Below are 203,989 nucleotides of genomic sequence, written 5' to 3'. Positions count from 1 at the left end.
TTAAGTTCCCGAAAGTGGCAAATTATTCAGGGGGAACCAAGTATGGGGGAGGGGCAGCAATGGTTCGAGGGGGCGGGAAGGAAACACCAGGAAGAAGGAGATTTACTCCTTACGCCTACCTGGCTCTGAGGGTCACCGGTCGAGCTCCCCTCCTGGCACAAATTTGCCCCCACAGCACCCTCTGGTGGACGTGATGTCCATTCTTTCGAGGGTTCCCCATCCAAGCACCCCTCACGTCCGGAATCTCAACATTTGGCGGGGTTTAGTTATTTGGGGGTAAACAGCGCCATGGGGACACTTGTGAATCCGGCGTTTTGCTGACACTAGATCATAACTTCCTATTTTGGGCTTAAGCAAATGAGTAGATTCCTTAGCTAAAATGTAATTTTCAGAATCAATAGATGTACCATAAAAAGTGAATAGATATGGGTATGGAAATAGAACAACGCAGCTAGAAGTGATTATAGAAACCTTCTGTCCAAGGCTGGAGCCCTGTTTTGTTTACCATACGCTGTGTTTCGGCCCTCACCACGGGCCGAGGACACGGTGGGTACTCAATAGGTGTATTGTTGACCAAGCCTGAATCATTTGCAAGGGAGTGTTCCTTTGCTACCTCAAGCCGTCTTTCTCCTATATTCACATTCATTTATTGAACAACTGTTTTTTTGTTTTGTTTTGTTTTTGTTTTTGAGACGTAATCTCGCTCTGTCACCCAGGCTGGAGTGGTGTGGCGTAACCTCGGCTCACCGCAACCTCCGCCTCCCGGATTCAAGCGATTCTCCTGCCTCAGCCTCCCGAGTAGCTGGGATTACAGGCACATGCCACACTGCACCTGGCTAATTTTTTGTATTTTTAGTAGAGGCGGGGTTTCACCGTATTGGCCAGGCTGGTCTTGAACTTCTGACCTCAGGTAATCCACCTGCCTTGGCCTCCCAAAGTGTTAGGATTACAGGCATGAGCCACCACGCCCGCCCTGTTTTTCTTTTTCTTTTTTTTCTTTTCTTTTTTTTTTTTTTTTTTGAGACGGAGCCTTGCTCTGTTTCCCAGGCTGGACAACCTCCGCCTTCCAGGTTCAAGTGATTCTTCTGCCTCAGCCTCCCGAGTAAAAGTCTCTTAAAAATTTGAAACTCAGGCCGGGCACGGTGGCTCATGCTTGTAATTCCAGCACTGTGGGAGGCTGGGGGTGGGGGGCTGGGGGGAGATGGGGCAGGGGATCACCTGAGGTTAGGAGTTTGCGACCAGCCTGACCAACATGGTGAAACCTCATTTCTACTAAAAAAAAATGAAAATAAAAAATAAATAAATTAGCCAGGTGTGGTAGCTCATGCCTGTGATCCCAGCTACTTGGGTAGCTGAGGCAGGAGAATGGCTTGAACCTGCGAGACAGAGGTTGCAATGGGCTGAGATGGCGTCACTGCACTCCAGACTGGGCAACAGAACGAGACTGTCTCAAAATATACATATGATATATATATATATATGTGTGTGTGTACATACATACATATATAGTAGAGATGGGAGTTTCCCCATGTTGCCCAGGCCGGTACTCCTGGCCTCAAGCAGTCCTCCCACTTCGGCCTCACCAAGTGCTGGGATTACATCATGAGCCACTGTGACTGCTGAACAACTATTTATCAATGCGAGGTGCTGGCTGTGAGTATCACACAGTCCCTGGCTTAGCTGACTTCCACCTATTAAATGACCCCAGATACTTCTAAACTGGGGGACCAAAACAGGATGTAGAGAAATATTAAAAGAAAACCAAAAAGAGCAAGGCTAGCCCGTCACAGATATTGATTGTTCCAGTGTGGCCAGCCTGGAAACAGGAGGAAAGCTATTTGCAAGCATGAAATACCTGGAGGTGAGCAAACAGCCCTATAGAAGTAAGAATTTTTGCAAGAGAAATAAAAATAGGAAGAAACAAACTGTGCCAACACCTAATAAATTATCTGTAGGTGCCTATATGAGTATGTGTATACCTAAAGAGGAAAAACAAGAAAGCTTAAATTTAATCCCATTTCCTCCTAGAAGAAAGACTATGGTATCAGAAGAGTGGTTCAGTACTATACTAAAAAAAAAAAAGGTATTAGACCCCGTGGAAGATCCCTATTAGAGAGATAAATACATGATACCCATTGTAACTATCCAAACAGCTTTTGATTTATCCATTCACTGAACAGTTTTTTAGTGTATTTAACACAATATTTAGTATGTAATAAATTCCAGGCACTGTAGTAGGTTCTGGGATACAGTACTGAACCAGAACCAGACAGATGGAGTCCCTGTTCTCATAGAACATCAGAAGAAACACTTCCCACCGACTTGAATGGCTATGATCAAAGAGAAGGGCAATAGTAAGTATTGATGAGAGGTGGAGAAATTGGAACCCTTGGACCTTGCTGGTGGAAATGTAAAATGGTGCAGCTTCTTTGGAAAACAGCCTGACAGTTCCTCAAAAAGATTAAATGTGGAGTTACATGACCCAGCAATTCCACTCCTACCTAGGTATAGTTCCAAGAGAAAGCAAAACATATGTCTGCAGAAAAATGTGTACGTAAATGTTCATAGCAGCATTATTCAAAAGAGCTAAAAAGTGGAAACAACCCAAATGCTCATCAACTGATGAAGAGGTAAACCAAATGTGGTGTATCTATACAATGAAATATTATTCAGCCATGAAAAGGAATAAAGTACTGATTCATATTACAACATGGATGAATCTTGTAAAAGCATATTAACTAAAAGAAGCCAGCCATAAAAGACTATGTATTGTATGATTTCACTTACATGAAATGTCCAGAATAGGCAAATCCATTGAGACAGAAAGATTAGTGGTTGCCATGGCCTGGGGGGAGGGGAGAATGGAAAATGACTAATAATAGGTCTCTTTCTATTTTTTCTTTTTTTCCTTTTTTTTTTTTTTGAGACGGAGTCTTGCTCTGTTACCCAAGCTGGGGCACAGTGGCATGATCTTGGCTCACTGCAACCTCTACCTCCACCTCCCAGGTTCAAGTGATTCTTCTGCCTCAGCCTCCCAGGTAGCTGGGATTACAGGCATGCGCCACCATGCCACGCTAAATTTTTTTTTTTTTTTTTGAGACGGTGTCTTGATCTGTTCTCGCCCAGGCTGGAGTGCAGTGGTGCAATCTCAGTTCACTGCAACCTCCGCCTCCCGGGTTCAAGCGATTCTCCAGCCTCAGCCTCCTGAGTAGTTGGGATTACAGGCGCGCGCCACCACACCTGGCTAATTTTTGTATTTTTAGTAGAGATGGGGTTTCACCATGTTTGGTCAGGCTGGTATCAAATTCCTGACCTCATGATCCATCCGCCTTGGCCTCCCAAAGTGCTGGGATTACAGGCATGAGCCACTGTGCCTGGCCGCTAATTATTTTTTGAGACAAGTCTTGCTCTGTCAACCCAGGCTGGAGTGCATTGGCATGAACTTGGCTCACTGCAACCTCTACCTCATGGGTTCAAGTGATTCTCCTGCCTCAGCCTCCCTAGTAGCTCGGATAACAGGCACGTGGCATCATGTCCAGCTAATTTTTGTATTTTTAGTAGAGATGAGGTTTCACCATGTTGGCCAGGGTGGTCTTGAATTCCTGACCTCAGATGATCCACCTGCCTCGGCCTCCCAGAGTGGCTGGGATTACAGGCTTGAGCCACTGCACCTAGCCTCTTTCTGTTATGTATTTATTTGTTATTTATTATTTTTTAATTGTGTGGTTACAAAGTGGTGTCTTTCTGTTTTATGCATTTATTTATTGACAGAGTCTCACTCTGTCACCCAGGCTGGAGTGCAGTGGTATGATCTCAGCTCACTGCAACCTCTGCCTCCGGGTTCAAACAATTCTCACGCCTCAGCCTCCTGAGTAGCTGGGATTACAGGTATGTGCCACCATGCCTAGCTAATTTTTTTTTTCTTTTTTGTAGAGATGAGGTTTCACCATGTTGGCCAGGCTGGTCTTGAACTCCTGGCCTCAAGCGATCCACCCGCCTTGGCCTCTCAAAGTGCTGGGATTACAGCCATGAGCCACCACACCTGGCCTTGTTTTTTTAAATCACATTTTTTGGTAATTGAATGGATTTATTTTTGAAGTGATGAAAATGTTTGGGAATTGGGTAATGGTGATGGTTGCACAGACTTGTGGATATACTAAGAACTGCTGAATTATACACTTAGAAGGGTGAATTTTATGGCATCTGAATTACACTACCATACCATATAGATCAATAAGTATTGGTGGGGCATGGTGGCTTAAGCCTGTAATCCCAGCACTTAGGTAGGCTGGGCGGGTGGATCACTTGAGGTCAGGAGTTCGAGACCAGCCTGGCCAACAAGGTGAAACCCCCTCTCTACTAAAAATACAAAAATTAGCCAGGTTTGGTTGTGCAGGCATGTAATCTCAGCTACTCAGGAGGCGGAGGCAGGAGAATCGCTTGAACCAGAGAGGCAGAGGTTGCAGTGAGCCAAGAGCACACCACTGCACTCCTGCCTGGGCAACAGAGTGAAACTCTGTCTTTAAAAAAAAAAAAAAAAAGTACTGAAGCAGGCAGTGACAATGCAGTATGACAGGTAAGCCTAGAATGGTGCCTGACATGTACTAGGCACTCAATAAATATTGTTGAATGAATGAATGAATGAATGAATGACTAAGTGGTATGAGGGAGAAAGAGTATGGTGCTGAAAGAAAGGCAAGAGACAGGAATAGACCATTCCAAGCTGATGCCTGAAAGCTGAGTTGGAGATCAGCCAGGCAAGGAGGCAGGGCAGGGAAAAAAACTGTGTTTCAGGAAGAGAATACTGTTCCAGGCAAAGGGAACAGCCCAGATGTGAGAGAACATGGCATATTCAAGGAACTGAAAGAGGCTATAGTGCTGCAACGCAAGGGGGTGAGAGCCAAAGATGAATCTGTTCCTCAGGGGCAGGCAAGAGGGTCCTGTGAGCCATGGCAAGGAGCGTGGTCCCCATCCCAAGGGCATGGGGAGCTGGAAAGCCTTTATCAGCATCATTAGATGCTGTCTATCTAGCACCAGCATCATTGGTGCTATCATTAGCACCAATAGGAATGGCCTCCCAGCACTTTGGGAGGTCGAGGCAGACAGATTACTTGAGCCCAATACTTGAGCCCAAGAGTTCAAGACCAGCTTGGGCAACAGCAAGACCCTGTTCTATAAACAATACAAAAATTAGCCAGGCGTGTTGGCACGTGCCTGTGGTCCCAGCTACTTGGGAGGCTGAGGTGGGAGGATCGCCCAAACCTAGGGAGATTGAGGCTGCAGAAAGTCGTTATCTCAAAAATAAAAAAAAGGAAAAAATAAATTTTGATAGATGATAGACAAAACATACTACATGCACATTAATGGTCATGTAGCTAGTAAGAGCAGAGCTGGGCTTTTTATTTTTATTTTTTGAGATGGAGTTTCGCTCTGTCGCCCAGGCTGGAGTGCAGGGGCACCATCTCGGCTCACTGCAAACTCCCCCTGCCGGGTTCACACCATTCTCCTGCCTCAGCCTCCAGAGTAGCTAGGACTACAGGCACCCGCCACCACGCCCAGCTAATTTTTTGTATTTTTAGTAGAGATGGGGTTTCACCGTGTTAGCCAGGATGGTCTCGATCTCCTGACCTCGTGATCCGCCCGCCTCGGCCTCCCAAAGTGCTGGGATTACAGGCGTGAGCCACCACGCTGGGCCAGAGCTGGGCTCTTAAGTTTTACGGTGAACATGGTCATCAAAGAATTTTTTTTTTTTTCTTGAGAACAGGGTCTTAACTCTGTCACCCAGCTCGAAGTGCAGTGGTGCAATCTGGGCTTACTGCAACCTCTGCCTCCCAGGCTAAAGGGATCCTACCACCTCACCCTCCTGAGTAGCTGGGACCACACGTGCGTGCCACCGTGCCTGGCTAAGTTTTGTATTTTTTTAGAGACAGGGTTTCACCATGTTGCCCAGACTGGTCTTGAACTCCTGGGCTCAAGCAATCCTTCCGTCTCAGACTCTCAAAGTGTTGGGATTACAGGTGTGAGCCACTGCACCCAGCCGAGGAATTCTTCCAATGACAATTTTGTTTTCTCTGTATACTTTCCAAAGGGGTGAAAAAGACTAGATCTACTTAACAGCTGTATTTCTTTTTGTGAATTAATTATTTGGCCTTAAGGTTTACATTCCAGTGTGCTGATTATTATAAGTCACCTCTCTCATAGCTGGCACCACTGAACAGCTGAGATCTTGTACTGCAAAGGTGAAGCCCCTGCTCTGTGGAATGTGATTGCACTCAGCTTAGGTGCCCTGTGGGACCCCGAATGGTGGCCTGTCTCAGAAAATGTCCTGTTATGGCTGGGCACAGCGGCTCATGCCTGACCAATATGGTGAAACCCTGTCTCTAGTAAAAATACAAAAATTAGCCAGGCATGGTGTCAGTTGCCTGTAATCCCAGCTACTCGGGAGGCTGAGGCGGGAGAATCGCTTGAACTGGGGAGGCAGAGGTTGCCGTGAGCGGAGATCGCGCTACTGCACCCCAGCCTGGGCAACAAAGGGCGACTCTGTCTCAAAAAAAAAAAAGAAAAGAAAAAAGAAAAGAAAATGTCCTGTTATCTTGTTTTGTACTAACAATAAACCACTGATCCACTTACCACAACAGTCAGGAGGAAGAGCTGATAAAATTTTTGCTGCCAAAGCCCTTTGGAAATGCGAGTGCCTATCTATTCTATTATAGAAAGCCTGGGACTTGCACTATTCAGAAAATAGGGGAAATGGCTTGTGAGGGCCTACTCCTGAGAAGCAGTGGGGAACTCCCGTCCACCTCCCTGTTTCTGTGAGCCAGAGGAAGGCGAGGGTTTCCCATGGCTTTGGAGGGCATCCCCAGCACCCCTATCACCCCACTGGGGGTGGACAAATGCCTTTCAGTGAGAAACTTCCTCCCAGGCCCTCTCGGAGCTCTTTAAATTTTATTGTGTTGCTTGAAAGGAGACAGCTTAGAAAAATCAGGATAATGAGTAACCAAATACACATGGCGGGGAGGCCGAGCACAGGACCATGTTCATAAATATTTGTTGATTGATGAAGAGAGGGAAATTATTACTGGGACTCAGGGCCAGGGTCCAAGGTTCCCAGATGTAAACAAACTGAGTAGTCAGCTAGCTCCAAATTCTGCAGAAGATCAAACAGAAGACTAGAAAGATAAAGGATCATGTTCAAATTGCATGGCTAGTTGCTGATAAGAGCCCAGCCCAGGCCCTGGATTTCTGGGTTTGCTGTGTACCCTGCTTTCCTGCCGCTTGGCTAGCAAGTGTCCTGAAAAAACACAGTTTCATGATAAATCCTCTGTGGCAAAGTGGGATCTACTTGACAAAGGACCCTCAGTGGTCCCCAGCCTCTGATTCAGATGCAAAATCCTAAGTCCCCCAAGTTACAGAATGGACCACCCTCCCCCAGGCCAAGGGGACCCCAGAGAAACCTGAAAAACTGAATTTCTGGCCATTGTGGGAAAGAAGGTCATTATACCCCCCACCTTTTCGAGTTTAGGCACAACTGACCAGCGTTAAGGTTGAAATAGAGATCATAAGACTGACAGAACAGACGCTTTGTGGCAATAAGATACCGAATTCCAACCTGACTCTGGTATAGCATCATATAACAGACAGCAGACCCTGAAGGAACTAAAAGTATTTTACCCCAAAATATATTTCTTTGGCGTATTTTGAAATGGCTCTTCAAAGCACTCTGTTGTGGGGGAAATTTTGCATCGTAGAGAACGCAGCTGAGACTTTCCTGCATTTAAGAGAGATTAAGAGGCCGAGCGTGGTGGCTCACACCTGCAATCCCAGTACTTTGGGAGGCCAGGGGGGCGGGAGGATCGCTTGAGTCCAACAGTTAGAGATCAGCCTAGGCAACATAGTGAAACCCCATCCTAATTTTTTTTTTTGAGACAAGGTCTTGCTCTGTCACCCAAGCTGGAATGCAGCAGCGCCATCTTGGCTCACTGCAACCTCTGCCTCCCGGGTTCAAGCAATTCTCCTGCCTCAGCCTCTGGAGTAGCTGGGACTGCAGGCATGTGCCACCATGCCCGGCTAAATTTTTTTTGTATTTTTATTAGAGATGTGGCTTCACCACGTGGTCTGGAACTCCTGACCTCAAATGATCCACCTGCCTTGGCCTCCCAAAGTGCTGAGATTACAGGTGTGAGCCACCTTGCCTGGCCTTAATTTTTTTTTTTTTAAAAGAGATAAACTGAGTTTGACACCTTTTAAGGCCCTGAGAAATTTTCTGCCTATTCTCTCTGAAGGCTGATGCCTGTGAAACTTTGTCTTCATAACAAGAACCTTGGTCTCTATAGCGTCCCTCATCTTAACTGAAACATTTCTTTCTATTGACTTCAAGTCTTTAGACACAGCTGAACTCTTTTAACCAATTGCCAATCAGAAAATCTTAGACTCCACCCTGTAACCACCCCCTCCAAGGTATCTTGCTTCTTTAGGCTGAATCAATGTATACCTTCCATGTATTGACTTATGATTTTACCTAAAATTCCTGTCTCCCTAAAATGTACAAAACCAATGTATACCCTGACCGCCTTGGGCACACTTTCTCAGGACCTCTTGAGACTGTCCCCCAGGCCATGGTCACTCATATGGCACGCATATGGGCTCAGAATAAACCTCTTTAAATATTTTACAGAGCAGTAATTTGGGAGGCCAAGGTGAGTGGATCACTTGAGCTCAGTAATTTGAGACCAGCCTGGGCAACATGGCCAAACCCAATCTCTATAAAAAATACAAAAATTAGCCAGGTGTGGTGGTATGCACCTGTGGTCCCAGCTACTTGAGAGGCTGAGGTGGGAGGATTGCTTAAGCCTGGGAAGTTGAGGCTGCAGTAAACCGAGATGGCACCATTGCCACTGCACTCCAGCCTGAGTCTGGAAATATAGTCTCCAAATACATACAAAAAGTCTCCAAAATACATACAAAAAGTTTGATTTTGATTTTGTTTGATTTTTTTGGTCAACATGGAAAGAACACTTACATGGGGATCTCAGGGGTGAATAGCAATGAAGAAGCAGCCAGAGAGCTCTGAATGTTGCTCCAGAGTCCCCACTCTTTCTCTCTCTCCTTCCTTCCTTCCTTTCTTTCTTCCTTCCTTCCTTTCTTTCCTTTTTTTTTTTTTTTTTTTTTCTGAGATGGAGTCTTGCTCCGTCACCTGGGCTGGAGTGCAGTGGCTCGATCTTGGCTCACTGCAACGTCTGCCTCCCGGGTTCAAGCGATTCTCCTGCCTCAGCCTCCTGAGTAGTTGGGATTACAGGGCACCTGCCCCCACACCTGGCTATTTTTGTATTTTTAGTAGAGATGGGGTTTCTCCATGTTGGCCAGGCTAGTCTCAAACTCCTGACCTCAGGTAATCTGCCCGCCTTGGCCTCCTAAAGTGTTGGGATTGCAGGCGTGAGCCACTGCACCTGGCAGAGTCCCCACTACTTCATGACAGCGTCATGACATATGGGTGGGAGACTCCAAAGCAGGATCCGAGGAGGCAATTGGAAAGGTTCTCCTGCTCCCTCTCCCCAAAGTTCTGCTGAACCTTTTTTCTACTTAAGAAAAAAAAAACATTGGGAGAACAGAGTGCACCAAGGACTTGAAAGCCAAAGTACTATCTTTGCCTATGAACCGTGACAGGCAGATTTTGAGAACTAGATAAATATGAACTAAAGAGGTGGGAGTGGGGGAGGGTTGCAGAAATGCTCAGGCACGATGATCTTAGATCCCACTCATTTTGGTGGGAAGCAAATTACCAAGCTATGTATACAAAGACAGAGAGCTTTAGAAGAGCTATGTCTCTATTTGTATGTATGTCCAAAGTAAAACTCAAACGCCTAAGCAGGGCTTTCTTTTTTTTTTTTTTTTGAGACAGATTCTCATCCTGTTGCCCAGGCTGGAGAGCAGTGACCCTATCTCCGCTCACTGCAAACTCCGTCTCCCGGGTTCAAGCGATTCTCCCGGCCTCAGCTTCCTGAGTAGCTGGGATTACAGGTGCCTGCCACCATGCCTGGCAAATTTTTTAATTTTTTTATTTTATGTGTGTATGTATTTATTTTTTTTGAGACGGAGTTTCTCTGTGTCGCCCAGGCTGGAGTGCAGTGGTGCCATCTCGGCTCACTGCAAGCTCCGCCTCCTGGGTTCACGCCATTCTCCTGCCTCAGCCTCCCTAGTAGCTGGGACTACAGGCGCCCGCCACCACACCCGGCTAATTTTTTGTATTTTTAGTAGAGACGGGGTTTCACCATGTTAGCCAGGATGGTCTTGATCTCCTGACCTCGTGATCCGCCCTCCTTGGCCTCCCAAAGTGCTGGATTACGGGCGTGAGCCACCGCACCTGGCCTACGGTGGGTTTCTAAAGAAAAAGAAGGGGCAGTTCCTAAGGTCTTTACTAAGAATTTACATCAAAATAACATAAGCTACTGATTGGCTATACGTTGTTCTTTGTATCACAAATTCGAGAAACATGAAGATAATGGATGAGGTAGCCAGTCAGGAATGAAATGACTTTATTTTAATTTTAATTTTTTTTTTAGAGACAGGGTTTTGTTCTCTCACCCAGGCTGGAGCACAGTGGCGCGATCATAGCTTTTTGCAGCCTCAACCTCCCAGACTCAAGCAGTCCTCTCACCTCACCTTCCCATGTAGTTGGGACTACAGATGCATGCCACCACACCTGGCTAATTTTAATTTTTTTTTTTTTAGAGATGGGGTCTTGCCATGTTGTCCAGGCTGGTCTCGAACTCCTGGACTTAAATGATTCTGTCAAATAACAGGTGTGAGCAAAAATGTCCAGCCTTTGCTCACACTCTTAATGGTGAAGTGTTTTTTTTTTCATAGTGTACTGTATCAATATCTTAACATTATACTGAAAAGCTCAGATGTCGGGCCGGATGCAGTGGCTCATGCCTGTAATCCCAGCACTTTGGGAGGCCGAGGTGGGCAGATCACGAGGTCAGGAGATCAAGACCATCCTGGCTAACACGGTAAAACCCCATCTCTACTAAAAATACAAAAAATTAGCCGGATGTGGCGGCGTGCGCCTGTAGTCCCAGCTACTTGGGAGCCGAGGCAGGAGAATGGCGTGAACCCGGGAGGCGGATCTTGCAGTGATCCACCCACCACTGCACTCCAGCCTGGGTGACAGAAGGAGACTCCGTCTCAAAACAAAACAAAACAAAACAAAAAAAAGCTCAGATGTCATATTCTTCAAGATTTCAAGATGCCATTTCGGGTCGCCTATTTAGGCTTTTCTCTCCTGCCATATTGCCTGCAAATCTATTATAATATACAAGTCATTCTGCCAAGCACATTCCTGTTGTAGAGTAACCAGTTGTCCCAGTTTGCCTGGAACTTATGGGTTTCTTGGGATGCAAGACTTTTTGGTGATGCAGTGCTAGAATATGAAAAGGGATCAGGCATGGTGGCTCACACCTATAGTCCCAGCTAATCCAGAGGCTGAGGCCGGAGGATCACTTGCTTGAAGCCACTACTTTGAAACCACCCTGGGCAACACAATGAGACCATCTCTACAAAAAGTAAAAAAAAAAAAAAAAATAGCTGGGCATAGTAGCACATGCCTGTAGTCCCAGTTACTTGGGAGGCTGAGGCAGGAGGATTGCTTGGGCCCAGGAGTTGGAGGCTGTGGTGAGCTATGCTCACACCACTGCACTCCAGCCTCAGTGACAGAACGAGACCCTTTCTCCAAAAAAATAAAAATAAAACATGAAAAGGTCCAGGCAACAAGTTAGTCACCGTAATCTGTCAACAAGTCTGTCTTCCCCCTTATAGCCAATACTCCAGGAGGGAAGAGACCACACTTTCTTACCTCTATTCATAAAATGACTTGCACATACAAATAGTGATAATATTAACAACAACAATAACAGTTTATTTTATTTTATTTTTATTGATTTCCTGGCTTCTAGAACTGAATTAATAGTTTATAGTTGAGCATTTTCTACATCCCAGGCCCTGTGCTTAGTTCTTTACAACAATCCAATGAGGTAAGCCATTTTTCCCTTCTATAAGGAAACTGAAGCTAAACCAGTTAAATCAACATTTAAGAGCGTGGGACTGAAGAGGAAACTTAATCACTACCCGCCATGTTAGTACAGTGGCTCTCAAACTTTTTGATCTTGGAATCCCTTTACACTGCTGTTAAAAATTACTGAAAATCCCAAAAACACTTTTTTTTTTTTTTTGACAAGGTCTTGCTCTGTCGCCCAGGCTGGAGTACAGTAATGTGATCCTAGCTTACTGCAGCCTCCGTCTGGGCTCAAGCCATCCGTCCACGTCAGCCTCCCAAAGTGCTGGGATTACAGGCATGAGCCACTACGTCCGGCCCCCAAAAACTTTTATATGTAGTATACAGAATTTAAAAAATATATTTATTCATTATTTCATTTAAACATTAAATCACATGAATACATTTAAAAATGAAAAAGAACCATATTTTCCAAAAAAAAAAAAACCAAAAAATTCTGGCAAATCTGTTTTAATGTTTGGTTTATCAGAAAACAGCGGCCGGGCGCGGTGGCTCACGCCTGTAATCCAGCACTTTGGGAGGCCGAGACGGGCAGATCACGAGGTCAGAAGATCAAGACCATCCTGGATAAAACGGTGAAACCCCGTCTCTACTAAAAATACAAAAAAATTAGCCGGGCGTAGTGGCGGGCGCCTGTAGTCCCAGCTACTCGGGAGGCTGAGTCAAGAGAATGGCGTGAAGCCGGGAGGCGGATCTTGCAGTGAGCCGAGATCGCGCCACTGCACTCCAGCCTGGGCGACTGAGCAAGACTCTGTCTCAAAAAAAAAAAAAAAAAAAAAAAAGAAAAAAAAAAAAGAAAAGAAAAGGAAAGAAAGCAGCTGGATTGCAGGAGGGGGTATAGCTCACAGGTAGAGCATTGGACTACAGATCAAGAAAACAGCTGGATTCTCACATTTAAGTCTACCTTCATTGTTACGGGAGGCGCTGCTGTATTGTATGAAACAATAAATTGCACATTCAGACTTTTAAATATCTCGATGGGCTAGGCATCAGGAGAAGAGGTATCTTCGGTTTGCACAAACGTTGATTTTTCTTTTTTCTTTTTTTTTCCGAGACGGAGTCTCGCTCTTGTCACCCAGGCTGGAGTATAATGGCGTGATCTCGGCTCACTGCAATCTCCGCCTCCCGGGTTCAAGCGATTCTCCTGCCCCAGCCTCCCAAGTAGCTGGGATTACAGGCGCCCGCCACCACACCCGGCTAATTTTTGTATTTTTAGTAGAGACGGGGTTTCACTATGTTGTTTAGGCTGGTCTCGAACTCCTGACTTCGGCCTCCCAAAGTGCTAGGATTACAGGCGTGAGTCACTGCACCCGCCCCGAACGTTGATTTTGATTTGAGACTGGGTCTGGACGAATGCTGGGGACTCCAGCGAGGAGCTAGTGAGGACAACAGGCACCTCACCTCACCCAAACCAAACCTGCGAGCCCTTCCCGGGTCACCCACGCTTGCTCGAGCTTGGACTACAACTCCCGGCAGAGCTCGCGGCAGGGGGTGTGCCCGCAATCGCGAGGAGCGTGGGTGACTCAAACCAAGTGACGGAAGTGAGCGAGGGCGTGCCTGTTTGTGGTAGGCGCGGTGTAGCAATTGGAGGACCCAGGAAGAAGGGGCGGAGCCTATGCTTGGGTCAACCAATGGCTTGAGCTCAGGAGCAACCAGGGCACGGGGCGTGTCGGGGCTGATTTTCTGGCTGTGTGGGGCGCACGGTCCCGGGATACTGGGGACGGCGGGGTGGGAGGGCGCCGTCCTGGGGCCGCGGCGGCCGGGCGGGGGAGATGGCGGCGCGATGGAGCAGCGAAAACGTGGTTGTAGAGTTTCGTGACTCCCAGGTGAGCTAGAGGCCGAGTGGAGCCCTCTGGGCATGCGTCCTCCCCGCTTCCCCTCCCCCACGCGGCTGCTTCCGTCCCGGGGGGCTACGGGGAGACCCTAGGCCCCGTAATGAGGAGGTGGGCGGGGCTTAGCCGACCTCTTAGACCCCGTCGGGGGAGGGAAGACGACCATCGGGGGCAATCGGGGCGAGCATGGACGGAGTTTCGGGGCTCCCTACGCGGGTAGGGGAGTGGGGTCCGCCTTGTGACACTGAGGCAGAGACTGCGCACCGTGAGTGCTGAGGGGAGGCTTCCCACAATCAGGGTACGGAGCGAGGGGGTGACGGCTTCCCGAGGCCCTAGCCGCGTGTGGCGACTTAAGGCAAGTCGCGGGACTTTTCTAAGTCTCAGCTGCGTGGACTTAACCCTGTTGGGGTGAATTCGATGAAACACTGTTTGCAAAGTGCCTGTTGCAGCGTCTACGCGGTTAAGTGGTTCTTAATGCCATCATACTGGAAAATACCGTGTAGTGGATAGGAGTGACACTGCACGTGTTGCCCGAGTTCGAATCCCGCAGCCCCTACCCTGTCATCACTCCGTACACGTCAGTTTTCTCACCTGTAGAAGGGAGATCGTCGTACTTACAAGATTGGCTTAAAGATTTTATTTTTTAATTTTCTATTTAATTTAATTTAATTTAATTTAATTTTTTTGAGATGGAGAATCACTCTGTTGCCCAGGCTGGAGTGCAGTGGTGCCATCTTGGCTCACTGCAACCTCCGCCCCCCGGGTTCAAGCTATTCTCCTGCCTCAGCCTCCCAAGTAGCTGGGATTACAGATGCGCACCACCACGCCCGGCTAATTTTTGTATTTTTAGTAGAGACGGGGTTTCACCTTGTTGGTCAGGCTGGTCTTGAACTCCTGACCTCAGGTGATCCACCCACCTCAGCCTCCCAAAGTGCTGGGATTACAGGCATGGGCCACCGTGCCTGTCCTATTTTACTTCATTTGAGACAGGGTCTGGCTCTGTCACCCAGGCTTGAATGCAGAGGTATGAATCACCGCTCAGTTCAGCCTCGACCTCCCGGGCTCAAGCTATCCTCCCACCTCAGCCTCCCCAGTAGCTGGGACTACAGGCGCATGCCAACACGCCCGACTAAATTTTTCGTTTTTTTTTGTAGAGACGGGGTCTCCCTATGTTGTCCAGGCTGGTATGGAACTCCTGGGCTCAAGCGACCCCCCTGCCTCAGCGTCCCAAAGTGTTGGGATTACAGGTGTGATTCACTGAGCACAGCCTCGAGTGAAGATTTTATGTGGTCGTATGTTGAGGATGTGTGGCACAGTAACCCTCAAGTCACCAAGTGTGCATGGTAACCCTCAAGAAATGTTAGCGCTTACTAGAGAGTTTTATCATTTTTCTTTGCCATGTCTTCCATATGCCAGGCCTCCTTCAAGGCGCTTTATCTACGTCTTTTTCTAATTCATAAAATAACCATGCAAGATAAGTAGGTGTTATTCTTTTTTTCCAAAAGTGGAAACCGATCCCCTTTTGACTGATCCCAGTGACTTGGCTAATGCTTCCCATAATGTGGTCAATGGCATTGGGATTTGGATGCTGGATCCTACCCCAGAGCCCTTGTTTAGCTCATTGGACTACTTTACTCATAGTGGGTAGCTCTGAACCAGTCATATACATCCCCTCTTCCCCAGCACCTAGGACAGTGTCTTGGTGATTCTCTTCCATTTTAAATTTATTTACCTTTTTTTTTTGAGACAGTCTCGCTCTATGACCCAGACTGTAGTGTAGTGGCATGATCTCGGTTCACTGCAACCTCTGCCTCCCAGGTTCAAATGATTCTTGTGCCTCAGCCTCCCGAGTAGCTGGGATTACAGGCACGTGCCACCATGCCCGGCTAAGTTTTGTATTTTTTGTAGAGACGGGGTTTAGCTCTGTTGGCCAGGCTGGTCTTGAACTCCTAGCCTCAAGTGATCCATCTGCCTTGGCCTCCCAAAGTGCTGGGATTACAGGTGTGAGCCACTACACCTGGCCTATTATTTTTTGTAGAGACAGAGTCTCTTTGTGTTGCCCAGGCTGGTCTTGAACTGGCCTCAGGCGATTCTCCCACTTTGGCCTCCCAAAATATTGGGATTACAGGTGTGAGCGACTGTGCCCGGCCATTCTCTTCATTTATTCCACGAATATTTATCAAATACCTTCTGTGTGCCACACTTTTATTCACTCATTTATTCAACAAGGATTTACTGAGCTCCCTTCAGGTATACACTGTGCCATGCACAGGTGATTCATACTGAGGGAGATCTGGATAAGTATAAATGGGTGATGTGGTTTCTTCTTTCCAAAACCCCATCCTATCTTTTGCCGGAGAATGAGTGAGTGGAAGAGCTACCCACCATTTTGCTCTGTGGTGCCCTCTGATCAGTAGCCTCTACTGAGAATTTGAGCAGTAGCATTTGGATTAAGGATCCCCAAGTACTGTCAGCACAGAGTCTCCGTGAGACCTGTTCTCCCTAGGGAGGCGCCAGACTCCTTGGAAAAGGAACCATATTCCTGTTTTCTTTCTTGTTAATTGCTTTTACTGGGAACTAGGACAGAATAGAACTGTGTATCATGCCTCTAAGCCTGCTAATTTGGAAGCTACTAATCTGCAAACCCTTTAATTTTCACAGAAACCCAGGTAGTCTAACCCCTGCCTGTTTATAGAGATGTAATTGAAGAGACCTGCAGAGAGGGTGCTGACACATATATTAGGATGCTATGAAGTCGTAGCAAATAATTAAACCTCAACAGCAGTTGTCATAGTAAGAGAACAAAGTAAATTGGGTAATTTTACTGCCTTGTGGGAGTTTCTGTTTTTTTGTTCTGATCTTTCTATTTACAAGGCTTCCTCTTTATGTGAATTAGCATGGTTTTGTGGGTGATTCTGGTGATGATTGGAAGGGGCAGGAACCCATTTTATTAACTATTTTGTTAATGTAGAAAGAAAAAGTTAAAACTCTTCATAATGCCTTTATGAATAGGAGCAATAAACTTTTCAAAACACTCCACATCTTTTAAATAATAATTTTATTAAAAAATTTTTTATTAAAATATTCAAATTTCTTTCATTTTGCATTTTTTTAAAAAATAGGGATAGGAGTCTCTGTATCTTGCCCAGGTGGTCTTGAACTCCGAGGTTCAAGTGATTTTCCTGCTGCAGCTTCCCAAAGTGCTGGGATTACAGGCGTAAGCCACCATGCCTGGCCTAAAAAATATACATATATGGCCAGGCGTGGTGGCTCAAGCCTGTAATCCCACCACTTTGGGAGGCCGAGGTAGGCGGATCACCTGAGGTCAGGAGTTTGAGACCAGCCTGGCCAACATGGTGAAACCCCATCTCTACTAAAGATACAAAAATTAGCCGGCCATAGTGGCACACACCTGTAATTCCAGCTACTTTGGAGGCTAAGGCAGGAGAATCGCTTGAACCTGGGAGGCAGAGGTTGCAGTGAGCCAAGATCTCACCACTGTACTCCAGCCTGGGCGACAGAGTGAGACTCCATCTAAAAAAAAAAAATACATATATGTTTATGTAAATGTATATGTATTTTCTAAAAAAATACAAAAAATATATATGTATATATGTGTAAGACAGGTCTTGCTCTGTCACCCAGGCTGGAATGCAGTGGTGCAATCTTGGCTCACCTCAGCCTCAACCTTATGGTATCAAGTGATCTTCCCACCTCAGTCTCCTGAGTAGCTGTGAATACAGGTGCACACCACCAAGCCCCACAATTTTTTGTGTGTGTGTTTTTTTTGTTTTTTTTTTTTTGAGACAGAGTCTCTCTCTGTCGCCCAGGCTGGAGTGCAGTGGCATGATCTCGGCTCACTGCAAGCTCTGCCTACCGGGTTCACGGCATTCTCCTGCCTCAACCTCCCGAGTAGCTGGGACTACAGGCGCCCGCCACCACACCTGGCTAATTTTTTGTATTTTTTCTTTTTTAGTAGAGACAGGGTTTCACCGTGTTAGCCAGGATGGTCTCGATCTCCTGACCTTGTGATCCACCCACCTCAGCCTCCCAAAGTGCTGGGATTACAGGCGTGAGCCACCGCACCCGGCCTTTTTGTGTGTTTTTTTTTTTTGCAGAGATGGGGCTTTACCGTCTTGTTCAGGCTGGTCTCAAACTCCTGAGCTCAAGTGATCCTCCCACCTTGGCCTAAAAATATATATATTTTTATTTTTGAGATGGAGTCTCACTCTGTTGCCCAGGCTGGAGTGCAGTGGCGCAATCTCAGCTTGCTGCCACCTCCACCTCCTGGGTTCAAGTGCTTCTCCTGCCTCCTGAGTAGCTGGGATTACAGGCGTGCCCCACCACACCTGGCTAATTTTTGTATTTTCGTAGAGATGGGGTTTCGTCATGTTGGCCAGGCTGGTCTTGAACTCCTTACCTGAAGTGATATGCCTGCCTCAGCCTCCCAAAGTGCTGGATTACAGATGTGAGCCATTGCACCTGGTCTGAAAATAATTTTTTAAAATTAAAACTTTTAGATTTTTTGGCTGGGCGTAGGCTAACGCCTGTAATCCTAGCACTTAAGGAGGCCAAGGCAGGTGGATCACCTGAGGTCAGGAGTTTGAGACCAGCCTGGCCAACATGGTGAAACCCCATCTCTACTAAAAATACAAAAATTAGCCAGGCATGGTGGCGTGTGCCTGTAATTCCACCTACTCGGGAGGCTGAGGCAGGAGAGTCGCTTGAACCTGGGAGGCGGAGGTTGCAGCGAGCCGAGATCACACGGTTGCACTACAGCCTGGGCAAGAGCGAAACTCTGTCTCAAAAAAAAAAAAAAAAAAAAGACTTAGATTTTTCAGAGGAAAACCCCAGTCTGAAGTGTGAAAGTCTTTTTTATAGTTTATAAAAGTGCCATTTATTTTATGAAACATGCTTTGGGATATTACTGTCACTAATTAATAATCAAGAGCCTGTGCTGCTTGGCAACTACTGTGAAGTGCTTCCTGGCATCAATGAGTGTTAACACTATAAGAAAACTTAGGCCAGGCATGGTGGCTCACGCGTATAACTCCAGCACTTTGGGAGGCTGAGGCAGGTGGATCACCTGAGTCAGGAGTCGAGACCAGCCTGGCTAACATGGTGAAAGCCCGTTTCTACTAAAAATACTAAAAATACCAAAAAAATTAGCTGGGCGTGGTGGTGCATGCCTGTCATCCCAGCTACTCGGGAGGCTGAGGAGGAGAATTGCTTGAGCCCGGGAGTTCGAGATTGTAGTGAGCTGAGATCACGCCATTGCACTCCAGCTTGGGTGACAAGGTGAAGCTCTGTCTCAAAGAAAAAAAAAAAGAAAAGAAAGACAAGCCGGGTGTGGTGGCTCACACCTGTAATCCCAGCACTTTGGGAGGCTGAGGCAGGCGGATCTCGAGGTTGGGAGTTCGAGACCAGCCTGGCCAATATGGTGAAACCCCATCTGTACTAAAAATACAAAAATTAGCCGGGTGTGGTGGTGGGTGCCTGTAATCCCAGCTACTCGGGTGGCTGAGGGAGAAGAATCGCTTGAACCCAGGAGGTGGAGGTTGTAGTGAGCCTAGATCGTGCCACTGCACTCCAGCCTGGGTGACAAGAGCGAGACTCCATCTGAAAAAAAAAAAAAAAAAAAACCACACAACTTGCAGGTAATCTTCCAGAGCAACACTGTTTTTTTGTTTGTTTGTTTTGTTTTGTTTTGAGACAGAGTCTCACTCTGTCACCCAGGCTGGAGTGAAGTGGCTCGATCTTGGCTCACTGCAAGCTCCGCCTCCCGGGTTCATGCCATTCTCCTGCCTCAGCCTCCCGAGTAGCTGGGACTACAGGCGCCCGCCACCATGCCTGGCTAATTTTTTTGTATTTTTTAGTAGAGATGGGGTTTCACTGTGTTAGCCAGGATTGTCTCGATCTCCTGATCTCGTGATCTGCCTGCCTTGGCCTCCCAAAGTGCTGGTATTACAGGCATGAGCCACCGCGCCCGGTCCAGAGCATCACTGTTTTGTAGAACTTCCAGTGATGATGGAAATGGGGCTAGTGCGACAGATGTATTTTCAATTTTATGACATTTTAATTGCCATTTAAATAGCCACTGTGGCTAATGGCTATGATATTGGAAAGTACAGTTCAGAGTACTGAGAAGTGTGGAGATTAGTTTTCACTCTCAAGAAAAGGTAAGATGCTGGAATGTGCAGTTACAAGGCTAACCTAAGATATTTGCAAAAGTGCTGCAGTGGCTGACTCCTGTGTTGAAGAGAAGAACTGCAGACCCACGGCGGCTGCCTACTTCGTGTCTCCACTTCAGGATCTGCGAGAAAATCAAGCTCTGTATGTGCAAAGCAGCTGAACATACTTGGAGACAACTCTTCCCGCACACTAGCATTTCCCTCTTCCATTTTATCTTCCATATAGCCAGAGTGATTAAAAAAAAAAATCCAGGTTTATGCAGGTATAATTGTAGAGTTTGTTGGGTTTTGACAAATGGATGTAGTCATGTAACCACTGCTGTAATCATGATGTAGAACGTTTCCATCACTCCAAACAGTTCCTTGGTCCCCCTGTGTACTCAATCTCCATCCCTTATCTCTGGCAGCTGCTGATGGGATTTCTATAACAAATGGAATCATGTGATATGATGTGTAGCCTTTTGAGTCTGGCTTTCATTTTTGTTTTGTTTTGTTTTGTTTTTTGAAGGGACAGAATCTTTCTCAGTTGCCCAGGCTGGAGTGCGATTGCACAGTCCTTGCTGAGTGCAGCCTCCAGCTCCTGGGCTCAAGTGTCCTCCCATCTCAGCCTCCTGAATAACTGAGTCGACAGGCATATGCCACCAGGCCTGGCTCTTTTTTTTTTTTTTTTTTTTTTTTTTGAGACAGAGTCTCACTCTGTCGCCAGGCTGGAGTGCAGTCGCACGATCTCGGCTCGCCGTAACCTCTGCCTCCTGGGTTCAAGCGATTCTCTGCCTCAGCCTCCTGAGTAGCTGGGATTACAGAAGCCCATCACCATGCCTGGCTAACCATCTTTGCCAGGCTGGTCTTGAACTCCTGACCTCATGATCCACCCACCTTGGCCTCCCAAAGTGCTGGGATTACAGGCGTGAGCCACTGCGCCTGGCCAGTCCTGGCTAATTTTTAAAAATTTTTTCTGGGGGTGGAATCTGGCTATTGATGCCCAGGCTGGTCTTGAACTCCTGACCTCACACAGCCCTCCCACCTTGGCCTCCCAAAGTTTTGGGATTACAGGCATGAGCCACCACCCTACCTGGCGTCTTTTGCTTAGCCTAGTGCTTTTGAGATTCATTCTTGTTGTTGAGCCTATCTGTTAGTCCATTCCTCCTTCTTGCTGAGTAGTGTTCCAGTATATAGACTGCAATTTGTGTATTCATTCACCTGTTTATGGACATTTAGTTTTTTTCCAGTTTTTAGTGACTGAAGAAAGCTGCTGTAAGTAGATAAGTATCAAGGCCAATTTTTATTTATTTATTTATTTATTTTTCTTTTTTGAGACAGAGTCTCGCTCTGTTATCTATGCTGGAGTGCAGTGGCACGATCTCGGCTCACTGCAAGCTCCGCCTCCCGGGTTCACGCCATTCTCCTGTCTTAGCTTCCCGAGTAGCTGGGACTACATGCGCCCGCCACCACACCCCACTATTTTTTTGTAGTTTTGGTAGAGATGGGGTTTCATCGTGTTAGTCAGGATGGTCTCGATCTCCTGACATCGTGATCTGCCCGCCTCAGCCTCCCAAAGTGCTGGGATTACAGACGTGAGCCACTGCGCCCGGCTGCATTGTCTCTTTCTTATAGATTAAGAAGAGTGTAAAAATTTTTCTGGATTCCAGTTCTGTATGGTTATATATATTGTAAATCCATTCTCCCAAGTCGTAGCTTGCCTTTTCATTCTTTTTATGGTATTAAAAATTTTTTTTAAATTTAAATTAAAATTTTTTTTGAGATGCTGTCTCGCTGTTACTGTGGCTGGAGTGCCTATTCACAGTCACGATCATGGTGCACTGCCTCCTTGAACTCCTGGTCTCAAATGATCCTCCTGGTTCTGCCTCCCAAGTAACTGGGTCTGTATTTGTGAGTTACCACTCCCAGCTATGTGCTGTCTTTTGATGAACAGAACTTTAATTTTAATGCAGTTAAATTTATGGATTATGCTTTTTCAGTCTTGTTTTTGTTTTGAGACAGGGTCTTGCAATGTCGCCCAGGCTGGAGTGCCGTGATCTTGAATCAGTGCAACCTCTGCCTCCTGGGCTCAAATGATCCTCCTGCCTTAGCCTCTTAAGTAGTTGGAACTGCAGGCACACACCACCAGGCCGGGCTAATGTTTGTATTTTTTGTAGAGCCATGTTGGCCAGGCTGGTCTCGAACTCCTGGGCTCAAATGATCCACCCACCATGGCCTCCCAAATTCTTTTTAAGTCTTCTTAAGAAAAATGTTTAGGCCGGGCTTGGTCGCTCACAACTGTAATCCCAGCACTTTGGGAGGCCAAGGTGGGCAGATCACGAGGTCAGAAGATCGAGACCATCCTGGCTAACACAGTGAAACCCTGTCTCTACTAAAAATACAAAAAATTAGCCAGGTGTGGTGGTGGGCACCTGTAGTCCCAGCTACTCAGGAGGCTGAGGCAGGAGAATCGCTCGAACCCAAAAGGCGGAGGTTCAGTGAGCCAAGGTTGCGCCCTTGCACTCCAGCCTGGGCGACAGGGTAAGGCTGCGTCTCAAAAGAAAAAAAATAAAAGAAGAAAAGAAAAAGAAAAACGTTCGTATCCTAGATTCATAAAGAAATTCCTCAATATTTTCTTGTATCTTGAAATTGAAAATGAATCATCTCAGCAGAAAGTATACTCTCTTCTGACCTAATAATGGTTGGTGATTTATTAGTCTCAGCATTGCAACAGCTTTGCCACAAAGATAAAGATTGAGGACTGTGTTTTACTCTAATAAAAATTAAAATAAAAAAACACAACTCAAATTATTTGGCTAGGAGCAAAATTATAAATAATTAATAATCTGTGTGTTTTTCTGGAGCAATCCAGCTTCGGTTCCTACTTTTTTAGTTTCATACAATGTTCATTTCGAAAAACTATAGAGATGGAGGGGCAGAACAGGACTTTTTGGTGTAAGTGACTATTAATATGTATACTGTGAAATATTTTTTCTTTTTTAAATAAATTTATGTGTATTTTAACATCGAGATGGGGGTCTCACTGTGTTGCCCAGGCTGGTGTCAAACTCCTCAGTTTAAGTGATCCTCCCACTTTAGCCTCCCAAAGTGCTGTGATCACAGGCATGAGCCACTGCACCTGGCCTATTTTTTTTTTCTAGAAAATTTAATATAAAGATGTGGTAATGAATGGGAGAAGAGCAAAGACGTTAAGGATTTCGTGCCAGACTGTGTTAAGATTAAGGTTATACCACCTGTCTTCCATGTGATCTTGGGCAAGTTACTTCCTTTCTAAGCTTCAGTTTTCTTTTTTAAATTTTTTTTTCTTTTTTTTACTTTTTTTTTTTTTTTTGAGACGGAGTTTCACTCTTGTTGCCCAGACTGGAGTGCAGTGGCATGATCTCAGCTCAGTGCATCCTCCACCTCCCAGGTTCAAGCAATTCTCCTGCCTCAGCCTCCCAAGTAGCTGGGATTACAGGCGCCTGCCATCACGTCCGGCTAATTTTTTGTATTTTTAGTAGAGACGGGGTTTTACCATGTTGGCCAGGCTAGTCTCGAACTCCTGACCTTAGGTGATCCACCTGTCTTGGCCTCCCAAAGTGCTGGAATTACAGGCATGAGCCACCGCGCCCAGCCTTTTTTTGTTGTTGTTTTTTGAGACAGAGTATTGCTGTCTCCCAGGCTGGAGTGCAGTGGCGCGATATAGGCTCACTGCATTCTCCACCTCCTGGGTTCAAGTGATTCTCCTGTCTCAGCCTCCTGAGTAGCTGGAATTTCAGGTGTGTGCTGCCACGCCTGGCTAATTTTTGTATTTTTAGTAGAGACGAGGTATCGCCATGTTGGCCAGGCTGGTCTTGAACTCCTGACCTCAGGTGATCCACCGACCTTGGCATCCCAAAGTGCTGGGATTACAGGTGTGAGCCTCTGCGCCCGACTGACTTCCTTCATTCATAAAACAAGGATAGTAGTGCCTACTTGTGTTGGGGGTTCCCCAGGCCACGCCAGGCTCAGTGACTTACAAGGAGGCTTCACAGTCGTATTTGCAGTTATTACATATTACAGCAAAAGGACACAATGCAGAATCAAAGGGAAAAGGCAAATGGCATGAGGTCAGAAGGAAACCAGGCCGAAGCTTCCCAGAGTCCCCTCACTGTAGATGCACACAGGATATGCTTAATTCCTCCCGTGTGTAACTGGAACAATGTGTGAGAAACATTGTGTACCAAGGAAGTTCCTTAGGGACTCAGTACCCACAATTTCTATTTGGGGCTGGTCATGTAGGCACCCTCTGCCTTAACAGGTACCAAAATTCCAGACCTTCAGAAGGAAAGTAGGCACTCAGTGTAAACCACATCGTTTGTACGTACAGTTGAGGCACGGGGAGGCTCTCTTACTAGTTAAGGAGCAGTGGAACGCTCCTAAAATCCACGTTCTAGATAGCAGCCAAGAGCCACCCTTGCAAGCAGGCCTCGCAAGGATAGTAGTAGCCTCATGCCTGCCGTGCCAACTCTTTTCTGCACACTACCTTGTAGACTGGCTGTGAGGATTAAATGACAATATCAGTGCGGAACACCTAGCGTAGTGGTCAGTATATGTTAAGCAGTTGATAAATGTTGATTACCATTATTATTAAATTAGAAAACTGGCCTAAGGAAGCAACACACTTGGCCTGACAAAATAGCCCTCTCCTCTGCCCTGTCGTTTTGCAGGTGAGGAGTGTGAGAGCCCCAGAAAGATTAGGTGACGTACCTAGTAGTACCTAGTGCGGGCCATTTTAGTGTGTGGGAAAGTGAGACTGTTTCCATTTAATTAAATTTAATCAGTTAATTTTTTTCTTTGTTTTTGAGATGGAGTCTTGCTTTTCGCCCATGTTGGAGTGCAGTGGCATAATCTCAGCTCACTGCAAACTCTGCCTCCTGGGTTGAAGCAATTCTCCTGCCTCAGCCTCCTGAGTAGCTGGGATTACAGGTGCCTGCCACCATGCCCAGCTAATTTTTGTATTTTTAGTAGAGACAAGGTTTCACCATGTTGGCCAGGCTGGTCTCGAACTTGTGACCTCAGGTGATCCACCTGCTTCAGCCTCCCAAAGTGCTAGGATTACAGGCGTGGGCCACTGTGCCTGGCCAATTTTTGTGTTTTAGTAGAGACAGGGTATCACCATGTTGGCCAGGCTGGTCTTGAACTCTTGACCTCAGGCGATCTGCCTGCCTTGGCCTCCCAAAGTACTGGGATTACAGGTATGAGCCACTGCGCCTGGCCGAATTAATTAATTTTTAATTTTACAATCCACCATGACATTCAAAGAATGTTCTCATTTAAAAGAGAAGGCTTCCTGAGCAACACTCCTATTGCTGAGCGTGTGAACAAGAGTCTCCGATAGGTAACGTGTAGTGAGTATTAGACAAGGATGGCTCAGAAACTGTTGGGCCAAGCATGGTGGCTCACGCCTGGAATCTCAGCACTTTGAGAGGCCCGGGCTGGTGCATCACTTGAGCCCAGGGGTTCGAGACCAGCCGGCGCAACAGAGTGAGACCTCATCCCTACAGAAAATGAAAAACTTAGCTGAGCATGGTGGCTTGTGCCTGTGGTACCATTTACTCAGGAGGCTGAGGCAGGAGGATTGCTTGAGCCCAGGAGTTTGAGGCTGCAACGCCACTGTGCTCCAGCTGGGGTGATGGAGAGAGACCCGCCCCACCCCCCCCAACCCCAATCTAAAAAGCAAAACAAAACAAACCAGCTTTGGCAGCAGTGTTCATATATAATTTTATGTTTTTTGAGACAGTTTTGCTCTTGTTGCTCAGGCTGGAGTGCAATGGCACAATCTTGGCTCACTGCAACCTCTACCTCCCGGGTTCAAGCGATTCTCCTGCCTTAGTCTTCTGAGTAGCTGGGATTACAGGCATGCGCCACAACACCTGGCTAATTTTTTGTGTTTTTAGTAGAGATGGGGTTTCTCCTTGTTGGTCAGGCTGGTCTCAAACTCCCGACCTCAGACCTCAGGTGATCTGCCTGCCTCAGCCTCCCAAAGTGCTGAGATTACAGGCGTGAGCCACCGTGCCTGGCCAATATCTAATTTAAATAGAAATTGGATCTTGTCCTTTGAAATGGTCAGACCCTTTTAATAATCAGTGGTTTTCAGTTTGTGGCTTTAGTCTGTAAAACCTCTTTTTTTTTTTAAGACAGAGTCTTGCTCTGTCACCCAGGCTGGAATGCAGTGGCTCCATCTCGGCTCACTGCAATCTCCATCTCCCAGGTTCAAGTGAATCTTGTGCCTCAGCCTCCTGAGTAGCTGGGATTACAGGTGTGCGCCACCACGCCTGGCTAATTTTTGTATTTTTAGTAGCCATGTTGGCCAGGCTGGTCTCAAACTCCTGACCTCAAGTGATCCACCCACCTCGGCCTCCCAGCGTGCTGAGATTACAGGTGTGAGCCACCGTGCCTGGCCTAGACATGAGTTTTAATCGAATTCTGACTGCAAAGCCGATGCATACCATTTCTGCTGCACCAGGCTACCTCCATTTTATGCCTGGAGAAAGGGCAGAGTTTTTCCTCCCTTTGATAAATTGTGGTCTGTTGCTTTGGATTGCTGAAACCAAGTGCTTCAGAACACTGTTGCCTTTGGAAGTTGACTCACCAAGAAATTTTTTAAACGAGGACAGCAGCAATTTGTAGTCTAATAGAGTCTCATGGAATTGATTTCCTTCATTAGCCATTAGTTAGCTTGACGTTTCCAAATTATTAATTATATTTACTCCAAGAGAATCAGAATCAAATATCACCATCAATTCTCATTTCATAAAGGGCATGTAAATCCTAAAGTGTTAAGTGTGCCAAAAGTCACCATCCTTCTTTGCAGTTGAAGGAACAAAGACTTCTAAGAACTTCATTGTCTTCTGTTTAAAGATACCTGTTTTGATAGAGAGCAGTCCTGGACAATAAGTTTGTTTTCCTACAATTGAGGAGGAATTTTCAGTATGGAAAAGCAAGAGTTTGGCTGGGCATGGTGGCACATGCCCATAACCCTAGCCCCTTGGGAGGCTGAGGCAGGAAGATTGCTTGAGCCCAGGAGTTCAACACCAGCCTGGGGAACAGGCTGGTTGTCTCTACACAAAATTTTAAAAGTAGCCGGGTGTGATGGTGTGCACCTGTAGTCCCAGTTACTTGGGAGCCTGAGGCAGGATAATCACTTGAGCCCAGAAGTTTGGGGTTACAGTGAGTACCACTGCACTCCAGCCTTGGCAACAGAGTGAGACACTTCCTTAGAGGCTGGGTGCGGTGGCTCACACCTGTAATCCCTGCACTTTGGGAGGCCCAGGCAGGTGGATCACTTAAGGTCAGTAGTTCGAGACCAGCCTGGCCGACATGGTGAAACCCCATCTCTATTAAAAATACAAAAAACAGCCAGGCACGGTGACAGGCACTTGTAATCCCAGCTACTCAGGAGGCTGAGGCGGGAGAATTGCTTGAACTCAGGAGGCAGAGGTTGCAGTGAGCCGAGATTGCGCCACTGCACTCTAGCCTGGGTGACAGAGCAAGACTCCATCTCAAAAAAAAAAAAAAAAAAAGAAAAGAAGGAAGGAAAGAAGGATGGAAAACGGATGAAAATTTTACAGTATAAAGTGTATGGGTAAGGTACACAAATCTTTTTTTTCTCTTTTTTTTGGGACCACTGTCAGAAACAAAATTTTGTTCATCACATTGTTCTAATAGAACGTCTCACACCGCAGGCGGTGAGCTATTGAAGTTTATTGTCCTAGGAGGTATTAACGAAACGAATGAACTTTAAAAGTTTAGATAAACTCGTGGGTGATAAATTATTAAGGAGAATTATCAAGAGAAACTACCAAAAATATTCTCAGAGATGTCGAGGAACACCTTGGCTCATTGTGAGCTGGAAGGACCCTGATTTTGACTTGGTTCTGACCTACCATCTTTTTTTTGGCCTTTTTTTAGACAGGGTCTTGCTTTGTCATTTAGCCAGGAGTGTAGTGGTGTGAACATTGCTCATTGCAGCCTCAACCGCTCGGGCTCAAGTTATCCTCCCCTCAGCCCCCCAAGTAGCTGGGAGTACAAGTGCATACACCATTCCTGGCTAATTTTTTTTTTTTTTTTTTTTAAGAGGTGTGGTTTCATCATGTTGTCCAGGCTGGTCTCGAACTCCTGGGCTCCAAGCGATCCTCCTGCCTTGGCTTCCCAAAGTCCTGGGATTATAGATGTGCACCACCATGCCCAGCTGCAACCATCTTTCATGCTACAGAGTTTTACAGAGCACCTCTGTGTACAAAGCAACTTGCTGGGTGCTCTGGGAGAAATGAAATAGACCATGCTCAGCAGGGGCTCATCAGCTAGTGGGAGAAGAAAGACGTGTATAGCAATAATTAAACACAGCAAGTTGTGGCAAGTTCTGTGAGGGAGGGGCAGAGAAAGTGCTTTCGGAAAAGGTGGAACCTGCTTAGAGAGGTCCTTGGGAGAGCTGCTTTTTTTTTTTTTTTTTTTGAGACAGAGTCTCTCTCTGTCGCCCAGGCTGGAGTGCAGTGGCGCATCTTGGCTCTCTGCAAGCTCCGCCTCCTGGGTTTATGCCATTCTGGGAGAGCTTCTTAGGGGAGGTATGTCTTGGGACTTAGAAGATAAGTAGAATTAAGTGAAATGACAAATGACAAGGTATCACATTGCCTGCCTTTAAATTATACTGCAAGGCTGTGGTAACTCAAACAGCATGGTACTGCTAGAAAACTAGACATATAGACCAATGGAACAGAATAGAGAACACAAAAATAAAGCTACATACCTACAACCAACTGATCTTTGACAAAGTTGACAAAAATTAACAATAGGGAAAGGAGTTCTAGACCAGCCTAGGCAGCATGGTGAAACACTATCTCTACCAAAAATACAAAAAATTAGCTGGGTGTGGTGGCATGCGCCTGTGGTCCCAGGTATTTGGGAGGCTGAGGTGACAGGATCACTTGAACCCAGGAGACGGAGGTTGCATTGAGCTGAGATTGAGCCACTGCACTCCAGTCTGGGCAAAAAATTGAGACCCTGTCTCAAGAAAACCCCCCAAAACCCCACAAAAATTAGCAGGCTGAGGTGGGAGGATCATTTGAATCTAGGAGTTTGAGGCTGCAGTGAGCTGAGATCATGCCACTGTACTCCAACCTGTGTGACAATTTGGGAGGCTGAGGTGGCGATCACCTTAGGTCAGGAGTTCAAGACCAGCCTGGGAAACATGGTGAAACCCTAAAAATACAAAAATGAGCCGGGCGTGGTGGCACATGCCTGTAATCTCAGTACTTGGGAGGCTGAGGCAGGAGAATCGCTTGAACGGGGGAGGCAGAGGTTGCAGTGAGCTAACGCCATTGCACTCCAGCCTGGGCAACAAGAGTGAAACTCCATCTCAAAAACACAAACAAAAAACAGGCTGGGTGCAGTGGCTCACACCTGTAGTCCCAGTACTTTGGGAGGCTGAGGTGGGTGGATCACAGGGTCAGGAGATTGAGACCATCCTGGCTAACACGGTGAAACCCCGTCTCTACTAAAAATACAAAAAATTAGCCGGGCGTAGTGGCATGCACCTGTAATCCCACCTACTCAGGAGGCTGAGGCCTGAGAATCACTTGAACCTGGGAGGTGGAGATTGCAGTGAGCCAAGATCGTGCCATTGCACTCCAGCCTGGGTGACAGAGCGAGACTCCGTCTCAAAGGACAAAACAAATATGTATTATATATATATATATATTTATAAGTAGCCAATTTAAATTTTAGTCTGTAAGTGGATATAAAATGCCACTTTACACCTCTAACCTGTCTTTAATCCCCAGCAGGCACCTTTCTTCAGACTGCTGGGAAATCCTATCTCAGTCATTGCAGGGCTTTCCCTCCTCACTTGCAGTGTGGTCATACAAAAATCCCACAGTCCCGTGGTTCTTAACCCACATCTAGAATTCCCCACCTGCTGTGCTGAGGGTGGAGAGGGCTTGGATTGCAGACTCCTTTCCCCCACAAAGCACTCACTTTCTCTGGTTAGGTCATTTTCACTTCCTCTGCTCAGTGTTCCCTTTCTCCATTCCTTCTTTGGGACAGCTTAGTGTAAGCTTCCTCAATGTGCTCCTGCAAACATGGTGGTAACCTGTTTTTTCTAGGGTAGTGGTGGGAAAAATCACGTAGATGGTGTTGTGGTGGTAGTTTTTCTTTTTTTAAATAACTTCCTCTGATATGGGTGAGTTATGATAGTCTATTTGCCGTTTTTGTTTTGTTTTGTTTTGTTTTGAGACAGAGTCTTGCTCTGTCGCCCAGGCTGGAGTGCAGTGGCAAGATCTCAGCTTACTGCATGCAGCCTCCACCTCCTGGGTTCAAGCGATCCTCCTACCTCAGCCTCCCGAGCAGCTGGGACTGCAGATGCATGCCACCACGCCTGGCTGATTTTTGTATATTTAGTAGAAATGGGGTTTCGCCATGTTGGCCAGGCTGGTCTTGAACTCCTTACCTCAGGTGATCTGCCTGCCTCGGCCTCCCAAAGTGCTGGGATTACAGGTGTGAGCTACTGCACCCGGTCCATATTTAGCATCTTACAACAACATCCATTTATTAGCTCACAGTTCTGTAGGTCAGAAGTCCAGGCACTCTCAGCTCCTACATGCTGTCTCAGGTCCTTGCCATGTCCTTCTGTCTTTGCAGCCAGCAATGCGAATCTTCATGTTGAATCTCTCACCTTTTTAATCTCTGACTTCCTGTCTCTGACATCTAGACATAGATTTAAAGGACTGATGAGACTAAGTCTCTCAGTCTCCCCGTCCTCTAAATTTTCGTCATCCCAAATAGGAGCTCTGTACCCATTAAACAGTAACTCCGCATTCTCTACTTCCCCTAGACCCTGGCAACTTCCATTCTACTTTTTGTTTCTATGAGTTCATCTGCTTTAGGTGGAGTCATATAATATTTGTCCTTTTGCATCTGGGATACTCTACTTAGCATGTTTCCAAGCTTCATCCATGTTGTAGCATGTATCAGAATTTCCTTCCCTTTTAAGGCTGGATAATATTCCATTATATGTCTGTACCACATTTTGTTTATCTGTTCCTCCATTGGTGGACATTTGGGTTGTTTAAGGTCTTCTATCTTTTTTTTTTTTTTTTTGAGACCGAGTCTCGCTTTATTGCCCAAGCTGGAGTGCAGTGGCATGTCTCGGCTCACTGCAACCTCTGCTTCCCGGGGTCAAGTGATTCTCCTGCCTCAGCCTCCTGAGTAGCTGGGATTACAGGTGCCTGCCACCATGCCCGGCTAATTTTTGTATTTTTAGTAGAGATGAGGTTTCACCATGTTGGCCAGGCTGGTCTCGAACTTCTGACCTCAGGTGATCCATCCGCCTTGGCCTCCCAAATTGCCAGGATTACAGGCATGAGCCACCGTGCCCAGCCGAGTTCTATCTTAAGGTCCACTGATTGGGACCTTAATTACGTCCATAAAATCCGTTCCCAATAGTAGCTAGATTTGTGTTCAGTGAATGTTGAATAGCAGGGAAGAGGTGTGTATATACCAAGGGCCTGGAATCTTGGGGGCTATCTGTTAGGATTCTGCCTACCACAGACTCCCCAGAAAGATTACACAGATCTTGTTAGAGGAAACGTCTTGCCCTCCTCCTTATCATCTCCTTACTGTCTGTAAATTGCACAGAGGAATCCTGGAAATGGCATCTCATTTCACTGCCTGTCTTCTGGGCTTCTCTCTGCTCCTGACTCTGGTGCACTGAAGGATGCATGTTAATCACTCTGCAGCCTCCGGTGAGAGTACTCTGGCTTCTTGTCCCCAATGTTACTTGTGATGTTTCTTGAGGGTAGATGACTTGAGAAATCCACTAAATAAGGCCAGCGAGGGTGAGGGAAAGAAGGTGCTTACCATTTGTGATTTGTGATTGTCGCAGAATGTATAAAATGGATTCTTCATTGATACTCTCTTGGAGAGAACTTAGAGCATTTAATAACCAAACAGTGGCCCAAACTGTTTCATGATACTAGCATGAGAGTGCAGCAGGATTTGAACTTGTCCAAAGAAACTCAAGGCAATAACTGCCCGGATTAAAATAAGCCTTGTGCTCAGCCTGAATGCACATTCGTTGGACTCATTGCAGTCTCTTGGGAGTTAGACGTTGGCTCCTGAAACGATGTGATAGTGCTCCCTGGGAATTGGGAGACCCGGGAAATAGAAACCAGTTAAATGCACTAGAAATTTCAGAGCGAACGTGACCTGGGGATGTCAGTATCCAGAATATGACCTTAGATTCAGCAGGGGTGGTGTCTGAATATTGCCAACTGCCATATGGCTTGAGGAGAAGTCCATGCCCTTTGGAAAGTCACGGGTGTCTTGGGTGTGTGTGGGGTGGGGGTGTCCAGATTAGGTTTCACTTGGAAGAAGGCTCTTTGTTCATAGTAGCTGCTGTTTTCTCTGAGCTAGTCAGCCTCCCTGTGGGCTCCAGGACTTCTGTCTCTTCAATTTATTTATTTTTATTTATTTTTTGAGATGGAGTGTCATTCTGTTGCCCAGGCTGGAGTGCAGTGGCTCAATCTCAAGTCACTGCACCCTCCACCTCCCACGTTCAAGCGATTCTCCTGCCTCATCCTCCCGAATAGCTGGGATTACAGGTGTCCACCACAACACCGGGCTAATTTTTGTATTTTTAGTAGAGTTGGGGTTTCACCATGTTGGCCAAGCTGGTCTTGAACTCCTGACCTCAGGTGATCTGCCTGCCTTGGCCTCCCAAAGTGCTGGGATTGCAGGTGTGAGCCACCCCGCCCAGCCTGTCTTTTCAATTTAGAATGTACCAGCTTGGTTGCGTGTAGTCTTGGTGTGGGGGTAACAGGTAGCAACTGCCCTATTGTCAAAAATCAATGTGTACTTGGGAGGCTGAAATGGGAGGATCACTTGAGACCAGGAGTTGGAGTCCGGCCTGGGCAACATAGCAAGACCCTGTCTCTACAAAAAATAAAAAAAGTGAATGTGGAATTGGGTTGCAAATTAGAAGTGGGTGGGTAGAAGCATCCACTGTAGAGAACTAATGATACTTGCGAGCTGGGGACTTCTTGGGAGACAGGAAGAGGAAGAGCCACAGAGACCTCTGCCTTCTATCCCCGGCTGGGTTTGCTGGCAGCACTGACTCTGTGTTCTCTCTCTCAGGCAACTGCGATGTCTGTGGACTGTCTTGGGCAGCATGCAGTGCTTTCTGGGTAAGTAAGCTTGCCGAGTTTGTCTGCCATGATTTCTGGAAACGAATTGCAAATCGGGGTTTCTGGGAACTTGGAAGCTGTTCTTATATTTACGGATTATGATCATAGGGTTTAGTTCTGATATCCTGTTTGCCTCAGGGCTACTCGGAGGGATTATTTGCAGTTTATTTTAATCTCTGCCCTAATAGGTAAGCAATAAAACACCTTTGAAGTTTTAGTGACTGGTAGCTTGAACTTGAAATTGCAATTTTCTGTTTACTGCAAGACTCAAGGATGTTTGCTACTACATACCTGGAGGATGAAATCTATTTTGGTGAAGCAGGTGGTTACTAGGATTGAAGGAATCTGAGTTCCAGTTTGACAGTGCCACTAACTGTGAGCCCCTGGACATTTATTCAGTTTGGCTTAACTGGACTTTGGTTTTCTCATGAAGGAATTTGATTTCATCATGAAGGAACTGAATGACATAGTTTCTGTAGCATCTTCTGGCTCAAAATTTTTAAGACTCTGGCAATTAAGGGCCATCTCTGCTTTTCTAATAACCCTAACATCGTACTATTGGGATAAAATGTAATAATCAAGCCAGGCATGGCCTGTAGTCCCAGCTACTTGCGAAGCTGAGGCAGGAGGACCACGTGAGCCAAGGAGTTCAAGACCAGCCTGGGCAACATAGCAAGACCCCATCTCAAAAAAAAAATTTTTTTTTTTTGAGACGGAGTTTTGCTCTTGTCGCCCAGGCTGGAGTGCAATGGCGCGATCTCGGCTCACTGCAACCTCTGCCTCCTGTGTTCAAGTGATTCTGCTGCCTCAGCCTCCCAGGTAGCTGGGATTATAGGCATGTGCCACCACGCCCGGCTCATTTTTTGTATTTTTAGCAGTGACAGGGTTTCACCATGTTGGCCAGGCTGACCTCGAACTCCTGACCTCAGGTGATCTACCTGCCTTGGCCTCCCAAAGTGCCTCCTGAAGTGCTGGGATTACAGGTGTGAGCCGCCGTACCCAGCCAAAAATTTTTTTTGATGGTCATGGTCCCCTTTTCCTTTCATGTTGCTCTCGAGTACAGTCCTTACCTCTAGGATCCACTGTGTTTTAATTAATGTAGTTGTTTATGAACCCATTTACAAATCAGTGAAAATATTTTCTTTTCTATCAGCTTCATTACTTTATTTTGAAATTGTGTTTTAATTTACCTTTTTTAAAAAAGTATACAACACGGTAAACATGTAAAAATTTCAGAAGGATATACAATGAAAAGTAGATTTCCTTCCTACCTCTGACCACCTCCCTGGAGAAAATTATTGATGTCATTTTTTTGTGTGTCATACTGGGTGCCTAGATAAGGGAAAGTTGGTATCTCTTTTCTGCCTCCAGCTCCCTACTCTTTTTTTTTTTTTTTTTTTTTGAGATGATGTTTCGCTCTTGTTGCCGAGGCTGTAGTGCAGTGGCACGATCTCGGCTCACTGCAACCTCCGCCTTCCGGTTTCAAGTGATTCTCCTGCCTCAGCCTCCCAAGTACCTGGGATTATAGGCGCCCGCCACCATGCCCAGCTAATTTTTGTATTTTTAGTAGAGATGGGGTTTCACCATATTGGCCAGGCTGATCTTGAACTCCTGACCTAGTGATCTGCCCAGCTCATTCTCCCAAAGTCCTGGGATTACAGGTGTGAGCCACCGTGCCTGGCACACATTTTTACTATTTTTCAACATGATCTCGAATCTTTATATTTCATTTTCTTTCTTTTTTTCTTTTTTTTAGAGATGAGAGTCTTGCTTTGTTGCCCAGGCTGGTCTTGAACAGCTAGGCTCAAGTAATCCTCTCACCTTGGCCTCATTTCATATTCTCTCTCTCTCTTTCTCCCTTTTTCTCTTTCTTTCTTTTGAGACAGGGTCTCACTCTATCACCCAGGCTGGAGTGTAGTTGCTGATGTGATCTCGGCTCACTGCAGCCTTGACATCCCAGACTCAAGCAATCCATCTGCCTCTGCCTTGGCCTCTTGAAGTATTTTCTCTTCTTTTTAAAAAAATTTTAATTTAATTTTAAGTTCCAGGATACATGTGCAGGATGTGCCGGTTTGTTACGTAGGTAAACGTGTGCTATGGTGGTTTGCTGCATCTATCAACCCATCACCTAGGTATTAAGCCCCATATGCATTAGCTATTTATCCCGATGCTCTCCCTCCCCCTGGCCCCCCAACAAGTCCCAGTGTGCATTGTTCCTCTCCCTGTGTCCATGTGTTCTCACTGTTCAGCTCACACTTATAAGCGAGAACATGTGGTATTTGGTTTTCTGTTCTTGTGTTAGTTTGCTGAGGATAATGGCTTCCAGCTCCATCCATGTCCCTGCAAAGGACATGATTTCATTCCTTTTTATGGCTCCATGTTACTCCATGATGTATATGTACCACATTTTCTTTATTCAGTCTATCATTGGTGGGCGTTTGGGTTGATTCCATGTCTTTGCTATTGTGAATAGTGCTTCACTGAACATATGCGTGCATGTATCTTTATTTTTATTTGTATTTTTTTTGAAGACGGAGTCTCTCTGTCACCCAGGCTGGAGTGCAGTGGCATGATCTCTGCTCACTACAACCTCTGCCTCCCGGGTTCAAGCAATTCTGCCTCAACCTCCCGAGTAGCTGGGACTACAGGTGCACGCTGCCATGCTTGGCTAATTTTTTGTATTTTAGTAGAAACGGAGTTTCACCATGTTGCCCAGGCTGGTCTCGAACTCTTGAACTCAGACAATCCACCCACCTTGGCCTCCCAAAGTGCCAGGATTACAGGCGTGAGCCACCATGCCTGGCCATATCTTTATAATAGAGTAATTTAGATTCCTCTGGGTACATACCCTATAATGGGATTGCTGGGTCAAATGGTATTTCTGCCTCTAGGTCTTTCAGGAATCTCTCACCTCTCCTATTCAACATAGTATTGAAAGTTCTGGGCAGGGCAATCAGGCAAGAGAAATAATGAATATTCAAATAGGAAGAGAGAAAAAAAGAAAAAAGAAAAAATAAATAGAGAGGAAGTCAAACTGTCCCTGTTTGCAGACGACATGATCCTATAACTAGGAAACCCCATTGTCTCAGCCCAAAAGCTTCTTAAGCTGATAAGCAACTTTAGCAAAATTTCAGGATACAAAATCAATGTGCAAAAATCACAAGCATTCCTATACACCAACAATAGGCAAGCAGAGAGCCAAATCATGAATGAACTCCCATTCACAATTGTTACAAAGAGAATAAAATACCTAGGAATACAGCTAACAAGGGAAGTGAAGGACCTCTTCAAGGAGAACTACAAACCACTGTACAAGGAAATCAGAGAGGACAGAAACAAATAGCAAAACATTCCATGCTCATGGATAGGAAGAATCAATATCATGAAAATGGCCATACCTCCCAAAGTGATTTATAGATTCAATGCTGTTCACATTAAACTACCATTGACATTCTTCACAGAATTAGAAAAACTATAAAATTCATACGGAACCCAAAAACAGCCTGTATAGCCAAGACAATCCTAAACAAAAATAACAAAGCTGGAGGTATTTCGCTACCCGACTTCAAACTATCCTACAAGGCTACAGTAACCAAAACAGCATGGTATTGGTACAAAACAGACATATAGACCAATGGAATAGAATAGAGATATCAGAAATAAGACTGCACATCTACAACCATCTGATCTTTGACAAACTTGACAAAAACGATGGGGAAAGGATTCCCTGTTTAACAAGTGGTGCTGGAAGAACTGGCTAGCCATATGCAGAAAATGGAAACTGGACCCCTTCCTTAAACCTTATAAAAAAAAAAAACTCAAGATGGATTAAAGACTTAAATGTAAAATCCAAAACTATATATAAACCCTAGAAGAAAATCTAGGCAGTACCATTCAGGACATAGGCATGGGCAAAGATTTTATGACAAAAACACCAAAAGCAATTGCAACAGGAGCAAAAATTGACAAATGGGATCTAATTAAACTAAAGAGCTTCTGCACAGCAAAAGAAACTATCATCAGAGTGAACAGACAGCCTACAGAATGGGAGAAAATTCTTGCAACCTATTCATCTGACAAAGGTCTAATATCCAGAATCTACAAGGAATTTAAACAAATTTACAAGAAAAAAACAACCCCATTAAAAAGTGGGCAAAGGACGTGAACAGACACCTTTCAAAAGAAGACATTTATGCAGCCAACATATGAAAAAAAGCTCATCATTACTGATCATTAGAGAAATGCAAATCAAAACCACAATGAGAGACCATCTCTCACCAGTCAGAGTGGCAATTATTAAAAAGTCAAGAAACAACAGATGCTGGCGAGGCTGTGGAGAAATAGGAATGTTTTTACACTGTTGATGGGAATGTAAATTAGTTCAACCATTGTGGAAAACAGTGTGGTAATTCTTGAAAGACCTAGAACTTTCATTTTCTTATATTGGGTTTTTTTTGGTTGTTGTTGTTTTGAGACAAGGTTTCACTCTGTTGCCTAGGCTGGAATGCAGATCATGGCTCACTGCAGTCTCCGACTTCCAGGGCTCAAGTGATCCTTCCACCTCAACCTCCAAACTGCTGGGACTGCCGGCATGTACCACCACACCTGTCTGGCTAAGTTTTTTTTTTTTTTGTAGAGACAGGGTCTCCCTATGTTGCCCAGGCTGATCTTGAACTCCTGGGCTCAAGTTGATCCTCCTGCCTTGGCCCCCCAAAATGCTGGGATTATAGACATGAGCCACTGCACCTGGCATTTTCTTATACTGAATTTTACAATATGTGTAGTAAATTGTATAAAGTGTGGTAAACTTAAGTAAATAGCTAAAATTTACAAATATATATACTCATGTAATCACCATTCTGATTAAGGTACAGAAATTTTTTTTAGGACCTTGGAAGGTCCTTCAAATCTGGAAATCTGTATCTTTTAGTTTAGAGAAATTTTTCTGTATTATGTCTTTGATCATTTTCTCCCTTTTATTTTCCCATTTTCTTTCTCTTTTTTTTTTTTTTTTTTTAAATTTTTGAGACAGAGTCTTGCTCTGTCACCAAGGCTGGAGTGCAGTGATGAAAACTTGGCTCACTGCAACCACCTCTGCTTTCTGGGTTCAAGCGATTCTCATGCCTCAGCCTCCCAGGTAGCTGGGATTACAGGTGAGCGCCACCACGCCCAGCTAATTTTTGTAGTTTTATTAGAGATGGGGTTTTGCTGTGTTGGTCGGGCTGATCTCAAACTCCTGACCTTGGGTGATCCACCCGCCTCAGCCTCCCAAAGTGCTGGGATTACAGATGTGAACCACGTACCTGACCTCATTTTCTCTTCTCATTCTTTCTTGTTGGAATTCCTACTAGTAGTCAGTGTTGGATATCTTGTATGACTTTGCTTCTGGCCTTGTCAGTTTTGGCTTCTGGGAGTTTTAAACTTTAGCTTCTTTCTTTTCTTTAGATGGAGTTTCGCTCCGTTGCCCAAGCTGGAGTGCAGTGGCGCGATGTCGGCTCACTGCAACCTCCGCCTCCTGGGTTCAAGCAATTCTGCTGCCTCAGCCTCCCAAGTAACTGGGATTACAGGCTCATGCTGCCATGCCCAGCTAACTTTTTCGTATTTTAGTAGAGATGGGGTTTCACTGTTTTGCCCAGGCTGGTCTCAAGCCCCTGAGCTCAGGCAGTCTACCCGCCTCGGCCTCCCAAAGTGCTAGGATTACAGGTGTGAGCCACTGCGCCCAGCCTAAACTTTAGCTTCTAACACTACTTTCAGATTAAAAAAAAAAATTTCAACTATTTTAATTTTCAAAAAATTTCAACTATTGTTTTAATGTTTATTATTATTTATATTGTCTCTTAACTCTTGGAAAATATTGGTTCCAAGATTTTTTCTCTTCTGCATTTATCACCGTTTCCTTTGAATTCCTTCTTTTCTTCTTCCTCTGTTTTTTTTTTTTTTCTTATTGTTATTATTTTGGAGGGCAGTGGGGAGGCAAGGGAGGAGTTTTTTCTTTCCTTTTCTTTTTCTGTTTTGTCACCTAGGCTGGAGTGCAGTGGTGCAATCATGGCTCGCTGCAGCCTTGAATTGCTGGGCAAGCAATCCTCCCATCTCAGCCTTCTCAGTAGCTGGGAGTACAGGCACATGTCACCACACCTGGCTAATTTTATTTTATTTTATTATAATTTTTTTTTCTTTATGCAGATAGAGTCTTGCCAGGTTGCCCAGGCTGGTCTTAACTCCGGGCCTCAAGCGATGCTTCTGCCTTGGCCTGCAGCACTAACAGTTCCAGTGTGAGCTGCTGCTTCCAACCATGAAGGCTTTTTTCCTTTCTGTTGCATTAGTCCCTATCCTTCAGGTTTCCTCCAGTGACTGAGATCGTTGGCTGCTAATGCTAAAGAGCGACTGGCATCTCTCTTTAAGTGGGTAGATGGTGGGGAGATCAGGTGGGAACCAGGCCCTGTTAGTGGATGTCCAAATGTCATTATCTCCAGGGCTTTGTTGTTGTTTGCTTGCTTTTGTTTTTTCCTGGGCTGGTTATTTTCTCCTGAGAAGTCTATCTGAAGAGTAAAAGGCAGAGTCGTGAGTGCTGCATAGAGAGAGGAATGACTTAGTGCAGCACTTCCCACTTCCCAGGTCTGGGGCTGCTCTAGGGGAGAATAGCACCCACTCTCCACTGAGGCAGCCACCTGGGTGGATGGGTTGCACATAACCCTCTCCTTAGTGTTTTTTTTTGAGATGGAGTTTTGCTTTTGTTGCCCAGGCTGGAGTGCAATGGTGTGATCTCGGCTCACTGCATCCTCTGCCTCCCAGGTTCAAGTGATCCTCCTGCCTTGGTCTCCCGAGTAGCTGGGATTACAGGCATGCACCACCATGCCTGGCTAATTTTTTTTAATTAGTCAGGGATTTCTCCATGTTGGTCGGGCTAGTCTCGAACTCCCAACCTCAGGTGATCCATCCGCCTCGGCCTCCCACAGTGCTGGGATTATAGGCATGGGCCACTGTGCTCGGCCTCCTTAGTGTTCTTTCAAACAGTTCTCCTAGTTTTGTTCTGCTTGTTGTCTTCTAGCCCTACCCCTTGCCCTTGTCTTGAGACTAAAGCCTCCAGTTGGGGGGAAGCAACTTGCTTCACACTCATTTCTCTCTCCATGTACTTTGGCTTTATTTAGCTTGTTTTTTTTTTTTTTTTTTTGAGATGGAGTCTCAGCCTGTCGCCCAGGCTGGAGTGCAGTGGTGTGATCTCAGCTCACTGCAACCTCTGCCTCCCAGGTTCAAGCAATTCTCCTGCCTCAGCCTCCTGAGTAGCTGGGATTACAGGTGCCTGCCACCATGTTTAGCTACTTTTTTAGTATTTTTAGTAGAGACAGGGTTTCACCATGTTGGCCAGGCTGGTCTCCCACTTCTGACCTGAGGCTATCCACCCACCTTGGCCTCACAAAGTGCTGGGAATAGAGTTGTGAGCCACCATGCCTGGCCTATTTAGCTTTCTTTAGATCAATTACCATTTGTCCACCTGTTTTTCATTTCCTGTCTCATTTTCTTTGTCTTTGGAGGTTTTTTGTCTTCTTTACTCTTATTGCAGTGGAGCATTGGGGAAAATGAAGATAAACACCTATGTTCCATCAGGAGTGTTCACCCTGAAGTGCCCACTTTCTGCCTTTGTACATTTGCCCTGTAAAGTCTCTGCACCCCCCTATTGATACTCACCTCACATGTATAGCTACTAGCCTTGTCCTGTTGTTCTTCTGATGGGACGATGCCAGCTGGCCATCGCAGGATCAGGTGATTCCTTTGGAGCAGGCCAGAGATTCTATGTGATATTTGTTCTGCACTTTCTTAGAAGTCCTGGAAATTCTGTGAAATTGTGTATTCCCCTGGCTTTTCTTCTTCTCCCTCCATCATCTCTCCTCAGAGTTCTGCTACCACCTAGAGTTTTGTATGCCATTTCCTGGCTCTTCTGAGCAGGGATGATTAATCTTTTTCTTCATTTTTGAGCCTGCCTATTCTCATTGATCTCCAGGGGCTTGGAGTGGTCTCTAGCAAAGAATCAATAGCTGATGGCTGCAGAGATGTTGATTCACGCAGCAAGGGTATTTTACTTAAAAAGAAAATAGGTGAATGCAGAACCTCCCTGTTTTCAGATCCTTCATGTTGATTGGAACCTTAAACATTACTGGCACTTCATATGTTATTTTAACTATTATTCCTTTTTGTTGTTATTGTTAACCCTCCTGATAGATTTAGTTGAGTTTTCTTGACCAGGAAGTAGTTAGGGGAATTTTGAGATTTTCTGCTTCTACAGGATTTTGGCTTAGTAATAAGTGATATGTTTAATTTAACTCACATTTGTTGAGTGCAGAGCACTGTGCCTGGCGATGTGAAGCATACAGAGATATTCAAGACGGCTGGGCATGGTTCCTTGTGCTTGTAATCCCAGTACTTTGGGAGGCTGAGGCAGGTGGATCACCTGAGGTCAGGAGTTCGAGATCAGGCTGGCCAACATGGTGAAACTCCGTCTCTACAGAAAATGCAAAAATTAGTTAGGCGTGATGGCGGGTGCCTGTATTCCCAGCTACCCGGAAGGCTGAGGTAGGAGAATCGTTTGAACTTGGGAAGCTGAGGTTGCAGTGAGCTGAGATCGTACCACTGTACTCCAGCCTGGGTGACAGAGCGAGACCCTGTCTCAAAAAAAAAAAAAGAAAAAAGAAAAAAAAAGATATTCAAGACATGGTTCATTCTCTGAACACTTAGTTGACTCAGGACAAGAGCCTTAAATTATTAGTCCTGCTACAAGATAAATGCTGCGGTCAAAATGCAAACCATGCAATGGGAGTAATGTGGAATTAATTAATTTAGCAATTAACCCTAGCTGGGGGATTGGGAAAGGCTGGGAGAAGGGCAGGTTGGAGGTGAATCCAGACTCTCATGGATGGATGTGGTAGGGAAGGCCATTTCTGGAGGTGGGACTCTCACAGGGACACTTCTTCCCTTTGTGTGACAGCCACCTTGAATTATACTTGTCACTTCTTTGCCTTTCAGAGTAAATAAATGCCATGTGTGTTTGGGTTTTTTGGAGCACTGCTTGCAAATTGTATGCAATTCCAATTGTGCTTTTCTATCTTAATGCTAATGATGTTGTGTTTTTATACTATTATAATGTTGATGTTGGTCTCTAGCCGCAGATTCTTATACATCGTCAATCTAGATGCCCCTTTCGAAGGTCACCGAAAGATCTCTCGCCAGAGCAAATGGGACATTGGAGCTGTGCAGTGGAATCCTCATGACAGCTTTGCACACTATTTTGCGGCTTCGGTGAGCTTATTTAAGGAATACAGGAGAATGCTGTTAAATGTGTCATCTGGGGCTGGCAGATCTATGCCCTGTGTAGAGAAGAGAATGCAGTCCTCATTGCTCATTTGGAAAAGAGGTTTGGATGGTTCTGAGAAAAAGACAGAGGCAAGTTACGGATTAAATATATGTGGGAATGCTCGCTGGTCCCATCGGTGTCAGGCCTTGTATTTCTAGGGACTGAATTCAGATTTTGTAAGGGAAACAGGCAGATGCATCCATTTCTGTGAGTGGTGAGAACCTGTTTCATCAGCAGCAATGTAACTAGCCAGCGGCCAAATGGCAGATGACTTTGAAAGACATTCTAAGGAGGGTAACTGGTGAGCTGGTGTGGAGTTGACTTTCGTTGCTTTCAGAGGGATCAGAAGACTCCCCCTACCCTTCCATTCAAAGGAAAGGATTCTTCCTTGATTGGGAATCATTAGATTTCGTTAACCCCGTCAAATTCTATGTGCCTGTTTATGTGTGATTTTTTTTTCCCTAGGGAAAACATGTATAAGTTTTGTTAGGTTTTCTAATACAAAAATCTTTATACAAAAAGATTCTGGACTACAACCTCTCTGGCATCTTTCTCCAGATTCTGTGTCACATTGTATTCTAGAATAATGAGAGATCTAAACTTTTTGCTCTTTTTGCATTGGGCTGGCAGGAGAGTATTTAAAGGAATTCTTCCGATTCACCAGGGGCAGGACCACTGTGCAGTCTGTCTCAGTCTGTTCTTGTCAGGAAAGGCAGTCTGCAGAAGGAAAGCAACTGAGCAAAGAAAGAAGAGCAACTTTGTCAGCTTGAGAAGGAACAGAAAGCCGCCCTTCCCAGCTATTTCCAAAATAGGGTCTGCCTTTAACTGTGTATGTCTGAGGTTGCGCTGATTTTCAGGGCTATTCTGAAAGAGAAAGGGAGAGTCAGTCTTCCTGCCTTTCTACTCTCAGGCCTCTTTCCTGAGTGATAGAAGGAGCTCTTTTAGTTGGTTTATACCTCGGGACCCTTATTCCCCTCTCACCCTCGGCCCCTGATCGTCTAGTCCAGGGTTTTTTAACCTTGGCACTACTGGCTCGTTAGGTCATTCTCTGTGGTGGGGCTGTCCTGTGCGTTGTAGGAAGTTCAGCAGCATCCCTGGCCCTACCTGCTAGATCTCAGTAGTATGCTCCCCTCCCCTTGTTATGACAATCAAAAATGTCTCCAGACACTGTCATATGTCCTCTGGGAAGCAAAATCACCTCTGATTGGGTTTAGGCTGACGCCTCAGTTGTTGTACTCAGTGGATTAACACTGCATTTGTTTGGGAGTGCTAACAAAGACAGCCTTTTTAAAATTTGTTCCTTCACAATTAATCATTTTAAAGTGAACAATTCAGTATCCTTCACTGCATTCACATGTTGTATAACCACCACCTCTATCCAATTCCCAAACATTTCTATCCCTCCCGGGTAAAACCCTTTATTCATTAAGCAGTTTCTCCCCATTCCTCCCTCCGTTGCAACCCCTGGCAACCACCAGTCTGCACTCTGTCTCAATGGATTGATCTATTCTGGATCTTCCATAGACATGAAATCATAAAATAAGTGGCCTTTTGTGTCTGACTTCTTTTACTTAGCATAATGTTTTGAAGTTCATCCATGTTATAGCAGGTATCAGAACTTCATTCCTTTTTATCAGTGGATAATATTCCATTGTGTAATTGTTTATCTATCCGTCCATCCATCAGAGGACATTTGGCTGGCTATTGAATAGAGCTGGTATGAACGTATGTGTGGAGGTACTTGTTTTCGCTTCTTTTGGGTAAACATTTAAGAGTGGAATTGCAGGGTCATATGGTAATTCATTGTTTAACTTTTGGAGGGAACCACCAAACTATTTCCACAGTGGCTAAACCTTTTATACTCCCATCAGTAATGCACAGAGTTCCAGTTTTTCCACATCCTCTCCAAAATTTATTTATTTATTTATTTTAAATTATAGCCATCCTAGTGGGTGTGAAGGTGTGAGGTGGTACTTTATTATGTTTTTTTGTTTGTTTGTTTTGAGACAGAGTTTCACTCTTGTTGCCCAGGCTGGAGTGCAGTGGCATGATCTCGGCTCACCACAACCTCCACCTCCTGGGTTCAAGCGATTCTCCTGCCTCAGCCTCCCAAGTAGCTGGGATTACAAGCACACATCATCACGCCTGGCTAATTTTGTATTTTTAGTAGAGACAGGGTTTCTCCGTGTTGGTCCGGCTGGTCTCAAACTCTCAACCTCAGGTGATCCACCCACCTCAGCCTCCCAAAGTGCTTGGATTACAGGCATGAGCCACCGCACCCAGCCTTATTGTGGTTTTAGTTTATATTCGCCCAGTGACTAAGGATGTTGAGCATCTTATTGGCCATGTATATGTCATTTTTTTGGAGAAATGTCTATCCAAGGCCTCTGCCCTTTTTCTTTTTTTTTTGAGACGGAGTCTTGCTCTGTCACCCAGGCTGGAGTGCAGTGCGGCTATCTCAGCTCACTGCAAGCTCCACCTCCTGGGTTCACGCCATTCTCCTGCCTCAGCCTCCCAAGTAGCTGGGACTACAGGCGTCCACCACCATGCCCGGCTAATTTTTTTGTATTTTTAGTAGAGACAGGCTTTCACCCTGTTAGCCAGGATGGTCTCGATCTCCTCACCCCATGATCCGCCTGCCTTGGCCTCCCAAAGTGCTGGGATTATAGGCATGAGCCACCGTGCCCGGCCTTGCCTCTGCCCTTTTTCGAATTGGGTTGTTTGCATTTTACTGTTGAGTTGTAGGAGTTCTTTATATATTCTGGATATTAGACCTTTATCAGATGTATGATTTGCAAATGTTTTCTTCCCTTTTGTTGATTGTCTTTTTACATTCTTGACAATGTTCTTTGATGCACAAAAGCTTTAATTTTAATGAAGTTTATCTGTTTTTTTCTTTTGTTCTTGGTTGGAAGGCAACTTTTTTTTTTTTTTGAGACGGAGTCTCTTTCTGTTGCCCAGGCTGGAGTGCAGTGGTGCCATCTCAGTTCATTGCAGCCTCTGCTTCCCAGGTTCAAGGAATTCTCGTGCCTCAGCTTCTCAAGTAGCTGGGACTACAGGCACGTGCCACCACGCCCAGCTAATTTTTGTATTTTTAAGTAGAGATGGGCTTTCACCATGTTGGCCAGGCTGGTCTCTAACTCCTGACCTCAAGTGATCCGCCTGCCTCAGCTTCCCAAAGTGCTGGGATTACAGGCGTGAGCCACTGCCCCTGGCTGGAAGGCAACCTTTTGAGAAAGCTTTAATTAGGGAAATCTGAGGTCAAGTCCTAGTTTTAACATTCTGTCTTTTATCTTGAGAGGCCCCACAATTTTCTGAGCCTTGCTTTCCTCATCTATAATGTGGGTGATGATACCCGCTGTGTCGTGTGCTGGGAGAGGTCAGAGGCCAGATTCGTTAAGGTGGACTGGCACTAGCAGACCCTCCAGAAATGGCAGGGAATATTATTAGAAGAGGGAACTTTTCTTTTCATTCCTATTCTCTTTGGAAGCTATTTTGAATCCTAACCTTTTCACAAGAATCTTACCTTTTTCAATTTGGAAACTGGTATTTCAGGACAAAAATCTCAGAATTTTATACGTCTGTCTGTCTCTGAGCTAAAATGACAATCAGTCTAATGTGTATGTGTGTGTGTATATATATATATATATATATATATATATATAAAATTTCAAAAATTATTAAGTAGCCTGCCATTGTTTTCAGCCTACTAGTAATCTTTATCACTTTCAGTGTGTTTCATAAACTCATGATATGTCAGGAGCCTTTGCTGTTTTGTTGTGTATTTAAGTGAAATGTACTTTGATGGAAGTTATTTTTCTATTGTAGCTGTGGTTTCTTCTGGTCCATTTTCCTTGTCACTTTCTGCTTAACCCTTTAAGAAATTAAATACAGGCATTATTTCAAGGAGTGTTAAATAATTTTGCCTTCTAGGACACCCTTTTGAGGATCTTTCTTCTTTTCTTTTCTTTTTTTTTTTTGTTTGAGATGGGGTCTTGCTGTGTCACCCAGGCTGGAGTACAGTGGCACAATCACAGCTTACTATAGCCTCGACCTCCCAGGCTCAAGCGATCCTTCCACCTCAGCCTCTCAAGTAGCTGAGACCACAGGCATGCACCACCATGACTGGCTAATATTTAATTTTTTTTGTAGAGATGCGATCTGGCTATGTTGCCCAGACTGGTCTTGAACTCCTGGGCTCAAGCAGCCTCTTAAAGTGCTGGGATTACAGGCATGAGCCACCAAGCCCAGCCTCTTTTTTCTCTCTTAGGCACCTATGTTTTTAAAGTGACACGGGACCCAGTTGTGATGGCGCAGTCCTCACACCTCACACCTTATCCCAGCTATCCTGGACTCTGAGGCAAGGGGATTGTTTGAGCCTAGGAGTTCTAGAAAAGCGTGGGCAATATAGATCCCATCTCAAAAAAAAACAAAAAAAACAAAAACCTGTGGTAGGTGGACTCTGGGCATTTGGTCATGGAAGGGTGAGCTGGAGACATCCAATGTACCAGCAGCTGGGGAGGCGAGTGTGTGACCTTCAGAGGGAGGAGGTTCCTCTAGTGGCCGGGACATTTTCCTGGCCCATGAAGCTCGTCTGCAGAAGTGATTCTGCACCTTCAGTTCAGCTGTGACTGTTCAAGATGCATCTCTTAAGATAGTCCTGCCTTTCCATTTTGAGATTCACAGACCTACATACTGAGCTGAAGTTAGCTCAAGCTAATGTTAATTGTACTTATTCCTGATGGCTTTTTAAAGAAAAGTTCAGCCTGAAGGATCTTTGCCATGCATGAGATCCCTGGCTTCCTCTTCTCTGCCTTAAGCTGATTGGGGCAAGACCATATATCCCAACATACTTGCCTGTGGCCTTCTTTCCCTTCTTTTCAGAGTAACCAACGAGTAGACCTTTACAAGTGGAAAGACGGCAGTGGGGAAGTTGGCACAACCTTACAAGGCCACACTCGTGTCATCAGGTAGGCACCAGCCCTCCACAGCTCCTTGGCTGTCTTGCTTTGTCACAGTCCCCTGGGAACGAAATGATGATGCCATCCTCCTTGCATGGCTTGACCGTCTGTGTCGCACAGGTCCCGGGTGGTCAGCGGGTTATTAGCATTCACTGAGATGGTGGTGAAGAGCACAGTGAGGAACAGCCGGCATTTAGGAAGCACCATCGCGTAGCTGTTGACCCCCATCCCAGACCATATCCCGGATGGATATAGTCCAGTCCAGGGTAAAGGATTAGAGCTGACTTTTTTTTTTTTTTTTTTTTTGAGACGAAGTCTCACTCTGTCGCCCAGGCTGGAGTGCAATGGTGCAATCTTGGCTCACTGCCACCACCGCTTCCTGGGTTCAGGTGATTCCCCTGCCTCAGCCTCCCGAATAGCTGGGATTATAGGTGTGCACCACCACGCCCGGCTAATTTTTTTTTTTTTTTTTGTGGAGACAGGGTTTTATCACGTTGGCCAGGCTGGTCTTGAACTCCTAACCTGAAGTGACCCGCCTGCCTTGGCCTCCCAAAGTGTTGGGATTACAGGCGTGAGCCACTGTGCCTGGCCTAGAGCTGATTTTCGACATAGGAGAGGAGTGGTTATGCAGCAGAATCCCCCAGTTCATGATCAATGGTGCCTGGGAGGACATGCGGATGTCAGGGAGTGGCCCTTGGCTTTCTCTCCGGCAGCAGCGGTTACAGAGCTCCTGCGTCACAGTTCATTACCCAAGGGCACAGCCGCCTCCCAGTCGAGGCTTCCAGTTGGTTTCGAGTTTTCCTTGATCCACTCTTTCCCTGGGTCACTGTTTCTGGGCTAAGCTGACCTGGAAGTGCTGGGAAAGGTGAGACACCTGGGTCGGGTGGAATGTTCTGTGCAGTTGCTGCCTGTCTAGGAAGGAGAACATGGGTAGGGGACACCACAGGCCTCTGGCCCTCTCTGGGTGCTGCATGGCAGTGTGGCAGTTTGCCGCTGCTTAAGGATGTTGGGTTTACCCAAGGTGCCTCTGGTGGAATTTGATTTAGAAAATGATAAAGATTACTTTATGTGTTTTTCCTTTGTTTGTTTATTTAGAGAGAGAAATTTTGTTTGTTTGTTTGTTTGTTTTGAGATGGAGTTTCACTCTTGTTGCCCAGGCTGGAGTGCAGTGGCACGATCTCAGCTCACTGCAACATCTGCCTCCCAGGTTCAAATGATTCTCAAGTAGCTGGGATTATAGGTGTGTGCCACCACGCCTGGCTAATTTTTGTGTTATTAGTAGAGACGGGGTTTCACCATACTGGCCAGGCTGGTCTCGAACTCGTGACCTCAAGTGATCTGCCCGCCTCAGCCTCCCAAAGTGCTGGGATTACAGTCGTGAGCCACTGCGCTCACCCCAGAGAGAGAATGTTTTAAGTTGAAGCACTCCATTTCTTTTCTGGGAGCAGATGATGGTATAGCTGGCGAAGGACCTGACAGTTTCCTTCCAAACTCATGTTCGTTCCCAAGGAACTTTGGACATTCTCAGCCTAAACCACATTAAGAAGCCCGTTAACGATGACATTCTGAAGCCACTGGAGACTCGATGTGCTAGTGCTTTGGACCTGGACTCTGAATTTTTTTCCTTTTCTTTGTTCTGTTTATTCTTTGTGTCCCAGCGACTTGGACTGGGCGGTGTTTGAGCCTGACCTCCTGGTTACCAGCTCTGTGGACACCTACATCTACATTTGGGATATCAAGTAAGAACAATTAGGAGGCATAACCACTTGGTTGGGGGTGATTTGGGACCTTTGTTTTAGAGATCAAGTGTCTTAGTTTGGTTTCCCCTCGATACAGACCTTGAGACAAGTTTGAGTGAGAGATTTGAGTGCAAATATATTATTTGAGAGTGAAAGACACAGTTGTAGGGGGATAGAGAAGAGAGCCAGGACCTCTCCAGGCAAGACCTTAAGGAGAACTCTTCCCTAGTTAGAGTCTGTCCTCCCTCCCTCCCTCTCTCCTTCCCTCCCTCCCTCTCTCCTTCCCTCCCTCCTTCTTTCCCTCCCTCCCTCCTTTCCTCCCTCATTTTCACCCTTCCCCCTTCCCTCCTGTCTTTCCTTCCTTCCTCTCTTTCTTTCCTTTCTTCTTTTTTTTTTTTTGAGACAGGGTATTACTCTGTCACCCATTCTGGAGTGAAGTGATGTCATCTCAGGTCAGTACAGCCTTGAACCCCTGGGCTCAAGTGATCCTCTCACTTCAGCCTCTTGAGTAGCTGGGACCACAGGCACTTGCCACCATGCCCAGCTAATTTTTATTTTTTTATTTTTTATTTTTGTGGGGACAGAGTCTTGCTGTGTTGTCAGGCTGATCTCAAACTTCTGGCCTCAAGCAGTCCTTCCACCCTGGTGTCCCAAAGTGTTGGGATTATAGGTGTGAGCCATTGTACATGGCCTGTAATTTGTTTTCTTTCTTTCTTTTTTTTTTTTTTTGTTGAGACAGAGTTTTGCTCTTGTCGTCCTGGCTGGAGTGCAATGGCACGATCTTGGCTCACTGCAACCTCCGCCTCCTGGGTTCAAACAATTCTCCTGCCTCAGTCTCCCGAGTAGCTGGGATTTTAGGTGCCTGGCACACGTGGCTAATTTTTGTATTTTTAGTAGAGATGGGGTTTCACCATGTTGGTCAGGCTGGTCTCGAACTCTGACCTCAGGTGATCCGCCCACCTTAGCCTCCCAAAGTGCTGGAATTACAGGCATGAGCCACCGCACCTGGCCAGCAGGTCTCTCTTTAGACTTCTTTTTAAGGCCCTCACAGCGGATCTACCTACTCCAAGTTCCCGCTGAAAGGAAAGCGAAGAATTGTGTGCAAAGGGTGAAAAATACCAGGTGGGTGGTGGCATATAAATTGGGGATTTGATTTTTTATTTTTATATTTCAGAGACACAAGGAAACCTACTGTTGCACTGTCTGCTGTTGGTGAGTGTATGCTTCTCCCACCTCACCCTGGCGCCTCGGTTTGTCTTCATTTTCTTCCTTCCAGTTCTTTCCCGTTCCTTCCTATTCCTTTCCATCTCCCTCTCTAACTGCCTCTGTCTGGGCTGCGCCATGGCTGAGTGGAATTGTAAGTCTCATGTTGTTGCAAGGGGCTCACTTTAGGCTGCTCCCAGAAGCCACAGTTAGGACTGTTGGGTGTGGAGCAGGACCTCATATCAGAGTCCAAGGACAAGAGCCAAGTTGATTTGTTTGTAACCTTTTTATAGTGGAAAATTTCAAACATTCTGTAAAAATAGGGAGAAGAAAATGAACTGCCTGTGTTCATCGTCAGCTTCAACACTTGTTATCATACATCCAATTTTATTTCATCTTTTCCTCCACCCAGCATTTCACCTCCACCTTCATCCCCCTTGTGATTTTTTTCTTTTCTGAGACAGAGTCTTGCTCTTGTTGCCCAGGCTGAAGTGCAGTAGTGCAGCCTCGGCTCACTGCAGCCTCTGCTTCCCGGGTTCAAGCAATTCTCCTCCCTCAGTCTCCCAAGTAGCTGGGATTACAGGCGCCTGCCACCACACCTGGGAGATTTTTGTATTTTTAGTAGACACCGGTTTCACTGTATTGGCCAGGCTGGTCTTGAACTCCTAACCTCAAGTGATCTTCCTGCCTTGGCCTCCCGAAGTGCTGGGATTACAGGTGTGAGCCACCATGCCCGGCCCTCTTGTGATTATTTTGAAGCTACATATCATATCATTTCTTCAACAAGTATTTCAGTGTATGTTTTGCAAAAGAAGAATCCCAATATCATACTTAAAAATACCTAAAAATATTAACAGTAACTCTTTAATATCATCAAGTATCTAAGCAGCATTCAGATTTCCCCAGTAGTCTCTCTCTCTTTTTTTAGTTACAAATTGTTTGAAAAATGGTATCAGTGAGAATCTAAATAAAGTCCATACCTGTAAGTGGTTGATATATTTCTCATCTTTTTAAGTCTGTCTCCTTCTCCTTTTTGGGTTTGTGTTTTTCTTTTCCTGTAGTTTATTAAAGCAATAGTTCATCCTGTGGTTTCTCCACAATTAGATTACACTGATTGTATCTGCATGTTTTTTTTGTTTTGTTTTGTTTTTGAGACAGAGTTTTGCTCTTGTTGCCCAGGCTGGAGTGCAATGGCGGGACTACAGGCATGTGCCACCATGCCCGGCTAATTTTGTATTTTTAGTAAAGATGGGGTTTATCCACGTTGGTCAAGCTGGTCTTGAACTCCCGACCTCAGGTGATCCACCCGACTTGGCCTCCCAAAGTGCTGGGATTATAGGCTTGAGCCATCGCAACTGGCCCATGGTGTTGTTTAACATGGATGAACTAAGTCTTTGTAGTTACATTCTGATCTACCTGTTTTCATTGCTTAGTTGGAACTGACCTTTTCTGGAATTCTCAACTGGGGCTACTAGGGAATATTCCCAGCACTTCCTGAGAGTAGAATGTGGAGTAGAACTGGTATAACTTATTTACACAGATAAAGCTAAATTGTCAATATTTTGACATCCTTTGTAAAAGCATGTGTTATCTGTCTCTCAAATTCTGTCCGTTTGTATCTCCTTGGTGCATTGGAACACACATTTGGTGTTTGCTCTGAAATGGTTACTGTACATGATACTTTTTCCCTCTCTACCCCCACGCCTTTTTATGTAAAGGCCTTTAGCATCATGACTGTATTAGCAGCTGGATGATATGATTTGTGAAGTTAGAAACCACTTCTTTCTTTCTTTTTTCTTTTTTTTTGAGACAGATCCTCACTCTGTCTCCCAGGCTGGAGTGCAGTGGTGGAATCTCAGCTCACTGCAACCTCCACCTCCTGTTGTTCAAGCGTTTCTCCCACCTCAGCCTCCCGAGTAGCTGGGATTACAGGTGCGCACCACCACACCCAGCTAATTTTTGTATTTTTAGTAGAGACAGGGTTTTACCTTGTTGGCCAGGCTGGTCTCGAACTCCTGACCTCAAGTGATCTGCCTGCCTCGGCCTCCTAAAGTGTTGGGATTATAGGCGGGAGCCACCACACCCGGGCAGAAACCATTTCTTTCTTATTCAGTTCTGTAGACGAGTGTATGTATTTGTGCGCTACAGGCATTTGTGCCTGATCCAAGGAGATACTTAATATAGTAATACAGTAATCCCCCCTCATTCTCAGGGGACACAGTCCAAGACCCCCATTGGATGCCTGAAACCACAGATAATACTGAACCAAATATACTATGTTTCTTTTCTGTACATACATAACTAGGATAAGGTTTAATTTATAAATTAGGCACAGTAAGTGATTAACAGCAACAACTAATAATAATAAAATAGAACAGTTGTAACACCGTACCGCAATAAAGGTTATATGAATGTGGCCGGGTGCGGTGGCTCACGCCTGTAATCCCAGCACTTTGGGAGGCTGAGGCGGGCGGCTCACCTGAGGTCAGGAGTTCGAGACCAGCCTCAACATGGAGAAACCCCGTCTCTACTAAAAATACAAAATTAGCCGGGCGTGGTGGTGCATGCCTGTAATCTCAGCTTCTTGGGAGGCTGAGGCAGGAGAATTGCTTGAACCTGGGAGGTGGAGGTTGCGGTGAGCGAGATCACACCATTGCACTCTAGCCTGGGCAACAAGAGCAAAACTCTGTCTCAAAAAAAAAAAAAAAGTTATGTGAATGTGGTCTGTCTCTCTCTCTCTCAGAACGTCTCCTTGTACTGTACCGGGAGTGACTAACACTGTAGAAGGTGGACCCGCGGATAAGGGGGACTAAGCATTTGTTGCATGGATAGATGAATCAAACCCCTGTGCTTCTGTGCTAAGTGCTTAACAGTTCTGCCCCCCGCCCCCACCTGCTTTAGGTACTTATGATCTGAGACATAGACTGGCTGCAGAGGGCGTGTAACTGAATAGAAATACAGGTGGTCTACAGATGCCTCAATCACATTCTCCTGACTTTGTTACTTACATTTATAGGTTTCTTTTTTTTTTTTTTTTTTTTTTTGAGACAGAGTCTCGCTCTGTTGCCCAGGCTGGAGTGCAGTGGCACGATCTCAGCTCACCGCAAGCTCTGCCTCCCGGGTTCTCGCCATTCTCCTGCCTCAGCCTCCCGAGTAGCTGGGACTACAGGCGCCCGCCACCACGCCCGCCTAATTTTTTTGTATTTTTAGTAGAGACAGGGTTTCACTGGGTTAGCCAGGATGGTCTCGATCTCCTGACCTCATGATCCACCCGCCTCGGCCTCCCAAAGTGCTGGCATTACAGGCGTGAGCCTCTTTGCCTGGCCACATTTATAGGTTTCTAAGTTAGATTAGTTTTAGGGAAACCCTAAAAAGGACAGTGGTTCTTTTTTTTTTTGAGACGGAGTCTTGCTCTGTCGGCCAGGCTGTAGTGCGGTGACACGATCTTGGCTCACCGCAACCTCCGCCTCCTGGGTTCAAGCGATTCTCCTGCCTCAGCCTCCCGAGCAGCTGGGACTACAGGCATGGGCCACCACACCCAGCTAATTTTTGTAATTTTAATAGAGATGGGGTTTCACCATATTGGCCAGGCTGGTCTCTAACTCCTGACTTTGTGGCCTACCTGCCTCAGCCTCCCAAAGTGCTGGGATTACAGGCGTGAGCCTCTGCGCCCAGCTGAAAGTGGTTCTTTTTTTAGCCTGCTTGTTCTCATTGCTTTTTTTTCTGTTATAGATCTTTCTTAAAAAATGGAAGTAGAAGACTTCTTTCCTTTGTACTCAGTGAGGTTTCTCAGTGGTGCAGAGCTACCCTGGGGGAAAAGAGGCAAGTGAGAGGCTTGTGGACCTTGATAAGCTGCTGGATCTAGCATACCCCGAGTGGTACAGCCTCGGGTACTGCCTGCTTCCCAGAGCCTGTGGTCCCCATCTCTCAGGGGGCACATTATTCATGCCCTTTGGGATAGGGAGTCACGTTGTGAGTATTCCAGAGTGTTCTCTGTGTCTGAGAGTTCTCATAGCCCGGGACCTCCATTCGACCCTGGTGTAATGATTTTTTTTTTTTTTTTTTGAGACAGTCTTGCTCTGTTGCCCAGACCTGAGTGCAGTGGTGCAGTCTTAGCTCACTGCAACCTCCCCCTCCTAGGTTCAAGCAATTCTCCTGCCTCAGTCTCCCAAGTAGCTGGGATTACGGGTGCACGCCACCACACCTGGCTAATTTTTGTATTTTTAGTAGAAACAGGGTTTTGCCATGTTTGTCAGGCTGGTCTTGAACTGCTGACCTCAGGTAATCCGCCTGCCTCAGCCTTCCAAAGTGCTGGGATTATAGGTGCAAGCCACCGCGCCTGGCCTCTGGTATAATGATCTTGATAAAGCAGGTTGCATTGAGGGGGCTTCCCAGAGTCCCTTGGGAGCCCTCGAGTTCTGATGCCTCCCCACTGGGAAAGGTGTGTTCTCTTGGACTCTTAAGTAACTCTGTCAAGGAGGTAGAGCAAGCTCCTCTCACTCACTTTCTCCTCCAGCTGATATCCTTCCTTGCAAAGAAGCCACCTCCTAATACTCTTCCTTGCTTCATCTTCACTGGTCTCCACCATTTGTTCTAGACGACATAAGATACCCTATGTCTCAAGAAAGAACAAGACAGACAAATAGTGTCATCAAAACCAACACAGCATATCCTTGGACAGGACCAAGTTCTGGGCTTAATGCTGTATGTCCTGTTGGGTTCTGAGTCATTGCTCTGTCGTACTCGGGGCTTCTTGGATCAGGTAGCTCCCCAAAGATGTGGATCTACTATGGCCTTCCTCAGTAATAAACACCAGGCAGAGGGACAGGTGTCACAGCAGGAATGTCATGTGTGCTGTGAGCAAGGGCAGGAGGAGACAGGAAGGAGTGCTGTCACTTCAGTTCTGGTTTGGCTCTTGATTAATGATTTATTTTTTAAAGGTCAGCTAGAAGTGCCACTATGTCCCAGTTTTCCATGTCTCAGCTCTTTCTGGCATCTCACATTATGCCTCCTGTCTTAAGTAGCCCTTTTGTCACTAATGTATCAATGACACTCTGTATTGGCAGAGAGGGAAAAGGACTGAGGTCACATACTGCCAAGGGTGTTCCCTTTCCCTTATCAGTGTGGTGCCAGTGGCCACGGCTGACATAGCTGATGGGGAGTGGGGTGCGGGGAGCATGTAACCCTTAGGACAGAATTGGTCAACATCGGGGCTTATTCTGTAGCTGGTCTTCAGCTAAGGCTGTGTTTTTCTAAGACTATTGCTCAACAATTAAAAAAAAAAAAAGGGGGCAGGCATAAGAGCTGAGGCTGTTCTAATTAGGAGTGCAAGCAGGTGTCATTTGGGGATGAGAAAGGGTCAGGTTGTGTGACAAGTCAATTACTAGCCAGCAGTGCCATGCTCAACTACTGCTCTGTAAGAAACTATGTTTTCCTGCTGATTCTGCTCAGAGTGACCTGTAGATTTTTTCCCCTGAGATTATTTCCTCAATTAGGTGACTATGATCCTGTTCCCATGTGTTAATTCATTTATTTTTTGGCTTCGTTTTATCTGGAATAGTGGAGTTGGTGCAGTCACAGAAACTTGAAGGGTTCTGGGCTTATTCAGCCAGAACTCATTATCCAGCTCCCCTGGCTGTGCTCCGCTCTGCTTCCGAAAGCACCAAGGGCAGCAGCTTTCTTCCCTGATTTTTCTTTGCAGCGGGTGCCTCCCAGGTCAAATGGAATAAAAAAAATGCTAACTGCCTTGCCACCAGCCATGACGGCGATGTGCGGATATGGGATAAGAGGGTGAGTAATCTCTTTTTTCCCCCTTGTTGGTCTTTGATCCCTCCCAGAGGGTGTGAAGATGATTTTATGAGTGTCAGGACTTGGCTTGAGAGTCCGGGGAACCCTGTGCAGCATGGTAAATGGCCATTTTAAGCTCATAGTACCAGACGATATTTGCGTCTCAATCCAGTGTTGAAGGAAACTAGGGAAGTGAGACATTAGGAACAGTGGTTGAAAAAATCAGCTCCATTTTGCCACCTCCTAATTATGACACCAGATAAGCCACCGTCACTTCTCTTAACCTCAGTTTCCTTCAAAATAAAGACACTAACAGTGTGTGTGTCAGTGGGGTTAAGCCGTGGAGCCCAGGCGCTATTCTAGAATTGTCAGCAGGCTTCTTATCCCTGCCCCCGCTTGCAAAGTGAAATGTATTTGTTCTCGGATGCCTGCCATCCTGAATACTTCCAATAACGATGAGCAAGGTAGGGCGCTCATGATGCTTACATTTACTCTTACAAGCCTAGACATCCCATCAGCCTCAAAGTATTCTGCATATCACTCATCCGTTCTTACTGCAGCAGCCCATGGACACCTAGGGATGGAAACAGTGCTGGGTCCTTGGCTGTGGCTGTAATGGAAAGTCTACTGAAGTTGATTGTGTTGGCCTCAGTGAGGGTCGTGGCACAGGGAAAAGGCCTCCCCTGCATTGACTGCCAGACTGTTAGGTAATAATGAACAGAGCCATCACTGCCATAAGACCTGGGTGTAAATCCTGCTTCCTGCCTGTGAGACCTGGGGCTACAGATGCTCAGGCATTGTGGGGATGGCTTGTTCAGGGATGTCCCCACTGTCTTATCTTCCGGCTGCTCCCTTCCCTTCATACGTTTGGAAGAGAAGCGAGAAGTGGAGCAGAGATCAGGTGTGGCAGATCCTGTCTGCTGCATTAGGCTCCAGGACATGCTGGGGAAGCCTTATGTGGCAGAAGCCCTCTGCCTTAGATAGCTCTTACGTGAGAAGGTGATTTCATAGAGGTTGGGCAGGTGCATCTTCTTTTTTTTTTTTTCTTGAGACAGAGTCTCATTCTGTCGTCCAGGCTGGAGTGCAGTGGGGGCCTTGGCTCACTGCAACCTATGCCTCCCAGGTTCAAGCAATTCTCCTGCCTCAGCCTCCCCAGTAGCTGGGACTATAGGTGCACACCACCACGCCCAGCTAATTTTTGTATTTTTTAGTAGAGATTGGGTTTCACATGTTGGGCAGGATGGTCTTGAACTCCCGACCTCAAGTGATTTGCCCACCTCGGCCTCCCAAAGTGCTGGGATTACAAGCGTGAGCCACCACGCCTGGCCACATCTTCTATATGTTAGTTTTTGTCTTCTGTTCCTTTATGGCCATTTTCCCCTTCTTTTTTTTTTTTTTTGAGATGGAGCCTCATTCTGTCACCCAGACTGGAGTGTAGTAGTGTAACTATGGCTCACTGCAGCCTCAACCTCTTGGGCTCAAGCTATTCTCCTGCTTCAGCCTCCTGAGTAACTGGGACTACAGGTACCTGCCACCACACCCAGCCAATTTAAAAAATTTTTTTTTTTGTAGAGACAAGGTTGCTGAAGCTGACCTCGAACTCCTGGGGTCAAGCGATCCTCCCACCTCAGCCTCCCAAAGTGCTGGGATTACAGACATGAGCCACTGCTCCTGGCCTTCTTTATTTCCTAACTAGTGATTGGTTTTATTCAGTTTGTCACTAGAACAGCATTTTCGGCTGGGCGTGGTGGCTCACGCCTGTAATCCCAGCACTTTGGGAGGCTGAGGCGGGTGGATCACGAGGTCAGGAGATCGAGACCATCCTGGCTAACACGGTGAAACCCCGTCTGTACTGAAAATACAAAAAATTAGCTGGGCGTGATGGCGGGCGCCTGTAGTCCCAGCTACTCAGGAGGCTGAGGCAGGAGAATCGCCTGAACCCGGGAGGTGGAGCTTGCAGTGAGCCGAGATCGCGCCACTGCACTCCAGCCTGGATGACAGAGCAAGACTCCGTCTCAAAAAATAAATAAATAAATAAAATAAAAATAATGATACTTAGGACTTCTGCTCAGGTGAGTTGTAGAACTTGTTGATTATATTTTCACTTCTCTGGCACTTTGTAGTGTCAAAGCAGCACTGATGGCAGCAAGCATTACAGACTTCACAAAGTTCAGTGTCAGTGCTAACAGTGGATTTTAATCCAGACTCATGTATGACTATCATATTAACATTTACTGAGCATTTATTGTACATAGGCATTCTTTTAAGAGTTTTACATTTATTGATTAATATCTCTTTATAATTAGCCTTTAAAGTACATGTTTTTGTTTGTTGTTGTTGTTGTTGTTGTTGTTGTTTTGGGAGACAGAGTCTCACTCTGTTGCCTAGGCTGGAGTGCAATGGCGCATTCTTGGCTCACTGCAACCTCCACCTCCCAGGTTCAAGCGATTCTCCTGCCTCAGCCTCCTGAGTAGCTGGGATTACAGGTGCCCACCACCACGCCTGGCTAATTTTTGTATTTTTAGTAGAGACAGGGTTTCACCGTGTTGGTCAGGCTGGTCTTGAACTCCTGACCTCAGGTGATCCACCCGCCTTCGCCTCCCAAGGTGCTGGGATTACAGGCGTGAGCCACTGCGCCCGGCCAGTGCGTGCTATTATTATCCCTGTTCTACAGATGAGTAAACTGAAGCAAATTTGCTGCCAAAATTTGAACCCAGGCAGGCTGGTTCTAGAGACTGCACTCTGTTTTTTGTTTTTGAGACAGAGTCTCCCTCTGTCTCCCGGGTTGGAGTGCAGTTGCACAATCATAGCTCTCTGCAGCCTCAAACTCCTGGACTCAAGTGATCCTCCCAGCTGAGTAGCTGGGACTGCAGGTATGCACCACTATGATGAGGTAATTAAAAAAAAATTTTTTTTGTAGAGATGGGAATCTTACTGTGTTGCCCAGGCTGGTCTTGACTTTTGGTCTCAAGTCATCCTCCTGCCTTGGCCTCCCAGAACACTGGGATTATAGGTGTGAGCCACTCCACCCAGCCTGGAGACTGCACTCTTATCCTCATAGACTAATGCTAATTATGGAAGTAATACATGCTCTCTGTAGAAAATATAAATGAAAAAATAAAAATCATTCATAATCCTACTACCCAGAGACAAATGCTAACATTTTGGTGTTTTCTGTTCTTATGCTTTTTTTTTTTAAACTTAGTTTGTCGTACTGTGTACGTAGTTGTGTACACTTTTTTTTCATTTAACATTAGAACAGATGCATTATCCTCGTACTATAAGCTCTAAGTATAATTTTCAGTGGCTACATCATATTGTATCATCATTTGGTGTCGCATAGCTGTAGTATATTGATTCAGCTTCATTATTTCCCATTTGTTGATCATTTAGGTTTTTTTTTTTGGTTTTCTAGTGTTTCAGATAACACCAAGATGAACTTCTTTTATATCTAAAGCTTTTTGTGAGTTTGGATCATTCCCTTAAGACAGGAAAAATTTTGGGCTGGGAAAAGTGGCTCAAACCTATAATCCCAGCACTTTGGGAGGCCATGGCAAGAGGATTGCTTGAGGCCAGGAGTTCGAGACCAGCTTCACCATGTTGGCCAGACTGGTCACAAACTCCTGACCTCAGGTGATCCACCCACCTTGGCCTCCCAAAGTGCTGGAATTACAGGCATGAGCCACTGTGCCTGGCCTGTTTATTTTCTATGCTTATTAATCATGTATTGTTTTTTCTTGTGATGTACATTCATTCTCCTTTGGAATCTTAGTGCTCCATCACTTTAAGATGCATGGTTTTACCCTCTTGTTGAAGCTGGGTCCATTTGGATGTCTCAGTCTCTCTTCTTGGGTGATCATGGGGGAGACGAGTGGGAATTGTCAGACTGCACTGTTAAAGTGTGAGGCTGGGCACAGTGGATCGTGCCTGTAATCCAAACACTTTGGGAGGCCAAAGCAGGGGGTTCGCTTGAGCCCAGGAGTTCAAGACCAGCCTGGACAACATGCAAAACCCCATCTGTAGAAAAAAATACAAAAAAATTAGCCAGGCTTAGTGGTGTGCACCTGTAGTCCCAGCTACTTGGAGGGCTGAGGCGGGAGGACTGCTTGAGCCCAGGTAGTTGAGGCTGCAGTGAGCTGTGATTGTGCCACTGCACTCCAACCTGGGTGACAGAGCAAGACTTCGTCTCAAAAAACAAAAAAGGGGGTGAAAAGCATCTACTACCTTGTATCCTTCATTGAAGTGGGAAGAAACGAGGCTCACAGGCGCATTTTCAGAGCATGTGAAGGAGCGTTGGATAAGTCTTTTGGTCATGGTGTTTTGTTTGGCTTAACCAAAACAAACAAAGTCTGTGTAGGGTAGAGACAGTATCTGGTAGTATTTTTGCATCCTCACTCATTACCTAGCAGACTTTTACGTGATAGACACTCAAAGAGTTCTTTCTAAATTGATAATATTAGGTGCTGATCTGTTGCAGAAACCCAGTACAGCAGTGGAATATCTAGCCGCCCACCTCTCCAAAATCCATGGCCTGGACTGGCACCCAGACAGCGAGCACATTCTTGCTACCTCCAGTCAAGACAATTCTGTGAAGGTCAGTGGCACCCATGGGGAAGTTGGAGGAGCAGTGTTTGGGTGGCATCAGGGATGTATGATTCCACCTTGGTTGGAAAGCTGCAGTGTGTTAGCACAGTATGTATTTCACGGTGCATGTGCTTCTTGGGCAACTGAACACATAAATTTGGTTATGTTGACCAGCGAAATGCGACAGAGCGAGACCCAGCATGGTGCTGTTCAGCATAACCACATTGTGTTATGATGGCAGAGTGACATGCCATAGCATCTCCTCTGATATGTCTCTTAGAATTTGTTCAGAAGGTTTTCGTCTTTCCCTTTGTGAAAGGAAGTCAGAGACAAAAGTACTTAGAAAGGGAAAGAAGTTGGCCGGGCATGGTGGCTCACACCTGTAATCCCAGCACTTTGGGAGGCTGAGGCAGGCAGATCACTTAAGGTCAGGAGTTCAAGACCAGCCTGGCCAACATGGTGAAACCTAGTCTCTACTAAAAATACAAAAATTAGCTGGGTGTGGTGGCGCACACCTGTAATTCCATCTACTTGGGAGGCTGAGACACAAGAATCGCTTGAACCTGGGAGGCAAAGGTTGCATTGAGCTGAGATTGATCCACTGCACTCCAACCTGGGTGACCGAGCGAGACTCTGCCTCAAGAAAGGGAAAGAGGTTCCCTTGCAAAGAAGCTGCAAGGAAGTCAGATATGTATGACAGATATAAGTAAAGGAGAAAAGTCTACAGTTGTTAAGGTTTCAAAGTTTACAATTAGTCTATTCCTGGTGGAAAAACAGCTGCTCCCTCACATGCTTATCGTATGTAGAAAGTTCTGACGTTTTCAGGCATCAGCATTGCACAATTCAGGGATAGAGTCATTTTATTAGTGATTCTCTAACTTACAGGAAATGCTCAAGATTTTATGTGTTTCAGTAACCCGATTATTTCTGGTTTATCACAAGGTACAGTGTTGTTTGTTTGTCTTTCCTCTCTGTGGCATGGGATGTTCACCCTTGGTCAGAATGATGGCAGGGCAGAGTCATCTTTGTTCCAGTAGTTGCTCCTTGTGGTCAGGTCTCTGAGGACAGGGGTTTGACCACAGAAATTGGTTTAGCAATTTTATGATTCAGTGTCATTTATTTAATGCTTTGTTGTATTTATATAGTCATATATGACATCTTTGTGGTATGATTAGCAAAACTACAGTCATATACTAAGTTAAAAGTTAACTCCTGTCTTGAAGTTTGTAAATCTCTTAGGGTTGTAAGTTATTTTTAATGTGTCAGATGTGACTTTTTTGTTTGTTCGTTCATATTACGTTTGATTTTTTGTTTTTTTTTATTTATTTATTTTTTGAGACTGGGTCTCACTTTGTCACCCAGGCTGGAGTGCAGTGGTGTGATCTCGGCTCACTGCAACCTCCGCTCCTGGGTTCAAGCGATTCTCCTGCCTCAGCCTCCCAAGTAGCTGGGATTACAGATGCACGCCATCATGCCTGGCTAATTTTTGTATTTTTAGTAAAGACAGGGTTTAACCATGTTGGCCAGGATGGTCTTGAACTCCTAACCTCAAGTGATCCACCCATCTCGGCCTCCCAAAGTGCTGGGATTACAGGCATGAGCTACCATGCCCGGCTGCATTTGGGTTTCTGTCCCTGTACCCCAATCAGCTTGTCTCCCAATTCAGGAACCAGAAGCCATCCAGTTCAACTCTACCTCTTTCTATGAGATGCCCAAGTTTGTTGATACTCAGTGGCATCTTTCCTACCTGTGAGTCTGGGGTTTCCTAGGTAATAAAGCAGGTAACAGCCAGTTTCCTGGGAGGACTTTATAGGCATTATTTCCCCATACAAAGTCTTCTCTGTTCTTTACCAGCAGGCTTAGCTTATTAATGAAATGAGATTTTTGGCATGGTATTTGATTTATTCCACTATATCCTAGAAGCAAGACAATTTTTTTTTTTTTTTTTTTTTTTTGAGATGGAGTCTTGCTCTGTCACCCGGGTTGGAGTGCAGTGGCGCGATCTCAGCTCACTGCAACCTCCGTCTCCCAGGTTCAAGCGATTCTCCTGCCTCAGCCTCCTGAGCAGCTGGGATTATAGGTGCATGCCACCATGTCCAGCTAACTTTTGTGTTTTTAGTAGAGATGGGGTTTCACCATGTTGGCCAGGATGGTCTCAATCTCTTGACCTTGTGCTCTACCTGCCTTGGCCTTCCACAGTGCTAGCAAGACAATATTTATTGAATGTATGTAAATAGCATGATCATAAAAAGTGAAGAAACTTAGAAAAGGGACTTTGCATAACATTCAACCATTTTTTTTAGTAGATAAGGACCAATATATGTAATTTTTCTACATAATCATTTTTAAGTTTATATGACAATTTATTAGCTCATAATTTATATTAATTATTTTTATTATATTTTTATTTTCTAAATTCTAAGGGGTCAGCTGGAGCAAGATATCACTAAATGTGTATTTCACTTCAGTTTATAAATTATTTAACTACAAAACAATTGAGTTGAAGGTTAGGGATAGATCAAGAAGAAAGAAAAGAATTTTTCTTATGTGGCCCTTAGAAATAGAACATTAACTACAATTAAATGAGTTCATATCATTTTACATAATCTTTTTTTTTCCCTGATCTTGGGTTAACAGCAGCCTATTTCACAAAATTGCTGCCTTCTAGACAAAGAGATTCCTGGAAATCCAGACATAGTCGCTTGGTACATTCTTTTTCTTTTGAGACAGAGTCTTGCTCTGTTGCCCAGGCTGGATTGCAGTGGTGTGATCTTGGCTTGCTGCAGCCTCTGCCTCCCAGGTTCAAGCAATTCTTATGTCTCAGCCTCCCTCAGTAGCTGGGATTACAAGGGTGCACCAACATGCCAGGCTAATTTTTGTATTTTTAGTAGAGATGGAGTTTCACCATGTTTGCCAGGCTGGTTTCAAACTCCTGACCTCAAGCAATCTCCCTGTCTTGGCCTCCCAAAGTGCTGGGATTATCGGCATGAGCCACCATGCCCGACCACCCTTGGTACATTCTGCTGAGAAACATGTAGCTTTGAGTCTGTTTCCTAGGACATCAACCCCCAAGGAAACCTGGTTCTTTTTTGACCAAGGCTCTTCTGATATTTCTTTATATTTCTCTTTCTCTATAAAGATATGTATATATCTATATATAAAGAAAAAATATATATTTTGTTTCACTCTGTTGCCCAGGCTGGTTTTGAACTCCTGGGCTCAAGCAGTCTTCCTGCTTCAGCCTCCCAAAGTGTTGGGATTACAGGTATGAGCCACACCTGGCCCCTGATATTTCTTCAGAGGACTTTTTTCTGATATGTAGCTTGTAGCAGGAACCCTTTGGCAAGGGTAAATGAAAAGGAGAAATTATCTGTGAATGGGGGGATGGAATGGCTCCGGTTAATTTGTAATAACTACCTGTATCAGATTGAAATAGAATGACGTCTTCTGTTTGCAAATGACATGTAATCGTTTTATAAGACTGCATCAGTGATTGCCTTGAGAGCAAGAGCATGTTATGAACAGTGAGGATATTATCAAATCTCCAGGGTCCTCTAATTAATCCCATAAATTGTATAATTGTCACCAGTTGGTGAACATATTTAAATCTAGAAACAAAATCTTTCTTTTTTTCTTAAAAAAAAAAGGATTAATCTTGCTAACAGTTATATGCCAGTCTTTATGCATGAACGTGAATATGTTTCTATCCAAATTGAAAAGTAAACAGTTGCTGAAATGTATTCATATTAAGAACATTTTACTTGTATATAATTAATCTGGGGAGGCTGAACTTTTCTTTGCTAGCTTTCCACATACTGTGGATTTGATAATAGGGAGGCATGCACAGTGTAGAGCTCATTAAAAATCTGCAGAATGACAAGCATACCTAATTATTTTGAGTATCATTCCTTTTATAAGTTGAGGGGCACATTTTTTTTGCTTTGCATTCTTTTATTTATTTATTTATTTATTATTTTTTTTTGTTGTTGTTGTTTTGTTTTTTTGTTTTTTTTATTGATCATTCTTGGGTGTTTCTGGCAGAGGGGGAATTGGCAGGGTCATAGGACAATAGTGGAGGGAAGGTCAGCAGATAAACAAGTGAACAAAGGTCTCTGGTTTTCCTAGGCAGAGGACCCTGCGGCCTTCCGCAGTGTTTGTGTCCCTGGGTACTTGAGATTAGGGAGTGGTGATGACTCTTAAGGAGCATGCTGCCTTCAAGCATCTGTTTAACAAAGCACATCTTGCACCGCCCTTAATCCATTTAACCCTGAGTGGACACAGCACATGTTTCAGAGAGCACAGGGTTGGGGGTAAGGTCATAGATCAACAGGATCCCAAGGCAGAAGAATTTTTCTTAGTACAGAACAAAATGAAAAGTCTCCCATGTCTACTTCTTTCTACACAGACACAGCAACCATCCGATTTCTCAATCTTTTCCCCACCTTTCCCCCTTTTCTATTCCACAAAACCGCCATTGTCATCATGGCCCGTTCTCAATGAGCTGTTGGGTACACCTCCCAGACGGGGTGGTGGCCGGGCAGAGGGGCTCCTCACTTCCCAGTAGGGGCGGCCGGGCAGAGGCGCCCCCCCACCTCCCGGACGGGGCGGCCGGCCGGGCGGGGGCTGACCCCCCACCTCCCTCCCGGACGGGTCGGCTGGCCGGGCGGGGGGACGGGGCGGCTTGCCGGGCGGGGGGCTGACCCCCCTACCTCCCTCTCGGACGGGGGAGGGGTGAATTATAGTTTACCCTGTGGCCATGTGGGAAACCCAAAAGTAGTTTAAGCTGAAAAGACATCTTGACCATTTTATTATTTTGAACATAGGACCTGACTTTGGCAAAAAAGAGTTGTTATATAAGGGTCTAAAGATAAGAAATGGCTGGTGCGGCGGCTCACGCCTGTAATCCCAACACTTTGGGAGGCCGAGGCGGGTGGATCGCCTGAGGTCAGAAGTTCGTGACTAGCCCAGCCAACATGGTGTAACTCCATCTCTACTGAAAATACAAAATTAGCTTGGTGTGGTGGTGCAGCCTGTAATCCCAGCTAGTCGGGTGGCTGAGACAGGAGAATCGCTTGAACCTGGGAGGTGGAGGTTGCAGTGAGCTGAGATCATGCCACATGCACTCCAGCCTGGGCGACAAGAGCTAAACTCCATCTCAATAAATAAATAAATAAATAAATAAATAAATAAAATAAAGATAAGAAATGATTGCAGTCTTGATATATAGTGAAACTAAAGTTAAATACAGCAGTAAGTGATAAAAATTATTAAGAATGGTAGCATTTTTAAAAAACAAGGGATTTAGGCATATCATTCAGGAGCTTTATGAAAAACACAAAAAGTAACAGTATTTTGGTGAACCTCTGCTCTCTAGGTGTAGACTAAGTTTTTACTGTTTTAAACAAATGATGTGCTCAGAGATCAGTTGCTGTTTAAATGGAAATAAAACCTACATTTTAGGTGTGATTTTTCTTTTTTAGAGACAGGATCTCACTGTGTCACCCAGGCTGCACTCCAAGTGGCATGGTCACAGCTCACTGCAGCCTTGAACTCCTGGGCTCAAGTGATCCTCCCACCTCAGCCTCTCAAGTTGCTAGGACTACAGGTGTATGCCACCATGTCAAATTATTTTGTTTTTTTGTAGAGGTAGGGTCTTGCTATGTTGCCCAGGCTGGCATTTTAGTTTTATTCCATTTGTGTACTATCCATATAATGTTTTGCACAAAAATCTTTCCCACAAGGCATTTTTTTTTTTTTTCTTTTTTATTGACCATTCTTGGGTGTTTCTCGCAGAGGGGGATTTGGCAGGGTCACAGGACAATAGTGGAGGGAAGGTCAGCAGATAAACAAGTGAACAAAGTTCTCTGGTTTTCCTAGGCAGAGGACCCTGCGGCCTTCCGCAGTGTTTGTGTCCCTGGGTACTTGAGATTAGGGAGTGGTGATGACTCTTAACGAACATGCTGCCTTCAAGCATCTGTTTAACAAAGCACATCTTGTACCGCCCTTAATCCATTCAACCCTGAGTGGATACAGCACATGTTTCAAAGAGCACAGGGTTGGGGGTAAGGTCACAGATCAACAGGATCCCAAGGCAGAAGAATTTTTCTTAGTACAGAACAAAATGAAAAGTCTCCCATGTCTACCTCTTTCTACACAGACACGGCAACCATCCGATTTCTCAATCTTTTCCCCACCTTTCCCCCCTTTCTATTCCACAAAACCGCCATTGTCTTCATGGCCCGTTCTCAATGAGCTGTTGAGTACACCTCCCAGATGGGGTGGTGGCCGGGCAGAGGAGCTCCTCACTTCCCAGTAGGGGCGGCCGGGCAGAAGCGCCCCTCACCTCCCGGACGGGGCGGCTGGCCAGGTGGGGGGCTGACCCCCCCCACCTCCCTCCCGGACGGGGCGACTGGCCGGGCGGGGGGCTGACCCCCCACCTCCCTCCCGGACAGGGTGGCTGGCCGGGCAGAGGGGCTCCTCACTTCCCAGTAGGGGCGGCCGGGCAGAGGCGCCCCTCACTTCCCCGACGGGGCGGCTGGCCCGGCGGGGGGCTGACCCCCCCACCTCCCTCCCGGACGGGGCGGCTGGCCGGGCAGAGGGGCTCCTCACTTCCCGGTAGGGGCGGCCGGGCAGAGGCACCCCTCACCTCCCGGACAGGGCGGCTGGCCGGGCGGGGGGCTGACGCCCCCACCTCCCTCCCGGACGGGGCGGCTGGCTGGGCGGGGGGCTGACCCCCCCACCTCCCTCCCGGACGGGGCGGCTGGCCAGGCGGGGGGCTGACCCCCCCACCTCCCTCCCGGACGGGGCGGCTGGCCGGGCGGGGGGCTGACCCCCCCACCTCCCTCCCGGACGGGGCGGCTGGCCGGGCGGGGGGCTGACCCCCCACCTCCCTCCCGGACAGGCGGCTGGCCGGGCAGAGGGGCTCCTCACTTCCCAGTAGGGGCGGCCGGGCAGAGGTGCCCCTCACTTCCCCGACGGGGCGGCTGGCCCGGCGGGGGGCTGACCCCCCTACCTCCCTCCCGGACGGGGCGGCTGGCCGGGCAGAGGGGCTCCTCACTTCCCGGTAGGGGCGGCCGGGCAGAGGCACCCCTCACCTCCCGGACAGGGCGGCTGGCCGGGCGGGGGGCTGACCCCCCCACCTCCCTCCCGGACGGGGCAGCTGGCTGGGCGGGAGGCTGACCCCCCCACCTCCCTCCCGGACAGGGCGGCTGGCCGGGCAGAGGGGCTCCTCACTTCCCAGTAGGGGCGGCCGGGCAGAGGCGCCCCTCACCTCCTGGACGGGGCGGCTGGCCAGGCGGGGGGCTAACCCCCCACCTCCCTCCCGGACGGGGCGGCTGGCCGGGCGGGGGGCTGACCCCCCCACCTCCCTCCCAGACAGAGCGGCTGGCCGGGCAGAGGGGCTCCTCACTTCCCAGTAGGGGTGGCCGGGCAGAGGCGCCCCCCACCTCCTGGACAGGGCGGCTGCCCGGGCGGGGGGCTGATCCCCCCACCTCCCTCCCGGACGGGGCGGCTGGCCGGGCAGGGGGCTGACCCCCCCACCTCCCTCCCGGACGAGGAGGGAGGACGCTCCTCACTTCTCAGACGGGGTGGCTGTCAGGCGGAGGGGCTCCTCACTTCTCAGATGGGGCGGTTGCCAGGCAGAGGGTCTCCTCACTTCTCATACAGGGCGGCCGGGCAGAGACGCTCCTCACGTCCCGGACGGGGCGGCAGGGCAGAGGTACTCCCCACATCTCAGACGATGGGCGGCCGGGCAGAGACGCTCCTCACTTCCCAGATGTGATGGCGGCTGGGAAGAGGCGCTCCTCACTTCCTAGATGGGATGGCGGCCGGGCAGAGACGCTCCTCACTTTCCAGACTGGGCAGCCAGGCAGAGGGGCTCCTCACATCCCAGACGATGGGCGGTCAGGCGGAGACGCTCCTCACTTCCCAGACTGGGTGGCTGCCAGGCAGAGGCTGCAATCTCGGCACTTAGGGAGGCCAAGGCAGGGGGCTGGGAGGTGGTTGTAGCCAGCCGAGATCACGCCACTGCACTCCAGCCTGGGCGCCATTGAGCACTGAGTGAACGAGACTCCGTCTGCAATCCCGGCACCTCGGGAGGCCGAGGCTGGCGGATCACTCACGGTTAGGAGCTGGAGACCAGCCCAGCCGACACATCGAAACCCCGTCTCCACCAAAAAAATACGAAAACCAGTCAGGCGTGGCGGCGCGTGCCTGCAATCGCAGGCACTCGGCAGGCTGAGGCAGGAGAATCGGGCAGGGAGGTTGCAGTGAGCTGAGATGGCAGCAGTACCGTCCAGCTTCGGCTCGGCATCAGAGGGAGACCGTGGAAAGAGGGGAGAGGGGAGAGGGGAGAGGGGGGAGGGGGGAGGGGAGAGGGGAGAGGGGAGAGGGGAGAGGGGAGAGGGAGCTCTATCTACCACACAGTCTTCCCGGAATGGCATTTTTGTTTTACAAGAAAATCCATAACATTTGGCCAGCTTTGTCAACACGTAATATATTAGGCGAAATTATTCCACTTTTCTCCTTGATAAATCAAGAAACACATGTATTATCTTGCAAACACATCCTCTTACAATCATAGATAACATTTGACATTTTTAAAGCAGCAGAAGTAAGCATGTATACTAATGTGATCAAAAGGTATTTGTAAATCCTTTCACCCTATTAAGTGGACAATCAATAAACAATCAAGACTGGGCATGGTGGCTCACCCCTGTAATCCCAGCACTTTGGGAGTCTGAGGAGGGAGGATCACTTGAGCCCAGGAGTTGGAGACCAGCCTGGCCAACATAGTGAAACCCCATCTCTACAAAAAATAAATTACCTTGGTGTGATGGTGCATACCAGTAGTCTCAGCCACCCATAAGGCTGAGGTAGGAGGATTGTTGGAGCCGAGGAGGTTGAGGCTGCAGTGAGCTGTGATCACACCACTGCACTCCAACCTGGGTGACAGAGTGAGACCCTGTCTCAGATAAATAAATAGTATCAAAATAAGGAGCAAGGATAGTTGTGTGTGTGTGTGTGTGTAAAAATTATGTTTCATGACTCAATTTTCAAAAGATACTCTTGGCTGGGTGTGGTGGCTCATGCCTGTAATCCTAGCACTTTGAGAGGCCGAGGTGGGAGGATCCCTTGAGGCCTGGAGTTTGAAATGAGCCTGGACAACATAGTGAGACCCTGTTTCTAAAAAATAAAAAAATAGCTGGGCTGGTAGCATGCACCTGTCATCCCAGCTACTCAGGAAGCTAAGGCAGGAGGATTGCTTGAGCCCAGGAGTTTGAGGCTGCAATGAGCTGTGATCAGACCACTGCACTCCAGTTTAGGTGACAGAGTGAGACCCTATCTCTTAAAAAAAAAAAAAAAACATAAATATATATATGTATATATATAAAATTATGCTTAAACATTATATATTCAAAGGTTATTAATATCAGTTCAAGGTCTTAAAATTAAAGATTTTGAAATTATAATTTAAGTTGATATAACACAGAAGCAAAAGTTTATATTAAGAGTTTGTTAGAGAAATATTAAACATATTTACCTTGATACTGTAATGGAATAGCTAAGTTGTTCTTTTTTTTTTGAGACAAGATCTTGCTCTGTTACCCAGGCTGGAATGCAATGGCACAGTCACAGCTCACTTCAGGCTTGACCTCCTGGGCTCAAACGATCTTCCCATGTCAGCCTCCAGAGTAGCTGGGACTACAGGTGCAAGCCACAATGCCTGGCTAATTTTTGAGGTTTTTTTTAGAGATGGGTCTCCCCATGTTCACCAGGCTGTAGACTCAGCTCTTGTGATCCTTATTATTATAGAAAGTTCAGCCGGGTGCAGTGACTCATACCTGTAGTCCCAGCACTTTGGGAGGCTGAAGCGGGCAGATTGCTTGAACTTAGGAGTTTGAGACCAGCCTGGGCAACATGGCAAAACCCCATCTCTGCAAAAAATGCAGGAAATTAGCCAGGCATGGTAGCAACCACCTGTAGTCCCAGCTACTTGGGAGACAGAGGTGGGAGAGTAGCTCAAGCCCAAGAGGTCGAGGTTGTATTGAGCCAAGATCATGCCACTGCACTCCAACCTGCCTGAAAAAGGGAGACCATCTCTCAAAAAAGAAAAAAGAAAGTTCATAAGAGCAAACATTTTTTTAAAAGCATCAGTTGTTTTCATTCATTCGATTTAATGTAATTTTTATATTTTAATAATTTTAAATATTTTGTGGAAATGATAACTCCTGTAATTCATATAAATAGTTACATAATTTAGGAAGTTTAAATTAATTAAGCTTTCCATGAGAAAATAAACCCATGGCTTATTTAAGTTAGAATAGTATGTTAAAAATCAATATTTATACTGTGATAAAGTCAGGAAAACACACATAGATATTTATAAATCCAAATTATCAAACTACATAGTCTGATTTCTCCAGGGATTCATCTTCATTAGAACATTACCTGAACTTTTTTCTTCCCTTTTTCTTTTTTTTTTGGAGATGGAGTCTCGCTCTGAGACATTACCTGAACTTTTTTCTTTTCTTTTCTTTTCTGTTTTTTTTTTTTTTTTTTTTTTTTTTTTTTTTGAGATGGAGTCTCTCTCTGTCATCCAGGCTAGAGTGTTGTGGCACAATCTCAGCTCACTGCAAGCTCCTCCTCCTGGATTCAAATGATTCTCCTGCCTCAGCCGCCCTAGTAGCTGGGATAACAGGTATGTGCCACCACACTTGGCTAGCTTTTGTATTTTTGGTAGAGACAGAGTTTCACCATGTTGGCCAGGCTGGTCTCGAACTCCTGACCTCAGGTGATCTACCCACCTTGACCTCCCAAAGTAGTGGGGTTACAGGAGTGAGCCAGCGTTCCTGGCAGAACTTTTTTCTGTGTTTATATATTAATTAAAAAAAAACTTTCTTAAAGTTTGTTTCAAGGTACTGGAATTTTTTTCCATTTTTCTTTATTTGATTTTTGTGTTTTGTTTTTACCATGTTGTCAAGCTTCTTATTTTATATTCTACCATTCACAGCCATTAATTTAACTCACTGCTGCTTTTTCCCTGAGGTACACCTTCAGCAAGGATTTGAGACTTTTTTGTTTTGTTTTGTTTTTTGTTTTACTGTTTCCATTTTTTAAAAAGAAATTTATGGGTAACTAGTAGGTGTATATATGTATGGGGTACATGAGATATTTTGATACAGGCATATAATGAGTAATAATCACATTAGGGCAAATTGGGTATCCATCACCTCAAGCATTTATCATTTTTTTCTGTTATAAACATTCTAATCATACCCTTTCAGTTGTTCTTAAATGTACAATAAATTATTGTTGACTATAATCACCCTGTTGTGTTGTCAAATACTGGCTCTTTTGCATTCTGCCTAACTATATTTTTCTACCCATTAACCATCCCCACTTCTGGCTCCCCCCGCTCTACCCCACTACGCTTCCCAGCCTCTGGTAACCATCATTCTTCTCTCTATCTTCATGAGTTCAATTGTTTTAATTTTTAGCTCCCACAAATGAGTGAGAACATGCAAAGTTAATTTTTCTGTGCCTGGCTTGTTTCACTGAACATAATGTCCTCTAGTTCCTTCCATGTTGTTGTAAATGATAGGATTGCATTCTTTTTCATGGATGAATAGTACTCCATTGTGTATATGCACTACATTTTCTTTTCCGTTTGTCTGTTGATGAACATTTAGGTTGCTTCTAGACCTTGGCTATTGTGAGTAATACTGCAATAAATACGGGCATGCAGATGTCTCTTCGCTATACTGGTTTTTTTTCTTTGGGGTGTATACCTAGCAGTGGGGTTGCTGGATCATATGATAGTTCTATTCTTTGTTTTTTGAGGAATCACTATACTGTTCTCCATAGTGGCTGTACTAATTTACATTCCTACCAACAGTGTATGAGAATTCCCTTTTCTCCACATCCTTGCCAGCGTTCATTATTGCCTGTCTTTTGGATAACAGCCATTTTAATCGGTGTGAGATGATATCTCATTGTAGTTTTGATTTGCATTTCTCTGATGATCAGTGATGTTGAGCATCTTTTCACATACTGTTTGCCATTTGTATGTCTTCTTTTGAGAGATGTCTGTTCAGCCGGGCGCAGTGGCTCACGCCTATAATCCCAGCACTTTGGGAGGCCGAGGCAGGTGGATCACGAGGTCAGGAGATCGAGACCATCCTGGCTAACACAGTGAAACCCTGTCTCTACTAAAAATACAAAAAAATTAGCTGGGCGTGGTGGCAGGCGCCTGTAGTCCCAGCTATTCAGAAGGCTGAGGCAGGAGAATGGCATGAACCCGGGAGGCCGAGCTTGCCGTGAGCGGAGATTGTGCCACTGCACTCCAGCCTGGGCGACAGAGCGAGACTCCGTCTCAAGAAAAGAAAAGAAAAGAAAAGAGAGATGTCTGTTCAGATCTTTTGCCCATGTTTTAATTGGATTATTAGATTTTTTTCCTATTGAGTTGTTTGAGATCCTTATATATTCTGGTTATTAATCCCTTGTCACATAGATAGTTTGCAGATCATTTCTCCCATTCTGTGTATTGTCTCTTTTATTTTTTTTGAGACAGTCTCGCCCTGTCATCCAGGCTGGAGTGCAGTGGTGTGATCTCAGCTCACTGCAGCCTCCACCTCCTGGGTTCAAGGGATTCTTGTGCCTCAGCTTCCTGAGTAGCTGGGATTACAGATGCACACCACCACACCCGGCTTATTTTTGTATTTTCTTTTTTCAATTGAGACAGGGTTTCGCCATGGTGACCAGGCTGGTCTCGAACTCCTGACCTCAAGTGATCTGCCTGCCTTGGCCTCCCAAAGTGCTGGGATTACAGGCATGAGCCAGTGCACCCATTTCATTGGAGTATTTTAACATAAAACTAAGGATAATTGCATAACTTCTTTCAATGTAGCTATCCCACATAAGGTAAATCTGGCCTTACAAGAACAGGGAAAAAAGCTGGGCGCAGTGGCTCATACCTGTAATCTCAGCACTTTGGGAGGTTTAGGCAAGCAGATCACTTGAGCCCAGGAGTTCAAGACCAGCCTGCGCAACATAGGGAGACCTCGTCTCTATAGAAAAATAAAAAAAATTAGCCGGGTGTGGTGGTGTGCCCTTGTAGTCCCATCTACTCACAAGGCTGCTGAGGCAGGAAGATCACTTGAACTGGGGAGGTCAAGGCTACAGTGAGCCATAATCCTGTCACTATACTTCAGCCTGGGCCACAAAGTGAGATTCTGTCTTCTGTCTCAAAAAAAAAAAAAAAAAAAACCTGGATGCAGTGGCTCACACCTGTAATCCCAGCATTTTGGGAGGCTGGGGTGAGTGGATCACGACGTCAAGAGATCGAGATAATCCTGGCCAACATGGTGAAACCCTGTCTCTACTAAAAATACAAAAATTAGCTGGGCGTGGTGGTGCATGCCTGTAGTTCCAGCCACTCGGGAGGCTGAGGCAGGAGATTCGCTTGAACTTGGGAGGCGGAGGTTGCAGTGAGCCGAGATCGCGCCACTGCACTCCAGCCTGGCAACAGAGCAAGACTCCGTCTCAAAAAAAAAAAAAAAAAAAAAGAAAGAATAAAGAAAAGGGGAAAAAAAGGAATCCTTGATACTTTCCTCTTCAAGTCCAGCATCTGGTTCTTTAAATACACATCTCATGTGACATGGAAACGATCTTTTAAAAAAAACAGCCATGGAGTAGTTTCTCTTGCTGCCACCAAGTGTGTCCCTTGGACTGAAAATGAGAAAGCTGAGTTTTTGTGTGTGTGTGTGTGTGTGTGTGTGTGTGTGTTTTAAAGAGCAGCAAATCTAAAACATCAGAAGTTTATTAGAAGTTTTATTTTTTTATTTTCTTCCTGGAAATTCTTTTTTTTTTTTTTGAGATGGAGTCTCACTCTATTGCCCAGGCTGGAGTGCAGTGGCGCGGTCTCAGCTCACTGCAACCTCCACCTCCGGGGTTCAAGCAATTCTCCTGCCTCAGCCTCTCAAGTAGCTGGGACTCCAGGCGTGTGCCACCATGCCTGGCTAATTTGTGTATTTTTAGTACAGTTGGGGTTTTGCCATGTTGGCCAGGGTGGTCTTTAACTCCTGACCTTAGGTGATCTGCCTACCTCAGCTTCCCAAGTGCTGGGATTATAGGTGTGAGCCACCGTGCCTGGCTTCTTCCTAGAAATTCTTGAGTTTTCTCATTTTATGTTTAGCTACTTGATTATTAGTCTTCATAGTGAATCAAAACAGAGATGCCATTAAATTTAACAGTTATGCCATCTAAACTTTTCAATCTAAATCATTAATTTTTTTTTGGAAATAGGCAAAATTATGCTAACACTTCTGCTCAGAAATGATTGCATTCACCTCTTCCCACGTACTCAATGGAAGAACCTCATCCAGCCCTCAGGCAGGCTGGGGAACTAAGCAGGATTTTACAGCTGGGTGTTTGCCTGTTCATATGTGCTGTGCTCTGTAATGCTTGTTCATTCATATTGTGCATTAAGTAGAGGAACAGCTTCTAAGATTTATTAACACCTCATTGCTGGCACATAGAACGCTCCCTTGCATTCCAGCTTGGCTCCTTTATATATTTCTTTGGGATATCCTCATTTTCTTTTGAGAGGAGAAAAAGTCACCCACTTCGAACTCTAGATTTTTCAGAAGGTTATGAAACTCCAGACAAGTCATTTCCATTTCCATTCAGGCTTATTCACAAAATTATTAACCAAACCAAGCAAAACCTTTGGAAAGTGTCTTCTTTTGCTCTAAAACAATGTAAAACCAGTTTTAAAACATTTTGATATTTTAAAGTTTAGTAAGAGATTTTTGGGCCTGAATATATATCCCTATACTTTATTAAGTTTCTAAAAGTTTTGAAACAGAGAAGGCCAGTGTGAGAGTACACGTGTGGATCATCCCCTTCTACAGAAAAGGTTATGATTATTAAAGGCCATTATCAAAACTGGTTTCTTTTGTAAGAAGGAGGAAAGTACTTCTTACATCTGTGGCTTGTTGGCCATCCTCACTTTGGGGAAATTTTCAACCATTATTCTGTCTTCAAATATTACTTCTGTTCCATCCCTTCTGTTTCCTTTCCTCTGGAACAATAATTATACATCAGCTGGGCGCGGTGGCTCACGCCTATAATCCCAGCACTCTGGGAGGCCGAGGTGGGCAGATCACCTGAGGTCAGGAGTTCAAGACCAGCCTGGCCATGGTGAAACCCCGTCTCTACTAAAAATACAAAAAATTAGCCAGGCGTGGTGGTGCGTGCCTGTAATCCCAGCTACTTGGGAGGCTGAGGCAGGAGAATCGCTTGAACCTGGGAGGCAGAGGTTGCAGTGAGCTGAGATCACACCATTATACTCCAGCCTGGGCAACAAGAGCAAAACTCCCTCTCAAAAAAAAAAAAAAAAAATTATTAGACTTTTTCACTGTTTTCCATATAGTCTGATATACTTTTTTTTTATATTAAAAACATTTTTTTTTGAGACAGGATCGTGCTCTGTTGCCCACACTGGAGTGCAGTGGTATGATCATAGCTCACTGTAACCTTGAACCCCTTGACTCAATCATTCCTCCCACTTCAGCCTCCCAATCAGCTAGGTGAGGAGACGGGGTCTTGCTTTGTTGCCCAGGCTGATCTTGAACTCCTGGCCTCAAGTGATCCACCTACCTTAACCTCCCAAAGCACTGAGATTATAGGCATGAGCCACTGTACCAGCACTGAAAACCTATGAAATATAACATATGCAGAGTTGCATATAACTGCCCACACAGGGTATCAAACAGTTCCATGACACTGAAGAGCTACCTCGTGTTATTCCTTTGCACTCATACCCTTTCCTACCCCTAACCTCTGGCAACCACTTGTCTGTTCCCTGTCACTATAATTTGGTCTTTCTGAGAATGCTTTTTTTTTTTTTTGAGATGGAGTCTTGTTCTGTTGCCCAGGCTAGAGTGCAGTGGTGCCATCTTGGCTCACTACAACCTCTGCCTCCCAGGTTCAAGCAATTCTTGTGCCTCAGCCTCCTGGGTAGCTGGGACTACAAGTGTGTGCCACCATGCCCAGCTAATTTTTGTATTTTTGGTAGAGATGGGGTTTCGCCATGTTGGCCAGGCTGGTCTTGAACTCCTGACTTCAAGTGATCTGCCTGCCTTGGCCTCCCAAAGTGCTGGGATTACAGGCATGAGCCACCACACCTGGACTAGTATATAACCTTTCAAGGTTGTCTTTTTTTCATTCAACGTAATGCCTTTAAGAGTCATCTAAGTTGTTTTAAAAATTAATAATGCATAGACTTTTTAGTACTAAGTAGTATTCCACTTATGTATATGCCACCAATAATTTTCTGTTGACTCATTTAAGGACATTTGGACCATTTTTGGTTTTTGGTGATTGTGAATAGAGCCACTATAAACATTCATGTATGGGTTTTTGTGTGAACAGATATTTTCAATTTTCTAGGGCAGTTATGTAGGAGTGGTATTGCTGGGTCATATGGTATGTGTACTTTTAACTTTATAGGAAATTGCCAAAGTAGCCGGGAGTGGTAGTTCATACCTGTAATCCCAGCACTTTGGGAGGCCGAGGTGGGAGGATTGCCTGAGCTCAGGAGTTCGAGACCAGCCCGGGCAACATGGCAAGATCCCATCTCTATTAAAAAAAGAAATTGCCATAGCGATTTCCAGAGTGATTGCTGTCATCTATTTTTGAAAAAATTTCCTAAACTTAAACAGTTCCGAGTTTCACTCTTGGCTTTCCTGCCTTTGTGGCAAATGCTGGAGTTCTAAGCGTATGTGCCTCTCACGTTAGAAGCATAGGTGTCTCTAAGGTAGTTTGTGTGGCTCACTTTGTGTGCTCTACAATTTCAAGAACTGCACCTCAGATGTTGGAGAATGACAGCAGGTGTGGACTTGAATGGATTGGCTCCTAGGTTTTCACACAGCTGCCTTTTTTCTTTGTGACCTTGCACATTATGTCGTTTCTTTATATAGCCTCTACATTTGAAAAAGAGATTAATAACATATATGGTTGTTACAAAGATTAAATGGGAAAAAAAAAGTTCTCAATATATGTCTGAAATGTAATGAGTAGTCAGGACACTTCAGCTATTGTTCTTAAATTACCTGCAAGATGTAAACGTGATACAAAATCAAACACGTCACTTTTAATTTTCAGCTCTAAAGGTCATTTCGTAATCAAGCCTGTTGACAGTCACCTGCCGCGTTTAGTGGTCCTCATAAAGTCCAGAAATTCTCCTGTAATGTTTTAGAAATAGAAAGGGAGGTTTCTTTGTGTCTCTGTCACAGTGCATGGTTATAGGAGCTGAAATAAAAATATGTTGTTGAAGTGTATCTTTAGAGGACCAGAAGCAATGAGTTCAAAGGCTGTCCTTATTTCAGTAGAATTTTTTAATGGCATTTATTTCACAAATGATCTTGCTTGCTCTCTTCTAGTTCTGGGATTACCGCCAGCCTCGGAAATACCTCAATATTCTTCCTTGCCAGGTGCCTGTCTGGAAGGCCAGATACACAGTGAGTGAGCCACCCTGCCTCTTGATAAGAAACTTCTTTTTGGGTGTTCCAAAAACAAGGAGCCCGGGGACATTTTCTCTTATTTTCTTTGTGAGGTGATTTTCTCTTTCTCTGTTGGTTTAGTGGTGGGACAAACGTGATAATGATGGCTTAAATGCTGTTAACTATTTAAAATTTTATTCTTGGCCGGGCGCAGTGGCTCACACCTGGATCCCCTGAGGTCAGGAGTTCGAGACCATCCTGGCCATAGTGAAACCCCGTCTCTACTAAAAATACAAAAATTAGCCAGGTGTGGTGGCATATGCCTGTAGTCCCAGCTACTTGGGAGGCTGAGGCAGGAGAATCGCTTGAACCCAGGAGGCAGAGCTTGCAGTAAACTGAGATCGCCCCACTGCACTCCAGCCTGGGTGACAGAGCGAGACTCCATCTCCAAAAAAAATAAATAAATAAAATAAAATAAATTTATTCCTGGAGTGTTGGGTAAGTATCTACATCGGAATTGCTGATCAAAGCTCCACAGAGAAGCTAGGCCATGTAAAGATACTCACTAATGGTAGGGCCGGCAGCAGGGTAGATGGAGGAGAGGGTCAGGAGACTTGAGGTCTGTGAATTGTGGTGGAAGGAACTCTGGCTTTAAATTCAGAAGACCTGGGCTGCGGGCCATGCTCTATCATTTAATACTGGTGTGGCCTTGGGCAAGCCATTTGATGTTTTTGAGCAGAAATTTCCTTTACTGTAGAATATGAATAGTAATTTTTACTATGCCCTCCTTTTTTTAAAATTGTGATAAAATCCACCATTTTAAAGTATACAATTCTGTAGTTCACAAGCTGACTTTCTTTTGAAATAACTTATATGAATGTGCTTTTTAAACCATTAAATGCTACAAATAGAGTGGGTAGGCTGTTATCAACCTTCTAGTAATTTTCCATTGCCACACGGGTGAGAGATAATGTATTTCCTTTAATGTCAATCTGAAAGCTAGCACAGGGATGGATAGAGCTACCTTTATACATTGGGCTGTCACCATGGAGCATTGTGGAGCAAAAAAGGTAATTTGGGTATTAAGTTGGTTTTCTACCTGGAATCGCTTGCCAAGAAATCAGACACTCTTCTTAGGAATTGAAATACTTTTCTGGATTAATATGTTTGCTTTAAAAAATAAACAGAAAAGTCCAAGAGTGCTACCAGGAGGGGCGGTGAAGATAAATGTGCTCTTCGGTGACTGTGGTTTATTCCTTACATAACAGAGTCTAATTATCAACTGAATGGAACCCTTAGCTACCTAGTAGATTGGGTTTTGCCAAGTAAAACATGTCAGTCCTGAAGCGAGCAAGTTTTCCTTTGAGCAGTTGCAGTGCTGGCGGGGCGGGAAGGTGATGCTTCATGTGGATGGCGTGTTTCTGGTGCATTTCCCCGTGGCAAGAATTAGGTCTGCTGCTCCAGGGATTTTCCCTGTCAGCCCTGCATGCTCATTCTGGGAAAGCACTCAGTAACTCTTGAGTGGTAACTCATGGAGAGTAGCTAGGATGTGAAACAGTGTGTTTCAGTGCATAGCAATCAGTACCATTTGCTTATTTTAGAATTTTCAAAGTTCTTCAAGCGCTTGCCTCAGCCTGAGTTTTTACTTGCTGTGGTCCCTTCCATAAGCAAAGAGAAAAGTAGACTCGATGTGCAGCCTATGGTGTTTGGGAAAAATTTCTCCAGATGAGTTGGGGCCTTCCATTATCTAATTTATTTTACTTAGGAAGAATTCCAGGTTTGGAAACTCAAGACTCAGCTGATTCTCCCTGAAATAATCTAATCACCTGCTTTTCCCTTCCCTGCCTTAGCCTTTCAGCAATGGATTGGTGACCGTGATGGTTCCCCAGCTGCGGAGGGAAAACAGCCTTCTCCTGTGGAATGTCTTTGACTTGAACACCCCAGTCCACACCTTCGTGGGGCATGATGATGTGGTGCTGGAGTTCCAGTGGAGGAAGCAGAAGGAAGGTGAGTGGGAGAGGCCTGCTGCCCACTTTCCTTCTGAGCTCTGGTGACAGCGGTGCCAATCAGTGTTGCCATGGAGTCTAGTAAAGAAGACATAGAGAGAGCTGGGCTTTAGGAACCAGAGAGCCAGGGCTGTTGCCACCTTTCGTCATAGGTGAGTAAAGGGACTATATAAGGCTGCTGTTCCTCTTCCAAATTCTGTCCTCTTCCACAACTGTCAGCGTAGTCTCTCTTGCTTGGAAGAGATCTGCTCCAGTAAGAGACGGAAGATAGAGATTTGCTTTTGGATTGTTTCTGGGACTGAAAGACTCTGGGCTCAGAAGTCCAGGGCATTTGCCCCTTGCCACTCTGTTGATGAGGGAGACCCAAGGTGGTCTTTAGTACTGCCTACTACATACCCTCAGTTGTCTTCACAAGCATGTAGTGCTCCGTCTCAAAAAAGAAAAAAAAAAAAGAAAACAGATGATGTGATTGCCTCAGTCCAGTGGGGAGGGGTTGACCGGTAGTTTTGGATGGAAATAAAGTTTTTAGGAACCCATTGTTAGTTACCCATGTTGTCTTTAAGCTGGTGGGTGAGTTGTGTAAATTGGAACTGCCTGGCCAGTAGCAAAATTTTGAGTGCGAGTTACTATTTAACTTTTTTTTTGTTTTAACTGTGAGAGAGGGGAATAATAAAGACTCGGGCCTACTTGAGGACGGAGGGTGGGAGGGGGAGAGGATCAGAAAAAAATAACCATTGGGTACTAGGCTTAGTACCTGGGTGATGAAATAATCTGTACAACAAACCCCCATGACAGGAGTTTGCCTTTGTAACAAACCTGCACATGAACCCCTGAAGCTAAAGTGAAAGTTTAAATTAAAAAAAAATTTTTTTTTACTGTGAAATATATCATGTATTTGAAAATTATATGGAACATGTATAGTGTAACAAATAATTATAAAGTGAAAATCTACGTAATTGCCATGCAGGTCAAGAAAGAAAACGATGCCAAGAGCCCCGAAACTACCTGGTCACCATCCCCTCCCTTCCCTGAGAGTAGTGACTCCTCTAATGCTTATGATAGCCATTGCTGGATTTTTCCTTTGTGGTTTCACTGCCTATTTTTGAATCCCTAAAAGTAGTTTAGGTTTGCCTGTTTCTGAACCTTTTGCAAATTTAATTATTATGCGTGTGTTTTTATGCAGGTGTTCCTTATGATGGGGTTATGTCCCGATAAACCCATTGTAAGTTGAAAATATCATAAGTAGAAAATGTATTTTAGGCCAGGCACAGTGGCTTACACCTGTAATCTCAGTACTTTGGGAGGCTAAGGTGGGCGGATCACTTGAGGCCAGGAGTTCTGGCCAACATGGCAAAACCCCATCTCTGCTGAAAATACAAAAATGAGCCAGGTGTGGCAGTGCATGCCTGTAGTCCCAGCTACTTCGGAGGCTGAGGCAGGAGAATCTCTTGAACCCAGGAGGCAGAGGTTTCAGTGAGCTGAGATTGTGCCACTGCACTCCAGCCTGGAGACAGATCGAGACTGTCTCAAAAGAAAAAATATATATATATATTTTACCCACCTAACCCACTGAACATCATAGCTTAAGTAGCCTACCTTAAACATGCTCAGAACACTTCCATCGGCCTACATTTGGGCTAAATCCTCTAATACAAAGCCTATTTTATAAAAAAAAGTGTTGAATATCTCATATACTTTATTGAATACTGTGCATTATGTTAAAATTGTGACAGTTTCACGCCATCATAAAGTCAAAAAATTGTAAGTTGAACCATTGTAAATTGGGAACCATCTGTATTTTACTTCTTTCTCAACTGAAGGTTGTTCCAGTTTACTTTTACTGCCATGTCTTCGACATCAATTTTTTTTTTTTTTTTTTTTTTTTTTTGAGATAGGGTCTCGCTCTGTCACCCAGGCTAGCGTGCAGGCACGAGCATGGCTCACTGCAGCCTCGACCTCCTGGGCTCGAGCAGTGCTTCCACCTCAGCCACCTGAGTAGCTGGCACTACAGGAGTGTGCCACCATGCCAGCTAATTTTTTGTATTTTTGTAGAGATGAGTTTCACCATGTTGCCCAGGCTGGTAGTCATCAATTTTTATTGGACTACTTCATGCTTTGATTTTCACTGTGGGGAAGGATTTCTCAAAGAGGTAGGAAGTGAGTCAGGATATTGTGGCCAGGGAACAAGGATGCCTCCTGAGGGAAGCAGTAGTCCTTGGTTTCAGGTGTTGCTGATAGATCAAAATGTAGAGTAAGAGAAAAGCATTTAACTGACCAAATAGGAAGCCATATAATCATTAAGAAAGGAGTTCCAGGCCAGGTGCGGTGGCTCACGCCTGTAATCCCAGCACTTTGGGAGGCCAAGGCAGGTTGATCACTTGAGGCCAGGAGTTTGAGACCAGCCTGGCCAACTTGATGAAACCCCATCTCTACCAAAATATATTAAAAAAAAAAATTAGCCGGGTGTGGTGGCGCGTGCCTGTACTCTCAGCCACCCGGGAGGCTGAGGCAGGAGAACTGCCTGAACCAGGAGGCGCAGGTTGTTGCAGTGAGCTCAGATTGCATCACTGCACTCCAGCTTGAGTGACAAAGTGAGACCCTATCTCAAAAAAAAAAAAGGCGTTCCAAGAGCAAATTGAGGAGAGAAGCCAGATCATAGGGTGGCATGAACAGGGGCAGCAGGAACCGGTTTTAGTGAATGAAGTAACCCTCAAAGGCAAGGCGTAGAATTAGCCAGTTGGGAGAGGCTGCTGCCCTCTCTGTTGGAAGGCAGGGAGAAGATACAAGGGAGTCGGGGAAGCAAAGGGCCCCTTGGGACCAGCGGGGGAGGCACAGGTCGAGGGGTTGAGTTAATTTATAACATTTAGAAAGGAATTAGGCATACCTTTTCGTCAAAGTCAGGGGCATGAAGAGAAGCCAGATGTAGGGTCAGAAGATTGTTGATGTGGACATGAGGCAAGATGGTGGCACTTGTAACAAGTCGTGGTTCAGAATAGTTGCTGTCTGGCTGGCTGTGCCTAGTGATGTATGAAATATTGAGGAGTGAATTTTTGGTTGAAGGTGGTGACGCAGAGAAGGAACCAATAAGAACTGGCCCTTGTTTTCCTGCCCACTCACCCTGTGACCTTGGACAGATCATATTCTCTTGCCTCAGTTTCCCCATCCATAAAATTAAGAAATTGGATGAAATTATTTCTAAATTCTTTGCTCTCTGAAGGTGGCCATGAAGGAGATTCTAGATACTGCATAATTATCCGCAAATGTCCTGATCTTTCATGAAGTTATTTCATAAAGCACCCTGAAGCTTTTCAGGATAATTTCCCTTTGACCAGAGTTAAGATGAAAATATGATTCAGTCAATTAAGTACATTAAGGATTGATTATTCATTTTACAAAGAGATACATCACTTTACCAAAAAATTCTTTTGAATGGTAAGATGCCATGATGCATTTGAAATAACCCGTTTTGCAAAAATATGTTCATCTCCAGCTCTTCGAGAGCATGTAAAAGGACGAACATTTGCAGAGGTGAAAGTTTAGTGTGACATTAAATCCCAGCATCGCTCTTTACCTGCTAATTTGCCAGTTAGTATTTCACATCATTTAAGTTTCTGCTCAAATGTGATTTCCTTGGGGAGTTCTATCTAAAAATAGTTCCACCATCAGTCTCTGTCCTCTTATCCTGTGTTATTTTTTATACCAGATGTTTTATCAGATATTTGTCTCTTTCTACCACTGGAATGCGAGATCTATAAAGATAGAAATTATTTTATTCATGCTGTAGTCCCGGTACCTAGAATAGTGCCTGGCATATGAGAGATGTTCAGTAGACGTTTGTTGAATGGATGGATGAATCTCACTCCATTTCAACCTCTAGCAAATAGACGTTGAATCCAGAAGAATTTCCAGGATTCTTATTTGGTGATTTCTAGGGTCCAAGGACTATCAACTGGTGACGTGGTCCCGGGATCAGACCTTGAGAATGTGGCGGGTGGATTCCCAGATGCAGAGGGTATGTATGCAGTGCTATTGTGGAGAAATGTACCTGAATCCACCAAAAAGTGTAAGATTCAGGATTTGCAGAAATTAGAGGTTACGGGATGAACAATTTTTTTTTTTTTTTTTTTTTTTTTTGAGAGTGCGTCTCACTCAATCGCCCAGGCTGGAGTGCAGTGGCACGATCTTGGCTCACTGCAACCTCTGCCTCCCGGGTTCAAGCGATTCTCCTGCCTCAGCCTCCTGAGTAGCTGGGATTACAGGTGCCCACCAACACACTCGGCTAATTTTTGTATTTTTAGTAGAGACGGGGTTTCACCAAGTTGGCCAGGCTAGTCTTCAACTCCTGACCTCAAGTGATCCACCTGCCTCAGCCTCCCAAAGTGCTGGGATCACTGGTGTGAGCCACCTTCCCCAGCAGGATAGACATTTAATACATACTTACTAGTTGGCTGAGTGGCTGGTGTGTACCACACCAAGGCTTTGAGGTCTTTAAGAACCAACTTCAGTATTCAGCACCTTAAGGCCAGAGAGCCTCTAAATGTCTTTCCCCTCCTTATTCTAGCATAAGATAGTATGGGTAGCTCCCTGAGTATGTGCCCTGTGGGTTCATTTCTTTCTATTCTATATGGGCTAAGAAGCCTACCCTTGTACGCTGCAAATGCTTGGAGGCTTCTACATCCATCAGCAACAGTGCTTTTATGAAGCTGTTTGTAATTTTTTCCCGATAAATGATATCTGTTTCTTATATGAACCACACACAGTAGTACCTGGCATGAGCTGCTTTGGTGGCCTTTGCTCTGCTCTGCCTTATCACAGGGTTCTGTCCTCTCCTCATTTGATGGCTAAATTTCTTGACAGTGGGAAGGTGTCTCACTTGTATTGGATCTCCCACAGCGCTTGGTACATTGCTTTGCACAGAATGAATAGAAAATACTGGATAAAAATTTCAACACTGCTTAGTATGAAGTCACTCTTGAGCAGTTTGATCAAATCTCATTACCTTATTGCATTTTCAATCTGTTTTTTCCGAAAGGTACAGTTTGCACCAAATGCCTTGAGGTTATGGTTTTTTTTTTTTTTTTTTTTTGAGATGGAGTCTCTCTCTGTTGCCCAGGCTGGAGTGCAGCCACGTGATCTTTGCTCACTGCAACCTCCGCCTCCTGGGTTCAAGTGATTCTCCTGCCTCAGCCTCCCGAGTAGCTGGGACCGTAGGCGTCCGCCACCATGCCTGGCTAGTTTTTGTATTTTTAGTAGAGACGGCATTTCACCCTCTTGGCCAGGCTGGTCTCAAACTCCTAACCTCAGGTGATCCACCTGCCTCGGCCTCCCAAAGTGCTGGGATTACAGGCATGAGCCACTACGCCTGGCCGGTTATGATATTTTTGCTCCTGGATTAGCTGAATAACTCCATCAAAGCTTGGAGTTTAAATTAATTTTTTTTCTGAGGCTTGCATAAACTCTGAACATGATGAAAAAATTTCCAGTGTTGAATAATAGAGTCTATTATCCCCGGTGTTTAACCAGGGAGAGTTGGCAATGGGTAAAATCTATTTTGATTATGTCAGCTCTTGGCTGACACATCCCCATCCTTTGCCATTCCCATTTTTAAGTCAGAACTCTTTAATCAGACATGACGATCATTTCCACGGACTTCTCTAGAACTACATCTTCTACCCTTTGTTGCAGCTTTGTGCAAATGACATATTAGATGGTGTCGATGAGTTCATTGAGAGTATTTCCCTTCTGCCGGAACCTGAGAAGACCCTGCACGCTGAAGATACAGATCACCAGCACAATGCAAGCCATGGGGAGGAAGAAGGTAATTTGTCAAACTGATGTCTCAGGTAAGGTGCCACTCTACGCATTGCAGAGTTGTGGCAGATACCCCAGACCTGTTCTCTGTTTCATTTTCAAAAATGCTTTCCAACATTGAACTTCTCTCTCCTGCTAGCCCTAAAAGAAGATCCCCCTAGAAATCTCCTGGAAGAGAGGAAATCAGATCAACTGGGGCTGCCTCAGACCTTGCAGCAGGAATTCTCCCTGATCAATGTGCAAATCCGGAATGTCAATGTGGAGGTACTTAGTTTAATCAACTGTATCTCATGTTTGCTGATGGCAGTTTGTGGGAGAGGGAACCATTTCAGCAATGATTTCAGTTAGCAAATAGCTTTGCAGCTTTAACAGAACTCTCTCTGCTTGCTTTTTTATTTCCTGGGTTTTCTGGCTAGGCGTGGTGGCTCACGCCTGTAATCCCAGCACTTTGGGAGTCTGAGGTGGACAGATCACTTGAAACCAGGAAGCCAGGAGTTCGAGACCAGCCTGGCCAACATGGTGAAACCCTGTCTCCACTTAAAAAAAAAAAAAAATTAGCCTGTAGTTCCAACTACTCGAGAGGCTGAGGCACAGGAATCACTTGAACTTGAGAAGCAGAGGTTGCAGTGAGCCAAGATCGCACCACTGTCCTCCAGCCTGGGTGACAGAGCAAGACTCTGTCTCAAAAAAAATAAAAAAATAAAATAAATAAATAAATAAAGAGATGCAGACTTTCTTTCTACCCCTATTCTTTTCTCCTAAGATGAGCCAAAGGAGAACCTGATGCTCGTGTGCCTTAGCTCCTCCTTAGATGCTCCAGCATCTCATTTTACTGTAGAGGAAGATACTTAGGCCCTGGAGGCTTAGTGATTTGGCAGAGGTTGCTGCTGAAGTTAGGGGCAGAGTTGACTTGGGAAGCCAAACCTCCAGCCCGTCCAGGGCACTCTGTGCTGTGCTGTGCTGTGCTGTGCTGTGCTGTGCTGTGCTGTGCTGTGCTGTGCTGTGCTGTGCTGGGCTGGGCTGTGCCATCTTCTCTCACAGGCTGGCCATTTCCTGGTAATTTAGATTCACAGTAAGAAGGCAACCAAAACTTCTTTGTTCGCTTAGCCTGTGGAACAGTTACTTTTTTGGGGGCAGGTATTGAAAGTCTTTGCTTCAGAAAATTGAGTATCTCTCCAGAAAGGAGTTTTAAAGCTTGATTAGTTTTTCCTTTACCCAAATATGTGCTGTTACATAACTATCTCATGTGGCTTTTAAAACAAGTCTGCTGGCCAGGTGCGGTAGCTCACGCCTGTAATTCCAGCACTTTGGGAGGCCAAGGTAGACGGATCACAAGGTGAAGAGATCGACACCTTCTTGGCCAACATGGTAAAACCCCGTCTATACTAAAAATACAAAAATTAGCTGGTCATGGTGGCGTGCGCCTGTAGTCCCGGCTATTCACGAGGCTGAGGCAGGAGAATCGCTTGAACCCAGGAGGCAGAGCTTGCAGTGAGGCCGAGATCACATCACTACACTCCAGCCTGGCGACAGAGCAAGACTCCGTCTTGAAAAAAAAAAAAAAAAGTCTGCTGTAAGTGGTTTTAGCCTCACTTTACAGCTGAGGAAACGGAGACATCAAGAGAAGAAATGTCCAAGGTCAGCAGCTATTTGGTGGAAGAAACAACATGTGAATCCCGGTCTCCAGATTTGCCACATGTGGTTCTTTTCTCTTTACTCCAGCTGCTGTCTCTAGTTGGCAACACAAGAAATGAAAAGATATAAAGGATTCTTTGCTTAATTAGTGATCTATATCAAGTCAGTTTATACTCCCTTTGTCCCATTTGAGGACAGTGTGGATACCTAGTGATCTAGTTTAAGATCTTGATTCCTTTCTTCGAGAGTACTTTAAAAAAATTATTGAGATATAATTCCCACAGTATAAAGTTCATCTTTTTTTTTTTTTTTGAGATGGAGCCTTGCTCTGTCCGCTCAGACTGGAGTGCAGTGGTGCTACCGTGACTCACTGCAGGCTCTGCCTCTCGGGTTCACGCGATTCTCCTGCCTCAGCCTCCCAGATAGCTGGGATTATGGGCGCACGCCACCACGCTCAGCTAATTTTTTTTTGTATTTTTAGTAGAGATGGGGTTTTTGCCATGTTGGCCAGGTTGGCCTCGAACTCCTGACCTCAGTTGATCTGCCCACCTTGGCCTCCCAAAGTGCTGGGATTACAGGCGTGAGCCACTGTGCCCAGCCAAAATTCCCCTTTTTAAAGTATATAATCTGGCTGTTGTGGGTATATTCACAAAGTTGTACAGCCATTACCATTGTCTGATTCCAGAACATATTCATCATTCCCAGAAGAAACCCCATACCCATGAGTAGTCACTCCCTATTTCCCCTTCCCTCAGCCCCTGGCAATCCCGAATCTACTTTCTTCCCCTACGGATTTTCCCAGGAGCACTTTTTAAGTTGAGTCTGGTATTTAACTTCTTCCTGCTTTATTTTCCCATCTCAAAGTAAATATAACAAGTTTCAGTCTACCCCACAGCTTTGGGAGGGAGGAAGCTTTGTTAAAGTCAGAATACTTTGAACTTCGTGGTGGCTCATGCCTGTAATCCCAGCACTTTAGGAGGCCAAGGTGGGTAGATCACTGGAGGTCAGGAGTTTGAGACCAGCCTGGCCAACATGGCGAAACCCCATCTCTACCAAAACACAAAAAGCAAAACAACAACAACAACAACAACAAAACAAAGATTTGCTGGGCATGGTGGCCTGTAGTCCCAGTATTTGGGAGGTTGAGGTGGGAGAATCACTTGAACCCAGAAGGTGGAGGTTGCAGTGAGCTGAGATTGTGCCACACTGCACTCTAGCCTGGGTGACAAAGTGAGACCCTGTCTCAAAAAAAAAAAAAAAGAATACTTTGTGTTGGGAACAGGCCCCCTGAAATCTGGCCATAAACTGACCCTCTGTGTTGTTTGTCTTTGTATAGTCTGCAGATGTGGATCTTGACTCCTGCAAGAAGTAGCTCACCGTGACAAAGCTGCCTTTGCTTTTATCACTTTGCAAATCAAAGAAGGGGGACATGTTGGGAACAGGCCCCCCCTCCCCCAAATCTGGCCATAAACTGGCCATAAAGTCTCTGCAGCACTGTGACATGTTCATGATGGCGGTGATGCCCACGCTGGAAGGCTGTGGGTTTACCGGAATGAGGGCAAGGAACACCTGGCCCACCCAGGGCAGAAAACCGCTTAAACACGTTCTTAAACCACAAACAATAGCATGAGCAATCTGTGCCTTAAAGACATACTCCTGCTGCAGATAGCTAGCCATAGCCCATCCCTTTATTTCGGCCCATCCCTTTGTTTCCCATAAGGAGTACTTTTAGTTAATCTATAATCTATAGAAACAATGCTTATCACTGGCTTGCTATGGATAAATACATGGGTAAATCTTTGTTCAAGGCTGTCAGCTCTGAAGGCTGTGAGACCCCTGATTTCCCACTCCATACCTCTATATTTCTGTGTATGTGTCTTTAATTCCTCTAGCACTGCTGGTTTAGGGTCACCCCGACCGAGCTGGTCTTGGCAACTTTGAGCTATTCCATTGGTATGAAAATTTTAAGAATCTGGTATGAAAATTTAAGAATCTTTTTGAAAATGAATTGTCTTCCACACACATTTGTCTTTGTAGACTCTTTCCCTTCACTCAATTACCAGGAACATGGAGCGTTCAGTTAAATGCGCTTGCATCGAAAGACGCTTTATGGTTTGCTTCTACAGCAATTGTGGATTTGTCTCTTGCAGATGGATGCGGCAGACAGGAGCTGCACAGTGTCTGTGCACTGCAGCAACCATCGTGTCAAGATGCTGGTGAAGTTCCCTGCGCAGTACCCAAACAACGCCGCCCCTTCCTTCCAGTTTATTAACCCCACAACCATCACATCCACCATGAAAGCTAAGCTGCTGAAGGTGGGGGTCTGAGTTCCCAAATTCTCCTTGCTGTTCTGCATCATTGTCTAGATGGATTAGTAAAGAAGAATGAAAACTCCAGTAGATGAGATTTGGAAGTCATCTGTTTCATACACACACTAGTATTAGCAACGTAACCTCTGAACTTGCCATTTACTTTGTGCAGAAAACATCAGAGCAGTGGTTCTTAACCTTTTTTGGGTCATAGACTTCCTTTGAAGTCTAATGAAAATTATGGGCCCTTCCTCAGAAAAATCTGCACAATGATTGCATATGATTTGAGAAATATTGCCTATAAATATGTGAAGTGCATAGAATCTGCCCACAGATCTCATTAATGCTATGCATTCATCTCAGGTTAGGAGCCCTGCAGTCCAATTTCATTTAGCAGCCCAGGTTAGGAGCCCTGCAGTCCAATTTCATTTAGCAGCCCAGGTTAGGAGCCCTGCAGTCCAATTTCATTTACCTGAAAACAACAAGCAAGATGTATTCTGAAGCTAAAAGATACTTTATAATTAGAAAAAAAATATGTAAGGTCATAAAAAAAATTTTATCCCATAGAAGGAGCTGGTGTTATCCTAGAGATAGGCTGGCTAGCTGCACAGTAGGTGTCCAGATGGAGGCACCACAGCCTGGCATCTGTGTTTAATTCCGCAGATTCAGAGATTTAATGCATCAGTTCATCCAGAGCAAATCAGGTGGAATCTCCATGACAAAGCCCCATGAGCCTCTTCGTACCCGTTCAGTCTGAGCAGTGTCACAAGTGAAGGGACTGAAGTATTCTGACAAACCCAGGCCAACCTGAATGTTGCTCATTTTTTGTCCAGTTTGGGTCGTGAACACTTGATTGTTCCACCTTGTTGGGGGTATCACATGGAACCAGGAAATTTTCAAGTGGCTTAAGGACCTCTGAAATGCCAGTAACTCAGATCTTGTGGTATTTGACATGTTAAACTTGGAATCTGAATATGCCGTTGCCTAGTTTGGACATACAAAAAAGATAGATTTTTCTGTTAGTATAAAATGATACGATTAAGTTGCAAACTTTTTCGTGTGTGAAAAATCAGACCTTTTCCGGGTGCGGTGGCTCACTCCTGTAATCCCAGCACTTTGGGAGGCTGAGGCAGGTAGATCACCTGAGGTCAGGAGTTCAAGACCAGCCTGGGCAACATGGTGAAACCCCATGTCTACTAAAAATACAAAAAGTAGCCAGGCGTGGTGGCGCATGCCTGTATTCCCAGCTACTCGGTAGGCTGAGGCAGGAGAATCACTTGAACCCAGGAGGTGGGGGTTGTAGTGAGCCAAGATCACGTGGCTGCACTCCAGTCTGGGCAACAGAGACTGCTGAGGCAGGAGAATGGCTTGAACCCGGGAGGCGGAGGCTGCAATGAGCGGAGATCATGCCATTGCACTCCAGCCTGGGCAGTAAGAGCGACACTCCTTCTCAAAAAAGCAAAAGAAAAATCAGACCTTGGCGATGACTCAGCAGTAGAATATAAATAACTCCCACAAGCTTAGTGTTCCAATAATGGAACATTAGGCATAAATGGGTTTAAAGTGTTAGGATTTATACTTTTGAAGGACAAAAAATATACATTATAGTTTTCACTGAAGTGAAATCCATTCCTCTTGTCTTATATCACTGAGAGCAATTTCAATCCAGGCCAGTGAGTATTACTTCTAAGGTACTGACGTTTTAACCTGTTTTAACCTCGGCAGAGGTAGAAATTAGATTATTACACTGTGTTGGAAGCCTTAACTTAACCATGCACCTGGCTCCCAACATCACCCTTGTGTCTGACCACTTTGCAGAAGAAAAGCCAATCAGGGCCGGGCGCAGTGGCTCATGTCTGTAATCCCAGCACTTTGGGAGGCCGAGATGGGCAGATCACTTGAGGTCAGGAGTTCAAGACCAGCCTGGCCAACATGGTGAAAACCCTTCTCTACTAAAAATACAAAAATTAGCCAGGCATGGTGGTGGGTGCCTATAGTCCCAGCTACTCGGGAGGCTGAGGCACAAGAATCACTTGAACACGGGAGGCAGAGGTTGCAATGAGCCGAGATCGTACCACTACACTCCAGCCTGGGCAACAAAGACAGACTCTGTCTCAAAAAAAAAAAAAAAACAAAAAAAAAAAAGCCAGAGAAATGTGTTCCTCTTCTTGACTGTGTTTTGGGCCTTTTCTAGATCCTGAAGGACACAGCCCTGCAGAAAGTGAAGCGTGGCCAGAGCTGCCTGGAGCCCTGCCTGCGCCAGCTCGTCTCCTGCCTCGAGTCCTTTGTGGTGGGAAGCATGAAACTGTCATACCAACTTAGGCTTTGGTGTTTTGTTTCATTTCTTTCTCCCTAAAATCATGGGTTTTCTGGTTTTGTCATACTTGGTCTTTATTTTGTAATTCAGCTTTAAGACAGGTTGTGGTTTTTAGCTTGTGGATTTTTAAATTTCAGAACCAGGAAGACAGCGCTTCCAGCAACCCGTTTGCACTCCCCAACTCTGTCACACCCCCCTTACCGACGTTTGCGCGGGTGACCACGGCTTACGGGTCATACCAGGACGCCAACATTCCCTTTCCTAGGACTTCTGGGGCCAGGTTCTGCGGAGCAGGTGGGTCTCTTTGGTTCTTTGATTCTAGATTTTGAGAGGGAGCAGCTAAGAATGTCATAGATTCTGTATAAACATCTTCATCAGAAAATGTTTGCTTTTACTCCCGAGAACTCAAACGAGACTTTCATGATAACGTGGCAGGGTCTGAGGCCCAGTCGGTATCTGTGGACTTATCCTAAGAGTGTGCACCAGAATGGTGGTCTTAACTTTCTTCATTCTGATGAGCTTGGATTTGAGTCTTTACTCAGAGCCCTGATTCTTAGCAGGGGGCAGTCGCCTGGTAGGGAGGCTTAGAGTCCCGCTGATGACTCTGCCCAGTCCACATACATCCTCTCTCCTGGACCCTGGAGTGCTGACCTTTGTTCCTGGTAAGGATCACTGCAGTCATGAGTCTTGCAGCTTATGAAAATGTGTCTTACCCTCAGGTGTACAGAGATAGAAGAAAGACTGGCCAGTCCTGCCTCAGGATTTCCCACGTCCAGCTTGTTGACACTGATGGCTCATGTGATGTCTCCTCCTTTAGGTTACCTGGTGTATTTCACAAGGCCTATGACGATGCATCGGGCGGTGTCTCCCACAGAGCCTACTCCGAGGTGAGTCCGGGAGATGCAGAAGCCGCTCTACGTTCCCGGGGCCAGAAGTGGCCAGAGACCTGGGAAGGACCACTGAGTTTGCTTTTGGACAGTACATTTCAGTTCTTCAGTAAACTCCCATTGTAAGATTTATTTGAGAAAGATTGAAGTCAATTAAATTGCAAAAAAGCTGTGATTTCTGCTATATGGTTATTACCAAACCATTAGAAGAGGTAGCTTGATAAAAGCTATTGTCAAAACAAGGCAAATTCTTTTTAAATGTGCCTTTCCCCTATTGCTAGCATATTATTATTTGTTTTTAATTATTTTATTATTCAATTTAACTAACATTAAATAAAACTGGAAAAATAACAAAAGACCATCTGTAGTTTCACAACACTAATATGCCACTTCTAATATTACCAAACAATATGTAATTTTAAAACATTCCATAAGTAGTACATTGTGAAAACACAAACGTGGAAGTTTTTTTCTTTTTTCTTTTTTTTGAGACAGGATCTGGCTGTCACCCAGGCTGGAGTGCAGTGGCATGATCATAGCTTATAGCAGCCTCTGCCTTCTGGCTGAAGTGATCCTCCTGCCTCAGCCTCCCAAGTAGCTGGGACTACAGGTGTGCACCACCATGTCTGGCTAATTTTTATGATTTTTTGTAGAGATAGGGTTTTGCAGTGTTGCCAGGCTGGTCTCAAACTCCTGAGCTCAAGCGATCCACCTGCCTCAGCCTCTCAAAGTGCTGGGGTTACAGGTGTGAGCCACCATGCCCAGCCTGGAAGTTTTAAATTACAATGCAAAAGCCCTTCTTTTCATTTTCCCTGTTTTAGGGAGAATCATGTTTAACAACACAACATGTTTCTGTCTAGTCATTATTTTTCTGTGCGTTAAAAAAAGTTTTTCTTTATAGGCAATCTATTGTAGCAGATAGGAATATAGACTTCAGAGCCAACGTGCCCAGATCCAAATTTTGGCCCTGTCATTTTATGACCTTGGGCAAGTTATCTAAACTTCAGCTTCAGTTCCTTCAACAGTAACATGGGGATCATCATAGCACTTACCACCTGCAGTTGCTGGGAAGATTAAGTCCCTCTAAAAATGTTTAAAACACCACCTGGTACATTGGAAGTGCTCCGTGTTTCCTGTTTCGATTACTGGTTTTTAAAGCTTTAGGATTATACAGTAGACTTCTGGTTCTGCAGTCTGGTGACCAAGATATAATAAGTTGCAAACCTCCCTGCTGCAAACCCCTGAAGGCGCTGGATACAGTGTAATCAGCATAGACATTGTATTAGTCCATTCTCACACTGTAAGAATTGCCCAAGACTGGGTAATTTATAAAGAAAAGAGGTTTAATTGACTCACAGTTCCACATGGCTGGAGAGGCCTCAGGAAACTTAAAATCGTGTCGGAAGGGGAAGAGGCACTTCTTACATGGCGGCAGGAGAAAGAGAGTGTATATGTGAAGGAGAAACTGTCAGATCTTATAAAACCATCAAATCTCATGAGAACTCACTCACTATCATGAGAACAGCATGGGGGACGCTGCCCCCATAATCCAATCACCTCCCACTGTGTCCCTCCCTTGACATGTGGGGATTGTGGGGATTACAATTCAAGATGAGATTTGGGTGGTGACACAAAGCCTAACCATATCAGTTATGAATGAATAGCTGAGCTAACAAGAAAGAGAGAGAACTGGATGAGAGAACTGTGTGAGCAGACACTGCTGTTTTGCCAAGAGATGGCCAATCTCTGCAGTAACCTGGGCAGATGTGACCTGGGCCCCATGGGAACTGGGGTTCAGTACTAGGGAACACCTACATTACACCCGATTCCTTATTGGAGTAGAAAACAGTCCTGTATTCTCAAAGGGAAAGAAGGAATAACTGTATCTGGACTTTGGATTGGAGGGGAAAATGTTCCTATTAGAATGTTTTCCCACTGACAGTCCTTTACTGAGATAGTTTACAATACACAAATATGAAGTGTACAGCTTGGTGACCAACACTCATATCAAGATATAGAACATTGTCCTCACCCACAAAGGTTCCCAGTCCCTTTTCCCCGCCCTTCAGCACCCAGAGGACACCACTCTCTTGACTTCTGTCATCGTAGTTTTGCCTGTTCTTGAACTTCATTGAAGTGGAATAGTGTGGCATGACCTGTTTTATGTCTGGCTTACTTTGCTCAACTTAATGTTATTGACATTGATCCACATTGCTGCATGTGTCAGTAGGTCCATTGTATGAATGCAACACAGTTTGTTTATTCGTTGTCCTGTGGATAGATATTTGCATCCTTTCCAGTTTTCAGCAATTATGAGCAAACCTGGACACATATGTTCATAAAAAGACTTGTATATTAATTTCTGCACCTGAGGAGCAGAATTCCTCAGTCATCAGATAGATGTATTTTTAACTTGAGAAATTGTCCAAAAGTTTATGCACAGTGGTTGTGCCATTTACCCTGTCACTAGCAATGTTTCAGAGCACTGGTTGCTCTGTATCCACTCCAAAACTTGGTATTGCTAGTCCTTTCAACTTTAGCCATTGTGTTGTGAGTGTCCTAGTATCTCACTGTGGGTTTTTTTTTTTTTTTTTTTTTTTGAGACGGAGTCTTGCTCTGTCACTCAGGCTGGAGTGTATTGACTGGATCTCAGCTCACTGCAAGCTCCGCCTCCCGGGTTCACACCATTCTCCTGCCTCAGCCTCCCGAGTAGCTGGGACTGTAGGCGCCCGCCACCACGCCCGGCTAATTTTTTGTATTTTTAGTAGAGACCGTGTTTCACCGTGTTAGCCAGGATGGTCTCGATCTGCTGACCTCGTGATCTGCCTGCCTCGGCCTCCCAAAGTGCTGGAATTACAGGCGTGAGCCACCGCGCCCGGCCGTCTCACTGTGGTTTTAATTTGCATTTCCATGTTGATGATGAATGATGTCGAGCAGCTTCTGTGTGCATATTGACCATTTGGGTATCTTTTTTTGTGATGTGCTTGTTAAGTATTTTGCCCATTTTGGGGGAACTGTATCTTATTTGTTACTGGTTGTTATCTATTTTGGTTGCAAATTCTTTGCTAGATGTATGTATTGATTTTCTCTTAATCTGTGGCTTGTCTTTCTCCCTCTTTAATGTTTTTCAATGAGCAAATTTTCCTAATTTTGATGATGTCCAGTTTATCACTTTTTAATTTTATTTATTTTATTTTTTTATTTTTTATTTATTATTATTATTTTTTGAGTCAGAATCTCGCTCTGTTGCCCAGGCTGGAGTGCAGTGGCGCAACCTCGGCTCACTGCAAGCTCCACCTCTCAGGTTGATGCCATTCTTCTGCTTCAGCCTCCCGAGTAGCTGGGACTACAGGCGCCCGCCACCACGCCTGGCTAATTTTTTGTATTTTTTAATAGAGACGGGGTTTCACCATGTTAGCCAGGATGGTCTCAATTTCCTGACCTCGTGATCTGCCTGCCTCAGCCTCCCAAAGTGCTGGGATTACAAGCGTGAGCCACCGTGCCCGGCCTATTTATTTTATTTTTTATTTTTTGAGACAGAGTTTCGCTCTTGTTGCCCAGGCTGGAGTGCAATGGCGCAATCTCAGCTCACCACAACCTCCGCCTCCCGGGTTCAAGTGATTCTCCTGCCTCAACCTCCCGAGTAGCTGGGATTACAGGCATGCGCCACCACGCCTGGCTAATTTTGCATTTTTAGTAGTGACGGGGTTTCTCCACGTTGGTCAGGCTGGTCTCGAACTCCCGACCTCAGGTGATCTGCCCGCCTTGGCCTCCCAAAGTGCTGGGATTATAGGCGTGAGCCACCGCACCTGGCCTTGTGTTTTCTTTTAAAAGCTTTATAGAAAAATAAATAAAAATGAAAGCTTTATAGATTTAAATTCCTTATTTGAGGTCTGTGATCCATTTCAAATTAATTTTTGCATGTAATGTGAGTTAAGGGGTCAAAGTTTGTTTTATTTTGTAGAGAAAAATAGTTGTTCTAGCACCATTTATGAAAAGATTTCCTTTCTTTGTTGAATTTGTATTGATGCCTTGGTGAACATCAATAGACCATATATTTGTGGTCTTTCTGGACTCTCTTTTTTCCTTTGATCTATTTATCCTTTATGCCAACACTACATTCATAATGTACTTTTCTATAGTTAAGTGTTTAAATCTGATAGGTCAAGTCCTCCAATTATATTATTCTTGTTTAGTTCAGGTTGGCTGTTCTAGGTCTTTAAATAAAATTATAAAATCAACTTATTAGTTCCTACTAAAAAGCCTGCTTGTATTTTGATTGGAATTTTGTTGACTCTGTAGATCAATTTAGAGAAAATTGATGTCTTAAGAATATGGACTCTTCCAATCCACTAGCGTGGTATATTTCTCCATCGTTGTATGTCTCCTTTAATTTCTCTCATCAACATTTTGTATTTTCACGCACATTTTCAAAAATTAAATTTATTCCTAGGTATTTGACGTGTTTTAATGCTACTATAAATGAGCTTTTAAAATATTTATTTTCCAAATATTTGTTTCTAATTGATAGAACTATAGTAGATATTTGTAGGTTGACCTTGTATTCAAATTCACTTATTCTAGTAGTTTGTAGATTCCTTTGAATTTTTTATGTCTGTAATCATAGAAGCATTCTATGCTTCTGCAGATAAAGCATTTTTCAGTGTTAAAAGTTTTTTTGACTTCTTTTTCTGGAGTTTCCATCTTCTCATTTTGTCTTCTCCTGTTGGTATCAAGTGCTAAGAATAGCACCACTTGGAAATATGACAGGACTGCAGCCAGTGTGGATAATTATCATTTTCAACTACAGATCTCTCTCAGCCTTGTCTGCTTATCACACTGGCTTGATCGCGCCCATGAAGATCCGCACAGAGGCCCCTGGGAACCTTCGTTTATACAGTGGGAGCCCCACTCGCAGCGAGAAAGAGCAGGTCTCCATCAGCTCCTTCTACTACAAGGAGCGGGTAAGTGCCAGAGCCGCAGCCTTTGATTCTTACCCCTTCTCCTGGATTCTTGTTCCTCATCTCCTGCCTGGCGCAGCAGCTAGATTAGTAATCACCCTGTAGCCTTTCACTTTCATAATCAGTTTGTTCAAGAAAGTCATTGCTTTGTTCCTTTCAGTTGGTTTTACCTGCTATAAATTGTGTGTGTATAGGTCGGGGGGCAGTTCTTATGGTCCATAATCTTTACTCCCCATTTAGCCTTGTCCTTGTAATCTCCACTCCCTGAGTTGATTCCCATTATTTCAGGGTAGAATACCTTAGCTTCAAGTCTTCCATGGTATTCTGATGTTTGTCAGCAAATTAAGGGATGCCTCTGAAGTCTTGGGATCTCAATATATTTGGAACTTGATGGTTGTGAGAAGTCTTAAAGTTAATGTCTGAAAGGTTTTTTGTTTTTTTTTTTATACTAAGTCTACATGGAAATACCTATCTGAGTGGACCAGATGATACAAAAATCACCTGAGCTTGTCCTTATGTGCCTAGTTTCTTAAATAACTCATTGTCCCTAAAGTAGTTATCATTAAGCTGTCAGAAACCTTTGGTGCCAACCATGTAGAGAATGTTGGCAGAGAAAGCTTTCTGTGTTGACAGATTGCAGGTCTGGCTTAAACAGACTTTTAGCTGACATGATGTTTTAAACAGAGTTACCACTGAGCACTGCACAAACTCAGTCCTTAGGAATTCTTTGTTGTTATCTCTCGCTCAGTGGGAAATAATGGATTGTAATTAATATTTGTTTTTTAAAAATTGAATTATTTTGGACAAAACACCCATTTCTAGGAAGTATTAGAAGTTCCTTCAGTTCAATTGCAGTAGAATGTCCAACCTTCTTGGTTTTCACTGAGAGTTGACCATCTCTGACTTTATTTTAGGGTTGTATGTGACTAAAATGAGTGGCAGCAACTGGTGTTTGAGACCAGACCAGTCTTGAGCAAAACCATTTAGTTGAATAGGGAAAATGATTTTTTTTTTTTCTGGACACTTTCCTATAGTCCCCTTCCTCACATCTCTGATGGAATTCTGCCCACTTGGCTAGTACAGACCTCCTTGGAACACCCACTAATCTATATCATCTCCAAGTCCTTTCCATTCAAAATTGTTAGTTCTTTTTTCCCACATGTTTGCAGGTAACTGGAGAGATGATTTGATAAACAGGTTGGAACTAAGACATTTTGTTGAGATGAAAGCCAGGCTCATGGTTGGGTACATGTGGGGTTTTCTTTAGTGTCAGGTCCAGGTCAAGGAGATCTTTCAGTCCAAGAGGCAGTTCTGAATTCCTCTCCAGTTTGTGTCGCGTGCCACCCATGCTTGGGTTCAGATTGGGCAGAATAGATTGACTAGTAATTTTCACTTTGTGGGGGTATGTAAAGCCCACTCTAATCAAAATAACTCCAGTTCCAAGATGAGGCCTCTTTTAAGCCTGTGTCCATGTTTTTGATGGTATGGCCTTTTTTACTGCAAACACCGTAATTATAAAGAGGAACCAAGAGCACGTGGATAATTCTCTCATCAGAGAATATCTGATCGTATCTGCAGGGGAGTGGAGAAGAGTTGTGAAATTTCAGTTTGGGGTGGTTCCCAGTGTTCTGTTCTGCACAGAAAGTGGGCGGTTCGAGCCCCATAATAGACATAGTAAGTGGCCTTTTATGTTTTATTTCAAATAGTGACCAAATAAACTGGGGTGATGCTTTGATTATAATTTCATATGAAACTCTTATATTGATATATACCAAATACAGAAAAGTTCACAAATCAAAGTCATGTATAGTTCAGTGAATTAATAATCACACAGGTCAAGAAATAGAACATTTCAGGAACCTCAGAAACCTTGGATTATTGGCTTAAATCATATGAAATTGCTGATATTTGACCATTTTTGACCTAAACAAAGATTCATGTGGTTCAACTTAATAGGTTAACAAGATAAAAATGAATAAGTCAGTCATTTTGTGATGAATTTGACATAAATTTCTCTCTCCTTGAAGTTTGTTCACATCCATCCCGTTTATGTAGGGGCCAAGGGGGGAATTACATAAGCGTGATATGGCCATGATATCTTACCTCCCTTACAAAGGTTTACCTCCCTTACAAAGGTTGATAATCCTTGAGGAGCATTTTCTAATCCTCAGCTGCCTAGTTTCACATGTCAAATGATGTCGCTTTTGTTGCTTTTGTTCTGGAAATGATTCCAGTCTACTAAATTTCTGTTTGTGTTTTGTGGTTTTGGAATTTTTTTTTTTTTTTTAAGAGACAGGGCCTCACTCTGTTGCCCATTGCCCAGGCTAGAGTGCAGTGGTGTGAACATGGCTCACTGCAACCTCAGACTCCTGGGCTCGAGTGATCCTTCCACCTCAGCCTCCTGAGTAGCTAGAACTACAAGAGTACACCACATCACCCAGTTAATTAAAAACAAATATTTTTATAGAGCTGGGGTCCCGCTATGTTGCCCAGGCTGGATTTCTCTGTGTTTAGGTCTTCATTTTTAGCCCAAATTTTTCTCCTACATATTTTTATTCCGTGGTAGATCTCTGCCCCTGAGAGCTTTAAATGAGTGAGAGTAACAGAATGGAATGTGACTGCCTTAAGGCATAGCAATGAGGGAAGTATAGTGGGTTTTTGGTTTGGGGGCTTTTTTTGGTCTGTGTTTTGTAGAGATGAGGTCTTGCTATGTTGCCCAGGCTGGTCTCAAACTCCTGGGCTCTTGCAGTCCTCCCACCTCAGCCTCCCAGAGTGCTGGGATTATAGCCATGAGCCATCTCACCCAGCCAGTATAGAGTTTTTTTGTTTTTTGTTTGGAGACAGCATTTTGCTCTTGTTGCCCAGGCTGGAGTGCAAAGGCGCGGTCTCTGCTCACTGCATCCTCTGCCTTCGGGTTCAAGCGATTCTCCTGCCTTAGCCTCCCAAGTAGCTGGGATTACAGGTGCCCAACACCATGCCCGGCTAATCATGGTTTCACCATGTTGGCCACGCTGGTCTCGAACTCCTGACCTCAGGTGATCCACCTGCCTTGACCACCCAAAGTGTTGGGATTACAGGTGTGAGCCACTGCGCCCGGCCCAGTGTAGTGTATTTTTGAGATAACAAAACATCTTTTAGAGCCATTTAGAGATTATTGTTTGTTTCTCTTGTGGCTTTGTGTGTTTTTAACCTGCCCTACTTAGGTTATATTGTTATGTTCACCCAAATATTCTGTAGATGGAATGCCAAGGTTGGCTCCTAAAAATTTTAAAACGTGTGACGCCTCAAAAGCCATCAAATTGCTAACATTCATTTGACAAGTGAACCAACTCTTAATAGCTGATGAAATGTTGTTCATTCCTAGGGTAGATCAGAAGGCCCAGAACTTAGGCTAAGCTTTAGGTATTGCCTTGCATACATTTAAACATTGTTGCAACCTCCCACTCTTGCTTTAGTTTATGTTACTTAAATAGCTCTCATGTAAATAACTAGAGAGATCTTTAAGTTAATAGAATAATTTCTGATCTCCGTAAACAGATACTCATATTGTTAGCGAAGGTGCTTTCAAGAAGGTCTCTCCTCAGCATTAGCCCCTTTCTTCCCCCCGTTTCTCCAGGGTTCCCATTTCCCCATGGTGTCACTCTGAAGATAGTCCTGCCGGCCCAATGTCAAGACACCCAATTCCCTCATCACCCCCCAAACACTTACCAGAAAAAATTTGGTATTGAGCCTATTCAAGAATGTCTTCTTTTTAGGAATGAGTATGTGCTCTCAATATATGTTCTCCTTGTTACCTACTACAGGGGAAAACAGGCTTCTGCCTATTTCTCCACTTGCACAATGATCTCAGTGTGTGTTAGTGTTCCTCAAACCTATTTGTAGTTCCTTTGTCAGAACTGTGTTGATGTCAGCCTCCATATACCTTGAAATGTGACTAAAAGAACAATGAAATTGAAGCTGTGTTTGGAGTGTGATGGGGTGGGAGGGAGGTGAGGGAAGCCGAATTCCGCTGTGCTTAGGTTCAGATTTTTTAGTCGTTCCAATCCCAACTGTACAGTGTATTATGGTACATTTGAATCCATCGGATGTGTGGGAAGCTTTCATTTTATTCTATATTTTTCCCTTTTAATTTTCTTGGTGTTTTTCTTCCCTCCTCCTGGGTGTAACGTTTTCATGCACAGATGTCTCCTCGCTCTGCCCGGCGGCGTTGGTCCATACAAGCAATTAACGACTTCCCGGTACTGTGCGCTGTGCAAATGCTCTCCTTAACTAATCCTGTCTCTACCCGAGGCCCAAGAATAAAATGCCACCTGCCTGGCTTTGAGGAACCTGAAATGACAGGCGAGCTGCTTTCAGGACCAGCAACAGTCAATTTTTTGCTTGGGGGAGTTCAGGCACCAAGGGCTGCCTCCTTGTCCAATCACAGAGTTTCAAATGGCTAATATTGTCAGGGATCCTGAATGGACTCTTTTGGCAAAGGAAACTTAATACTGGGTTTCTTGGAAAGAACCCTGATTGTAAGCCGTTAGCTCACCCAATTTCACTTGGAGCATTTGTGTAATTTTTTGGAGCTTTCAAAAGCCTACCTTTGGCATGGGGGGAGCAGAGGAAGATATAAGAGGCTTCCACTATTTTGTCTCTGCTTTTACAGTCCTGGTCTAGTTCACAGAGGGAGGTGCCCACCTGCTTCATTGGCATAACACGGAAGCTAGCTTTTATCCTTTGGGAAGTTTCTGAAACAAATTTTTTTCCTTACCATCAATATTTTGTGTAGACAGTAAAACCTCCGCTGTGGACATCCTCTCTTCCTTTTCTTTCTTTCTTACTCCTATTGGCCATTTCACCTCTTCTGTCTTCCTCTCCCATCCCTTCATGTTTCAGTAGTGCCAAGGTGACCTCACGCTGTGCAAGGCAGCCGTGAGGCTTTGTATAAATTTCATTTGGTATAAAGAATATTCAGGGGAATCATCCTATAGCCTTGTCATAGAAAACCAGTTGGAATCAGAAGCCCCGATTAGCAAGTACCACTGCTGCCAACAACTTGTAGGTGGAGCCACCAACGGGGCCACCTTCCAAAAGCCTGTCCCAGCCAACCCGACTGCTGAATTTCCACTGATTGTCCAAAAGTCCCTGCTCCCACTGCTATTTAAATAGGGACTCATTTAGACTCCCTGCCCGCTCTGCGGATTATGCATTGCTAATGGGGTTTCTGCGAAGCAGTTGGTGGCTTATTCTTGGGCTGTTTTTACATTCAACCCATTTAGTGGCATCAATGTTGCCTCTGATCGTAGCAGTAACACTGGTGGTACAGTCGCAAGCTGGCTATTGGTTGTCATTCAGTGCTATTTGCACCAATGCCTCCCTCCTGCCCCCCAACCCCCCCCCCCCCCACTCCGTTCTTCCTTGTCCTCTTTGCCTTAACTCCATGAACACCTTCTTGGTTTGTTCAGAGGGGCAGCCTGGTGCTCATCATGTAATAATTTGTCTGTCTTGCTTTGTCTCTTTTCCCTCAATTTCTTCTCATGAAATCTGTGGGGACAGGACATTTTCTATTGATGCAGCATTGAAAGGATCAAATCCTTTTCCTCCCAGAGGTACTAACTTTACTGCATAGAGAGGTATCCATATTTAAGCCCGTCAGAGTGGGACTGGAGCAATGCAGGAGGTTCAGGGGCTTTTAGACCATGGCGCCCTTCCCCAGTGCAGAAAGATTAACCACACCTTAGCCTCATGTGTCAGTATGCTCTGGAACCAGAGGATCATAAAAGAAATCCGTATGTTATTACCTGGCAGTTGCAGAGACAAGAGAGACTCCAAACATTGCCAGCAAGATATTAAGGGGAAAATTTCTTAGGAGAGATGTGGATGGAACATGAGTGGTTCTTATTGCCAGAGCACTGGGGAAAATACCCTGAAAAGATGTCCATCTACTCATTAGCTAGCAGCAAGGGCCTAAGACCCCAACTAGTATCTGATCTGATTTGAGATTTCACCTCTCCAGCTAGACAGCCTCGTTAAATTAGAATCCCTAGAGTAATTGGCCAGTAGGCAGGATTACCAAGTGACCCCTGAAGCCTGAAGGGGAGATATTTATGTTTAAAAACCACTAACCAACACATTATAAAAAACCGACAGTGACAGTATTTTGCAGCCCCTTAAAGATTTTTGACAATGTTTTGCAGTTATTTCTTGCTGGATTAAAAAAATTTACAGCACTGTCCTGTAATTGCTTTTACAGTTTGGTTCCGGTAGCAACTCTAATTAGGGTGATCCTTTGTTGGGGAACCTCCTTTATGGCAGGCTTAAAGGCAGCTGAGTGAGGTTTCATAAAGCACCTCTTATCCATCCAATACGGATCAAACAGAAGTACCTAGAAGCCTGGTGTCTCAAGAAGTCCCAGGAAATACAGACTGTGATTTTCATAATTCATTGAAGAATCATTGCAAAAAGTTGCAAAGACCACTGTCTATATTTGCATCAAGTATGGATGGGTCACGTAGGTTTGTTTCTACTGATCTTTGTAATCCAAAGCTGCAAATGGGGGAAGAGTCCCTAAGACATCTCTTTAGACTCTTAGTTTTCTTCTGTCTGAATGTGCCTAATCCTAACAAACCCCAAAGCCTAAACACTGTGAGGTGCCCGGCCTGAAATGCAGCATCTTGGTCTGAATCTGGCCTGCCCCGCTGTGAAGCCATGTAGCTGCAGGAACTGCAGATCTTCAGTAGACACTTGGGCTGAGCAGAACAGAGTCACGATGCTGACAGAAAGTGACTAAAGAAGTGAGTCATCGTAGAAGGGTGGAGCTGGACAGGCATCGCTGGAATCCAGTGCCAATCTCCTTCATGCAGAAATGGATCCATTAAAAAATGGACCAAGCAATTTCCATATTAACAGGGAGCTTAGAATTTATTTATTAGTTTTTAATATAAAATTATATACTGAAAATCAAGTTAACAAGAATGAGCTTAGCAGCCTGACAGGCCTGTGTTCAAATCTCAGCGCTGATGGCTGTGACCTAGAGTAAGCCTCATGTCCTCATCTGTAAAGTGGAAGTAGTATCCCTCGTCACAGAGCTGTCATAAGTGAGGCTTATACTAGCACAGAATGAGCAATCCAGGAGCAGGAGCTGATACTGTAAGTCCTCAGTCAAACATTTGTATACTTGGACTTGTGTCATTTGTCAATTTCAAATGGGCTAGTCTGTTTTGCAAATGAACTGCTTTGGGCATATGAATCTTAATTAATAATATGCTTTTATTAGGTTTGTTTTAAAGGTCAGGAAATTGTGAATTTTTTTTTTTTTTTTTTTTTTTTAGGCAGGGTCTTGCTCTGTCGCCCAGGCTGGAGTGCAGGGGCGCGATCTCAGCTCACTGCAACTTCTGCCTCCCGGGTTCAAGCAATTCTCCTGCTTCAGCCTCCCGAATAGCTGGGACCACAGGTCCACGCCACCATGCCCTGCTAATTTTTGTATATTTTGTATAGATAGGGTTTCACCATGTGGGCCAGGGCTGGGCTGGTCTCGAACTCCTGGCCTCAAGTGATCTGCCTGCCTTGGCCTCCCAAAGAGTGGGATTACAGGTGTGAGCCACTGCACTTGGCCCATGGTTATTTTCAGTGTGTTCTGTAAGCTGGTAGACCTCATCCTTCATTGAGGCCTTCAATTCAGCTGTGTAGTTAAACTGAACGATAGTGAATTGCTCAGTTGTTTAAGTGCTTCTCATTCTCTTTTTGGAATAAAGAACCAGAGTGACTGCCTGGATCGGTGTTTTAGAAGCCTTCCACCCTATCCAGAAGACCAAATTAGATGGATCATATTCCATTCTAGGTGGAATCTTTCTGGCATAGATTTTATTTTTTTTTAATCCAGTGCCCTGAGTCTCACTTGAGATGACCAATTATGTGGGGCCTGTGGGTGTGTTGTTTCCTGGGCTTTTTAAAGTCCTGGAAACCTGAATGAAAATCACAGTGAATGAGCTTGTGTACCTTGTAATTTCCCTGTTCTCGTTAAGCCCCTTGTGCTGTTCACTGTCACTGCAGGGTAGACATAGGCTAAATGACCCTCCCTAAAACAGGCCCTGCCATAGTATTTAGTGCACATGTGACTACGTCTGTCTTAGGTCAGTAACACTGCCTGGCTCCAGCCCATTCTGACAGGTTATTTGCTCTTTAACGTATCCTCCCCTTACTTACACCCATGTCAGGATGATTGTGTCTAAAAGGATAGCACTTTTGTGTGTATGCACATAATTTTTTAGAAAACCAGGGCAAGTAGGAATGGAAGGGCTACCCCATAATAATTGATAAAGCTTCCCCTTGTATTGCAGAATAATGACTTGGGTATGGATAAATGGTAAATAATCACTGAACTGCTTCTTAAGATCAAATGGGGCCGGGCGTGGTGGCTCACGCCTGTAATCTTAGCATTTTGGGAGGCCAAGGTGGGTGAATCACTTGAGGTCAGGAGTTCAAGACCAGCCTGGCCAATATGGTGAAACCCTGTCTCTACTAAAAATACAAAAATTAGCTGAGCATGATGGTGCATGCCTGTAATCCCAGCTACTCGGGAGGCTGAGGCAGGAGAATCACCTGAACCCCGGAGGTGGAGATTTCAGTGAGCCAAGATCACACCACTGCACTCCAGCCTCAGCAACAGAGCGAGACTCTGTCTCAAAAGAAAAAAAAATAAAAAGATCAAACGGGTTAAAGTTCCAAATTGATAGTGTAACATGCATTTACAAATGATGATAAACAGTTCACAGATACTTCAGCTAAACTTCTTCATTTACCTGCCCTGAACTAACTCCACATGTCCTGAATTTAGTAGGTTCCAAGACACATGATAACCCTATAGGAAGTTACATGCATTGGACAACTTTAGGTATTAAATGGGATATCAGTGGTCAGAAACCCTTTATGGAAGAATGATTGTATAAAAATCACTTACAGAAAATGAATTTATTTGTGAGTAATCTAAATAATGATCCAATTTAAATTCCTGAGAGTTTATATACATTCATAATAATTACATGTTTCTAGAGTACACTTTTCCATTTAATTTGCACCCCTACCTCTTCATTGTACGCTCATTAATCTTGTGAGATTGGAACAACAGAGGTCATGATTGGCCATAAGTTGTCAGTGAGCAAACAAATTCACATGCCTTAGAGTAAATTCATAACAAATAAAAACTTGCCGAGGGTCCTGCTGAGCCAGTACATGTAGTAGTAAGACCTGGAAATCTGGGTTTTCTGATTCCAAATTGGAGGCCTTTTTACTAGCTCCTTTTGCCTTTTTTTGTTAATAAATATGTCACTCCTTCCTTAGTTGAATCACTTTGGTGACCCCCTTTTTAACTTCCTGCAATAAAATGGAATCCTGCTCCTTGGTTTGTCATTTTAAAGATTCCAGATGGGGCTGTGCTCTGATAATTCAAGTTTTTCAGGACATCTCTCAATTCACACATACAGGCTCCTCACACATGTAGCCACCCATAGGTAAGCGTCGGGAAATGGAATACTTGCCCACAATCTTCCATGTCTACTACCCAAGCCCCTCGAATCAGGTATTTTTGACATTGAGAACGATCACTTTTAGAAATAATTCAAGTCTGCCAGAAAAACGGGGTAATTCTCCTCAAGCTGCAAAGTTTCTCTGTTTTCCTACCATATAGATTAAGGTTTGCAGAGCCCACACTGCTATGTCTGCAATAAATTTTCCACAAACCCTGTTCAAACTGCCTAAGGAAAAAAATTTTGATGAGTTTCAGGCAGGAATTTTGAACCTAGGACTGAATTCAATCTAAAAATTGTTCTCCCACATTTTTGTGGCCTTTACTAACTTATTTACTTGCTGTTTTCAAATTCATTAATTAATGTATTAATCCTGGCTTCCTGATATGTGTTTTTGAGCACCTGCAGAATGTATCTAGCCTGGCAGTAGGTGCTTATTTTCCTGTTAGGATTTTTGGATCAAGAGCTCATCCTTTTATTTCCTACAGATGCTGATTCCCATAATTGTGGGCATGATGTAATTTTTAAAAAGTGCAAATTACCAATGACCCCAATATGATGAGCTCTGCAATTGTTGGTTTCCACTTGTCAAAGTCCCCATTAGTTACATCCTGTCATCTACCCCTAGAAATCAAGACGATGGAAAAGTAAGCGTGAGGGATCAGACTCTGGCAATCGACAGATCAAGGCTGCTGGGAAAGTCATCATCCAGGATATTGCTTGCCTCCTGCCTGTTCACAAATCGCTGGGAGAGCTGTACATGTAAGTACAAAATTTCAAGTCTGCTGCACTCGTCATTTAGCCAGGATTAGCAAAACTTTTTTTTTTGCGTGTGGGAGTCCTTTCTTTAAAAGCAGTTTTAGGAAAAGCCCAATGTATTAGCTTTCTGTTGCTGTGGACAAATTCCCACAAACTTAGCAGCTTCCAACAACATTCATTTCTTATCTTCCAGTTTTTGTGGGTCGCGAGTCTGGACACAGCTTTTCTGTGTCCTTGCTTAGGGTCTCAGCAGGCTGAAATGGTGTTGGCCAGGCAGTGGTCTCATCCGATGCAAAGCTCCTCTTCCAAGCTTGTTCAGGTTGTCAGCAGAATTCATACCCTTGCAGCTGTAGAACTCATCTGTAAATTTCGTCTTGAGACCAGCAGGAATGGCTCACACATGCTTTACCTTCCCTCTAAGGCCTCACCTGATGAGGTCAGCCCCACCCAGGATAGTCTCTCTGTAGGTGACTTCAAAGTCAATTGCTTAATAACATAATCACAGAAGTGATATCCCATCAATATTCACTGGTGTCACCCACATTCAAAGGGGGTGGAGTATTGTACAAGGCATGCTACTTTACAAAGCAGAAGAGCTGTTATACAAAGCAGGGCTACTTTTGTTTGGACGGAAGTGAGAGGTGAGTAATTGGCATGCAGAGGCCACCTGTAGTTCCCCTGCTTCTTCCTAAACTCGAACTCATAACAGAAAGTGTTTCCTTTGTAGTCTACACACAGCACACTACTCTTTCTGTTAGGAACCATAGTCAGTGTCGCATGTATTTCAATTCATTTTTATTCAACCCTCAAGGCTTGGGAACTCCATAGAAAAGCTGGTTGGTAAATTGGTATTTGAGTATGGCCTCCCCTCCTGACTTTAAAGAGGTGTGCAATTTCAAGTTCCCCAGGCTGGAACCCACAGATGTATTAGCTTCAGCTCTAGTTAAGCTTTTCCTCTGAGTCAGATAGAAAGGGGGCCCAAGGCCAACACGGAATAAAACATTTTGAGTGACAACCAAAGAGTCAGGTTCTCATCTGTTTGTTAAACTGGGAGTCATTGATTTGGGAAGTTACACTAGAAAGAAATGTTTAATTCTTTTAAAAAAATTTCAGATTGAATGTGAATGATATTCAGGAAACATGTCAGAAGAATGCCGCCTCTGCCTTGCTCGTTGGAAGAAAGGATCTCGTCCAGGTATTGCCCATCCCTTTTGGTGGAGATTTGGATTTTTCTTCAGGAGCAAATTGTTTTTACTTTGTCATTGGCATTTAATGACATTTTCAAAGTGTGTGTCTTAATTTGGAATTCATTTTCCATTTTCTTTGCCAGTCTGTAGGGTTAGAGTGGCTTTCCAAATGCTGGAGATTTTTTCTTCCTGGTGCTTAGTTGGGAAGGTCCTAAAGCATCGATGAATTTTTTTTATTATACATCTCTTTTCTGTTCCAGTATCAGTGATTGCTGTGTAGCTAAACTTGGGTGTCTATTTCTTTGTCATTTGTACCTTCTTTCTAAAATGCTTCATTTTATGAAATATTTACCAAAGTGCTCCTTTAGATAGAGATGTTCAGTTTTAAAATATGATTTAATATGACAAATATTTAAATTTTCTTGATCTTTGCAGCAACATATCAGTGTATTATAACAAACTATCTCTGTATTTTTTTAAACGGCTTAACTGAGATATAGCCCATCTACCATGCAATTTGCCCATTTAAAATACACCATTCAGTGGTTTGTTTTTGTTTTTGTTTTTTTTGACGGAGTTTCACTCTGTCGCCCAGGCTAGAGTGCAGTGGCACGATCTCAGCTCACTGCAACCTCCGCCTCCCAGGTTCAAGCGATTCTCCTGCCTCAGCCTCCCGAGTAGCTGGGATTATAGATGCATGCCACCAAGACCGGCTAATTTTCGTACTTTTTAGTAGAGATGGGGTTTCACCATGTTGGCCAGGCTAGTCTTGAACTCCTGGCCTCAAGTGATCCTTCTGCCTTGGCCTCCCAAAGTGTTGGGATTACAGGCGTGAGGCACCACACCCAGTCTTTTTGCTCTTTATGCTCATGTTGAAGATATGTTTACTGTTTTGCAAAGAGTTGCAGAAGTAAATGCAAGAGTCACTATTTCTGTTGAAGGCATTCAGGAAATGTGTATTATCAGTGAGGAAATAACATGGCTAAATTGTCAGCCAGGGTAGTAAACATCTTATCTCATCCCAGAAAGTCATTAACTTCCTCTAGTGCTGGTTCACTAGGTTATTGATTATAGAGATGAATGTGAACTTCAAGTTTCTCCTTTTCGACAATAGCTTCTGTATATTTTTCAAGTATGTTGGTGCCACATGATTTCATTGTTTTTGCATGCCTAATGCTTCTCGACCTGTTTCTCAGTATCTTTGTTGGCTTATTCTTTCTCCTTAGATTGTAAACTCCTTGATTCAAAGTCCATATCTTCTTTCTTTTGAGCATCTCAGAGTCTAGTATAATGTTTTCAAGTTAATGGGCATACAATGATGTGCTGCTACTGAGAAAGGTTTTCCAGAAAATAGTATTTGATTTTTTTTTTTTTTTTTTGAGACAGAGTCTCGCTCTGTCGCCCAGGCTGGAGTGCAGGGCGTGATCTCGGCTCACTGCAACCTCAGCCTCCCAGGTTCAAGAGATTCTTCTGCCTCAGCCTCCCAAGTAGCTGGGACTACAGGCGTGTGCCACCACGCCCAGCTAATTTTTGTATTTTTAGTAGAGACAGGGTTTCACCATATTGGCCAGGCTGGTCTCGAACTCCTGACCTGGTGATTCGCCCACCTCAGCCTCCCAAAGTGCTGAGATTACAGGCGTGAGCCACAGGGCCCGCCGTATTTGATTTTTAAAGGTATTGAGGGGGTGGGAACTTTGCTTATGACATGATGGGTTTAGCCTGTGCCTTGGACTTAATAGACACTTAGAGGCTATTGGTTTCTGCTCAATAGCTCCAGGCCCCATGGGATTTCAAGTCGGGGAGGTATTCCTCAGATGTGGTGTCAACAAAAAGAAAGCCAAATCCATTTTGTCTTGGCCTATTGTTATTACTGTTACTTTTTAGCTTCAGAGAGGATACTGAAACTTTTATAATGAAGGCAACAAAGTCTTTCATTATTTAGGTAAAGAGGGACAGATCTTAAATGTGTTATAGACTGCCTTTTTTTCCTCTCTGCCAACCCAACTTACTGATGAAACAGCATTTTAAAAAGTCATGCGAGGCCGGGCGCAGTGGCTCACACCTGTAATCCCAGCACTTTTTGGGGCTGAGGCAGGTGGATCACTTGAGTCCAGGAGTTTGAGACCAGCCTGGCCAACATGGCAAAACCCCGTCTCTACTGAAAATACAAAAATTAGCCAGGTGTGGTGGCACATGCCTGTGATCCCAGCTACTCGGGAGGCTGAGGCAGGAGGATGGCTTGAACCCAGGAGGCAGAGGTGGCAGTGAGCCGTGATTGTGCCACGGCACTCCAGCCTGGGCGACAGAGCGAGACTCTGTCTCAAAAAAGTAAAATAAAATAAAAAGTCATATGAGTTAGTGGTTAAGTAGATGACCCACTGAAATTATTACACTGTGTCATTTCTCTGAAGTTTGCTTAATGAAAAATTTTTAAGCCTAGTGTTTCTCAAACTTTAGAGTGCACATAACTCCCCTAAAGAGTTGGTTAAAATGTAAACACTGATTCAGTAGGTCTAAGTGGGGCCTAAACTTATGCATTTCAATAAGGATCCAGCTTTTGCTGCCCCCAATGTAGCAAGGCATCAGGTTTTATATGGAAGACAGGTGGGATTGCTTCACGGTTTCGGTTCTTGTCCTTGCCAGTTTGAGTTTGTATTTCTCTTTGATCTGTCCAGGTTTGGTCGCTGGCTACGGTAGCTACAGATCTTTGCCTTGGTCCGAAATCTGACCCAGATTTGGAAACACCCTGGGCTCGACATCCATTTGGGCGGCAGCTGCTGGAGTCCCTGTAGGTTTTGAGAGCTAAAAATGAGAAAAATGAGTGATGTCCATTTTTGGTCTGTAAACACTTGAAATGTCACCACCTAAGAGAAAGGTGCAGAGGCCCGAGGAATGAAAGGAAGGAGTAGGATCTTTCCTTTCAGTGCTGAAATAATTTCTGTGCAGAACAAACTTCTTAGAGCAGACAGAACTATACAATACTTGTCATTTATAACAAGGATTTGAGACCCCTGAGACTCATGTATCCTTTAGAGATTCATGCTTTAGTCCATAAATCACATCAGTCTGAATACAGGAGTTTGAGCTCATGAGATGGTAAGTTTCTTCTTGAAAGCTCTAGGGTCTCACCCTTGAGAATGGATTAGAGAACTGCATGTTGGTGTTCATGTTTGCCAAAGACCACGACGCTTTCACCCTGTTAGGCAATTCGAGAAAACATTGCCTTTGCGTTCAGTTTATTGCACTGACATATGGAAAACTGGGCTATACTATACACAATAATTTAACACCAAGTAAAACCGCTGGAATCTCCATAACTTGGAGGCCCAGGGCCTGGGGAGAGAAACGCTCCTGACTTCAAGTTGAGGTTTGCTTAATTTATGCATTAAGGCCACCCCTGGGACACGTGTTCATGCTTCCGTTTCCTTGTCACTAACACAGGGATGATAAGGTTTACTCTACTTATTTCGTGTAAGACTCAAATAAGATAGTGAGTGTGAAAACACAAATATTAGACACTGAGTGATAGGAAGACATTAATATTATTCATTCTTAAAGGCAAAGCCCCTCTGATTCCTTACTCATATTCTAGCATAATCTTCCTGAAAGGACAAAGGGGATATGAGTACCTAAAGGACAGAAACACTCCTTGTTGTTCTTACCTAATAGCTCATCTTCATAACTGCACCTCCAGAGTTGATTGCCTGCTAGCATGCTGTGGCGGTCCAGTGTCCTCTGAGCTCCTTCATGTAGCTTTAGGTTATATAAATGACATGTGTGGGAATCCCCCAAAAGCAGTGTGATTCTTCCTTGGAGCTGGGAAGACAGAGCATGTATTGGCTCGCTCAGATGTCAGGTTAGTCCACTTAGTTCTTGGAGAAGCCACATTCATGTTTAAGCCCATGCCTGAAAGTTAGCCAGAGGCTTTGAGATGCATTCTCTAGATCATTTGTAGTACGTCGATGCCTTATATTCCAAAAGAAGTTTAGGCAAACTCAAAGTAGGTCAAACCGCTGGATCTGTAGAAAGCCCCATTTCCTGATGGGTTTTTGAGGCAGAATAAAGACTCCTCCCTTCCCACCCCTGTGGCAGTAACACACCATGACTGTGACCGCTTTCCTCCTCAATCCCTCCTCCTGACTTGTTTTCTTTCCTCTCATCTTTTCCTCAGGTTGGCTCACTATTGCCGGCTCCGGGATGTTCAGACACTGGCGATGCTCTGTAGCGTGTTTGAAGCCCAGTCTCGGCCTCAGGGGCTACCAAACCCCTTTGGGCCTTTTCCCAACCGTTCTTCTAATCTTGTGGTGTCCCATAGTCGATATGTAAGTTTGTCCTTTCCTGGTTTTGTCTGATTTTTTTTTTTTTTTTTTTTTTGAGATGGAGTTTTACTTTGTTGCCCAGGCTGGAGTGCAATGGCATGATCTCAGCTCACTGCAACCTCAGCCTCCTGGGTTCAAGCAATTCTCGTGCCTCAGCCTCCTGAATAGCTGGGATTACAGGCATGCACCACCACTCTTGGTATATTTTTGTGTTTTTAGTAGAGATGAGGTTTCACCATGTTGGCCAGGCTGGTCTCGAACCCCTGACCTCAGGTGTTCCACCTTCCTTGGCCTCCCAAAGTGCTAGGATTACAGGCATGAGCCACCGTGCTTGGCCTGCTGTTTTCTTAATGTGAACTGTCATGGGGAATGGTATTCTCATGCTAGTCCTGTTGGTTCTTCTCTTCCCATCTGTAGCCTAGCTTTACCTCTTCTGGTTCCTGCTCCAGTATGTCAGACCCAGGGCTCAACACTGGCGGCTGGAACATAGGTTTGTATGGAAATGACTTAGCCCACACTGGATTTTTAGTTCTCCCAGAGCTGTGCATATGTAACCTTTAGTTGATGCTTAGTCTCCATATTTTTTCTTATTTCTTATTTCTCTTTGCATTTACTGTGATAGGGATACTCTTGCTGGAGGCCTGACTTTGCTTGTTGAACAGGCCACGTTCTGGGGGTCTTTGTGCCTTGCGGTGTTGCTTTTCATCTCTTAACCTTGAGAAACTGACAATGGGACTTCCCACTGTTCACCCCCAAAACCTAACCCTTTTCCTTTCTCCTTCACATGCTCTTTCCATGTTCATCTGCCACCTACCGCTTCCCATGAATGCTTTCAGTGTAGACAAATACAGCTGGGCCTGACTCCAGTTGATCATAAAGCTGTTTGCTGAGTAAGGTGTATTTGTGTTTCCTGGATTAAAAAAAAAAAAAAGTTTTTAAAAATGATCTTAATTTTCCTGATATCAAAAGTAGCTCATGCCCAGTGAAGAAAAGCAAGCAAAAAGTATTAGAGAAGAAAATTGTAATCATTGATCTCCCACCTAGGAATAGCGTCCATTAACATTCTAGAACATTTTCATCCATTCTTTGTGTGCAGGAGTGTGGTCATTTGATATAGGTGACTTTGTGTTCTATTTTTCGTTATATCATGAGCAAATATTGTTCAAAAAGTCCTCGTAAATAATGACTATGTAATGTTCTACTGTATCTCTGTGCCATCATTTGCTTTATTTATTTTTTTTTTTAAGTTTTTTGAGATGGACTCTTGGTCTGTCGCCAGGCTGGAGTGCAATGGCATGATCTCAGCTCACTGCCCCCTCTGCCTCCCAGGTTCGAGCGATTCTCCTGCCTCAGCCTCCTGAGTAGCTGGGATTGCAGGCATGCACCAGTACGCCCAGCTAATTTTTGTATTTTTTTAAGTAAAGACATAGTTTCACTATGTTGGTCAGGCTGGTCTCAAACCTCTGACCTCAGGTGATCTGCCTGCCTGGGCCTCCAAAAGTGCTGGGATTCCAGGCATGAGCCACAACGCCCAGCCCATCATTTGCGTTAGCATCATGTGTGTGTACTTAGTGATCAAGTTCTCTTAGTAATAAATACCTGCGCAAAAAGGCAAGGGTAGGAAAGAGTTCTGTTTAGTTATATTTCTCAGAATATTCAGCCTCTCTTAACTTTTCTTCTGGGAAATCCATTGGCCACATGCTGTCTTATGAGACTCTTCAGATATTTTCCATGCCTTCTCTGATTGCCATCTTCCCTTCCCATTTGATTTTCTTCAGCGGGAAGAGAGGCAGAGCACTTGTCCTCCCCTTGGGGAGAATCCTCACCAGAAGAGCTCCGCTTTGGGAGTCTGACCTACAGTGATCCCCGTGAGCGAGAACGCGACCAGCATGATAAAAATAAAAGGTAACCACCCTCCCAGGTGAGAGCTGCAATGCCAGGACTCCAGGCAGGACTCCAATTTCTCCACAATCACAACTCTTGCTTTTTTTTTTTTTTTTGACACAGAATCTTACCCGGTCACTAGGTTGGAGTGGAGTGGCGGGATCTCGGCTCTCTGCAACCTCTGCTTCCCAGGCTCAAGTGATTCTCCTGCCTCAGCCTCCTGAGTAGCTGGGATTACAGGCACACGCCACCATGACTGGCTAATTTTTTGTATTTTTAGTACAGACAGGGTTTCACCATGTTGGCCAGGCTGGTCTCAAACTCCTGACCTCAAGTGATCCACCCGCCTCAGCCTCCCAAAGTGCTGGGAGTGACAGGTGTGAGCCACCGTGCCTGGCCAGGACTGTTGCTTCAAGAAGGGTATATTAAGTGCCATTTAGGATGAAGCTTGTTTTTTCTTAAAGGAACTGACAGGAAATCTTTTTAACTTTATCCAGGCTCCTGGACCCCGCCAATACCCAGCAATTTGATGACTTTAAGAAATGCTATGGGGAAATCCTCTACCGTTGGGGTCTGAGAGAGAAGCGAGCTGAAGTGTTGAAGTTTGTCTCCTGTCCTCCTGACCCTCACAAAGGGATCGGTGAGTATGAATTTCTCTCTCTTCCTTTCACTGTCTGAAAGATCCTGTAATTTAATATGTCCACAGCCTCAGACTTGGAATGAAGTTTCAGCTTCTCATTCCTAAGCAGAAATTTCTGAGGCATTTTGAGTCTATTCCAAGCTTCTGAAAAGCCCTTGCATTTCGTAACAGGATGAAATTTTTTTTTTTTTTTTTTTTTGAGATGGAATCTCACTCTTGTTGCCCAGGCTGGAGTGCAGTGGCGTGATCTCAGCTCACTGAACCTCTGCCTTCTGGGTTCAAACTTCTCCTCCCTAAGCCTCCCGAGTAGCTGAGACTACAGGCACCTGCCACCATGCCTGGCTAATTTTTGTACTTTTAGTAGACGGGGTTTTACCACGTTGGCCAGGCTGGTCTCGAACTCCTGACCTCAGGTGATCTGCCTGCCTCGGCCTCCCAAAGTGCTGGGATTACAGGTGTGAGCCATGGCGCATGCCCAGGATGCAATTTCTATTGCAACAGAAGTAGTTTATATACAGTACTCCAGCACGGATGAGAGGGATGGATATTTCTTCATTTATTCCACTGTGTGTCCAACTCCTCTTAGGCACAGTGCCCACACATTCTTTCCCCCCATGGAGCTTACAGCTGAGTAGGGGGGAAAATTAAATAATTTCAAATTGTGATAAATATTCGCAAGCAAACAAAAACGATGTGGGGGCAGGGAGAACAGAGAGGGAGAATCTTAGAGGAATTGAGGTGTGTTGAGAAGGCCTCCAAGGAGCTGAGGTCTGAAGGTTTAAAGGAACCATGGAGCCATCGGTGCAGAGTGGTGAAAAGAGCATCCCACACTGAGGGACAGGCCCCAGGGAAATGACTGTCGTTGTGAACAAGCGAAGGAAGGTGGCGGGTGTGGCTGGAGTACAGTGGGGAGAAGAGTGATATCAAATTAGAGTGTAGAGAACTTAGGGTTATATCAGGCAGGGGCTTGTAAGTTGTGGTAAAGAATTTGGATTTGGCCGGACGTGGTGACTTACGCCTGTAATCCCAGCACTTTGGGAGGCCAAGTCAGGCAGATCACTTGAGGCCAGGGGTTTGAGACCAGCCTGGCCAACATGGTGAAACCCCGTCTCTACTAAAAATACGAAATTAGCCAGGTGTGGTGGTGCACACCGATAATCCCAGCTACTCAGGAGGCTGAGGCAGGAGAATCGCTTGAACCCAGGAGGCAGAGGTTGCAGTGAGCCAAGATCACGCCACTGCACTCCAGCCTGGGTGACAGAGCGAGACTCTGTCTCAAAAAACAAAAAGAATTTCAATTGTATCCAAGTCCAGTGGTAAGCTTCCAAGGGCATAAGAAGTAAGCAGTGTGCTTTGGGTTGTGTTTTAAGAGGGTGTGGCCTTCCTATGAGGAAAGGATGGGAGGAGGGCAGATCAGAAGCAGGAAGCCCGTTCAGAGACGTTGTAGCGGTCAGAGGCAGACAGCCCGGTCTGAGGGTGGCATCGCTAGAGTTGGAGAGAGATGATGGATGGGTTAAAATATATTTTAGAGCTAGACTCAGTGTGACTTGTTTATAACTTGGATGTGGGATCAGGAAGAAAGATGAAACTTGGACGATTCCTAGATTTCCAGCATGAGCAACTGGGTCATTGGCAGTACCAGCTTCCCAGATGGAAACGACTGGAAGAACACTGTGGGCTTAGGTTGGGATAGTCAGTGATGTGTGTGAGATATCGGACTGGAGAAGTTGCATAGGCGGTTGGATGTGAGTTGGGCTCTCAGAGAAGAGACTGGGGCTAGAACTGGGAATTTGGGGATCCCCAGCATGTGGATGGCATTCCAGCTGTGGGAATGGGTGTGTTGACCCTGGAGCTGGGGCTGGGAAGGAAGAGTGCAGGGAGAGGCCATCTGCGCTGGGCCTTGAGAGAAACCAACACCTGGAGCTAGGGTCGTAGAGGAAGAGCAACGCAGAGAGAGTTAGAATGAGGCCCTAGTGAGTGTTGAGGAAAAGCAAGACTGAGCAGAGAGAGGTGTTTTACAGAATGAAATGGAAGGCTGCCAAATGTAGTGGACTAAACATACACTGATTTCCTCTTCTCCAGGACCTCACCGAAATGTCTGTACAGAGCTCTTCTGAAAAGCCTAATTGTACAAGAAGTAATGTTGGCAATAACATTTGGAATCTGGGAAGTGGATAGCTTAGTGGCAGCTGATTTTGCAGGGCCTGATAAAGCTGAACCCTGAACTGTTGTCAGAAGTACAAAACACTGCAGAACCCTCACGTGGCTCAGGGACCTCTGGACGTGGCTTTGACAGTGAGATTAAAAACAGGGGTGTGGCCCGGTGCGGTGACTCACACCTGTAATCCCAGCACTTTGGGAGGCTGAGGTGGACGGATCACGAGGTCAGGAGATTGAGACCATCCTGGCCGACATGGTGAAACCCCATCTCTACTAAAAATACAAAAATTAGCCGGGCGTGGTGGCGCGTGCTTGTAGTCCTAGCTACTCGGGAGGCTGAGGCAGGAGGATCACTTGAGCTCGGGAGGCGGAGGTTGCAGTGAGCCGAGATTGTGCCACTGCACTCCAGCCTCGGCGACAGTGAGACTCTGTCTCAAAAAAAAAAAAAAAAAAAAAAGCAAAAAACAAAAAAACGAAAGAAACAGTTAAATAAATGGAAAGGATTTCATCTAGGGAGTGATGGGGTGGGCAGTGGCAGGGAATGCTGGGTTTTGTAATAAGATGCATAGAATGATTTGACTCTTTTAAGTTGTGTAGGTATAGTTTCTTTTCCCTTCTTTTTCTTTTCTTTCTTTTTTTTTTTTTTTTTTTTTGAGACAGTGTTGCTCTGTCGCCCAGGCTGGACTGCAGTCATGCGATCTCGGCTCACTGCAACCTCTGCCTCCCAAGTTCAAGTGATTCTCACGCCTCAACCTCCCCAAGTGGCTGAGACTACAGGCGCCCGCCACCACGCCACTTGTATGTTTAGTAGAGATACTACAATACAATACAATTAATAGGAATTTTTAGTAGCGATACTAAAATACAATACAAATACCACTTGTATTTTTAGTAGAGACGGGGTTTCGCTATGTTGGCCAGGCTAGTCTCGAACTACTGGCCTCAAGCGATGTGCCCGCCTCGGCCTCCCAGAGTGCTGGGATTACAGGTGTGAGACACCATACCTGGTAATTGCTATTTGAAGAAACAAACTAGAATAATACGTAGGTTTAGGTAGTGAATTTCAAGGATTATTTTAATAGGGATTATGTTGGTATACGTACTTGAAGAAATGTAAAGGCACAAAATGCTATTTGGGCAACATATTTTTTCAGAGCATCTAAATGTATGAAAGTATCTCAGGAAAAGATTAATGATGGCCTGGAGCAATTTGTCTTTTAAAAATTAGTTTTCAGGAAAACACATGAATCATGGAGATACAGAGCTGATGTATCAAACCATCAGTCAGCTAAACCCTTATTGACATCTGCTATTATAAAGTGTCATGCTGGATTCTGTGGGATGTACAAAGAAATACAAAGTGTGGTTTGGTGGGTCAAGATGTCTGTAGTGCAGTCAGAGAGAATGAAATATAAACTCAGGAAGACTTAATGATAGTTAAGGATGAATAATGTATCCTAATTCCAATAAAACCAATGTCACAAGATTTATAAAGCAGGGCAGGATTGTGAAAGATGGACTCACAGACAAAAGCAGTAAAAGAAGTATTTTCTTTTTTTCTTTTTTCTTTTTTTTTGAGACGGAGTCTTGCTCTGTCGCCCAGGCTGGAGTGCAATGGAACAATCTCAGGTCACTGCAACCTCCACCTCCTTGGTTCAAGCGATTCTCCCACCTCAGCCTCCTGAGTAGCTGGGATTACAGGCATGTGCCACCACGCCCAGCTAATTTTTTTATTTTTAGTAGAGACAGGGTTTCACCATGTTGGCCAGGCTGGTCTCAAGCTCCTGACCTCGTGATCCACCCACCTGGGCCTCCCAAAGTGCTGGGATTACAGGCATGATCCCCCGCACCCGGCCAAGAAGTATTTTCATTTGCAAAGTTTTACAATGTAGTCCTGACTTTGGAGGAACTGGGCTGCTTCAATACAGGACACAGCAGGTATTGAAAGAAAAGTATAGGCTAGGTGCAGCTGCACACACCTGTAATCCCAACACTTTGGGAGACTGAAGCAGGCAGATTGCTGGAGTCTAGGAATTCGAGACAAGCCTGGGCAACATGGAGAAACTGTGTCTAAAAAAAAAAATTTAAAGAAAAAAGAAAAATACCCCAAGGCTGTCAAGGCCACAGGTCTTCTCTTTGCACTGGAAAGGCAGCTAGTTTCCTCTGTGCTAATCTTGTCTGCAAGGGTCATCCCATATCCACAGACTTCAGCATAGCAAATTTGAGTTAGTTTCATTGGGATTCAATATTTACAGACGGGGCTCATGGTTTCATTCATTTTGTGGGGATACTGCTAGATAGAGTATTCCCTTAAAGAAAGTCTCAGGATATAAGATGACTTTTTTGTTTTTGTTTCTGACTGTGGTATGTGATGCGCTTGGTCTTAATGGTGGCAGAGCAAAGCGATCGCTTTCCCAGCCTCCCCATGGGGAGAATTCCCTCCATAGAGGTACAGATCTGCTCACCTAAATTTCGTTCAACAGTTTACTGGTTCAGTATATTAATTTAACGTCTTATTTATTTGGCCAGTTTTATTTACTTTTGTGTAATAGGTGATGTTGATTAATACACAAAACTTTTTGTTGTATGGTTAACAAACTGGAGCCGTATGACCCTGCACCTTTGGAGTTTGCTTCCTCCTGGAAGTTTTGAAAAGCCTTGGAATCATACTTTGATTGTTCTATGTGCTGGGAGTATTTTTATGGTCTTCATTAGTTTGTCCGTTAGGACCCAAGAATGATTCATTTCACATCTATCAAGTTTCACCTGCAAAACCTATCCTGTCGTCCTGTGCCTCTTACCTGTGATCCTCAGGGTAGTCAGTGTTTCTGGCCTGTCAGGAAATGACATCTGTACTTTGTGCAAGGCTGGGATTCCATAGGCCAAAGAAGTTTCCTGGGAGGACTTGTGGGCTTCATGTCCACATATGAGGCCATCTCCTCCCCTTCATAATGGCTTATCATACCTAACTTATTTTTTTAATTAATTAATTAATTTATTTTTTGAGACAGAGTCTCACTCTGTCCCCCAGGCTGGAGTGCAGTGGCGCGATCTCGGCTCACTGCAAGCTCCGCCTCCCGGGTTCGCGCCATTCTCCTGTCTCAGCCTCCCGAGTAACTGGGACTACAGGCGCCTGCCACCACTCCTGGCTAATTTTTTATATTTTTAGTAGAGATGGGGTTTCACCGTGTTAGCCAGGATGGTCTCGATCTCCTGACCTCATGGTCTGCCTGCCTCGGCCTCCCAAAGTGCTGGGATTACAGGCGTGAGCCACCGCACCCGGCCGTATCATACCTAATTTAAATGAGATTTGAATCTAAATGTGACATTTTGGGCATGACCTTGGCTGTAAATCTGATCTATCCATGTATATCATGATAAGGAGGAAGGCAGCTTCTTTTATTTTTAATTTTTTAAATTTTTATAAAATAGAAACAGAGTCTCACTTTGTTGTCCATTGTGGTCTCAAATTCTTGGCTTCAAGTGATCCTTCCACCTCAGCCTCCCAAAGTGCTGGGATTAGAAGCATGAGCTGCCACACCCAGCCCCAGCAGACTCTCACTGAACCTGTATATTTTGTCATGAAAAGAAAAGGCCTTTGTGTGGTACTTACCCATTGTTCTGAGCATTTTTGCAGATGAGGTTAATCAACATATGATATTTCCTATGGGGTTGTTGTTCTAAGGTTTTCCTGGTGATTTGATATCTTATAGTCTATATTAAGATCTTTTTTGGTTTTTTTTTCTCCTAAAGGTAATTAGAACAAGATACCATTTCCAGAGTGTTTCATTTCCATGTATATAACGTGTTAAACTGAGGGTAGAGATGGAGCAAGAAAGAAGAAAGAATGTTTTCTCCTTTCTAGTAGAAAATAGATCATTAGCCAGAATTAAATTTTTCCATCAGTTGTATTCAGTCCCTGCTAAGTAATTCTTGTTCTAATTATCTTGGATTCTCTACCCATCTACTTTCACTGAAGTCATCTGCTTCTGAACCAAAAAGTCCTAGAAATCCTGATCCATTCCACAGTCTGACAAGTGTCTCCTGGTGGTAATGGTGTCAGCTTATTTGTTTGGCTTGTTTGTTTGTTTTTTGAGACAGGGTCTCACTCTGTCACCCAGGCTGCAGTGCACAGGCATGATCACAGCTCACTGCAGCCTCGACCTGCTGGGCTCAACAGTCCTCCCACCACAGTCTCCTAAGTAGCTGGGACCACAGGCATACACCATCATGCCCGGCTAATTTTTTAAAAAATGTTTTTGTAGAGATGGAGTCTTGCCATGTTGCCCAGGCTGGTCTCCAACTCCTGGGCTCAAGCGATACCCCCACCTCGGCCTCACAAAGTGCTGGGATTACAGGCATGAGAAGCTGCTCCTGGCCAGTGTCAGCTTATTTGGAAAGTTGGTATTCAGGAATCTCTTCAGTAATATCAGTAGTGAAGAGTACCTTTAATAGTGCCTAAAGAGGCTTTATTTTGACATGTTTTCTCTAAGTTTCTGTTTCTGACCTATAGTTTATAGGAAGCGACTTTAGGCAAGTGTGAGGCAAAAGCAGAAACCGGCAGTTGGCAATAAAGCGAAATGGCTCTGGCTAGTTTATGATAACAATATCCTATGGAGCAGAATCATTTCCTAAGGATTCAGTCAGTGATTCCCCAACACTAAAATATTTTGGACACTGAGGACGTTGACAAATCTCCAGGCTCTTTTAATTCATCCCGTAAAATGTTTGTAAGGTTATTGCCAAACGAAAGGAGTACTTACTATATTTTCTTTTTACTTCTGTTTTCTTTTTTTTGGCGGGGGGGTGGGAACAAGGTCTCTCTCTGTCACCCAGGCTGGAGTGCAGAGGTACAGTCTTGGGTCACTGTAACCCCCACCTCCCAGGTTCAAACAGTTCTCCTACCTCAGCCTTCCAGGTATTACAGGTGTGCGCCGTCACGCCCAGCTAATTTTTGTGTTTTTAGTAGAGATGGGTTTTGCCATGTTGGCCAGGCTGGTCTCGAATGCCTGGCCTCAGGTCATCCACCCACCTTGGCCTCCCAAAGTGCTGAGATTACAGGCGAGAGCCACGGCACCCGACCAAGTACTGTATTTTTATTGTAAACATAAAACAAATTTAAAAAATAAATTTGTTGAAAGATATGCCAGTCTTTGTAATAGATATGAGTATCCTTCAATTGATCTTGAAAGAAGTTGCTGAAAAATTCCCATTAATAATCTTGTACTTGAATACAGTTCCCCAGGGAGGTTGAACTTCCCTATTTGATTTCTTACATTGTGGGTTTAATAGATACGAGAGCTCTTACAATAATGCTAAACCAATTAAAAGTATAGCGAATACGAGACATTCCCAATCATGTCTGGCTTCCTCCTTCCTATAGTGAGGGAACAAATCTGTAGTGTTGGCCACTTGTCATTTGGGGAGTTATACAGGTAGCTGACGTTTATAGTAGACAGTGAGAGCTTTATTCTTCCAAATTTGGGAAAAGGCAGTTTGAGAAAGAGTTGTCAGAGGTGATTGGATATAAGCATAAGTTATTACATGCCTAAAGACAAGACATTGCAACATACTTGGTTCAGAATGATGTTATTTAAAATAAACACAGCAGGCGGGGCGCGGTGGCTCACGCCTGTAATCCTAGCACTTTGGGAAGCCGAGGCAGGTGGATCACCTGAGGTCAGGAGTTCGAGACCAGACTGGCCAACATGGTGAAACCCCCTCTCTACTAAAAATACAGAAATTAGCCGGGCATGTTGGCAGGCGCCTGTAGTCCCAGCCACTCAGGAGGCTGAGGCAGAAGAATCGCTTGAATCAGGGAGGCGGAGGTTGCAGTGAGCTGAGATCGCACCATTGCACTCCAGCCTGGGTGACAAGAGCGAGACTTCGTTTCAAAATAAATAAATAAAAATCAATCAATCAATAAATAAACACAGCAGTAAATAATTAAGAACCCTAGACTTTTCAGAAGTAGACTTTTGTTTAATGTGATTCAAAAGCATGACAAAAAACACCAAAAATTAACCAGCTGTCAAGTGAGATAATTTTGGTGCTGTAAGGAACCTCTCTTATCCAGGCACAGAATCACATTTGACATTTTCTTCGTCACTGAACAGTTTTCTTTGGAATTATTGTTTTTTTCCTCTTAAAGTGTATATCGTTTAATTTTGTTTAAAAATGTTAAGATACCTTTGTGTGTTTGTGTGTGTGTGTGTGTGTTTTGAGATATACACAAAACCAGCAAATTTATTAACTTTAAAATATACTGACTTATCGCACATTCAGTAAGACAATACCCTCACCGCGTTGATTGATCGTTTTAATAAAACTGGAACATTTCCCTTGATGAACTAATAGAACACATCAATTATCTTGAATACAGATTCATATCTCATACTTGCAAGTGGTATCTGCTTTGCAATTTGTATCTAGTGTAGCCCCAGTCTCCCAGAGTCATTCTTCCCTCAGAGACCCAGAGAAAACCTGGAACCGTTAGCGACCGGCACGATTAGTGGATTGTCAGGGAAATTCCAAAGGCAGCCAGGTGTGAGACACACCTTGCCAGCTCTGTTTTTGGGAACACACTCCACATCCCTTTGTATGCCCTGAAGTGGTGAGAGGAAGCACGCACCAGCAAGGCCCACGGGCATCTGCCTATCCTTCTCAATCGGTTCATACGCTGAGCCATTCCATTGTGTATATACAGGGCAGAGGCAAGGGAGAGCGTCCTGGGGCTTTTATGTTTTCTGTCTTTGTGAATTTAGATCGCCTTAGAAATTGTCCAGATCCCCCCAAAGATCATTCGCTAATTAACGAAATGAAATATTAGTTCAGGGTCTTAAAGTTAATAAGGATCTTGAAAACTATATTTAATCCAATTCACTGTAGAGAAACACAATTATTAATGATACTGTGAGATGACATTTTAATAATTTTACCCAGATAGATATGGAGAATAATTAAGTTTACAGTTATCTCAAGTACCAGGGAACAAACCCTTTTAAACATTAGAATTAAATTTACCTGAACACACAATATTTACATTCTCATAATGTTGGCCAATAAAACCAGTAATGAAAATTTGAGAGTTTTCAACTAATTAGGCTTTTCATGAGAACATAACCAAGGTTTGTACATAATATAAAAAATTATGCTTAGAGGGAGAAGACATAGCTATTTTTAAACCAAAATTTTCAAACCAGTCTGATTTGTCTCAAGATTTGCCTTAATTGGAACTATCATAAAGTATGCCCTTAGGTACCACATATCAGAGGAGTTTTTACTGGCGTATTTTTCTGACCACCAGTTGTCATTCAACAGAGCAGCCAGTTCTGCTAGAAGAAAGGACCCTCCCTCTGTTGTAAGAGGGAAGGAGAGGTGGGAGATTGGAAGATGCCTGGTGTAACGACGAAGGGAAGTGAGAGACGAGGCTGGCAGGTGCAGGAGCCGGGAGAAAAGGCATGAGGGAAGAGTTTGCAGAACGTGGTGGAGGCCCGAAGTCACCATCTCGGGGACAGAAGGGAAACACAGGCTCCGCGCAGGGCTAGGTGTTGTGTCCGTTGGTGATCGCGTGTATGAAGTGAGATGCATTTCTTGAACATGGGCCTTTCTTCAGGATTGCTCAGCCTCTTGTGGGAAGGCATGGAGTGGGCAGGTGATATGGGTCATCCAGGGTAGAGGTTTTGCCAGGTGGTGCAGGAGATGGGCAAAGGAATTGAAGGCATTTGCAAAATAAGTGATTATAAAGTGAGTCCATGTAATTCAGGTTGGCCAAAGGGCAAATTGCAGCTAGAAAGGGGCAGGTGGACTGAAGGGTTAGTGGTGATGGGTTAGGGATGAGGGCAAAGACCTGAATGGCCAGGTGGGCACTGGGTTAGTGGTGTAGGTTTGGGAGACCTCCAGGATCATCTAAGAACTGGGGTAGAGAGAAAATTGAGAGCCAAGAACAAGTCTTCAGTGAATGGGGGTGTGTCTCCAGAATGTCCTCAGATGACACAGAGAAAAGGGGGAAAGGCTGGTGAAGCTGGATGACATTGGCCTCCAGCAGAAAGGTCATGGTCTGGAGGCAGCGATGGGACCCAGTCCCCACCCACTGCCCCTGCAGTCAGAGGACTTAAGCAAGAAATGTCCTTTCATCCAAAAGCCGGCAGAGGCAGGAGGGTCAGGTGATGAGGGGACTATTGCCAGCAGAGTAGATAGAGCAGGTTTTACTCAGGGTAGCCCAGTGGAACCAGTCCTCGCCCGGCGGTGGAGCGGCATCCCGGTGTCCTGACTTGGGCCAGTGGCGAGTGGGCAGTATCAGGCGTTGGTAAAGCCAGTCTGCCCTCTGCTGAAGTGTTACTGCCGAGTCATTCAGTTCTTTCAACTGATACCTGTTCAACACCTCCTGCGTGCCAGGCCCTGCCAGCCGTCGGGGTGGGAAGAGGCATCAGACGCAGCTGCCCCCTGCTGTGGGGCACTGGGTTTCCATGCGGAGCCCCTGAGAAAATACAGTACTCAGCAGCCGGGTGCAGTGGCTCAGAAGAAGGAGTTCTGGTGTAAAAAACAAACAAACAAACAAACAAACAGGCTGGGCACAGTGGCTCACGCCTATAATCCCAGCACTTTGGGAGGCCAAGGCAGGTGGATCACCTGAGGTCAGGAGTTCGAGACCAGCCTGGCCAACATGGCGAAACCCCGTCTCTACTAAAAATACAAACTTAGCTGGGCGTGGTGGCAGGTGCCTGTAATTCCAGCTACTCGGGAGGCTGAGGCAGGACACTTGAATCCGGGCTGTGAAGGTTGCCGTGAGCCAAGATTGCACCATTGCACTCGAGCCTGGGTGACAAGAGTGAAAAACTCTGTCTCAAAAAGAAAAAAAAAATAAAATAAACAGAAAATGAAAACCACTGGTCTAAGAGAATCTGCTAGAGTCTTAAGAGGAAGACTTCCTTCTTCCTGCAAGCCCCAGTTTCCTTTTTCAGAACTTAACTCATGCTGCCTCTTGTTTTGCCCGTCCCTGCCCATTTCCAGAGTTCGGCGTGTACTGCAGCCACTGCCGGAGTGAGGTCCGTGGCACGCAGTGTGCCATCTGCAAAGGCTTCACGTTCCAGTGTGCCATCTGTCACGTGGCTGTGCGGGGATCGTCCAATTTCTGCCTGACCTGTGGGCACGGTGGCCACACCAGCCACATGATGGAGTGGTTTCGGACCCAGGAGGTGTGTCCCACTGGGTGTGGGTGCCACTGCCTGCTTGAAAGCACTTTCTGAACCTACAGACCTTGGGTATTGTCTGAAATCCCAGAGGACCCATAAGTGCCGGTGACAAGCTGTCTGTCAGGGGAGAGGCTCCAGAACCTGGGTTCGTCCCCAGTGAGACCGGAGGATGATCCCCCAAGGACTGCGCAGCATCAGCTCTTGGCGGGCCTCTGCCTTCTCTTCTGTTTGGCCACCTGGTGTGGATGTCACTGTGTGAAGATAAGGACAGAAGTGCAGAGCTGCGCTTTGTGTGTTGTCTATGTCGGCTGAGCTACCAAGGTGGAAGTTTTCATGGAGAAAAGCACCTGGCTCCAGGGCCAGTGTTACAGTGTTACCCTGTAAGGTGTTAGCCTTAAACCACCGAGCAGCGTTCTCTTGATGCCAGTGCAGAGACCAGAGTCAGATGCCTGAGGACGGTGGGTAGGAATTTCATCAACAAATGGACCTATGGCATCATGGCTTTAGAAGCTGGTACATTTACTGAGCTGATGGACAGTGGCCTTCTAAAATATGACACTTAAATTGTAAATATGCACTGTACTTAAGGATTCTTAAGATGTATTTTTTTGTTATTTCTCCTCCAGCTGCTATCCGTTGGCTAATACAATTCTAGTAATTATTTGAAAAAAAAAAGAGAGAAAGTTAAACAACATTTTGGCGAATCATTTTTTACCCTACTTCTAATTGAAGGTAGCTATTTTGAATAGGACCAAAGTCAGTGCTCCGATTTTTAAAGGAAATGCTGATTTACTTTTGTCATCTGACAAGAGAAAATAGAATTTGACATTTAAGGTTCTTCCTAGCCCCAAGAGTCTTATTTCTTCTAGCAAAAGGAGGACAAGATTGCCGTGCAGCATGGATAGAAAAGTCTCCCTGGCCAGGCACCGTGGCTCACGCCTGTAATCCCACACTTTAGAAGGCAAAAGTGAGGGGATCACCTGAGCTCAGGAGTTCAAGACCAGCCTGGGCAACATAAGGAGATCCCATCTCTGCAAAAAATTTAAAAAATAGGCCGGGCACGGTGGCTCATGCCTGTAATCCCAGCACTTTGGGAGGCCGAGGTGGGAGGATTACCTGAGGTCAGGAGTTCGAGACTAGCCTGGCCAACATGGTGAAACCCCATCTCTATTAAAAATACAAAAATTAGCCGGGCATGGTGGCGGGCACCTGTAATCCCAGGTACTGGGGAGGCTGAGACAGGAGAATCGCTTGAACTTGGGAAGCAGAGGTTGCAGCGAGCTGAGATTATGCCATTGCACTCCAGCCGGGTGACAAGAGTGAGACTCTGTCTCAAAAAAACGAAAAAAAAGTTAAAAAAATAGCCGGGTGTCGTGGCACATGCCTGTGGTCCCAGCTACTTGAGGGGCCAAGGTGGGAGGATCACTTGAGTCCAGGAGGTTGAGGCTGCAGTGAGCCTTGATTGCACCACTGCACTCCAGCCTGGGCAACAGAGTGAGACCCTGTCAATAAACCAAAGTCTTCCTTGCCTCTGTTCAGATGGGCTGGGTTCCAGTGAGTGCCCTCACTCTTCCTTTAGGCTCCCTCGCAAACTGCCTGTGTTTGCCTGTGTTCTGAGTAGTTATAACACCTGTGTCCACCAATGCTTCAGAATGATTTTCTTTTTTAAAGTTAAATTTTTTTTTTTTTTAGAGAGAGAGACAGGGTCTCACTCTGTCACCCAGACTGGAGAGTGGTGATGCAATCATAGCTCACTGTAGCCTCTATCACCTGAGCTCAAGTGATCCTCCCACCTCAGCCTCCCCAGTAGCTGGGACTACAGGTGTGCACCACCATGCCTGGCTAATTTCAGAATGATTTTCAACTTCACATTTTGTATATGCCAGTGAAAAGAAACCTTTTTTTATTATTTCTACTGAAATATCTATTTCTGTTTCTTAGAATTTTACAGTTCCAAGTAGATTAACTTAGGGACTAGGACATGTCTCATAATGGGAGATTATTGCGTATTCATGTGTTTCAAACTCCAGGTCAGGACCCATTAGTGGATTGTGACATTGATCTAGTGCGGAAAACCAGCATTTAAAAAAATGAAATGGTGTAAGAGAAAAATGATCACAATGTACCATACATAGCTAAGGAAAATGTTTTGTGTAACTTGTTTACGTGTGTGCAGCACACGTGTGCACAGGTGTATACCGGATCATAGTGTAAACTCATATCTTACTGAAAGTTGTAGTCTAAAACATTTTCACAACACTGTTTTGGATGAAGCTTATACCTCGTCCCCTGTGTTACTGGGCACGAAACTTCATGATGTAAGAAAGAACTTAGATCCTGTGCAGTGGAACCAGAGGTTTAGTGCTGGGCTCTGGTCTGAGGTAAGGTGCCAGTGTCTCAGTAGCGTGAGCAGGGCAGGGGAGCCACTGGGAGGATGACAGGAGAAGGCCCAGCCGGGAATTTGCACACCCAAATTCTGTTGTAATGGTGATCACAGAATAAGTTGGCTGATTTACACAGAGAGAAAGGATCTGTTGTATTCCTCAGTGAAATCACACCATTTGCAGAGAGCAATCTTTTCCTGTTCCCCACTGCTCAAGTTAATGTAAAAACCTGTCCCTATCTGTCCCCATCAAGAATGAGATGTTTTTCTTGTTTTATTGTTGGAGGAACATTGAGTTTCAAAATTGAAAAACCTTAATGGTGTGAAGAAATTTCGAGTTTAAAATATTACATAATGTCATCCTTCAATATGGAAATTCCTTTTGAATTTCCAAGTTACCAGAACAAAAGTCTAATATTTTAAAATATTCATGTTTCGAAACAGGTTGGTTGTCTGGTTGCGGGCCATGGCCGATATTCTCTCAGCCGCAGAATAGATGATTACAAGCACCTGAGTCTTTTGTTTGTTTGTTTGTTTTTAAGAGCAATACAAGGCCAAGTGGGGTGGCTCACGCCTGTAATCCCAGCACTTTGGGAGGCCGAGGTGGGTGGATCACCTGAGGTCAGGAGTTCAAGACCAGCCTGGCCAACATGACGAAACCCTGTCTTTATGAAAAATGCAAAAATTTTCCGGGTGTGGTGGCGGTTGCCTGTAATCCCAGCTACTCAGGAGGCTGAGGCAGGAGAATCGCTTGAATCCGGGAGGCGGAGGTTGCAGTGAGCCGAGATTGCGCCACTGCACTGCAGCCTGGGTGACAAAGCAAAACTCCGTCTCAAAAAAAAAAAAAAATGAATAAAGGCAATACAAGCTATGTTTGAAAGTACCTTTGCAAGAAAACAGGCCCAGCAGTCGTATTTGTGCACCAGAAATAAAAGGTTGCTCAGGCAGGCTACTGAAAAGGATGGGGGAAGGGGCGAGCCTCAGGGCAACCACCAGGTTGACTATTTGTCCCTGTCGCTAACCCCCCCAAGACACAAATGGTATAATGCTTTCCTTGGTAATGTCACATAGATAGAATTGATGTTGCTTTAACAATTTTGTTTTTTTTTTGAGACAAAGTCTTGCTCTGTCACCCAGGCTGGAGTGCAGTGGTGCGATCTCAGCTCACTGCAGTCTCTGTCTCCGAGGTTCAAGCGATTCTTCTGCCTCAGCCTCTTGAGTAGCTGGGATTACAGGCGTGTGCCACCATGCCCAGCTGTTTTTTGTATTTTCAATAGAGACGGGGTTTCACCATGTTGGCCAGGCCAGTCTCGAACTGCTGACCTCAAGTGATCTGCCCGCCTTGGCCTCCCAAAGTGCTAGGATTACAGACGTGAGCCACCGTGCCCAGCCAACAATGTTTTCTTTAATTTAATACAAAAATGCATTCAGTCTGAAGACGCCAAGTTCACCTACTGGGAGCTCCTTCCCTTACTCAGTGGTTCCCTGGGTGGCTGGTAGGATTGGGGAGAAAGCCAGCTCCTTTTTAGTGGTTTAGTGCAGCAGGAACTCAGGAGAGGACCTAGGCTATAGCCACCCTAGGGTCGGGGTCTTTGAGATGGAGTCTCTCTCTGTTGCCCAGGCTGGAGTGTAGTGGCACACGTGATGTCTGCTCACTGCAACCTCCATCTCCCAGGTTCAAGTGATTCTTGTGCCTCAGCCTCCTGAGTAGTTGTGATTACAGGCGTGCGCCACCACACCCGGCTAATTTTTTTTGTATTTTTAGTAGAGACGGGGTTTCACCATGTTGCCCAGGCTGGTCACCAACTCCTGACCTCAAGTGGTCTGCCCGCCTCGGCCTCCCAAAGTGCTGGGATTACAGGCATAAGCCACCATGCCTGGCCCTGAACAATTTCTTAAAGGGTTGGTTTTGCTAATTGTGGCAAAATAGTTCAGCAAACAGGGTGACAAATCACACCCTCTTTTTTATGGCTCATCTTTGCGTGCCCAGCCTCAAGGTGGCACCAGCCATGGGGTATGATTCACGCATCCAGTGGTGGGTCCTGGGCGTGGGGGAAACACACTTGGTTTTCTGCATCCTTCTTAGAATCTAATGGCTTTGTCAGAATCAGAACTAAATCTCCCATGTTGGCATTCTGTCACATTGGCAAGTTTATGTTGCCACAATATCACTATTTTAGTATTTCTTCTTCAAATCTGAGAAGGTCTGATACAATTCATCAAGTACTGGACATGACAAATAGACACTTGGGCAAAGATGAACCATACAGAATGTGGTCTCTGGCCTGCTGGAGGTGGAGTCTAGCGGGAAACTTAAATATGTAAGTGCTTACACCAAAATGTGCTGTTGGCCTCCGAGGAAAGAAGGAACTCCACCAAGGGCCGAGATTGCACAGAGGAGAGGGGTTTGGCTGAGTTCATATGAAGGGTGTTTTCAGTGAGGAAGAGCGGGAGGGCACAGGGAAGGACCGTGCCAAGGACAAGACAGCATGGCATTGGGGGTGCTGTGTAGAGTTTTTTAGTGGAGCCTGTGCTGCCCCCCACTTCACATGCCAGTCTCAAGTCCCAGGTTGTAACGCCATCTACCTGGAGATGGTGTCAGATCCCACAGGCTGAGGGCTCACCCCCACAACGCTGCCCCCCACTTCAGATGCCAGTCTCAAGTCCTAGGTTGTGTGACCTGTGCCTTCTGACCTACAGGCTCTAAATTGGGGGTTCCAATGACATCCTACTCAGGTTTCACTAGGAGACGTGCCGAATTTCTTTCCTTCCTTTCTTTTTTTTTTTTTTTTAATTGAAATGGAGTCTATGTTGCCCAGGCTGGTCTTGAACTCGTGGGCTCAAGCAGTCCTCCTGCCTCAGCTTCCCAAAGTGCTGGGATTACAGGCATGAGCCACTGCACGCCACTGCACCTCGCTACTTACGTATTATAAAGGGCCTTACAAAGGATACAGGTGGGCAGCCAGATGAAGAGATACATTGGACAGTCACACAGGGTTGGTTCCCCTGGCAACCAGCCCCCATCCTGAGGCTGTCCGGGAGCCCACGAAGAGTCCACTCATTAGAACAAAAGCTGTTCCTCTCACAAAATTCCAAGGGATTTAGTAGCTTTGTGTCAGACACTCATCACTCAGGAAATTACAAAGGTCGTAGGAGCTGTGTTAGGAACCCAGATCAAAGACTAAATAGCAGCCCTATTGCTCAGGAAATGACAGGGTTGAGGAGTTCTATGTCAGGAACCAGGGCAGAGACCGGATATACGTTTCTTTTTCAATCACAGTATCACACCCAGAAAAGGAAAGCAGTGTCTCAACTCACACTCAGGTCTATCTGACCCACACATTTTTAAGAAAAGATTTTTATATCTTGATTGTTTTTTCTAATTATAGAAGCACTTTAAATATTGTTACTATTTTGTTCTGTCTGCCTTGATTCCATATGATTTCCATAAGTAGGGCTTATTTTTATTTTCACAAATCAGAAAAACACAGACACAAGCCAAAACGAGGTGAAAGCCATCTCCTTATGAAGAAGGTATAGGGAGCCTCAGCACTGCTTCCCAGGGAGAGAAAGCAGCTAGAGTTAAGAAAAAGCACAGGAGGCTGGGCACAGTGGCTCACGCCTGTAATCCCGGCACTTGGGAGGCCGAGGTGGGCAGATCACTTTAGCCCAGGAGTTCCAGACCAGTCTGGGCAACATAGTGAGATCCTATCTCTGTATTTTAAAAATATGTATTCAAAAAGAAAAAAAAAGCGTAGGAGCTTATATGTGAGGGCAAGTCTTTCTACCCACAGGAAGGCAAGACAAAAGAAACAGAAGAACAAGAAACACAGGAAATAAACAGAAAACAAAGACTAAAACGGCAGATTTTAATAGCCCCAAACTGAAATTCTCTTAGGTGTCCTTCAGTAGGCGAATGGTTAAACAGACTCTAGCCTCTGTCCTGCGGAATGCTACTCAGCAATAAAAGGGAATGAACCCCAGAAATGAAGCGGTGTTGTGGTCCCGGGCGTGTCTTGGCATGTCATTGCCTCATGCCAAGGAAATCAAGGACACGGACACACATGGAGTGAGGTTAAGAGCGGAGGTTCAATAGGCGAAAGAAGGAGAAGAGAGAATAGCTCTCTCTCCTGCGAGAGAGAGGGGCACCTGAGTGGGAACTCTGGCCCGAGGCTGAGTGCAGCAGATTTTATAGACAGGATTGAGGAGGCAGTGTCTGATTTACATAGCGCCCACGGATGGGGTGGACCAGGTGTGACGTTTAGCACAAGAGGAAGCGGGGCACCCCACCGTAATCTTATTATGGAGATGGGGTCTTTGCCTGGCTGGCGCCATGCTGTCTCTTCCTTACTGTACGCGTGGTTTGGCAAAGAGAAGAGAAGATGGAGCCGCCATGTTGAATATGCCTAGTCCCAGGTGGCTTTTTTTTATTGGCACAGCTGCTGGCATTCACCTGTGCAAGCTTCTAGTTTGCTTATCTATGTCTGCAGCTCGATTTTACAGGCTGCTCTTTATTAGAAAACAAAATGATTCGGGAGCTGCTTTTCATTAAAAAGGAAACCTTACTGAGGACTCCCATACCCTCACTATCTGCCTTAATAATTTCTTCTTCACTCCTATATCATCAGATACACATAGCAATCTAGATGACTCTCAAGCGAATTACGCTGAGTGAAAAAAAGCCAACCCCAGAAGGTTACCTTCCACATGACTCTTTCTTTCTTTTTTTTTTGAGATGGTTCACTCTGTCGCCCAGGCTGGAGTGCAGTGGCGAGATGATGGCTCACTGCAACCTCCGTCTCCCAGATTCAAGCGATTCTCCTGCCTCAGCCTCCCAAGTAGCTGGGATTACAGGCACTCGCCACCTGACTCCTGGCTAATTTTTGTATTTTGGTAGAGACGGGGTTTCACCGTGTTGGCCAGGCTGGTCTTGAACTCCTGACCTCAGGTGATTCACCCGCCTCGGCCTCCCAAAGTGCTGGGATTACAGGCGTGAGCCACTGTGCCTGGCTATTAACTGTTATTATATAACATTCTTGAAGTGGCAAAACTGTAGAGCTGTGAAACTGCCTTTGCAAAAATTAGAGCAATGAGAAAATGATGACAGTGAAAGAGACCTGATCTAACAAACCCCCATCTTGCCTTTAACCTCCAAACTGCCCTTAATGATTCCTGGGCTTGGGCCAAGCTCACTTTGGGACACAGGTAGTTTATAGGTTAAATAACAATAGCCCTTCTCCAAAACTAAACTGCCTTTGTAAAGCTAACAGAAGACTACCAGGTTAGGAGGATAAGAGCCTGAATTCTGCTACGATGTAGACATAAACGATTACCAGCCATTATTCTGGAGGTCACAAGATTTGTAACTTCCCAGTTACTCCTGCAGATAACATCACTATTGTAGAAACTAAGATTGGGGCTGGGCACAGTGTCTCAAGCCTATAATACCAGTGAGGCAAGAGAATAGGGCCTGGAAGTAGGGAACCTAAGGGCTTCCTAGAACAAAATGAAATGGAAACACTTCAGCAATAACAGGAAATATCCTCTTTATTTACACAGGGCGTACACCAGGTAACCAATGGGAAACCTCAGAGCGTATTGAAACCCCAGAAAATTCTGTAACCAGAGCCCTTAAGCCTCTTTCCTGGGTTGCTCCCACCCCGTGGAGTGTGCTTTCAATATATCTCTTTTGTTGCTTCATTGTTCTCTTGCTTTGTGTGTTTCATCCAATTCTTTGTTCAAAACGCCAAGAACCTGGAAAACTTGCAGTCCAGACCCTCCACCAGTAACACCAGCACTGTGGGAGGCCAACATGGGCAGATCGCACGAGCTCAGGAGTTCAAGACCAGCCTGGACAACATGGCGAAACACCATCTCTATAAAAAATACAAAAATTAGCTGGGCATGGTGGCGTGCACCTGTAGTCCCAGCTACTCAGGAAGCTGAGGAGGGAGGATAAATTGAGCTCAAGAGGTGGACAGAGGTTGCAGTGAGCCGAGCGAGATTGCGCCACTGCACTCCAGCCTGGGTGACAGAGACACCCTGTCTCAAAAACACCTCAAAAAACTAAGGTTGGTCTTTTGAGATGTTTTTTCAGGTTTTTTTTTTTTTTTTTTTTTTGAGATGGAGTCTCACTCTGTTGCCCAGGCAGTGGTGCGATCTCGGCTCACTGCAACCTCCGGTTCAAGCAATGCTCCTGTCTCAGCTTCCTGAATAGCTGGGATTACTGCCACCTGCCATCATGCCCAGCTAATTTTTTTTTTTGAGGGTACAGGTTTTGCTCTTGTTGCCCAGTCTGGAGTGCAGTGGCATGATCTTGGCTCACTGCAACCTCTGCCTACCGGGTTCAAGCAATTCTCCTGCCTCAGCCTCCCCAGTAGGTGGGATTACAGGCACGTGCTGCCACACCCAGCTAATTTTGTATTTTTAGTAGAGACGGGGTTTCACCATGTTGTTCAGGTTGGTCTCGAACTCCTGAACTCGTGATCCACCCGCCTTGGCCTCCCAAAGTGCTGGGATTACAGTCATGAGCCACTGCACCCAGCCTAATTTTTGTATTTTTAATAGAGACTAAAAATACAAAAATTGGCCAGGTTGGTTTCCAACTCCTGACCAAGTGATCCGCCTGACTCAGCCTCCCAAAGTGCTGGGATTACAGGCGTGAGCCACCACGCCTGGCCATCTTTTCAGGTTTTTGCATTTCTGACTATTGATGGGTCCATTCCTACCAGCCAACCAGTCCTGTGACCCCACCCAGAAGCAGACTCAGCATGCACAAGGACCATGTTCCACACCCCTAGGATTGCACCCCCAACTAATCAGCAGCACCTTGGCCTGCCAAACTATCCTTGAAAAACCCTAGGCTCTGAGATTTTGGAGAGACTGATTTGAGTAATAAAACCTCAGTCTCCTGTTCAACCAGCTCTGTGCCAATTAAATTCTTTCTCTATTACAGTTCCCCCGTCTTGATAAATGGGCTCTGTCTGGGCAGTAGGCAAATGAACCCGTTGGGTGGTTACGGCTGGAGAAGAGTTGGGCGGTCAGCGGTCGGCAGGGGCAGGAGGTCGGGAGGTGTGGCTATAAAAGGGCAGCACAAAGGACCCTTGTGGGGATGGGACCTTTTCATATGTTGATCGTGGTGGTGAGTGAATACCTACACGTGATAAATTGCACAGAACTAAGTACCCACAATGGAGTGCAAGTAAAACTGGGGAAATCTGAGGAAGATAGGTGGATTGTCTGAATGTCAATATCCTGAATGTGACACTGTACTGTAGTCTTGCAAGATGTTACCATTGGGGGAAACTGGGCAAAGCGTACACAGAGTGTCTGCCTGCCTGCCCACCCACCCCCCTCCCTCCCTCCCTGCTTGCTTTCTTCCTTTCTTCCTTTCTCCCTCCCCTCCCCTCCCCTCCCCTCCCCTTCCCTTCCCTTCTTTTTTTTTAGACAGTTTCGTTTTTGCTGCCCAGGCTGGAGTGCAATGGTGAGATCTTGGCTCACCGCAACCTCCGCCTCCTGGGTTCAAGTGATTCTTCTGCCTCAGCCTCCCGAGTAGCTAGGATTACAGGCATGTGCCGCCATGCCTGGCTAATTTTGTATTTTTAGTAGAGATGGGGTTTCTCCATGTTGTTCCGGCTAGTCTCAAACTCCCAGCCTCAGGTGATCCGCCTGCCTTGGCCTCCCAAAGTGCTGGGATTACAGGTGTGAGCCACTGCGCCTGGCTGTCTGTATTATTTCTTAAAACTGTATGTGAATCTACAATTCTCCCAAAATAAAAAATGTAATTATTTTTTAATAGCTGGATACTGTGGGCCGGGCGTGGTGGCTTACGCCTGTAATACCAGCACTTTGGGAGGCCGAGGTGGGTGGATCACGAGGTCAGGAGTTCCAGACCAGCCTGGCCAAGATGGTGAAACCCCATCTCTACTAAAAATACAAAAATTAGCCAGGCGCAGTGGCAGGCGCCTGTAATCCCAGCTACTCGGGAGGCTTAGGCAGGAGAATCGCTTGAAACTGGGAGGTGGAGGTTGCAGTTAGCCGAGATCGCGCCGCTGCACTCTAGCCTGGGCAACAGAGCAAGACTCCGTCTCAAAAAAAAAAAAGAAAAAAAAGACTGGATACTGTGATTCACCACAGTTGGGTCTGATAAACAACTATGAACAACTCTGAATTTTGAACATCAGCTTAGCTGTGCTAGACCCTCTGTGGATGTAACTGAAGACCGTTTCTTTTTTTTTTTTTTTTTTGAGACAGAGTCTCACTCTGTCGCCCAGGCTGGAGTGCAGTGGCGCAATCAGAGCTTACTGCAGCTTCTGCCTCCCGGGTTCAAGTGATTCTCCTGCCTCAGCTCCTGAGTAGCTGAGATTACAGGTGCCTGCCACCATGCCCAGCTAATTTTTGTATTTTTAGTAGAGATGGGGTTTTACCATTTTGTGTTTTTTAGTAGAGATGGGGTTTCACCGTGTTAGCCAGGCTGGTCTCGAGCTCCTGACCTCAAGTGTCCAGCTCGGCCTCCCAAAGGGCTGGCATTACAGGTGTGAGCCACACACCTGGCCAGTGGGACTTGTTTTAACGAATTGCACAGGGGCTTATAGACTCATTCTGTCCTACCTAGGGAGCAGGAATTGATCCTTAATTAGCACACTCACCCCCTGACACACACACCAACACCCCAGCTGCTCTGTCTTCTGGCAGAGCCATGCATGGTGTGCGCTCCCTTGCCTGACAAGCAAAGAAACTAGGAGCTCGTTGTGTGGGTCATGGTAAAAATTTTTGTTTTTCCTTTGAGTAAAGGGAGTAACAGTCGTGAGTGAAACTCTTTTTGATAAGGAGTAGCAATGGAGAGAAGGGGAAAGAATCAGATACTTAGGTGGTAGACTCAGTGGGACTGAGTTCAGGCCTGATTTGCCACTACTAGAAGGGATGTCTGATGTTAAATAATGAGCATAAAGTGTATTAGTCTGTTTTCACCCTGCTGCAAGGAACTGCGTGAGATTGGGTAATTTATAAAGGAAAGAGGTTCAATTGACTCACAGTTCTGCATGGCTGGGGAGGCCTCAGGAAACTTACAATCATGGTAGAAGGAGAAGCAGGCACGTCTTACGTGGTGGCAGGTGAGAGAGTGTGTGCGTAGGAGAAACTGTCAAACATTTACAAAACCATGAAATCTCATAAGAACTCACTATCACGAGAACAGCGTGGGGGAAACTACCTCCACGATCCATTCACCTCCCACCAAATCCCACTCTCCACACGTGGAGATTATAATTCAAGATGAGATTTGGGTGGGGACACAAAACCAAGCTGTATCATCTAGTTTGTGTTCTGAGTTCTTTTTCTACTTTTCCCTTATGGTAGTGGTGATTATTTTCCAGTTACACTTGTGGTTGAAAAGCAATAGAACTTTCAGGAATAGCGGACAACCATGGTGTTCGCCGTCACTTTGGAAATACACAACTCATCTCAGGGGACTGGTTATTTCTTCCCAAACCAGATATCAGAAAATCCCACTGCTGCCGTCAGGGAGAATGCCATCAGGGAGAATGCCTATTAGCATATGGGAAGGCCCATGGATAAGCTGTCTTCACAGTGGGCTAACTGGAAAACGTAAGAAAACCACAGCCACAGCCGGGCGCGGTGGCTCACGCCTGTAATCCCAGCACTTTGGGAGGCCGAGGTGGGTGGATCGCCTGAGGTCAGGAGTTTGAGACTGCCTGGCTAACTTGGCGAAACCCCATCTCTACTAAAAATACAAAAAAATTAGCCAAGCATGGTGGTGCATGCCTGAAATCCCAGGTACTCAGGAGGCTGAGGCAGGAGAATCACTTGAACCTGGGAGGCAGAAGTTGCACTGAGCAGAGATTGAGCCACTGCACTGCAGCCTGGGTGACAGAGCGGGACTCTGTCTCAAAAAAAAAAAAACAAAGGAAGACATGAGGACCAAGCTCCTCTTCTATCATAAATATTTTTTCTCTGACAGCAACATAAATTACAACACAATCTCTAACTACTGACTTTATTTTGCTACGTGAATCCAAGATATAATATAAAAGATGAAAAAAACAATGAAATAGAAATAGCAGCTCTTTTCTCACTGAACTCAGCTCTTTGCTGTCATAGGCCTGAATTGCCATTCGGGAGAGCATTTTCTTTCCCCCTTGGGTGCTTCCGGATTGAAAGTTCTTTCAGCATTAACTGGCCCAAGCTTCTGGTTGCTTGTGCAGTATAAATAGAGGATACGCTCTTTCTTGTTTTTCCCACAAAAGGCTTTGAAAGAGTTGGAAATCCCATAAGAGACGGCTGCAAGAGCTCGGAGTGTAATTTTTAGAGCTGAAGGTGTAATTTTTAGAACATTGGTCTCTTCCTGAACATTGACATCTTTAAAGCTGAGAAATTATTAACACTAGGTGGCAGCAGAGACCTAGTGCAGGTGAGCGCGTCATCCATCTGAAATGTAGATAAGGTTAAGGGTTAATTCAGTCTAGTCTACACTCGCTTCTCTAGTTGTGAAATGAAAGATCAGCTCACTTATAATTCATTCTGGATTTGTTGATGCAATGATTGAACAAACATAACATCAGAAAAGCCGTTTGAAATCCTGCCTCTCACCTTGTTGGTCATGAATGTGTCTTACATATTATTGCTAAAATCAGAACTCTGACATTAACATGAAATTACCTTTTTGGTTTTTTTTGACACAGAGTTTCACTCTTGTTGCCCAGGCTGGAGTGCAATGGCGCAATCTCGGCTCACCACAATCTCCACCTCCCGGGTTCAAGCAATTCTCCTGCCTCAGCCTCCAGAGTAGCTGGGATTACAGACACACACCACCATGCTCAGCTAATTTTTTTGTATTTTTACTAGAGACGGGGTTTCTCCATGTTGGTCAGGCTGGTCTCGAACTCCCGACCTCAGGTGATCTGCCCACCTCGGCCTCCCAAAGTGCTGGGATTACAGGAGTGAGCCACTGTGCCCGGCCTGAAATTACATTTTAAAATGAGAAACATAGTTACAGTGCACATATAAATAAGGAAGATGGATGTGGTCACATCAAATCCAGGAGCTTGGTCAGTAAGGTGGTAGGGGGACTCCAACAACATAGAGTCCAGCATTGGAGTTCAAAGGTGGAACTGAAGTAAGGAATAAAAGATAAAAAAAATAAAAACAATGAGCTGAAACCAGGTTCATGTTTTTCTGTGTATTTCACTGTTGACCTTCAAACCAGCCCCATCAGAGACACAGCTCATTTGACAGTTCTGTGAGAATAAAGCTCAGAGACTTTTGCCGCAGTTCGCAGGAAGAACAACAAAGCTAGGATTGGAACCCAGCTCTCCTATAGGTGAGCCTGACTTCTTTTGCTCTATCACGTTGCTTTAACAGCAAGAATGTGTAGCTACCATGGTGGGGACAGTTCACAGACTATGTTTATCCTTCTATTTAAGATGGGTCAAAGCCAGAGAGCTGAGATAAGATAGGTAATTCATGTGCTGGATAATTGCATTGAATCCAGATGAAAAAAATCTCAACAAATGATGGTTGTAGATCCAGGCTGAAAAGACAAGTTTTACAAAGGGGCTGGGTGCGGTGGCTCACGCATGTAATCCTAGCACTTTGGGAGGCCGAGGTGGGCAGATCACCTGAGGTCAGAAGTTCGAGACCAGCCTGGCCAACGTGGTGAAACCCAGTCTCTACTAAAAATACAAAAATTGGCTGGGCATGGTGATGCATGCCTGTAATTTCAGCTACTTGGGAGGCTCAGGCGGGAGAATCGTTTGAACCCAGGAGGCAGAGGTTGCAGTGAGCCAAGATTGCACCACTGCACTCCAGCCTGGGCGACAGAGCGAGACTCTGTCTCAAAAAAAAAAAAAAGGTTTTATGAAGGATGGATGCAAAGTCTCCAGTTGGTTGGAATTAACTGTAGAAGTGCAGGATGAGGGCGTTCCCATGAAAAAGACCCAGAGGTTTTAGCGAACTGCTTGGTATGAAGCAACAATGTGCATTTATGATCAAAAAGGTCAATGAAATCTCACAGTTCGCTGAATGGAGAGAGAAAAATAGCCCCATTTATTCTACTTTATTAACCCACTTGTGAATCATTGCGTTCAATTCTAGGACATTGTTAGAGGGACAGTTCAAAGGATGGGCAAGGTGGTGACAAATTTGAAAACTATATACAATGAAGAATTACTGGCCGGGTGTGGTGGCTCACGCCTGTAATCCCAGCACTTTTGGAGGCCGAGGTGGGTGGATCACCTGAGGTCAGGAGTTCGAGACCAGCCTGGCTAACGTGGAGAAACTCCATCTCTACTAAAACATACAAAAATTAGCTGGGCTTGGTGGCAGGCGCCTGTAATCCCAGCTACTCTGGAGGCTAAGGCAGGAGAATCACTTGAACCTGTGAGGCGGAAGGTGCAGTGAGCCAAGATGGCGCCATTGCACTCCAACCTGGGCGACAGAGCAAGACTCCATCTCAAAAAAAAAAAAAAAAAAAAGAATTACTGCAAAATTGGAAAATTTTAACCTGGTAAAGGGAAGATATAGAGAAGATATGAAAAACTGACTTTTTTTTTTTTTTTTTAAGAGACAGGATCTCACTTTGTTGCCCAGGCTGGAGTGCAGTGGTGCAATCACAGCTCACTGTAGCCTTAAACTGGGCTCAAGTGATCCTCCCAAGTGGCTAGGTCTACAGGCACGTGCCACCATGCCTGGCTAATTTTTAAATTTTTTTGTAGAGACAGGGTCTCGCTTTGTTGCCCAGGCTGCTCTCAAACTCCTGGCCTCAAGCAATCCTCCCACCTTGGCCTCCCAAACTGCCGTAATTGCAGGCATGAACCACCAACTCTGGCCTGAAAAGCTGACTTTTAATGTCTAAAAGTAAATTAGATTTATTCTGTAGTTCCAGAAATCAAAAGTAGGATTAATGGAATCAAGTTACAAGGATATAGATTTCAGCTCAGTTTAAGTGTAGCAGAAAAAAATAACTTGAATCAATCGATAGTACTGACTTTCACATATAATGGCTATAACATAACTCACCTGAGAGTATTTCTGTTTAGGGAAATAACCTTAATGAGCCTCTTTGGCTGTGCAAGGTGAGCTGCCTCTGGCTACAGTCAGAGGAGGAAGATACAAAAAATAAAGTCCAATTCTACTGCCTTGTAAGGTAGGAAGAATTTTTGCTTTCCCCAGGGAGCTGTGGAAGGAAGGAAGAAACGTGAGGAGGGCTGGGGAAAGTCCAGGACTCATGGAGTGAAAAATTTGCCAAGGTGGGGAATGGCTATTTTCTCATTAAGTTTGAAATTATTTCCTGTTTGGTGCCATAATTACCCTCGACGACCGCTAGCTCTTCAGAAAAATCTGCCAGACACAGTGACCTTGTATCAGTGGTGTTTGGCGGGAGAAGTGACAGAAGAGGACTGGAGTTCATGGTGGATGGAGGGTCCCCGGAGAGAAGACGATGAACATGGACACTGAACTGTACGCAGTGGTGGCAGGCAAGTGGCTGCCTGGACGGACTGCTCAATACGGAAAAAACTGGAGGAGGCCACCCACAATCTGCCTTCCTTAGTTCTGAAAGATAAAGATGACTTCAGCAGGACGGGGGAGTTGAGGGTATCTAGATTACACTAGAGGAGACTTAAAATTGTCCAGTAATGAGGTAGTGAGCTCCCCCTCACTGGAAGAGTTCTCTTGCGAACATCTGTCAAAGCTGTCGTAGAGGGAATTCTTGCATTGGTTAAGAGGGTGCACCAATGAGCTATAAAGATCCTTATGAAACCCGGGCACAGTGGCTCATGCCTGTGATACCAGCGCTTTGGAAGGCTGAGGTGAGAGGATTGCTTGACCCTGGAGCTTGAGATCAGCCTGGGTAACATAGGGAGACCCTGTCTCTAAGAAAAAAAAAATACAGCTGGGCATGGTGGTGTACACCTGTGGTCACAGCTACTCAGGAGGCTAAGGTGGGAGGATCACTTGAGCCCAGGAGGTCAAGGTTGCAGTGAGCCATGATCACACCACTGAACTGCCTGGGCAATAGAGTGAGACCCTATCTCCAAAAAATAAAATAAAAATTTTAAGATCCTTATGAAAGAAGCTGACCACCTTTCCTTTTACCTGCCTGATTATGTTCTATCATTCAAAGGTCAACTTCGGGTTGGCAAAAATTTCACGGTACTCAATAAATTAATATTTAAATCACTGACTATTTTTCAAAAGGCCTGATTCTACTTTTCCATCCAACCATTTAAGGAGTATCTATTCAGTTTCAGGCAATTATGCTACCCTTTGTGGGGGCACACTTGTTAATTAGACATGATTCCTGCTCTTTTGTGATACATTTTTGTACGCACAAAACTTACTGGAATGAATTTTCTGGATCAGGAATTTGGAGCAGTGGGAATAGCATCTGTGAATCTGGAGACCTTTGTTCTCACTCCAGCTTTGCTGTATGACTGAGAGAAGACACAGAACCTCTGTGAATCTCCAGTTACTCATCTGTAAGATAAAAATGCAGAACTATTCCAGGTGTCGCAAACTCCACAGCCTACGGGGTTCAGGCACGTAATGTAAGTACATGAAGCAAGCAGGTGTTATGATTTGTTTCATAACCACATTAAGTAGAATTCTTCAGGCAGGCACTTTGCATGTTAAGCATATTGCACTATTTTCTCTTCCATAGAGAATTGTGTTCTCCATGGACAGAGAGAGGGGAACCACAGACATGGGCTTGTTTGAGGGTGGAGGGTGGGAGGAGGGAGAAGTTCAGGAAAATAAAACCCAGCTATTGGGTACCACGCTTAGTACCTGGGTGACAAAATAATATGTACACTAAACCCACAAGTCACTAGTTTACCTAAATAGCAAACCTGTACATGTAGCCCTGAATCTAAAATAAAATATACCACTAATATATATATAAGAAAACTAATATATAATAAAATATATATATATATAAAATTGTGTTCCGTCCCATTTTTCTTAAAACACTCAGCCTTCTAGATCTTTCATTTATTTTTCCACACTGATAGAGACACAGTATAAGGGGTTTTAGTGGCACACAACAATCTCCACTACAGCTATGTTAAGCAGGAAAGAGATTTATGAAAGAGATACTGAACCGGGCACAGTGGCTGGTGCCTGTAATCCCAGCACTTTGGGAAGCTGAGGTTGGTGGATTACTTGAGGTCAGGAGTTCAAGACCTGCCTGGCCAACGCAGAGAAACCCCGACTCTACTAAAAATAAATAAAAATAAATTAGCCAGGTGTGGTGGTGCGTGCCTGTAATCCCAGCTACTTGGGAGGCTGAGGCAGGAGAATCGCTTGAGCCTGGGAGGTGGAGGTTGCAGTGAGTCAAGATCATGCCACTGTACTCCAGCCTGGGCGACAGAGCAAGACTCCATCTCAAAAAAAAAAAAAAAAAAAAAAAAAGTTACTTAGTAATTCACAGAAATTCCAGGGAGGCTGGAAAACCAGGCTTGAAGGCTAAGGCAGCCAGTGTGGGTACTGTCAGATAAAATACAGGATCCTCAGGCAAATATGGATGTCATCTGGAACATACTTATTTGTTCTTAACCTGAAGTTCAAACTTAAATGGACATCTGGTATTTTTATTTGCAAAATCTGGCCACCCTAGCCAAGGTGGCTGATTGCCTAAATTATATTCTGAGATGATTCTAGGTGCTGATACCAGCGATGCTACCCAGCCCTGACTCTGAGCAGGCGATGGCCCCCGACCAGGTCTCTGCCAGCTCTGACTCTGAAAACTTGCTGTCCCACCCTGAACCTGTTCCTCATGGGTCCCCCTTTATACACCTCTCCAAATCGAGGTGTCGAACAGAAGTCCAATAGCCAATCAATCAAAAAAGATGCCCATTCTCACCAGTAATCAGGGAAATGCAAGTTAAGACAAAGGATCGCATTGGTGAGTCAGTGGGTAGTAATTAAGAGCCTGGACCCTGTGGCCAGACAATGTGGATTTGCATCTTGTCTTGGTGGTGTGTTTGGCACTGTGCCTCAGTTTCCTCCTCTGTAAAGTGCGGGTAATAGTCTTATCTCAATACATTCAAAGAATGTATTTCTAAATTTCTAATATGCTTTGAAGTTTTGTTTTGTTTTTTGTTTTGTTTTTGTTTTTGTTTTTGTTTTGACACAGAGTTTCCCTCTTGTTGCTCAGGCTGGAGTGCATGGCACGATCTCAGCTCACCACAACCTCCGCCTGCCGCGTTCAAGCGATTCTCCTGCCTCAGCCTCTCAAGTAGCTGGGATTACAGGCATGCGCCACCAAGCCCGGCTAATTTTGTATTTTTGGTAGAGACGGGGTTTCTCCTTGTTGGTCAGTCTGGTCTTGAACTCCCAACCTCAGGTGACCTGCCCGCCTTGGCCTCCTAAAGTGTTGGGATTACATGCATTAGCCACCGTGCCGGCGCCTTGAGGTTTTTTATGCTCTGGCGTAGAGTTCTTCCTGCTCTCTTGATGGGGCCTCCTGGAAGGAATGTGCCTTTCCTGCCCCTTAATACTCAGCCTCGCCACCATGATTTACTTTGGAAACCGTCAGGACTCAACTCATCACGCCCTGTATCCTTGTTTATGCCAACAGGGAAAGTTGAGAAATGTATTTCACTCGGGCAGGCCATCAAGGTCAACGCCAACAGTGATAAAAGTCATGTCGGTAGTATGATAATATATGATAGTAGGTATGATGCAGTGAAGAAGGCATTTTGCCGCTACGGCCATCCTCTAAACCCAGAACCTCAGGCTGGGTTCGTTGAGAAAGAAATCCCATCTGAGGGACAGTCCAAAAAATGCTTGACTGGCACTCCTCAAAACTGTCAAGATCATCAAAACCAAGGAAAATCTGAGAAACTTACAGCCAGGAGGAACCTACGGAGGGAGAGAAGAAAACTAAATATCATGTGGGATCCTGGATAGGACCCTGGAACAGAAAAGGGACATTAGGTGAAGACTAAAGAAATCTGAGTAAAGTGTGGGTCTTAGTTAGTAATCATGTTCCAATATTGATTCATTCATGGTGACAAATGTACCATGCTAATGTCTGATATTAACAAATAGGGTAAACTGGGCGTGGGATATAGGAACTCTGTACATCTTTGCTATTTTGCTGTATATCTAAAAATCTTCTAAAATAAAAAGTTTATTGGTAGGTTTTTTTTTTTTTTTTTTTTTGACAGAGTCTCGCTCTGTCGCCTGCTCTGTCACCCATGCTGGAGTGCAATGGCACGATCTCGGCTCACTGCAACCTCCACCTCCTGGGTTCAAGCAATTCTCAGCCTCCCGAGTAGCTGGGATTACGGGCGCCCACCACCACGCCTGGCTAATTTTTGTATTTTTAGTAAAGATGGCATTTCACCATGTTGGCCGGGCTGTTCTTGAACTCCTGACCTCAGGTGATCCACCTACCTTGGCCTCCCAAAGTGCTGGGATCACAGGCGTGAGCCGCCACGCCTGGCCACTAAGGTTTTAAGACTTCCCATGACGACAGTAATTACTTTCTTCCAAAGCTGTTCATTAGAGGTAAAGAAAAGGTGTAAGATTTATCATACTTATACTTGATATCTATTTAGCATATTCTTGAGAATATTTGTATAAACATACAATATGGTGACCCCTATGAATTGTTACCATTACCATAATTTCAAATGACTTGTGCTGACTTTTTTCTTTTTTTGTTTTGAGACAGAGTCTTGCTCTGTCGCCCAGGCTGGAGTGCAGTGGTGCAATTTCGGCTCACTGCAACCTCCTCCTCCTGGGTACAAGTGTTTCTCCTGCCTCAGCCTCCCAAGTAGCTGGGACTACAGGCGCGTGCCACCACGCCTGGCTAATTTTTGTATTTTTAGTAGATATGGGGTTTTACCATGTTAGCCAGGATGGTCTCGATCTCCTGACCTTGTGATCCACCTGCCTCAGCCTCCCAAAGTGCTGGGATTACAGGTGTGAGCCACCACGCCCGGCTTGTCTTTTTTTCTTAATGGAGTCAGCATCTCACTAAGTTGCCAAGGCTGGTCTTGAACTCTTGGGCTCAAGTGATCCTCCTGCCTCAGCCTCCCAAAGTGCTAGGATTACAAGTGTGAGCCACCGTGCCTGTACATGAGGTGGCCTTTCTAAATAATTGAATCAAAATTGTAATTACTCTTTATGTTATCTTGAGGTTCTCTTGATTCTTAGCTTGACATTTTGAGATCAAGGAGTAATTAGAAAATGGCACAAAAGTGCTACTTAGTACATGAAAATCTTTCCAATTTAGGCTGCAAAGCCAATTAGTCATGCTTAGAAATAAGGATAGGCCGGGCATGGTGGCTAACGCCAGTAATCCCAACATTTTGGGAAGACAAAGTAGGAGGATCGCTTGAGGCCAGGAGTTCAAGACCAGCCCGGGCAACACAGTGAGACTCGGTCTCTACAAAAAAAAATTAAAAATTAGCCAGGTGTGGTGGTGCGCGCCTCAGGGCTACTCAGGGAGGCCGAGGCGGGAGGTTTGCTTGAGCCTAAGAGATCAATGCTACAGTGAGCTATGATTGTGCCACTGCACTCTCCAACCTGGGTGACAGAGCAAGACTCTCTAAAAAAAAAAAAAAAAAAAAAGACAAACTTTTGAAATAGCATTTATACCTGTTAGTACTCTGCATTTATTTAATTGGGCCCCTGTATTCAGAAATGGCAGCAACCTTGAACTCACTGCGTACTGGCTAAAAGCACACGCAGGTACATAGGCAATAGCAGTTCCTACCTCCCTGGCTGGCAAGATTAAAAGCTGAGAAAACACAGTGTTTGCAAGTGTGTGGGGAAGCATGCAGAGTTGTACGCTGCTGATGGATGTGTGAATTGGGGAAGCCTTCTTGGAAAACACTTTGGCAACAGTGCTCTGAATGTTCAATACTCAATCCTTTCATTCAACTTCATTAGAGGGAATTGACCCCATCGATGTGCTTACGCAAATGCACAAAAATGTTTGTATCAGAATGTTTTTCTTTCTCACCCTGTTGCCCAGGCTGGAGTGCAGTGGCGAGATCATGGCTCATTGCAGCCTTGAACTCCTGGGCTCAAGCGATCCTCCTACTTCAGCCTCCCAAGTAGCTGAGACCACAGACATGAGCTGCTGTGCCCAGCTACTTTTTTTTAATTTATTTTTTGTAAAGATGGGGGAGTGTCATTTACGTTGCCCTGGCTGGTCTTGAACTCCTGGGCTCAAGTAATCCTCCCACCTCGGCCTCCGAAAGGGCTAGGATTATAGAATCACTGGACCTGGCCAGAATGTTTACTTTCGCTTTGTTTATTACAGTGAGAAAAAGGGGAAGCAACCTAAATAAATGTTCATCAACAGGGAAATGATAAAAGAAATTGTGGATATGTTCGTGCAATGGAATACTACAAAACACTGGGAAAACATGGATCCGGATTATATGTGCTGCCGTAAATATTGTTCAAAGAACACACAGACAAAGTACATATAAAACTGGTTCTATCATGCACTGGGGCCTGTCATGGGGTGGGGGGAGGGGGGAGGGATAGCATTAGGAGATATACCTAATGTAAATGACCAGTTAATGGGTGCAGCACACCAACATGGCACATGTATGCATATGTAACAAACCTGCGCGTTGTGCACATGTACCCTAAAACTTAAAGTATAATAATAATTAAAAAAATTAAAAAGTGTTTCTGTTTCTTTCTTTCTTTTTTTTTTTTTGAGATGGAGTCTTGCTCTGTCACCCAGACTGGAGTGCAATGGCGTGGTCTCGGCTCACTGCAACCTCTGCTTCCCAGGTTCAAGTGATTCTCCTGCCTCAGCTTCCTGAGGAGCTGGGACTACAGGCGCCTGCCACCACGCCTGGGTAATTTTTGTATTTTTAAAGTAGAGACGGGGTTTCACCATGTTGGCCAGGCTGGTCTCGAACTGCTGACCTTGTGACCTGCCTGCCTCGGCCTCCCAAAGTGCTGGGATTACAGGCATGAGCCACCGTGCCAAGCCAGTGTGGTTCTATTTCTTAAAAATGATATATGATATATAAACTATATCAATGTTTAAATATATATAAATGATATATAAATATGTAACTTATCAGTTACATATAAATGTACATTTCTAAGTACATTTATAAATAACATTTATAAATAAACATTTATAAATAACATTTATAAATAAACATTTATAAATAAATGTTTATAAATAAACATTTATAAATAAATGTTTATAAATAAACATTTATAAATAAATGTTTATAAATAAACATTTATAAATACATAGATAATTTCTGGAAGGCCACATTGTTAATGGGAATTTTCTCTGGCGAATCAGCCTGAGGGAGTTGGGGTGGGAACAGAATTTTACTTTTATATTTTTAATGTTTTGTACGGTTTGATTTTATTTATTTATTTTTTTGAGACGGGGTCTCACTTTGTCACCTAGGCTGGAGTGCAGTGGCACAATCTCGGCTCACTACAGCCTCGACCTCCCGGGTTCAAGCAATCCTTCTGCCTCAGCCCCCCAGGTAGCTGGGACTACGGGCACAGACCACCACACCCAGCTAATTGTTTTGTATTTTTTGTAGAGACGTGGTTTCACCGTGTTGCCCACACTGGTCTTGAACTCCTGAGTTCAAGCCATCCACCTGCCTTGGCCTCCCAAGTGCTGAGATTACAGGCATGAGCCACCACACCTGGCTCTGTTTGATTTTTTAGTGATTCTTTGAGTTTTTACATGCAAACAAAACCTAGTTGACACTTTGGGAGGCTGAGGCGGGAGGATCCCTTGAGCCCAGGAGGTTGAGACTGCAATGAGCTATGATTGCACCACTGCACTCCAGCCTGGGTGACAGAGTGAAAGAGTGAGACCTTGTCTTAAAACAAAAACGAAACAAAACAAAAGCTAGTTAAATATTGTGAGGTTTTCTTGCCACAAAAACCCAAAACAAAACTTTTTTAAACATAAAAAGGGAAGTTTTTGCAGGCTGCTCAGTGCGTGGCTAAGAAGAATGACATGTATTTTATTATTAATCTTTTCTTTTTTTTTTTTTTTTTTGAGATGGAGTCTCACTCTGTCGCCCAGGCTGGAGTGCAGTGGCGTGATCTCGGCTCACTGCAAGATCCGCCTCCTAGGTTCACGCCATTCTCCTGCCTCAGCCTTCTGAGTAGCTGGGACTACAGTCACCTGCCACCGTGCCCAGCTAATTTTTTTGTGTTTTTAGTAGAGACGGGGTTTCACTGTGTTAGCCAGGATGGTCTTGTTCTCCTGACCTCGTGATCCACCCGCCTCGGCCTCCCAAAGTGCTAGGATTACAGGCTTGAGCCACCGCACCTGGCCAGTCTTTTCTTTTTTTTCTTGAGAATGACACATATTGGAGGCAGCACTCAGCACCCATTGTTGGGTGCAAACCACTGTCATTCCTCCACTTTGTTTTAATAGGGGTGGCTACACCTGGAGCCAAATGTTTATATGGGTCAAATAAAGCACACACCCAAAGAATGTGTGCTTATCAACAGATTTATTACGAGGCAGCTTTTATGGGTGTGTTTGACATTTCAAATGTTATGCCAATATGGCCAGAAGTCATCAACCTGACATTAAGGTTAGTAGCTTACTTAATAGATAGTGACAATTAAAATTATATTTGAAAAGTCCCTCCCTAAAGAGTTTTGGCATTCTGAATATTACATAGTCCATGGGAATAATAGTGTCACCCAAGAAAACTTGACTTTTCTTCTAAATAGTCTCAAAAGCTGATTGCAGAGAGTAAAAGGGAAGAGAGGTTTTGTTAATAACTCAAACAGGCCAGCTGAAGTCAGTTCTGAGAGATTTGAGTGCAAGGGATTTGGAATAATTTGGAGCAAATAATGATAATATATTAAATAAAAAAAGACATGACAAAGAACATACATCTATGTTCGTAGTTTTTCTTTAAAAAACCAAAGTTCTGCACATGTACACATTTTAAATCATGGAAAAATAATCCCATTCACAATTCCAGTCCATCCATCTGCTTTTCCTATACCAATCGGCTGCTGAGGTCTAAGGGCTGACAGGTGTAGTGAGGCCTTGGGCCGCCCACCAGCAAGGTTTAAGTGCTTGCCAGTCAGCTCAGGGCCCTGCAGGTGGGCCTGGAAGTTTCCTGGGCCCTGTGAAAGGAGATCTACTCTGGCTTCGTCTCTAAGTGCCTGGGTCTTGGGGGCTCCTGGAAGTCAACTTGTTGGACAGGTAGGCTGATTGGGAGGGGTTACTTGAAAAGTGGGGTTAGTGGTGGTTACCAAGAGAAATGGGAAATGGGTATCGGGAAGGAGGTCGTTAAATCCACTGTGGGAAGCAGTTATTAATGAGGGTTGGCCTATGAGTATTTAGGGCAGGATACATTGTTTTTCTTTCATTTCTTTCTTTTTTTTTTTTGAGATGGAGTCTTGCTCTGTCATCCAGGCTGGAGTGCAGTGGCACAATCTCAGCTCACTGCAATCTCCGCCTCCTGGGTTCAAGCGATTCTCCTGCCTCAACCTCCCGATTAGCTGGGATTACGAGCATGTACCACCATGTCCAGCTAATTTTTGTATTTGTAGTAGAGATAGGGTTTCACCATGTTGGCCAGGCTGGTCTTGAACCCCCGACCTCGGGTGACCCGCCTGTCTCGGCCTCCCAAAATGCTGGGATTACAGGTGTGAGCCATTGGATCCATTGTTTTTCAAGTTTTAAAGAAAATCCCTGTAAATACCTCCAGCCGAAGACCAGCAGGAACACACCTGCGGTTAAGCAAGTTGGGTTTATTGCTCATTTCAGAGAAGGAAAACCTTGCACCATGGAAACCTGGGGTATTTCAGAAAGAAAGTGCTCTAAGGGCCTTGTTACAGGATTTGCACTTCTGGCTGGTGATTTGGGGGTGGGTTTATGGAAGTGGAGATTTGCTCAGGGTTAGATGTTGCTGTTGGAAGCAAGGATAATTCTATGATTGGATATCTTACTAAAGCTTAATTATAGGAAGGGTAGATGAGAATGAGGCTACAGCTGCAATTGGTAAAGAAGTAGCCATCCCTATTACTGGCTGGGAGAAGTCAGGGCAATGGTTGGTATTTGTGGCTTCGAAAATGTTCAGGTTTTGTCTGTGTTCAAACACCATACCCAGGTGGTCTTGATTTTTGTCTTGATCTGTCACCATCGTGGAGATCCTTGTCTGATGTAGACGCTGTGTGAAATTGTGTGTGCTCACCAGCAGAACAGCAACACACAGCCGAGGGTGTCAGGGCTGCCTTCCTCTGTCTCACGCGCAATTATGACAAATTTTGTCAGGCGAACTCCACTTTCAAAGTAACAAACCCAGTTTTTATCTACTCAGCCAAATCCTTAGCATCTTGGTAGCTTTGTTTATTCTCTGGTCTTTTTGTCTCTTCCTCTCTTGCTTCTTTTCTTTCTTCCTTCCAACAAACGATGTAGAAGTCAGTATCTTAATGATCACATACTTTTAATCAAGATTCATAGAACAGTCAGATGACAGCAAGAAAGGAGATTGAGGTGAGTGTATTAGTCTGTTCTCACCCTGCTGTAAAGACGTGACTGAGACTGGGTAATTTGTAAAGAGTTTTAATTGGCTCACAGTTCCGCATGGCTGGAGAGGCCTCAGGAAACTTACAATCATGGTGAGAGGCAAAGGGGAAGCAAGGCATGTCTTCACGTGGTGTCAGGAGAGACAGAGCAAAGATCTGGTTGTTTAAAAGTGTGTAACACCCTCCCCCACTCCACTTCGCTCTCTCTCTCCGCACTCACTGTCACGAGAACAGCAAGGGGGAAATCTGCCTCCATGATCCAATCACCTCCCACCAGGTCCCTCCCCCAACACTGGGGATTACAATTCAACATGAGATTTGGATGGGGACACAGAGCCAAACCGTATCAACAAGCACACACAAATACGCCAAATGGGCCAGGCGTGGTGGCTCACACCTGTAATCTCAGCAATTTGGGAGACTGAGGTGGGCTGATCACTTGAGGTCAGGAGTTTGAGACCAGCCTGACCAACATGGCAAACCCCATCTCTACTAAAAATACAAAAAATTAGCCAGGCATGGTGGCACATGCCTGTAGTCCCAGCTACTCGGGAGGCTGAGGCAGGAGAATTGCTCAAACCCGGGAGGCAGAGGTTGCAGTGAGCAGAGATTGTGCTACTGCACTCCAGCCTGGGCAACAGAGAGAGACTCCATCTCAAAAAACAAAACAAAACTCGAAATGATGCCTTATGTCTGCTATGGTACATGTATATATCTGTAAATACATAGAGAATGTTCTGGAAGGACACACCAAACCGATAACTGGTTACCTCAGAGCAACAGGAAGACCAAGGTTGGCAGTGATGCTCAAAGGGAACCTTGCTTTTTTAAACAATAGACTGTGTTTTAGAACAGTTTTAGGTTCACTGCAAGTTGAGCAGAAAGGACAGAGTTCCCATAGAGCATATCATTAAAACTATTTTAAATAACAAAGTCAGGCAGACTTCAGCATGGTGGCCCCCATTCATCTGAGCACCCCAAACAACAGGCACTTTATAAATAGTTCATTACCTTTCATCCTTACAGCAACCCTGAACGGGAGGTATTTTCTTCCCACATTTACAAATGAGGAAACTGAGACCTAGTTAAGAGCGTTGCCCAGGGCCATTAGGCTAGTATTTGGCAGAGCTGGAGTCAGAGGCACATGGTCAGATTCCTGAACGAACCCATTCTTCTTTCATTCTGAAAACCTACGTTGGCCTAGGCATGGACCCCTCCTTCCCGGCTCCAGCCCGTTGGCTGGGGACCCACCTGTGAATGGACCCTGTGGTGTGCTGGTGACCCACTGGCCACATGGCAGTCTGACACAGCAGATGACCACTGCCTCTTGTGCTTAGAGGAGCTTTGTTGCGGCTTCCTCTGTGTGGCTTCCAGGCCCCACAAATTTGAGCAGCTCCTGGAAGCCCACCCTTCACCGCTTGTATCACTCACCACCTCTAATCTGCCTACTGTAATGTAAGGCCTCTCCATCTGGATTAGACAATCACAATGTTTGATTTCAGTTATTATTATTTTTTGAAATGGAGTCTTGCTCTGTTGCCCAGGCTGGAGTGCAGTGGGGCAATCTCAGCTCACTGCAATCTCTGCCTCTGGGGTTTAAGCGATCCTCCTGCCTCAGCCTCCCAAGTAGCTGGGACTACGGGCATGCACCACCACATCCGGCTAATTTTTGTATTTTTAGTAGAGATGAGGTGTCTCCATGTTGGCCAGGCTGGTCTCGAGCTCCTGACCTCAAGTGATCTACCTGCCTCGGCCTCCCAAAGTGCTGGGATTATAGACATGGGCCACTGCGCCCAGCCTGGTTTCAGTTTTAACATTTCCTTCACGATAAAAGCCGTACACACTTTTTTCTCCCTTGCGTAGGATACTCATTTCTTGGTTCCCTGGTAGTGTAACTGACATGCACACACAGTGGACCTGTGGCTGAGGGCTCAAGCCTCCCGCCTGCTCCTCCCTTTATGCCTTGAATGACCAGTAGCTAAGTTACAGCAAAAACCTGGGGGTAGACTTTGGCAAATGTATCGTGATTTTTATCTCCTGGTTCTAAGATTTCAGAAATGATTGTTTTGAGCTTATGGGAATTTCTTAGGCAATAACAAGAAAGCCTTGGTAATAATTTTGAAAAATCACTTAGCTTTTCCAAGTTGACGTTCAAGACACCAGATATAAGCATTTGTTGTTACTGTTCACAGGCAAAGAGAGTACAGGCGTTCTGGAAAAAGGAGTCGGCATTTGCTCCCCAGCATTTGAGGAAGCCAATCCAAAAAAAAAAAAAAAAAAGCATTTCTTAGTCATTATTGTGGTAAAAACAAAATAAATACAAAGAAAAAAGAATTTAAAAATTAATTATAAAAAGAGCATTTCTATCAAGTGGACCTTAATTAGTGCACAGCACAGACCCACTTTGTGAATAGCTGCTTTTTTTTATTGTGGTAAAATATATATAACATAAACATTTATCATTTTAAACATTTTCCCCCATTTTTACCATTTTAAAATGTACAGTTCAGTGGCATTAAGTACATTGATGATGTTGTGCAATCATCACCACTATCCAAATCCAGGACTGTATCTTCCCAAACAGAAACCCCATACCCATTCAATAAGAATGCCCCACCCTCTGCACTGCCCAGCCCTTGGTAACCTCTACTTTCTGTGTTTATGAATTGCCTGTTCTGAGTTCTTTCCTATACCTGGTGAAATCATAATATTTGTCCTTTTGTGTGTAGCTTATTTCACTCAGCATGAGGCTTTGCAGGTGCGTCCATGTGGTAGTGTGTATCAGAACCTCATTCCTTTATGTGGAGGAATCATATTCCATTGCATGGATACACCACATTCTGTTTGTCCATTCATCGGTTGATGGACACTTGAGCTGTTCCCACCTTTTGGCTATTGGGAATAAAGCTGCTGTGAGCATTGGTGGACAAGTATCTGTTTGAATTGAGTGTCTGTATTCTTTTGTTTTGATCCCTGTCACTAATACAATATGGGGGAAGTGATACCATCTCACTTCTGAGATTGGGTTATAAACACACTGCTGCTTCCTGTTAGCGTGCTCTTTCTCTCATCACCACAGTGGCTAAAAGTTGAAAAGATGAGCACTCTCTTCTCGGCCAGTTGGCCAAGATCAAGTGTAAAAAGATTGGCAGTACCACGTTTTGCAGAGAGCATGTAGCAACCAGTGCTCTGAAACATTGCTGCTGACAGGGTAAATGGCACAACTGCTGGGCACAAACTTTTTGGTAATTTCTCAAATTAAACATACACCTATCCAATGACTGAGGAATTCTTGTCAGGTGTAGGAATTAATATACAAGTCTTTTTATGAACATATGTGTCCAGGTTTGCCCATGACAGCCAAAAACTGGAAATGATGCAAATATCTATCAATAAGACAATGAATAAACTGTGTTCTATTTGTACGATGGACATACTGACACTTGCAGCAATGTGGATCAATGTCAATAACATTAAGTTGAGCAAAGTAAGCCAGACATAAAACAGGTCATGCTGCACGATTCCAGTTCAGTGAAGTTCAAGAACAGGCAAAACTAAACTATGATGACAAGTCAAGATAGTGGTGTCCTCTGGGTGCTGAAGGGCTAGGGAAAAGGGACTGGGAACATTTAGGGGTGAGGACAATGTTCTATATCTTAATATGAGTGTTGGTCACCGAGCTATAATCTTCAGATTTGTGTATTGTCAACTATACCTCAGTAAAGGACTGTCAGTTGAAAAACATTCTAATAGGAACAATTTTCCCTCTAATCCAAAGTCCAGATATAGATATTCTTTATTTTCCTTTGAGAAAAGGGGACTGTTTTCTACTCCAATAAGGAATTGGGAGTGATGCAGGTGTTCCCTAGTACTGAACCCCAGTTCTCATGGGGCCCAGGTGTCATCTGCCCGGGTTACTGCAGAGACTGGCTGCCTCTCGGCAAAGCAGCAGTGTCTGCTCACACACCTCACTCAGTCCCCTTTCTTTCTTGTTAGCTCATAGTTCACAACTATGCTGATTATACTGTATCCAGCACCTTCAGGGGTTTGCAGCAGGGAGGTCTGCAAGTTATTATATCTTGGTCACCAGACTGCAGAACCAGAAGTCTACTGTATTACCCTAAAGTTTTAAAAGCCAGTAATCGAAACAGGAAACGTAGAGCATTTCCAATGTGCCAGGTGGTGTTTTAAATGCTTTTCTTATTTTTATTTTATTATTTATTTATTTATTTTTGAGACAGAGTCTCGCTTCGTCACTCAGGCTGGACTGCAGTGGCACGATCTCAGCTCACTGCAACCTCTGCCTTCTGGGTTCAGGTGATTCTCCTGCCTCAGCCTCCTGGATTACAGGCATGTGCCACCACACCCGGCTACTTTTTTTGTTATGTTTAATAGCGACGGGTTTCACCATGTTGGCCGGGCTGATCTTGAACTCCTGACCTCAAGTGATCCTCACACCTTGGCCTCCCAAAATGCTGGGATTACAGGTGTGAGCCACTGCACCCAGCCTTTAAAATGTTTTTATAGGAACTTAATCTTCCCAGCAACTGCAGGTGGTAGGTGCTACAATCATCCCCATGTTACTGTTGAAGAAACTGAAGCTGAAGTTGAGATAACTTGCTCAAGGTCATAAAATGACAGGGCCAAAATTTGGACCCAGCAGTCTGGCTCTGAAATCCACACTCCTATCTGCTGCACTAGATTATCTGTAAAAAAACAAAGAAAGAAAGAAAGCACAGAAAAATAATGACAACTGGACAGATATATGTTCCGTTATTAAACATGGCTCTCTCAGAGACATGGAAAAGGAAAATAAGGGCTTTCACATTGTAATTTAAAATTTCCTCATTGTTTGTTTTCCCAACATACTTACGTAATTTTTTTTTGTTTTTCTGTTTTTGTTTTTTTTTTAGACGGAGTCTTACTCTATTGCCCAGGCTGGAGTGCAATGGCGCGATCTCGGCTCACTGCAACCTCCACCTCCCAGGTTCAAGCAATTCCCCTGCCTCAGCCTCCCGAGTAGCTGGGATTACAGGTGCCCGCCACTACGTCTGGCTAATTTTTTTGTATTGTTAGTAGTATTTCACAATGTTGGCTAGAACTGGTCTCAAACTCCTGACCTCAGGCTATCCGCCCGCCTCAGCCTCCCACAGTGCTGGGATTAAAGGCATGAGCCACTGGGCCTCACCTACTTATGTAATTTTTAAAAATTACATGTCTTGGTAAGGTTAGAAGTGGCATATTAGTGTTATGGAACTACAGATGATTATTCTGTTTTTTTTTTTTGGTCGTATTTAATATTAATTAAATAATAACATTAAAATAATTTTAAAAAATAAATAATACTTTAACAATAGGACAGCCTGGGTAACATGGTGAAACCCTGTCTCTACAAAAAAGAAAGAAAGAAAAGCAAAGAAATTAGCTGGGCATGGTGGTGCACACCTGTAGTCCCAGCCACTCAAGAGGATGAGGTGGGAGGATCACCTGAGCCCACGAAGTTGGAGGCTGCAGTGAGCCGTGACTGTGCCACCGCACTCCAGCCTGGGCAACAGAGTGAGACCCTATCACAAACAAACAAAAAAAAGGAGAAAAGCACATTAAAAAAAAAAAAAAGGCACACTTAAAACTCACCCGAGCCCAGGGAATTCAAGGCTACGGTGAGTCATGATTGTGCCACTGCACTCCAGCCTGGGCAACAGAGTGAGACCCTATCTCAAAAAACAAAAAATAGGAGAAAACACATTTAAAAAGAATTTGCCTTGTTTTGACAATAGCTTTTGTCAAGCTACTTCAAATGGTTCGATAGAAACCTTAGAGCAGAAATCTCAGCTTTTTTATAATAAACTTCCATCTTTCTCAAATCTTATAATGGGAGTTTACTGAAGAACTAAAACGCATTGTCCAAAGACAGACTGAGTGGTCCTTCCCAGGTCTCTGGCCACTTCTGGCCCTGGGAACGTAGAGCAGCTTCTGCATCTCCCTGACTCACCTCGGAGTAGGCTCTGTGGGAGGCACCGCCCGATGCATCGTCATGGGCCTTGTGAAATACACCAGGTAACCTAAAGAAGGAGACATCACATGAGCCATCAGTGTCAACAAGCTGGCCGTGGGAAATCCTGAGGCAGGACTGGCCAGTCTTTCTTCTATTTCTGTACACCTGAGGGTAAGACACATTTTCATAAGCTGCAAGACTCATGACTGCAGTGACCCTTACCAGGAACAAAGGTCAGCACTCCAGGGTCCAGGAGAGAGGATGTATGTGGACTGGGCAGAGTCATCAGCGGGACTCTAAGCCTCCCTACCAGGGGACTGCCCCCTGCTAAGAATCAGGGCTCTGAGTAAAGACTGAAATCCAAGCTCATCAGAATGAAGAAAGTTAAGACCACCATTCTGGTGCACACTCTTAGGATAAGTCCACAGACACCGACTGGGCCTCAGACCCTGCCACACTACTATGAAAGTCTCCTTTGAGTTCTCTGGAGTAAAAGCAAATGTTTTCTGATGAAGATGTTTATACAGAATCTATGACATTCTTAGCTGCTCCCTCTCAAAATCTAGAATCAGAGAACCAAAGAGACCCACCTGATCTACAGAACCTGGCCCCAGAAGTCCTAGGAAAGGGAATGTTGGCATCCTGGTATGACCCGTAGGCCGTGGTCACCCGTGCAAATGTCAGTAAGGGGGTGTGACAGAGTTGGGGAGTGCAAACCGGTTGCTGGAAGCGCTGTCTTCCTGGTTCTGAAATTTAAAAATCCACAAACTAGGCTGGGTGCAGTGGCTCACGCCTGTAATCCCAGCACTTTGGGAGGCCAAGGTGGGTGGATCACCTGAGGTCAGGAGTTCAAGAACAGCCTGGCCACCATGGCGAAACGCCGTCTCTGCTAAAAATACAAAAATTAGCCGAGCGTGGTGGCAGGTGCCTATAATCCCAGCTACTCGGGAGGCTGAGGCAGGAGAATCGCTTGAACCTGGGAGACGGAGCTTGCAGTGAGCCGAGATCACACCACTGTACTCCAGCCTGGGTGACAGAGCAAGACTCCGTCTCAAAAAAAAAAAAAAAAAAAAAAAAAATCCACAATCTGTCTTAAAGCTGAGTTACAAAATAAAGACCCGACATTACAAAACCAGAAAATCCATGATTTTAGGAGTAAGAAATAAAACAAAACACCAAAGCATAAGTTGGTATGACAGTTTCCTGCTTCCCACCGCAAAGGACTCAAGGCAGGAGACGAGCTGGCGCAGGCAGGGCTCCAGGCAGCTCTGGCCGTGCTTCACTTTCTGTAGGGCAGTGTCCTCACATGCCCCCAGGTTTCCAGAGGAATCACTGGGTAGATTCAAACGGTCTGTAAACAGATTGGAAAAATAGCATTTTTTTCAGTGAATTCTAATTTAAATTTTCATTTATTTCAATTATGAAGGCATGCAAACTTACAGATGATGGTGTCTTAATATTCAATTTATTAAGTTATACAGTTAAATCTTAGTTTTTCTTAACCCCCCTTTTAAAAACTTAAAAAATTTTTAACATATGTGCAAAGATAGGCTAATATAGTGAACTCACATACTTCTCCCCCAGCTTCAGAAATTATCAACACCTGCTAATCTTTTTTTTGAGACAAAGTCTGACTCTGTTGTCCAGGCTGGGTTGCAGTGGCATGATTAACCTCGCAGCTGAGACTACAGGCACGTGCCAGCATGCCAGGTTTATTTTTAAATTTTTTTGTAGGGATGGGGTCTTACTATGTTGCCCAGGTTGGCCTTGAAATCCTGGGCTCCAGCAATCCTCCCAAAGAGCTGGAATTAGAGGTGTGAGCCACTGTGCCCACCAGCACCGGCTAACCTTGTTTCATCTGTGTTCTCTTCCCCTCCCACCTTGCCACAGGATTGGTTTGAAGCAAATCTCAGGCACTGTATCATTTCATTCATAGTACTTCAGGGTGTATCTTTAAGAGACAGAAATTCTTTTGTAAAACACAACCATGATACTTAAAATTTTTAACAAGAACTCCTAAATATTCTATTGGTCTTCAAATTTTCTAATTGTATCATAAATGTTTATTAAGTCCAAATAAAGTCCACACATTAAATTTATTGCTATACCTCTCAAGTCTTCTTTCTTTCTTTTTCTTTCTTTTCTTCCTTTTCTTTTTTTCCCTTCCTTCCTTCCTTTCTTTTCTTTCCTTTCCTTCCTTTCTTTCCTTTCTTTCTTCCTTTTCTTCCTTTCTTTCCTCCTTCTCCTACCCTCCCCTCCCCTCTCTTTTCCTCTCCTCTCCTCTCATGGTGTTGCCCAGGCTGGAGTGCAGTAGAGTGACCTTGGCTCACTGCAACCTCTGCCTCCCGGGTTCAAGCAGTTCTCATGCCTTAGCCTCCTGAGTAGCTGACACTACAGGTGCATGCCACCACACCAGGCTAATTTTTGTAAGTAGAGACAGGGTTTCGCCATGTTGGCCAGGCTGGTCTGGAATTTCTGACCTCAAGTGATCTGCCCACCTCACCTTGGCCTCCCAACATGCTGGGATTATAGGGGTGAGCCTCTGTGCCTGGCCCAAGTCTCTTTTAATCTAAAGAATCTATAGATTTTTCTCCCTCTTTCATTCCTGCAATTTATTTGTCAAAGAACAAATAGGGTTTTTTTTTTTCTTTCAGTGAGCAAATAAACTATTGTTTCCTTGCAATTTATTTTTTGAAGAACATTTGTCCTGCGGAGTTTTCTACATTTTAGACTTTTCTGGCTGTGTCTCTATGTATTTCCTGTGAACTGGTGTTTAGATTTAGAGTACGTTTTCTAGATAAAATTCAGGCTGCCCAGCTAAATTTGAATTTCAGCTAAACAATGAATAATTTTATTAGTGTAAGTGTGCCCCCTGTAATATTTGGGCATCCTGTATTTTTTTCTTTTGAGACAGGATCTCACTTTGTCACCCAGGCTGCAGTGCAGTGATGCAATCTCGGCTCACTGCAGCCTCAACCTCCTGAGCTCAAGTGATCCTCCCACTTCAGCCTCCCAGGTAGCTGGGATTACAGGTGCATGCCACTATGCTTGGCTAATTTTTGTATTTTTTGTAGAGACAGGGGTTTCGCCTGTTGCCCAGGCTGGTCTTGAACTCCTAAGCTCAAGCAATATGCCCGCCTTATCCTCCCAAAGTGCTGGGATTATAGGCGTGAGCCCCTGCGCTTAGCCCCTGTATTTTTTTTTTAATCATTCTGCATTTTTATTTGCTAAATTTGACAACTTTAAGCTAGAGAAGTGATCACACTCAGGAGTGGTTTTTTGGCAGGACTGTGTTCTAGGTGGTATTGTGTACTTCCAGCAGGAGACGAATGTCTGGCTGTTCCTCTTTTTGTGATGTGATGTGAAGGTGAATGGATTCAGGTTTTATTAATATCAGCCAGATAGGCCGGGTGCACTGGCTTATGCCTGTAATCCCCGTACTTTGGGAGGCCGAGGCGGGTGGATCCCTTGAGGTCAGGAGTTCGACACCAGCCTGACCAACATGGTGAAACCCTGTCTCTACTAAAAATACAAAAATTAGCCAGGTGTGGTGGTGCATGTCTGTAATTCCAGCTACTTGGGAGGCTGAGGCAGGAGAATTGCTTGAACCCAGGAGGCAGAGGCCACAGTGAGCCAAGATTTTGCCACTGCACTCCAGCCTGGGTGACAGAGTGAGACTCTGTCTCAAAAAATTATATATATATATATATAAATTTTTTTTTTTCAGCCAGATGCATCTGTTGTGAGTGTGTCCCCTTGGCTTTCCACCTGATGGTTTTGGCAGCTGATGGTCTAGAATCATTACTTTCTTAGCGTTTGTGGAATGGCTTTTACTCCTGCACTCATTAGTCTATATTCTTCTAAAAGAAGAACTTACCCTGCAGTTCACATAGGAAACTTCAGCTCTTTCTTTAAATCTGAATTTTGCAGGCACCTAAGAGAGAGCCTTACATATTGAAGAATAAAATCTTGATAGGGATTTAGATAAGTCTTATAAGTCAAATATACATTAATCAAAATGTACCTTTAGTAAGATCAAAACCTTAAAGTGTTTCTAGATGTTGAAAATCAAACTTATCTATTTAGAAAGTCAGAACTCTTTAGCATTTAAACGTTGATTGCACGCTTAAATAGCTAGAGCTTCCTGAGAATTACAATTAATATTGTATGTTAAATTCTCTAGTATGTCAGATTGCCTGAAATGTTTCAAACCACTGAAAACTGAAGAAAGCATATAAAAAGAAACACAATGATTACACAACTTTTCACATCAGGATTGATACAGTTTGTGTTAAAACTTATTTTCTTTGTCACCTATATGCTTATTTGTTTTTTTGTTTTTTATTTTTAAAATTTTAAAATTTTTATTTTTGGGGGCCTTGCTATGTTGCCCAGGCTGGTCTCGAACTCCAGAGCTCAAGTGATCTTCCTGCCTCGGCCTCCCAAAGTGTTAGGATTATAGGCGTGAGCCACCATGCCCAGCCTATGCTTATTTCTTATGCCTTTCTAGGATTGCTAATTCATGAATCCACTTAAGCAGAGCTGAGTGAGTGTCTCGAGCTTGTACTGTAAACACCAGTTCACAGGAAGTGTGTAGGGATGCAACCAGAAAGGTCTAGAATATAGAAAACTCTACAGGACAAATGTTCTTCACAATTCAAGAAATAAATTGCCGGCCGCGGTGGCTTACGCCTGTAATCCCAGCACTTTGGGAGGTCGAGGCGGGTGGATCACGAGGTCAGGAGATCGAGACCATCCTGGCTAACACGGCGAAACCCCGTCTCTACTAAAAATACAAAAAATTAGCCGGGCGTGGTGGCGGGCGCCTGTAGTCCCAGCTACTCGGGAGGCTGAGGCAGGAGAATGGCGTGAACCCAGGGGGCGGAGCTTGCCGTGAGCCGAGATCGCGCCACTGTACTCCAGCCTGGGCAACAGAGCGAGACTCCATCTCAAAAAAAAAAAAAAAAGAAAGAAAGAAATTGCAAGGAAACAATAGTTTATTTGCTCATTGAATGAAGAAAACCTGTTCTTTGACAGATAAAGGGTGACTCAGGGCTACTGGCCAAAGGCAGCGGGAACACAGGAACCTGGGTTCAACAAACTGGAGGCGGACCAGCGTGATCCATTCTCAGTGTGTGTTTCTTGAGGCCACATCTTCAAACTGGAGTTTATTGTAAATTTCTCGACCCAGTGCATCATACATTCCAACGATCTTTCAAATGTCATTCTTACCAATTTTGCTTTTCAGATTTCAGTTGATGGAATTCAGCAGTTCTCCCCCTGCCCCCAACTTGGGTTTCTTCCTGCTGCCTGTTAAGAGTGAGCTGAATCCTGCACTCTCCTTATGTTGAGGGCATCCATCCATCAGCCGCCATCCTGCAGTGTTGACAAACTGAACTCAGAACTTCTAACAAAACGTGAAGAGTGTCCCCTTGCTCAGTTTCTGATCCCTATTGGTATTTTTTTCAGGTAAAGAAATAGCCACTGAGAAATGAAGCAAGTGTCTCTCATTACAAGTTTTCAGTTGAAAGGCCAGGGCTATAATCAGCACTGCTTTTCCACCATCTGACTAGGTCAAGAGTAGACAATGTGTGACTTGGCTGCTGTTGGGCATCTGCAGGTGACTGTCTCGTTCATCCTTCAACTGCCTGCCTCTACTCTTCTATTTCTTCGTATCTCTATAGGTGAAAGATCATGGAAAAAAGTTTACAAAAAAACTATAATGAAACAAATTGATTGTGACATCTGTGTACCACAAACGCAATATATATATATATATACATATATATTGCTTAATTTGTAAAGTTTGGACTTAATTAAAAAATATATATATGGCCCAATTCTGTACAGTAGTTAATTTTTTAAAAAAATTTTATTATTAATTTTATGTTATTATTTTATGTTGTTATTTTTGAGACAGGGTCTCACTCTGTTACCCAGGCTGGAGTACAATGGTACAATCTCGGCTCACTGCAACCTCCACCTCCTGGGCTCAAGTGATCTTCCCACTTCAGCCTCCCAAGTAGCTCGGAATATAGACTCATGCTACCATGCTTGGCTAAAAACATTCTAGATGCTTGTTTAAAATGAAAATGCCAGATAGAATTTATATGATGACATTCAAGTTTGGCACATTAATTATATGTATAGGGGTGACTATAAAAAGGACTGTTATTTCTCTTCCTGATTGTAATAGCTTTCTTTTTTTCTCACAGACTCTGATTTTTTAAAAAAATATTTCATTTGGAAGGCTGTGTGATCTTGGGAGTGGAAAAGTACTTTGTAGTTGGAAACATCCCAAAGGAGTAAAACCTGGCGTGCCTTGGCAAGCTCACAGAGAAGAGAGGCCATAAGCACCCATTGTCTCTAACCTTTTCAAATGATATTTATGCAGCTTAGTTTTAAAGGGGTTTTGCAAACTCTCTGAAGTTCCCATGCCGGCTCGCTCTGGCCACAAGATGCCAAGTTGGTAAACAAGAGCTGAGCGAAAAAAATCAGGACCAGAATTAAAATTCTATTTTCTCTTCATTTGTAAAAGCCTTGTTGTACGCAGCTTACAGCAGAAAATCTTCCTCTGGTACGCTTAACGATGCCCCCTGCAAGGCTGATTCCCTATGCACTGGCACCACGTTAGCCCACTGCATTTCAGCTGCAATTTCTACTACTTGGGTGAGTCCAATGAGACAGAACAGTCACACAACTTACAAGACAACTTTTTTTTTTTTTTTTTGAGATGGAGTCTCAATCTGTCACTTAGGCTGGAGTGCAGTGGCATGATCTTAGCTCACTGCAACCTCTGCCTCCCGGGTTCAAGCGATTCTCTTGCCTCAGCCTCCTGAGTAGCTGAGATTACAGCCACCTGCCACCACCCTGCCACCTGGCTAATTTTTATATTTTTAGTAGAGATTGGGTTTTGCCATGTTGGCCAGGCTGGTCTCAAACTCCTGACCTCAAGTGATCCGCCTGCCTCAGCCTCCCAAAGTGCTGGGATTATAGGCATGAGCCACTGTACCCAGCCACAAAGCAACTTTATTATTCACAGATAGGCAGCAAAGGATGGCAGAAGCGTAGGATTCATAGAGAGCCAGTCCCCCGAGGCTCAGGAGAGCTTCCTGGGGTGGATGGAACCCACTTGCGCCACAGCTGAGGGACCCTGGAAACGAGGCTGTCCTGGGTTTTATACCTCGGGAGTCATGAGACTTGCTGGGCTAAGGAGCACATCCTTTTCTAGGAGGGACAGAAAAAGAGCCTGGGCTGTTCTACTGGTTCCTTTTTATCTGAAGGTATTGCATTCTCAGCACATTCTACAATCGTTCTTGAGAACTGGAAATGAGAAAGAGGGAGGAACTGAATTGGTCCAAGGCCACCTGGACAACAGTCATGCACCCCTCTTCCCCCAAAGATACTCACAGCCTCATCCCAGCAACCTGTGAATTCATGTCACCTTACATGGTAGGAAAGGCTTTGCAGATGCAATTAAATTAAGGACCTTAAAATGGAGGTTATCCTGGATTGAGTGGGACCAGTGTAATCATAAGAGTCCTTCTAAGAAGGAGACAGGAGGCCAGGTGCCGTGGCTCATGCCTGTAATCCCAGCACTTTGGGAGTCCAAGGTGGGCAGATCACCTGAGGTCAGGAGTTCCAGACCAGCCTGGTCAACATTTGAGACCCTGTCTCTACTAAAAAATTATTAGTTTTTGAGACAGGATCTCACTTTGTCGCCAGATTAGCCAGGCGTGGTGGCATGCACCTGTAGTCCCAGCTACTCGGGAGGCTGAGGCAGGAGAATCACTTGAACCCGGGAGGCAGAGGTTGCAGTGAGCCAAGATCATGCCACTGCACTCCAGCCTGGGTGACAGAGCGAGACTCTGTCTCAAAAGGAGGCAGGAGGATCAGAGCAGAGAGGAGATAGGAAGGTGGAATCGATGTTGGAGTGATGTGCTTGGAAGGTGGAGGAAGGGGCCATAGGTCAAGAAACGTGGGTGGCCTCTAGACGTTGGAACAGGCAAAAAAACAAATTCTCCCCGAGAGCCTCTGGAAGAAAAGCAGCTCTGCTGAGTTTAGCCCCAGAGACCCACTTTGGACTTCTGAGATAAACAAATTTGTGTTGTGTTAAGCCAAAAAAACAAAACAAAAGGCATTGTAGCTTTTTCCTCTGGCCCAGAAAATACAGCATAAAGTCAATGAGGCAAAGAACAAGACAGCAAGAAAGTCTGGACTCCACAGAGGGTGAATGGCCTGTTTTGCCGGGCGCAGTGGCCCATGCCTGTAATCCCAGCACTTTGGGAGGCCAAGGTGGGAGGATCAGTTGAGCCTGAGAGTTCAAGACCAGCCCAGGCAACAAAGTGAGACAAAAATGAAAAAAGTCAAATGGGTATGATGGCACATGCCTGTAGTCCCAGCTACTGGGAAGGTTGAGGTGGGAGGATCACTTGAGCCTAGGAGTTTGAGGCTGCAGTGAGCTATGACTGTGCCACTGCATTCCAGCCTGGGTGACAGAGAGAGGCCCTGTCTCTAAAAATAAAAACAAAAAAATTACATTAAGTTAAATTTAATTTAATTTAAAATTCAGTTTCTCAGTCACAGAAGGCACATTTCAAGTGCTTAATTATCAGCGTCAGCTGGGCACAGTGCTGCATGCCTATAATCACAGCACTTTGGGAGGCTGAGGCAGGAGGATCACTTGAGCTCAGGAGTTTGAGCAAGATCAGCCGAGGCATCGTGGCAAAACCTCATTTCTACAACAACAAAAAAAAAATACAAAAAAATTTGTCAGATATGGTGGCGTGTACCTGTAGTCCCAGCTACTTGGGAGGCTGAGGTGGGAGGATCACTTGAGCCCTGGAGGTCGAGGTTGCAGTGAGCCGTGATTGCACCACTGCACTCTAGCCTGGGCGACAAAGTGAGATCCTGTCTCAAAAACTAATAATAATAACCAGTGGCTACCATATCTGGAGAGTACACATATAAAATATTTCCAAATAGTCTACTGGAAAGTTCTACTGGACGGTGCTGCTTTGGAGAACCAAACCAAGATGTGAAGTGATTCTGACTTAGTAGAGATCATAAAATAAGCCAGTGGAAATGAAGAAAAACATTTCCCCTAAACAATCCCAGAATATTAGATAATGGCTGGGTGGTGGAGGGCCATTGGGGAGGGGGGCAATATTCTTCAACTTCAGCTCATTTCTTTGGACGTCCATATTTGGGTATGTGCCTGCCATTCCAGGTCCTCCCCTGACATCCTGATTCTTGACGGCTCCTTCTGCACAGCTTCCTTCTACTGCAGAATGTAGAGGCTCCCAGCTTTTTTTTTTTTTTTTTTTTTTTTTTTTGAGACAGAGTCTTGCTCTGTCACCCAGGCTGGAATGCAGTGGTGTGATCACAGCTCACTGGAGCCTCGAACTCCTGGACTCAAGTGATCCTCCTCCCTCAGGCTCCGCAATAGCTGGAACTACAAACATGTGTTACCATACCCAAATAACTCTTTTTTTTTTTTTTTTTTTTTTGAGACAGAGTTTCACTCTGTCTCCCAGGCTGGAGTGCAGTGGTGTGATCTTGGCTCACTGCAAGCTCCGCCTCCCGGGTTCACGCCATTCTCCTGCCTCAGCCTCCCGAGTAGCTGGGACTACAGGCGCCCGCCACCACGCCCGGCTAATTTTTTTTTTTTTTTTTTGTATTTTTAGTAGAGATGGGGTTTCACTGTGTTCAACAGGATGGTCTCGATCTCCTGACCTTGTGATCCTCCCTCCTTGGCCTCCCAAAGTGCTGGGATTACAGGCGTGAGCCACCGTGTCTGGCCCCAAATAACTTTTTAAACATTTTTTGTAGAGATGAGGACTCAGGATATTGCCCAGGCTCCGACTTTGTTTTGGAAGTTGCCCAACCTTCTGAGAATCTGATGCAAGTATCATGACCAGCTACTGCTGCACCCACTCCACTTTCTGAATTAAACAAGGAACTGGGAAGAAATCTGGAAGAGATGACTGCAGTTATGCCTCGCTTTCAGGCAGAGTCACTTACCCACTTCCAAAGGCAAATCAAGTTCAAATGAATCTGTTTTCTAGGAAAATGTGAGTAGATAGAGCCCCAGGGCCTCAGTTTTGTGTGAGTGAACAAAAGACCTTTCAGCAAGGCTGGGTGCAGTGGCTCACGCCTATAATCCCAGCACTTTGGGAGGCTGAGACAGGCTGATGGCTTGAAGTCAGAAGTTCGAGACCAGCCTGGCCAACATGGTGAAACCTCATCTCTACTAAAAATACAAAAATTAGGGAGGCTGAGGCGGGTGGACCACAAGGTCAGGAGATCGAGACCATCCTGGCTAACACAGTGAAACCCCGTCTCTACTAAAAATGCAAAAAATTAGCCGGGTATGGTGGCACGTGCCTGTAGTCCCAGCTACTCGGAAGGAAGACTGAGGCAGGAAAATCGCTTGAACGCGGTAGGTGGAGGTTGCAGTGAGCCGAGATCATGCCACTGCAGTCCAGCCTGGGCAACAGAGCAAGACTCTGTCTCAAAAAACAAAAACAAAAAAAACAAAAAGACCTTTCAGCGAAAATCTATAGCGTGCCCATAGCTCTCTGAGGTACCCGTCATTGCTAACATTGATTGGGGTGATCCAGTGTATCAGGCATGATGCTGTCTGCTTGCCATACTTCATTATAGCCTCTGAAGGCATTACTATTATTAACTTCTCTTTACAAGTGAGAAGGTAACTAGAGGTTAAACGCCTTTTCAAGCTCACACAGCTTACACCTCACAGAACCAAGATTTATCTCCTGCTCATCTGACTCCGGGGAGCTTTGCTTGATCATGTCTCTAGCACAGCGTTTATTATTCTGTGTTGGGTTTGGTTTATTTACTGTCTTTCTCTCCTTCAAGATGGGGCACTTTTCAAGGACAAGGTCAGTGCCATGCTTATTGAAATGTGTCATTGTTGTTTTTGGTTGCCAAGCCTCCAAACTTCCCTTCCTATCTATCTATCTATCTATCTATCTATCTAATCTATCTATCTATATTTTTTTGAGACAGGATCTCACTCTGTCACCCAGGCTGGAATGCAGTGGCACAATCATGGCTCATTGTAGCCTCCATCTTCCTGGGCCCAAGTGATCCTCCTACCTTAGCCTCTGGAGTAGCTGGGGCTGCAGGTGCATGCCACCACGCTCAGCTAATTTTTGTATTTTTTTGTAGAGATTTTTTTTGTAGAGATTCTCGTTCTGTTGCTAAGGCTGGTCTGGTCTTGAACTCCTGGGCTCAAGCGATCTGCTTGCCTCCCAAAGTGCTGGGATTACAGGCACGAGTCACCGCGCCCAGCCTCCCTTCCTAAATTTGAGCTCCCCCACCACTGTATGTTTTCCCTCCCACCTTGGAAGTATGAAAGGATAAGAAACACCCTTTCCCTGTCTCAAGTGACCAGGGCGTGGACATGGGTCCTGGCTTGGCCAATCACTTTCTCCTTCCTGGGGCACAGAATCTTGAACAAGTGGCACAAAGACAAACAGTTGGGCATCATTCACAGGGATGGTGGTGTCCAGCAGTGGTACCCTGTGGTGGCATTGGTAGTAGCATCCTGACCAAATGGCTTCTGCTGAAAAATAGTGGTTATCTTCCTGTTCCCTAGTCCTCTGCCGCAGTCTTGTTTCCTGATCATTTTCCAAGCTCTTGACGCCCATCTGCTTCTTCCAGAATATTCCCTTTCTGTGTAGAGTTGTTTTCTGCGGCTTGAAGCCAAGAGTTATGACTAACATAGTCATCTTTGCATACCCAAAGGGTGGGGTGGTGCATTGGTAAATTCTTGTTGAAGGAATAAATAAATGAAAACGTTTAAGCGGTCAACATACCTTTTATAGAAGGAAAGACTAAAAGTGGGAAATAGGAGGAAAATCAATATGTTAGAATTGTAGAAAGTGGGGTGGAGAGGAAGTTTCCCATTAAATTTTTCTGCTTTTCACTTGCTAGGTGTGCTTGTAAGAAGCTCTGATAGACAAGGCAGTGGTGGCTCACAGCTGTAATCCCAGCACTTTGGGAGGCCGAGGCAGACAGATCTCTTGAGCCCAGGAGTTTGAGACCAGCCTGGGCAATGTGGCGAAACTCCTTCTGTACAAAAACAAACAAACAAACAAACAAAACATTAATTAGCCGGGCGTGGTAGTGTGTGCCTGTGGTCCCAGCTACTCAGGAGGCTGAGGTGGGAGGATCACTTGAGCCCAGGGATTTAAGGCTACAGTGAGCCATGATTGCACCACTGCACTCCAGCCTGGGCAACAGAGTGACACCCTGTCTCCAAAAAAAAAAAAAAAAATTCAGGGCTTGGGAAATGAAATTTCATTCTTAGAAGTGCGATTAAAGAAAGGGATATCCCTCTGTGAAGTGTGAGGTGTAAGCCTTCAACTCTCTTGGGAGCTTCCTATGAACTCCACTGTGAGTCCTTCCACAACTGCTTTTCAAGCATGGTAACCCTCTCCCTGTCCAGGTCGTTAGTTATTCAGCACTCAGGGTGACATGCCTGCAGGAACCTGCCCCATGTCCCTGCTTCTGGCAACAGGGATGAAGAGCGAGGATTAGTGGGGCTCCATCTTTGATGAGTCACACCAAGAGATTAAGAAAGGATAAATCCTGGGTCAGGCCATCAGCAAGATGTATTTTATGAAGTTAAGCTTCATTAATTCAGCACTGTGATAATCCAGAAGAAATCCAAGTAGACATTTGACTTCACACAAAATGCAAATCAATAAACGAACAGTGTGAGCAAGAATGCAGGAAAATCATTGAAACTTACACAGAAACAAAAGGTTCACCTCTCTAAAAACATACCACAGTAGCTCATTATAAATTATTCTTATGCATTCAAAGAAGTTGTTCTTCCTTGAATAATTATTTGATGGTCTAAACCAAGCTGGACTTTCTTAGTTTGGTTCTACACACTGTTTGTTTATATTTGCATCAGACCCGAGCTCAGTGGCTCACGCCTGTAATTCCAACATTTTGGGAGGCCAAGGTGGGAGGATTGTTTGAGCCCAGGAGTTCAAGACCAACATGGGCAACATGGTGAAACCCCATCTCTATGAAAATTAGCCAGGTGTGGTGGCTCACACCTGTAATCCCAGCACTTTGGGAGGCCGAGGCGGGGAGATTGCTTGAGCCCAAGAGTTGGAGACCAGCCTGGGCAACATGAGAAAACTCCATCTCTACAAAAAATTAGCAAGCCATGGTGGTGTGTCCCTGTAGTCCCAGCTACTTGGGAAGCTGAAGTGGGAGGATCACCCGAGATCAGGAAGTTGAGGCTGCAGTGAGCTGTGATTGTGCCATTGTACTCCAGCCTGGGCAACAGAGCAAGACCCTGTCTCAAAAAATGAAATAAAATAATTTTAAAAATAACATTAAGAAATATGCTTGCATCAGTTGGAGGTCTCTAGAAGACAGGAGATACACTCAAGACTCTGCCTGCTGTTCATTCTCTTGATTAGAGAGAGACACAGAGATAGAGACAACAGAGTCCACCGCACTTTTGCCCTTTGAACAGACTCCAAACTCCCTGCCTTAGCTAACAAGGCTGGGTCTGACTTATTAGAATGTTGCGCAAATCTCCTACTTATCTTCTCACACTGCACGTTCTCTTCCCCAAGATCCTTGGTCTGCTTACTCAAACACATCTCCATTACTGCCTTTGTTTGTGTTAAATAGATATGTTCTAATGTGCCATTTCAATTCTTTTGTCACTTCTATATGTTTTGAGTTGGTTGCCCCAGTAATTATAATGAACATCTTATAGGAATCTAGATCTGATTAATACATCTTTATGTCAGTATTACACAAAATCTTTATTCTCCCCTTCCTCCTTTGTGTCATTATTGTCTTACAGATTATATCTTTATAGATTATGTGCACATTAACACTGATTTATAATTTTGCTTTACACAATTGTCTTTTCAGATAAGAGATAAAGAGTTACAACAAAAATACATTAATACTGCCTTTTATGTTTAAGCAGTTTTCTTTACAAATGCTCTTATTTCTTCAAATGAATTCAAGTTACTACCGTCTAGAGTCTTCATTTCAGGCTAAAGGACTCTCTTAATATTTGTTATAGGGCAGGATTGCTAGTAATGAATCCTTTGAGGTTTTGTTTATCTGAGAACATCTTAATTTCTCCTTCATTTTTAAAAGATAGTTTTGTCAGATATAGAATTCTTAGTTGACAGTGTTTTTTCTTTTGTCTGGCCTCTGTGGTTCCTAATGAGAAATCAGCTATTGATATTACAAGGCTCTTGTGAATGTAAAGAGTCAATTTTCTCTTGCTACTTTTGAGATTCTCGCTTTGTCTTTCAACAATCTCATTATGATATGTCTTGGTGTGGTTCTTTTTCTGTTTATTCTACTTGGAGTTTGTTGGGCTTGGATGTGCAAATTTTAAAAAACTGGGGCATTTTCGGCTATTATTTCTTGAAAAATTATTTTTAAGACAAGGTCTTACTGTCACCAAGGCCGGTGCCATCTTGGCTCACTGCAACCTTTGCTTCCTGAGCTCAAGCAATCCTCCCACCTCAGCCTTCCAAGTAGCTGGGACCCCAAGTGTGCACTACCACCTCCAGCTAATTTTTGTATTTTTTTTTTTAGAGATGGGGTTTTGCCAGGTTGCCCAGGCTGCAAATATTCTTTTTGTTCCTTTCTATCCTTTTTTCTGGGTCTTATTATGTGTTTGTTGGGATACTTACGGTGTTCTACAGGTCTCCAAGGCTCTGCTCATTTTTCTTTCCATTCATTTTTCTTGCTTGTCCTCAGGCTGGATAGTCTCAATTGATCTATCTTCAGGTTGTCCGATTCTTTCTTCTGGCTACTCAAATCTGCTGTTGAGCTCCTCTAGTAAATTTTTCATTTCAGTTATTGTGCTTTTCCACTTCAGAAATTATATTTGGTTATTTTTATAATTTTATCTTTTGATAGTATCTATTTTATGAGACATTATTCTCAAACTTTTCTTTAGTTCATTGTAAATGCCTTCATTTATTTGAACATGTTGAAGGTAACTAATTGGAAATCTTTAGTAAGTCCAACATCTGGACCTCCTCAGGGACAATTTCTATTGATTATTTTTCCCTTTGTATGCATTATACTTTTTTGTTTATTTGTGTGTCTCATCTTTAAGTGAAAACTGGATATTTTAAGTAACATAATATGGCAACTCTGGAAATAAGATCTTTCTTCACTCTCCCACCAGATTTTGTTGTTGCTGCTATTCTTGTTAATTTGTTTGACATTTCTGAAGTAATTTTATAAAGTCTGTATTCCTTGGTTGTGTTAGCCACTGAAGCTTCTGTGTGGTTTGTTTAGTGGTTAACTAGTGATTGGACAGAGACTTCCTTAAATAACTGGAACCAATAAGTCTTTGTTAAGGGGTTTTGTGTGCATGTTGGAGTGTGCTTTCAATAAGCAATGGAGTGTACAATTGGCAACTCCACCTTAGCCTTCACTTCCCATTTGTGCAGAGCCTCAAAGTCAGCCAGAGGTGACAACCTAGGGATTTCTCATGTCATTCTTGAGCATGGACACAACTCTACACATGCCTGGCCTTCTAGATTCCTGGGAATATATCAGAGCTTATCAAAGCTCTATGAAAATCTCATTCCCAGGCTTTTCCTCTTAAGCCTTTTTGTTAAGCCTGTTGTTTGACCTGGCTGTTATCCATGATCTCAGGCAGCCATGAAATCAAACAATTGCTTCTAAATGTTATTGACAAATGCACTTGGGGAAAAGGCCCCCCTCTACCCTACCACATGGGGCGAGCTCCAAGTCAGGTGAAATAAAGAAAGCTTTGCAAGTAGTTTTCTAGGGAACAACTAGATAGGTCAAATCATGAGAATTCTCTGGGAAATAGACTTCAAAGGTGCTCCAACCTCAGCCCCTTCTGGTGGCTGCCAGACCACTGGATTTCCTCATGAGTGCAAGCTGTTGGTTTTCAAGGTTACCATGGAGTTGGAGAGAAGGGGTTAAGACCGGAGCAAGTAAAAACACCACAATGCTAGCTATCCTTACCAAGAGCTATTTTTCTTGAATAAATGCTTCCTGGATTGCTGCAACCATTTGGTTAATTTCTAGAATTCCAAAAAAAGTTGATCCTGATGATTTTTGCCAGTTTTCTCACTGCCCTATTGAGAACAGAATTTTTGGAAGTTCTGTAGATTCTTAGGCCCCACCTCAAATATACTGAATCAATATTCCAGAGGGTTAGAGTGAAAAATCTGTATTTTTATAAGCATCTAAGTGATTTGTACCAAACCCTAAAATTTGAGAAACTGCTACGTAAAGTCATTGTTTGGTCGCCACATTTAAAAAATCAACCTTACTGAGCCAGCAAAACAACAGAATTTAAATGATACCAGAAATTTTAAGGCCTTTAGAATCTGCAGACAAGGATCATATCACTTTTTTCCTTGCTTTCTCTACCCCTTCCCAAAGCAAACAGAAAACATACTAATCTTAGGAATCCCATGGCCAGATAGCATAGAAATTGCCACAAGAACTTGGGGTCCTTGCTTTCCCTAAACTGCTTCTGAACGACGCTGCTTGTGGCTAGTTCTATAGCACCCTGCAAGCTACTGGAGAAGGTTGAAGGTAATGCAGTTTGGCACATCTAAGCCAAAAATTCAGAACAATTTAAATCACATTGCAAAACATGGATAGAAGTCGAAACAGCCATTTCCTGTTCTGATCTCTGCTTGAAAAACAACAGCCTGCATAACTGGAAATCATAAATCAAATCAATAGGAAAGTAAATTACAACCTTTTAACTTCTGAACTAAAAGTGGATAGATGGTTGCAATCAAGCCCATGCCTGATTTCTTAATAACATTTTAAGCATCCAATGATGTTGTGGTGGTGAGAATTCAGTTGGCCAAAATGCATGCATATTTAGAGCTAAATCTTTATTAACTCAGCCTGAAAGAAGGTACAGATAGGCTTCTATTTCAAAATGCCCTGTAATAGGAACCTGCTTTAGAAGGTGCTTGTGGGGCTTTGGGGAAACCATGTGGAGGCGGTTTGTGGGAAAAGTTTCTGCCTAAGGCTTTCTGGCTTGGCTACCTCACTCAGTGGCTATGCAGCTTTGGGCTAGTTTCCTAATATCTCTAATCCTCAGTGTCTTCATGGGGAAAGTGAGTATCATAATGGTGTTTATTTACAGGACTGCTGGGAAGATTAAACACAATACTCCAGTGAATCCTTTAGCGGATCACCTAGGGTGGCAGAAGCACGAGGCAGGCAGAGCAGGCTGATTCTAATCGTTTGTGTCACAAGGATGTGGGTATAAAGGGCTCAGCATGATAACGACTGTATTTTGCAGATGCCCTAAATCTGTGCTGCTCAATATGGTAGCCACTGAGCACTACATATGTGGCTTATCTGGATTGAGATGTGCTGTAAGCGTAAAAGGAAACATGCACTGGGTTCTAAAGACTTAACTACATTTAGGGCAGGGCGCGGTGGCTCATGCCTGTAATCCCAGCACTTTGGGAGGCTGAGGCAGGTGGATCACCTGAGGTCAGGAGTTCGAGACCAGCCTGACCAACATGGCAAAACCCCGTTTCTGCTAAAAAATACAAAAATTAGCCTGGCATGATGGATTTGGCCTGTGATCCCAGCTACTTGGGAGGCTGAGGCAGGAGAATCGCTTGAACTCGGGAGGTGGAGGTTGCAGTGAGCTGAGATCATGCCACTGCACTCCAGCCTGGGCAACAGTGAGACTCCATCTCAAAAAAAAAAAAAAGGTCTTCATTAAAAAATAAAATCAAATCTCTCACCATGATCTCAGGCAGCTGTGAAATCAAGCAATTGCTTCTAAATGTTATCGACAAATGCACTTGGGGAAAAGGCTCCCCCTACCTTACCCTATAGGGCGAGCTCCAAGTCAGGTGAAATAAGGTTTCTATAGTTTAGTGAAATGTAGTTTCTATATTGATTACATATTGCCTTGATCATATTTGGAGTATGTTGGGTTAAATGAAATATAGTATTAAAATTAATTTCACCTGTTTCTTCTTACCTTTTTAAATGTGGTTATAAGAAAATTTAAGTTTCTATGAGTCGCTTATGTTTTGTGGCTCCCACCTAATTTCTGGTACAATATACTTTATCAGCAGCATAAGAGGTGCCCATTTCCCCACATCCTTGCCAACACTTGTTATTATCTCTCTTTTTATTAGAACTGTGTCCAGGCCGGGTGTTGTGGCTCATGCCTGTAATATCAGCACTCTGGGAGGCTGAGGGTGGGAGGATGGCTTGAGCCTGGGAGGTCAAGGCTGCAGTGAGCCATGTTTGTGGCACTGCACTCCAGCCTGGGTGACAGAGTGAGGCCCTGTTTCAAAAAAAAAAAAAGAAAAAATCCCAAAGAGCTGTGTCCATACCACAAGTTCCCTCATGCTTTTAACTTCCTCACTTCATGTCCCTGTGGCACACACAGTGTTTGGGTTCACACCACCAGTCCCTTGAGTTAACACAGCTTCCTGTGTCCACAGCACAAACCCTCCCAGGTATACAGAATCTTGCGCACCAACCCCACCGGGCACCTCAGGTACACAGGAGCTCTACCTCCCACTACAAGTTGCGTCCAATATACACAGCCTTCTCGTCTAACACAGATGGGGCCTCAGATGCATAGAGCCTCCCTACCCAACCCACACACACCACAATTCCCCTGGACATGAAAAGTCCCCTCAGATGCACACAGTCTTTTCTTTCTTTTTTGTTTGGTCTACACCACAAGTTCCTCAGTGTCACAAAACTGCTATGTCCACACCACAAGCCTCTAAGGCATACACAGCCTTTTATCTACACAAGAAGTCTCCTCAGGTGCACACAGCCTTTGTGCCACATCACACATGTCGTCGTGTATAACCTCCTCCTGTGTCTACACTACAAGTCTTGCTGGGAACAAACAGCTTTCTAATCCACTCCACAAGTTGTCTTGAGTCTACATACCTTGGTGTGCACGTCACAACCCCTCGCAGGTATATACTGCCTTCTTGGTCCACATCCAGGGTCCACACCAGAAGTCCCTTCAAGTTCACACAGCCTTGTTTTTTTAAACTCCCAAGTCCCTGGTACTCTCAAGTTATGTAGCCTTCTATGTTCTCTGTCCACATCACAAGTCCCCTCAGGAACACACGATTTTCGGTGTCTGCACCACAAGTCACATCACATATGGATAGCTTTCTTTTTTTTTTTTTGACGGAGTCTCTCTCTGTCGCCAGGCTGGAGTGCAGTGGCGCAATCTCGGCTCACTGCACCCTCCGCCTCCTGAGTTCAAGCAATTCTCCTGCCTCAGCCTCCCAAGTAGCTGGGATTACAGGTGCGCGCCACCATGCCTGGCTTATTTTTATATTTTTAGTAGAGACGGGATTTCATGGTGTTGGCCAGGATGGTCTTGATCTCCTGACCTCGTGATCCACCTGCCTCGGCCTCCCAAAGTGCTGGGATTACAGGCATGAGACACTGTGCCCAGGCGAGTCACTTCACATATGGACAGCTTTCTACTTTCACAACCACAAGTCCTTTTAGGGACACACAGCCTCCTACCTCCACTCCAGAAGTTCCCTCAGGGATACAAGGGCACCTCTGCCCGCACCACAAGTCCTCTTGAAACACATACTGTCTTCTGTGGCCACAGCACAAGTGTCTCCCCTCCACACACTAACCATCAGTGTCCACACCACCAGTCCCCTAGGTGCTCACAGCCTTCTGTGTCCACACTGTCAGGTCTCTGGGTCACAGGCAAACATCGTATCCACATCACAAGTCTCCTTGTGTCTAACAGCCTTCTGGAAACAAACCACATGTTCCCTCAGAAGCACACAGCCTTCCCTGTCCATACCACTAGTCCCCAAGGTTCACACATCCATACCACACGTCTTCTCAAGTACACAAAGCTTTTCATGTCCACGCAATAAGTCTTCTCCAGTACATACAGGCCTCCATGTCCACACCACAGGTTTCCTCTTGTACTCCCATCTTCTTGGTCTCAGGCCTCTGAAAGCACTGCCCTAGGCAATCGGTCATCTCATACTTACAAAAATCAGGATGATTCAAGTTCACTGTGCTAGTGCATCAGTCAACACGGGCTGGTATTCTCATCAAGTATATTTTTATTTTTTTCTTTATTTTATTTATTTATTTTTTTTGAGACAGAGTCTCACTATGTCACCCAGGCTGGAGTAAGGAGTACCCTGGTGCAATCTTGGATCACTGTGACCTATGCCTCCTGGGTTCAAGCAATTCTCGTGCCTCAGCCTCCATAGTAGCTGGGTCTACAGGCGCATGCTAATTTTTTGTATTTTTGGTAGAGACAGGGTTTCACCATGTTGGCCAGGCTGGTCTCGAACTCCTGACCTCAAGTAATCCACCCGCCTTGGCCTCCTAAAATGCTGGGATTACAGGTGTAAGCCACGGTGCCTGGCCTTTATTTTTTTCTTTCTGGACATTTTTTTCCTACATCCAAGCCACTGATTCTCATGGCTTTTTTTTTTTTTAATATCTGGGGATAATTCAACTATTTGTGAAGTATAAGCTGGCTTATTCAAGCAAGCTTCATATGTGATTTATAATCTTAAGTGGAATTGTGAAATTCTTTCCCCAGCTTGCTTGCTTCTTTTTCTTTTCTTTTCTTTTCCTTTTTTTTTTTTTTTTTTTTTTTTAAGACAGGTTCTCACTCTGTCACCCAGGCTGGAGTGCAGTGCTGCGATCTAAGCTCACTGCAACTTCTGCCTATGCCTCCCTGGCTTAAGCAATCCTCCCACCTCAGCCTCCCAAGTAGCTGGGATCACAGGCACCTGCTACCATGCCCGGCTAATATTTGTAATATTTTTTATAGAGATAGAGTTTTGCCATGTTGGCCAGGCTGGTCTCGGACACCCGGGCTTGAGTGATCCACCCACCTCAGCCTCCCAGAGTGCTGGGATTACAGGCGTGAGCCACCACGCCCAGCCACCTCAGCTTTCTTGAGGTATAACTGACAAATAAAAATTGTATATATTTATTTAAAGTGTACAACATGATGTTTTGATATTTGTATACATTGTGACCTGATTACCACGATGAACAGATCCGCCATGTTTGTGTTGGTATCACTTTTCCCCATCACCGCGGAACTGTCAACCCTCTTCGTTAATAGACCCTAAGTCCCATACACCCTCATGGAGAAGAGAAAAGAGAAGCTGGATTAGGATAAACTGGTCTCCTAGACTGAATTTGGATCTGGGACTTTGTCAGTTAACAAAAAGTTACCAATTTTCTCTAGTCAAACAATATTCTTCCAGCTTGGCAGTGAAAGGAGAAGAGATGGTCATGCTGTGTAGTCTTTGGGCAGAGTAAGGTCTGAGGGAGTCATAACAATGGTTAACAGTAAAGCCAGCAGGCCAGGACACATGAGGCTTCCACACCCATATGCTGGGGATCGGGCTGGCTCTAACCTCATCATTTGTGTTCAGGGTTGGACTTGAGAGACCACTGGTCTGGAAGCTTCCCCAGGGTTACAGGCCAGCCACAGAACAAACCCTCTCTCTAATCCTCAACCAAACCCAATCCAAACCTTAAAGCCAGTCTTAGAATAGACTGTTTTCTTAGAATACTCTAGAATAGTGATTCTGCCCAATACCCCTTTCCTATCCCCTCTCCTACTCCTTCTGAGCTTGACTGGCTCCTTGAGGCACATTGCCTGGATGGGTCTCCCTAAAGTGTCTGATGTTGGTAGGACGGAACAAGGGTAAGCAGGTTTCTTCATTGCAGGATTTTTCAGGACCTTTAATAGGTATTTTGACTCTCTAGGAGAAGAATAAAATTGCAGAGTTGCTCAAATTTACTTGGCCACTAAATTTATTTCTCATCAATATCTCAGAGGACTGGTGTTGGACGGGACACTGTTATAGTTTGGGTTTTCCAGAAGCAAGACCTGAAATGGTGATTCTTGTGTACATGATTTTTGAGGGAGGGATCTCTGGAGAAACTTGTATAGGGCAGGGAATAAGCCAAGCAAAGATGCAAGTTCAGGCTAAGTTTAGCCTTAGCCCAACCCCACAGGGACCACTGGAGTATAATAAACTCTACTACAGAGGTTGCCCCTGTACCCCTGCCAAGATAAGGGGGCTGGGCTGTTACATACCCACCTCCATTAGTCATTGGCCACAGGCTGCGCCCTGAAGATGGTGCATAACCTTCAAGGCATCTCCAGGCAAGGCGCTCTATCCACCAAGAGCAATAGAAAGAGGTAGGTGTAAGCAGTGGCAACACCCAGGAGCTAGAGGGCAAGGTGTACCAGCCCAGGAAAGAAAATACGGGCAGGGCACCAGGTCTGCTACCGTCACACTTTGGGAAAGACAGCATGGCACCTCAGTCCTGTCTATGGCTTCTCCCCAAGGCTACATGAGAATCAGACTACTCTTTGGACAAATATTCATCTGGCTGTTCTCATGTCACATTTTCCTTATCTCTAAGGTAGAGAGAAATTATCTTGGAGATACCTTATCAAGATGAAGAGGATTCAGAGCAATTAGGCAAGAGAATGAAATAAAGGGCATCCAGATTGGAAAGGATAAAGTCAAATTGTCCCTGTCTGCAGACAACGTAATCTTATATATAGAAAAACTTAAAGACTCTACCAAAAGACGCTTAGAACTAATAAATAAATTCTCTAAAGCTGCAGGATACAAAAATCAACACACAAAAACCAGTAGTGTTTCTATACACAAACAACAAACTACCGAAAAATAAATCAAGAAGTCAATCCCATTTACAGTAGCTACAAAAATTAAAATATTTAGGAATAAATTTAACCAAGGGGGTGAAAGACATCTACAAAGGAAACTACAAAACACTGATGAAAGAAATTGAAGAGGATAAAAACAGGCAGAAAGACCTCCCATGCTCATAGATGGAAGAATCAATATTGTTAGAATGACCATACCACTCAAAGCAATCTACAGATTCAATGCCATTCTTATTAAAATACCAAAGACATTCTTCAATGAAATAGAAAAAAAAATTCTAAAATTTGTATGGAATCACAAAAGACCCCAAATAGCCAAAGCAATCCTGAGCAAAAGGAACAAAGCTGGAGGTATCACACTACCAGACTTCAAAACATACTACAAAGCTATAGTAACCAAAACAGCACAATAGACACAAACTAGTGGAACAGGGAATGCAAAAATTAATCCATGTATCTATAGCCAACTGATTTTTGACAAAGGTGCCAAGATCACTCACTGGGGAAAGGACAATCTCTTCAATAAATAGTGACAAGAAAACTGGATATCCATATGCAGAAGAACAAAACTAGACACTCATCTCTCATGCTATACAAAAATCAACTCAGAGTGGATCAAAGAACTAAAGGTAAGACCCAAAATATAAAACTGCTAGAAGAAAACATAGGGGAAATGCTTTAGGACATTAGTCTGCAGAAATATTTTATGAATAAGACCTCAAAAACACAGGCAACAAAAGCAAAAATAAACAAATGGGATTACATCAAACTAAAAAGCTTCTGCATAGCAAAGGAAACAATATAGTGAAAAGACAACCTACAGAATGGGAGAAGATATTTGCAAACTATTCATCTGACAGGAGATTCATATTCAGAATATACAAGGAATTTAAACATCTTAACAGCAAAAAAACAAAAAACAAATCTGATTTTAAAATGGTGATTTGAACAGATAATTCTCAAAAGAAGACATACAAATGGGCCAACAAATAGATGGAAAAAATGCTCCACGTAACTAATCATCCGGGAAATGCAAATCAAAGCCACGGTGGAGTATCATCTCACCCCAGCTAGAATGGCTGTTATCAAAAAGACAAAAAACAAATGCTGGCAAGGATGTGGGGAAAAGGGAACTCTTATACACTGCTGGTGAAAATGTAAATGAGTAAGGCTGGGCGCAGTGGCTCATGCCTGTAATCCCAGCACTTTGGGAGGCCAAAGCGGGCAGATCTCCTGAGGTCAGGCGTTCAAGACCAGCCTGGCCAACATGGTGAAACCCCATCTCTACTAAAAATATAAACAATTAGCCAGGCCTGGTGGCAAGCACCTGTAATCCCAGCTACTTGGGAGGCTGAGGCCGGAGAATTGCTTGAACCTGGGAGGTGGAGGTTGCAGTGAGCTGAGATCATACCACTGCACTCCAGCCTGGGTGACAGAACGAGACTCCATCTCCAAAAAAAAAAAAAAAAAAAAGTAAACCAGTAAAGCCACTATGGAGACCAGTATGGAGGCTCCTCAAAAAACCACAAGTAGAGCTACCATAAGATCCAGCAATCCCACTACCGGACATTTATCCAAAGGAAAGGAAATCGGTCTATCAAGGAGATCTGCATCCCCATGGTTACTGCAATACTATTCACAATAGCCAAGATATGGAATCAACCTAGGTGTCCATCAACAGATTAATGGATAAAGAAAATGTGGTATGTACACAATGAAATGTTATTCAGCCATAAAAAGAATGAAATCTTGTCATTCGTGGCAACATGGATGGAAGTGGAGGACATTACGTTAAGTGCAACAAGCCAGGGATAGAAAGTTAAACACTGCATTTTCTCACTCATGTGGAAGCTAAAAAAAAGTTGATCTCATGGAAGTTGAAAGTAAGACTTTCTACTAGAGGCTGGGAAGGGTGGGGAAAGGGTGGCAAAAGGAGACCTTTGTTAAAGGATACAAAATTACAGCTAGATAGGAGGGAAAGTTCATCAGTTCTCTGAATATACCACTGTAAGATGACTATAGTTAACAAGAATATGTAGTTTCAAATAGCCAGGAGGATATTGAATATTCACAACACTAATAAAAGATAAATGCTTGAGATGATGGATATGTGGAATATGGAATTATCCTAATCTGATCACCACGTATTATATGTTTGAAACATCACTATGTACCTCATAAATATGATTATTATGTATTAATTTAAAATAAGATGAAGGGGAAACTTCATCTTGAGGTTACTAGACTATGAAGTCAGGACCAATGTGTGTATATAGAGTAGAGGAGGTTTCTTAGGGAAATGGGCTTTTCAACAAGACCATGAACTTTTTTGGTTTAGAAGGAACAGGGAGGGGGAGGAATAGAAAAACTCTCAGTGCTCCAAAATAGGGACAGAGCAGGGTCTGTTAGAGATAGGGGCTCTCGCTTGAATTTCTTGGGTGTGCTACTTCTGGAAGCAGGGCAGGCAGTAATGCTTGGAGTTCTTGGGGTGGGGGATAGGGAGCTAGCGGCTGTGTGGCCCTGGCTATCAGAGAGGACAAGAAGATGTGCACTCAGCTAGGGGCATGGGGCACATTCAGATCAAGATCAAGGGACTCTGGAATCCACGTTTCTGCCCTCAGCGGCTCCACCTTGGGTCCTCGGCAGAGCCCAAGCACCACTAAGTGGCACTAGAGGGAGACTGAAATGCTGGAAGACGGGAGAAGGCAGCAGCTTCATCCTGTTCTGCTCTCCATTCCCGCCAACGTCACCACAGCGTCTGTTCTTTACCCTGAGAGTGACATTTTTTTTTTTTTTTGAGTCAGGGTCTGGCTCTGTCGCCCAGGCTGGAGTGCGGTGGCACTGTGTCGGTTATAGCCACTCCCAGACTCAAGCGATCCTCCCACCTCAGCCTCCCAAGTAGCTGGGATCACAGGCCCAATCTACCACGCCTGGCTAATTTTTGTTTTTGTTTTTTTGTAGAGACAGGGTTTTGCCATGTTGCCCAGGCTGGTCTTGAACTCCTGGACTCAAGCAACCCACCCGCCTTGGCCTCCAACAGTGCTGGGATTAGAGGCATGAGCCATTGTGCCTGGCCCTCTGAGAGTGACACTTTGTGTGCTCCCCAAGCCAGCTTCATCACCCCCATCAGAGAAAGCAGCATCAGCCAGGCAGCGCCCACTCCATAGGGATCTGGGTCCTGGCTCTCAGGACCATCCATCCACCTTCTAAGGCACCAGCACCCGCCTGGCAGTGCCCTCTCCTCGGAAGCCTGAGCTGAGGTTTCCCCCTAGACTCCCCTATCTATTCCTAGGTTCTAATGAACCCACCTCTCCCCCTTGTTCTCCCAGTCCTTGGGGTGGGAGTTACTTCCTGAAGTTACAATGTCTGTTTTTTGTCCTTTCCTCCAGTATTTGTTAATTCTCTCTATTAAATTCTTTCTGGCAAGATAACTATTGTGGTTGCTGTTTTCCTGAATGGACCATGATTGATATGCTTACTAAACATTTCAAAGCTTCCTGGGGCTCAGTGGGGCCATGGATGGCTTCTGGAGGACCTCAGATCAAATGGGAGAGACTAGGGCAAAGATCATAAGGAAAAAATGGAGAGGGTCAGGCCAGACTTGCCTGGCTGGGAGAGAGAATCCCATGTGGACTATGGGAAGCATCTGAAAGGATTACTATCTCTAAAGAGTTATTTTCAGCATCAAATCCTCTACAAGACCCCCAAACTCATCTTGTCCCTCCAGTCCCTTCCTAGGCAGCATCCCTAAAACCCCACCCCTTCACCTGTGGCAGGACCCTGTCTTGTCCTCATTTCTGCACACTTATGTCACTGTTCATCTCCTCCCACCCTCAGGCCTCACAGGACTTATTTATGGTCACCATATCAGACTGGGTTAGCTCAGTGTGGGGGCTGCTGGCACTTTGTTCATTGCTGCAACACTACTACCTGGCACATCACCCGGTTACTTCTCTTGGTTTGTCCCTGGGTTGCCACAAAGAACTTTCTCCTTCCAGCAGTTTCCTCATGCATTGCCCCAGGGTTTCTGTAGGCATCCTATCCGGGAATACTGCTTGACCCAGATTTCAAGATCACCTGGAAGGCTCTGGCAGTCTTTTCTTATAATATCCACTTTCATCGGGGTGTCCACCAGACAAGTAAGTATTTCCAATTCAGGTGGTAGAAGTGGAAATTGTCATTTAAGGTTCTGTTAATCTGGGATTATGTCCTCTTCTTTCTCACAGACAACAGGAGCTTCGCTCCTAAGCTCCAGAAGTGATTATGAAACATCTTTCAGTTATAGGCAGGGCTGAGCTTGTGGATGTGTGACCTGTGTAAATCACACAGGTCCCTGTGGTTGGTTTAATGCTCTGTTGTCCCCATCTTGAAATTCTTAATCATTTTTGAAGAAAGAGCCCTGCAATTTGATTTTGCACTGGGCCCTGCAAATTATGTATCTGATCCTGGATATATGGTGTGTGAAATCCTAGCAAAAGGCTATAGCGAACATTTGCATATTGAACTATGAACACAACTTGCCCCACATACTGTTTGCTCTAAACCCTGGGCTTCTGCTTGGGACAGGAAAATGATGGGAGAGTACAGCTCCCTGGAGCTGGGTCACTATTAGACATGAGAGTCTCTGGTCCAGGCTCTGGGTAGGACAGCCAGGTCTGTCCCCATCATCTCCAGATTGTAGCATCATTTCTCCCCTACATCCAATTGCATCCTCAGCAAGTGTGTGGCAGCCAGGTAGTAACAGGCAGAAGGGACAGAGCACAGGAACCAGGGGCTCATCACGGACAGTCAGCATCTGCCTCTTGGCCAATGGCTACTACTTCGAAGTCTAATCGATGTCTTGAATTCACATCACAAAAGCTAAATTCTGGCACTCTCTCCATTTCTCACCACTTCCACTGCGGCCACCCTGGTCAAAGCTGCTGTTGTCTCTTGTGTGGATCATTTGCCATGGCATCCCGACTAGTCTCCCTCTTCCCATCTTTGCCCCCTCCAGTCCATTCTCAGTACAGTAGCCAGGCCATGCTGTTAAAGCAACCATAATTGACTCCTTCTTTGAGGCAAAAAGAAATGCTATTGATAATTACAATGGATAACAGGAGTAAGCCGGTACTGGCCCTGGCAATCCAGAACATGTGATCACCTTAATTAAAACTAAGTCAGATTTCGTTCCTCCTCTGCTCAAAACCCTCTTTTAGTCCGTTTTCTGTTGCTGTAACAGAATACCACAGACTGGGTAATCTATAAACAAAAGAAGTTTATTTAGCTCACAATTCTGGAGGCTGGGAATTCCAAGGATGTGGTGCCAGCATCTGGTGAGGGCCTTTTACCTTCATCCTAACATGGCAGAGGGCACCACATGGCAAGAGGGCAAAACGAAGCATGTGCAAGAGAGAGCTCACTTTGATAACAAAGGCATTCCCATGAGTACTCACTCCCCTGATGGTGACAACATGAATCCATTCATGAGAGCAGAATCCTCATTAATCCATTAACCCATTCATGAGGGCACAGTTTCTAACACATGGACTTTTGGGAGACACATTCAAACACCAGCAACTCTATGCCAGGTCCACGTTTCACACGGCATAAAAGCTGAAGTCCTTATAAGAGGATGATTTTCTAGATCGGGTCTCCAGCTACCTCTCCGACCTCATTTACGCTTCACTCCGCCTCAGCTACACGGCTTCCTTCTGGAAGCATGCCAGGCCTATCCACCAGGGCTGCTGCACCAGCTGTTTCCTCTTCTTAAAGTTATTGCATATTTAAATAATAATGGGGCCGGGCGTGGTGGCTCATGCCTGTAATCCCAGCACTTTGGGAGGCTGAGGCGGATGGATCACCTGGGGTCAGGAGTTCAAGACTAGCCTGGCCAAGATGGTGAAACCCCACCTCTACTAAAAATACAAAAATTAGCCGGGCGTGGTGGTGCACGCCTGTAATCCCAGCTACGCGGGAGGCTGAGGCATGAGAATCGCTTGAACCTGGGAGGCAGAGGTTGCAGTGAGCTGAGATCGCACCACTGCACTCCAGCCTGGGCGACAGAGTGAAATTCGGTCTCAAAAAAAAAAAATAATGATGATAAATAAAAATAATGGGGTGGCAAAATTCATGAGGGTGGTGTTGACTGTGCTCAGAAATCAAAAGCAATGTCCAGCTGGGCATGGTGGCTCACACCCGCCATCCCAGAACTTTCAGAGGCTAATGTGGGAGGATCACTTGAGGCTGAGAGTTTGAGACCAGGCTGGGCAACTTAGTGGGACTCCATCTCTGTATAAAAGAAAAAAAAGCAAGGCCTCTATATATGACCTGAGGGAATGGCTCCCACCACGCCTCCTCTTCTCAGGGGAAGAGGAAAATGCTCTTCCCCTGAGATCCACATGCCTCCTCCAAGTCTTAGTTTGTGTCACTTTCTTGCGGAGGCTTACCAGTCCCCTCCCAATTGTCCCCCAGGCTGAAATGGGGAAATGGGTATGGAGCGTGGATCTTTAGCTCTGACCTGAATGAGTAGGAGATGCTAGGTGCCGACTCCCTTCTCTGTCTCAGTGTCTGGAAACTGAACAATTGAGCCTGGATGATATCTTAGCCCCCTCCCAGTCCCCACTTACCCTACGATCATGCATGCCCCGTGCTGCTCATAGCTCCTGACGGTCAAGGCAGAGAGTGGATACTGAGGAGACCCTGAGCGCTAAAGCTGGGGCAAAACAGGAAATGGACAGGGAAGTCTGTTGTGCTGTTTAAATGTCTTCCATCTTGCCTCGATTTTCACTAAGGTTTGTTTTTTTTTTCTTTTTTTTTTCGCCCCATCTGGAAACTGCCAGACACTAAAGGTTTCTTAACCGTGGGCATAGAATTTATGGGGTCCCTGAACTTGCAAAGGAAAATAATTAAATCTTATTCTCACTCACCTTTAAGTGATATTTGGGATTTTCTTCAATTGTAAATGCAGGCAGCAAATAAACCATAGTGGTATTAGCAGTGCCAATAGAAATGGAAGGTATGTTCATGTCATATTACAGTCATTACAGTGACCTGGAAAAGTCACTTGTGCTCATTTTTTCCAAATTCCTAGATCTTGTTATTTATTCCCATCTAGTTCACGCATTTAAAAAGGTTATTCTGAGAGGAGCGCCACAGGGTAACCAGTCTGTGTACAAAGTAAGGTTAAGAGTCTCCATTAGGGGTTATTTCATTTCCTTGTGGCTCAAGCAGCTCTGAGATTTGGTTTTGAGGGGGTCTGAGACTGACTTCGCCAAGCCCGGCTCCGGGTGTGCAGGGCCCCTCGGGCAGGGGGTCGCGAGAGGGCAGGCGTGTCCCAGCCTGTTCCAGCAGCTCCGGCTGCAAAGGGCCACGCTGCTCCCGGGGTCAGCGCCGCTCGTACTGGGAGCGTGCGTCCACCACCTAGTGGTGAAGCGCGGCGCTGCGCTCCGCAGACTTGGCGAGGCCCAGGCCCAGCCCAGGTGTCACAGCCAGCCCAGGTGTCACAGACAGCGGGCTGCTGTTCCTGTGCCCTCACTCCGATACCTGCTCCCAGGCCCCCCTAAACGGAGGAACATTGGCAGAGCCCCAAATTTAAATGTCCTCCTTTGCAACCCTCTTCGGGTTCAGGCATACATGGCCAGGATCACTTGGTGGGAACTATTCACCCATGTCATATTTAGGGGCGTTCCTTTTTTTTTCTTTTATTATAAATGTAGTGATGGAGTCCCGCTGTGTTACCCAGGCTGCTCTCAAACTCCTGGCCTCAAGCGATCCTCCCACCTCAGCCTCTCAAAGTGCTGGGATTGCAGGCGTGAGCCACCACACCCAGCTTTGATTTCTGAGCACAGTCAACACAACCCTCGTGAATTTTGCCACCCCATTATTATTTAAATATGCAATAACTTTCTTTAAGGAACTCACTTTTTACCTGAAATTAATTCATATAAAATGGAAAGTTTACATCCCTATCGCAAATGGAAAACCCAGTATACTTTGCCACAAATATAAGGTAACTATAAAGACAAATACAACAAAGACAAAACAATTCTGTTACTGCTAATCAATTCCAGCTAGGCGTAAAGACTTAGTAGCCTCAAACAAAGGCTTTCTGTTTGACATGATTGGAATGACTTGGGGAAAAAACTGAAAAGGGGATGGCTTTTCTAAACTTTGGCATTCAATGTTATTACAGGAAGATCATCCCACCATTTGGAGAACACAGAGGGAGATGAGGCTGAGTCCTTGGCAGCTTCTCAGTATTCAATAACCGCACCTTGGGAGGCTGGCAATGCAGGCCAGGCCCTGGGGTAGGTGTTCTGGATGCTGGGAGGGACGGGTTATTCATAGGCTCTACTTTCAATGGGCATTTTGGAGGACTTCTCCTTTCCTCCAAGTGGATCTGGAGATTCTCCTTCCTCAGCTTCAGTGGGGAAGCCACTTGGTGTACCCCCTGCATAAGTGGCAGGTTATTTTTGTAGTTGGGCTCAGGGAAGCTACAGAGCTGGGTGTGGTAGCAGATAGAAGGAGCAAGGCCATGATCTTGTCTGGGTACTGGGCATCCTGCCCACAAGTTCATTGTGTGGACGACATATTTCCTCAGCAGGCACTTGTCTTGAGGTCTGTGCCAGGATTTGGCCCTCAGGGTTATATGTTGCTCTGTTTAAGACTTACCTATAGGATTTCCAAAGGACAGAAAGAATTTGAATACAGATCTGGTAGCTTAGAGGGCAAGCTAAGATAATAAGTGAGAATGCAAGCATGTGTGTGTGTGTGTGTTAAGAACTACAGAACACTTCACACATAAGAACTTTTTACAAACCTCTGCACTAAATAATGCAGAGCACCTAAATGAAATACTAGTATGGCTTCTAACAGCATAATGCTGTGTCCCTAGGATGTTACTAGAGATAAAGAAGGACATTTTGTAATATGAGATGGGTCAATCCACAGTCTACACACATGTCAAAACATATTGTACACTATGAATCCCAAATATCTGAGATAAGTCTCAGTTAATTTGGGAAGTTTATTTTGCCAAGGTTGAGGACATGTTCCCATGACACAGCCTCAGGAGATCCTGACATGTGCCCAAGGTGATCAGGGCACAGCTTGGTTTTATACATTTTAGGGAGACATGAGACATCAATCAGTATATGTAAGATAAACATTAGTTCTTCCCCAAAAGGCAGGACAACTCAAAGCAGGGAGGGGGCTTCCAGGTCACAGGTAGGTGAGAGACAAATGGTTGCATTCTTTTGAGTTTCTGATTAGCCTCTCCAAAGGAGGCAATCAGGTATGCATTTATCTCAGTGAGCAGAGGGGTGACTTTGAATAGAGCGGGAGGCAGGTTTGCCCTAAGTAGTTCCCAGCTTGACTTTTCCCTTTAGCTTAGTGATTTTGGGGTCATAAGATTTATTTTCCTTTCACATTTCCCCCCTTTTGTTTCTAAAATCTTTTGGAGAAAGCATTATCGGAAGAAAATGAGTCTCTGGTCTCAGGTTTCATCTGCTGTCTCACAGCTAAGACAGTTTATTCCTAGACAGATAAGTTCCAAGTTATTGGGAAAGCTCATTTTTAGCAGGTTCTGAAGTCTTATGTCCTATGAAGAGAAAATAGGAGAAAGAAGGGAGAAAAACAACAACAAACAAAAGAACAATCCTGCAAAACTGATATAGACCACCTTACCCTGAAGTCCATACATCAGTAGGCAGGTATAAAAGTGGCTTATGTATGTAAAAGGTTGCTGTTATTTTCTTTTGAAGTTTAAGTTGTCTAGTTTCAGTTTGCAGGACTTTAAGAAAGCACAGCTTAGTTTTCAGTGGTTTCAAATTAGGAAAAATGTAGGGAAAAGGCAAAGAAAGAAAAAAATGAAAACATTATTTTGGAGACTTGTAGCCAGGAAAAGTTAGAATTCAGTCCAGACTGTAGAAAATAATAAAAACAGAAAAACATTAGGCAAGACTAGAATCTAACAACAGGTGTACTTTAGTTTTTGAAACAATTTTTCTCTCTCCAGTTTCCCATTTTTACTAAAGACAAATCATGGTAGGACCAATTTGCTTTATTATACTTGGCCAAATTCTTTGTATAAAGTGCAGCTAGAATAATTATTCTTCACATAGGCTTTTTAAATTGGCTTTGATGGAACTTTGTTCCATAGAAGGAATCTCAGATACGACTTTTTTAAAGCCAAGCCCAGCCATGGATTTGTACCATCAAATACCTATGAGTTGGGTGAATTCCTCTCCCCTTGAAGTCTCAAGATAACTTGGGGTTCCCAGGCCAGTCAGAAAGTGACATTCATTTCTTATCACAGGTCAAGAACCGTGTACAGGGACTGTGTAGATAAGGTATGAGGCCAGTTTTCCCCAGGGGCTTTTATTGGCTCTAAAAGACAACTTTGATTCCTTAAAGGAAAGTACACCATTCCAGTCAAAACTTGGTAAAATAACCAGTTGCTCCAATCATGTCCTGTTACAAATGAAAACAGATTCTTATTGCACTTATGCAAATAACTATATAGCCGTAAGTTAAGAATACTTAAAATAGTTTCCAAATTCTGGAGAAATCAGGTGGAGAGAAACAAATATACTCCAAATTTTGTTTGCAGGAGTATACTTAGTTGTTAAAAGCTGTCAATAGCACAAAAGAAAAGTTTCCTTGACTCTGAAAAATGAAAGATCAGTAACATTTTAAGCAAAAAGTCAAAAAGATAACTTCAGTCATCTATTATTTCAGTCTTTGTAGTTAATTCCTGTTCTGCTTGATATTCATGAACATTTCAGCTCTCCTTGAGTCCTGAAAGTTTTTCCTCTGTTCTGATGTCACAATCTCGAAAATTATCAGAAACCTCCATTCAGGAGCCCCTATTAGAGTTTTATAGTAGATTATAAAACCACCTTCTAAAGAGAACCAAAACAAGACAACAATTGTCCATGGATGACAAAATGTTTTAGGGCAGCTATAGTCAAAGACACAATTGACAAGGAAATCTGTTACCTCTGTGGCACACAAAAATTTAACATAACAATTATTATTATTACTACTAACTATGTACACTAAGTCATATCAGAATTATAGGAGTTCCCATAATTTTGGAACACATACCAATAACATATTTATACAAATATAGCCCAAAGAAAACCAAACCATTTCATGTTTGACAATGCTTCCTGTATAATTTTTATACCAAATAGGCCAAATATGTCATTTTTGGGCTTTAGGGAACCTAATATCTAAAAAGATTAATTAGATCATAAAAAGACATGTGTAATTTGATTTTGAAAAGTTTGTCAAATATCAAAGGTTTAAAACACTTGATATCACAAAATAGGATCACAGGTCATCGTAAAATAAGTGATTCATTTAACCAAAGTGATAACTCAAGGGTTTTCTAAAAAGGTGACAACCTTCATTCTTTGAGAGAGGAGACTTAATTTTCCAAACAATAAGCCCTAATAAAAATAGCATGAAGCCAATTAAATTTGTTTTTCAAATTTTTAAACAATCTCTAAAATGTTAATTTTGACCATAACATATAACTTCCATAAGTCTTTTTATAGCCTTTATAACCTTTAATAAGGAGTTGGTTAATACTTCAAGAAAACCTTGTTAATCTGACATAGGGCCTCATGTGCTGGTCTTGCATCAGTATGCCTTTGACATTAATGGTTAATTTATAGAGAAACTGAACTTCATTTATCTCTCAAAATTGGCCCTTACAATCTCATGCACCTGCCTCATCTGTTATAGTCCCTGGACCTTGAGGAGTTGAATAGCTTTAATTTCTGGCCCTGTGTCTTAGGATGCAGTTTATTTTGATTGGCATCTTCTACCAGACCTGAATACGATGCTTTAATTGCTGTCAGTGTTTAAGAGTTAGCATGATTTGGTGTCCTTTTTAGACCCAGGAGTCAAAGCCCAGCAACTCAATGTTACAAGGACTTTAAAAGCACATACAGAAAAATACACGGATGTAATAACCTTAATTGAAAAAAATTTTTGATCTGTTTTTTCTAAGCAAAGCAAAACTTAATAATAATGGGATAAGAATTATTTGATAAGACATGAAATCTGTTAGGCCAGTTACCAAAAGGCCAAAGAAAAGACCTTCTGCAGTGCACAGAATATTATGTTGGAAGAAAACATTTCCTTTAGGCCTTGTTATGTAAATAAAGAAAGCCTTAAGTAGTCAAAATTAAAAAATCTTTCCCTTTTTTCCCCTTTTGCTGGCCATTTTTCTCCCCCCACCACACCACCTTTTATTGTGGGTGGGGGAATTTAGCCACTTCAAAGGCCTTGTTCCCCATAATTTGGAACTTTCCTTCAGATATGATCAAGTTGGATAGAGTTGGTCAAACCCAATAGGAAAAAGACTGAAACAACAACAAAAGAAACAAACAAACAAACAACAGAAAAAGTTAAGCGAAACAAATGATTGCACAACTTATATGATTGCGGAGCACTCTAATGGCAAGGAGAAATTAAGACCAGCTGGTTGTTAATTTTAACTTTAGCCAAGATAAACCCCAATTCAGTTATTTACGTAGGGATGGGTCTCAGGCCAAAGCCTGCTCTCTACCATCCTAGAAGCAGGAAAAACTCAAACTCATCTTCCCTGTTGGGCGCGAGTTCATACTCCATAAAGGAGTTACCTGCCGTCCATTGTCATGAAAACAGGAAAAACTTGGCTTCTTTGTGTTGAAAGCAAGTAAAACTCCAAAAAAAAAAAAAAAAAAAGGAATTGTACAGAAAAATAAACTTTAGATCTTGACCAAATTTTGGGAGATCAGGGATTCTCTGGAGGAGGTGCTTCTGAGTGGCTGCAGGAGGGAGGCTGGCTGGGGCTGCACACTCCATGGAGCCCATGGGAACCCCACTCCTTCTGAGTTGGGGCGGGAGCTCCTTGGGTGCCGCTGCAGCCACCCAAACTGCAGACCTAGGCCTTCCTGTTCTATGGATCAGGAAGGAGGCCTACCCTCCTGTGCTCCCTGCTGTCTTGGGGGGTGTTTACTCCCATTGCCTGGCCTCTCTCCTCTCCTGGGGAGGGCAATGGTCTTGGAGCAGGGTTGGGGCAGAGCCCTGGAGCCTTGAATGGCAGCGGGAGGCAGAGTCCTGGGCAGAAGCAGGCGGATCCCCAGTAAGGTCCCACCTTCAGACCAGGGAGGGCCTGACAGCTGGGCGCGGGCTGCCAGTCACACAGACCAGAGTAGGGACTTGAAGCGCCTCCTCTGGGCCTGCCCATGGCTGCGCATCCACCAATTGGCATGCATTTCCTCCCCGCTCAGGTCCATAAAAGCCCTGGGCTCGGCCACAGCAGGGCAAAGACCAGAGGACAGAGAGAGGAAGGGGATAACTAGCTGCAGAGAGGAGCTATCCTCTTTGCTGAGAGCTTCAGAGACCTGCAGAGACATCTGAACAACCTGCCTACAAAGAGGAGCCACCCTCTTCAGGGCCTCCTCTCTGCTGAGAACAGCAGACAGCAGGATGACCAGTAGGCAGAGAAGAGCTGCCCCCTCCAGGGCCTCCTCTTTGCTGAGAGCTGAACACTCCATGGGATGACCTGCCTACAGAGAGGAGCTACTCACTTCCGGTCTCTTCTGAGCCATTCTAACACTAAATAAAGTTCTTCTTCATCTTCATCACCATTCACTTCTCTGCATACCTCATTCTTCCTGGATGCAGGACAAAAACTCGGGCAAAAGCGTCACCAACCACAGAGGTTTCTGGAAAGAAAAATCAACACCCCAAAGATCTCATAACACTTCCAGGCCTCAGCAAATTGTCCTATTGGTTTGAGCCATAAAGATAGCTCAAGCTGATACCAAGCACCAATAGGAGATTTGTCAAAGGTCAGGGGCATCTCCACTCAGAATTCCTTTGTGGTTACCATAAATGTTAACCCCAAATATCTGAGACAGGTCTTAGTTAATTTAAAAAGTTTATTTTGCCAAGGTTGAGAACATGTGCCCATGGCACAGCCTCAGGAGGTCCTGACATGTGGCTAAGGTGGTTGGGGCATAGCTTGGTTTTATACATTTTAGGGAGACATGAGACCTCAATCAATATATATAAAATGCACATTGGTTCCATCCAGAAAGGCAGGGCAACTCGAAGCAGGGAGGGGACTTCCAGGTCACAGGTAGGTAAGAGACAAACAGTTGCATTCTTTTGAGTTTCTGATTAGCCTCTCGAAAGGAGGCAATCAGATATGCATTTATCTCAGTGAGCAGAGGGATGATTTGAATACAATGGGAGGCAAGTTTGCCCTAAGCAGTTCCCAGCTTGACTTTTCCCTTTAGTTTAGTGATTTGGGGGCCCCAAGATTTATTTTCCTTTCACAGCACCATACATATATACAATTTTTATTTGTCAATTAAAACTCAGTCAATCCATCAGGAAGGTCTAACATTTATATATTCCATGTTCATTGCAGCATTATTCACAATAGCAAAGTTATGGAATCAACCTAATTGTCCATCAACAGATAAATGGATAATGAAAATGTGGTACTTATACATATTGGAATACTATTCAGCCTTAAAAAGAAGGAAATATTGTCATTTGTGACAACATGGATGAATTTGGAGGACACTATGAAAAGTCCAATGAAATAGGACTTATTTCATTGAAATAAGCCAGGCACAGAAAGACAAACACTAAATGATCTCACTTATATGTGGAATCTAAAAAAGTTGAGCTCATAGAATTAAGAGTAGAATGACTGTTACCAGGTGCTAGGGTAGGGGAACAGTTGGGGAAATGTTAGTCAAAGGGTATACAATTTCAGTTCAATAGAAGAAATAAATTCAAGAGCTCTGTTGTACAACATGGTGATTATAGTTAACAACAATGTATTGCATCCTTTAAAATTGCTGAGAGAGTAGATTTTAATGTTCTCACCACAAAAGTATGTGAGTAATACATATGTTAATTAGCTTGACTCAGTGATTCAATAATGTATACATATTTCAAAACATGTTGTACATGATAAATATATACAATTTTATTAGTCAGTCAAATAAATATGCACCTAATAAGAGAGGCCCAAAACATATAAAGCAAAAACTTTAAAAAATTAAAGAGATAAGTAGATAATTTGACAATAATAGTTGGAACCTTCAATGCCTCACTTTCAACAAAAGATATAACAACTAGGTAGATCAACAAGAAAACAGAAGACTTGAATAATACTATAAACCAACTAGACCTGACACATACCTGGAACACTCCACTTAACAACAGCAGAATATACATTCTTCTCAAGTACACATGGGACATTCTCCAGTACAGATCATATGTTAGGTCATAAAAAGAATTTCAGTAATTTCACAAAGGATTGAAATTATACAAAGTATGTTCTCTAATCACAATGGAGTAAAATTAGAAATTAACAGCCAGGTGCAGTGGATCACATCTGTAATCCCAGCACTTTGGGAGGCTGAGGTGGGAGGACCACTTGAGCCCAGGAGTTCAAGATTAGCCAGGGCAACATAGTGAGACCCCATCTCTACAAAAATTTTAAAAATTAGCCTGGGGTGGTGGCATGTGCCTGTAGTCCCAGCAACTCAGGAGGCTGAGGTGGGAGGATCATTTGAGCCCAGGAGGTTGAAGCTGCAGTAAGCCATGGTCATGCCATTGCACTCCAGCCTGGGTAGCAGAGCAAGACCCTATCTCAAAAGGAAAGGGCAGGAGAGGAGAGTGGAGGGGAGGGGAGAAGGAGGGGAGGGACAGGGGAGGGGGAAGGGAGGGACAGGAAGGGAAGGGAAAAGAAAGAAAGAAAGAAATTAACAACAAAAAGTACATTGAGAACTTCATAAATATGTGGATATTGAACAGCACACTTTTTTTGTGTGTGTGAGTCAGAGTTTCTCTGCCCAGGCTGGAGTGCAGTGGTGCAATCTTGGCTCACTGCAACCTCTGCCTCCCAGGTTCAAGCGATTCTCCTCCCTCAGCCTCCCAAGTAGCTGGGATTACAGGCACCCGCCACCACACCAGGCTAATTTTTGTAGTTTTTAGTAGAGACGGTGTTTCACCATGTTGGCCAGGCTGGTCTCAAACTCCTGACCTCAGGTGATCCTCCTGCCTCGGCCTCCCAAAGTGCTGTGATTACAGGTGTGAGCCACTGCACCAGCTGAACAGCACACTTTTAAATAACAAGTGGGCCAATTAAGAAATGACAAGGGAAATTAGTATCTTTTTCTTTTCTTTTTAATTGACATACAACAATTGTACATATTATGGGGTACATAGTGTTTTGAAAATATTTTGAAATGAATGAAAATGAAGACACAACATCCCAAAACTTATGGGATATAGTGAAGACAATGCTTAGAGGGAAATTCATAGCTATAAATACCTATATTTAAAAAGAAGAAAGATCTCAAACCAATAACCTAAATTTACACCTTAAGAAACTACAAAAAGAAGAGTAAGCTAAACCCAAAGCAAGCAGAGGAAGAAAATAATAAAGATTAAGGTAGAAAGTAATGAAATAGAGAATAAAAAACCATAGAGAAAATCAACAAAACCAAGAGTCGGTTCTTAGAAAAGATCAACAAAATGGACAAATCTTTAGCTAGGCTGAAGAGAGAGGGAAGGAGACAGAGAACTCAAATTACAAAAATCTTTAGCTAGACTGAAGAGGGAGGGAGGGAGACAGATAGAGAACTCAAATTACAAAAATCAGTAATAAAGAGAGAGCATTACTACAACCTTACAGAAATAAAATAAAAGGACTATTAGGAAATGCTAAGAATAACTGTATGCCAACAAATTAGATAACATATATAAAATGGATACATTCCCAGAAAAACACAAAGTATCAAAACTGACTCAAGAAGGAATAGAAGATCTGAATAGACCTACAATAGATAAAGGTACTGAATTAGTAATTTTGAAAACTATCCACAAAGAAATGCCTAGGCTCAGATTCACTGGTGAACTCTGCCAAACAATTAGAGAATTTATACCAATTATTTGCAAATCATCAAAAAAATAGGGGAGGAGGTAACACTTTCTAATTCATTATGATGCCAGTACCACTCTGATACCAAAGGCATCACAAGAAAAGAAAATTATAGACCAATATCTCTTATGAACTTATAAACAAAAACCTCAATGAAATACTAGCAAACCAAATCCAGCAGCATTTAAAAAGGGTTATACAACACAATGAAATGGGATTAATCCTAGGAATGCAAAGTTCATTTAACATTTGAAAATGAATACTATATCATATCAATAGGATAAAGAAAAAAACACATACTCAGTAGATGCAAAATGAGCATTTAACAAAATTCAATACCATTCATGATAAAACCATTTGACAAACTAGGATTAAAAGAGCATTTCTTCAACCTAATAAAGGACCTCTACAGATATCCCACAGCTAACATCATACTTAATCATGAAAGACTGAGTCATGTCATCTCTCCAATCTGAGTGTCTTTTACTTCTTTTTGTTGCCCATTGCATTGAATATAACGTTTAGTATAATGTTGAATAAAAGTGGTAAGAGTGAAATCCTTGCATTCTTCCTGAAATTAGGGGGAATATATTCAATCATTTACCATTACATTTGATATTAGCTATTGGATTTTTGTAGATATCTTTTATTGGGTTGAAGATGTTCCCTTCCATTCCTCCTTTGATAACTAGATATGATTGGATGACGGAAATGGATTTGACTGGATTTTGTCAAATGCTTTTTCTGTACTTATTGAGAGGATTGCATGGTTTTACATTTTTTAGTTTGTTAATATGGTGAATATTATTAAATTTCTAATGTTAAACCAAGCTTCAATTCCTGAAATTCATGATGTATTATCTCTTGAAAATATTGTTGTATTTTACTTGCATAAGTTTTGTTAAGAATTTCTGCAGTAATGTTGATGAGTTGGTCCATAGTTTTACTTCCTTGTAATGTTTTTTGTTTTGCTTTGTTTTAGAGACAAAGTCTTGCTCTGTCACCCAGGCTAGAGTGCAGTGGCATGATCATAGTTCATTGTAATATCAAATTCCTGGGTTCAATTGATCCTCCTGCCTCAGCCTCCTAAGTAGCTGGGACACCAGGTATGTGCCACCACAGCTATCTAATTTTTTTACTTGTTATAGAGTCGGGGTCTCACTATATTGCCCAGGCTGGTCTCAAACCCCTGGCCTCAAGAGACCCTCCCACCTTGGCTTCCCAAAACACTGGAATTACAGGCATGAGCCACCATGCCTAGCCTTTTAAAATTTTTTTTTTTTTCTGGTTTTGTATAAGAGTAATGTTGACTTCAAAGTATGAGTTGGAATGTATTGCTACTTCTTCGAATCTTGGAAGAGTTTGCGTAGAATTGGTATTATTTCTTCCTTACATATTTGGTATTTCTCCTTATGAGAGATATTGAAAAAAATTTGGTAAAACTACCAGTGAAGCCAATATTCCATAGAATTAACCAGTGAAGCCATCTAAAATTTCTTTTGTGTGTACATGTTAAACTATAAATTCAATTTTGTTAACAGTTATAGGGCTATTTAGGTGATCTATATCTTCTTGAATAAGCTTTGGTAGTTTGTGTCTTCCAAACAATTAGTCTACTTTATCTCATTGTCAAATTTATTGGAGAAAAATCTGTTTGTGATATACCCTTACTAATGTTTTAACAGTGATGGATTCTATTGATCTCTCCTCTCCCTTTTTTTTTTTTTGAGATGGAGTCTCATTCTGTCACCCAGGCTGGAGTGCAGTAGTGTGATCTTGGCTCACTGCAACCTCCACGTCCTGGGTTCAAGCAATTCTCCTTCCTGAGCCTCCCGAGTAGCTGGGACTACAGCCATGTGCCACCACGCCCGGCTAATTTCTGTATTTTTTGGTAGAGACGAGGTTTCACCATGTTGGCCAGGCTGGTCTTGAACTCCTGACCTCAAGTGATCTGCCCACTTCAGCCTCCCAAAGTGCTGGGATTACAGATGTGAGCCACAGCACCCAGCCACCTCTCTCATTCTTGATATTGGTAATTTATGTCTTTTCTCTTTTCTTCCTTATTGGTCTGGCTAGAGATTTCCCAATTTTATTGATCTTCCCAAAGTACTAACTTTGGTTTCATTGTCTCTGTTTTAAATTTTGTTTGCTACTTCATTGATTTCTGCCTTAATCTTTAATATTTCTTTTCTTCTATTTTCTTTGAGTTTAATTTGCTCTTCTGTTTCTACTTTCCTAAACCTGAGGTCATTGATTTGAGAACTTTCATGTTTTCCAGTGCAGGTGTTTGGTGTTTGATGTTTGGTGTTTGGTGCTGTAAACTTGAAAGTTCTGCTTTAGTTGCATCTAGCACATTTTTATGAGTTATACTTTCTTTTTCATTCAATGCAAAATTCTTTCTAGTTTCCCTTTTGAGTTTTTTTTCCCATCAGTTATTTAGAAGCATATTTAGTTTCTAAATATTAGGGTATTTTCAGATATTTTTCTGATAGTGAGTTCTCATTTAATTCCATTGTGGTCAGAGAACATACTTTGCATGACTTAAGTCCTTATACATTGACTGAACTTGCTTTATGGACCAGAATATGGTCTATCTTGATAAAAGTTTCACGCAAACTTTAAAAAAACGTATTTTGCTGCTGTGTGATAGAGTGTTCCATAAATGTCAATTAGTTCAAGTTGTTTTTATAACATTGTTCAAGTCTTCTATACCTTTACTGATTTTGTTTACATAATGTATCAATCATTGAGAGAGAGAGGTGCTGAGGTCTCTTGCTATAATTATGAATTTGTTTTTGAATTATGAACAAATTATGAATTTGTTCTCCTTGCAGTTCTGTCAATTTTTCCTTCCTGTATTTTGAATTTCTGCTATTATGGATATAAAAATTTAGGATTGTTTACACTGAAATTCATAGTAACATTGTTCACAATAGCCAAAAGGAGAGAACAACCCAAATGTTCATCAAAAATAAAATGTGGTATATCCATACAATGGAATATTATGCAGCCATAAAATGGAATGAAATTTTCATGTACACTGTAACATGAATGTACCATGAAAACATTAGGCTTACTGAAATAATCCAGATAAATAAAGACAAATACTGTATGATTCCACATATATAAGGCATCTAAAGTAGCCAAATTTATAGAAACGGAAAATAGAATGGCAGTTGCCAGGGGCTGAGGGAAGAAGAAAAACATAAGTGTTTATTGTGTATAAAGTTTTAATTTTATAAGATGAAAAGGTTCTGGAGATGGATGGCAGTGATGGTTGCACAAGGTGAGTATACTTAACACTACTGAATTGTACATTTAAAAATATTTAAGATGGTTAATTTTATGTTATGCGTATCTTACTACTCTTTTAAATTTAAGATTATGGTCTCTCGATTATTAGCTACTTTATTGTTTTAATCATATATATTAATAATTATTATGATTACTTTTTATTCTTGGTAATATTCTTTGCTGTGGAATCTATTTTGTTTTATAGCAATAGTGCCACTTCAGCTTACTTGTCGTTAGTGTTTGTGTGGTAGATCTTCCATCATTCTACTTTGAATTTATTTTTGTCTTCATATTTAAGGTGAGATTTCTTGTAGGCAGCATATAGTTGGATTTTAACTACCCAATCTCGTAAATTTTTTCTTTTTTAGAGACAAGGCCTTGCTCTGTTGCCTAGGCTGGAGTGCAGTGGCATGATTATAGCTCACTGCGGCCTCAATCTCCTAGGCTCAAGTGATCCTCCTGCCTCAGCCTCCTGAGTAGCTAGGATTACATGTGCATGCTACCATGTCTGCCTAATTTTTATTTTTATTTTTTGTGGAGATGGGGGTCTCACCATGTTGCCCAGGCTGGTCTCAAACTCCTGGCTTCCAGTAATCCTCCCACCTCAGACTCCTAAAGTGCTAGGATTACAAGTATGTCACTGTACCCAGATGAAATTTACACTTAATGTGGTTATTGATATGGTTAGGTTTAGGGTTACCATCTTGCTCCTTGTTTTCTATTTGTCCTATTTGCTTGTTGTTCCTCTTTTGTTATCTTACTGACTTTTTTTGGATTGAGTGTTTTGTTTTTTGTTTTCTGTTTTTTTTTTTGAGACAGTCTCACTCTTACCCAGGCTGGAGTGCAGTGGTGCAATCTTGGCTCACTGCAACCTCTGCCTCCCAGGTTCAAGTGATCCTCCCACCTCAGCCTCCCAAAGAGCTGGGATTACAGGCATGCACTACCATGCCTGGCTAATTTTTGTATTTTTAGTAGAGACAAGTTTCCACCATGTTGGCCAGGCTGGTCTTGAACTCCTGACCTCAAATAATCCACCCGCCTCAGCCTCTCAAACTGCTGGAATTATAAGTATGAGCCATCACATCCA

At 44.5% G+C, this 203,989-nt stretch overlaps 1 protein-coding gene across 4 annotated transcripts; it reads left to right on the top strand.

Annotated features, from left to right (window-relative positions):
- The first annotated feature begins 13,725 nt into the window (after positions 1-13,725).
- Positions 13,726-128,688, top strand: WDR59 (WD repeat domain 59). 4 transcript variants are annotated; one of them, XM_034940708.3, is made up of 28 exons: positions 13,816-13,896; positions 33,243-33,292; positions 41,631-41,860; positions 42,448-42,583; positions 47,523-47,608; positions 49,258-49,338; positions 50,513-50,550; positions 56,243-56,331; positions 60,806-60,922; positions 78,357-78,434; positions 80,267-80,423; positions 84,355-84,434; positions 86,108-86,240; positions 86,373-86,497; positions 90,019-90,183; positions 92,372-92,467; positions 92,632-92,788; positions 93,312-93,381; positions 98,192-98,345; positions 102,524-102,580; positions 108,480-108,613; positions 109,724-109,805; positions 112,473-112,585; positions 113,969-114,119; positions 114,534-114,606; positions 115,895-116,021; positions 116,498-116,640; positions 127,813-128,688. In XM_034940708.3, the coding sequence occupies exons 3-28, from the start codon at positions 41,799-41,801 to the stop codon at positions 128,046-128,048; spliced, it is 2,940 nt and encodes a 979-aa protein (XP_034796599.3). In that variant the 5' UTR covers positions 13,816-13,896; positions 33,243-33,292; positions 41,631-41,798; the 3' UTR covers positions 128,049-128,688. The 4 variants fall into 4 exon arrangements, with proteins under 4 accessions (XP_034796598.3, XP_003829574.3, XP_034796600.3 ...); XM_034940707.4 differs by lacking the exon at positions 41,631-41,860 and having other exon boundaries at positions 13,726-13,896; XM_003829526.7 differs by lacking the exons at positions 41,631-41,860; positions 102,524-102,580 and having other exon boundaries at positions 13,726-13,896.
- Positions 128,689-203,989: the final 75,301 nt, after the last annotated feature.

This window comes from Pan paniscus, chromosome 18 (assembly GCF_029289425.2).
Source record: "Pan paniscus chromosome 18, NHGRI_mPanPan1-v2.0_pri, whole genome shotgun sequence".
Classification (NCBI taxonomy): domain Eukaryota; kingdom Metazoa; phylum Chordata; class Mammalia; order Primates; family Hominidae; genus Pan; species Pan paniscus.
Note: the sequence above shows the minus strand (reverse complement) of the source record. Positions and strands in the feature narration are given on the sequence as shown.

What these genes read in the sequence shown, in the direction of transcription:
- WDR59 (XM_034940707.4), top strand. Translation starts at nt 13,843, where the DNA reads ATGGCGGCGCGATGGAGCAGCGAAAACGTGGTTGTAGAGTTTCGTGAC. An exon ending in GTGGAGGAAGCAGAAGGAAG is followed by an intron (nt 80,424 to 84,354) that starts GTGAGTGGGAGA and finishes GGTGATTTCTAG; the next exon opens with GGTCCAAGGACTATCAACTG. An exon ending in TGGATTCCCAGATGCAGAGG is followed by an intron (nt 84,435 to 86,107) that starts GTATGTATGCAG and finishes CCTTTGTTGCAG; the next exon opens with CTTTGTGCAAATGACATATT.